The 268,772-nt window shown below is 38.6% G+C and overlaps 12 protein-coding genes across 16 annotated transcripts; 4 read left to right on the top strand and 8 right to left on the bottom strand.

The window, feature by feature from the left end:
* Positions 1-741: 741 nt before the first annotated feature.
* wdhd1 (WD repeat and HMG-box DNA binding protein 1) lies at positions 742-17,701 on the bottom strand. Its single transcript, XM_088925212.1, has 26 exons — positions 17,637-17,701; positions 16,851-16,952; positions 16,386-16,497; positions 15,441-15,592; positions 14,695-14,806; positions 14,375-14,425; positions 13,791-13,886; positions 13,233-13,325; positions 12,871-12,977; positions 12,173-12,308; positions 11,733-11,934; positions 11,330-11,508; positions 11,022-11,206; positions 10,446-10,687; positions 9,764-9,901; positions 9,443-9,599; positions 8,400-8,514; positions 7,581-7,712; positions 7,101-7,321; positions 6,468-6,589; positions 5,561-5,617; positions 5,298-5,338; positions 4,907-5,077; positions 4,358-4,500; positions 3,536-3,671; positions 742-1,638 (listed from the first exon to the last, which is right to left on the bottom strand). Exons 1-26 carry the CDS (start codon positions 17,696-17,698, stop codon positions 1,447-1,449), a joined length of 3,456 nt encoding a protein of 1,151 aa, XP_088781338.1. The 5' UTR covers positions 17,699-17,701; the 3' UTR covers positions 742-1,446.
* Positions 17,702-19,656: 1,955 nt separating this feature from the next.
* socs4 (suppressor of cytokine signaling 4) lies at positions 19,657-23,379 on the bottom strand. Its single transcript, XM_088925471.1, has 2 exons — positions 23,248-23,379; positions 19,657-22,157 (listed from the first exon to the last, which is right to left on the bottom strand). The coding sequence occupies exon 2, from the start codon at positions 22,145-22,147 to the stop codon at positions 20,999-21,001; it is 1,149 nt and encodes a 382-aa protein (XP_088781597.1). The 5' UTR covers positions 22,148-22,157; positions 23,248-23,379; the 3' UTR covers positions 19,657-20,998.
* A 12,072-nt stretch (positions 23,380-35,451) lies between these two features.
* Positions 35,452-42,977, top strand: gnpnat1 (glucosamine-phosphate N-acetyltransferase 1). 2 transcript variants are annotated; one of them, XM_088925892.1, is made up of 6 exons: positions 35,452-35,577; positions 38,627-38,790; positions 39,393-39,455; positions 39,781-39,908; positions 40,313-40,374; positions 40,498-42,977. In XM_088925892.1, exons 1-6 carry the CDS (start codon positions 35,570-35,572, stop codon positions 40,643-40,645), a joined length of 573 nt encoding a protein of 190 aa, XP_088782018.1. In that variant the 5' UTR covers positions 35,452-35,569; the 3' UTR covers positions 40,646-42,977. The 2 variants fall into 2 exon arrangements, with proteins under 2 accessions (XP_088782018.1, XP_088782019.1); XM_088925893.1 differs by lacking the exon at positions 35,452-35,577 and adding an exon at positions 38,253-38,332.
* Positions 42,978-45,606: 2,629 nt separating this feature from the next.
* Positions 45,607-52,433, bottom strand: styx (serine/threonine/tyrosine interacting protein). Of its 2 annotated transcripts, none has more exons than XM_088925761.1 (11): positions 52,219-52,433; positions 51,448-51,480; positions 51,158-51,211; positions 49,259-49,356; positions 48,738-48,798; positions 48,593-48,629; positions 48,357-48,396; positions 48,060-48,110; positions 47,859-47,931; positions 47,438-47,531; positions 45,607-46,264 (listed from the first exon to the last, which is right to left on the bottom strand). In XM_088925761.1, exons 1-11 carry the CDS (start codon positions 52,276-52,278, stop codon positions 46,191-46,193), a joined length of 675 nt encoding a protein of 224 aa, XP_088781887.1. In that variant the 5' UTR covers positions 52,279-52,433; the 3' UTR covers positions 45,607-46,190. The 2 variants fall into 2 exon arrangements, with proteins under 2 accessions (XP_088781887.1, XP_088781888.1); XM_088925762.1 differs by having other exon boundaries at positions 45,607-46,260; positions 52,219-52,424.
* A 2,611-nt stretch (positions 52,434-55,044) lies between these two features.
* psmc6 (proteasome 26S subunit, ATPase 6) lies at positions 55,045-62,155 on the bottom strand. 2 transcript variants are annotated; one of them, XM_088924722.1, is made up of 14 exons: positions 62,017-62,155; positions 61,117-61,196; positions 60,508-60,547; positions 60,028-60,080; positions 59,461-59,528; positions 59,199-59,313; positions 58,787-58,874; positions 58,400-58,461; positions 57,873-57,996; positions 57,152-57,261; positions 56,696-56,816; positions 56,228-56,308; positions 55,881-55,952; positions 55,045-55,751 (listed from the first exon to the last, which is right to left on the bottom strand). In XM_088924722.1, the coding sequence occupies exons 1-14, from the start codon at positions 62,099-62,101 to the stop codon at positions 55,633-55,635; spliced, it is 1,218 nt and encodes a 405-aa protein (XP_088780848.1). In that variant the 5' UTR covers positions 62,102-62,155; the 3' UTR covers positions 55,045-55,632. The 2 variants fall into 2 exon arrangements, with proteins under 2 accessions (XP_088780848.1, XP_088780849.1); XM_088924723.1 differs by having other exon boundaries at positions 57,200-57,261.
* Positions 62,156-63,005: 850 nt separating this feature from the next.
* Positions 63,006-71,937, top strand: ero1a (endoplasmic reticulum oxidoreductase 1 alpha). 2 transcript variants are annotated; one of them, XM_088926063.1, is made up of 16 exons: positions 63,006-63,380; positions 64,038-64,157; positions 64,334-64,417; positions 65,044-65,082; positions 65,756-65,832; positions 66,054-66,127; positions 67,048-67,168; positions 67,490-67,536; positions 67,788-67,799; positions 68,036-68,062; positions 68,400-68,492; positions 68,965-69,211; positions 69,611-69,680; positions 69,793-69,879; positions 70,444-70,580; positions 71,029-71,937. In XM_088926063.1, exons 1-16 carry the CDS (start codon positions 63,270-63,272, stop codon positions 71,087-71,089), a joined length of 1,407 nt encoding a protein of 468 aa, XP_088782189.1. In that variant the 5' UTR covers positions 63,006-63,269; the 3' UTR covers positions 71,090-71,937. The 2 variants fall into 2 exon arrangements, with proteins under 2 accessions (XP_088782189.1, XP_088782190.1); XM_088926064.1 differs by lacking the exon at positions 67,788-67,799 and having other exon boundaries at positions 67,490-67,519; positions 68,004-68,062.
* A 3,016-nt stretch (positions 71,938-74,953) lies between these two features.
* Positions 74,954-99,840, bottom strand: gpr137c (G protein-coupled receptor 137c). The gene is made up of 7 exons (XM_088926070.1): positions 99,204-99,840; positions 87,617-87,666; positions 86,684-86,912; positions 85,909-86,058; positions 84,113-84,238; positions 83,443-83,567; positions 74,954-82,519 (listed from the first exon to the last, which is right to left on the bottom strand). Exons 1-7 carry the CDS (start codon positions 99,588-99,590, stop codon positions 82,336-82,338), a joined length of 1,251 nt encoding a protein of 416 aa, XP_088782196.1. The 5' UTR covers positions 99,591-99,840; the 3' UTR covers positions 74,954-82,335.
* A 461-nt stretch (positions 99,841-100,301) lies between these two features.
* Positions 100,302-168,355, top strand: txndc16 (thioredoxin domain containing 16). The gene is made up of 21 exons (XM_088925417.1): positions 100,302-100,363; positions 100,599-100,719; positions 100,875-101,062; positions 101,712-101,794; positions 103,462-103,535; positions 103,988-104,062; positions 105,027-105,148; positions 105,853-105,943; positions 106,181-106,337; positions 106,872-107,038; positions 107,780-107,840; positions 107,953-108,079; positions 108,899-109,045; positions 109,786-109,845; positions 116,832-117,000; positions 122,261-122,397; positions 124,407-124,491; positions 126,827-126,965; positions 141,503-141,669; positions 144,550-144,740; positions 166,121-168,355. The coding sequence occupies exons 3-21, from the start codon at positions 100,903-100,905 to the stop codon at positions 166,330-166,332; spliced, it is 2,424 nt and encodes an 807-aa protein (XP_088781543.1). The 5' UTR covers positions 100,302-100,363; positions 100,599-100,719; positions 100,875-100,902; the 3' UTR covers positions 166,333-168,355.
* Positions 168,356-194,215: 25,860 nt separating this feature from the next.
* Positions 194,216-201,885, bottom strand: LOC148828245 (prostaglandin E2 receptor EP2 subtype-like). The gene is made up of 2 exons (XM_088926094.1): positions 200,510-201,885; positions 194,216-196,266 (listed from the first exon to the last, which is right to left on the bottom strand). Exons 1-2 carry the CDS (start codon positions 201,332-201,334, stop codon positions 195,970-195,972), a joined length of 1,122 nt encoding a protein of 373 aa, XP_088782220.1. The 5' UTR covers positions 201,335-201,885; the 3' UTR covers positions 194,216-195,969.
* A 7,552-nt stretch (positions 201,886-209,437) lies between these two features.
* LOC148828244 (prostaglandin D2 receptor-like) lies at positions 209,438-220,667 on the bottom strand. Its single transcript, XM_088925368.1, has 2 exons — positions 219,553-220,667; positions 209,438-213,053 (listed from the first exon to the last, which is right to left on the bottom strand). The coding sequence occupies exons 1-2, from the start codon at positions 220,378-220,380 to the stop codon at positions 212,805-212,807; spliced, it is 1,077 nt and encodes a 358-aa protein (XP_088781494.1). The 5' UTR covers positions 220,381-220,667; the 3' UTR covers positions 209,438-212,804.
* A 2,959-nt stretch (positions 220,668-223,626) lies between these two features.
* Positions 223,627-257,922, top strand: nid2a (nidogen 2a (osteonidogen)). Its single transcript, XM_088925196.1, has 21 exons — positions 223,627-223,758; positions 226,913-227,215; positions 229,875-230,116; positions 230,909-231,558; positions 234,437-234,586; positions 236,292-236,537; positions 237,219-237,419; positions 238,873-239,100; positions 243,956-244,093; positions 245,507-245,635; positions 246,747-246,872; positions 247,736-247,969; positions 249,750-249,986; positions 251,851-252,069; positions 252,494-252,663; positions 253,262-253,391; positions 253,567-253,738; positions 254,909-255,066; positions 255,595-255,718; positions 256,533-256,645; positions 257,519-257,922. Exons 1-21 carry the CDS (start codon positions 223,627-223,629, stop codon positions 257,527-257,529), a joined length of 4,113 nt encoding a protein of 1,370 aa, XP_088781322.1. The 3' UTR covers positions 257,530-257,922.
* Positions 257,923-258,365: 443 nt separating this feature from the next.
* On the bottom strand, positions 258,366-265,945 carry rtraf (RNA transcription, translation and transport factor). The gene is made up of 8 exons (XM_088925647.1): positions 265,783-265,945; positions 264,534-264,658; positions 263,858-263,957; positions 261,644-261,724; positions 260,940-261,028; positions 259,850-259,918; positions 259,574-259,622; positions 258,366-258,703 (listed from the first exon to the last, which is right to left on the bottom strand). Exons 1-8 carry the CDS (start codon positions 265,841-265,843, stop codon positions 258,549-258,551), a joined length of 729 nt encoding a protein of 242 aa, XP_088781773.1. The 5' UTR covers positions 265,844-265,945; the 3' UTR covers positions 258,366-258,548.
* Positions 265,946-268,772: the final 2,827 nt, after the last annotated feature.

Genomic DNA, 268,772 nt, shown 5'->3' with positions numbered 1-268,772 from the left:
AATAGGCTTTGCGTAAGTTTTATGTACGGAACCCAAATGAATGAATGACCGTTTATAGCTACCGAGGAACCCTTCCGGTTTCTCTCTTTTATTATGTAGTGTGATAAAACAGAGTTTTGTATTGAAGGAACCGTTTTTCTAAATACGTCAAGCAACACCTAAAAAGGCAAAATCAATTTCTGAGACTAAGTGGTTGCGTGACCACAGTATTTCACAAAATGTACAGCAACAAAATTGCCTCGAGTCAAAATAACCACCGAGTCAAAAACGCCACACTAATTTGCTTTGGAGAGTGGCGCTTGATGCTCCTCCCTGCTGTATATCAAGGTCCTCTCCGATGGGTTTCAGCGAGGTAAAATAAGTGCGCTGATCTCACGGTTAATGGACTTCGGTCAGGTAAAAAAAAAAACTAACTCTGACTTTTTGGTAGTTACCTCAAAAACATTTTGCCTTCATGACCTGCCCAGAAGAATAATTTAGCTGATTCATAAATCAGTATTTTCCTAACACATCCAGTTTCATGTTTATGAACACATGATTCAAAATAAACGATTACATTCCATCTTCAAAAACAAGAGTGAAAAGGATGTCTTTGCCAAGTGTACCAACATGCAATTCTGCACTTTAGTCAGTGACGTAGTTATGTCTGGTTATTTTTCCTAATAGGTTTTCAGAGTTGTATTCTAGGCTTAAGGTTAATTCAGCTTGACAAAATGAAAAAATCTAGAAACATATACTGGATATTTTTTCAGTTTATTTTAATATACATTAGATCTTAAAAAACATTTTAATATACAAAGCTATGTAAAATAATAAAAAATATCCAAAGTTAAACACAATAACACATTCCATTATCTATGGTGGAGAAGCTATTTTTTTTTTTACTTTTTAACAGCAAATGAGCCAGCTCTCTATACATCTATCTACAATGCAAACGAGAGGCATAATACACACTAATTTGTTTCAAGCTTCAACGTTTTACCAAAGATACTTGACTGTCTTCTGCCCAAAGACAGGATCGATTATAGTACCACCTTTGAAATGGTCTGAGAAATTTTTTTAAGGATACCAATGGTTTGAATCAACAGCCTTGTTCTCAAATGTTCGAAAATGATTTTTATAATTATGCATCTGCAATGAAGGCAAAAGGCCCCTACAGTTCGCTGGGATTATGGGTATAACTTTGATCATTCCCAACTCCATTCGTGAGCGTGAGGAACTGAGAGCCATTAATAGATATTGTGCTACAGTATCTCTGAAAAATAAGGTGTTCCTTCTTCTCTAGAAGGTCCAGTAAGAGATCCCTGAAAATATTAAAGCCAGAAATAGAATAAAACTATTTAACCAGTTGTGACCAAAGTGTGGCGGGACTTTAATACACTCAGGTGCAGTGCTGCAGTGGCTGCTTTAGCCTGCCATGAAGGTTACAGGCATTAATTGGGAACTTCAGCTCCTGTTAAAAGCAAAGGCGGACAGCTTGGCAGAGGCATCCAGAGGCTTCTTCTTCTTGGCGCCGTTTTCATTCGTCTCCGTCTCTCCCCTGACCTGCTCCTCTCCGCTCTCCCCTTCCACCCGCTTTCGTTTTTTCAACTCTGCCAGGTCTCCCGAATTCCCTCCCTTAGCTCTCTCTGTCCAGGACTTAAAAAAAACAAAAAAAACGGAAAGGGAACATCTATCAAAGCGTTCAATAAGACGAGGCAGGGCCATGACATGCAGTTGAATCACAGTATTGTACATCATCTAGGGGTCTCATTTTCCGGGCGTATTCCACATTTTTCTCACTGCTTTTCGAAGTCAAGGCCACTGGAATTTGTAAGCCCACGGTATTTATATGAAAAAAGTGCAGATAGAAAATGGGGGCAAGAGAGCCTGCTTCAAGGAAACGCAACAAATGAAAATGTGAAATGTCACAGACGCTTATAACCGACATCTTTTGCAGCACACCGACAGAGGATAAAGATGGAAAACAGCGGCAGTTTTGCGCTAATCAATTTCCAGGGAGAGAGCAAAATGAATCATAAAAAACCTTAACTTCATTCTGTACATCTGCTGCATACACACAAAGCTCCCAATCTACATTTAAATGCCACTGTTTCTATTTAATAGCTATTGACAGTACAGTTTAGGATGCATCTTCCTTTAATAGTCTCTTTATCAGCAGACTAACACTTGACAGGACAGAACCCGGATGAGTCATCGACAGCTGAGCAGGAGAGCAATTGAAACCAGTTTTCCCCGATGCCTCCCACTCCTATTCTTCCACCCAAATGGAGCCTGAATTGATGTCGTGTCCCAGCATCCATCTCCTCACTTATTCCTCCCAAATCATTAGCATAAGATCAATAAACAATGTCCCCAAGAACCGTGGCCTGAGTTCCCCAGCAACGGGTCCTTCAAAGACCCCCACGCAGGCCGACCCCTCCTGCGTTTCCGTCACAGCCCACTCTGCTGAGTGGCCTCTGCATTGCAGGGTCATGAACAGGTGCTTCAAGAGGCTGGACGGTAAGTGTTTGTGTTTCTGTTGCTCGGGCAGGGATGCAAAACTATTTAGTGGGAATGAGGTCTTCCTGTTATCTGATCTGGTGCATCTGTGTGGTGGTGGGTGAACATTTTGGAATTTATGAGGAGGTTTGCATCTTGAAGCCATCCCCACCTGTGCACAAAGCCGCCACTGTCCTATCCCCGTTCTGAGCTCAAATCAGCAGCACGACTCAAAGCGATAATGTCGCCCATCAAAGCGTGTCACGAAGGATTTGGATCATGTTCAAATGAACGTCTGATTGAAAAGATATGAATCGGATGGTGATCATCTTTGCTTTCCCCTGAACACGGCATGGACCATTAAAAATCACTCCGAATCAGAAGCTTCCACAGCGCAGGTAAAACAAAGCATGGGGTGATAACTTAAAAGAAACTAACTGTACGGTACGTTAATCAGAAGCAACAAAGAAAGATCCACATGCAGCACGCCCTTTCCTAGCTGCCATTTTATCAGGAAACCACAGGCAACCGGACAGACTGGCCTAAATCAGTTTATGCTTGTTTAAAAGTGTCTTTGTTTTCACACATTGTATCACCCCCAGGTAAAGAAATTAAATTTTGGCAGTGAGGGTACTGTATGCTAGATCATAATCTGCCTTTGTAAAGTTCCTTTCAAAAAGTCTGCACCCTGTTTCACAAGATGTTGGAATCAATACTAAGTTTAACTCCAGAGAGAGATCAAATCGGGACCAGGGTTGGGATTGACCATTCAATTAAGGATGAAATTGACACCTTAGCATAATAAGGGAACTTAAGCTATTTTAGGGCACTGTTAACCTGCAGGTGCTGTAAGAATATCTAAAATATATACAAAAAGGTACGAATATCTAAAATATATACAAAAATGTTGAGCTAGGGCTCAAACATTTAAATGATAATCTTTTTTTTAAAAATCACTGTGTTCTGTACAATATAAAAAAGCTTCCTTTTAGTTCTCATTTAGCTGTGTACTGCAGTTCAAGCTGTACTGTGTAAAAAATGAAGCCTGTCATACCAGTCGGTCATCAGCAGACAAAGCTTTGAAGCGGCCCATCGCCTCTTTGATAACATCTGTCTCTTCTAGGTCTGGGTTCTCTGCCACAATTGTTTTGCGGTTCTCCTCCAACCAGAGTTGAAAACCTGTCTTGGGCCTGGAGAAGAAAGCACCACAGTAAAACTGCTGTACATCTTACACAATTTTGGGAACTTCAGAATTCATCAACGTTTTTACTTCTTTGAAAAAAAGAAGTAAAGAAAAAAAAGTGAACATTTTAAAGACAAAGGAAAAGGCTAAAGGTTTATTCCACGCTGAAAAGAAAAGGGACAACTTTTCGGCTGTGGAGCCTTCTTCAGGTGTGCAACACGCCTGATTTATGGCGTGTATGATTTATGCTTTTCATTTTCTTTCAGGATGAAACTTTACCTTTACCTGTTCCTTTGCAGCTAACATATGCTGACACAGCTACCTACTCGAACATTTTAAAGGCAAGCTTGCAGGAGGCGACAGAACTTGTAATCCCATGAAATGCTGAACTGATTTAAACTTAACTAGCTTGGAAGCACAGCAAACTTGGGTGACCTAAAAGTGTCATATCAGTCAAGTAAAGACGACCACTACTTCACCCCCTCAATCACAGCACATGCAGGACATGAGTGTCATGCAAATTATACACCCTCCTGCAATTCATCATTAAGAAAGGGGCTGTTCAATTCTTCCAATGGTGCTTTTTTAGAAAATGAAGAAAAAAAAATGATTCATGCTCAGAGTATAAACACTATAAGGCAAATGCACCAAAGCACAATCTCAGTCTAAACATTAAAAGGGTCTACAGCTTACTTTCTGTTTTCGGTGTTTTCTGCAGCAGAGACCAGAGGCTCTCTGCCAGCACTGCTCTCCTTCTCAGCTGCACTGTCCTTTCCCTTCTCCAGATTCTTAGGAGCTGGTTTAGTGGCACTCAGTTGCAACAGTGTAGCCTGGGTCTGGAGAACACAGGTCAATTTCACTTTTAGTCACAGAAAGATCTGGCTGCTTGTGTTTTGTGCCGCTTACCTAATTAAAAGTCATAACAAAGAACACACCTGAATCTGTACATGATAATGCATCTGGCCATATACTCTGCAGTCAATGATATTCAGGTGCATTTACTCAAATTGTATTAAGATATGCAACGTATTTTGCAGTTTGTCCACAAGTCCCTTTAATGCAATGTCTTTAATTCATTTACCATAGCAACTACAATAATTAACTATATACATGGCTGGCAGTACCCAAAGTAACCTATGGAGACTAGATAATAACCTGCGTATCAAAATCTGCTGCCACAGATGTGAAAAAAGGACACTGCTTTTAAGCCTAATACAAAGGACTCTTTAGCCTTAGAAATACCTTGGACTTTGGTTTGGGCACTAGTGGCTTCAGAACAAGAGACTTGTCCTGTCTGGCTGTAGAACTGCCTGGCATGGAGGATTTCCTATTGGATCTGGTCATGTTGTCCAGGACGCTGGTCACACGTGGCTGTGCTGCAGAGAAGCTTGAAGATTTACCACCACCAGACACCTAGACATGGAACAGAATTGATCAATGGCAATACCAAAATGTATTTTAAAACTCAAGGAGTTCCCTGTAAAACAACAACATTACTATGCTTCCACAGATATCTGTGCCTCACTCCAAATCACCCGATTAGCATTTCATTCCATCTCCAGTCTGACACTCTGGGCAACATCTGTGTAGGGTTAGCGCTGCAGTCCAACACAGTCTGGTAGAAGGCTCTCACCTTAAAAGGGTTTACACGTCCTTCTTTGCTGGCCCCAAGAACTGTGAGGAACAAAAAATAAATGAACCATTACAAAGTATAAGTCTTGCATTTACACTGTTTGTGGATACACAAATATATACAGTACATTCAATGACTGAAAATATGTAAATCATAATGTACAAACACAGAAGAATGTATTCAAGTTTTAATATTTTAAAAAGTTCTGTAAAGGCACTTACAGAACAGACAAACTGCTCTACGAAGTAATAAAAGGTACTCACAAGGCAGCGGAGAAGCTGTCTCAGATGAACTGGACCCTATGCTGAAGGGATTCAGCCCTGTGGTATAACACAAAAGCCACAGCGTTCATGGGCAGCCTTTTCGTCTGTTGTAAAGTTTTCTTTGGTTCGTTTGTTTTAATGAAAGGAGTCCGGAATAGGTTGTTCCTGTGAAAATGCTCTTATCATTGAGTGAGGCCATTTGTGTCTGCCTTTGCTGAAGGTTTTGTGTTTCCATCATCTCAGTTCAACCTCTTTTCAGAATGCAACTCTGTTTTCCATTGTCACAGATTTAGATGGAAAAATATTTGTTCTCCATTTCCAAATTTAAAATGAATAAACATCTCAATTTTGTGAAACAACAACTCAAACTAAATACATAGACCTACATAATTTATAGAACATGAAGCTCTGTGAGCAAGATTTCAGCTTTGGATGATTAGAGCTTTAGTTCAGCTTCACTCCTCTCAAGGGAGTTATGAGGCCTTAACCTATAATGGCCTCTACAGGCAATTCCCCATAATGGGTGATAACAGGAAATTTGGGGAAAAAAATGCCACTACAACACCTTCTGAAAATACTTTAAAACTAAGTTAGTCATTATCTCATACGAGTGCAAAACCACTAATGTGAGATACAGTATTACTTGTAGTGAGCACCACACATACAGCATGCATCAGCTTCACCACAGCAGTAATTGTTGGAAAACATGAAACCAGGGATGCAATATTAATCCGTAATTAAGTAAATACATAAAAGGTTAAATATTTAGGGATTTCATGAAAACACTGGTTCAGTGTCTTTACTGTGACATATATACGGTGTCAAGGCAGTACTACAGTGGAACATGGAGAGGAAGAGTCACTCCCACCAACACAGCTACGTTTCCGAGTAGGAGTGAGAGACTCACGAGTGTTTCTGGTGTCTGGTGTCTCCTCAGTCTCCATCTGGTCTGGGCCTTCCTCTTCCTCCACTTCATCCTGCTCCTCTTCCTCCTTAGCATACTGTCTGTGGCTTCTTGCTCTAGGAACACTGATTGATTGAAAATGACTTATAACTGGAACTGCTTTTACATGCGATACAAGATACAACACCTTGCAAATTCCTGGAAATGGCAAATGTAACTATGTATAAAAAAGCAAAAACACTTCCTTATATGGGTAAATATAAATTCTACTACATCAGACTGCATCATTATGATGGACATACTAATAGATAATAGTTTAGAAATCTAAACACATTTTATAAATGTGTACAGTGTGTGAACAGAAGCAACAGGCGCATTTACTAATTCCCAGAAGTTCCACAGATTAAATAAGATTTGCTATTCCATACTCAGAATTATGTTCCAAAATAGAACTGAAAGGTCCTGTAGTGGCTGCGTAGTTCTTGGCAAACATCACTGCAGTCTCGTGACTTTCTGAAACTCTAATGTACACGGAAGCCTCTTATTTTGAACTCTGAGCGACAACCATTTCAAGATCTATTAACATCCAAAAGCACCTGCTTCCCAGAAAAGGTTTGTAGAAAAAAACCAATTTACCCAGCATTCACTTTAGTGTCGAAATCTTCTTCCTGCTCCTCCACTTCCTGTGTAGCCATGGCAACCTCCGTGGCCTTCTCCAGAGCCAGGTCGTTGAGACGCTGTGCCAGAGCCATGCGTCTGGAGCGAGAGGCGTAGCGGATCGCCAACGTCACCACGTTCTGGGTCATCATCTCTGCCAGCTCCATACAGCGAAATTCCCTCTCCAGCTTACAGGAAAGCTGGACACCCAGACAAACACATACACAGTTCAATAAACCTAAAGATATCAGTTTTCAATAACTTGCCTTTAAATGTCCCTGTCAAGCATTCTTAAAAACACATACAATGAATACAGATCCTCCGACTCTTTTGCTTCCATGTAATTTCTATTAGCTAAGTTTTCTTATCATACAGTTCAATTTTCACACAACTTAACTGTCTGTTTCAAATAAAAAAGATACAAGAGCAAAATGTATGGTCTTATTTCTTTATACTCACAGCAAACATCTTCATAAGCAGCTCCTGTTGTTCTTTTTCTGCTTGGTTCTTCGTAACTTCATCAAACTCATATCCGCTCCTAGCCAGGAAGTCAAAGTGATTGTGAAACAGCACAGACCGCCAGTAGTGCTCCTGAAAACGCACACAGAAAAGAGCATACCAGTTTTACAACACGAGCACTGTAATCATCTCCTTTCAGGACAGGACACTCTGTGCCCAGGAATAAATGGAACTCCTGGAAGCACACTTTAGATGGAGACACAAAAGCACAGCTGATTAAATACTTATTTCCTTTACATCATTTTCATCTGTCATTTCATCATCCTCCCATTTTCTAACTGCTTCTTCCAATTTAGGGTCATGGAAGAATCAAACTCTATCCCATCAAGCAACAGGCACAAGGCAGGATATGCTGTGGAAGGGACACCAGCCCATCACAGAGCAAACACAAACACAGACATGCCCACATTCACACCAGGGCCAATCTTCCCCAAAACCAATTAACCTGTCAGTAAGTTTTTGGATAGTGGGAGGAAAGTGGAGCGCCCAGTAGAAACCCACACAAACATGGGGAAAACATACAAACTCCAGGCAGATAGTACACCAGGTCTGGAATTGAACCCAGGGCCCCAGCCCTGCAAGGCAGCAATGGTAACCATTGTGCCACCAAGTTGCCCAACATTTCATCATTTTCTAAAAAATATATATATTTTATCAGTAAAATTCCCCCAACAACTTTCAAAAACAGAAGACTTTGTAATATCACTGCTGTCATACTGATCACTCACTGCTCAGCTAAGATATCAACAACTCTCCTACCTCCATCTGGCCCTTCTCTGTGGCTGTCTGACAGTAGGGCAGCTTGAAGGGCAGGATAGCCACAGCAGGGCGAGGCAGTGTTGGGGGGAACCGAGCCCCCTTACAGGGAATACATCTGAGGAAGGGGAACAGCAGTAGAAGGGCTTTCAACTTGCTGCACTGACACGCCCTCGCTATGTCTGTATTACAGTACTGCACACGGCACCTTGTTAAAGCTTAGGAATGTCAGGTACAGACATCATGAAATGAATTGTAAAAAAAAAAGCTTCAAACTGCATTTGATCATCAAATGCAATATCAATGTGTTGTATTTTTTTGCACTTTCTCTGTTCCATGCTTAATGTTAAATTTTCTTGGCCAAAACTCTTGTACAAAATGGACAATTTGTCCTCTAGGGATCAGAGTTCCACAATATTAGTTTTCTGGCTCCTTTCTTTACTCGTCACCCTGGGTGACTCACTGTATAACATTATGAAAAATTTAATTTCCTGTACGTTTAACTCTCAAGTGCAGAAGATGTCTATTGAGACATCCACCTCAACTAATTTCAGGCTTTATATATTTTTAATACCCATCTAACCCCTACTTAATCCTACAAAAATGAAACGGTCAACATGCATCACAGACATATTATGCTACTTTCAAGATGGGTGTGTTTTACTTTGCGTTTCACCGTCCGGCCTGGTGTAGATAAGATAAGATCACTTTATTAGCCATATACAATATCTTGCATTAGGAATTTGTCTTTTTCCATACCCCAGCCTGCTCTCCATGAGACACACAGGCACACAGATGGGGAGAGAGAAGCTTGGGGTCAGAGCGCAAGGTCAGCCATTTATATGGCACCCCTGGAGCAGCTGGGGTTAAGGGCCTTGCTCAGGGGCCCAACGGAGTAGGATTTCTCTGCCAGCCACGGGATTTGAACCAGCAACCCTCCAGCCACAGGCACAGATCCTTAGCCACAGAGCCACCACACCGCCCCAATCATATAAGGGTTCTTTTCAATGCTTTGTATCTGGAGGTCGGCAGCAGCAGGGCCTCACCTCAGCTGCTGGGGGTTCTCATGGATGCCAACCACCCAGTAGTGGTCGGATTTCCCCTTGCAGTTCTCCCGCGTGTTACAGACTGGGGTCCACGTGTTTCCCAAGGAGCGGTTCAGCATGCGCACAACACCTTCGGAATCAACAAAGCAAGGTGTACCTGGAGGGAGGAGTAAATCACACACACTATAAAAGTCAAATCCAATTTGGCTTCTACTGTATGGGCAGAAGAAAAACAAAACACATTTAAAAACTGAATAGCAGTGGATAGAAAGAGAGAAGGAGCAGTAACACAGCCAGGTCAATCTCCCCAGAGAGACTCACCCTCAGCAGAGAAGCCCAGCCAGGACAGGTGGGCTTTGTGAGACAGGGGGAGAGGCTCCCCATGAAGAATCTGTCTCATCTTCTTCCCAAAATGCAACAGCTGGACACCCAGGGCCTGCTCCCCATCAAAGCCTGTCCCTGAGGTAATGAAAACAGGCTTATAAGCTCTTCTATGGACACAGACAAAACAAAAAATTCTGAGCTTATGAAAAATCCTACTATTCCTTTTTTCACACAGGGATCTGAAGATACATACTTTTCACTGCTTCCCCCAGTATTGACCAATTTACTGTCACTGCCATTACAATAAACTAAGTCTGGGAATCAGGGATCAAGAAAGTTGGGAGTCTTTTAACATCTCTTCTGCCAACAGCAATGTCTTTTAACATCTCCTCTGCTTCGGACAGCAACATAAATGTGCCTGTAAGGACATTTTATTTGTGTAGACACCTAAACTATAATGTAAGTAATTGCAGATGAACAGCAGAGAATACTGTGAACACAATCCAAAATGTCCTGAAGTACTGATAGCTGAAAAGAGAATTTGTTATGGTTTAAGAGCAGTGAAGAATCATAATTTTCCACCTTAAATGTACAGTATAGCCAAGTGAGTTGTGAATAGGTCACCAGTAATGTGTTTACTGGCTACCACTGAAACCAGAAGGCCCCTGCTGGGAAATACCTCTGTGATAGACGAGCAGAAGCTGCTCTCCGTGTCCGGCCATGCAGACCACCGGGCCTGGCAAGCTGAAGATCTCCCGCTGCACGCCTCCGATGGAGAAGACCCGCACCAGCAGGGAACTGGTGGCAGTGGCTGCCCAGCCCTGGCCGAGACACAGCGCCTTTGCATCCTCCCCCTTGGGCAGGTCCACCATCCACTCCTTGTTTGTGTCCCAGGAGCTGAAGTGCAGGCACTGCACCTTGCTGCTCGCAATTGAAACACAAGTCCAGCGGCTCTTAGCGATGGTCTGTGAACAGCACTGCTATGCAAAAGGCGATCCATTTAATTATAGATCAAAGCCAGATAATTTCACTGTCACTGTTTACTCATGCTATTCACATTGTTGTCAATACTGAATTACCTGCCACTGCTTATAAAGATAGGATAAACATTTTAATGCCGATTTTTGCAGTCCTGTCCATTGCAAGCCCTCCTGACGTCTTGGTTAAGCGCAAACCCCACTTGTAATCGCAACAGAATCCTTGAAAGCCGTGGGAAGAGCGACTGGCCCTCAGGCGGAGAGACTGCGCGTCCTACCTAGCCAGCTCTTCCGTTCCCTCACAGGCCAGCAGCACGGCCTCCTGCGACAAGTCGGCCAGGGTGTGCCCCAGGGCGTTGGTGAGGTGCATGGCATGGTGAACGGAGGTGTCGTGAAACTCCACGTCTATGGCGTTGTCCTCTTCGTCGTTATAGCCGCGCACGATCCCCACCGAGTTCCAGACCTGCCACAAACACACGGGCTCGTCAACAAGGGAGGTTTAGACCCGGATCGGCTGTGTTGGGAACCTTTTCTGTGTTTTTTTTTTCTTTCCTGTGGATCAGGGCAACACTGGGGCTTTCCTCACCAGGAAGCGGTGCATGAGGTGTGCTGGCGTGGAGCCGGGCTGAAAGGGTTTCTGTGGTGGGGTGGGCAGGGGTCCCTCGTAAACCGGCCTAGGTACAGCAGGAACTGTGGGATGGACAACAGCACTGGCCCCATCGTCATCTCCATCTCCGTCTCTGTCCAGCTTCACAGACCCCACATCTACACATACACACAACATGTCCATCGCTGAAACAATCACAACTCAGCAGATACTAAAGCTTTTAGTACATAAAGTCAGAATTTGCTCATTTGCTTAATTCCTTTTCCTTTCTTCAAGCACATCGCTAAAACATTTTACTTTGCATTACCCTCTTATATACACAGTTCATTTCATCATAATCTCTGCTGGCCGGAAACGCCGGTTAATGTTGTGAGTATCTCACCTAGAGAGTTCTCATCGTCATCCAGGAAGGCTCCGCGGTTTCGGGTTCGACTCATGGAGGGCATGAGGTCGTCGTCCTCCTCCTCCTCAGGGACAGGCTTCTTCGGGGAAGAGCGGCCTTCACCCAGGTCTTCCTCCAGCAATCCGTCATCATCCTCATCAAACAGATCATCATAGTCCCTTGCCTCCTTGCTGGCTGTGACCTGTGGGAAAGTGGTACTGTTAGCGATGCCGATTTTAGAAAACAACCATGTAAAAAAAAATCAGTAACTTTGCAACATAAGCACACCCAGAAAAGATAGCTCGTTCTTCATTAAATTTAGCGAAGAAAAGGAAAGGCCACAGAATAAACCTCACTGACAATATATCAAGAATAAAACCACAGAGAAAAAAAAGCATGGTCAGATTTTGGGCAGATGATACTTTTAGGTGGTGTCTAACCTTGGAATTCTTTGCGGTTGTCGCAGATACTCCGTCCAAAAGCCCCAGACAGCCCTCTGTGTCAGTGTAGGCGATCTGCCCTCCAGCAGGGTGCCAGGCCATGCCACACACAGTGTAGCCTTTCTCATGCTTTTCCCTGAGAACCAACAAACAGCCAGGGCCCGGAAAACAATCACAGTTCAGCCACCTGTACATATGAAGCTCAGCTCAGGTGTCAAGGAAAATAAGGTTATATCTTGGAGAAAACATCAATTAAACAAATGAACAATAAGAACAAATGAACCTTGTAAACAAAAAAAAACAATAGAGGTAATAATCTAATATATAACATAAAAGGTGATAATTATAATATGAAAGTGTTAAGAATATTTAACAGCAGGTTCAAAAAGATGGTAAAAAAAGATAAAAAATATGTATATCCTGAAGTGGTTTTTTTACCCAAATAAAAACACAATGATATTCAAAACCTGTTTATTTTGGATTGTTTATTTATGGATTATGGGTATATTTATATGTTTATTAAATATATTTGTAACTTAGACATTTTATTGATATTACTCAATATTAACTATATTATTGGATTTATATAAATATATAACATATTATATATTCTATATGTTTATGTATGGATTGTATTGGATTAGGCTTATTCATCAGCAATTGGGCAACACAAACATGAACATGAGCTGAAGTGGTACCTCTCCAGGCATTCCTTGGTTTCGATGTTCCAGACCGTCATAAAGCCACCTATGCTGCCTGCTGCCAGGAACTGCCCACAAGGTGACCAGGCCACCACATTCACAGGCTGGGGGAAAACGCAGAACAGTATACCTGCTCAATCAGGCCCCACAACTGAGGACAACTGCATGTCTGAAACAAAGCTGTTCGCTTTGCCCTTCAGTTAGATCAGATCCGTTAGTCCCCCCCAGAACAAAGGCTCATCGTTAAAGAAGAGCACTAGACAGCCTCCATAGTAAAGAGGTCTTAGATAAGACCTGCCCTTATTTTAACACCAAGTTGCTAGGAAGCGCGCACACGTTACAAGCTGTCCTACACTCACCTTCGTGATGAAGTCGTCAGTCAGAGTGTGGACGCTCTTCCAGGAATCTCTCTCATACAAGTGGACTGATGTGCCCACTGGAACAGCCAGCAGCTAAGGGCAGACAGCAGAAAACATTTCAGTTTAGCAGTTCGACTGCTTTATGAATCAGGTGGGCTCACAGGAGAGTAGTTTTGCAAGAAAAGAAAAAAGGATGCAATGATACACAACAATAAAATCAAGGGCACACTGCCAGTTAGGACAAGGGGGCTGACAATCCATCATGAGAACCTGCCAATTTGATCAGTTTATAGGACTTTTTGCTTACAATGGAAAACGAGGATGAAGAAGGGAGGTGCTGGAGACAGTACTCACAATAACATCGCTGTAAGATCAAATCGAGGTCCTAAACTTTATTCATGCATTTTAGAAACAAATCCCAAGCCATGCATTTTTCCAATGTATGAATACACAGCTGCTGGGAAATGTTCCGACACCCAGACCCAGGAAGCAGACATGAAGGTATCAAGGTGGGGAATGGGAACGCAGTGTGCCTCTCTCAACAGTCTGAGGCTGTACCTTCCCAGAACTGGGCTGCCAGGCCAGCCTGCAGAGTGATGTGGTGTTGACTACATCACTGGACTTCTGCAACACCTGCCAACAGGCCACCTGCATCTGAAATACAGTTTGAACAGTTTTCACATCAAAACAAGCATTATTAAACGGCAGCTTAAACACCACCTGCTAAGATGAAAACTCTAAAGCAGGTGTGGAGATCTTGGTTCTGGAGGGCCAGTGCAGGTTTTCTACGTCTCTTAAAAACCCCAGCACTTAAAGAGGTGGAAGAAGCTGTTGAATTGGCCCTAGTCAATGTGTACCTGATTGACATCAAAAGCCAAGCTGGAATGAAAACCTGGAGATTCCTAGGCCCTTCCGGATCAGGACTGCCCTCCCCTGCTTTAAGATCTATAATTGTGTTTGCATTAAATCCGAAGACGTCGGATTACAACAGTAACGATTTACGTTGGCATTTTTTATTGCACAAAGCAGTATGAAATCATACAGGCATCTGACTCTGCCTCTCGGTAAAGAAATAAGCCTGCAAAAGGATTTCCTTCTGAAAGAAGCAACACATCAAGAAGAGCGCTTTCACACTGTCATACCTGGTCTGCTATTTTCCAGACAGCTACAGACCCATCACAACTCGAAGATGCCTGAATTGAAAAGATACTCCCAGTTAACAACAGACAAGAATAAATTACATGAAGCAAACAAACCAGGCATGAAGGACTATACAAAAAGCATTCCTGGGATTAAAAAAAATATAGTAAGCCAAAAAATGGCAAGAAGCTACAAAATTCTTAACAATGTTACAGTTACAAAATACAATTTTGTAATTCTTTCTCTCTTATTTGTTGCTGTTACTATTCACTATTCTGGATGTTTTCTGCCACAACTTGATGGCTTACTGTAGAGGACTTACCACAAACTCATCCTTTGGGTCAAAGGCCACACTGAGTATGGGAGCTTTGTGTCCTCGCAGTGTTTTCTGCTGGCTGCTGTCTGAAACCTCAACAACCTTCACTAAGAAGTCACTGGGAAAATAAGCATCCGGACAACGAGGTCAATGAAGTAGCTCTCAAAGAACTTTGAAGCAAAGATGATGATCCACACAATCTCCAATTAATGTGGACGGAAAAATAACAAGAGCAGCGAAAAGAAAAAGAAAAGTTCTTCAGACTGAAAACAAAATGGTGCTACTCAGAAAAAAAGCCCTCATTTTTCCTATTCAAACTGACATTCCTGTATCGCTGAAATAACAGCCTGGTACAAGCGATCAATAACTCACTCAGCTCAGAGCCTGCTCTGGTTTCCATGGCGTGAAGAGTTATGGGTGTGGGGGTGCAAATAGAGACAGCTGTTCCCACAGCTGGGTGGGCAGGAGCAGTGGGACTAAAACACCTTGCCCAGGGGCACAACAGCAGGGAAACATCCCAGGGATATGCGCCCAAGACCCTGCAGTCAGGAGTCGAGACAGGCACCCGACACTACACTCCCTGCCACCTCCTAAGAGCATGATACAAACTAATAGCTGGATAATCCACACAAGGAAATACACTGCCTCATGGTCAAGGTCTGCGCCAAGCCACTGCCTCCCAGAAGTGAGGTTTCTTTTACTACTGAGCCCTCTTAGGACGGGACTCCTCACTCCTGCCGCAGTTCTGGTACCTGGACCCGACGGCCACTCTTTGTCCACTCCTGTTGAAAACGACATGGTTGGCGTTGGTGGTAAACCGGGTCAAGATGCCATCTGGGTCCCCCTCAGGGAAAGTGTGGACCTGCACTGTGTTATTGGAAACGGCTGTGACAAGCTTCCCTTCCTGCGAGATGGAAACATAAACATAACCTCATATAAGCAGAGACCTTTCAATCAACACAGTAAAATAAAACGTCAGAAATACTGTACAGCAAGTCTGCTGGTGTTCCGGTCTCTCCTGACCAATTTCCAGAGCTGAATGACAGAGGACTCAGGGCTGAAAAGAACCGTTTAATAACACAAACAATTATTTTAAAACAGTGCCACACAGCTTTGGTCGTGACTATCACCCTACACTGCTGTGCAAAAATATAAAACTTCCTGGGAACACTCTTACAGTGTTGCCGTTCCCAAGTGACAGCTGATGTTAAGAACATGCGAAAGGCTACAAATGACAGGAGGTCATTTGGCCCATCTAGCGTGTTTGGTAATCAGTACTTAACCAAGGGTCTCATCCATTTGGGTCTTGAGAGAAACCAGGGTACCAGCTTAAACAGCATGGCTGGGTACCTTATGCCAAACTCTCACAACCCTTCAAGGAAAGAAGTGCCTCCTGTTTTCAGTTATAAATGCACTTCCATATAGTTTCCACTTGTGCCCCCTGGTTCACTGGTCATTCTGACAATATCCTCTGGGTTGACTTTGTGAATGTCTTTGAGGATTTGGAAAGTCCACATCAGGTCCCCTCGCCGTCCTCTCTGTTCAAGACTGAAGAGGCTCAGTTCCTCCAGCCTGTCAGCGCAGGACATGCCTTTAAGCCGCAGCAGGTATCTGGCTGCCGTTCTCTGGGGAGCAATATGTTTTCTACAGCATGGTGAAAGACCCTTGCTTTTAGGAATCCACTGCCATGCTCTCACCTTCAAGGCCAAAGAATAGGCCTTTTCCCCCACGTTGATGGATTTCGGATCATCGTCATCCAGGCTCTCCCAGATGCGTACATCGCCATCGCTGCCACAGGTCACGATGTACCTGAGGGGTGGGCGGTGGACAAGGCAAAGAGGAAGGCAGGACAGAGGAGCATGTGGGTGACAAATGCAACCAGGAAGGGCTGAAAAGTATTGGTACCACAAATAACGCTGTTGTAAATTAATATTTCTGTAATGCTTAAAAATCCGAAGCAGGGTGACACGCTTTTTTGGAGGTGTCATTTGGAGGTGAAAAGACAAGAAACCAATCTAATATGAAAATGAACTACCATACACACTCTAGGGTGGCGGGTAGAATTTTCATAAAAAACACTGACTTCTACACTGAGTCGAAAACTGGCACCTAGGATAATCTGCCAGTTATTAAAATCGGACAATGAACTGCGGACTACGTACTTCCCAGCGTCATCGAAACAGACATCCGTGTGCCCTTCCGTGTGTCCATAGCGCATCGGCTTCCTCTCAGCAGGCATGCTCCGGCTTCCAAAACGTACAGTACTAGGAAAAAAAAACATAAATCTCACTTGCACAGTTCCTGGTTTTCAGCGTGCATTTCCTTACTTTCTTATTCCCTTTTTTCCCCACAGACAATAAAAATTACGACTGGACAGTTTGATGTTTAAAGCTCGCATATACAGTACTTTAATTTTTTTTTTTAATCACTTGCAATGTTTACTGCGTTGTTGGGATTTTCTACAGGCAAAACTGATCGTGAAAAGAATACTTGCATACTGCCGATTTGAAGTGACTGTACTAGGCTACCTTGTATTAAACGAAATGAGCTTATGTTAGACGCTCTCATTTGTTACAGCAATAACGATAAGTGTTTCCGTCTTCTTTACATAGGCCAACAAACAGGAAAACAGTGTTTATATAGATCTCTGAATGTTACAGTAAGGAACGTATTTATATCGCTTTCATCATTAGCTTCGGAACTCCCAAAATCGCATCAGTTACAAAACCATCACAGCATTACCAAATTTTACAATCTCAATATATATTTTATTCAGACCACGCACTGTGTAGAGTTATATTTAAAAAACCTTGACAGATCTCTGAGCGCAGGAACATCCAATACAGAGCACTCATTAAAAGCACAGATTTATTTTGCTTCGTTTACAACAAGTGTTGCTCACACATACATTATATGAAAGTTCAAAATTAAAATAAGCAGGCACTTACCAGATTTTCAAATTAAAAACGTCTACAACAATACAGCTGCTTTTCCAGCTCCCGCGCAGCATGAAAAGGAAACAGCTTCAGGTTTCCCGCCAACTACGTCACTCCACGTCGACACCGCCCCCTTTAAAAAAGGGCTTATTGTTGCGACAGTGTAACTCTTCGTTCTTGTCTTTGGGATACGTTGTTTTATAAATTAATAACAATTAGCGTTTGTTAAAATAAATATATATGTAATATATATCTCATTTTTTTAGACTGGATTTTGTTTTCCCCGTTTAACTTGGTCTCACCTTTAATTTTCCATTTTTCACTGCAGAGAAGACTAGCGGACTAAGTGTTAAGGATATGCATATTCATCTGGGTTCTGATTTTAAAGCTAAACGATATAAACGTAATTATAACAAGAAATAATGATAATATAATTTATTGATCGACAAATCAACTTACAAATGCATTGAAATTAATAATTCTAAACTCTACTCTTATTGCCTACTGACTGATATAATAAAAATACTCTGCTCATCGTTGGTGGAATCTTTCCAGTTTTATAGGGATTTAAAGCATCACTCAGCTCCCAGTCCTGGGTTTTCCGACCCAAGTGAAATTTTCTGTAGGGGTACTGTACTTTCTTCATGTAACGGTAGGCGTCGCTGTTTATCCGTCATTATATGCATAAACTAACGAAAGGCGCGTTGCTCGGTAAAATTCCCTGTCATTCAAATAAGCACCAAATTAATTTCCACCAAATAGTAGAATCCTCCAGCTTTACTACAGTACTTTATCTCCTGTAATATTATAAATATTGTAATATCACAAATATTCAAAAGCACAACACCAAATGACTAGATTGGGGTGTGTTATCTGGAACATTATCACAGTTCTATAACCTGAGTTTGAAGATATGTATATTCCAGTATTCTGAAAACATCCATCTCATATGATGCAGAGTTGACTTTTTTGAACTAAGATGTATTTTTTATTATTGTCCCATATTGACGGTTACACCCTGATCAGACATGCATTACAGGGACCTTATCTGTTGTAAATAATGCATAATTTAACACTATTTGTTATCCATTTATTATTTAGAAGTTACCGTTCAATCGCTTTGTGGCTATGAAACGTGTTGTAAAAATTGACTTACTATTGACAGGTCATAGGTAAGTTTTAATTTTGTAAAAACTGATTGCACTTACTGTAGCTGTTTTTCACATACAGCTCACACATGCAGAAAGCTTCAGCGGATATACAGCAGACACCCAGGTTGAAACAAATATTCTCAGGACCCTACCTAACAACAAAAAAAAACATGAAAGTGCCTAATGCTGTTGGGGTCTCCAATTTATTTTTCAATGATCTTTTAAGTGTCCTGTGGACAGTGGCACTGCAAGTCTTAGAATACTGCTTTCAAGCCATAGATTATGAAGAGCAAGGTGTTAAATTGCTTTAGACAAGATGGAGCAATCAAGTGCATCACAGCCTACAAAGTAATTTTCAAAATTAAATACAAAACTAAAAGGATAAAGGGGAATTTCTAGTAGCAGATCTGTTTCCAAAAACACTGAAAAGCAATTATTTCTGCTGGTGTTACTGTTGTTATAAGGCAAGTCTTCTGTCTGATATCTAGTTGTCTTCTGCTGCTCTTTCAGGACCCCATTTAGCCAGCAGGTTTGGACTTTAGATTCCCAGAAAATCATGAGCTTCACTGAATGTGCAGCCACACTGTCTTGATTCATTCTACACAATATCGCACTATACTATAACACGAGGCAGGGCGCTGGATGAAAACGACAATGGAGTTATAACTTGGTCAATACATAGGCATAAATATTTCATTTCTGTGGTTGGTGCAGATCAATTAATATGTCTCTCTGCTCTCCAGCCAGACTCCACTTCTACAGTTGGGCACTAATAAATATCAGTAAACAGCTTCAAAAGGTCAGAATTTAGCATACACCACAGTGGAAGACAGCCAGTGTTTTGATTTTTAACAATGAAACGCAGAGGAATCGCAAACTTCAGAAACCCTTTTTTTATTACTTAAAAAGATATTTACAAACATTTATTTGGAAAACCAAACAATTGAGCAAGTATAAAATCAGTTCACAAGGGTATATGCAGAATTGCTTACTTTACCTTAGGTCATTAAACATTTATGAACTGAGGCCAAAAAATCAATTATTTTTGCTATGCATTTACTATCTGTCAGGTTCATTTTACAGAAATAGAAAGCTGCCCTCTATAATAAGCCTTTTCCCTTTCAAGGCTGAAAACTTTTCTATACCATTAACTTGCCTTTGGGTTTATGAAAACCAGAATAGGAGGAAAGCTGTCTATAAGGAATAAAATATATCTGAACATAAGCTCCTTATTAGGAGACAATGATAATGTATTAAGCCCTAGCTATTGACAGTTACTTCTATTTATTAATTTAATTTTCGTTTTTAATTAGTATTATCTGGGAATTCTGAATTTGCACTGCAGCAGTAATCAAGTGTCTAAAACCTGAAGTGTCTTATTAATGTTATGATATAAATATGCATTTTTATTAAGAGTATTTTAGTGTTTTTATGCATTGAGTCAATAATGCCGCAGAGCTAACAGACGGTTTGGAACAAATGTGTTAGCAGAGGTTTTAATATCTGTTAAAAAAGAGGATAACAGATTTTTTATATATATTTAATCAAGCCAGGGCTTTGTGTGACCAAGACTGAAACTGGCAAAAATAAAATAATGTAATAAATACGTTAAATAAAAAGAACAATTAATATATTATGGCTTTTATCCAACCCATCAACACTGTACAAGTCTTTTTTTAACATTTCAATTCGATAAAGTGACATCTGCTGGCTCTAATCGCAATAACACCTTAAAAGGCAACGTAACAGCTAACCTAACATAAACTTGTGAATGAGCAATTCATTTTCACGGTTTATCGTGTCAGTCAATTCAGTTCGGAGTCTGTCCTGCTGTCAGTCTATACCTGTAGGAGGAATCTTGAGGATAGTGCAGTTGTCCAATTTCCAATTTGGGCAGATGGTCCAAGTTCCCAGAGCAGCCAGTAACCAGTGGGTGAGTGTAAAACTGTACAGGAAAAGCAAAAGCCTGTGTTGAGCTGTAATACCCTATCAGAGCAGGAAATAACTGCTACCATGTGTCCAAAAACAAAAATGTCCAACAGTGTGGCTTGACATGTACCCCTGTAACTGGCACCCTGAGCTGTAGTGTAAGGGTCTGCTTTCTGCTACTGTCTCCAATCCCATCTCTGCCGATGCTGTTTCTCGTTAAAGGATCCCTGTCCAGTGAAAACGGCCAGCGTTGACACGCGAACTGCTGGGATAACGCCAGCGGCTCTGGGTCTGTCATACTGCAGAGGCCCCGTTGCATTTATAGTGGTACTGTCGCAGGTAGTCCTGCAGGGAGGTGGGCAAGGGCAGGCCGTCGATGCCCTGGTAGGTGGTGCAGCTGCAGATGACGGCCCTGCACAGGTGCTGCAGAGGGAAGGGGAAGTTGCGGGGCAGGGGCCGGGAGAGCAGGGGCTCAAAGAAGAGGCAGGTGGCCGGGTCGCTGTAGTGCCGGAGCAGCCCCGTGACGCTGGGGTCCCGATACACGCAGGGGTCCCGGCCGTCGAAGCTGAAGCGCTTGCCGCTCTGCTCGATGCGGGCGTGGAGGGAGCGGCTGTAGCGGCGGAAGCTGACGGAGAAGAGAAACTCCTCCTGGGCCGAGTCCCTCAGCAGGAAGGTCCCTTCCGGCTGCCCCTCCAGGAGCTCCTCCGCCTCGTAGCGGTCCAGAACTCCCCAGTAGCACGGGCTGTTGTTAATCTGGAGGAGGTCGGGCACCAGGCAGTGCATGGAGCCCGGCGGGGGGGAGTCCTGGCCTGCCTCAGGCCTCAGGCTCAGATCCCATTCTTCAAGACTTCCCTCCCCTCCTCCCTGCGACCTCGGCAGACGGATCTCCTCCCAGGAAATGAGAGCCGGAGGGGACGCCGAGCCCGGCCCGTCTTTCTGCTCAGCCTCCACACCCTTCAGGCTGCCTTGCTTCTTGATCAGGTGCCAGCAGTGGGCCAGCTCCGACTTGGGGGAAAAGGGGCACTTGTCCTGCATGAGCTCTGACACGTGGATCTTGCGCTTGGACCAGAGCTGCACGGAGAGCACTCGGGAGGTGCCAGCCGGGTGGTGGTGGTGGTGATGAGAGCGGAGGGGGAAACACTGGCCCACCGCATCCTGGAACTTCTGCCGGAGGGAACGCCTGGACAGGGCTTTGCGACAGGAGGGCAGCTCGCAGTCGCCATCGCCAGCCGGGGAGCAGCTACACCTCGTCTCCCTGTGCCTGCGGGGGCAGGAAGCCGAGCGGCCCGCGTGCCCGAGCTCGTCCCCGTCCGCGGCGCCCGGGGCGGGCTCGTTGCGGGCTCCTCGCGAACGTTTCTTGCTGCTCCAGGCGTAGCTGTCCGCGCTCCTGCTGCGGTTACACTTGGGCCGTGCGTCGGCACTCCAGGCCTTCTTTTCGGACATCTCCGCCCTGCTGGGGGTCACAAAGCTGCCATTTACACAAAGCACTGCTGTGTGACACCAAACTATAACTGAGCCAAAAGGTAAAAAAGATCAGTATGTCATCTGCAAACCCTTCACGGGCAACAGATTTCAATTGTTCTACAGGCACAATGACACAACTACAGCCACAGGTCATGTCATGTCATGTCATTTACCAAACCGCTTTATACCATACGGTGTCGCGGGAAGCTGGAGCCTACCCGGCAAGCAACAAACACAAGGCAGGGTACACCCTGGACAGGACGCCAGTCCATCGCAGGGCAAGTGCAAGCCAATCGTACATGGGGACAATTTGGAGGCCACAGTAAAAGCCAAGGAGGTAAATTTGGTCCAGACACCGGGATAACTCCCTACTCTTATCGAGAAATGCTTTAATGACCACTGAGAGTCAGGACCTCGGTTTAACGTCTCATCCGAAAGACGGCACCCACTAAAGTAGAGTGTCCCCAACACTATACTGGGGCATTAGGACCCACAGAGACCACAGGGTGGGCGCCCCCCACTGATCCCAGTAACACCACTTCCAGCAGCAACCATAGCTTCCCAGAAGGTCTCTCATCCAGGTACTGACCAGGGTCAACTCTGCTTAGCTTCAGTGGGCTGCCAGTTGAGGGCTGCAGGGTAATATGGCTGCTGGCTACAGCCACAGGTTTACTGGGTAAATTGCTCTGGCTCTGATCAGCAATAGATTTACCTTTGGAGGGCAGTTTAGGTTTGTGTTTACAATACAGAGATTATCTTTGTGTTCTCTGGTGTGGTTTTATATTGTCAGATCTGCCTTTCCCATTTTCACAGACTGAAATTTAGGACAACAAGGTACTCAAGTTCCTTTTCACCCTGCACCCTATCTTTTTTTTTAAAAAAAAGTTAAGTTACGCTTCACAAAATTTCAAACGGCCTGCTTTTAGCTGTTGCTTAATATAAGGGGTTACCAAGCTCGTTTTTTTGTGCTGTAACCCCTTGAGTTTTGCAATGGTTTGAATAATACAATTCATGAAAATTCAGCTAGCAAAGAAAATACCTCGAAACAAGAAACATTTTCTTTCTGTGATTACACTTACCCGTAACTAGTTGTGACAGTTAAATGAAGCTCGTGTTAGTAGGTCAGCAGTTCGAGTTAGATTTCCCTATCTGAAACAGTGCAGTAATTTTCCACATTCATATAATCCCAATAGGATTTGCTTCTTCAGTCTGTGGGAAAATGCGAAAGGAAATCAGTTCCTGAGCTCCTTCAGTTAGACCCAGTGGGAACAGGAAGGGATATGACACACCGAGCGTCTGCGAAATTTAACAATGGAGGTTACTGGAAAGTGCTTCACTTCGCAGTTTTAAGTATTATATCGAAATTTTTACTTGACGCGTTGCTTCAGTACTTCAGTACTCACTCATAAACGTTTTAAACGCTTTGTTAAAAAGGTTAATCTGAAGTCAAAAGCGTGCGATGTGTAATTGGCATACTGCTTGCTGTAGTACCGCTACCATGCCCGGACATGTACAAGTTGAAATAAACTAGACACCCTCCGCACGATAAAATACGCTTTAAATAACTTTTCCGATAAGTGTCTTAAGATAACACAAATGTTGTCAATCATATTTTTAATGTTTTAATGTGTTAAGTAAATATCAAAGTACGATATTTGTAAAATATAGTAATATTGTCGAGTGTCTGTTCGACATTTAAACAGTTTATTTTGGTATTAAGAGTTATTTATATATTTCAATGCCTTTACAAAATTAAAAGAGGCCATTTAAAAGCATTATGCAATAAAAATGGACTGTATAGAAGTCATCTTATGATATAAAACAAAACATACTCAGACATAAAGAACTGCTAAAAAACCTCATAATTTTAGCATTAATGGGATTACGTTTTTACGCAAATTTAAGATTTGTATTAGAATGACAAGGTGTGCAGAAAAAAACACAACATAATGTATGACTTAAACTGCGCGTCGTGCATTGATTTCGAGAGAAAAAAGACATCTTACCTTCTATATACTATAGTTTAAAAAAAAAGGAAAGTTCTCAGCCCGTTTATATTCGACAGCAGACCAATAGCGCCTAGCGCCCCAGATTGAGCAAACATGCAGGACTGACTGACTAGCAGGCGCAGGCAGGCTTGTTCTCTCGCTTTAAAAGGACAGGCAAAGCCTTCAGGAATTCCGCTGGGAGCTGCATTGTTTTCTCACAAGCCTGAGAAGGAATAGGAATCCCTCCCCTTAGCATAACGCATCGCCTGTGTAAAGTTCGCCATTGCTTAAGAGTAAACTGCCCATATAAAATAACCCTCCTCCCTTGGGTGACCGAGGTGCGTTTGGACACGAGACCAATGGCACGCTTGACATAAACACTATCTTATCATCCTTTATCATCCTTTTATCATCTTTACACTATCATATTAAAAAAAGAAATCTAAAAATGCCTGGTCACTGTAGCAAGTTTCCATAGAAGTTGTTTTCCTTGGATTTTAACAGAATCCACTCTTGCACCTTTCGAGTTTAAACATAAATATAGGAAGACTAGCCACACACACAACTTCCCATTCAAACGACTTTAGCTAAGATTACTTAAAAAAAACTACTTTTATTAGCTCTTGTATCATCTTCTTTTAAGTCACACGCTCTGGGAGTCTCTAGACACATTCGAGTTATTTCCAAAACATTTTTACATTCGCAGCAATCGAGAAAATGGAAAATAACGGTTCGTAGTATTTACAGATCATTAAATATACATCTTTTTATTAAACAACCTTTGTGTAATTAAAAACAGACTCCAGTTTCTGTCTCCTACTTGTAAAGCCTTGTTAGGAAGGAAACGAGGAAGCTTTTAGACAGCATCGAAGCCTAATTTATCGATTAGATAATCGATAAGGCCCCTTTTCTAAAGCTGTTCTACATCCGGCACTAGCATTGTAGTTTGACATAGGACAGTAGCCTTCTGACACAGGAACCTTTCGCTATCTTATCAGCTCTTGTATTTTTCCGCTTTTGACCTGCTGAAAGAGTATCGGATATCAAAACGGAACAGCCGACTGCTGGACATCCAGGCCAGTTAAAAGGGCAACTGAATCAATTCAATAATCCATCTTCAGTGATCATTAACAGGGTGATGTCATGTTCTTATTTATAACTGATTTTCTGGTTTTACCCCGTCTTCTCTTTCCAGACACCATAAACGCGTATTATATTTATTTATTATTCATCAAAGCAGAAGCATTACAGCCAGCGAAATCAAAATACCGGTTCTATCTTAAAGGTTTGAACCTAATGAGGGAGAAAGAGAGGAAGAAATCATTAGTCAGTTTTTAAAGATCGGGATAATGCGATGACATCTTCCTTCCTATGAAACGCCGTGTGTTAAATATTTGATGAGTCTTACGTTATGTAGACCAACAAGAACAATATTTATTGTCAGAGTACAGGATAGGCTATTAATTTCCTATCAGGACTAAAGCCAAATTTAGAGAAAGCATGGATGAGTCGAAAAGGAAAGGCATTATGAAATGAAAACAATAAAATCATCAAGTAACTACTGTGTTAGTGGAAACAAGTTTGTCAGGATCTTTTTCTTGTTTGCACAATGGAGAGACCTAAGAAAACAGAATCAGAAAACAATTCTCTGCACATCCCCATGTCATTATATGATTTCCGTTGGTAATACTATTTCCTTAATTGCTTTCAATTTGTGTAGTACTTTTCATGCCTTGGGTTCCCACATCGCTTTATACACAACTTCATCCGTAAGAGTTGTAAGGCGCCCACCTACAAGCTGAGGGACTGCCGTACTGTGCCAACTGCTACATTAATGCGCAGTAGATCACGTGTGGAAGTGATCAATTACTTCACTAATTCAAAAGGCCTTCAATACAAAAGAAAAAAACAGTGAAAGACTTTGTGTCAATTACATTATTAATAGGAACATAGGACAAAACATAATACGTTTATTGCTTAAAAAAGCTAAGTGTGTACTGTAGGGCCCATTATATAGCAGATTTTAATGCAGAGGAATAAATACCAATTTATATTAATCTTATCTAAGTATGTTGGTATGGGGCTCCAGCTATACAGAGACACAATTCCGAATTCTAACTGATTATCTTAAACTATATTGCTGTGCATTAAACTTGCTTTACTGAAGATTTATGTCTGACTGTTTTTGCCTTTCAAGCACAGAAAAGGATGACAGTTCAACAGGAAACACATCCCCATTTCTCAGGCTATTGACCAGGCCATCACGCATGAACTATGAAAATGTACTTTTTTTTGAGGCAATCAAATTATGGGATTCCAGGTTTTTGACCAGCATTTCTGAGATTGCCTTGCCAAATTCCAAAAACACAAAGGTATGGAAACACTGTGAATAATTGTAGAATTATTGTGAAGTTTACAAATAATATTTTGTTGTTTCTATACAGTATTTCATGAGGCTGAACATATTATCGGGACTGTGTATACAGACTGTTCAGCAAATTCTTTATGCACATTAGTGGTGAACAGTTTATCACTGCTGAAGCGAGATTTTATCAGGGCCTTTATTAAAGCCTGATATTACAGCTTCATTGATCGGAATAACAGTAGGCTTGTGGCTATACATACTGAATAATTGATGTGTCACTACTGTCGAATATTAGAGTAAAAGCTCTATAAACAGATTCCATTCTTTTATGAGTTTGCTTCATTTCATTGCCTTTCATCTTTTCAAGTATTATTCCTCCCTGCTGCCCTGTTAAAAACTGGGGAAATTGGACCTGGGAATTCACAAACACTATTATTTGCCACTCAATCTTTAGTTTTGGTAAGGCTTTTCAAGGCGGGTGTAACTTCCTAAAACAAATGCAATTGAAAGACAAATACTGTTTAAGGAAATGTTCAGCAGAATTTCACCTATCTATGTTGAAAGATGGATAGACTATTAAATATAGGATACGTCTCATAAGTCAGATCGAAAGTTGGAGGAAATCTTGTTCTACTGGGTAAACTCTTTTTATTTTGTCATTTAAAGTGCAACTAGAAGTACAAATGCAGTCAACTTTTAATGGTTCTTGTAACCCTAACCCTACTGAAGCCTGAAATGCCCGATCACTTAAGTACCATTTTTAAGGCATTTTTCACCTAATGGTTAACTTGCCTAAAGACGATACATTATTGAAAAATATCAAGATCTGAGAGATTTGTTCCGTGGTTTTGGTTATTTTAGACTCTTCTTCCTGGGTCTTTAGAAGCATTTTAAAATGTTATGATTCTAGGGGTTCAGAGACAGACTGCAGAATTGCTCAGTGGAATCCCCAGCTAGGGTTAGGGTTAGAGTTCCTACACATTATAGACCATTTTTATGCTCAGTGCTGGATTGTGGGGCCCATGTGAAGTTTAGCATGAGTGAAAATTTGGTTCTATCTTCAATTTGTTTTTCGGAGAGTTTTGGCTGCTTACATTGTATGCACCGCTCAGTAATTGTCATCCAAAACTGAGTCAGATCAAAAGCTGGAAGTAACCCTGTTCTAATGGGAAAACACTCTTAATTGTGTCATTTAAAGTGCAACTGCAGTCACCATTTAATGGCTCTTGTAACCCTGACCCTACTCAGGCCTGAAAGGCTTGATCATTTAAGTATCATTTTTACAGCGTTTTTCATCTGATGGAAAATTTGCCTAAAGAAGATATAGTATAAATGAGAGGAGGTAACTCAGACATCAAGCTCACTTTTGATTTGATATGTGATAGTCATACAGTACAATTTTGGATTAAATCTCTAAAAACTACTCATGTACCATTTCAAGTTATTAAGTTCCTGGTGAGAAGCTGATGTCTTACCTTTCGTACCACATGATTTTGTACCTTTTCTACTTCCGGTCCTCCACAGGAGCAAATGAATTATGCCCTCCTGTAATATGTTTTAAATGATGTAAAAAATATTTCTCATCCATAATATACTGTATCTTACATGGGCATCAAGGTGGGTAACCTTGCGGCCTCACTGCTCCGTGGTTAAGTCAGATTGTGGCTAAGGATACCTTCTGTGCGGAGCTTGTATGTTCCCCATTCGGACACATATTTTTTCTTTCCAAAGTTTAAAGACATGCTATCCAGGTGAACTGGTGTCCCTAAACCTTGCCCTCTGTGTGTGGGTGTCCTTTCCAGGGCCCATTTTCTGTAGATACGCTCTCTGGCTCACTGCGACACTGAATTATACGAAGATGTTGAAAACATTGAAAACATTCAAAGTGGATGAATGGAATATTCTCAAATGTTCTGTAAAATGACATTTATATACAGCCTAATTTACGGTCACCAATGTATCAACTGAATCCTTTAATTTGGAAGTAACATATAAAAATCATTTTGGGGAACTGCTTCATGAAAAGTTCTTAGACAACACCACTTTTTTGTATCTTCAATGACTGGCAGATCCTTGAACAATACTTGTAATTCATCCGTTTGCTTTCCAAATTCCTCAAATTACTGACGATTTCAAGAGATAATACCTGCCAGACTTCACCCCTCCAAAGACAGAATCTGAGCAGCTGCTCTAGCATATGAAAACCACAACATTATTCAAACAGACTAACCGTTCCTCTTATTTAATGATTGGATGTTACTTTAGTAGGATGTTAATGTGTTTAAATGCATAGTTGGCAACAGGTAACTGCCGGTTCCATATTATGGAAGTCATTACTCCTATTAAGTTTCTCATTGGAGAAATGTAAAGACGAGAGGTAGTCTTATGACTCTCTCATTCTTATTCTTTCCTCCATTTATCTTCATTATGGTATGGAAAGTGCCAACGAGTACAGTAGCAACCCAAGGTTTTTTTAATATCAATTATTGAAAGTTTTCATATAAAAAACTGTGTCACAGACTCACCACAGAAATGATTAATTGCTGGAAAACATTAATTAATAAATAAGGGAGGTACTTAGCTCACTAAACTTTCCTTACCCACCAGTAATACAGATAGCTGTAAAAGAGCCTTATTAATGGAGATTTTTTAAATGAAAAGAACCATATTTGGGTTCTCACTAAAAAGCTGCCTACTGATGCAGTCACTTCCAGTGTAATGTAATGATAGAAAGGAAAGGTTTTTTGTTACTTTTAGAGCCTTTTCCGCCCAAATCTTCCCCTCAGGACAAGCAAAGGTCTGCTCTAGCATCACCGTTCTGCTCTGTGTAACAAAATAGACCCACTTAAATGCAGACAGTCTCACAATGCTTTTACGTGGTGCTAATATAAAACCAGTAAATCACTTCTTTGGAAAAACATTAACAAGATAAGTATCAGGCGTGAGGGATATCATATCAGCGGATTTGCACATCAAAGGTGCTCTCCTGTGAGCAGAATGAGACCCAGCACATAACCTCTGAATCCTAAAAAATGGTCACTTTCCCTGTTCTAACATTGATTTCCTGGAATTGAACATTAAGCTCATTTCAGTTTGATTGAACTTAAGATCTGGTGCCCTTGGCTCAATTCAATAGCTCAGGAGGGGCCTGACCTCCTGCATTAGGAGGCCAGCAGTTGAAATCTCAGCTTGATTTCTTCACTACCCCAGAGTAGCCATTAGGACCAGCTAGAATATGTCTCTTATACCATTCAATTAGATGATCCATAATTCTGTTATGTGAACCTGTGTATCAGTTTTCTGTCTTGATTAGTTATGCATGTGTAAAAGTAGCTCTGCATCTCCTGCTCAGTTTCATGGATATAGTCAATAAATAGTTTGAATTTTGTCCATCTTTTATGCTGGTTAACTGATTAAAGTGTTGTTTTTTTCAATTTCAGTATTAAGCGCCATCCTCCATGATATCCATCACATTTTCTCCAGCCTTTCATCATGTATATTAGCTTTCTGCCTGCTGGGGTTGGTTTTTTAAACAGCTGAAAATTCCCAGTCAGGATCAGGCTATATTATTGTAGCACTCTAGGAATAATCCCATTTGGCCCAGTGAGAAGATTGCCCCTTTTCTGTTCAGTCTTTCTTAGACAGAAGTGCTGGAGTCTGAGGCTGAAGACACACTGGTCGAATCACATTAGTCAAAGCCTTCCTGCCTGCTCTGAGACGGCACGCTTGTCTATCATTCTCCATCATAATTCACTTAAGCACACAAGTGGTTTTAGTAATGGATATATCCCAAACAAGTAACTTCCACTGGACTGCTGCTTCACTTAAAAATGTCTGCATGCTTGCCTAGAGCAGGGACTGTCTTGGTTAGGGTGCATGTGGTGCACAGTCACCAGTATTACCAGTAGTCACCATACAGTATCTGTTGTGTTGTATCAGTATACAGTATCAGTATCTGTTGTGTTGTGGAATTCTTTAGTGATCAGCAATGCAGCGACTCGTGCTCTTTAACCTTTTTCATGAATCTGACAGTGCTCAAGGGTGTTAGCCTGTGTAATATGTGCATTAAGGATGTTTACAATATTGATCTCAATCCTATCCTCCAACTCCAGAGAGATCCAAAATTCCGTTATAAAGGAAATCTGTACAGACACAATGTAAATAATAAAAATAATGTATACAGTAAACCATACATCTATTAACATTTTAAAGCCATGAGGTCATAGCCCTGCCAACGGATTGCAAAATAGACTAGATGGGCTGCTGATTGGACTCCTTTTCTTCAGAACCTTTGTAGCGGTTATTTTTTATTAACCACTTAGTCCAATATACAGTGATGAGCCTGAGCCTAACATGGCCATGAATGAGTGCAAAGCAGGATATACTGTACCCTGCATGGGCCGCCAGTCCCATCTCCATGGGGAACAATTTAGAGACACAACTAACAGTTTTCTTCTTTCTTACTGGACTGTGAGAGGAAGCCAGGGCACCCAAACAGAAAACCCAAAGAACTGTAGGGTGAAAATAGAAATATTAAGCACACCACAGGCCAGAATTGAACCCAGGACCCTAGAACTGTGAGGCCACAATGCAAATTGACAAACCACCGTCCTGCAGTCCTGTAAGATATTCTTCACACATAGCTTTTTGTTGTCCTGTGTCCTCTGGTAAGGAATAGGAGCTGTAATCTTTTTAAAAATGGCTTTATGTTAGCTGGATACAGCAATACTTGAAAATCAATAAAAGCTCTCAGCTGAAGAGTGAAATTCCAGTAACTCCATGCTGCTTATAAACCATGCTGGAGGGAGCAGTCAAAGACATTGATGACACCGGCAGGCCAGTGGATTTTAAACCAATTTATTACAAACATAGATACCTCAGATTAGGCAATCTAATTAAATATGATTTAATTTGGACTTTTTTAAATTAAGGAAAGAGTACAATGAAACAGCTGGTGCTGAGATCATAATCCCCCTTGTCAGCCAAATGTTGGGCGTATTATTCCCTGTGCAGCTTTTTGTGTCCTGTTCAGTACGTTTGATGATATAAGAAGTGCAGATAATAATTAATGTTCAAGTAATAGGTTTATTCCATGCTGAAAAAAAGAAGAAAGAGAACACAACGTTTCGGCCGTGGAGCCTTCTTGACACCTGAAGAAGGCTCCACGGCCGAAACGTTGTGTTCTCTTTCTTCTTTTTTTCAGCATGGAATAAACCTATTACTTGTTCCTTTGCAGCCTATGCATGCTGACGCAGCTACCCACCTGAATAATTAATGTTCTGTCTGAGTTACCCAGAAGCCTTTTAAAGGGCCTCACTGAACTAAAGCCATGTGTTGAGGAACATCTCAATGGCATTCCTCTGAGTGAAATCATTATGAGAATGTAATTGGAGTCAACACCTTGAGAGACTTCATAGCTTTCAATCACGGAGGTAGTGAATGAATTCCAGTTTAAAACTCCAACATACAGTAAGATCCAACAAGAAACGGATTCTTCTAGCATACGTCTCATCGCACATGATGTTCTGGGATTGCTCATGCTTTCAGAGGACAGTGGAGACGGGCATGGATAATAGCACTCATGCTTAGTCACATGCCAGCTTTTACCTTGTTATTATGTCCCGTCCTTCGGATGACATGTAAAACCAGGGTCCTGACTCTCTGTGGTCATTAAAAAATCCCAGGGCATTTCTTGAGAAGAGTAGGGGTGTCACCCCAGCACCCTGGCCAATTTTCCCCCTGGCCTTTACCAGTCTTGGCCTCCTTATAATCCCCATCTATGAACTGGCTTCATCACTCTATTCTTCCCACTGGTAGCTGGTGTGTGGTGAGCGTAGTGGCGCACTATGACTGCTGTCACATCATCCAGGTGAGGCTTTGGGGGTGGAGGGGAGTCCCCATTACCTGTAAAGTGGTTTGAGTGGAGAGTCCAGAAAATTGCTATAGAAGTGTAAAGAATTATTATTAAAATGATTTAAGCCAATAATCAATGCAGTTATAAGATTAAAAATATAAAAAATGATTATTAGAAGTGGAGTTGTGTCCTTCCTTGTGGTCTTGTAGGCTGAAGAAACAGCAGAAAAACTGTCAGCAAGATGCATTTAGAGTCTAATGGATTGAAAGGCTTTAACAGATCAGCAAAATGATAGACAGAGGGTGAGTTCCCACTTGATCCACACACCTCCTAACCACCATGTTTTTATTAACATAGCACAAAGCTCCAGGTGCGCTGGCACTAAAATAAGTAACTTGATAACTAAAGTACAAACAGCAATTCCCGTTAAGCAACAACAGTTCATTGAAATTTATTCTCATAAAAAAACATTTCCGTTTTCCCCAACTGTTTATATTGCTCCTTTCATTGTGCTCGTTCTCGGCATTGGGAAACATGACGCCCTCCTCCATCTAGTGGGCATTTAGTGCAATTGCGCTCTGGGGAGTTTTGCTTCCCAAGAACTATACTGTATGTACTACATCAGGGATAGTCAACACTTTCATTCCATAACAAATCCTTGCACCAGCTAATCCTTAATAAACAGAGTGATGTTCCACACCTGGTTTAATTAAAAATAAGGACCAATTCAGTGATAAGTTTATTGGAAGATTCAAAATGGTGGCATGGCATGGAATTGACTATCCCAATACTACACTATTCTATTTTATGGGAGTGGGACTGTTCTGTCCTTGATGAGAAATGCTGCTGACATTTTTGTGTGCAAATATTTACAACTCAAAGACGACACCACAGTTGGTCAGGGAGAGAATGAAGAGAGCTGGGAAGATGCCCAGTTCTACTGGCTTGAGTGAGAGCACACAGCACTCAAAACACAGCAGCCATTACACTATGTCAGTACTAATGATTGACTTTAGTGTTTAAGACTGAGGTGTAATGTATTGTATTTAGTGCAATCCACTCCAGAAAAGAGAGGAAACAATTGATGTTAGATTCTCTTATTCTGTTGCTTTTTCGAAACAGTACAAGAAAAAGGCAGGTAAGCAAAATGTTATAACTGTTGTAACTAAAGCAAACAGGTACCCTAGCAAATTCTTTAAGCAAAGAAATAGAACCCTAATATTACCTCAACTGTCTTTTAATAGTTTTAATCATCTTCTGAATTTGGTCTTACATTTATCATGAAAACACCTTTTAGGTGAAGTATGAATAAAACAATGCAAGATTAATGTCACTTAATGTTTTCTTACTTCTAATCTTGTTTCTAATGAAAACATTAGAAGTACTGATGATTTGAATGTTAGGGTGGTAAATGGCTACATCCCCAAAAAACTGATTATGCAGGATGAATGGCTCCATATTGAGATCGATATTCCATTTGATAGAAAGGTAGGGGACACTTTCTTCCTATATTAGAAATCCTGACCTTGATCTTTTAATCAGCCTCATAAATCTGTGCAGAGAAATGTGTCTTAGAACAGAAAAGGACTTTGACTTGGATGAAGCACGAGTAACTGTTATTGCTTATTATAGTTTGGCAAAGCAACGGAGCTTATGTTAATAGACTGGCAATATCAGAAATGTTTTAAACTATGTGATTTACTGTACCTATGTGAAAATAAAGTATGAACTATTCTATTTTTCCTGTTGGTATGAATGATAGGAAGCATCAAGGAATCACCTGGTAGTTATTGATTTCTTCAAACCATTCAAACCAAACCGCTTCATCTACAGTAATTCAGGGTCATGGGGGAGCTGGAGCCTATCCTGGTAAGCAACAGACACAAGGCAGGATACACCCTGGACAGGATGCCAGTCCATTGCAGGACACACACTCAAACACGGGCCAGGGACAATTTCTCCAGGAGAAATACAGACTCCAGACAGCAGCCCAGGAACTGAATCCACGGCCTCACCATTATAACACAGCCATGCTAACCACTGCTCCACCACCCCACCCTTGTTGACTTTTTCTGGGGGAAAGAACATTAAGATTATTTTTCATCTATTCATCTATATAAAGAACATTCAGATCATTTTTCAACTGAAATCAGTATGAATGCCAAATTTGGAATTTGGTTTTGAATTCTTGGTTGTGATTAATTTGACATTTATGGACAATCTAATAATAATAATAATAATAAAAATAATAATAAATAATTGCTTACAGTTATATAGCGCTTTTCTGGACACTCCACTCAAAGAGTTTTACAGGTGATGGGGACTCCCCTCCACCACCACCAATGTGCAGCATCAACTAGATGATGTGACGGCAGCCATAGGGCGCCAGAACGCTCACCACACACCAGCTATCAGTGGGGAGGAGAGCAGAGTGATGAAGCCAGTTCATAGATGGGGATTATTAGGAGGCCATGATTGGTAAGGGCCAATGGGAAATTTCGACAGGACGCTGGGGTGACAATGTTCAATTGTTCTTTGACTTGAAGCTATAGCAATTCAGTGCAAAGGAGTCGCCGTTTTTTTTCTTAATAAAATACTTTAAAACAATTGTGGTGTGTAAAGTATTAGAGCTATTACGAATAACTCAATGACGCTGTCTTACATCACTTACAGGTAAAAACGATACTATCTCACACAGGGCGTTAATGACATTTTTGAGGTCTGTTAGCGCTGCTTTATTCTCGATACCTCGTATTTAGACGTAAGCGTGCGCATAATTTAAAGACAAATCACTTGTACTTTAAGAACAGGAGTGTGACTCAGGACTTGAGCCTGAGAAACTTGATTTTCTTCATTTCAAAACTCGCCTCCACTATGTCGTTGAACTTATCTCACATTACCACAGTCTAGGTATAGCAACTACCAATATGCAAGCAATTTATTTTCATTTCCAGTGGACTCCTAGATGTTATTCGTATTCAGCTGAACAGCAGAAACATTGTATCGTTTCCAACACTTTTGACTCACTCAAGTGTCCTCGCTTGTGTTGACGTCACTGTACCGCGCCCCCTGTAAGCGTCTCTGCCACGTCATACGGGGAGGGAGGTAAAAGCAGTAAGGGTTTAATTCAAGGAAAAGGATCGAAACAGACTCTGAATTGAACTCGGACTACAAGATAAGATACTCTTTCATTCATGTCACCGTGAGTATACTTTCTTTATAGTACATACGCTAGTTTAAGAGACGGATTTGTTACTCCTTGTGTCCTACGTGTTGTAACACGACACTCCGAGAATTGAATATCCCCTGTGTCCTGGGTCTTGTTCTGTGAATTCATTTATCTACTCGGATTGTATTTAAGGTGTACAGACCAATAAGTGTTGTCTGTTCAGTTTAATACTGATGACCGAATGCCCTGTAGTTTATAGACAAAAGCTGTGCTGTGTTGTATTGATGTGTTATATAATGGTTTACATGTTACAGGTATATAATGATGTTAGCAGCATATATTAATTTACAGCTCGTTTAGTGTAAATACAGATACAAAACAGGACTCGACAGTCAGATGTGGAGCAGAACAGTTCATTGAAGTGAAACTAAAACTGAATTAAATCACACAGGGATTTGTGATTAGTTTATAAGCGAGGACGCCTTCACCAGGACATGATAACTATGACTTTTAAAGTTGTTTTAATGTACGAAATAATGACGAATTATTTTAACACTGTTCAAAGCAAAGTTTGACCCCCGACGACCGGAATCGTTGTATAGGTTACATATATTTGTGCTAAGCCATGGATACAACTTAGTTAAATAAAAAGTCTAAGTAACTTACATCTGCCGTTTCACTGAGGAAAAAAACATTTTATATTTTCTGTTCTGTGTGTGCTCTCAGTTTTGCTCACCAGTACACCAAAAATGATTTTCTCAAGAATTGATAGCCTTCTTTTCCGTGATATCTATCTCTGGTAGGTAATACAGTTGTCACTCTTTGTGTTTCAACAAACAAAGGATTAGAAATGTTGGGTACTGTATAGGAAATGGGAATCCTTATGGGTCAGTGTTAACCCAATTTTCACATCTGGAAGTCGTCATGAAAAAGCCTGCTTACAAGTCACACACAACGAAATCTAGGGCCTGGAACAGGAAAGAGGAGGAAATAAGTGGTTTGGATAACGTAACAATAATTCTAGGTGTGGAGTGTAATAAACACATGCTGAGTAATTGCTAACTACTAGCAACAGAAAGTCTATGAACGCTCTTTAGATGGTGGACTTGACAGCATAATGACTTGGAAAGTTTGAGTTCCCAGAAAAGTTCTTTGACTAATATTGTAACAGGGTTACGCTATTGCTCCTGTTAGAGATCCTGTATGGGAGGGGACTGGCATTGGCATAGCCTGCAGGAATGAGCTTATTTCATCTGTGGTGGACTCGCCTGTGCCATTCACCGAAAGGGATGGGATAGATCCAAGTCATTCAGATCTTGGTAAATATAGAACCCTGTCAGCAACCAGTGGCTTGTTACATCTTCCTGTCAAACCCCATTTCACAAATATGAATTCATTCCTTGACTTTAGTCTGGGACCACATGTTTGAAGGGTCTGGGTGATTTATGACTTAATATTCTCTAAAAGAAGAAACACAAGTGTGGCTACTGGCTGCAAATTGAGTGGTCAGATGCATCACGGCTCTACTTCAATGCATTGTCAAAATTTACAGAAGTAGATTTCATCCCATACTAGGTCCCCAAAGAATATTTGTAGTACATTACTGTTCTTTAAAATGTACAATATCTGGTATTGTATTAAAACCATCTTTTTCACATACCATAAGACTTTGCTTTTGATATTTTATACTTATTTGTGTATGCTGCTATGGGCAAGGAGATGATTTAGTGCAGAATGATTGTGCCATATATCAAGCAGTTCATTCAAGGATGTTATTACAGGGACTATATATAATGTTTTTCTAAGCAGAAAAGCCATACCCATTGTTTCCATCTGGAGCAAAGCATGTTGTGATTATTGATTATATAAGGATTAAAAGTTGGTAAGAGAACCAGAACCAGTAAACATAGGTGTCTTCTAGGTCTGGGGTTGGTAAATATTGCTTTAGGTAGCAGCAAACTACTAAAGGGGCGGAGCGGTAGCTCTGTGGCTAAGGATCTGTGCCTGTGCCTGGAAGGTTGCCAGTTCAAAATCCCGCAGCCGGCAGAGGAATCCTACTCCGTTGGGCCCCTGAGCAAGGCCCTTAACCCCAACTGCTCCAGGGGCGCCGTACAATGGCTGACCCTGCGCTCTGACCCCAAGCTCTCTCCTTGTCTGTGTGTCTGTGTCTCATGGAGAAAAGCTGGGGTATGCGAAAAGATGAATTCCTAATGCAAGAAATTGTATAGGGTTAATAAAGAAACATTATCATTAACATTATCATTATCAAACTATCTAATTAGATTTCTTTAAAAAGTCATGCTGCCCAGATATTTACATATAACCAGCAGCCTTTTCCTTTGTTAATTTTTAACAGGATGTTTGTCTACAGAAGATAAGCAGAAGTAACATACAGTATGTTAAAAACTGCGTTCTTCAGACAGGGAAGAGAAAGAAAAAAAGTTTTCAAAGCAAGCTTATCTGAAAACTTTAGAAGTTTAGTTACTGAAAAAATCTAGCTTAGGAGGAACAAATAAAGTAAATGAACTTTTTTTCACAGGAGTTATTATTCATTTCCAATATTAATGTTACACTAGTATTGCTCAGAAATATGTATAGCTGCTTTCACTGCAATTTGGAATAAATTGGCTATAGACTATTGCGGTAGTATTAATAAATTAAGTTGTATTAAATAATTAAACTTGTGAACAAAGTTCAGGTGGATGCTGCACATTGGTGGTGATGGAGGGGAGTCCCCATTACCTGTAAAGCGCTTTGAGTGGAGTGTCCAGAAAAGTGCTATATAAGTGTAAGCAATTATTATTATTATTATTATTATTATTAGAAGCCCATCACTTTGGCAGTACTGACTGAATAAGATCTGTAAGATCATAAAGCAACAGCAGTAGTGTTTGAACATTACTGTATATTATTCTTTTCTTGTGGACTGGAATGTTTGTTGATTTAATTTGTTTTGCCTAGTCTGTCAGTTTATCAACACAATGTAGCCACTTTACATAAATCTAGATGACCTTGTACTCTAAGACATTGCAACCAAGAGTGCTGTAGCACATTGAACAGACTGTTTGCCTCTCTTCTGCAGTGCTTGTGGGATGATTCTGGACGATACACCACTCTTTGATCCCCTGCTACTTCAGGAGCTGGACTGGAGTGCCAACACAGTACCATTCTCTCCCCCTATTTCCCCTTCCCAGCCTGGGGAGGGCCTTGTACTCAGGCCGCTCTGCACAGCGGACCTCAACAGAGGTACAGACTCCAGAACTGAAAGGATGAAAGCTGGGTGTAAACTGTGTGTCAGAGTCTGAAGTTTAACGGCACTTTTACAAATGTAATATATGTTATTTTGTAATGTGCTACAACAGTAATAATTTGTCATTGTACTTTCATGAAGAAAATTGTTATTGTTATTGTTTTTTCATGTAAAAAAAACATAAAATCCTCAAGCTAAAGTGTAAACTATAAAGCTAAACTGTTATGGTAACCCATTACTTTCTGAAGTTGTCCAGTAATGCTTCTGCACACCAAAAGTAAATCTTTTTAGTGTTGAAAGTATGATTGCAGTGCAGGCAAAAGTGATGAATGCAGCATTGATAAAAATGCATCGAGTACTGTGGCTGCTCTCGGTTAACAGTAGGGCCAGTCTTTAGGAGGAAGAAACACAGTCATGTTTAATAGGCCTTATGCATTTGCAATGTGAACTGAAATATGTTTTATTAAGGTATAGATTGCACAGATGATGACTTTTTAAAATAGTTATTATGACCTATTAGATCTCTCAGAAAAGGTTGATTGTAAAGTTGTCAGGTTTATCCAAGAGTTGGTTAAATGATTCCTGTTCTTCCTTTCAGGTTTCTTCAAAGTCTTGTCTCAGCTCACTTTGGCTAGTGATGTCACACCAGATCAGTTCATCAGTGAGTAGCAATGGCAGTTTTTCAAACAATACCCTTCATTTTTTAGGTGTTATAAAGCTGTCAATAAAAGACACATTTCTGGTCAAATTCAAGTAATATCTTATGAAAGGCATTAGTTAAATGTAATCATTAGTTTGCATTTACCAAAGGTCTTTCAGTGTTTTCATAATGATTGAATAGTGTGCAGGATTTGGTTTTCTGAATATGCAAACCTGGATTTCGTCTGGGCTGAAATCAGTAAACTGAAATTGTGGGATACAACTGAAACTGTTCTACACTGTTATTTTGTTGACAAACTGTTGTATTTTGATTATTTTTGTTTCAGAGAAGTTTGAGCACATGAAACTGACAGGGGATTATTATGTCATTGTGGTAGAAGACACGAGCCTTGGGCAGATTGTCGCCACAGCCACGCTCATAGTTGAGCACAAATTCATTCATTCCTGTGCCAAAGTAAGAACACACAGATATTCAAATTTAATTTAGACTTCTGCTCCACTTCCATATACGGTAATAATCAGCAGAATGGTGATTATTATGTTTGCCATTTATGTACTTTTAACTTTGTATTATTATAGAAAAATATAAAGGGATAATAAGGTTGTTTTTTATGGTACCTCATTTAGCTTTAGTAATTGTCTGTCTCTGGTAGTTACATTCTCTGGTAACTTTGGTTTTCTTTACTGACTGATAAAATAGAGGAGTTTTAGCTGGCATGTCATCTAAACCTGTGTTATCAAAAATGAATCTCGCAAAAGTAGAAATGTACCTTTGGTTCAGTTGATCATTTAATAAGTAATAGGTTCCACCACACAGCATTTCTGTCCATTTCTGATGTGTTTTCTTGCTTTGCACAGAGAGGGAGGATAGAAGAGGTTGTAGTGAGTGACATTTGCCGAGGGAAGCAGCTGGGAAAATTGTAAGTATGACAAATGTCTAATAAATTCACCATTGCTAGGCACATGCTATATTAACCAAAAATATGTACAAGATTTAATATGATTGCATTATATACATTGAATTAATACTTTTTTCCTCATAGGTTGGTGTCATGTCTCACTCTTCTTAGCCGGAAACTTGACTGTTACAAAATAACACTAGAATGTGCACCGAAGAATGTGGCTTTCTATGAGAAGTTTGGCTATTCTGCATCAGATGAAACCTACATGCAGCGCCGGTTCTTTGACTGAGCTCAGTCTGGCACTCAGACACTCAGAATGGAACCCCCCCCCCCCAGCTGGAAAAAAAAGTATAAGAACAGTCACCCTCTGAAAACTGGAAGGCTGCCTCAGGCGATGTAGATCTGAGCTTGTATCCATTAGGCTTGGCTTTTCCAGTACTTAGAACACACAAGGCAGCTTGGAATTGGAAGAGGAACAGGCCAAATACCGTACCTTCGGAAATGAAACAGAAACGTACCAGCTAATACCAGGCCAAGGATCTCCTATAGTTTTGCCAGCTCGATTTTCCAGTACTAGGTTTCTAAACGCCTTTCCTTTTCAGCTGAAAACTGCTAGGTTATCTATCATGCTTTCCTGTTCTATAAATTGTTTCTATCTGGACATCCAACTTGATCTAGGACCTTCAAATTCTACAAGCTTCATATTTTAAAAACCAACTTTTGTTATATTTTTAGAATTCTGCAGTCTTACAATTAAAATGCTACAAGCTGTGTAGTATGAAACACCTTGCAAGGACTTGTGAGGACGTTAATGATGGCAAATGCATAGAAAATCCTATGTGTTTATACAAATGGAAATGGCTTACTGATAGCTGTTTAGGTTAAGTAATATAAGTGTAAGTAGGTTTAATAAAAAAAACTAGAAATATATTATGTATTTAGAGAATTATATCCTAAATTATATTCCCATTGTAAATGAGATACTGTATGTCCGCACAAAAGGTACCACCAATACTTTTATGACTTAATATTTATAGCACTGGGGATTTTTAAACTGTATAAAACAGTTATATAGTCTAAACAAATCTCGTGAGCGTACTCATAAAGTAATGTTTAACTGTGAAAGAATAATTTTCATGACAGGATGCAAGTTTGGTTTTCAAGAAAATTTTAAATTATTTTTCTCATTTTTTTTAACTGTAAAATAAACCAAAGATGGTATAAAAATGTATTATTAGTCTGTAGGATGAGAAACAGTTGAGCCAACGGAGGAGAATAAGGAAGAACACTTTTATTTTCTGATAGTAAAATGTATAACATAGTTAGAACATTAAATTGTTAAATCAAAGAATCACATTGCTGATTAAAACTATCTTTGTCTAACCCCTGCCTCCTTCAATTTTAAAGTAAGAAAAGCAATGGTTACGCCTTCCTTTTTTGTTTTTCTAGATTTTGTTACCCCAGTGCTAAGCTAAACATTTTTTGAGCAGTTTATCATTATGCATTTGGACCTAACATTTAGTTCTTTACCTAATGGCTCCCAGCAGTGACTCCTTGTAAGGCCCTCAAGCCCACAAGTGCTGTTTATCTTCTGACATGCTGCAGGCTCTACAGTTTTTTACAGGAGAGGCAGCACCAACTGCAGGAGCCACGTGTCTCTGGTGAAAGTTGCTGCAAGCCTGCAGCCGAAAAGGATGTCACTGCAGTTGCCCTTTTCCAACCTTTCTGCTGGCAGCACATCCAATTATGGGCTGCTCCTTTTCCCGGAGGAATCCCGCATAAACTTGCATAAAATATTTCACGCCCCCACCCACCCAAAAACAATGTAACATTCAATTTAAACGTTCATTTTTTTTCTGTTTGGATTAGTGTCCTTAGCATTGTGGTAAACTGAGTCTGTAAAATTATGGATGCAAACATGAAGGAGTTTCCAGCTCAGAAATGAATGATACAAATACTTGTACAGGTATTGTGCTATTCAATGTTTTAACGTTTGTGCAAAAAGCAAGGAGAAGTGAACATCTGCTATAGGTACTTTATTGAGGTTAAAGCAGGAGAAAGCACTGTGGGTTTGAACAGCTGAAAGGTCTTGTTGGAAGTACTTGTGTTCTCCAATCAGACATAACCAATTCATGTAATACATTTATGGTGTGCTATACTCTTGAGGTGTATTGTGAAAATGTCAGGACAGGAAAACAATAAACCTGAATTTGAAATATATAATGAATTTGAATAAGGTCTAATTGCCACAGGTTGTGCTTCAGCTGAAAGAACCCATAGGTCTTCTCTTAATATTACAAATACAGAATTGTATTTATACGTGGTGTAAGGGTATTTAAGTGTGTTGTAGGAGTTTTATTTATTTTTATAGTATGAAATTACATTTTGGGTGCAAAGAAAATTGGGAATATTACAGAAATGTATATTTATTTTGAAAAGAGAATGCTGATTTTGGGTCAAAATAAAGTTGTCTTGGGACTTATCTTTCCTTGATTTACATTATAATAAAAATGCAAGTGTTGTTGAGGAATTACTGAATGTTTGCTGTAAAGCAAAATGATTTAATCACCATAAATGTATAAATGATTTACTCATTCATAAATACAGTTTATATTTTAATTTACAGACTTGTATCATTATTACTTTTACTGAAAATGAAGTATTAACTACTGAAAGGTGTTTTGAAGAAATTTATTCTCTAGGAACCCAGTAACTGGTGTAGTTAGCAATGAGCTTGTTCTTCAACTTACATGTAAAAATAAATATTATTGTGTCAGTGTACTCGTTCTGGACTTCAGGGTTCAGGTGTATAGCCCAGATGTTACAAGCTCAGTCCTGGGTCAAGGCACTAACCAGCTGTGATTAATGTTTTCTAAGACTGGTAAATCATCAAGTTTGCAATTATTTGATCAGTGTATTCTTAGTGAAACCATGATTCCTACAACTCTTCCTTTGAAGCTGATTTGCCACAGCTACACTGATTCTCTCCCATTTTGACATTTATGACAGATGGTGCTTGACGAAAGCTCTAAGCATCATCAAAGACCCCACACACCCCAGCTACAGACTGTTTGTCACTCTACCATCTGGAAAACGGTACCGGAGCATTCAGGCCCGGACTACCAGACTCAGAGACAGTTTTTACCCCCGGACTATCAAACTATTAAACTCCCAGCCTCTGAACCCTCACAGTGCCTTCTCTTTATCAAAACTCACACATTGAAATCTACCTCTACCTCACATGTCAAGAAGCTCACTCCCCATAATTTTCTATCCTTTATTTCATTCTGTTGATGTATGATTTTGCACATCTGATGTTGTTTTGCCCATTGCCTGTTGTCTCTGTCTTTCTTTTCTTTTTGTACTGCTTACCATCTGAGAGCTATCTAAATGGCATTTCGTTATACCATATACCTGTATATGAGTATAATGACAATGAACATTAAATGAACAACCAGAAGGCATGAAATACTTAGGGGTTAGACTCAGAACAGGAAGATAATACAGCCTATCTTACAATATAACACTTTTTAAAGAAAAGTAATGGTCTATTGGTACTTTGGGATACAGTACACACTCTAAAAAGTAATATTGCATAAATCCCGCTACCTTTCCACAGAGGTGGTTTCTCTGACAGAAATGTATCGGATAACTTAATATTCATGATGACTAATTTTTATGGATCAAGGTAAAGGAGGCCTCAGACTTTGAGAAGTATACAAATATTTCATTATTTTAATGTAATTTGATTCTGAAATTAGGATATAGAATAATAATTCCTTATACTATATAGTGCTTCTATGGACACTCCACTAAAAGCACTTTACAGGTAATAGGAACTCGCATCCACCACCAATGTGCAGCATCACCTAGATGATGCGACAGCAGCCATAGTGTGCCAGTACACTCACCACACACCAGCTATCAGTGGTGAAGCACAGATGTCAAGCATAGAATTCAAAGATGGGGATTATTAGGAAGCCATGACTGGTAATGGCCAATGGGAAATTTGGCCAGGATCCCGGGGTAACATCCCTACTCTTTCCTAGAAATGCCCAAGGATTCTTGATGACCCCAGAGAATCAGGACCTTGGTTTTACATCTCATCCGAAGGCACCTTTTTACAGTATACTGTCCCTGTTGCTATACTGGGGCATTAGGGACCCACACAGACTGCAGGGTGAGCGCCCCTTACTGGATGCACTAACACCACTTCCAGCAGCAACCTTTATTTTTCCTAGGAGGTACTCCCATCCAGGTACTGGCCAGTGCATGAGAATAAGTCATAAAGATGTTTTAGTAGGAGGTTATTAAACAGGAAGCCCTAGGTATTAGGTTATTCTGCTTTGGAAGCATAATGGATGAAGCTGAAATGCAGATAATGCCTTAATTCTGTGCAACTTTACAAGCAAAATGGACTTCAATATTTAAATTTAATCATTTTTTCCCTAACATGCATATGTAGTACAATGAAAGTTTTATAAGTAATGGTTGATGCTTTAAAAATTACTTCTAGGAGTTAAGGAGCATTTGCCACCTTTTTGACAAGGACACACCAAACGTCTATCAGACAATCAAATACTAATTAAAGTCTAGGAAGCATGGAATAGTTTTATTTTTAAATCCCTTTCCTAAAATGATAATGAACTGGAATTTATAGATATATTAAGAATGTTTAATACTAATCTTATTAAATACCTTAAGGTAATTTCAGAGCTCGTGGGAGCAACACCTGCATTATAAATAATTTTGGTAAATAAACAGACATACTGTATGTACTGTACATAAAAGTGTAAGATGTGTTTGCAATAAATTCAGTCATTAAATGTTTTGGGTACCAAATTTTCTTGACATTTAGAAAGCTTAAAATGATGTGTTTTGTGGTGTCAGCAGTGTGTTGGCATTCTAATAATATAATTCTTAAAATCTGGTGATGGACAGGTATGGACAAGGAGAATGGTCGTGGAGTCAATCTGAGTGTTTTGCAATCTAATCCTCCTTTGCATCCTCTGGCATCTATGCTTAATCAGATGGAAATACCTCAATCTGGTTATTTTTCATTTTTAATCACAATAGGATATATGGTAGCCAAATGTTTATTTACAATCAATTGGGAAAATTAACATCGTAATAAATGACTTTAATAAATGGCTTCATGAATAATTAGAAGAGATGGCTGTGAAGAAAGCTGCCTCCAATTAAAAAGTAAGATTCTCAAACAGCCTGAGGGACAAGAATGAGACAACCAGATGAACCTCGATAATTTTATTACTGATCTGCATGCGCTGCCAAACCTTGTTACAATGGATTTCTTAGCCTCCACTGTCCTAAATAGTAGGTAAAGTATTTCACATCACCAAGTGCCCACAAATCCGTTCTACCACAGCCAATGCTGGCTGGCCATCTGTAATTACCTCTAATGCCCTTGGTCAACAAGTTTCCATTCCCTTCTATCAACCCATAATCCCAGCAAAAACAAGGAGAAAATTCAAGTATCAAAAGTGCATTATTGCAATACTGTCCCGCTGCAAATGCAAAATGCTTTAAATACTATAAAATTGCAAAATAGGAGGGGGGAAATGCATCACCATGTTCAACTCAAAAAAACCAAACAAACATCTTCCTCTGCTCCCTCTGAGGTTAAAGCAAAAATTCACAAATTCAGACGTCTCAGACATCTGGAGGTGATGCCATGACTTCTCAGTAAAAAAAGCAAAAAAAAAAGCACTTGCCCCCCCACCCACTAATTAGAAAAGTTTAAATATTTATTTTTTTTAAATCTCAATAAAAATGTAAAAAGTCCTTTTTGCGCAGCCTTCTTGCTCACTCTGCCTCTATCTGTTCTGTGCGGCTGTCACCTGTGTGCCTCCGAAGTCTTCCTCGTCCTCCAAGGTTCGTTTCAAACTGCCTGTGAAAGACAAACACCGAAGGCCGTCTCAAACGGGTTTTACTCCTCACAATGCTTTCAGCCGGTTACCTAAGTGTGTGTGACCGTTTCTCTGTATGAACAAAACATAAAATAAAGCACCTCCATCAGCCACATGTATACATATTGGGCTTGGTCAGCATATTGACAGAAAAACACCTTTAGAACTCTTAACTCTAACCGTTACGGCTGAATAGTCAATTTTTTACAATCTTGTGATATGTTTTATATAAGGTCACTCAATCACCATGGATATACACTGAAAAAGTAAGAAAGACATATAGCCCACCCTTTAAGAAAGACTCCTTTGTATAAAGGTTCCCCCCTGTATATATATGACCCTTGTTACTTGAGTCTATGCTCTGATAATAAATCATGGTGAAATTGCTCCACCAGTTCAGGGGGATTTTAATGCAGTCCGAAATGTATGTGCCCAGTGCTGAATACCAGGATTAACACCACAACCAGTGCCCTGGAATCGCTAATGACACAGGATCTTGTTTTAATGCCTCATCCAGAGGAGGAACATTCTTATAGCACAATGCCCCTTCTAACCACAAAGGTACACTAGTTTAGAAGCTCTGGTCCAGAGAAAGGAGTGACACTCTACCGGTCCATCAACACCTTTGTAAAGATGCAACCAAATTTTCTTAGACCTATCCCATCCCATCCCTGTTCCCATGAACAGGCTTCTCTTAGCTTCCAAGGCCTGGTGAGAACTTGAAAATTTGTACTAAAAAGGGAAACCATTTGCCTGCTAACCTCCATAAAACAGGATCAGCTGTACTTTTCCATCCAGAGTCCATAAAGTTATAGCTTTTATGATGTCCTTTCTAAAACGTTAAGTCTTAAGTCACTTATGTCTTATGACATAAGTACACTGACTGGATATTCCCTCAAACCTGTTGCTTGGGCCAGGAATGCATTTTCCAACAGATCAAGGAAAGCAAGGAATAGAAGCTGTCAGCAGATGCTTAGTGTAGCAACATCATAAAAGCAATGTACAGACCATTACAAATCAGTACACCAGTGACAAGTTAAACAGGTAGTGCATGTTTTAAATGTACACATTCTATAAAATAACCAGTTCTTATACGCTCCACAATCATGTTTTGATTGCTTTGTTGAAATAAAATAGAATAAAATGCAACTGACCTGGCATCCCAGCCTGCACTGAAAAAGATCGGCCAAGCTGGATTGGGGACATCATTTTAATGGTGAGTTTGGCTAGATATATTGCCTCATATTCCTGCAATAGAGAAAATTACTACTTACAAAATGATCAATGTGAATTTAATAAAATAGGATGAAGAATATCTATTTTAACTGTACAAAATATGAATATGCCCTAATTCTTTCTGCATACATCCTCAAAGAGCTGCTGTCATGCTGTTATTTTCTGGTATCCTACTTGACCTTACTGATGTAAGGGTCTGATGAAAAAGTGCGTATGTGCTCAGTTGTGATATACATTAAAATATATAATAATATTATACAACACAGTTAAACAACAAAACTTGCGGAGAAATTAACAAAAGCCACTGTTTTCTAGAGATGCTAAATTAAAGACTCTTGCCTGTAACTGATGAACAAATCCCACGTTGGGGTTGATGCAAAATCTTCTTTCTTGAACATGGCTGAAAGCATCCCTGTGTGGTTATATAATTATTAACTCAGTATAGATTGTATAGATCAAAATGATTATTATTGAAAGTGTGATTAATCATAAATATAAACTGCATTAATAAAGACAGGAAGGTTAATTAGGTTCCCGTACCTGTAGTTTATACCAAATGTTTCCATCAGGTAAGCAATTACTAAGGCAGCACTGAAATAAAATTACAAATTTAGTAAGTGAAGCACATCAGTACATAAATTAGTTAGGGTTCAGAGAGTCTGTGTATATCAACAAGGATAAGAACCTAAGAAAGTGTGTGTAATTTATTTGTACTTGTCAAAATCAACTTTACAGTAAAGGAATGTGAGAAACAAAATTTTTTAAGAAAGAAGAATATCATATTTTGTCACTGTAATACACTGATAATTAAAAATCTACTACAGAAGGCTGACTAACCTTCTAGAAATCCCTGCATTCCCATGAACAAGCACCTTTCCTGCCAAGAAAGGAAATGTAGTTAGTTTTTTCAACCCTGTAGTCAACAGCACTGTAGTCAACAGTGCCCGTGACATTGCCTCACTGAATGCAAAAGGAAACTACGTACACTGAAACTACATTCACGTCACTGAAACATGTCTATGCCATGTCTAACATGTCTAACACACCATCACCAAACAAGCAATGTTCAGTACCTCCAGTCTGTAAACAGCCATCAATGAACTCTTTAGTCTAGAAAAAAAAGAACACAAATTAAACAACTGGAAAATGGCTTAAAACAATTTGAATTATGTGGAAACCAACATTTTTCCAACTATTTTTTTGAAGAAGATAACTCACCATTGGGAAATACCTAATTATATTCTCCACAGGGTTATCTGCAATATCTAAGACCAGATATCTGAAAATGTAAAAATATGAAGAATATTAAGAGAAGCAACATTTTATAACCACATCAAAATGTGTAGCGCCAGGAAAAACATGCAAAAATAAAAGACAGGTTTCAGAAGACAACAATTATTTCACAGAAGCACAGTGCCAACAATAGTGTATTGAGACTGTGAGAAGTGTTTCACATGACCCAAACCAGGACCTCTGAAATTGAGATGCAATTTCACGGCCAAATGTAACTGCAGTGGTAGGCATTTTACTATTATTACTTATGAAAATCTATCTTGTGCCCTTAAGCAGTAGGTAAGATCCAGAGGTTTTGTCAGATTAGCAATTTCATTTGCCCTTATCGCCATTGTTCCTTCACAATTTACTAACAACATGTGATGAAAAGACATGCCCCTTCAGTCATATTAGGATTCAGTTTTTTCCTCTTTATGCAATACAGTCCCAGAAAAAAAAGGTCTCACCTAAATTTTTCAGGAAAGTTGGGTTTGATGAAATTAGCTTCGATGTCTTGTCTGACACAAACGACATGAGTTATTCCCTGCTTCTCAAGGACAGGAAGCTGAAAGAAGAAAGCATGTTATTCACAGTACCTGAATTTCAATCTACAGTACATTGAAGAACTTGGGGTTGATATCTGATCCAGGCTTGACTTGTGACAAATGTGCCAATTATTGTGAAAACATCATTCGTCCACCCCAGAAATCTGGTCAGACTGCGTCCTATGATCTTGTTAAGTGTAGCTGAAAAGGTAGTCAACACTTTTGTCTTCTCTCGAATTGATTACAATAATGTACTACTCGCTGAGGTATCTAAATACATACAGAACAGACATCAGTATGTCCAGAATTCTGCAGCCAAAATCCTGACCAGGTCTTGTGCAAGTGATCACATTACTCCTATCCTGAAGTCCTTGCACTGGCTTCCTATTAGTTTTCATGTTCCCTTAAAAAAACCTCGTGCTCACCTATAAGGCTATACATGGATTGGCACCTCAGTACCTTTCTGACTTCTTATCATAATAATAATAATAATAATAATAATAATAATTGCTTACACTTATATAGCGCTTTTCTGGACACTCCACTTAAAGTGCTTTACAAGTAATGGGGACTCCCCTCCACCACCACCAATGTGCAGTATCCACCCGGATGATGCGACGGCAGCCATAGTGCGCCAGTACACTCACCACACACCAGCTACCAGTGGGGAGGAGAGCAGAGTAATGAAGCCAATTCATAGATGGGGATTATTAGGAGGCCATGATAGTAAAGGCCAATGGGAAATTTGGCCAGGACGCCGGGGTTACACCCCTACCCTTTTCGAGAAACGCCCTGGGATTTGTAATAACCACAGAGAGTCAGGACCTCGGTTTTACGTCTCATCCGAAGGACGGCGCCTGTTTACAGTATAGTGTCCCTGTCACTATACTGGGGCATTAGGACCCACATGGACCGCAGGGTGAGCGCCCCCTGCTGGCCCCACTGCAAGCTTTTGTTTTTCCCAGGAGGTCTCACATCTAGGTACTGACCAGGCTTACACTTGCTTAGCTTCAGTGGGTTGCCAGTTGTGAGTTGTAGAGTGATATGCTGGCCTATCATCCTACTCCGCACCTCACAGTCTTCTCTCTGTGCTATCTACATGCTATGGGTGACAGGGCCTTCGCCTGCTGCGCCTCAGAGCTCTGGAATTCTATCCCTAAGAATATCAGAGAGTCACCTTCCCTTAGTTCTTTCAAATCAAGTCTCAAAACCTTCTTCTTTAGAAGAGCTTTTATTTAATTGTTTCTATGTCTGCCCCTTTGCTTTCCTACTTCCAGACCCTTATTGTATTTGTGGAACTCTGCAGTGTCCTCTCATTGTGTGCTTTCTTTACAGTAAAGCTCTTTGGGAGTCCACTTTTAAAGGCACTGAATAAAATAAAGTTGATCATTTATTACTATTTATCAGTCAACAAACCTTTATATTAATTTCCTAACATAATCTTGATAGTTATTTGTTGGAAGTTAGAAAATTGAAGGAAACAAAATGACAGATTTATATCAGTCCAACTCACGGACACATAAAATAGTCATCATATATCCAGATCCTGTGGCTCTCTGAAACAACACATTTATATATGTCAATGCCCTACAGAAAAGTATGGATTTACTATAAATCTATCTATATCTAAATGTATGTCAAAGGATAGTATCAATGAGTTTGGTTTCTGTTCGAATAATACCAGTAATATTATTTTTTTCCTCAATATCAACCGAAAACAAGTGTTTCAACAGTCCATGATCCCATGATCCATTCAGGCCAAAAAATATAAAAGCCAGTTAAACACTCGCTCCCTTTCTCCATTTCTGAGGATAACCTTACCTTGCTTTTCATGGCTGCTGAATAAGGGCCTAAAAACAGTCCAGGTAATATTTCCTAAAATAAAGAAGAAATATTTCTGAATTCTAGGCAGCATTTAATATACTTTTACATAGTAAAATCACAAAACAGCTGGTCAAAAGGCTAAATGACATTTCTGGGTGCATGAAAAATATAACTACTGCATCTTGGTTAATTTTTTTCATGATTTTATTAAAAATTATCGAATTAATTTTGGGGCCAATCTCTTGGCACCGCTATGTGGAATTGTGAATGTAGCATTTTATACTTACCTGCATTTCTCTTCTCATAGGGTATGCCCAGTCCTAAAAATATTAATAATTATTATAAATATAATTTGTAGTTGTAAACAAAATTATTGGGACACTTCCCCCAGTATCACAACACTTGAAAACAAAAGTGATTAAAAGTCAAGGTCTGGATATAGAGCGACTATTAAAAACACAAGTACAATATATTCCAATACTCATTTGCTGCATTTTGAATGTCTCTTAAAAATATAAAAATCCATAAAAAACATTTTACAGTTAAATAGATTCAGAAGTATTTGATATACAATAGCAAAATGTTTTTACCTCACAAAACCATCATCATTACACACATTAACCTCGCAACCCTCTCGAATCACGCATTTTTGAAACTGACTGCATATTATGCATTCCGAAAGCAATTTTTAAAACACCGCACTTTATTAAAAGATTAATAAGCAGCAGATGACATGCAAGTTAAAATGTCTCTATTTAAAGCTTAATCCGAGTTTCAGGCTTAACGCGAGACGAAAAACAGATTTAAAATGATTTGTTTACGTGAAACGCAAGCTTGGTCGTCAGCTACAATAAACACGAAGTGAAATATTACATTAATATAAACCTGAGGATTACCTCAAGAGAATTTGCTAATTTTATAAACAAATGCATATTGTCACTCATAATTATAGATTCATAGAAGAAATACAGCTCACGTATATACAATTAGACAAATACCTCAGTAGTAGGGACGGACACATAAGTAGTGGGCAGTTTGTGACATTTCGCCTCTCTTACCAGTGTGTCTTCCTTGGAGGTAGGCAGGGTCGGGAACTGAAGTTTGAGCTCCTCATCCATACTGCGAATATTTCGGGCGGCAGCGGCCCGGACAGCAGCAGCGTAACCGGTGACTGTGTTATTTGGACACGGGATAGCTGTAGTAATGCCGGAGTCGGAGTTTGTTTAACAGCTCCACATGCATAGCCGCCATGCTTCTCCAGAGCAGGAGAGTCACGTGACCAACATCCCGGCTTCCACAGTTAGGGTCTGTCTCGCAGTTACCCGAGACAAAGAAAGCAGCGTTCAGAGGATTCGAGCGTGCTAGGGAGCATCTTACAATTCTCTACGTTATTTAAATAAATAACATTTTAATTGTCAGATACCTTGTACTGTAGCTATAAGTACACAGGTCAATCAGAAGAAACACATTTGAATTAGTTCATTTGTAGCGCAAATATCGTTTTTTTTCAGTTATCCCAGTGGCTGAGCATTACTGTCTTCCATGAAACTAATGATGACTGAAAAGACCAATACAGGTCCTGTACTCTCTGAAAGACGGAGCAGGTGCTGTCTCTGGAGATATCCAGTTGTATCCTGGGGAATCCGTTCATGGTTTGACACTCTCCCCTTTCTTCCTTGTTCTGACATCTTTAGATCTCACTGTACTGCACTTCTTCCTACAAATTCTTCCACCATTTTGTGCTGTTGAGGACCATCAACTCCTGTGAGTGGAAACTGATGGTTTACGTCTTAATGTTTGTTTTTACTATATTTTTAAAACACTTCTTTTTTGCCTTGGCGAAGCTTGGATGATTGCCTTGGCGAAGCTTGGAGAAGAGGACCTTCTTTGAGAGCCTGAAGTCTGACATCCACATGGCCTCGCCAACCCCATGGAGCTAATGGTGGTGGATGTTCATAGTTTGAATGCTTGTGGTGCTACCTGGGAGAGAATACTGGTGTTGGTGTGTCTGTCCTCTCATTTGATAAGTAAAATCTTCTGGAAACAGCCGGTGGCAACTTCTTTTTCAGCACCTCCTGTATGTTGTCCATGTTTCATGGCTGCCCAGCAGAATAGAAAGGATGGTTTTACAGTAGGCCATCACTTTAGTTTCACTTCTGATGTTGTAAATCTCAAATACCCACTTCCTCAGGTAGCCCAAGATTGCATGATGGATTTCTTTGTTAATATTATATTTCTGTGAAAAGTTACTCACCAGCTGTGGCTTAAGATTAGTTATTTCCAGGACTAGTCCTGCAGACCTACAAAGCTGTTGGTTTCATTCCACCCCACCTTAATTATATAATTGAAGACTTTTGAACATTATTAAGTCAATTAAGGTTTGGTTGTGTAAATAAGGGCTCGGCTAGAACAAAAACGAATAGGTAAGTGGATCAACAGGACCAAGATTGGGAAACACTGCTTTAGACTCTCGTCATGAAGCAGAATTAGTGGCACTGGGGTATGTGTATTTGGACGCTTCTGAATGTTATGTGCAAGTCCCAACGCCTCGTAAACCTTAATAAACATTTGACTATAGTCTGGTGATGCGGTTCTGGCAAGATCTTGTCAAGGCACAAAATTCAGCATCAGCAGCATAGTGGAGCTCGAAGACTGAAGTCTGGTTTGGACCACAGTCATTAATTTACTATTTAGCAAATCGTCTGCACCTGTACTACAGCTAAGTTTTCAAATAGAGCACGACATTCAGAAATACTGAAAAGAACTGAAGTGTACTTCTGTCTCATTTGAAGTCCAGATCACCCTCAGGTAACATGCTGACTTTATGCTTAGGAGCCTCCAGACATCACCATCCTGCCATTGTCAACATTAGCTGGCTCCTGAAGGAGTTGGAGGACGTGCTGGGGATGGAAGACGCTTGCACATGACATCTTTTATTGTGGAGGAACTATTGCACACCTGTTTCTGCACATCTTGACTTTGACCCAGTGGCACAGAAACCAACAACTGGAAGTCTCATTCTGCTGCAGTCTTTTATTGGTCAGATCCACCACTGAGATATTACAAATGGTTCCTTTTCCTTCTGTTTTGCTGTTCAAGAGTTGGTTGCTGGAGCCCTGTTTGCCAAGTATGGAGGATGCAGGAATCTTCATAGGCCTTCATGTTACCAAAACAACATGAAGAATTAATGAATCCTTCTGTACTTAACATCGTCGATCCTGATGTTAAATTACTCATAACCCAGAAATCACAATGAGGATGAGGTGTGGACTTTGGAACCTAACATACAACTATAACCTAATGTTAAGCCTAAACTCATAAGGTCCATTGGTCTGTCTCTAAAAGTAGTTTTTAGAATTATATTGTCCAAGAATAGTTTTAGCTCATAGTTTTAGTTAAACTTTTAAAAGAACTACTAGAAATGGAAAGGCAGTTCTAAGAAGAGATCCCTTCCAGCAGCATTTTGTCTCTCACACTTTATTAATAGGACCTAAACATTGTAGCCTTACATAAGAAAAATCTGATGGCACTATCAAAAAACAATCATATTTAAGTTAAATCAAGGTACATGACTCCTCTAATTTGCAAGAAATATTCACTATAGGACTGTGACACCTGTGATGTGTTAAAAGACAAGAGAGGCTTGAAGGAGTCTGCCTGTAATTCTCTCCTATGAGTGTGGGGGTTGTCGCCATGAGTTGAGATGTAAAAAATGGAAGACGGGTGATTCTGCAATTGAGTGTATATAACAAAACACAAGTTGGTATTATACTTGTATGAACTTCTAAGCACATCACTTAAACCCTTCTTTGTCAGAAAAGATGTAACTGGACGTGACCATCACAATGTTAAAGCTAGAGAAATTATGATAATACTACAGGAAATACAGAAGTTTATCAATTTTATTCTTTGCTTCTGAAACTTTCAATGACTGTATTTTACATGGCGTACAAAGTCAACCCGGCATACAGATTTCATAGAAAGTATACATAGGAGATAGATACAAATGTTCAATTCAAACAGAACAATCCATGCCTCTTAAAAGATAAAACAATACCTTTACTCTCAGCAGAAATTTAATTTCAATGTTTTGAGACAAAGAAACATGACAGATCCAATGAACACCTTTGTATATTCAATCATCTTTGAGGTTACCTGATGGAATTGTAATTACATAGAAATGGCATAAAATGTAAAATAGGAAGGACATTAAGTGGACAGGTTTTCAGGATAACCATATTTTCCATGGACCTGGGGAAAATAACAAAACCTGTTGTTTTATGCTACAAAAAAACACCATAGTATTAACTTTAATTGCCAAAGTTAGTGGTTTGCTAAACTCTACAACTGTATATTTCCAATAAAATACAGTACAGAAATCTCAAACTTCCCATTTTCTTTATGTTTTGATAATTGGTTTTAAAGGTATGCCCCATGCAAGCAGAATCACTCCTGAAGGAAGGGGTACAGCGTTATACAGGTTTGTAATCCAGCTTGGATTCCAATTTCTTTGAATCAGCCACCTTGCGCACAGCTTTCATGAAGTCTTCCTGAGTTACATAATCATTATCAGCACGGATTGCAAACATGCCTAAAGAAAACAAAAAACAATACATCAATATTTGTGAATGATTTGATGGATGCCTTTCTGTACTAATTGACAAGTATGCTTGTGGCCATGCCACATTCTGTGACTGCCCACCAACTGATGCTTCCTCACCTGCTTCAGTACACACGTTTCTCAGATCGGCTCCATTGAACCCATCTGAAAGCTTGACAATCGCTTCATAATCTGCAAAGAAATGGATAAAAAGGTCTGAAGAATTTCACAACATATGTTGTGCTTCACTAGAAAAGATCTAGAAAAAAAAGTCTACAACTAAAAATGCACATGAGAAATATGAACATACACACTAAAATTTAAAATAAAGTATAAAAGGAGTAAATTAATCCTAAACCAGTATAAAGTACTGCATCTCAGGACTAAAATATGGGGTATAGATTTTGGGAAGCTCCAACTCATTTTGCTCTCATTATTCCTGTCCTACAATTAAAATACCAACAGACCTATATCTCCATGCTTGGTAATAGGGCCTGAGTGAATCTTCAGGATGTCCAGACGTGCCTGTTCATTGGGCAGTTCAATATCTGAAGAAAAAGATGATTAAACATGAATTTATGTTCTGCAGCTAAATTTGTCCCATTTCCTTACATGTTTCTAAAAAACACCATTGTAACAAACACTTAAATGTGTACCTTTTAAATTAAAAAAAATTAAATATATACACTTATAAATGAAATAAGATGTAAATTCAGATTGGCAGAATTGTTTTTGCAAAGGTCTCCAAAGGTTTTAGACTAAGATATGTTGCCAAAGTCTTTCTTCCCACAGAACAACGACTGCAGTTGAAAAACATGAAAAACTGCAAACATGGTGAAACGTTCCAAGGCGCAGAGTGACCTCACTAGTATTACACTCTTCCACCAGGTGTATAACCAGAGGATGAGTGTGTTAGACAGTAGCAGGTGACATACGGATCTTGCGGTCGAGCCTTCCAGGGCGAAGGAGAGCAGGGTCCAGAGTGTCAGGGCGATTTGTTGCCATGATCATCTTGACTCTGTGCAATGTGTCAAAACCATCCATCTGATTCAGGAGCTACAGAACAACACACAGAACACAAGTCACATAAAAACCTGCAACCTCGATTACACCATCAGCTTTCATCTCTCTCTGGAACACCTCTGCTTAACAGAAAAGACACTTAAAGACTAAAGTAGCAACCTGTTTTTTTATATGCTATTGCTTCCTGATATCTATTAATGATAATTAAAAATACAATGTTTCAATGACAATTCCACTGATCAAAAGAAAATATTGCTATACACAGCATGGCTTAATGCCGTTAAATGGCCAGTAGAGGACACTATAATGTAAGTCACAAATCCACATAACTACAGTATTGTGTAAATCTACAGTATTATTTGCAGTACATCAACAGTGAAAGCTGATGAAGTTAGAAAGGCCGACAGGAAAAGCACCTCCATCAGCGTCCTCTGTATCTCGCGGTCTGCAGACGTTCCCTCGGAAAATCGACGCCCCCCTGGAAACAGCATCACATTAACATGGTACAGCATACTGCAGCAGTAGGTATACATCTTCTTACCAATTTGCAAGATAACATGACTTAATTTTTCTTCGGGTATATTACATTTAAACTTGGCAAGAAAGCCCTGGTGTTTACAAAAAATATTAAATAAATCCTACAAAAGGCATTTCATTTAAGAGTTCCAAGTAGGCAGCTGTGTCAGCATGCGTAGGCTGCAAAGGAACAAGTAAAGGTTTATTCCACGTTGAAAAAGAGAAGAAAAGAAACGTTTCGGTTCCCACCTCTTCTCCACTCCCTGCCCTTTTCTCCCATGCTTTATCAGCTGCCAATTTTCCCCTCTCTCACACCCCAAGAAGGCTCCACAGCCAAAACTGTTTCTTTTCTTCTCTTTGCAGTGTGGAATAAACCTTTACATGTTTCATTTAAAAGGTCTGTAGAGGTATTAAGGTATCTATGAACAAAATGACTTTATAACCAAATAATTTGTATTTACAAAACTGCTCAAACCCACAGAAATTTGATTTGAACTTGCATTATTCCAGAATACTGCTCTATTCTGCGTTTTTAATATTAGTTAAAAGTGTAAAATTAGCCTTTGCTCATACCAATGGCATCAATCTCATCCATGAAGATAATGCATGGTTGATGATCCCTGGCATAGTTAAACATTTCTCTGATAAGCCTTGCACTCTCTCCGATATACTTGTCCACAATGGAACTGGACACCACCTGTGCAAAGAATCATATAATAAATGTTTTCAGTAGTATAGTCACATGATCACATTGTAATGCCACTGTTTCCATGCCCTTAGGATTTTAATTCAATAAACATTAATTGACGAATAGTTGAGAAAATGGGAATTCTTTCCAAATAACTACCAAATGGACTAGATGAGCTTATTGGCTTCCTCTTACTTGCAGCCTTTCTTATGTCCTTAAAAGTAATCAATGATAAGAAGCATGTCAACTGATGTGACTGATATTTTGGATGTTGAAATAAAAATCATGTTGCTAATCTGAGTGTAGAAAACACTTGAGCAGCAATGCGTTCTTCTCTTTTATGAAAACAAAAAGATAAAATCATAGCAAGTGAGCAACATTAGAAAATTCAAAGGGGGAACAAGTGCTGTACCTTAAGGAAATTGCAATCAAGTTGACTGGCAACAGCTCTAGCCAAAAGTGTCTTTCCTGTTCCTGGAAAAAAGGCAACAAAGGGCAATGGTGTCTGGGATGCTTTGATTGTTGACAAAAATAAAAGATATTAAATATTAAACTTAAGAAAAAAAATACAGAAAGATGTATCCATTTGAATTGAAAAGTAAGCTATAAAACATATCAGATGAATTCAAAATGCATGAAACATGTTGAAGCAGAATAAACAAAGAGGAATGCTCTCTTAATGTTGTTTGATGTGTTTAGTCCATAATTTTCAAAACACATACGAGCCATTGGCATGCATACCTAAGCCAAAGCCAAATCTTTAATATTAGATAATGTGCAGCTATTAAAAAAAACTAACCTGGTGGTCCGTAAAGGAGACAACCTTTAGGAGGGATGATTCCAACACGCTGGAAGAGCTCTGGGTTTGTCAGTGGCAATTCTATCACCTGCAGTATAACAAAACTCTAATCACATGACATATTCCAATCTGTATTCTTTCAAAATATGTATTTTCGACTGATTGCTATTAATACAACCCAAGACATTTAGCCTCACAAGGCACCTTTCTCTAACATTTTTATTGTCGATATCAACTCTGAATTACATTTCATAGGTTTTTGCAGCAATTGACAATGCCGAGTTAACACATTGTAGGATGAATCGTGAACTGGATATTACAATAAATTAATACTCTAAAGGTCTCATTCAATATTATACTGTGGGCTTAAATCTTTTTTGTAACATAAAAAGACAGCCATCTGACATCATACCTCTCGGAGTTCTCGGATCTGTTCCGACAATCCCCCAATCTCAGAATATGAGACACTTCCAGGATCTTCATGGGACATGTTGTACACCAGGGGGTCTACCTCTCTGGGCAGATACCTACAGAAGCAAGGAAGGCAACGTTTTAAGAGTTGGAATAGCCGTATACTATTGGCAAGCAGTCATTCAAAGAAGGTGTGCACCCATATTATGTCTTTGATTAGGACATGTGACTCAGTCACCTGAGTATAAAGAAAAAATCCCAACCTCATGATAGTCAAAGTCGTCATGTCCAGAGCCACTCTTGTCCCAGGTTTGAGCTTAGATTTGTCCAGCTGCATACAAAAAGAAGCAAACACTACTTTACAAGGTTCTTCTGTATTAAAATCAAGACTTACTATGATGTATCGGAATCCCTATGCCCTTGAAAGGCACATTAAACAACTCAATATAACAGTCAATCTCCATTATAAGAGACCCTTCCAAGTACAATAAAAACAGTTTTTTTTTAAATGTTCTCATTTATAACATCTAATAAAAAATGCTCAACACTGCTGAGGTTAAAGCAGAGATCACTTCATTTCACTATTGTGGCAAATAGTGGGAAGATAGAATTACAGAATGTATACAACCAATTCCTTCGCATTCCTGAATATGATTCTTGCTGCTCAAACAGTAAAACACAGGAAATTACCCAGCTAGAACAAAATGTATTTAAAGCTGGTCATAATAGGATAATGTGGAGTTTGTTTATGAGATGTCACAAGTGAAAACTCATTTTATAATCAGTGATTCGCCTGAATCAATGGGAAAGAAGAAAAATGCTATGCTTACCTGTCGACGGCAGCCAACAACATATCGTGGGCCATTTGTTGCCTTGACAATAACTGAAAGGTAACCAACATCCAGATATTGTGAAATTGCATATTAACAGAAGATAAGTGGCATTTCATGTCAGAAAACTTAGATTAAAACTAATCATTTCCAGAAAACAGAACATGCTTGTGTACTGAAAGTTGCATTTAGACTTTCTATACTGCATTTGGTTTGAGAGCGTTTTTCATGTTATGAATTACTGGAGGTGGTGTCATTTTTCCATATTTATTCTTATAACAAGTTTCTAACCTAATTAATAATCAAGACTTACATTACATATTAAGATTACAGAGACAATGCCTGACTGTATGTATCCAATAAGTTGATATTTGATTTGTATACATTTGTACAGGAAAAGGGTTAACCTGTCAAAGGTATTAATATAAGGAAACAATAAGACGACAAAAGCATTCTGCAGATGGCTGATATTGAACTTACATTTTTCTTCTGTCAACTGCTTGAGGACCTCCCCGACAATCTGAAAATAAAGAACACATTAATTCATATGGCTGAATGTTAAGATGTTCATAAAAACTTCATAGTACTGCCAGCACAGAATTGTCCCACTTTTTATTTAAAAGGATATTTCCTAAACTGGTCAAAGTAAAAGCTCCACAAAACCATGGAACCAGAAACACATTAGTAAATGAATGGTCAGATGGGTATTTAGCATTCCAAAAAACACATTCAGACCATATTATGACCTTGCCATGAGACATTTCTTACAGATCTCCCTACACTGTGTGTAAGTAATCCCAATTGAGATTTTAAAAGGATATATGGTAATCTGTAGACCTGTACCTGCTGACTGTTTTCTATTACATAGTCTACAGCACAAAAGATTAAAAAGAATTACAAGTCACATATAATATTATATGTAATAATATCTAAGTAGAGACAAAGCAACACAGATGAAGAACATTTATAAAGCCTAAATTATCATCTAGCTCTTTAATCTAAATTTAACTTGAAATGTTAACCTTGAGTCTACTATCCTGTGAGAGCAGTTATATTTAAAATACATAAAGCAAGTTAATATTATCTTACCTGGCCAACGCTTTGCAAAGCTTTTAGGTCATTTTCGGACTTCTCATATTGTTTTGTAAGTTCTTTCAGCTGTTCTCTCACTGAAAATAATAAATCGTTAGCACGGAATGTAAACGCGAAGTGCAATGTAAAAAATAAGGTTTACCTAGTTCACTGTAGGTTTGAGAGACCACTTGGATCAATGATGAACTGTGTAAAATATCTAAGCAACGGACTAGCAACGATACGTTTTATATAAAGTAAATACGTACCCGAAAATGTTTGATAACTACCTTAAAGACGAAAGCACACATTAAATGTATTGTAATTTGTGTGAAAACCATTTAGTTGATTATTAAACTAAAAAACACAAAGTACATTTGAAATACAGGAAAGGCAAGCCATTTTGTAAAAACAAACAAAAAAACTTTCAGATTCAAGCTCACATTAAGGCCATCTGGCTTGAACGGTAATTTGGTAATACATTGATTAAAAACTACACTCTTAAGTCTATTATGAAGATTAATTATTGCGCATACGAAGCAAAAGTATTCAATTCACAACCAGCAGCAATGCCTACTACAATTCCGTAATGTCATTTTCGAATCGGAATGAAATGTTTTGAATACTAATATATTTCAAGATATGTGAACACAAACCCATGCAATTTCTAAAACATATCTTACACCCTTTTTGAATAAAGTACCTTTATTCCTTTTCCAAATACGTTTATATTACGACAAACAACATGACAGTTATTTACACACACAGGTCCCAATCAATGGATGGCTGGATGACAAAGCGAGTTGGCAAATTTTGACTCAGTCTCGCTCAATGTTTATCTAAAATAAACAAGCGTTAAACCTACGCCCGAAAAAAATAAGATTTTAGAAACACTGAGTTTGAAATTGAAACACATACATTCTTTGAGACGCCCGTCAATCTCTTTGTGCTCCAGTAATTTCTTCCTGTAGTCTTGCAAAGCCTTCTCCCTAGGATCCGCCATGTTGCATTGACCGGCAGCACCCCCAGAGAATTCTGGGATCGACGTCGCTATAAGTGAATGCTGGGATAGATATGAAAAGGTTTGGAGGTCTGTGATGCTAGGTAGAGGCAGTTCTCAGTATTGTCGTGTTTACATTCAGATAATTAAATTTAAGACTTAAAAGTTTTATGTTAATAATGGATCACAACATAAAAATGGTTAAAAAGGAAACTTAAGACATTACTGCCTTGTTGATTAGGGGGCAGGAAGACCCCAAATTTCAAATTAAATTAATAATGGCTGGTTATACAGAGACGTACAGGTAGCACTTATCTTTAAAAATTAAAAGTTTTAGAAGTTATGGGTGATTTTTATTCTTGCTTCAAATATTAAAAAGTAAGTTGTTAGATCGTTGTTCAGAGAAGTAACGTAAAATGACAAATCAAATTTTTTGTAGCCTATCGGAAAAGAATTTCCAGTACCACGAAAAATATTTGCTTGAACACTTTATACCGAATAGACCTACACCCACGTGATAAATATTCAAGTTGATGTCCCACGTGATGGGACACCATTGTGTGCGTGCAGTTAGAGAAAACCGGCTTCGTGTGTTTCCTTGAATCTGCCACAGAAGTCCACCCACTCATTTACTCCTCTTCAGTTAGCAATGGACTAACACCTACAATTACAAAGGACGTAAAGCTAAAATAGACCGTAGAAATTAAATTTGCATTACAAAAATTGCTTAATTGTTTGAAATAATCAAAATCGCTTATCGCTGATGAGCTGAAATTGTGCATTGTAGAAGTCATGAAAACATGAGCGTGAACATGAAAGTGCATTTCCAATAAAAGAACAATTCAGTCCCTGAATAGTTGCGATAAAGGCGGAAAGCACGTAATTCACGTCCCAGTATGAGGCAATAGGAAGTAACTGGGCTTGTTTCTGATGTCGTGGCTTCATCAGTAGTAGAACAAGCGCAAATTGACTTTTTATTGGGAATTGTAGGGGGCAGTAACGCCCATATGCTACACGTTCACTGCAAAGTTAACTTGTCGAGCTGGGGAAGGTTGGATTACTCTGATTTAAACTGGTTCATCACTAGAGTTTGAGGTAATAAGACACGAAGTCGGTAGTGAAGCACTATTGGACTATATTTTCTGCGAGGACCAGGACAACAGAGTTTAAGATGACGATGAGATTTAAATTAAAGCTGTTTGTATTATTGGGGTCCCTGCTCTTTCTCCCTACGTCACAGGACTCTTACCCGGGTTCCGCCGAGCACAGGTGTTTCTGTCAGGTAAGGCAATTATTAGTTATGCATTTCTGTATATATTAATATATTTAAACATGCCGCAAAGAAAAAAAAATACAGTACGGCGTATGGGTGTATTTTACTCAATGATCTGCAGTCCTCCAAACTATTTGCTTCCAGGCTATTTGCTTTTTCATAGGTGTTATGTTTCTGTAATTAAACATCAACCTAGTATCCAGTTTCCAGAAGAAAGTGTTTATTTCTTTATACTTAAGTAATCATCTTAGTACAGAGATGCTTTATACGACTGCGTTTGTTGCTTCGTTGAATGTTATCGTTGATATTGTGGATTAACACGTTAAATGTTTTTCAGGTGCTGTTTCACGGATGCCCTAAACATCTAAAAGCACTTTAAACAAGAAATTCAATCCATCCTACAAGTGTTTGTAGAAAAAGTACTTTTTTAACAAATATGGAAATATTTGCTGAGGGTGGGAGGAAGATGTCAACTAATTGTACTCGCATATCATTCTTAATTTACTTGCTGCCCTTTACAGATTGCATTAATAATGCTGCAGTGTTTAAACTCTTGTTTTTTATTTTTTTAAGGCGTTCCTACCAAATCCTAATGGAAAGAGTGAGAGGGAATTAATACGGTTTAGCCTGTAAAGCTGAATGTACACTGTGTTCCTAACTTTGAAGGTAACAGGACACCTGGATGACTGTACGTGTGATGTGGAAACCATTGATACCTTCAACAACAACCATTTGTTCCCAAAGCTGCAGGAACTCCTGAAGATGGATTATTTCAGGTTTTATAAGGTAAAATTAAATTGTAGCCTGTTAATCTATGATAATTGTTTCAGAGAGCAGTACAATGCATATTTCATTTTAAAAAATCAACACTTAAAAATTCAAAAGTTGTGGTTTTACATCTTTCCTCACTGAGCTAATGATCTGAAGTGTGCTTGATTCTTGCCATGCTGTTACTTTCTAAGGTCAATCTGAACAAGCCTTGTCCTTTCTGGACTGATAGCAGCCACTGTGGACTGAGGGACTGTGCTGTCAAGCCTTGTAAACCAGTGAGTACACTTAAAAGGGTCTGCTTGTTAGATCTTGCTATATTAAAAAGAAATGCAAATGATTAGTGCTATGGACCCCAGTTGTAAAAAGTCACTTAAATTTTTACTTTGAAATTAACCACATGCTGACCATCCTGCGTGGAATTACCTACTGTGAGTGTGTCATTTGTCCTTTCAATTAATTTTTGAATTTAAAAAGACAGTATTTACAGATATTTTGTGACTTTATACACAAGGCAGAGAAGTATTCATTTTAATTTATTTTTCATTTTTATTTCATTTTAATTCATTAACATTAAATAATTTAATAATTGAAATGGCAATGCCTTTCATGTTGATCATATAATGATGAAATGATGAAGAAAGCTTTTTGTTTTCAAAAAAGGTGTGGAGTGATTTGACTTCAGACTTTGTTGAAATTTAAAATTAATCTACATGACAAAAGTGATTGTAAAAGAAGAAAGTGAGATTGAAGCAGAGTGCTCATTTTCCTATTTTGTACTTTTGTAGCGCATTTTAAAGAGGTTGTTTGAACTAAACTGATTCAAGGATCATTTTTATATCTTACATGATTTTCTTTAGAAAAATGAATCAAGATCAGTTTTATTAATAGTGTTTTTTTGCAGAATGAAGTACCAGATGGATTGAAGTCAGCCAGTTATAAGGTATATATCTTTTAAAGTAGTGTTTGTGTTGTTTTTGGCATTCTCTGTGGTTGCTGTAAGGCTTTAACCAGAAGTGCAATCGGAAAAGCGATAACGTTTTGAGTCCTGGGCAGCAGTGTGAGGAAATGCAGTGCTTGCATACACGCTTCTTACATCCTGCTTCAGTAATAGTTACCCAGTGTGGCTCTCATGTTGGCCTAATAGAGATTCTTTCAAGCACAGGTCTGACGGTGGCATTGTACTTTACATGCATTAATATACTGGGATTTTATAAAATGACTTGGGCTATTCTTGCAACTGCATTGTAAAAGGTACATCCTGTGGAGCAATGCAATCTGTTACATATGAAAATTTAACCAGAGGGAATATGCTTGCAAGGAGGTCTGTACACACCAGAGGGCGCTAGGTGAACAGACTCTGATATTGCTGTACTTAAGAATGCACTACAAGGCTTCAGATGGATGCCTGTGATATTCTTCAATATTCCTTTGTAAGTGCAACACATATCATTGCTCTGTGGTGCAGCTTATAAAAAACGGTTGTCTGAATAGGTCAAATGACTTTATAAGCATCCTGTACATGGAGGATGTGTTGCCCGTTCTTTATTTATGCTCCTTCTAATTGTGTGCCTTCCAAAGCATTGAAGGTGTATTCTCTGTACATTATCCTGCAGTACACTGAAGATGCCAGCAGGGAGTTGGAGGAGTGCGAGAAGCTTGAGCAGCTGGGGGCTGTGGACAGCTCTCTCAGGTAGGGGTTTTCAGCCATTTGTACAAACTCCATGAGCTGAAGGGTACATTTTTAAGTATTTGAAGTTACGGGTGTGTTGCCCGAGCACCTTGTTTGTGCTGCATGCAGTAGAACTATTCGGCATGAATAAAATCAATAACAAAGCAGTTGTGAAATGGTTCGAGACACATCTCTTTGGAAGAGCCGTCCGCCTTTTCATTGCCCTGTCGTGCATCTTCTAGTGAGGAGACCCGTCAGGTTCTTCTGGAGTGGAGCAGACATGATGATGAGGCTGACCGCTTTTGTGAAGCTGATGGTAAGACTGTGGAAGTGGCCCTTCGTTTTCTGCTTCAGGAAAATTTCACATCTCCCTGCTTGAGTGATTTGTCTACAAATGGAAATGCTTTTGTGGAGAGGTACAGCTGCCTCCAGCCGCACCCCTCAAAAGCACTGGTCTTTGGGGTGGGCTCCAATGGGAAGCTCATACACTATTCAGGCTTTACCCACAAAGGGAAAATTTTGCCCTAAGTAAAACAATGTGAGCATTAGATATGATTATCTACAGTTTACTATATTGTGATATTTAATTTGGGACTACTGTTTTCAGGGGTCCTTCTGACAAATTTAGTTACCTCCAATCCTGAGCAGAAAACAAGATTTCTGCAGTGTAAATTTCACCCTCATAAGAAAATATAATGGGGTGTTTTAGAGATATAATCATTATTCTAAGCTGTTTGATTTTCTTGTAAAATGGATTGCATAAGTAAGATTGTATCTAGATACATTAGGAGATGGAGACAAGCTGTTGTATCTAGTTATATTTGCATGCCTATGAGACAGGTTTTACTGTTTGTAGTGACTTTAAAAGCTTTGAAAGTGAAATCGATGCATTGAGTCTTAGTTCCTAAAGGCAGAAAATACAAAATTCATTGTTTTATGAATATAGAATCCCACAGCCTATTTGGAGTGGAATTGTATTGCCACATTCAATTTTATTCCATACATATGACAAAAATCATTTACTGACAGTCATGTGTCAGCATTTGCATTGACTAACCTTAGAAGAAGGTGGTTTTTGTCAACACAAGCAAGAAGAGAGCTGAAGAAGATGCTTAAGAAAAGACTGTGAAATAAAGAACTAGAATGCCAGCATCCCACCCCTCCCAAAGTACAGTGCCATGGTGCCGTCCCAGGTTTCTACCCCTCTCTCCTATCCCCTTTGCCCTTCTTTCCCAGATGAAGAGTCTCCAGACTCCCAATATGTGGACCTGCTGCTTAATCCTGAGCGCTTCACCGGCTACAAAGGGCCCGAGGCCTGGCAGATCTGGAACAGCATCTACGAGGAGAACTGCTTCAAGTAATGTCCTCAGATTGGTTTATGGGTTTTTAGGTTAGAATGTAGCAGGCTTGTAAACACGTCCTTGAAACATTCTCTTGAGTCGTGATGATTTGAGTCCTGAGTGGCCTGTTAAATTACAATCTGTGCCTGCTGGCCTTTCTGTGGCAAGAAAGAGGCGTGGCAGATTAATTTGATGCAGTACTGCATGTTAAAGACTATTTCCAGCATTCAGAAAATAACTGTGAATGTCTGTTTTCTAATTTAGATAAATAGATGTGATCTGCCTGGTGGTTAGAGCAAAGTTCATGTAAAGTAAACATCTTCATGTGAACGTTTCAGACCCTGTACAGTGAAGAGACCACTAAATCCTTTGACATCCTATAGAGGTAAGATACTAGTATATATTTAATTGCAGCAGAATGTGTACACTTTCTCTTTTGTAGAGCATTATATAAGTTTACAGACTAATTTAGAGTAGAACAGAAATCCTTTATTTCCTCTTTTTATAATGTGTATTTTATGTGTACATATTGACCTCTATTCTGTGCAATGGCTAATCAAGAACTAAAGTGTTAACTAGCAGGTTTTAATTCCTTTTTACACATTTTTATGAATTTTATCTTTTCCTCTCCTACAGGAGAAGATGAAGGTAAGACATCTCATTTTGTTCTGCAGTACTTTGTAATGCTTCTTAATATAGCAACCTTTGGAAGTCTTCTACGAAAGATTAGATGAAGATTAAAAAGGGATTTTCAATGCAGGAGGAAGTAAATTGGGACCTTTTGTAAGCAGATGTAACATTAATGCATGCCTGCAATGTGATAAAATACACAAATTGCAGTTTTTAGATTTTTTTTTCTCTGATCTCCAACTTCTCTTTTGCAGGAAAAACATTTTACAGATGGCTGGAAGGTAGGAATAAAGAAAAACCCTAGGACTAGGGTTAAAAGTCACTGTCGTCACTCACTCAACATACTTATTGTTAGCAAATTGGGAAAGGACAAAAATTGTGCCAAATTACATGCCAATTTTAGAAAAATTTACCAACACATTTACATGTAAAGCGAACATCACTTTTACTAATTTCCACATATTTTACACAATAGACCCCTTAAGGAAATATTGCATGAAATCCCCACCTAGAATGCCCTTGAAAATGTGGTGTTTTCTTCTAAATTTGCTTTTCAGACTCTGGAACATGATTATATTTAGTTAGTAGAGGCTGAACCCTTCAAATTTGTTTTTGCAGGTCTGTGTGTAGAGAAGAGAGCCTTCTTCAGGCTGATCTCTGGGCTTCATGCCAGTATCAACATCCACCTCAGTGCTAGGTACCTCCTGGACGGTGAGTAACATGGGAAGCTGATCCTTCTGTCTTTCTGCAAAGGTAACACTCGAAACCTAAACAAGATCTGACACATTTGGTCTCAATATTCAGTATAGGGATTTGTAACCATACTGGTCAATATCCATATCTTCACTGTTAGGGGACGAAAGCAAATTTATTAACCTATCAATTGTTTTTTAGAAAGCTTTTATCATTCATTCAAATTTGTACTATTTTGAAGATACAAAATTAATTGTTGTCTGGTTGTTTTAAATACCTCCGAAGTCCGTATTTTCTCCATTGAATGTCACCAAAGCCGTTTCCATAGTGATGACAAGGACACCATTTGCCAGTTTAGCCACATGGTTTCTGCTAGTGTGTCCTTTTTGGGGTTGCAAAGTTTAAATTAAGATAGTCAGAAACCGTATTATTTAATCATCTGTGTGCGAACCATTGTTCACATATTCTCTGTCTCTTCTGTTGTGCTCAGATAATTGGTATGACAAGAAATGGGGTCATAACATCACGGAGTTTCAGCAGCGCTTTGACGCAGAGCTGACCAAAAGTGAAGGACCCAAGCGCCTGCGCAACCTCTACTTCCTCTACCTGATCGAGCTGCGGGCGCTCTCCAAGGTCCTGCCGTTTTTCGAGCGCCGCTCCTTCCAGCTGTACACTGGCCAGTCTGCCCAGGACCAGCGCGCCAAGGACCTGCTGTTAGAGCTTCTTCAGCTGGCCGAGTGAGTTCACTGGAAGAACAAGGCTCAAATTCATCCCCAGGTGCAGAAGTGGCAGTTTCCTGAAAAAAAACTAAAGTGCATTCTCTTGGCTACTGCATACGAAGAGGTTTGAGCATGTGCTGCCTGCAAAGGAACGGGTTGACAGCCCAAACCATTTTTGTTCTACTGTTCAGAATGGAATTGCTCTATGCTGGTTATATTATATACAGTATATAACCCCTGTTTGATTGATGTCTGTTCCAGGTCCCAGTTGATTTCCTGCAGATTGAAGATATGAGCTTTTTCTTTTTTTCCTAGATGGTTTTCATGGTTGGCTTGCATGTTAAATTGAAGAGCTGCACTTTACATTGTATACCTGAGGCATACAGTATCTGACCGATTTTCATCTGCTCTGTGCAGTTCTTTTCCTTTGCACTTCGATGAGAACTCACTGTTTGCTGGAGATAGAGAGGAAGCCACAAAGCTGAAGGTAAGAATGCAATACAAGAACCTGTGTGTAGTCTGATCCCACATTCCACTGATGTTCAGGAGTGACTGTAGCCGTGGTTTTTCCTAAAACTTTCTCGCCTTACTGTTGGCAGGAGGATTTCAAACTGCATTTTCGCAACATTTCCCGAATCATGGACTGTGTTGGCTGCTTCAAGTGCAGGCTTTGGGGAAAACTACAGGTAAATATTGAGTGAGATCTAACTTTGCTCTTTTGCCTAAGCTTCTCTGTCATTATTTAAAGTGCTTAATTACCTCTTCTGAAACCCACTGTTCAGGTGTACAGTACCAACCATTTTGCTTAGATAATGAACAGATAGTGGATGATGAGGAGAGAGAGAACTGTAATCCATGAGTTTTATCATCTCACTTTGAATGTATTCAGTTTCCCTAGAAAGGCTAGGTTATCTTGTAGAACCTGTTGCTAAAGCAAATATTTTGTTCTTGCTTAGTCTGAATATTATTGTTCTTCTAATCCAGTCTTTTTGTAAATTATCACGCGCAGTATGTTCAACAGCATGAGCAATCATGTTAAATTTTCAACACCTCTATTAGTTAGAATTCATTTAAAAGTTTGCTAGCCTCTGTTCCCAAAATACTTTATTAGAATGACATTATACGTCTGTAGTGCTGCATTTTTGTAGTTTGTCATATTATGTGGTGCTTTACAATTTTAATGTGTTTTTGTACAATGCATGCTGTCATGGTGGTGCAGTAGTGCTATTCAGGGTGTTGTCTTGTTGTAGACCCAGGGCCTGGGCACAGCATTGAAGATCCTTTTCTCCGAGAAGCAAATTCAGGCTCTGCCTGAGTCTGGTCACTTAAGACTTGGCTTCCAGCTGACACGTCAGGAGATTGTTGCTCTGTTTAATGCCTTTGGCAGGTACTGTATGACTGTCCATTTGCCTGGCTACTATGACTAATGAAGCTATAGTACAGTAGAGCTTGAAAACAAGGAATTTCTAAATATTAAATTTAAATGAAGTAGAGTGAGTGCACTCTAAAGGATTTTAACAGCATAAACTACATTGATACCAAAAGCTTGAAGTTAAATTAAACGTCTGAATTCACCCTTGGAACATCTCTCGGAGCGATTATAAATGTGCAATTTGATGGCAGCCATTTTTTAGGGGTTACGTATACAGTATACAGTACATCACTTATACATTTTATTTGCCATTTAAATATCCATTATTTTCTAGCACATCACATCTGTCTTTTCTTGGATTCTGTGTACCAGGAGGTGGCAGTCTCACTTTTAAAAACAACGTGGTCATTTTTAGTGTTTGGATTTTTACAATTTTTCCATTGGTTCACTTTTTCTTCTCTAGAATTTCCACAAGCATCAAGGAACTAGAGACCTTCCGAAAGCTATTGTCGAAGATCAAGTAAAAACAATCATTGGCACGTCTGTGATGAGACACTCCTAGAAATGAAACCTGTCCAAGTGCAACTAAATTTTGGGAGCAATTTAAGAGAATCTCGGCACTTCACTTATTGAAGCCTTCTGTGTGACTGAAGAGACTTAATTCCCATGAGTAAGGAGCATGAGCTGCATGTTGTAATTTTTATTTCCTCTGATGTCTTTTTTTTTTGAGGAGGGAAACCCTGACAGTTTTTTTGGTATTTGTTTTCTCACTGCTGCAAAAGATTTTTCCCTGCTCTGTGTGCTCTACCCTTCGTTATGTTAGTGACAGGTATGGGTTTAAAAAAAAAAATTCAACACAAAAAAAATAAGTGGGGCAATGAGATGTATTTGTAAATGGATGAGTTGTTGATTTCGTTTGCACTATTTTTTTTCAGGGAAGATGTTAAGGGGGCACTGTGACTTGTATCTTAACATGCTAGGCATTTATATTTGTATTGTGAAATAGCCTATTTCCCCTTTCAAATAGGAGTAGGGGTACAGTTAAGTGATTTACTGAATGCAGACCTATCTCTGTAAATGTGATTCATGCCATTTGTTCATCAAACCTGTCAGATGGTTTAAGGATTTTGGAACGCTGTATTTTCTTCATGCTTGCATGTATTGACTATTTCAGACTGGAAACTATAAGCCTATAGGTATGGTGACCATTATGTGGATTTATATTATGTGAGTTGCCAGTTGTGCTGTACAAAGAAGAGAAATTACTGCATTTATCCTGTAATTGTTTTATTTATTAGAGATTCTCAGAAAAGGACCAAAGATGCCCATATATGATCAGTTTGAAGTTTTGTATCAAGAAATAAACTAAAGTTTGAAATCTATGCATTACCTTTCTTTGAGGGGTGAAAATAGTTGTGGCCAAATATGTTTGTTTTTTTATAGTGGGATAGTTTCTTTACAATGGTTTATATATTTTCTGAAGCAGATTAACAGCTATGATAGTTTAGTATTTTACCATCTTCAGTTCAATTAAATATAAAAATGCAGTAATAGAACATTGACCTAGAATGTAAATCTATAAATTCAGATCAAACTGTTTTATGTTGAAGCTGCACCAAGGCAGCTGCCTAAGGCTAGGGTATTCCAAGATGTGTAATTGTAGATGTTCTTGGAGACCAATGCACAAACTATTTTGACATCCTCTTTATCCTCCTTTCTTTTGTAGATGCCCTTCATGTTTTTCTACCATGAAATTTTATTTGGCTAATTTTGAATAGATATTCATATGAAATCTGAAGCAGGAATTTCTATTTCAAAGAGTAAGATGTTCATTCTGTAACTTCATAGTGTGCCTCAATTTACAGTGGTGTGAAAAAGTGTTTGCCCCCTTCCTGATTTCTTATTTTTTTCATGTTTGTCACACTGAAATGTTTCAGATCAAACAAATTGAAATATTAGACAAAGATAGCACAAGTAAACACAAAATGCAGTTTTTAAATGAAGGTTTTCATTATTAAGGGAAAAAAAATCCAAACCTACATGGCCCTGTGTGAAAAAGTGATTGCCCCCTAAACCTAATAACTGGTTGGGCCACCCTTAGCAGCAACAACTGCAATCAAGCGTTTGCGATAACTGGCAATGAGTCTTTTACAGCGCTGTGGAGGAATTTTGGCCCACTCATCTTTGCAGAATTGTTGTAATTCAGCCACATTGGAGGGTTTTCGAGCCTTAACCGCTTTTTTAAGGTCATGCCACAACATCTCAATCGGATTCAGGTCAGGACTTTGACTAGGCCACTCCAAAGTCTTCATTTTGTTTTTCTTAAGCCATTCAGAGGTGGACTTGCTGGTGTGTTTTGGATCATTGTCCTGCTGCAGAACCCAAGTGCGCTTCAGCTTGAGGTCACGAACAGATGGCCGGACATTCTCCTTCAGGATTTTTTGGTAAACAGCAGAATTCATGGTTCCATTTACCACAGCAAGTCTTCCAGGTCCTGAAGCAGCAAAACAGCCCTAGACCATCACACTATCACCACCATATTTTACTGTTGGTATAATGTTCCTTTTCTGAAATGCTGTGTTACTTTTACGCCAGATGTAATGGGACACACACCTTCCAAAAAGTTCAACTTTTGTCTCGTCAGTCCACAGAGTATTTTCCCAAAAGTCTTGGGGATCATCAAGATGTTTTCTGGCAAAACTGAGACGAGCCTTTATGTTCTTTTTCCTCAGCAGTGGTTTTCGTCTTGGAACTCTGCCATGCAGGCCATTTTTGCCCAGTCTCTTTTTTTATGGTGGAGTCATGAACACTGACCTTAACTGAGGCAAGTGAAGCCTGCAGTTCTTTGGATGTTGTTGTGGGTTTTTTTTCTGACCTCTTGGATGAGTCGTCGCTGCGCTCTTGGGGTAATTTTGGTTGGCCGGCCACTACTGGGAAGGTTCACCACTGTTCCATGTTTTCGCCATTTGTGGATAATGGCTCTCACTGTGGTTCGCTCAAGTCCCAAAGCTTTAGAAATGGCTTTATAACCTTTTCCAGACTGATAAATCTCAATTACTGTTTCTCATTTGTTCCTGAATTTCTTTGGATCGCAGCATGTCGTCTAGCTTTTGAGGATCTTTTGGTCTACTTCACTTTGTTGGGCAGGTCCTATTTAAGTGATTTCTTGATTGAGAACAGGTGTGGCAGTAATCAGGCCTGGGTGTGGCTAGAGAAATTGAACTCAGCTTTCCAAAGATGTGATAAACCACAGTTGATTTATGTTTTAACAGGGGGGGCAATCACTTTTTCACACAGGGCCATGTAGGTTTGGATTTTTTTTTCCCTTAATAATAAAAACCTTCATTTAAAAACTGCATTTTGTGTTTACTTGTTTGATGATCTGAAACATTTCAGTGTGACAAACATGCAAAAAAATAAGAAATCAGGAAGGGGGCAAACACTTTTTCACACCACTGTAAGTAGCAGCTTCACATTTTCATAAACTACAGTTGCTATGCCAATCTGAAATAGGTCTTGGTAATTGCTATAAAGAGTCCTCAATGCTCATTGTGAACTGTGTGTGGGGGGGTCTAAATTCAATACGATGCAAGTTCTAGAAGCTCAATTGGAGCTAAAGGTCAGCCAAGAAACAGAATTGCAATTTAATCTGACAAACAAGACTTTTTTTGTAGTGGAGGAGATTCGGTATTTGAGAGTTTTAACTCAAACAGTGCTGATTAAAAAGAGACATGGCTTCTGCTTTCAGTATTTTAAGTCAGAAAGGCTACATTGCACTCCCCCTGGGGAACAGCCAATTCGTCTTGCAATTGATCTTGTCTTGCAGCTATAAACCCTATGAGGTGAAGGGTAGACCCATGAGTGACTGAGTGGAGGAGAGGTGCATCCCTCAAAGACGGCACTTCATGCTGGCAAGGTTTTAGGAGGCCACAGAGGTCAGACAGCCCTGGCTGCCTAATTCAACCTGATGCCAGGCAGAGCTCAGTCAATAATTTACTATCCCTTGGAGAATCGCAGTCAGTCTACAGCTGACAGGAATCCACCTTCAACAGCATGAACTACTGTCAGTCTTAAAGCATTCAGCCACTTGGCAGGCCTCTCCATCACAGTCCTAATATAGTCAAGAGCTTGCTGAACCTTTGGGATACCAAATCAGTTTCAGAAGTCGGTGCTTGCTTTTTGACTTGAAATTGAAAGGACACATTCTGCCCCATTGTATTTCCATAGTTGTTTAGGTAATGAAACTGCAAGTACTCCTTTTACTACCTGATTTACATATTAAGCATGTCTGAAGGAAAGCAGCAGCTCATTTTATCTATAACTCCCAGGCCTTGAAGCAATTTCCTCAACTCATCAGGAATTGTCCAAAGAGACACACACCCTTTTAAAACAGTGCAATAAAACTTTATTTAAACATGGTAGTGCTTTGCGGACAGCTTTAGTGAACTAAGAAATATGGATAAACCCTGTTACATTCATTGGCCACAAATGGTAAAAAAAAAAAAGGCTAATAACTGGCTATCAGAAGAAAAAGCTGAAACACAACACCTTCACAGAAACAAATTAACAGCAAAAATACAATACTTGTAACGTTCACATATTTTGAAATAGATATTTTCAGTTTTAACTGTACATGTTTGGAAATGTACTTGTACTGACAGCAATGCTTGTATGTTTTCAGATAAGCATGCGGGGAAACCAAGGAATGGTACTCAAACCAAGCAGCAGAAATCAGTTATTCCTGTGTAGTGTTAGCTGCCACTTAACTAATGCTTCTAAGCAGAACTTGCCCCAGCACTGATGCCACCTAAGAGAATCCAGAAGGGAAATATCTATCCAAGACCAACCTGCTGAGCACACCATGTCATTCTTCTCAGCCTTGATAAACTTTAATTATGCCAATTAAATTGAAGCTTGTTCAGGGCATTTCAGTCAAGTTTGTACATGTAATGAAGAAGGTGAATGCTTCAATAATTGTGCAATTCCCAAAATATCTACAGCTGAGTAACCCCCTTCAGGTTCCTACAATGTTCTCTTACATCAACACCTGGAGAAAGTGGAGCAGGGGGCAGGGTTTGTGTAGTCCAGTCAATACAAATGGGATATGATCCCACATTATCTACATCTGGAATAATGGGAATCAGGAAGTGTTTAAATATAAACAAGCCTATTCCAATTAATCTGCAGTAGAGATAAATGATATGGAATAAAATTCTAAATGAAACACTCTCACCTAACAACTGGCAGGCCACTGTAGCTACAACCACTCTGGATGATTAAGATAAAGGCAACCTAGCTCAGCCAGGCCTGAAGATGCTTCTGTCACTTAGTAAAAAAAAAAGATTGTTTAATCCAGCATGGTGTAACAAAGAATGATTAGAGTACACCTTTAATCTTGATTCTTTTTTCCATTCAAAAAACCTGGATCTATAACATGTAACCCTGATTTTGCCTTTACGGATACTGGATATTGTGATTGGAAGCATGCCCTTGAAATCAGTAAAGGCTTAAATGTGCATTAAGGAATGGACACACACTGCATGGCTGTTTGGAATGAAAGAAAAGTACGAAGGGCTGAATGTGAACGTGAGAAGCTACTGTGGTGATCACAATGCTCTCTTTAAAACTCTCAGCTTGTTTTAATAAACAAAATACTGTATTGCTGCACTACAGACTTCTGAGCCCAGTAGCCCAAATTTACTCCATCTTGCCCAACATCAGCTTTTAAATTAACAAGGAGGTGTACAAATCTGAACTTTGAGCTGAGCATTTGTGTCTTCAGAAGCAGATGAAAGGACACGAAAATGAGATGCAGACTACCCAGTCCGTCCTGAAAATGAAGACAGTTCTGTGATCAGCTTTAACTTTTGGGCTATGTACGAAAAAACAGAGAACGACAATGCCTCACAACCACAATGTGCGCCTCACACAGCCGGCCTCCGACTGCATTTGACTAGGACATTCTGTGGCAAGTGGAAAAACAATAGTAATAAAACATGTAAATCAAAAGCAAAGACTGACTCTTTACTGAGGACATTTTCTTCATGGAATGCTTATTAATTGAATATATTTTGCATTTAAGTCTTGCCATCAATGTGTTATTTATCCAGTACTGAAATTTCTTGGATACTATTGGATATTGAACTAATGATGTAAATTTCCCATTATATTCGTATATATGGGCATTCAATGGGCATGCATTTATCTGATATATGTAATGTAGACAAGCCCCCTCACATACCACAAAGTGCTCCCCACCTCGGTGAAATTCTTGGTGCCAGGCCCAATTAGTCCAGCCTTAAAAGCAATCTGACTAGTTTCCATTGACTATAAACAAGCTGCCTTTAATGATAATGGACACTTTGTCCTAAATACAGGGAAAAAAAAGTGCTCGATGGTTGAGCCATCTTTTTTTTTTTCTTATTTGGCCTTCTGAACTTTCCTTAGTTGGCTACAAAACTTCAACATTCTAAGAACTAAACAAAAAACAAAGTAAAACGAAAAATGTAAACATTGCAATGTTAGAAGAAGCCCTGGTGAATGTAATTCTACTGAGATCACAAGAGCATGTCAGGATGTATAGGAATAAGAACCAATTTAAGTTTGAACAGAATGCAAAGTGTCCTGATCTTAATTTTCTACCCACCTATTGTTGACCTATCCCCTTCATTCACAAAATCACAGTACAAGTGAACCAAATGTGGGTTAGTGGGTGCGGTTTAAGTGAACAATCTGCAAAGGGGAATACAAGCAGAGGGGATAGTAAGCTTTCCTTTGGAAAAAAAACTAGCTTCCCAAAAGTAAAACTCACTGTCTCTCCTTGTGCAGCACAGCTGTGAACAAAGCCAGCAAATGTACTCCAGTTGTAATCTACCATGTTTGCGTTCAGTAAAAGAGATACAAGAGCATAAACGGAGTGCAAATAATAAATTTATAGACCAGTCATAACTGACATTGGATTGTAAGATAAAGAAGGCATGTAGCTATTTACTGAAGTTGGAGAAGGTTTCATACTGCCCAGAGTTTCTGACATTCACACAACTATTAAAAAAAAATGTTTTTTTTAAACTCGCCAAGTATTTGTGTTATGCCAACCCCATTTAGAACAGCCAAAGTATGTTTTTCATCTTAGCTATGAGGTATGATATCCATGGTCTCGCACAGGGCTGAATGAGGAAATGTAGGCCAACTCCTCCGACCAGCCAGCTTTTACACTCCTCTTTGAATAGGCCACAGGCAACATGGTCCCGTGCCTGAGGTTCAGAGCCCATTGTCTTTCACCGACAGCACGGCATGCCCATAAGGGACTGGGAGGGCACAGGCGTTACAGAGAGCTGAGACAATCCTGGGCTCAACTGTGTGCCTCCGTTTGACTGCCAGGTCACAGCGAAGTCATGGTCAGCTAGAGACACGACCCAGGCTCAAAGCCCTGATCACACAAGTTAACCTGTGCTTGGCAAGCGCCTTAACCAGTTGAGGCACTCAGGAGCACCCCCACGTTCTGAAATGTAGAGTGACAGGAAAACGAAACCAACAGAACAGGAGCCAAGAGTAAACACTAACACACTGCACACTAACAATTTAATGATTACAAAACCACCCTCACTGTAGAACCTACCAATTTTAAATTGGCTTTAGACTAAATGGTAAATGCAAAAGTAGTGCCAGTTTTAAAGCAAGGGTAAAATGCACAAGTGTAGTCTTACATTTTAATAAAATATTTTCTTTTGAGTGGGCTCAGTTTGTTGTTCACTACTGAGCTACGCAAATAGTATCTAATGCCAAAAACCCTACACTGGATACTGTAGGAAGACGATATCCAGGTTGTATACCTAAGGAATGTAATAATGTGGGTTCTCATTACATCTAGAGCACAATTACATGGCAACATGTCACAGCTGCACACCACAACTCTTACTTCCATTCATGTCAACAGATGTGGTTCATTACATTTCAAGCAATAATGGAATCCAGCCGATATCGAAGTCCCTTTAAAAAGAAAGAGAAAAGCTCTTTGTCTGCTTCCTCTCAGCACAAATCAGGCTATGGAGTTTTGCTTTCCAGCAAGCATGTAAAGATCCTGTTACATTTCAAATCCTAATGTCTAATTTAGAAAGAGTGAAAACATGCTTGTGATTCCCACTGACTACCCAGAGACAAAACTGTATGTTTGCTTGAATATACCGGCCCTCAAATCCAAAGATTTCAACCAAGGCTGAAATGCAATCTTTCAAGAAATGTCTCAATGGTATGGTCTACATAAAGAGGAGAGTTAAACCGATCCTGTATTGTTAACAAAACGCTTCACAAAAAGTCATCATAAGGGCACATCTGTTTATGAGTGGGGGTAGCATCATAACTGCGGGAAAAAGAAAGCATCAGACATGAAAGAAACTGCATGGAATAACAGGGTGCTCTCACTCTTCAAACTAAAAGCCTTCTGAAAGTGTTCACACAAATGCAGGTATCACATACAGGGTGCAAATAACTTATGCCTCCATTCTGAAGGCAGAAAGCTGCTATGACAGTCGAGAAAACGCCAATGTCCCATTCTGCACAGCAAAGTGGATCATTATCTCAAAAGGTTTGATTTAAAGTTCATATTAAGTGCATCACGCAGTGAGATGCACCCATCTGATCAACAGAGGAAACATCCGCTGAAAAAAGTTTTATTTAAATAACGAATAAGGTTTCAATTAAAAAAAGGATATTCCAGAGTGAAAGAGTTACTTCATCTAATGTGATTTGCCCAGGATGTAACAAAGAATGAAATTTGAAAAGAAAATTTAAACTAAATTTCCTAGATCTGTTTGGATTAATTTGACCTTGTCCACACAGATGGATAGTGTGCTTTTAGCAGACGATCAATCAGGGACATCAGTCATTCATACAGATCTAGACAAAACTCACTTGAGCTTTCTCTGGGAAAATGCATATTCAGATTTGACAAGAAGAGCACCTCTCCCTGCCAGTGAAACAAAGAAATGAAAAAAGAGCAAGCTGCCCCTATACCTTTTCTTGCCATCCTTGAGAAACATGACTATGAGGTCTGCTGCTTTTAATGAGCTAACCTTGCCTAGCCACAATTTGACAGCAATTAATTTTCCTTACCTTGCACACAGTGAAGCTGAAACAGCCTAAAAAATATTCTTCCTATATAGGGAATGTACAGTATTATTGCTCAAGAAGAGTACTGATTGTATGCCCCTGGATGTGGAAATGAGCACATGTGGTCAGGGAGCAGGTTACAGAATAGCTGATGTGTCTCCGCACTGCCCTGAGAGAGAGGTGATGGCAAAGTAGCCCCTATGCCCTTCACTCATTGGCTTCTCATGTGAAGTCCACTTACACAACTGTCCACTTGTGATTAAGTATGTCGCTACTCCGAATGCTAGATTACTTTGGTTTCCACAGTGGAGCTGTGCCAACTTCAACTTTAGCTAACCCCAAACTTCCAACATCCTTCAAAAAGGTAATACCGTCTTCTACTTGTCCTTATAGGTCCTTAGTTTGAGGGGGAAAAAAAAGGTTTTTCACAAAAAAACAAGTAGAAGCAGGTCTAGTTTTCATAATCACAGAAGATCAAACAGATACATTTTAGTTTCTGAACACAAGAAACAGGTGACTAGCCCATTTAATAACACTGCATGCAAGGTTTTAATCATCCTATTTGACCATTTCACTTCAAAGGGCTTGTGGAAGGTTCTAGGAATTTTAGGTCTGTGGCCTCACATTTCAACTCAGTTATTTAAAAGAATGGCAAAAGAAAGGTACCTCAGAACAATTGTTAAAAGTCTGCAACAGCCAATAAGTCAGTAAATTGAATTAACAGTGATATATGAATGACAATGCACAAAATGGCAAGGAAATAAAAAAGATAAAATACTAAAGATTGCATTTGACCAGAGAAAGCATTTATCTTTTCCCTACAAGAACTGATGTATTGTGCCTCAGCCCTCCTCCATAAGATAGAAAAACCTATGCAGTGTCAGTACAACATTTTACAAAAATACAAAACCTTTTGCCTATATCACAATTCTTGTATATCACTGCATGTTGTAAACACTGTCCAGTAGCATGCAGCTGAAATCAACGATCAACATGAAACATACAATTCCTAAACCCTGACAAAAAACACTTCCCACAGGCCGTTGCTTCCAATTGAGTAAAAAAAGATGCCCCACTCAATGGTGGGCCTGCTTCATTAAGCTATTGTACCGTTTTGCTCATTCTGAACTATTGCAGTGCAAATCCGTACCTAGCAGTGTGAATCAGTTCTAATGAACAAAAGGAAGAAAGTCATACAGAACCAAGGATACAATACAGCTTACTATGGTTTGCAATATATACATAATTTAGTGCATCAGTTTATAAAGACATGTATGTGAAGCAATGGCACAATTTCAGGTGTTGAGATTGTGATGAGCTCAATGCTGTAAACTACTGTATAAACAGGCTAGATATTTTTGACACATACAAGAGATATATACTAGAAGATGGTGTCCCATAGTCACTGTATTAATTGAAAGTCCTTTATATTAAAGTACATCTAAGTTGAGATAAACCCAAAGGAGTGGGGGTCTTTTAGGAATGATAACATGTAATTGCTAGAAAGGATTGTTATGTCTCACAGTACCAAAGGTGTAACAGAGCACCCTCTACTACGCATCAGATCACTTGTTTAAAGGCGATCCGTTAGGATACATTCATTCAGTTGAAATACTCTCCTCAAACTGCCAGTACACTTTCTCATGAGTGAAAATTCTCCGAACTGAATAGGGAAATGTCCAATACACCTTATGGTCAGTGTAAATTGGGCTCTCAAGAGAACACTGTGACCAGATTCTGTGCAGTTTCTTCTGTGAGGGAGCTTATTGAGATGACCTCCAAGCTTCAGCCCATTTCCAGTTGCAACCTTGGGCTCTTTGGCAGAAGTGGCTTTCCTCTGGTTTTTTTCTTTGCGCTCACCAGTCCCAGTAAAACAGGAAGCTCAGGCTGCTTTGCCAGTCCATCTGCTGTCAGCACTGTGGCATTCCTTGTTCTTGCCATCACTAGCCCAGAAACCCCCTCACCAGAGCTCTGCTATCCGTAATCAGCAGAAAAGGTGCCTTACATTCAGGAAGGAAGCTGTTTGATCAGAATGGTAATGTGCAGGATTGAAGTGCAAAAATCGCATCCCAGCTTATAAAAGTGTGTCTATGTGTCTGTATGCATAGGAAGCTCTGGGGCCAGATGCTGCCTATGCAACTCCAAAATTACCAAAATATTAAACCACAAAGACAGACCCATGGACAAAATGTTTGTGGGGAAAGAAGGATAAGAAACAGCAAGACCTCCATCCCTCAGTTCATTATCCAGTAAAGTCCCTGACAGGGGAAAACAAGGTGCTGTTTTCAAATACTTGCTTTTTGTACGAAACCCATAACCTGCAGAGTTAACATTTTCATACGCTTGAGCAAACAAGAAATTCCTTCTATTCTCTCCACACCCCCGTAACCACTCTGGACTATTATAAATTACTAGATCGTAAGGAAAGCAAAAGAAATAACCCAGTTAAGCCCTCAAGGAGCCAAGCCATCTGCAGTCGATCCCGACGGCCCCACTTGGCTAAGCCCCCAGAGCTTCAAGACGCTTTCGAGAGCTGCCAGGTCAGACGAAAGGTGTCAGAAATCTGCAGAGTGGGGAGTTACCTTCGCTGGGCATGTGCTGGTGGGAAATATAGAGTGCAGCGGCGATCCAGCAGGGCGGCGTGTTCTTCCCAGGCAGAAAGCTAGTTCTGTGGGGTGGAGTAGTAGTTGTGGTGCTGGCTGGTCTGGATATTGCCATAAACCAAGAGCAGGGGTGCGGTGGCGGTGGGGGGCCCGTTGAGCAGGTGCGGCACCACGGTCAAGCTGCCGTTCCTCCGGATCGTCCCGTACCAGCTGGGTCCGGCCTGCGGCGTGGAGGACAGGATGCTGCGGCAAAGCGAAGAAACCAGCAGGGGGTGAGCACAGCCCCGAAACAGCGCGGTCACCTCAGCACGGCACGGGTCAAGCTACTACAGGTGAACGGCAGGAGGACTTGCAAAAGAATCATAAAAGAAAATTGCACCTCCAATTTCTTCAGATGTGTAGTGTGTACCGCTCCAAAATAACACTTTCAATAAATTCGGCCTTTGAATTGAAGAACAGCTCTTGCTAAAGAGGTTGATTTACGGTATGTAGCATAATCTCCCTGCCACTCACAACTGGCAACTCACTGAAGCTCAGCAAGTGTGAGCCTGGCCAGTACCTGGATGGGAAACTTCCTGGGTAAAACTAAGGTTGCTGCTAGAAGAGGTGTCAGTGGGGCCAGTTGCTCACCCTGGAGTCTGCGGCCTATACTGGGGTTCAAATGCCCCAGCACAGTGACTGGGACACTATACTGTAAAAAGGCAGATGAGAAAGGCAGATAAGAGGTAAAACCGAGATCCTGACTCTCTGTGGTCATTAAAAATCTCAGGGTATTTCTCGAAAAGAGTAGGGGCGTTACCCCGGCGTCAAATCCCCCCTAGCCTTTACCAATCATGGCCTCCTAATAATCTCCATCTCTGAACTGGCTCCATGACTGTGCTCTCCTCCCCACTGGTAGCTGGTGTGTGGTGAGTGTATTGGCGCACTATGGCTGCCGTCGCATCATCCAGGTGGGGCTGCACACTGGTGGTGGTGGAGGGGAGTCCCCATTACTTGTAAAGCACTTTGAGTGAAGTGTCCAGAAAAGAGCTATATAAGTGTAAGAAATTTTTATGATTGTAATTAACATGCTTGTTCACTTGTACCTTTGGATACCTACAGATAGCATTGCTTTGGCTTTGAGGGAGCTGTACCCATGTAAAAGAAGAGTGATACTTCCTGCCTACCTGCTCCTCTCCCCTCGAGAGCCGAGGCTGCGGGACAGATCATCATCACTGTCGTAGCGCCGGGGGTTATCAAAGAAATAGGCCCTGGAGCTGAAGCTGTGGCTGTTTATCATGCCCCCTGGAGCCTGACAAACACGCACATATTCAGAACAACAAAACAGGAAATGCACAGTAGCAGGTAAGTAGTAGATCAATCAGGGTTATCACATTTTAACAGCAAAACAACCTTCGCACTCGTATTCTATTTTTCCCAGGACTGTACAGTTTTTGAAATCTTAATTCAGATATATCTGTATTCCCAGCTGACTGCATACTTTTCGATTTTTTAACTAATGAACAAAAATCAGCTGTGGTATTTTTACATTCCCAACCCATAAAGGAATTTATGAACTGGACCTGTTGGAACGTTAGGAAAGTTTAGGCTGAGCCTCAAATCCTGAAATGGCTGGGATTGCCTGCTGCAGCCCTGAAGCAGTCTGGATGAAGATTTGTTCCTGAGCCCCTTCTTCAATTGTCAGATATGAAGAAAGCAATCTTTCCTTTTACAGACAAGATGGGCGTCCATGAGACTGATGAAATTCATCTATTTCAATGATATGGGCTATCAAACTCACAGCTATAAACTGTGGTGCCGGCAAGGAGGCTGAGGGAGGGGAAGCCTCTCTCTTACCAGGTTCTGGTTGGGCCGCTGTACTCTGAAGAACACCACCACCAGAGTGGTGGGCAGGAGCTCCCAGAAGAACAGGATAATCCCAAACACTATGTAGGCCTCCCCGTTGATCTTCTCCACGTCAGCCTGGAAATGCGAGCACAGAGCCGGCTCAGTGGCACATGTGAGCTCAGGGAAGCCCCCGCTCATGGCTGCTACACTCGGAGGCCAAACCCAATCTAGGTCAGAGCGACTACAGCCTACAGCGCTGTTACAAAGGAGGCACTGTTTATAGAAACAGACTTTTTTTTTTTACTTCCAGAGATTTAGAGTATGGAAAATATCCTAAACACTTTGAAATGGACTGTTTTGGAAAAAGCATCATAGTGGCACAGCTACCAGTGTATTAGATTGAATTTGTTGTTGATTGAATTCGATTTGTTGGTGAAGTACATGGTGGTGAAAACAAAGAAACGTAAAGATCCTAATACATTTAAAATTTACTTTAATGAAAATGGATTTTCTTTATGGTTTATTTGGAAAGACTTTTTAAGAAATTATTAAGACACTGATGCTTCCATATATATTATATATAATATATATTAGAGCAAGTATGTTGCTCTAATATATATTATATATAATATATATTAGAGCAAGTATGTTGCTCTAAGTGACTTTATGCTCTCAATGTAGACATTTTTGACAAATACCCAGCATAACTGCAATCCAATAAGGAACTAAGCTTGTAAAGCTTTGCATAACATCCCTGTACTCCCAGTGCTGAGAAAACCTAAATCAAACTCTCAAGATCACTACAGGAGATAGAGGGATCACTGCTGTTTGCGCTGTGATTTTAAATGCACACAGGATGTGTGATCACAAACGCCATATAAAAGGTCCATTATTAATTAATGAAGAAAGATTCCCTTAAAACTTCACCAACACACAAACTGATTTAGTTATTTATCTAGGGCACCATGGTTTACTGATGGTTTTATGTCATTATGGAACTCTCATTAGAACTTACATGGATACAATCCCTAGTAGTAATGTTAGCACAACAGGTGTGTTGTCAGCTGTGCTTAACTCCACAGCTGTTAACCTGGCCAGGAACAATTATCATTAAGTAATCAGCACCTATAAAATAGACTGGTGAAACCGTGTCCTTTTCTGTCCATTTTTCAATAAGTATTACATTTCTTCACATTTATAATCTGCTGCAGACTTTGAAAGACTATCCGGTTGTGAGTGAGAAAACTATCAGACTGGGGTGAGAAAGTCATATTATTGAAATCATTTATGTGGTCTTTATCTGCCCCATATCTCCAAAATATAACATCTTTTATATGACTTTACTCTGCAAATACTTGTTTTTCTGTACTATCTCATACTCAGACAAACGTTTTCAGGTCTGACTGCAGCTTATATAGTAGGATTAGTCACCATTTAAACTTTTGTGAAGACCCATTTCCACATTCTTTGGGCAAAAAGGCATGTGGCTCTGAGACTGATAAGAATCTTCACGGGATTGTGAGCAAAAAAAAATCAAGACTTAAGGCTGTAGCTCAGCCTGATGAACCATCTGGGTCTAGCTATACATTTATCATATCACACATGAGGCTTACAGTTTTTTTTTCCATCACTTGTCTTACTCCCTTATAATGAGATTTTTCATGATCTGGTATCCGCTATATTTCCGGTAAGTTTACTCAAGGGCCACGATCCTTTGCACACATCACAGAATAGTGGCTCTAAAACATCTGCCACCCTCATTGAATGAATGTCAGCACCAGTGGCAACACCAGCCCATTCCTCACCTGATCGGACACATTGTACCAGCCATAATTGAAAGAGCTCGGTCGGTCCTCTGGAGAAAGGGCCACCACCACCAGGTTGTAACAGGCCCTGGAGGTGTACAGCAAAATCACTACAGCCCCAATAGCAGTCGCCTGGCATACAGACGTGCCCTGCAGAGAGAGAAAAATGCCCATGATTACTTTAACAGTGCAGTAAACATTGTACTGTCTTCAGACTCGAAATAACTACTAGCTACGACTAGTATATATACTAGTATATATCCAGTTTCTTTCAAACAATTCCCATTGAATAAGACATCATTTGTAGGAGGTTTAGAGGATAGATTCCACTTCTGCAAACCACTTAGAACCACAACCATATCTTTATATCCACTGAGCATTTATTGTTGATCAAAGCATTTACAGTTCCATAACTTTCAGAATGTTGTCATTTTTACACCAGGGGGCAAATAACTTGCTTATTTATCAATAACTTACAAGACTTGAGAATCACTGGATCTGGGTTCTCATGGACCAGAGCTGGAGACTTCTCTTAGATTAAACTTAGAACACTTACCACACTGAAGCCAATTTTCTCTAACATAAGACACTGATGCCACATGCAGGGGCTAAAATGAACCCTATAGATTAGGCAGGAGGCTAAAATGGCAACTATATGCGACAATGATCTTTGTAACCTCTGACCCTTTTTTTTGCATTTTAGTTGCAACTGTTAAAACAGATTAATTAAATATTAATAACAAAGTAATTAAATATCCTACTACTGCTTACTTACCTTGGACTCGAGGTAGACGTTGGCAGAGGACATCTTGGCAATTCTGAAGATGCAGACAGCCAGCGAGATAGCACAGAGCACAAAGAGGCTGTCATTGATGAGCACCCGCACCAGCACGGTGTGTTTCAGCTGACCCTCTGACACACTGCCCTGTACCAGCATAGCACACGTCACGTTGACCACCAGGAAGAACAGGCTGACAAACAGGAAGGCCAGCCGCAGTGGCACCCTGGGAGAGTCACATACCGCAGGTCAGCACTGCTCACTCTCACAGATGAGTGTCATAGGAGAGATTCTCACAGGTCACGAAAAATCAAATCATTTCGCTTTTTATAACTGCCATATCAATGACCAGACCACAAGTAAAATTAATTCTTTTAAATGAAATTCTTCTACACAAAATAGATTAAACATTTACAGAATATGATGCAGTCTACAATGAGGTTAAGGTTGAGACTTTTTCAGATGTGAGGGAGGGAGAGGAAGGTAGCACTGACATACAGTAAACCACAGGAGAACAGAGGTCAGAGCAGGTGAGAATGGCATGATGGGAAGTTGAGAAAGAGCCAATTAGAAAGCCTGTGTGCTGGCACAGCTCCCCACTCAAACCTCTTCTGTAGTCCTTTAATGTTTGAAGGGGACAATGACTAAATGTACAATGTGGCGCCATTAATGAATGAAATGGATTTTAAACAGATTCATAAGAATGCCAGAGAACAATTCTACATACAAAACAGATGTAATATTACCAGGATGAACTGTGTAAAATAACCACTAAGATACAGTAACTAAGGTCAATAAAGAGAAGGAGGGAGTTCCATGTGGTGTCATTATGAAGAAGCCCCTGAAGAGCCTTGAGTTCGTTAGACAGCAGAGACTTTGCAAATCACAGAGTCGACAATGGTAAGAAAAACAACATAGTAAAGTGCTTACTTGTATTTGTTGAGTTCTGGGGAATACTTAGCTTTGGCTTTAAACATTACCTGAGGATGAGAGAAGTGAAGAAAGAACAATTAGCAATGTTATTACTGCTGACTGGCTGAGAACAGGACTGTACAAAGACTTTTCTTAGATTATTCCTGTGACAAATCCTAAGCTGAACAGGGTCTCCATGTGGGATTCTGAATAGCATGTTGTAGGAATGATCACTTTCTACCACCAGGAGGAGCCTTAACTTACTCCCCATAGACCCCAAGGTCCACCTCTCTACTGTCACCACTGTGTTGGCACTCTACCATGGACAGCATTACACACTGCAAAAATAAGTGCAATCGGTGAACACCTAGAAGCAATCTACCCTGAAAGAGAACACTCTCAGCTAAATCTTCGAACTTGGAGATGGGCCAGCAAAAACCTTTTTTTTTCTATCGGAATATTTTTACAGAACTGTCTCTCAATTTGTGAGGTTCCCTCTGAAGGGTCAGAGATGCCAGGGAGTTGGAGTGATGCTCCTCAGGAAGTAAAAAAAAGAAACATCATTTTTCATCTGTTCTCCTTCATCTTTCAAAACAGAAAATTACAAACTCCAAAATGCTAAAACTAATTGACTAGAGATTTGACATTCTATACTGTATTGACAACAGTAATGATACTCTAGGATGTACCTCAAATCCTTTGGCTTCACCAGGGCTTATAATAAGCTACAAAGGCTATGGAAATTTGGGGGCTCAGTAACAGAAACCTGAAAATGCCACCTCCACTCATTCATGTCAAAGGGCAGCAGCAGTCTTTTTCCTCTATGGCAATGTCACATCAAAGACGATCACCTTTAAGCTAAAGCAAGGTGAAACCCGGCTTCATAAAGGAACATTTCCAAATTCCTTCTGTGGAAGTTTAAACGTTTTTTTCTATTCAAATCAGCCACTGCACTGATCCTTTGTAGGCTTTGCTTACCCTTATTCACCTCTTGATTTCCTTACCACCTTGGTAACAAGTTTTGCACAATACACGCTCAAAAGCAGAGGCAACCGATTTTCTTCAGTTTGGCTGTTAATGATCTGCTACAGCAGCAAAGTGAGCTGATTTCCTTAACCTCAGACTACTGAGTGTTGGCCAGTGGAGTACACTGTCACATGAACTGCTACATTAATGTGCCTAATATGAGCTTTCAGAATATTCCAAGTTTTCCCTCAAAGTGGGGTGTAATTAAAACAATCTTTATGAAACAAATCACAGAGGAAGCAGCAGTTTATGCTGGAACTTTCTCTGCTGGTTGTGGAGAGAATACTATACATTTCTTCTCAAAAGCAAGAAAGCAGAATTGCACAAGATTTAATAGCATTTATAAATAAACAAAAAACAAACAGTATAGTGAACATGACACATTCTTCTAGATGTTTCATGAAAATCCCAATGCAGGCAGACATTACAAGACAGTTTCATTTCACATTTAGGAAAAACGTGAATATGCCAGTCTTGTGGACATCATGGTCAGCTCAAGTGTGCCTTATGGTTCATGATTACATCAACAGCATATCACAACTTTTTGCACTTAACATCACGACCAGTAGGAGGCCATGCTACTGCTTCAGTACACAGATAGGCTATTACAACCCAGTACGTGAATGTACTGTATCATGACTGCATGCAGAAACTAAGACTGTGATCCTGGTCTTGACTTCTGAATTGCTGTAGGCACTTCCAGCAGTACTGGCAGACCATGAAGAGATGGAAATACTGCAGGTTACAAATTCTGCCTTGTGTGCTTTCGAACTGCTAAACCCAGTAGTTTTGTCAGAGCCAGCAGCCAGGTTTCAGGGGGCTAGTCTACGTGAAATCGGAGACACCTCTCAAAATTGAAAACAGATGAATTGTAGTAGTGCTCAAGGTCAGGGAAGTGGGTAACTATGGAAGTATGGTTATTTATCTTTCAGTTTACAGCCATGAGGGGGCCCAATCTTTATAATAATTCATGATTCTGTGCAGAGCACTGTTATATTTGAACTTGCTGATGATCTCACTTCAGAAAGGAGCACATCACTCAGGACTGGGCATGCTGTGGTTTATGTACAAAACAGCTGTCCTTAGGCTCATACTTTAACAAAAGTTCTTTTGTACTATAACCAAAGGTTGGTTAAACAGCTATTAGACACACATATTAAGAAATGAAAGTATTTTTCGTTAATATCAAGCTGATTTGCATTTCTTGTTTAAGCCATCATGATCATCGTCATGAGACTGTACGAAAACATGCCAAAAAAGTTGAACAGAATAAGGTTTAAATGTTGAAATAAGAAAGATTCGATTTTTTTATGAAGTGCTTTGTGCAACAGGCTTGCACTTGAAGAACACGATAAAATCAAGAGAAATTTAAAATGTATATTTCTCATTTCCTATTTGGCCCATTTATTCAACAAATAGGTATGAACTAGAGCAATATGAGTTTAGAATTGGGCTCAAGGGTACAGAAGCCACCCAGGATTTAAACCCATAGCCCTCCAGCCCTTTTTACATGACGGGCCACAGGTGGACGCAGCAGCAACTGTATTCGGTTTCATCTGCCTTCATTAAATGTACAACTTTTTATTACACTTAAAGTGGAACCCTTACCAAGATAATATTAATGCATAAAACCTTTCAACAAAATAAGAACACACACTGAGGGCAAGAGCTCGGATATGGACACTAAGGATCATTGGACAACACACATGATCAGATAAAAAAAATAGTTTACAAAAACTTTGCTGCTTAAAGATATATAGAATTAAGAATAAAATAAAACATCTTCATTCAGTATTTGACATCAGAGTAGCTTGGGCTAAGACATTTAGTTCTAATGGCCAGACCAGCAATCCTAACTACACAGTATGCTCAGTCAGAAAGGCCAACAATTATGGAAAAAACACCTTTTCTATAAAATGTTTTAACATCAAATCAGGTAATATTTAGCCATGAATATGAATGAAAATTGAACTGAAATGACAACTACCAGCAGGGCACAGGGTACTCTATGCACAGAAGTACCACTTCCTTGCTGTGCGTCATTTTTAAATGTCAAAGGCTTTGATAAAACCATTTAAATTGTCACTGCACATTTTTGTACCAATAATAATCAGGACTAATGAAATAAATAACAGAACAAAAATGAATGTGTTAACTCCAACTTTCATTACAAGTCTACAACACAACCCTACACAAAGGTGGTCATGTGTGAAGCCTCACAGTAAAAAGTCACAATTTAGGTATTACACAGACAACAGGACTGTTTGTTTGGAATAAATGTAAACACATGACTCACATTATCAGCCCCCTCACACTGAATACTGGTGTCATAATAAGGATCGGATTAACAAGCAGACAAGTTTCAGCACATGGGTTCATCTGATCCTTTATCATACCAATACGCCTGTTTACTTTAAGTACAGTTTACTTGAAGTACAGCATATAAAACCTTCTAAGTCTTCCTCGTCATACCACTTTAAAGGAAATGGCTTTTCATAACTAGGGAGCAACCAAGGCAAACCCAGCCTTCACTCTTCCTCAATTTGATCAAAATAACCTAAACCGCATTTTTTTTATTTTTAACCATGAAATATATGACTATCTACATGTGAAGACATGTGATATTAACATCAGCTTGTTCGTCCATCAAGGTTACCTTGAACCCTGAGCCTCAATGAAGGAAGACTCGCAGAAAGTTTCAGGTTCTGCTTTTCTTAACCATGGTACTGCTGTAAACTGCTGGCCATTCAGTTTCATTTCTCCTAAGAGTTTTTCTGTGCTCTTGCTTGAGCAGAACATGCCTGTGCCGGGGTTTCTTTACATAATTCGCAGTAGAATCGTCACTGTATTCTAGGAAGTGAGAACTATAAATTCTGACCAATAGAAACTACAAAGAAGGACTGGTGTCCCTCCGAAAGCCTTTAAACATATGCTTGAAACTACGTATATAGTGTAGTTCTTCATCATAAACAGTAATACTGTAGACAGTTCCTTTAAAAACTGGTTCTGAGAAGTTGAAAATAAGAGGCATTATGTTAAAAGATTATAAAAATTCCAAAGTCACATTTCATTACCAAGAAAAAGAGGATGAACTTTTGTACTTCAGCATTCCTCTAGAAGCTACCTACTGTATATTGCTAGTTCTAATCACCTAGAAGAAACTAGTTTATACTATGACAGAGGTCAGTATTTTTCCATCATTATCTTGAAGCTAAACAATATTTGCATAAAGCATCTCCATTTTCTTTTTCTGAACTTACCAGAAAAGAATAAAAAAAGCTTCAAAGCTCACACCAGGCTCAAAACAATTACTCTGCTCTGTGTGTAATCCAGTCTGAGAAAATGATTTCTTTTACATCAATTACAGCTTTCCCTGCCAGAGACCAAATGAATAACTTTTTCATGTGAGATTTAAATTGCATTAGGTTGCTGGCAGAAACACAGGGTGTTGCAAGAAACTCAGGCTCTTCAGGGTCCTCTCTTGAAAGAGGATCCAGGAATTCAACTGTGGTAATCGGGCAAACAGTACACAACATTCCTCCAACAAGGGAAAGGCATCAAACCCCATACTAACGGTTGTTTCAGGAAGACACAGACCCAACGGAAAAGAAAGAAAACGTATGACTAAGGCATGATCGTGACATTCACAGTATCGTGCTGATGACTCGTCCGCACACTATGAGTGACACTGTTATGCAAAACCTTGTTTAACGTAGTATGGAGAAATCAACCTAAGACTGTATCAAAGCCCAACGGCCTTGTCTTCAATGTGTACAAGTCAGAGGCCTTGGGAAATAGGATGAGAGTTTCACAATCAATTTAGAGCTTGAAGTACTATATAAAAGCACACTTTTTGACAAAAAAGAGTACAAGTTTATTTAAAAGACCTACACTATTTACCAAATTCTTACTTGAATACTCAAGTGCTCTGGCCTGATTACCTAGTTATTTTCTAGAACAAACAGTGAAGTCTGTGTTACTCCAAGTGCAGCTATAACAGTATTTCTCAGAACATATTGTATTACATATTTTCACAAATATTAAATTCAAGAAAATACATAGAAGGGAAGAGCTTAAAGTACAGGATGGATACAAGTGAATTAAGGTAATTAATAAGAGTAATAAACACTATTGTGCTTGTGTTTTAAAGTTAAATATAATATTTTTCTTATTGCTGCAAAAGCCCAGTGACGTAATCTGAATATTATGCATCTATAATTTACACTATAAGATCAATTTGGTTTACAACAGGGGTGCTCATTCCTGGTCTGTGAGCTTACATTAAAATTAATCTTTTAAGAACCTAAGTCAGTAACTACTTGATTTAACTAAAATATTTAGCAGCTTCGTCCTACCCATCAGGTGCTTTAAAGAGACCTTGAAACCTACAGACACATTGGTCTTCCAAGACCAGGACTGTACACGCTCCCCAAGCCCTGCTGTGTTAGGTATTATCAGTCACTTATAAACAAAGACACATTAAAGATTAAACTGCTAATGTCTTCTTCTGTAACATTAAACTGATGTATTGCAATATCTGTTAATACTTTTTAAATTAAAAAGCAGTTTTAGTATGAATCCTGTTTTGGATGCAGCACATATCAATGTATAGTTTTTTTTAAAGAAATTCAGAGACATTTTTCTTAGCACCATAGGAAATGTTTAAGCAGGTATCAATTCACAACCTTTCATCTGGCCAGCAGTTTCCTTGGGTTGAAAAATTTGTATACAGAGCTGAAACATCTAGGGTGGGATTTTAAACATGGGGTGTTGTAAGAAAATCAGGCCCTTCTTGAGGTCCTCTCTTGAAAGAGGATCCGATTCAACTGTGGTAATCAGGCAAATGGTACGCAACATTCCTCCAACAAGGGAAAGCCATCAAGCCCCATATCAATAGTTATGAGTTCATCTCAATTTTTGTAAGAAAACATGAAAAAAATGCGTGGAAAAGAGCTCTGTTATCTTTTCCCATGGAATGTTGATCAATCCATACAAACTCGTTGTTCTTCAGTTTGAATCCTTAATCCCCTTGGAGCAAGTCAAACACAGTCCCAGAAAACACTGCCTAAATAATCAAATACTAGCTCTGTGCAGTGCTAACTTTCAACTGCTTTGTTTGGAGCAAATTGTAATTAGAGACAGTACTTTTTTGCACAGTCTGTTACTTAGTATGCAAGGTGAATATCCCTGAAGAAAAACAGCTTCTGAAAGGACTTCAGGGGGTGAGCACAAATACCAGGGGCAAGGATATCAAGGATACACTCGCCTTCAGCTATGCAAAGCCAGTTTTCTGTCCTTCCAATTCCCAAGTAGATGGGAGAAGTTATTACAATACTCATTTCTCCACATAATGTAATGGTAGACTAAAAAGTCAACTATACTGTACTTCTTAACGTGAGACAGCAAAACAGAGTCACAGAGAATACATTGTAACAGGATATGAAAATATTAGAATATAATCACAAAAACTTACCACTTAAAAAAATAGAAAAGAAGGTAAAGATGCAATACGTTCTGCTGCTAAAGAGTCACACTATCATCCAGTAAAGTCTGCAATTTGGCAGGATTTCAGAAAAATCCTACTATGCAGTCATAAAAGAGTGAGTGCTGATTGTGATCGGTGATATTCAAAGCTTTTTTTTATTAACTGACCAAGTGTTGAACACTATGCTATCTCAATGTCACAGCTCTGTGATCTACACTTTTTTCAAACCTCAGCTTTGACTATAAAAACTCTTGGACTGGTTATTAAATCTCGGCAACAAAATAAATTCAGCGTATCGCAAAATTCTACAAATTCCGAATTAAGCACAAAATTGGGAACTTTGTGAAAGTAATGTATAGGCGCCATGTCAAAAAACGCTGGTCTCGCCACAGTGAGAGTGAGAGTCTGCACAAACTGCAATACGGCCCTTCCTGCTCACTAGTCACTGTCATTACTAATGTAATGTACGAGCAAACAAGTATGTTGTTCAGCGAACATTTCCCCACAGAAATGTTCTAATGTGATCTGCATGCAGAATTAACAAGTAAATAGTATTTGTTGGCAAAACTTGAAGTCAAGAACAATCTCTCTACTGGATTAATAGAAATGTGTGCACAAGCCTACTTGTTTACAATGTAATAGGGCCGCTTCACCTCACCAGATTTTTTGTTCTGCCTCATTCTGAATCGCAGACAATGATGGCAAAATGTCACTGCACATACCTGGAAGTTTTGTCTATTTTGAGATGTAAATTGGAGGTTTTACGTGTTACTATGCATGTTACTTTCATTGTGGTTTAAAATGCACTCATCGATGCCGATTCTTACTAACCTCGAAATAAACAAATTGCAATTCCTCTTGAAAATATTTCTCAGAAATCTCCTTTTGTTGCTTGTTCCTATTTTTAACTCCATGTCTAAACCCATTTTAAAAGCTTTTCCATTTTACAATTAAATCACTCTAAAACACCTCTGAACTTCCAAGGAGATTTGGTTACACTTTAGGGTTTACAAAATTACACTTTAAAAAAGGATAATAAAACAGCTACTTATATTTCCAATTGAATTAGAATCTTCTCACCTGATCTTGTTAGGTCTCATAATCTTATTAGTTGGTCAGTACTGGGATGGAAAACACCTAAAGAAAACCAAACTGCTGCTGTAAATTGGGCTGAAAATGGTACCTTTCTCTGGACCAGAATTTCCAAAACCAAATATACTGACTGAGGACACTGTGTTGTATGAGGTGCCATCTTTCAGATGACGCATCAAACCAGATCTTAACTACCTGGTCATTTAAGATCCCAAAGCACTGTTACAGTAGGGCTGTTAACCCTACTGTCAAGGCTAAATCCCAGCCTGGGATTTTACAACCTGACCTACCTAAAGTTCTCCATTATTTCACCTGGTGAGGCAGTCTCTCACTTCTCTACCTGATGTGCTGAAGCAGTAGGACCACCAGCAGACAAAAGTAGTTGCTACACTTCAGAAGGGATGAAGTGGGTCCCTTCTTACTGTGCTTTGGGTTGAAGAATGCTACAGTATAAACATTATGGCATTATTCAAGTATTGTGGATAGAACAAGCTAATTTTTGCAAGAATTTACACTTTATCTTAGCCATGAATAAGGGGGTGCATTGCTTGAATTGGTACTGAGAGAGAGAGAGGGAACAGCAGCTCATCAGCTCTTTCAACCTTGCAGGGCAAAACCATTTTGACATTCAGACACAAAAGGACATTTAAGCTTCCCTATTAATAAAATATAATTTCGTATTTCTGATAAATCTTTACCATTTCTTTACCACACTGGCAAATAAAGTTAGAAAGACATTATTTTATTAACAGAGATCCGGCAATATCACCCCAAAATGACAATGTAATGTTTAATACTAAACGCAAAGAAAACGTTGCAGATAAAATTTACCGCATTGCCCGAATGCAAACAATTTCTTTTTGAATGCTATACACCCGCTTTTGTGCTCCTAGAATAGTACAGGACTGAATGTGATGATGTAATGCTCCTGCAGGCGCTTCTGATTGGCTAAGGCTTTTAAATGCCAGCTCCAGCAGGCCTTAGCATTCACACACTGCACTACATTATCAGAACCGAATAACATACAGAAAAGTCCCTATAGTTAATTTATACGTGATCCTTATAAATGTTCCTGATATTCTTGGTAAGTAATAGAGGGCGGTCGGTACATAGCAATTTCAGTTAACCATGCTACAAAAAGCAGCATATAATGCCTGAGGTAATGTTGCCAGAGACCACACATTGACTTTTTTTGCACCTTGATGCCGTAACTAATCATTTGTTAAAGAAAGAAATAACTGCTGTAAACATTATAGAAAACCACCAGGTGGTTTTACTGTGCTGTGAAATAAACAGTGCTAAAAGCCTAAGCTTGAGAGTTTCTTCAAAGTCACACCAATTACAAATTTGCCTCTGTGTACTTTTTATTATAACTTCACTCCACGATGTATAGGGACTTGCATCGGATGGAACATAGTAACCAGCAGGTAGGCTACAAATGTCAATGACAATGTCACAACCTAAAAATGGGATAAAAAAAACAATGTAGGAATGTGTACCGGCTTTTTTATTATTGAAATGCAGGAATGAAGCATATGATGCATTTACCATTACTGACAAGAAAATAAAAATGCTTAGTCTTTTATTTCCTCTCGGGGAGTCATCATTTCCTTGTTTGCATCCCAATGGAATTCATGCAATCAAACAATCTGAAGAGTGGTGCAACAGTAACCTTAGCTCAGCAAACTGAATTCTAAACAGACCTATTATTTGTGTTTGGCACAGAATTAGTATGAGTGCCTGGATATACCATACATTTAAATAGCAATATAGTTTTAATACAGTGATGTCCTAATCGTTTGAAAAAGCATTAGGTTACTGGTACCCTTATAATCCAAAGTAACCGAGATTTGTTTTTAGCCAAAACAAAGGACGTCTACATTCAGAATATGATGCATAAATGAAAATAAACATTTGTAAGATGATTAGTATTAAACTATTAAATCCTGTCAAAAGATATACTTATCTAAACAAGCGTATACAAGGTTCCGAACTAAGCAAGCACCAATAATCAGAACGGTGTTGAGCCTCCTTTTTCTTTGATTAATATATCCAAGATGGTTCCTCTAGGCTTTTAAATGTTTTTAATGCAGACGGGGGGGGGGGGTGGGGATCTTTGACCATTCCTCTTTGCTGAACGTCTCTATTTCCTTCAGATAACATGGCTTGCAAACTGCTTTCTTTTGTTCACACCACAAACCTTCTGCTGGGTTGAGGCCTGCACCAGTCGCCTCCCTTGATTATTTGGCACTAGGTTTGGGGGGGCGTGTTTCACTATTAGATTGCCTTAAAGTCCATTTGGGAGCAAAGTTGAGTACCTTAACCCTAACACTAACGGCTTCTGGATCAATTACCCTGACGTCATTTGGAATATATTTGTTCCTCAGTTCTAACAAAAACACCAGGTTCTGTATTTCACAGGAGGGATAAAAATGAACATTCAGCTGTAACACCGAAAGATTAACTTCTTTTTACGCGGGGTAGGACTGTCCAGAAACCAGCATGTTTAACTTATTGTCACTCATTTTCTGAAGATTCCCATTAGTGACTGGATAACTTCAGTGCTCAGCCTGCTTTTCTACTCTGTGACATTCAAGGTGACATCTAGAAGCTTCCAGAAACCAGATAACCACAAAGCAGAACCCGCTTCACATTTACAACATTTATTTTCAGACTGTTTGATGGGTGTGAGTAATTTTGAACATCACAGATTATCAGATTTGTTTTTGTGACATCCAATAGCAACACTGGATATCATGTATACTGCTGCCTTCTTTAACCTTAAGTCGTGTTTATTGCTACCTGTAGGGCTAAAACCAAATTTCAGTTGAATACCAATAATATGAAATTTGGAGCCACGTAAATGTGATTAGACTGAACATTAGTAGATAGGTGATTCCAAAACCCAATAAGTAATTTTAGCAGAATTAAAAAAGATTGAAAATCAATGAATTTGTGCAGTAATTAATGTCCACAAAACAAGAGATAAACAAGTCACATACATTATTAATGAGAGTGCCTTGTGTAATCTTTGATGAACTGTACTCTGTTGATAACTGGGTTTCAGTACACAACTTGTAAAGCAGTACGATTGCCAAAATTTCAGACCAAAGCACATGCTGAACCCTAACGGATAAAATTAAGTTCCACAGAGCATTTACTAGAACCTATTCCTTCTCCCTTTCTTGAGTAGAGACAACTGTGCTACAGCCTGATAAATGAAAGTTAATGGTTGTGGTGTGGATTTATTTTATGCTGTTATTTTTTTTTTGAAGTTTTGTATGGTGATGCCAAAGAAATTTCCACCCTTTAGGTCCAATGGACATCCCGTGACACCACCCCTCACCCAACAAACATCTGAAAATCCTCCTTTCGGCACACCGGCCTATAGCTAAGATGCTCTGAAAACTAAAACTGTGAAGCTGCCCCAGAAACAGCCTCTGATCTGAGAGACCGAAAAGCCCAGCTCAGTTGCACTGTATGTTTTTTTTCCCCCCTGAGCGCAGCAAGGCTGCCGAAACAATAATACAATTTACTATCTGCGAACGTTTAACATCTTGATTTAAGTGACCTTCCAGGATCAGTGAGTGATGGATACTTATTTTAGCAGTTTGTCTTTTAGCAATTGACTTACCGCTCAAATGACTTGAGAGGAAAAAAAGGGAATCTGGCTGTAGGGAGAACTTCAGTTTTTAACCGCTGCATTCACCAGAATCACAAAACGCACGATAATAAAAGATGGACAGAACATAATTAAAAATACGCCAGTAATAACAAACCGTTATCATTTGTCCAAAAATTGCTACACACACAATGACAACGCTATTGCAAAAAACACCCGATAAACTCGCGATTTCAACTCGGCGAAACCGTGGGGACTACACAATTCTGATAGTTTCTGATGTTCACGGATGACAAACCCATAAAAGATCAATTCGTATCTGTAGCGGCACTCCGCGCCGAGAACAAAGTGTAACAAAATGGAAAATAACCGATACTCACCTGTGCAAAGTAAAGATTTAGCAGACACAACGTGAAGAACTGTAGACATACGGGGAAACAGTACAAAAGCCAGTAAGGCAGAGGCTGCAGTTGGTTAGCCTGAACCACGTTCTTGAAGTAAAAAGAAAATAATGTAGTCCTAAGCGCTGACCACAGCAAACACAAGAAGAGAAAGACACTCTGGTAGCTGAACCGTTTGTGACCATAGTGCAAAATAAGCCAGAGTTGCAGGTACACAAATACAAACAGCAGCGAATATAGGATAGTATAAACGACGGTCAGTCCCAGCTCTACAGAAGGAAGAACTGCGGCTTGTATCGGCTCATCCGTTGTGTCCGTTACCGATGTAAAAACGCTCAGACTGACCTGGTTATCCGTTAATAACATAGCTGTTCACGTAAAATTCTTATTAATTACTCAGAACGATTAATTTTAAAAACATAAAAGGCTTGAACTTTCTTTTATTGTCTTCGCTTTTTAAAAAAATCAAGTTTTAGGTATATTAAAAAGAACAACAATCTAACTTGTGCACCATAACGAAAAGCGGGACAAATAAAAAAAAAAGGAAACGAGTGATTTAAGGAAAATAAAGCCCCGCTACACACACACACACCCCCAAATCTCTGCAAAGCAGCTCCTTCTGTGCAAAAAACAACTCAGGGAAAAAAAAAGACTCGGTGAGGGGGGGGGGCGATCAGCTGAGCGAGACTGAGGTTACATGCACGCCCACGACCTATAGGAAACACACAACACACTGTTACACTGCATACGCCATTTTGGCTCTAAATCCACCGGCAGATGTATACGCCAAAACAGCTGTATTTGAGCCACAATGGCAACAGTTTCGGTGCCTCCTTCAACACGAAGAAATTCTATTCCCGCCTTCATCCGAGAAGTGCATCTGTATTGGTTAAATCGACCTACGAGGAGTACCTTTGATTGGATGTTGATGATGTCAGCTCCTTGTCTTCGAACGGGAAAGAGTAAAACTATTGGATGTTGAGGTACAGAGCAGTTTAGCTCTGTCTCTACCTGCATTCTATTGGCTGTTTTCACCATGTGAGGTTTCCGCAAAAGGTCGCTTGTGATTGGTTTGATGGAAAGATGGTTATTATGGCATTGCTGGGAGAGAGGTTGATGGTAGAAGGTTTTTAACAAAGGTATTAAGTCATTCTTTAAAAAGAGAAAAATGTTAAATTGTTATTTATATATATTTTAGGGTGCCAATTAAATATGTATTTTAGCGCACAAGCGAACCCGCTCCATTAACTGTTTTTGGCAAACTTTAATGATCGATGCAACTGTGTGTGTTGTTGGGGAGTATTAGTTTATTAAGCTGTTAACACTGTACAATAATTATTTATTAATTAAAATGTTCAGATTTGTGTTTTGCAGGTGTAATGTACAAACCACGGTGGCAACAGCTTTAGGATTTATAAAAAATGCAACATTCCACCAGTGGAGAATTTGCAGATTGAAAGAAAAATGCATTGGTGTACCTACAAAACTACTCGGGGTAAAGCCCAACAAAAATACTTTGCTTGAAAAAAAATTATTATGCAGTAATAATGTGCTTTTGTCTGCCTTTTTTGCACGCTCTTAACCAGTTTTAGCTGTGGGATAATAACTGCAAATATTAAGATACCTGTGTGTATTGTGTCGATTTTACAGCCTGACGTCTCTGCTCTTACCTCTTAACATGGTGTGGCAGACGGTGGGTTTTGTGATCTGGGTGTTGTGGGCGCCTAGTACTTTTTACTCCACGACGCATGGGGCCAAGCTGGTAGAATGCACACAAGAACGATTTTATGGCATCCAAAACTCGGGGAAAACATCGTTCGTTTATTTTGGAAATAAAGGTAAAGAAGGTGAAATGTTAAGTTCATTTTATGTTGGTGCTTCTCGAAGTGCTGTCCGTGGAATCGCCACCGTTATTCGTTAACATTTTGATTAGATATATCTAGACGTCCCAATGAACGTGATAAGAATGCAAAAACAATGTTCTTGGAGGGGAACAAACATAACACTTCCTGTACTGTATTTTGTGCTTCATTATAGCCGCTGTCTTTAATGCTTTATGTAAACATTCCTATCAGCATGGTCTCTAATGTATAGTGATCCTGTGCTTACTGATCATCACTAGGGCCATTGGTATTTAATCTTCCTGCTAGGTCTTTTAGCAATTTTAGCTTTGCATGGTTACTTTGTTATGCCTCGTCTTAATAGAAATGAATCAAAGTGCTGTACCCCTTAGATTTTTAAGGAAATTGAATAATGCGATTGGTTAGGTACTTTTGAATGTTACTGAGTTGTACTTAATTCACAAATCAATGAAGGTTATCTTTAAAATCTACCTTTTCATTTTATTCTGGCTTTCTAGACAGCTGTTTTTCTCTTGTATATTGCAGTATTTGTGTTGATACAGCATATTGTTGTGTGGCTGTGTTTTTGTCTGTTATATTTAATTGTGTAAAGTGATTTATCCTGAATTTTGTTTTGGTGTTTTAGTCAATCCAACCATTAGACTTTTCCTTGAGAAGTTTGAGAAGTCTGCAGAGGCACTTGAAGATTATGGCATTTTAGTTGCTAAGGTAACTAAGGTTTTCTTTATTCTTTTACTTAGGTGTGTGAGACATATACTGTAGCATTCCCGAGACATTAAAAATGATTGTTTGAAAGTCTGAACAATTAAAAGTAATTACAGTACCTATTCAGGGAGATGCATGTATTGTTTGCATGATTTAACAGTGGTACTTTGTTTTCAGGATCAGTTATAATGCTGCCAGCTTTGTCAGTACCTCTACATGATGTGTATGATCACCACACGTTAGGAAAATTGTATGAATTGTGCATTTTTATGATTTGAATTCTGATTTAGCTCAAGCTATAATTGAATTTGAATGCTTAGATTATAAACCTAACATGCTGGGCTGAATTATTTTTTTTTACATATCTGTTTTTAACATTTGGAATATTCCATTATTGGCAGTGGTGTCTAATCTCCCAAATTATGACTCACACTTGTCGCACATTTTTTTCCCCTGTTTTATTGTCATTTTCCGGAGCTGCTGCCTGCCAGTATTTTCACCCACATGACCCATTTGTTTGTGATTATGGAAGTGTGAGATGAAACAGATACATTTATGGTGGTAGTTAATATTTCTTATTTGGTCTGTAGTTATCATACCAAATGTCCTTTTCTTTGAAGTGTAGATATAAATAAAAGCATGTCAGAGTTTGAATGAATCAGATTACAGGATTCTGTTGTCAGAGATGTCGATCACAGAGGAAGAAAAGGAACCTAACCAAATTGTTCTGAAAGCAATGAAGCAGTGAAGAAAATACCAATTAAATTTTCTTTCACAGATTCTTAGTATTAGAATATTATGCTATAGTTAAAGCTGTTTAGAAAAGTCAAATGCAATAGAAAATAAACTGGCCTGTCCAGCTCAAAGGTAATATATAGAAAAAAACATACCCACTTTTTGCATTCAACTTGTTTGTAACCCTGGGATCAAACTACCATATTGCTGAGCATAATACAGTGGTTTCCAGTTCTGCTCCTGGAGGAACACTGTAGCTGCAGGTTTTCAGTTGATTGCTTAATTGAATCACTCACTTGTTTAAAAAAATATTTAACTGGTTTCTTTGGTCAGCCCTGGGTGTCAAAAATTCCCTACTGAAAGGGTACTTTTTAAAACAAATTCAGCAAAGAGAACTTTGCTTCTTCTCATATTGATTGCCATTATTACTGACTAAAAAACTCTTACTGATTGATCAAATGTGATGCACAGACAGGTGAGAACGACACTACAGTATATCAGACATTCCCATGGTGAGTGTTTTTTCCTTCTGTAGAGATCTAGTTGGTTAGATTTCATGCAACACGCCTGATTGCAGGCAGTTCTAAAACTGGTACAGGGTTAATACCAAGTTGACATATTCCATTGTACAATTTCTGAAAGCTGAGAGCAAATTTAAATGGAAAATTGAAATAAATTAGCTGGTTATTAAAAACTTGACTGCAGCAAAAACTAGAAGAGACAGTCTTCCTACAGGACCAGGGCTGGGAATCACAGGTGTCAGGAATCACATTTTCTCCTAGAATGTATTTAGCTCATTTTCAGGCATACTGTAATTGTATATAATTTATTCGCAGAACTGGTTTTCATGGGCAAGGGTGTGTTTTACAAGATTAAAAAAAAACTGAGGTCCTTTTTTGGTAGACTCCATTTTTCATTTATTTTATGTTTTGTAGGTAAATTGCTCCAGGGAGGAGGTGCCAAAATATTGCACTGGTGGAGACATCTCAAAGAAGGTGTATTTATTCCGGTAATTTTAGCCCCCGTTCGTGTTGCTTTACCCAAATATTTCTTTCCATCTTAGTGATTTAGTAGATAATGAAATGAATCTTTCTGTGCAGCCTACAGGTCAGTTTTACAAGTTGTGAATGAATCACTCTGGCTCATCCAGATTTAATGATGTTAAGGTTCATTTAATTCCTTTTAGGAAGGCGGCAGTAAGTTTTAATAATGGTGTCTTCAAAGTATTACAGAGTATTTCATTTTGATTTAAACTCTCGTTTTTTAAATGTAGCTGGTGTTCAGCTATGAGTATGTGGCGTTCACCTGTGTAGTGATTTAATGGAAGGGCACAGTGGTTCTAAATTTTTTGGAGTATTGTTTCTAGTTATAAACCTCTGACTGCCTAATCTGAGGACAGAAGAAATTGCCGAATTTGCTTTGACTGCTAGCTGTTTTTTTTCTTTCGTTTCCTCCTTTCAGAGGCGGTGAAATCCTGAAGAGCTTTGCTATCGACACTGTTTTTGATGTTGATGCTATTGTGGCTCATGTACTCTTGTGAGTGTCCCGCACTGGTAAACTTCATGCTGGCTCACTTTCTTCATTTCAGATGCTCGAACGTTGAAATCGAAAAACTAAATGCATTTTTTAACCCAAATGTTAATACCATCTTCATAATGGACATATTATTTCTCTTTATCACTACAAAACCTGGTCTGTTTTTCCTTTGGCTCAGCAAAAACTTGAACCTTCGGTCAGAATATCTGACTCATCGGTGTGTTAGGGTGCTCTACAACACAGTATTTCTCAACTAGGTGGCTGTGGCACGATAGTGTACCTGCAGACATTATTGGGTGTGTCGTGGAATTTTGGAAAAATCGTGTGAGAATAATAATTAAATTAAATTGTACTGTATATGTAGTGCCTTGCCATAGGCTTCAGAGCCTTGCACAGTTTTTGCATTTTGTTGTTTTAAAGCTTACATCCTCAAAGCAGAATGCAAAAAAGTCAATAATTAATATGACAGGAAAATGGAAAGTATTCAAACCCTTTGCTGCGGCAAACCTTCATTAATTTCGGTGCACGAGATGACCTTAATGAGGCACAAAATGAGTTGAGTGACCTCTGTCTTTCATACTGTAATAATGGTTCACATGATTTCAGGGTACTTATATCTATATTAGCTCCATAGTCTACAAATTTGTGCCAGATATGCCATTTCAAGGCAAACACAGATTAAACATTAAAATGAATTTTGTTTAGAATATACATGTACATGATAACGTGCTTGGGTCAGTGATGTGTGTGTGGGTGCGGCCACATTTTTAGACTTAAGCAAGTGTTCTGTGGGATGAAAAGGTTGAGAAACACTTGTATAGAAGTATATATTTTAAAAAAAATATATATATAAAAGTATATTTTTTCCCCATAAATCAGCTCTCAAAGCTTGAATGCTGTTAGAATGCAGAATTCCAGATGTGGCTGGGAGATTGTGTCTGAGCTATCACTCCTCTCACTGTAGCACTGTCATCTTCGATGAGGTGAAGTATGTTCAAACGCCTGCAGAACTGCTCCACATCGAGAAAGCAGCGAAGGGGAGGGCAGACGTCGTGCTCGCTCACGTCGTGGCCCTGGGAGTACCTGGTACGTTTGCTCTTGTGATAATAAAACATGAGTCATGTTTACAGTCAAATAGTCCGAGTAGAAAAAACAGTGTAAGTCTCCCTGGGTTACAAAGAAATGTATGTTGTTATTATTATTGTACTGCTCTTTTGAATTTTTTTATTGCTCTTTCTGTGTGTAGTTTTGAGCTGATTGTTGTACTGACTCACTTCAATCCTACATTAATAGAAATTTTATTATGTTATTATTTTTGCTCCTGTATGACTAATTTATCCTATTGCCAACTTTTTTTTAATAACTTGAGCAGAAAGAAATTCAGACACCTGAACACGGTCAAGTGTTACCCCAATAAATACCTTTTAGAATCCTGGGTATCCCTCATTTCTCAACTTTCATTTCTCAGTCCCCTTAGTTGTTTTTGTTGTGCTTGCAATGTCCCTGTTACCATGGGAAATACCCCAGGATTTCTGCCTGGTTTCAATGAAATTCATGTGCAGAAATGCTACAGCTCCACAAAGCTGTGAAGTCTTTCTGTTCAACCTTTGTTGCCTCAGATTTTGAAACAAGTGGTGGAATGTTTGGAGTGCTAGTATATTGTTTAGGTTTTGAGGCCTTTTGCGTTAGAGACTACCTCCTCTGACAAAGATCAGAATTTGGTGTAAATATGCACGTTTATTTTGTTATTCATCTTATTGGAAGGAGCTGTTTTTTTGTCATGATTTCAGAGCACAGGGCTGTGATGGAGACTGCTTTTGTCTATGGGGCCAAGTATCAGTTTGTGCTGACAACAGGAGGCACAGTGCTGGAGCACTTGGGGTGAGTCGGCAGCAAGGACAGTGTGACTTGGCAAAAGTATTCAGCTAATCCTTTTTTGTTGGGAGGACATGTAGGAATGAAAAAATTGTCATCTCTTAGGGTTTGCATTGAATGAACATACTGATATCCTTTTGTTGCTTTCAGTTAGGCAGCTTTTTGTGTCATGTCTCTTACCTTCATCTTTTGGGAGGCCCTTGCCCCTCTGGAGCCTTTGTGATCATGTTCTGGTTCGCGCAGAGTGAAGGATCCTGCTTCACTCCCAGCTGGCCTGTGGTTCCTGCACTGTAAGGCCGTGGCTCACAGGTCTGAGGCCTGTGACCGCACTGCCTTGAGGAGGCCCCTGACCACCATCAACATTTACACCTTTCTTCAGCTCATGGAGGCTCCGCTTGTGGTAAGCACCCTGGCTTCAACATTTTCTTTCATTCACAGGTTCTTTGTCAAAACAGTCAATTTTTCCCTGGTTTTAAAAATGAGTGGAGCAGGGCCAACATATTCTAGGCTTCACCTCCCTCTTGTGTCCAAGACCAGAATTGCATTTATTTTTTCTGTTTCTGTTCCTGAACTGGGCCAAAATGCAAAAGTGATCTTAAACGTAATTTGAATAAGAAACAAGCAGATTGCAGTGCTGTAAGTCATTTAAATTTCCTTGTATGGAATTAATAAACAGTTGTTTTGGCCTTATCATTTTACTGGCGTTAAGGTTATTAATTATTGTAATGACTTTGTCTTTTGAAAGGATTTCTTTTCTGAATCTCGTTAAAAAGACACTACCATGTCTAAATTGAATGAAAATGCAAAACAGCCCAACAGTTGTGGCGCTAAATACAGATGAAAGGACGGAAAAGGGCCCTTCCTACCTTTGAAAGAAACGGTGAAAGCCATTTGTTTAAGCGTCCGTGGTTAAAGTAGTTCACTGCACTGCCAGACAGAGGCATCCGTGGAGCCATCCCAGGTCAGGACAGTGCACAGCCGCCTCCACACCCCACTGCTGTTCGTCTTCACTCAGCGAGAGACCCTTGACCTGGACAGGAACACTGCCCTCTCCCTTGCCCGGCGGCTGAGGGGACAGGCTGGCCTCGTCCTCCTGCACAGGTTCGTGTGTCTGCTGGGGCAGGGCATTACCCGGTGCATGAGATTGGAATTGTAATTAAGTCTTTAGTTTAGTTTCTATAGTTCTGTAACCTTTTGCGCCACATTTAAGTATTCAGTAATTCAGGCCGAGGTCATGAGAAGGAGTTAAAAACAGTCTACTGGGGTGGGATTTGTCCATAGATCTTCTGCTGTATAAGTTAGCAAATTGTTCTAATTATCAGAGTCAGTGGAGATTTAATATTTTCATTTTGTGCTTTTGGCTCAGGACAACAAATTAATCTTGAAAACATGGTGAAGTGACAGATTCCTTTCCTGCCTTGCACAATGAATCGTTTTCTTTGTTGGCTCAGGTACCTCAAGCTGCTTGTTCAGTTATAAACATTAATCACTTCTGTCAGAGCCAATGTAGACTTCTCCTTTAAAACCACTGTCCGAATAATACATTACTTGTAGAATCCCGTAATGTCTTGAGGGTTATTGTGTATGAATGGTGTTGACTGATACAGTAAAATATTTTGCTTCCCTGTCTCTTATGAGATGGGGGGGGGGGGGTGTAAGATCTGTATTCAAAACCTTGTGGCTGTGATCATTTTTACAGTCACCTGATGTTAATTTTCTTAGACCTCCCACTTGCAGTGTAAATGAAAGGGAAACGTGCATTACAGCACAAATCAGTGCTGAAGTGGTGTGATGTAACTGCTGTTTAAAGTCACAGTTTATCTTCTTCAATCTTTGGGACAGGGATAACCCAGCAGTGAACATCCCTGTGGAGTATAATGTGGCATACCGGGTGCCCGGAGAGGTGAGTCACCTGACAGCTCGCACTGACATGAAACATATTGGAGACACAAGAGGAGCGATTGACAGTAGGTCGCAGTTACTGAAACTACACGTGGATTTTTGTCCCCAATCAGGGTTCCCCTGTCGAGTATCTGACTTTGAAGAGCTTAGAGGAAGCTGTGAGAATTTTCCAAGAAAAAAACCCGCTGGAGGAGGAAGAGGAGGGGGAAGATGAGGAAGAACAACATTGGTCTGTTTTAGGTAAAATATCTGTATATAAAATATTAAGCAGCTTTTTGCAATTATGTGTATTCACCCCCCCTTGGACTTCTTCAGATTTTACTGTGTTATAATATAGAGTATTATAGTATATAGTATACTGTATATAGTATACAGTATTTAAATGGGACTTTTCGCCATTGATCGACTCAAAATGTTCTGTAATATCAAAGTGAAAATACAATTTTACAGATCCTCCATCGTAAGTTAATTATTGATATAAAACAGAAAACAAGTGATTGCATAAGTATTGACCTTCTTTACTATGTCACACTTAAATGGGCTGTGGTGCAACCAAATGTCTTTAAAGGTTGCATTATTTGTTGAATGGAGTCTACGTGTCCAATTAGGGTATTTCACATGATTTCAGGATAAATATACCTATCTCTGGGAGGTCCCACGGTTGATTAGTACAGCTCCCAACAGAAGCTACATCATGAAGACAAATGAACTTTCAAAGTAAATCTGGGATAGGGTTATTGAAAAACCTAACAAAGTTAAAAAAATTCACAAAGTTATCAGGAAATTGACCATCTTTTATAGCGGGTGCATTGCTATTTTATTTAACAGACACAGGTAAATGCGTATGGTGACTGACATTTGTCATTAACAGGGCTGCTACTGCTGTGAAAATTGATGCTGGAAGAAATTTTACATCTGCGACTTCTGTAAAAAAAATGGTTTAATATTAATACCAAAGAATGGCATTATTCAAATTATGTTTTCTTTTCTGTGCCACATTTGACTTTTTGTTTTGTAGAGTACTGAGGATTAATTTGTGTACATTTTCATTCTCCTCAGACATTTTGGATGATGAGGTAGCAGAATCCGTTTACAGAGACAGAGACTTGGAGCTGAACTTTGATCTGGTCCCAGAACTAACTGCAGAAACAATCAGCACTGCAGTAGCTGGAAATGGCCACACGGTGGTGATCTTCTATACTAGTTGTAAGTAATCTAGCGTAAGGACTGGCAAGTATTTTGCTTTACAGGGAAGGCTCTTAAAGGATGTAAGATTATGTTGATTAAAGGATCTGTTTATAATCTATCAGATACACTATTGTGCTGCGAAGTCATGCGTATAAACTTCTGTATGCCATTGGCAAATAAGGTTAAAGTTTGTTAAGACAGAAACTGATGTTGTGAGGCACTGAAGTTGTGGAAAAATTAACATGTATCAGATTTTAAGGGATCCTGTGTAAAAATATTTATGTGGATAGACTAAATTTATACTGCTCAAAAACATTTATTGAAAGCAAAAATAGAATAACAAATATGAAAAGCACCTATATAGTAAACACAAAAACCTAAAACATAATTTTTGTGAGTGGAAAAAAGAACACTAGTCATGCTTTTCTGTGTTCATTTTTATTTTGATGTCAGCCAACATCAGCTTCTTAGCGCTGACTTGTTCACAAGATTTTCAGCAGATTCCTCAGGTCCTGACTGAAGCTCATGGAGCATTGGTGGTCTGATACATTAGCATGTTTTAGAGGTGTGGTACTGTAGACTTTCACAAAGAAAACACTTGCATTATACAGTATATCATATTTCTGCATTAAAAAGACTCAAGGTACCCTGTGACCCTGCATTGCATAAAGCGGTTACAAAATGGATGGATGGCTGATAATGTGTTCAAATATGACCAAAATGTTAACTGGAAAATAATCTTTTCTTTTGTCCTGCAGGGGATGCTGTGTCCATGGCTTTTATGCGGTCTTATCTTGAGGTAGCTAACATGCTGAAAGGTATGGGTTTTGTCAGCGTTGCTGTGGAAAATACTGTAGCTGTTGTGTAATCTAAGATTTTTTAGTTTCAGTTTTTTACTGAACAGGTGGATTTATTTGACACTTCAGGGTTGCTTGCACCACTGTTAAGCTCATTTGGTTTTTACTATCTATTATTGAAAAGATTTTCCACACAATTCAAACAAAGTTTTAATCAGATCCAGGGACATTTTATTTACAGTGAACATTCATTTCTAAGTTCTGATTCTTACAGCCTTGACACTTCTTTGGAGAGCACCTTCTAGCTAAGCTCTTTAAGTTGAATTTAAATTTTATATATACAGTAGCACTTTTCTGGACACTCCACTCAAAGCGCTTTCCAGGTAATGGCGATCCCCTCCACCACCACAAAATGTGCAGCCCTACCTGGATGATATGGTGGCAGCCATAGTGCGCCACACACCAGCTGTCAGTGGAGAGCTTCAGTGCCCTGACGGTTGTGAGTTGCAGGGTGAAAAAGTCCACATTTCATAGTCTTGTCTTTCTCTCCTCTCACTCACTTCTGGCTTCAATTTGGCAGTGTCGGGTTGAGGAAAACACCCCCCCTCAGGGTCCTTGTGTTTAGCGTCTCAAGGTCAATTTTCGTCTCTTTACAAAGAACCTCAGACATGTCTCATTTTCTTTGTCTTTGTTGGCAGCCTTTGGTTTCCTTCAGTTTTCCTTGGAGACAAACTGGCTACAATCCTTTTTACGCTATTAAATATTGCATATACTGTATTACATATTTTATTTGTCCTGTCTCCTTCCATTCGTCTTACTAGCTGAACCTGCTGAAGATTTTAAGGACTTGGAGTCCTGGAACATTCAGATTTTGCGACCTTAAAGCGACATAGTACAGTATCTGTCTGCCACCCTCATGGTGCTACATTTATATCTATTGACTTTACAATGTTTATCCATCCATTTTCTAGCTGGAGCCTTTCCTGGCATGCAATAGGTTCAAGGCAGGATACACCCTGGACGGGACATCAGAGCATTGCAGGGCAGACACACAGACACACACACGCACACACTCACACCCGGTAGCCGATTAACTGTCCTGTGTGTTTTTGGACCGTGGGAGGAAACCAGGGCTGAGTTTTGTGTATTGGATTGGTATTTATAGAGGTAGGGAATCTACAGGAGTTATTTAAACAGGTAGTCCTGTTTTATCATTAAAAATGAAGGACCTCTTGACATGATTGCGCAACAGGGTTATCACATTTTTGTCATTGAACAGGAACCAGTTATCGAACGCTTCATTTTAAATGCCTTTTAGTAGTGGATGGACCAAGTTAGTACAGAATGTGGGATGATTCTATTTAATAAGTTATGCTTTTGAGTGTCTGAGCTGTTAAGACATAGTATGTCCTTAGTATTCTTCTATCCTTCAGTTTATCTTTTTTACACCTACTTGAAGAGTGGCTTTAAACTTCTTCAAAGATATTAAAAGGCGATGACTTACTTTAAATGCTTTCTCAAAGTCATTGTATGCTGGTGTGAGATATTGTCAAAGTAAAGTGTTTGATCCTGCAATTTCAGCAATTACAAAGCAAATATTTCCTTTATAAGTAGATAGACAAATATTTTTGGTGTTATGCAAACCCTCCATTTCCATGGGTCTTGCACAGCCCATTTCTGATAAACATTATGCACAGACTTGCTGTAAAGGCTATATTGAGCCTGTCAATATTTTAGTTAAAAGACAAAAACAACATAATGGTACTTGAATTGCACCCTGCATAAGTAAATTCCTTGGTTTCTTGTTTTGACCTTTGTTTTGAGTTGTTAGGCAAGTTGTGGAGTTTTGGTTAAGTACACTGCATAATAGGAAATATTTCTTGATAGAGGATATTGAATTTGTCTGTCTACATATTGGGGGGAAAAATGCTGTTTGCATAGTTGGCTCACAACTATCACAACACAATGGTCATATTTTGAAGGCATTTCTACTTTATTAGTAACACTAAGGTAAATAATAGTTATTTTACACTTGGAAGGACATGTATAGATTTACCATTAAATTGTACCTAGTAAAAATGTCAGTTGTACCTTGTGACAGTAATTAAATTAATAAATTAAATTATAATTTAACGAATAATAATGATTATTTCTATTTGAATTAACACCATTAAAGGCCCTGATCAGTGTAATACACTGGATATATATGCTGGTTTTGTTTAATACTCCTAATATGCATAACACCACACGACTACTGAATTTATTTTAAAACAAGCTTTATTTTATTCTAATGTGCAACAGTTGTATTGACTGTTCCATGTATTGAACTGGCAATTGCTTTCAGCTTTGCTTGGCTACAGTTCTTGTAGCAGCATGGGAGGGATTGGGTCAGTTCTTTCCATTTGCCATGTCAGGCCATCTGCTGTTTCTCCCACTGTGAGCCCCACAGTTCCCACAGCAGACTGCTGGGTTAATGAACTGGGAAGAGATGTAGCTCTCCCTGATTGTCCTGCACACTAACCCAGAAGGTTCCAGAGGTTGCTGTTGCTGGATAAGCTGACAATTTGCTGATTGATGGCAGGTGTGACCTGCGGTTTGAGAATTCCAGTAATCTCTGGAATATGGAGTTCAGCCTGCTCTGTGAATTGCCTTTACCATTAAAGCCAGTCAGGACCTCTTTTTCAGGCTGTTTTAATTTAACTTGGAGACATTTTTGAGACTGAGAACCAAAGGAACGTCTTTCTCTAGAGAGTTGTGGGAGTATGGCTCAAGCCACCCAGCCATGATGATACCCTGGCTTCTTTCAGGAAATGGCTGGATAAAGCCTCAGTTCAATAAGCTTCTAATTACTGAATGGGTCACATAGCTTCCTCTCATTTGTAACTGTTCATATCCTGGTTTAGTGTGTAGTGTTTTAATAATTTGGAGCAGTCTGTTTTTATAGACATCTATATAACACTAATAAATGTGAAATCACCTCAGTTGTATTTGTGCAAAGGTGATACAGCGTAACCAGTAACTGGGAATATGCTATTGATCACAGTTTTTAAGGCTACTACAATATTTTGGTTGGGATGTAATGTGTGGTTGTTGGCAACACTACAGGTCTCTGGTGTTTGTTTTTTAAATTGGTGGAAAATGTCAACCTACTGTAGTAAACTCCTTGTTGGATGAACTTGATGAGAGCCTGTGGCCTGATGGCTTGTGGTTCAAAGCAGGGACATGCCTGTTCCAAGTCTTGAACTAGTGTTTTTGCTTTGCTTGGCTAGAGTTATTACAACAGCATGGAAGGGATTCTCTGATGGTCTGATGGTGGTCTGATTATAACAGGCCAAGTGCTTATGGCCTTGAGTGCAGAGTTAAAACTGTCCTGGGGTTCATAAGCTTCCTGAACAGCCCTGTTTTCAGCTAAGCTCCTGTAGAACAGAGAATCCTCTGCAGGGTCTGTAATGATTTTCAGTCATAAGCCCAGTCATTCTGTTCTGTTTTTCCAAGCTGAATCTGTGGATGATCCTGTGATATTATTTTCAAACCTCAGACCTTAAGACTGACATAACACTTTGATAAGACCCCGATTGTAAGTGTTTACACCAGAATAAAAGTCCTTTAAAAATGACATTATTAAATGGGGGCTTTTCATTATTATTTTACAGAGCCAGTGCACCTCTGTCTGTGATAATACTTCTTACAATGATGACTTTAATTTTGTGCTGAATGAATTTTAGCTCACATTTGACATTGATAGCCCAATAAACAATATAGGTCTTGTTAAGGATTGACTCAAGGTCTTTGAACAATTCATAAGAACATCTGAAGTCTAATATTAAAATGCTCATAATAGCACATAAAGAAATGGGAGCACTGGTGGAATGTTATTTTCTAAAAGTCAGTACTATATTACTTTTTTGAAGTATGTGCTTTGTGGTGAATAACTGTACCATTTGGAAAACAGCACTCTCCAGGCTTTTATTGAACGTATGCTGAAAAAGAGACTAAGTGATATGTGGTTATGATTACTATGATGGAAATCCCACAGTTGTCTCCATCTGATATTATTGCTGGAATCTAATTTCCGTTCATTACTATCTATTACTATTACATAATTTTCTCGTAATAGTTTCTCATTATTTTTTGTAATCCATCAGAGTTCTGAACTTTTTTAACGCGATAACATCCAAATTCATTTAGGAGGGTGGAATTGTGCATTTATTAGTTTTCTCTATTAAAAATGATTTATAATGTTTTCACATGGGCAGATGCAAGTACTGTATATCTGTGCAAAAAGTTTGAAAACTTGTATTAGACCATATTTAACAAGGGAAAAGGAGATCATGTATGATATGGAATGTGTACACTGATTATTATATTTTATGTTGACGCCTCTTGACAATGCAGGGAAATACCCTAGGCTCACACATCACAAGGACATTTTGCTGCACTTTATATCTGTAGGACATTGAAAAGATGGAGTTTTTAACCCATGTTACAGGCAGAAAGACAAATCAAAGAATAACCATTTTAATAAACATGCCTGAATTTGGAAAAAACCCTTTGATAAGACTTTTCCAGTCTCAGTCCAAATAAGATAAGAAGAGAAAGAATCTAATGTTTGACCTTACCTTTGTATGCCCATGTGTGAAGCATTTCATGTTATTTTTTTAGAATATTAAAAATTGCATAATATAGGCTGTGCTCTTCCCATCTTGCTTGTTTGATAGTTTATTTGGCAATGTTAATCCATATCGTTGTCCATCCTTTTCACAAAGTACCCCAGAGTTTGGCTCTTAACCAGTTTTCATGTATCCAGTACTATTCGTAGAAAGATGATTCTTATTCCCTTTTCATTTCCACTTGTTATACCAGGTCCTTTTTCCCACTACGGAGTGTGAAATACTGTAGTTCCCAGGGTTAACTCTTTCTGTTCCCTGTAGAATTGTATGTACATTGATCAATCTCTTTGGTTCGAGACTGGATTTAGTTCTCTTCTTTACTGTGGTTCTACTTTTTTGTCTAGAAATGTTCTCTGAATAGTGCAAATACATCTATTAGGAATTTATTTCCCATAAGAATTAATGTAATTAAGGGGGAATAGTTTCCAAGGAGCTCTTTAATTTTCTTTTGCTATCAATATCAGGGATTTTTTATGTGGGCATAGTATAATGGTTTGTTAGGGTCTACATTGTTATTAAACTGTATATGTACAGTACCATTTGACATGCCTAGCAACGAACGTATTCGTATGTAGAGTAAACATCTCTTCTCTTCAAAAAGATTTGTACATATTTCCAACAGCAGATAATGAGGACCCACTGTAGTTCCGAAGAAAGCAATAACATTCCCTATTGACGAATGAATGTAACGATGACGAGTAGCAAAATCATTCTAAAATAGATCGATGCCACAATGTTAAAAATGGCAAACACCAAGGAAAAGAATAGCTAAATTAGCTTGTATAAATTAGTTGATAATGTACTAATATCTTGAAGACAGAAATCTGATAACTCACTGATCGAGAATTCCCCCTTTAATCAAAACACAAACACACCTGATGGAACCAGATGGAAAAGAAAGAACCTGCCTAAGATTAAATCATGAATTTAAATGTATGCTTAAATGAATATGAAACCCTATTCCTATAGTATGTGGATTCAACAATTGGGAAATCATGCTCTTCTTTTTTCTCTCATCTGAGACCTCTGTTTTGTCTCTGTTTACAGTGTGTCCTGTTTATCCTGACTTTGAGGTCTACCTTGTCCTGTGTCCCATCCCCATAAGATAGGGAGGTCATTGTTAAATATTGACGTTCTACTGATGTTCTAACTTAATGATGTAATAGAGAATTAGTGTAGCCTGAGGGAACTGTTGTTGATCTGTTTCTTTGGCAGTGTTTACTGCCTCAGGGACCCCAGACAGCTGGATGAACACATAAGCATTGCCCATTATATCATCTATTTCGAATGGGGTGTGTGACAGGCCCCAACCTAAATGAGGTGGATCAAGGGGACTAAGAATATTCAAACTTATATTGGCTTCAGAAAACATGGTGAAAGGAGTCTTTATTGTGAAAAAAATCTCCGCTGGTACGCATAGGCTTGGTGTTCATAAGCTTAGCTACCAACTAATACCATGTAGCCCTTCATGTAGCAAACATTCCTAATCGCACCCACGTAAGAAAGTGTGTTTTAGCTCTTTACCAGTTGTCTATTAATATTCTCCCAGTGCACTTATTTACTGAGATTAAAGACTTTTAGCTGTCTCCTGTGCCATGTTGGCTATTAATGTCTTACTGACCCAGACTACCTCAGGTTGCTTTTCTTGAGAACTTCAGACAGTTAGCTAATTCCCAAACCACAGCAGTACTTTTTTTTTGCCTCCATCTCTTTCTGCAATTCTAATATCTTTTTCAGCTGTCCCTGCAGTTCTATGACATCTTGGGGTCTTTCATGCTGTATGTGTAGTGCTCATTTCCATTAAAACATTTTATCTTGGAGTTACTTTTGTCTAAGGGGTACATTTGTGTTGACCCTTAACATTCTTCAATGTATAACCACAGCTGAAACTGTTTCTTTTACTTTCCTTTCAGCTTGGAATAAAACCTTACCACATCCATCCTTTCCTGTTTATATGCAAGCTCTGCCTCATTCCTTCATACTCAACTTTTCTAAAAGTGTAATCCCTAATTTTTTACTTGGGCTTTTGAGATGTCAAAGTATACAGTATATTGAAAGGCACCATATTATGTTGAAGCGTCAAAAAGGTTTCTATCACATCTGTGCCCTTAATTGTATCCTGGTATCCTTGAAAAGTGTAGGTCAATAAAGACATCTCCCTACTGTAAGTGAGTACTTTTATATACTGGGCTCACTTAGGTTAGGAAGCAATAAAACATTAGATAAAGAACGTGGAATTGAAAAGATGGAATGAAATTCAGTATAGTAAAATAAAAAGGTGGGTATCATTAATCCGTGCTGTTAATGACTGACTTTACTTGTATTTTGTGTTTCCAGATGTGACAGGTGTGCAGCTGGCCCGTGTGGACTGTGGAGAGTGGACAGATGTGTGCAGCAATCAGAATGTCTCACATTTTCCGACACTGAAGTTGTTCCACCCCAATGAACTGCCACAGCTTTACAGAGGCATGCTGGGAACTGAAAGTCTTTACAGGTTCATAATGCTGTGAGTCAAGATTATCATTCTCTTCTGTTAGCCACAGAGGAATCAAATACAGATCACTTTACTGTTATTTTGCACTCTTATTTGTATGTATTTTATGGTACTCCTTATGTATTTTTTTGATAATGTTGTTTTATAAAGGTCACTTAAACACTCCAAATCCTTTTCACATATTTACAGGTTACTATGGCGTGGATTAAATCACATCTTTCAGCTACCTGGCAAGCAGAAGTTAAATGCCGCCCTAATACATGAAAGCAGTTTTCCTATGCATGGAAAAGCTGCCTTGAAGTACTTGATTTGGATCCGGTCATTAAAGATTTTTTTTTTAATCCAGATTTTGGTTAAAAAGGAGAATCGGCAATTTCATGACAATTGAAATTGTATAATTGGGTTGACCAATAGTACATAAACTTTGGAAATAAAGAGGTCTAGGTAGACAAAAGCAGCAACCAATGCTGCTTCTACCAATAAGGCTGATAGTGTTTTGGGTCTAAGGTATTTGAGTGGTTGTTCATTCACTTGTGCTTTAGTTAAGTCCTGTTTTCGGAAAGTACTACACATACTGTGCACTTGCCTATTCTTTTACATGTGAAAAGTTACAGAACTCGTTTGTGGTTTTATTTCTTTCAATAGACTTGTGGTCTTAAATTTGTTGCAACTGTCCATTGTCAAACAGTCCACACAAATTGTAGTCTTCACACTGACCACAATTCTGCTAGTACTATCTGCAATACATTAACATTCTCCAGAGCAATGTCGTCATAATGATGGTGTTTTCTTGGATGGAAGCTCACTTTGTGGTATCAGAGTCTCATACAAATACAATAATTTCAGTCCCATTTCCTGACTATTGTGTTGTGAAAATGAGGAAAATTACCATTGCGGAGCGGTGGCTCTGTGGCTCAGGATATGCGCCTGTGGCTGGAAAGTTGCCGGTTCAAATCCCGCGGCCAGCAAAGGAATCCTACTCCGTTGGGCCCCTGAGCAAGGCCCTTAATCCCAGCTGCTCCAGGGGTGCCGTATAAATGGCTGACCCTGCACTCTGACCTCAAGCTTCTCTCTCCTCCTCTGTGTGTCTCATGGAGAGCAAGCTGGGGTATGTGAAAAGACAAATTCCTAATACAAGAAATTATATATGGCCAATAAAGTGATCTTATCTTATGTTATTGCTGAAACTGAGCAACCACTGGTCCAGTAGTGAAATTGAGCTCTTTGTTTTTCTGTTGTACAGCATTTATTTAATGAAATTATGCCTAACCGCTGGAGTGTGAAAATAATTAAAATAAAATTACATCTAGCCACTGGTGTGTGAATATAATTAAAGCTGTATTGTCACTGTCCAACAGCACAAGTTAAGTGTTGTACATTCTGACTAACAAATAAGCCCTAAGGGATCTAAAACGTAATTCCTCCGAGTCTTTATTATAAAGTTTAGTTTCTTAAAACTGAAAAGTAGTATTTTCAGTATGTTTACATTTATTAGATGAGACATGGCATTTATTCTGCTTCTAATTCCCTGGAGATTTTCAAACAAGATCAGGCCCAATTATTTGTAATTATACAATCTGAGGGTATGTAAAAATCCCATTGCTCTCCCACTTAATTTAAATTGCAGTTAAGATAATCATAGTTAAATTCTGTTTCTCCACAGAGTACTGTCCTTGTGGTGACATGCAGTATTTCTCAAAATGCAACACCCATAGGGGGTACAAAGACGTGCTTTGTTCTGCATATCCATTTTTATCCATTGGGTAGACACCTTTGTCCATAATGGGGAAAAAAAAATACATAGTAACCCATCCATTCAGCCTGCCTGGCTTGGGCTACATAATAACCCACCAGGAACAAATAGTAACATTAATCCCTCTGATCACCAAGTGTTTTCTAATGCAGTCATGCAAGACGGAGCTGCAACAACTGTCATCTGTCATGTGAAGATTTATAAATATTTACCAAGCTGTTTCATTTGATCTCTGTTCCCTCTTAAAGGCAATGCTGTAAATACAGAGGGGATGCATGTGTCAGTCATAGTCATGCAAAATGAAAAAGATATACAGTAAATCTAAATTATTTCAGAAAACCTTACAGAACTGTCTTATTAATAGTTGTGTTCTTTGAATGTGCATTTAATTTGTAAGCTGTCTCTCATTCCTAAAACATAAACAATTCCTAATGGCAATTACTTTGTTGTTTTCAATTTTTGGCTAGGAAGTCACAAGATAAACGGACAGCCTAGAAAAGTGATAAAGTGAAATGTTAAATATTGCGATTGAATTTTAAGTCGTTCTGTCTTTTGCTCTAGACGGTGAATGGAAAAAAGGTCTTTGCTCTCTTTAAAAGCAAATAAGATTAAAGATATGGTAACATAAGTACTTTTGTTTTAAATCTCACATTAAAAAACTTATCTGATGGCCTTGTGTTGGCTTAGAGTTAAAATTAAGGTGTAAAGAAGATGTTCAATGTTCCTTTTATTTTTAAAAAATAAGTAAATTATACTAATAAAAAAAATCAGTTTATCTGTTTTCTTTGCTGTATCACATTACTAGTGATTATTGTTTTGTACTTTATGCAATAGTAAGTATGGTATACAGGTATTATTAAACAGGTTCCAGTGTTGTGGGAATGCCAGGTTCAAATTTGTAAAAGAAGGACAGTTTATTATCGAAGATCTAGTTATACTGGAGTAATGGTTATTAGGGCCATAAAAAAAAATGGCTTTGCTTTAGAAATCCAGCCATTTGCCTTTTTACTTACTGGATTCTCTACTTTTTAGCTTAAATTTAAAATATTTTAACCACCCTAAAGTCACATTACAAAGAAGAAGAGAACAAAATCAGACATTAAGGATCTGTGTATTTGTTCAGCAAAATTTGGAAAGATATTGTAATTTATGATTTGTATAAGCTGGCTTTTGAATTGAAGTCATATGGTTAGTTTTAATCAGATTGTCTTGCCAGATTTATTGGCTAATACACTTGGCAGAAAGTCTACAAGGCTCTCCATTATCTCCAGGGTCAGTATTCCTCCCACTGATGTACTGGAACCCATATCTCAAATTTCCCTGTGTGGATGACATGCACCTTTTTCTGTCTGAGCCTTCCAGTCCTCGGTGTTCTGAATTTATTGAATTATCTGAAAACATTTATAGTCTCCCTGGACATGAAATAAATTGGTTGAAATCAGTTCTTATGCTTTTGAATTCCACAACCAAAGCAACATCTCTTCCACCCTTCTTCGCAGTCCACTGGTTTGCCTTACAAGATGAGCTTTAAGATGTTCTGTAACTTTCATTCATTAACAGAATAAGATTATGGTCCTAATGGTCTTCTTTACAGGATGAGGGTTGCCATTAATAAGTAAATAAAATTAAAATAATTCACTTTTATTTCCTTTTTTAGATGTTGTTTTTCACTCCCACCACTATGTGTTTTACAGTAGGTGGTTTTCTTTTTCCACTTTTCTTTTTTGTGAGTTCCCTTTTCTTGTATAGTGTGTGTAGCTTTTGTATGACTATTTACAATATTTAAGGGATATAGAAGTTATCAAATGTTTGTATATAGTAAATACAGAAATTTGTTCTAAAGTCAATTAGTGTTCACAAATGAAATAACCTAAAGTTTTCTACTGATCCTTGAAACATCAATTAATAGCTTGTTGTAAGCACATTTTGCAAATTGTTATAGATGTCAGCGGGGGAAAACTGATATACACCCACAGGAATTAACGCATAAAAAATAGAATAGAAACTATTGTTGTATGAAAAAATGTTGGGTGAATTTTTCACTATATCTAGGTAAATGTTCTCAGCGTCCCTGAGGGTTTTTTTTAATTCTTTTTATTCTGTGGCCTGATACAGTTCATGGTTAAAGTTATTCACATGCAAATATGATTTATACCTGTCCAATCTACATACAGAATTAAGTGTAGTCACAATACAAAATCTTCTCACTGGATGCAAAATCATCTCTCTGGGTGGTATGCTCTTAAGTCATGGGTTATATTGCTCTAGTGAATTGCATGTATTTAATTGGGGGAATAGTGTTCTTTTTGAGACTCAGGAAATTTTATATACAGTATGTTGCTACTGGTTAAGAACAGAAGAATGTGAGCCTTAGATGCAAATGTGGTGTTTTGATAATTTATTGGAGCATCTGCAGTATAGACGTTAAATATTTTTCTTATTTGCTGAACGTTTACCTCTTTGTCATGTTTCTAACATTACTTCGGTGCCCTTGCTCATCTTAAAATATAAAATGTGCAGGTATCAGACTAAGTTTTGCAAAAATGTGGCATAAAAACCCACTGATATTTATCACAATTACTTGTTGTTATCTGTTTTTTTTTCTGTGACTGAACTAAGAAAGACACAAACCGTTAAGACACGGCTCTTGAACAGATAAACATCTGCTTAACAGATGACACAATTTGATGCTTTTTGAACTGGCATTGTTTGATAACGTTGATTTAATCTCACGTGTACTGTGCTTTAGATTAATTTAAGTTCCAGGCCTGGGCTTTTCATCAAATTGGTTTTCATTCTTGACCTTTTTACATTAATTTGTTTTTATTACATCCTTTGGTGCATATGTTTTGTTGACTTAGCTGAGTTGATTAGAGTGACAAATTGCACCACAAGGCGATACTTGATATGATGGCAATCTCTTTTAATGGAACCCAACTAGAGCATTTACCCATTAAAATGATTAATTCCTTCACCTCTCCATTAGAAAGCATTTTCCTGTCATGTGTTGTGTGGGAAAGTTCCTGACCTGATTATTTTACAGCCACAATTTTGTTTTTCCACACAATAAGATTCATGTCCTTCTCTTGCTGTATTTTTTTATTCATAAAAAAAACATGGGAAGCTTACTGAACTTTGTCGAAACCCAAAGAATGTTTGGGTGCAAGTGAAGGAAAAAGAGATTGCAGAATCTAATCTTTTACATTCTTATTTTTCAGACCATAATGTGTTCATCCCATTCTTCTACAGTAACTCACATTCTTCTTTGCATTTGAAATTCAGTGTCGTAATTCTAATTCATTAGTGGACAAAGGATGGAGCTCTTCAATAGCAGTAAAAATTGTTTGTTGCCTACTCCAGTCCTATGGTCCTTCTCTCCAGCATGTTTTATGTTTTGTTTTTAACAAAACTTTAAAGAAAGAGCTGTTAAACTGCTCCTGACTGCCACAAACAGGAATGTAGTTCTGCACCACTATCTTCCAGTATCGGTGTCATCGGATGTCTCCTCTTTGGTTCAAGGGGTCGGGAAGCTGTCCCTCTCCTGCTGTCCAATGAAGATGAAGTGCAGTCCTATCTTGGTGGGGAGCTTTACCAGAGATATGCAGCCTTCTCTCCAGTCACTGTTCTGGGCCTCTTCAGCTCCAGCCAGGATCAAGGTAGTGGGGACCCCTCTGTCCTGTGTGTGGGACATTTCCCATTATTTGTAATTTGCCTCTGCTGATCTAAGACTAGTCTATTTGCGTTGTTTATTTTTCCTTTTTGTTATATGAATTCTAAAACAAGCATTCATTATTAACGCTTGAAATCTGAAATTCTTCTGAAATTTTGGGTCATCCCAGTTGACAGTATCATGACATACTGTAACATAACATAAAGAAGCTTCTTAGCTACCATTGTACAACTGTTATGTTGAATTTGGATTTTTCTACTTTATGCCTTACCATTTGATACTCCAGTTTGATAACTCGTACTACAGCTGTAACCTCTGGACCTGCAGGTTTTAAAAAGACCTATAAAACATCAGCAGCTTAAGACCTGGAAGAGCTGTTAAACTACACCTACTGTATAATGCCAATATGTAGTTCACCTGGGTTGTTATGAGCTGAGCTGAGCTGCAGACACAGGACCCTGGTTGAGCACCTATAGGTTGTACATCATTGGAGGAAGAAGCACTTTACAAGGCTCCAGTGACACACCCACTTGTAAGTGCTGTTTGCCTTCATGGTGCCAGCTCCACACTGTCACTAAGCTTACCTGAGAACTAGCATTGCTTCAAGAAGGATGACTCTCTCACTGAGAGCACTGTTAGCTCGCAGCTGTCTGGCCAGTTCTAACTGTTACGTCCCAGTGTGTGGTCCATGTGTGTTTTGTTACTGTGTTCCACACTTCTGTCTTTGATTGTTCTCCCTTCCCCATTGGTCCATCATTACATCATTGTTTCCCTGTAACGTCATCATTAATCAGTTTCTCAGCCAATCAGAGTGCAGCTTATTTAGTATATAATTGGAGGTTTTCTGAATGAAGGGGCCTTTCGTTTGACCTTGGTCCTGCTCAGCTCAGCTTCGCTTCGTTTCGCCTTTGGTTTTTCTTTGGCTTTGTTTCGCTTCGTGTGTGTGTGTGTTTTCATATAGCTTCGGCTTTGTTGTTTTCTTGGTTTGTGTTAATCTCCTCGTACTGTACTTTCGTTTGTGTGTGTGTTTATTCTTGCTTTGCCATTACCTTGCCCTAACGTGTTATATGTTCATTCTCTGTGTTCTTTTGTACCCTGTTACTTGTCTACTCTTGCGTTCCCTTATTTGTATTCATAATTCACTTGTATATTTGTGTGAACGTCTGTGTATAGGGTTAGTTTAGGTTGTTGGGTACATTCCACACATGTACAGGTAGTTGATTTTTGTATTAGTCACACTAGTTTAGTATGGGTGAGTGCCGTTTGTCTTGTAGTCAGTGAAGGTTAGCTAGGGTGTTTAAAGACGCCTAAGACCGTGTGTTTTGGGTTTTCTTTTGTAGTTAGGTCAGCTTGCCCTCACTTTCTTAGCCAGCTCCTTTTTGTTTGTTCTTTTCTTTTCTTTGGGACTACTCTAGTTCCTTTAGAGTGGAACTAGAGTGGTGTGTTATTGTGTCCTATTATGTGGAGAGAATGTTATCTCAACACTTATGGCCACTTATGCATTCAGATTTCCTGTTGCTGACTTGAAACAACTTACTTATTTGCCTCAGGCTTAATGTCTTGTTGGCCTGTGCAGCAAGTTCTTGTTTTGCTGTCCTCAGGGGTTTTCATTCATTTTGGACACCTTTTGCTACCTTTTTACAAATAAAATTGTAAATATTCAGTCAAAACGTCTATATACTATAACAAACCTCTCTTTTGCGTGTGTGTGTTGAAGGGACAGCTCGTTAACATTACATTCTGTCTCTTTATATCCCTTTCTTTAATCTCCCAAAGATCGCAATAGAGTGATTCAGAAAAAGCGAATCTCTGAATTTTATTTGCCTTCTGGGTATGCCTTGCTTTGAGATTTTTAAATAGCATGAATTCGCTGATATGTCTTTTTTTTCCCCTCTAAGAGCCCCTGTAGATTCTAAAGCTCAGGATATAGACCTCTTTATCATTGCACATGTAATGCATAAGGCAGCTGATACGTGGTCCTGCTGTGTTCCACAGGCAGTGCTGTGTTCGGTGAAGCTGCAAAGATGCTCAGGGGTGAGGTGTTTATGGGCGTCTTCACAGAGGAGGAAGCAGCCAAGTGGTAGGTGCTTCAGTTCATTCTGTGTTGTAGAGGAATAGGTGCTGTGAAAAACACCCCCCAAAAAACTGGCATTGGATAGACCTTTCTAAATTAGTTTTTTTTTTAATTGGTTTCGTCACAGTGACTGAGTTTCTAATTGTTTTTAGTACAGCTTGCTAAGAAATAGCACTTCCATTCACTTAAATCAGTATTGTGAATGAAATGGATATTTCTTGTTTGCTTACTTCTGTTGCAATAAAAAGCATAGCTTGCATCTGCGTTGTGCCTTTCTTCCTAAAGGATCCCAAAGTGTATACAGTATGTGCACTCTGCCTATAGGAAGACAACAAAACCTGTTCTAATTCCTGTGCCTTTTAAAGTTTAATCATCCACTACTGAAAGTCCACCAGTATTGCTTTCAGCAGCCACCTGGTTTTGCTTAAGAATCTGCTATTTAGTACTGACAGCCTGAGCTTTCTTCGCTTCCAAGATTTGACAAGATCTGGCTAGAAGGTGGCTCTAGCTCTCCAGCTGCTATATTTGTATATGGCTTGCTCAGTCTTGCACAATTCAGCAATCATTTTTGGCAAGAACTGAAGTGGGACTCTTGTGGCATTATCATTAGCCACACACGCACTTAAGCTACAATTTTTCATCGTCTTGTTCTTGACAATTGATTCTTCTGTTTTACAGCTGTTTTTGCAATATTCTTGTTCAACTATTAACCTTCACATAAACTCACCTGTAAAAGATTTAAAGAGTTTTTCGAAACTGTGCTCCCTAACAAAACCACTATTTTTAATGTGGAGGAAGGAGTTGGTTATCCCTGGGCAGTAACTGTAATGCATTGCATTGGTTTGTGTTCTGCCATGGTATCTCTTATTAATCTAAAAAACAAATGACCTGTTAAACAACGCTATAAAAATAAAGAAACATCTGGATGTTCAGCTCAAAGAGCTTCTGCTTGAGAGAAACTGTTCAAGGGGAGATGTGGGATAAATGCAGGTAGCCAGCACCAAGACAGTCATAAAGGCACGATTACAGATTTATTCCACTCTGGAAATTCCACTCTCAATTGATGAAATGATACAATATCCCGTAAAGGTTAGAAACAAAAACCAACAGAAAAAAATCCCAAGAAACACATGTTTGCCTGGGTTAACTCCAAATGTTTACTTGACATTTTCCCACGGTTTTTACTTTGACTTCTAACAGATTGTTCCATTTAACTGTGAAAACTGCACATGAAACTCAGGGGAGTAAAGTTAATAAATTCTTGGAAATCAACTGTTTTGATCATTTTATCTTTTTACTGTTCCCCAGTGCGGTTTATGTAGTGTTGAGAAGTGCTGATTCGAGATTTTGTTACAGTTTAAGAAATGTTTTCTTCAGAATCACTATTTTAGAAACACGCTTTTGTAGACAAGATAAGATCACTTTATTAGCCATATACAATCTCTTGCATTACGAATTTATTTTTCCATTCCCCAGCTTGCTGTCCATGAGACACACCGATACACAGACAGGGAGAGGGAAGCTTGGGGTCAGCCATTTATATGGCACCCCTGGAGCAGTTGGGGTTAAGGGCCTTGCTCAGGGGCCCAAAGGAGTAGGATTCCTCTGCCGGCCGCGGGATTTGAACCAGTTACCTTCCAGCCACAGGCGCAGATCCTTAGCCACAGAGCCACCGCTCCACCCCCATATGGTGGGATAGGGGCTGACCTGCATTATATCTTTTATAGTATTCAGGTTGTATCATTCAAATCCAGTTTGTTATTACCAGAGAGACAGGGAATGTTTGCATTTGTTTGGGACTTAACATTGGGATTTCAGCGTTGTGAATAATACTAAGCAGGTTGCCATTGTAAGTGAAACTCAAACATTTATACACAATGCTCTTATTTGTTATATGAAAATCTTCAATAACCAAGTTTTGATATCCAGTCATAACTCGGTTCACAATGATATCCGATCATAAAAGTTTCCCTCTTCCCAAAAAACTGGTGCTGTAAAAGTTTGGAACAGTCTGAGAAGTCCAGCCTTTATAGTTTAATGCTTTTATAAGCACAATCCCAGGCCCTTATAAATACTAGAAAAGGCATGCAGATGTGAATACTGTCTTCCTAAGATTCCACTGTGGCTTGCTGTAAGCCTTCAAAGGCTTACAGGGGTCCAACAGAGTACTTGGAGAACTAATGAGAATTGTGAATTTGACGTTTCTCCCAACCATTTCTAGCTGTAATCCAAAATTCTTTGTGTTGTAAATCTGTTAAATCAGCATATTTCCTGTTAATAAATAAATTATAAAAATAAATTATGCTTTGCATACTGCTGTGAATGTTCTGTCTCTCTCCAGGGCTCAGAATTATGCAGTGAAACTACCAGCAATGCTTGTTTGCAGAGGTCCAGATTCCCGCATAGAAGCCTTCTCCCTTCAGATTTCAGGAACTGAGGAGATGGTCTCCACTATCCAGAGAGCTGTGCTTGACAAATTTGTAAGTATGTAAAATTCTCTGGAAACGTCTTCTTTAGCAAAGCAAGGAAAAGCAACTGCAGAAGTGGGATTTCTAACAGTGCGTACAAATCTGATTAGGCTTCTGTTTTAGACATTCATTTCTTCCCATCTTACATGCACTCAATAAATATCAATATTTCTTTTGTAAGTTGAACATGGCCTCATCTTTACTGCTGTTTCTTGGATTTATTTAGCATTGCTGTCTCACTGTGCTTGGGTCCTGAGTTTAATTCCGGACCTGAGGCACTGTCTGAGTGGAGTTTATATGTTCCTATGTTTGTGTTGGTTTTCTCTGAGTGCTGCGTTTTCCTCCCACAGTCCAAAGACATGCTGGAAGGACAATTGGCTTCTTAAAAAGGATCCTGGTGTGAGTGTGTTTGTGCCTAATTGTGCCCTGCAGTGGACTGGCATCCCATCCAAAGTGTAGCCCACCTTGTGCCCACTAAATACTGGGATTAAGTCACCAAGACCACAGGATTCCAGTTCAATCCTGAAAAATCCAAATTCCCTGGTACTGTTTGAAGAGATGAGAAATTTGACAAGACATAAGATAACACCACTTTCACTTTACCACATTTTCACATACCAGAATTTTCTCACATTTTTCAGACATTTTTGGTTTCTTAGCATAGACGGCATTTTTTAGAAACATACAGATATAAAAAGTCCATATGCTGGGAATCAAGTAAAGCATGGGTACAGTAATTCTTAGATGGGCCTGATCTGTGGTTAATTGTTGCTTGAGAAAGATGATATGCTTTTTTTAGATATATACTTTATTGATCTCGTGAGGGAGATTGCAGAATGTTTTGTTAGTTGGATCACTAGTAGAAGATCAGAGAATCAGAAAGAGGTCGATGACATTATGAAAGCTATAACAGAAAGAGCACTCATTATTGCTTATCATATAGTTTTGTTAAATAATATTTAATAAGGAAGCGATATGGCTCATAACAAATAATTATCTTAGTGTACAATTCCCAATTTTAATGTAATTCTGATCTCTCTTTCATGGGTGTAGGATTTCAGAAATAAAGAATCGGGAGAGTTGTGTGGGACATTGGATTTGTTGTCAGTATCTAGCAGAGTTGTGCTCTCAAGTGCATTATTGTTTTTATAATAGCTTCTCAAAGTGCTTTACAGGAAAAGTAAAAAACAGTTAAAACAAAAGAAAACAGTTTACAAAAATAGAAGACAACAAGATTAGCACAAATAAACACAAGGGATTAGAAATGCAATAGAAGATGCCAGGAGCAGACACAGACACCATTTAAATAAAGCCTTTCTGAAGAAGAAGGCTTTGAGTCAGGATTTGACACCCTGATATCCAAGGGAATAGAGGTACAGAGTATTGGGATGTAGCAAGAGAAGGCTAACAGAAGATAACAAGTCAGATAGGTACTGAAGTGCCTTATAGGTGTACATGAGGCTTTTTAAGTCAACATGAACCCTGATAGGAATCCAGTGCAGGGACTCCAGGACAGGAGTAATATGATAACTTACATGCATTCTGGTCAGGATTCTGGCTTCCAAATTCTGGACATAGTGAAGTCTGTTCAGTGTGGATTAAATACCCGAAGGCGTAGGGCATTGCAGTAATCCATTCTAGAAAAGATGAATGTTTGGACAAGGTTTTCTGCTACAGTCAAAGACAACATAGGATGTGGTCTGGTGATATTTCTGAGATCAAAGAATGACGTTCTTACAATATTTTGCATATGTGGGTCAAATATTAAACCTGGATCAAATATCGCCCCCAAATTCTTCCATTTACAGTAGATTGAAATTCAAGTATGGTGCTATCCACAGATAGGGTTACTGCATTGGCTTTACATAGTTGATGAGAGGTGCGGAGAAGCATGACTTCTTGTTACAGCTTAAATGAAGGAAAACATCTATCTATCGGAACATCTAAATGCTGAATAGTAGGGGGCCCAGTGTTAAGCCCTGTAGAACTCCAGACATAACAAATCAAGCTTCAGAACTGAAAGCCCTAAGAGAGATAAAGTTTTGACAGTCATTAACGTAAGAGTTGAACCAGCAATGCCAGAACTCCAAAGCAGTACTGAGGAGAATAAGGAAGGACACAGATCTGGAATCTGAAGTGTACACTCAAGCCAGAAAGACTCTGCCTACATTCCAGTTTGCGGAAGAATTTTATAACAAGATCATTAGTAACTTTAACAAGGGCAGTTTCTGTGCTGTGTAGTTGTATGAAACCAGATTTGAGGGTTTTGAAGAGGTCAGGTGCATTGAGATGGTTATTTAACTGAAATGTAACAGCACGTTTTAAAATGTTTGCAAGAACAGGTAGGTTGGTTGGTGGTGGTGGAGGGGAATTCCCATTACCTGTAAAGTGCTTTGAGTGGAGTGTCCAGAAAAGCGCTATATAAGTGTAAGCAATTATTATTATTATTATTAATTATTATTAATTATTAGGGTGAAAATTGTTTAGGATGTCCTGAGCTATATTTGTTTTTTAGGCTCAGGGCTAACTGCAGCTGTTTTAAAGGCCATTGATACCACTCCAGTGCTGAAGGACTCATTTATAATGTTGAGGATGACGGGGCAGAGGGGTAGAAAAACTGGATTGAAGTAAAACAGTAGGAATGGGATCTAATAAATAAGTGGTCACGCTATACCAATTTACCCTGGCATGCAATGTCAAGTTAAGAGAAGTTAGAAAGAACAGAATGAGCAAACACAGGTAGACAGGGAGGAGGCGTAGTAGTAACAGGCATGGTGGAGCGAATCCTTCTGGGAGAAGGGGGAGGGAAATTAGTAGAGCTGGCAGCACAGTAAGTGATGTGTTTGTATCCTAAATGTCAGAAGCATGTACTGTATACACTTTGGCAACACTGTAATTTGTAATTGGTCAAGCCATTAACGCTTGTTTAATTTAATTCTAGATCAAAGAGAACAGCCGAGTGATCAGAAATGCCTGTTTCAAGATGGGTGGGAAATAAAAGTAATTTGCGATGTCCAAGGTTCGACCTTTGTTGTGAGTTGGATTTGAGTGCAAGCTGTTTGAGACCAAAGCATTCCAAAAAAACGAGAAAATCCCTTGCTAAACTGGAAAGCTGTGAATCAAGATGGATGGTAAAATCACCAAGAATAAGAATCATATTAAATTTGAAGCATAACAGAGAAAGTAAATGGGCAAACCCACCTAAAAAGGCTTCATTATACTTGGGGGTCAGTAAATTATAGAAATGAGTCTAGAATGGAGAACAGAGACATTTAAAACCAGGCACTCAAAAGAAGAAAGCAGAGGTACAATAACCAGACATACACACATTAACAGTAAATTAAAAATAACAATCAGGCCCCCACCATAACCAGATGGATGAGATTGCTCAAATAAACCGCAACCTGGAGTGACAATCTTTTTAAACAAGATTGTTAATGTCTGTGCCAGGTTTCATTCAAGCATGGAAAGCTGGGTTTTCTGTCTGTGATGAAGTAGTTTAATAAGACTGTTTTTGTTTACGGATTGGGTTTTAAATAAGACTGATTTGCCCGGTCTCATTGAGCCAGGGGTTCAGTGAGAAGGGAGAAGTGGAGTGTGTTCCAGATGCTGAAGGCAGTGTAAATTATTCAAATCAGCACCACAGCGGGACATTATAGCAGCCTGGTGCTGAAAAACAGGCATTGTAACGCCACTAGAAAAGCTGGGCAGAAAACAGCTTGTAGAGCTGTGGTGGATATTTATGCCCTGATATGTAAAAACATTGAATCGAAAGAGGGTGGACTTTCTTTTTCCCATGACTGTAGATTTTTCTAGTAAATTATTGTGCAGCCTTCCGCTCCACAAACCTGCAGAGGGGTCATAAAAGCTGACTTTGACATTGTTTAACATTGACATAGGTACAAATAATCTAATCTATGATTTAAAGATTTTAAAAAATACACTTACTATTGATGGTAGAATTGACCTTTTCAATTAAAGACAGCCCCACTCGGGACTGTTTGCTGTTTCGTAATAGGTTTCCAGATACTTCTGACGGCCTTATTTTTACTAGCATGATATTTATAAAACAAGACGCATTTGATGTTAAGTATGAAAAACAAGAAGAGATTTTTTACTAAAATGGGAAAAGGATTTGGAAACCTAATTTGATGTAAGAAGGCATTAAATCTGAAATAATGTGCTTTTTATACTCATTTCTCTGAATAGATTCCTTGTATTGCTGAATCAAACCAAAGCATATACAGTAGGTGCTTGTATAGAAAGATGTTCCTTTAATGACAATACAACATCCTAAATCCTAGTGCTAAGATAACATGACTGTGATACCCTGAAACTGCTTAAGATAGGTGAGGCTCACTCATGACCCTGAATTGGACGAAGCCCTTAGAAAATGGATGGATGGATTAATAAACAGTATTTATTTTCAGGTTGCATGTACTGTACCACACCTTTGGAAATTGTTATCTGAGTGGTTTGCAATCAAGCCTTTAGTGGCTTTTATGCCTTGCTAAAGAGCAACTCACTTCTGTGATGGGGTATCTTGCTATGCACAGCTCTTTTAAAGGTGCCATTACATAATTAGATCTTTAGTGGCTACTGTGTGCAGGACAGTGGTTCTGTGCTTTCTATCTGCTTGCGTAAGAAAATGTCCTGCTTTATTTTCTTTCACCGTTATCAATATAAATCCTAGTGTGGTCTTTGTACTGTAGCTAAACAATGTAATCTCTTTTCCATGCCATAGCACTTTATTTTTAGGATAATAAAATAGCTTATTCTATCATTAATGACATTGTGTTTTGATAACATAAATTACTGTTGGTAAAAGTAAAAACCCATTGAATAAAAAGTTCATAACAAAATACATTCTTGAAAAGGATTTCAAGTTTAGCTGACAAATTTACGTCTAGTGCAAGAATTCAATGGTGGAAACGCTAGTTGTGCTATACTGGAAATGTCTCTTTTCCCACAAGAATAGCTGAGGTTTTTTGTGCAACATGGGTCACGGTCCAAAACTGTGGTATTAGGTATGTAATTTATCATTTGTGTTCTTATTGTTTCATACGGTATCTTGCGAGTTCTTCCAGTAAGCTGTGTTGACTTCACATACTATGAAGATGTTGAAATGTTTTTTTTTCCCTCTGAATTATCTGGATAACAGAGTGCAACTGTTAATGGTACTGCACTGCTTTAAACAGTTTTGTTCTTTTTTTTTTACTTAATAAAAGCAAGCTGGAGGTTTTGTGTACTTAGGTATCATAAAATGAACATATTTATTCACTAGACCAGATATGTCCAATTCTTTTCCTTCGGGCACAATATGAAGTCTTAATGGCCTACATCGTCTTGATTTAAAAGGATTAATTTCTTAACTTCTCTGAACCTGATCAGGTCCTGTTTCTATATGAAGACCTAGAAAACCTGCAGACACAATGGCCCTCCCAACACAATGATTGGAGAGCCTTAGAAACCTATTTATCAAGAGTTATGCCAATGACTACCCTCCTGAACAACCTGTACTTTGCTGCAGAGATTCAGGGTGTCGGAAGATAAAAGGTCTAAAGAAGGACAAAAGTGGGGCAGAAGAGCCTGCTTGAACTTCCTCTCTTTGTGCAGGTACAGGGTTGGCACTATGATTAAAAGATTCAAATATACAATTTGCATATCCATATTGGATAGTTAAATAATAATAGGCAATTCTAAATTTGAAATTTTTTAAATTAATTTAATAAGATTTACTACAGTTAATTTTAATACAGTGATATTTATTTTGATTGCATGCTTCGTACCTCAGAAGGGTTAGAGTAGTAGCTTGTGCTGAAGAGCATCCTTCATTAAAAACCGTGAACAGTGTGTGTGGTTCACTCGAGTATATATAGGCTATAGCTGTGACATTTAAAAAAGTAGCAGCTCTGTTATGCATGTGGTTTGTTTGGTTTTGTTGTGTTTTAGTGATGGCATGCAGATAAGGTGTGGAGAAGCAGTATTCTCTGCTTGTTTCTCGGAAGGGACCAATTTTTGTATCTTCATTTGACAAAAGTGCTAACACAGCATTTTTTTACCAGCCTTAAAGATAGACATTCTCAATAGGTTCAAAACAAATGAAAGGGCATTAGTTCTGTTTTCTGATTGTGTGTGTACTGTACATATAGAATTTGTGGTGTCTATCTCTCCATGTTTATTATTCCTTTTTTTTTATATAATAATAATAAAGGGCACTCCACTCAAAGCACTTTACAGGTAATGGGGACTCCCCTCCACCACCACCAATGTGCAGTCCCACCTGGATGATGTGACTGCAGCCATAGTGCGCACATAGTTAGCCAGCTATCAGTGGGGAGGAGAACAGAGTAATGAAGCCAATTCATAGATGGGGATTATTAGGAGGCCATGATTGGTAAGGGCCAATGAAAAATTTGGTCAGGACATCGGGGTAACACCCCTACTCTTTTCGAGAAATGCCCTGGGATTTTTAATAGCCACAGAGAGTCGGGACCTTGGTTTGTCATCCAAAGGAGGGTGCCTTTTTACAGTATAGTGTCCCTGTCATTATACTGGGGCATTAGACTGCAGGGTGAGTGCCCCCACTAACACCACTTCCAGCAGAAACCTTATTTTTTCCCAGCAGGTCTCTCATCCAGGTACTGACCAAGCTCACACTTGCTTAGCTTATTAGACTAGAGTAAAACCTCTACAAATCAGACAACAAAGGTTTTGATAAGCAGTGAAATGTTTCATATTTATATTGTAATAAATAGGGTTTGATTCTTCAGTTTGAAATGAACACAAATTGGTCATTTTTAAAATGTCAAATCTCTGAAACAATTCAGTTTTTTTAATAATTAGTTTAGAAGGTATTTTCATCCTCTTTTTCTTGACATTTGAGAATGTTGATTAGGTTGAAAGTTCAGCTCAAAATAGCAATACCCACCACTTGGAAAATCAAGTGCAGGTCTTGTCAGTGATTCCTTTGAATGTGGTGCATACTCTCCAAAAGATCTGCTAGATTTTGCATGTTCTGCTTGGTTAACTTTGGGGAAGCAGATGTTATTCAACATGGCAACACTGTATTCCTCACCAAATAGGTCTGCAGACACGAGCAATTCTCAAAACAACTAGGAACAAGCAGAGGTTGATACCAGAATTAAAAGAAATCACACTTGAAGAAAATGTTTTTCTTTTTTCTCTTTTATGTTAACTTTTACTTGTTCCTTTGCGTCACTTTCACATCAGTATTTGATTTGCTTTACCGATGCCAGGTACTTGATATCTATTTTTTATATGAAAATCTATGCAATCTGTTGTAGATGTTTGTGTTGCTCTCCCACCTCATTGTGATCTTCTTCACAGCTAATGTGCATTTTCCATATGCTATGATTTGACATTGAAGGGACCATTGTGATGTCTGCGTTTAATAGTTTATGCTTCTGTGTACTGGAAATTTATGGATCTTAAGTTGAATTTTGTTTGTAGAAATTAATGAGCAAATCTTGACTACTAAAAACTTACTTGTGTTTAAATATCATTGTTTACTTGTAACCTTCCCCAGGCCCTTTTTTGTCCATTACTGTAGCTGTAAGTGTGGAATGTGTTCTAGAAAGCAAATGCAAATCAGTGTTTATCTAAAGAACTTAAAAAAGCTTACTTACAAACCCCAGATAACAAGGCTGCTTCTTCCTCCTAAAACTGGAACTAGTTTAGTTCCAGCTCATCAGTCATTGACTTCAATGAACTTGTATATGTAGTGTTTTTAATAACTAAATGGACCTCTTCATTGTTCTCATACTCCAAATTTGTTGAGGATTTGAACTAAAATTCAGTTACTGTAATTACATTACTTGAATTTGTCTTTTTGAAGCTGAAATTAATTTAATAAAGTTCTGTTTAAGCAATTACTTCAGTTTACAACTTCAGTTTGTAGCTTAATAAATTTGTTTAGTCTGAACTGGAGGTTCTGCAGAGGTGAAACCAGAAAACCATTGGAATCTGAAATGCGTCACAGCTGTTCTCTGTCCCTCCAGTTGAGAAGAAAAACATGACATTTGTAGAAATTTTATTTTTGATTACTTTACCTACTAGTGCACCACACATAATCACAGACCTCCAATTAAAACTTACTGTTATGTCCTCTTGTGATAAATATTGATATTCGGAAACAAAATTTCTACCATCTTGTTGTCCCTTTTTTCAAGACTTATTAAAATTATTGACTTTGGTATGTTTTTACCAAGATGCTTAACTGATTACTGAACTGTTTAATGCTCAACATGCTTAATGCTGTGAATTGTTGCTGTCCCATAGCTAAGGTTCTGACAAAAGAAAATTGCACTACATAAAATATTCCAAAAATAAGTGTTTGATTCTTAGTTCTGCATGACTCTGTTGCTAAAATTGCAGGACCTGCTGTATAACCTAATTTCAAAACATAATCTGTGAAATCCAGTGCTATGTACAGATGTGCAGAGGAAGAAGTTCACTTTTAAGATGGATAACATTTTATCAGCTGAAAACTATTAAATGTCTAATCAAGTAATGGTTCAGTTAGTCCCTCAGCAATTTTAAGTAATTACTTATTCTGTTGTAATACAAAGTAGAAGACATGGGATTTCCTAATAACAAGGATTGAGAAATCCTGACTTAACTGCTGTGATTCTTTTGGCAAGAATATATTGTCTTACAGTGGTGGAATAGACTTCAGTCTTTTTTATTTTTCTGAACATCTGCATATTTGTACCATTGCTTTATAGAAAACGTTTTCTGTATCAGGGAGAGCAGTGCATCTGCATAGATGTTCATGTTCATTTGTGATATGCACATACAGTTTGTGCTTCACTAATGTTTCTGTAAAAGTGGTAGACTTAAAGAGAGATATTTATCAGTTTAGGCCATTGATAAGGCACTGCATGTAGAAAGCTTCTCTATTCTCACCCATTTTTTTTATTGTGACGTTTAATACACTCGCCTCAGCAGATATGTACAGTATCAAGAGAAAAACATAGATATTGTCCAGGCAATGCAAATGATGTATGCGAGTGATCTTATTGAAAACAGCATATAAGAGTTTATGTAATCGGTATAGTAGGATGGTACCTCTGAGTTAGAGCTCCTGCTGCCTCCCTCCATTCTTGTCAATGTGTTTCTGTGCTATCCAATGTGTGCGATCAACAGTAATGTACAGTACAGTATATCCCATCCAAGGAATGTGGTTCCCATCTTCCTTTGGGGTTTTCTTTAAGGGGGCTCTTTATGTTTTTAGGGGTGGGGTGGTGTTGTTACCTAGTTAAAGTGTAAAGTGCTTTTTTTCTATCACTGATATGTTTTCTCTTTTCTTGCTTAGCAATCTGTTATGTACAGTATATTTTGTTCAATCAAGACATTATTCCTCTTTGACAGTGTGTTCAGCCTCTAATGCTCATAACTAACTAACTGAGGAGACTAGCATACAGTATATGAAAACTATTATCTTAATAAGTATTTGATAGATTTTGTTAGCATTTTTGCAGGTATGAATGCTGTCATGAGTTATATACTTTACAGGTCAAAGTCAAAAGAGCAGAATGCCCCATTTTTTTCTGTGATAAACTACCTACAGTAGGTCTGCCCAAGTATTTATACAGTAACCATACCAATTTTTGCAGATTTCTTCTAACTGAAACATCTTCCCATGGTCAAAAACTTTATTAAAGATAATTCTACCATATGTACTTGACTTGCAACTGCATAAATATTGACTAGGGGGAATTACTGAATTGGAAAGCACATTGGCTCCGATAGTGCATGTTCAATAGCTCACCTTTTACGAAGCTTCTGTATTTGACGTCCACTTTGTTAGAAGAAAATCATCATACCCAGTTTCTCGTATGCAGAATTGTAACTTAAATGACAATTGACAAAGATATTTGCTAGCTTTGAGACTCCACAGCAATTAATATTTTCATTTTGCTTTTAAACTGACACTTGAGGTATTCCTTTCAGGTCCTGTGAAAACTTAATAACAAATGTATGTTTATTATATCCATGTTATATATTTTTTCTTGTATAGTATACAGTGGTGTGAAAAAGTGTTTACCCCCTTCCTGATTTCTTATTTTTTTGCATGTTTGTCACACTGAAATGTTTCAGATCATCAAACAAATTGAAATATTAGACAAAGATAACACAAGTAAACACAAAATGCAGTTTTTAAATGAAGGTTTTTATTATTAAGGGGAAAAAAAATCCAAACCTACATGGCCCTGTGTGAAAAAGCGATTGCCCCCCCTGTTAAAACATAAATCAACTGTGGTTTATCACATCTTTGGAAAGCTGAGTTCAATTTCTCTAGCCACACCCAGGCCTGATTACTGCCACACCTGTTCTCAATCAAGAAATCACTTAAATAGGACCTGCCTGACAAAGTGAAGTAGACAAAAAGAAATTCAGGAACAAATGAGAAACAGAGTAATTGAGATTTATCAGTCTGGAAAAGGTTATAAAGCCATTTCTAAAGCTTTGGGACTCCAGCGAACCACAGTGAGAGCCATTATCCACAAATGGCGAAAACATGGAACAGTGGTGAACCTTCCCAGGAGTGGCCGGCCAACCAAAATTACCCCAAGAGCGCAGCGACGACTCATCCAAGAGGTCAGAAAAAACCCCACAACAACATCCAAAGAACTGCAGGCTTCATTTGCCTCAGTTAAGGTCAGTGTTCATGACTCCACCATAAGAAAGAGACTGGGCAAAAATGGCCTGCATGGCAGAGTTCCAAGACGAAAACCACTGCTGAGGAAAAAGAACATAAAGGCTCGTCTCAGTTTTGCCAGAAAACATCTTGATGATTGGGAAAATACTCTGTGGACTGATGAGACAAAAGTTGAACTTTTTGGAAGGTGTGTGTCTCCCATTACATCTGGCGTAAAAGTAACACAGCATTTCAGAAAAGGAACATCATACCAACAGTAAAATATGGTGGTGGTAGTGTGATGGTCTGGGGCTGTTTTGCTGCTTCAGGACCTGGAAGACTTGCTGTGGTAAATGGAACCATGAATTCTGCTGTCTACCAAAAAATCCTGAAGGAGAATGTCCGCCCATCTATTCGTGACCTCAAGCTGAAGCGCACTTGGGTTCTGCAGCAGGACAATGATCCAAAACGCACCAGCAAGTCCACCTCTGAATGGCTTAAGAAAAACAAAATGAAGACTTTGGAGTGGCCTAGTCAAAGTCCTGACCTGAATCCGATTGAGATGTTGTGGCATGACCTTAAAAAAGCGGTTAAGGCTCGAAAACCCTCCAATGTGGCTGAATTACAACAATTCTGCAAAGATGAGTGGGCCAAAATTCCTCCACAGCGCTGTAAAAGACTCATTGCCAGTTATCGCAAACACTTGATTGCAGTTGGTGCTGCTAAGGGTGGCCCAACCAGTTGCTGCTAAGGGTGGCTTAGGGGGCATTCACTTTTTTACACAGGGCCATGTAGGTTTGGATTTTTTTTCCCCTTAATAATAAAAACTGCATTTTGTGTTTACTTGTGTTATCTTGGTCTAATATTTCAATCTGTTTGAGGATATGAAACATTTCAGTGTGACAAACATGCAAAAAAATAAGAAATCGGGAAGGGGGCAAACACTTTTTCACACCACTAAATATTATGCATGAATAATATAACAAATAATATGAGTAACAGTTATATACTGTATATACTGTAGGACTTGCAAAATGATCAGGAAAATTGTCTTGACACATCTACAATGCCTTCTTTACCTGGTCTTTCTCTTGTAGATGCAGCTATATTAGAATTTTTTATATCCCTATCGGGTAGACAGTTTAGGATATGGAAAATGGTAAATCAACCACCTTTCACAGCTTTCTTCACTAATTTTATCAGACCTTTTGGCCCCATTTAGGACATGTTCTGCTTGAAATGTCATGCAGTACTGCCATTGAGGAAGGGAAGTTAATATTGCCATTACATCCCTGTTACTGAAAAAAGATCCTTTGCTTTGTGCAAGATATCGTCCCATCTCGCCAACTTACTCTGACATCAAGATGTATGATAAGGTGCTATTATGCTAGATGTATGTCCAAATTAGTACATCTTGATTAAAGAGGCTTTATTAAAGGGCATCTCATATCACCATCTCCTGTTGACTCAACCTGTTCCATTCTGCCACTGGCTTTGAGAATATCTGTGGTCAGTTCTACATGTGTTTACGTTATGTTTTCCTTAAATGCAGTTAATGTTTCTCTCTCCAGCAGTCTACAAACAGGCCAAAATGTTTGCTATTTATAATGGCCTTTAGGCACATGCATATTCAGCTTTGTTATAACTTGTTTATAGCCGCTTACTCAATCTTTCCATCTTTCTATGATTTTGATGTCTGCCTCCTTAACTGCTGAGCATTGTTGATGATTTCAGTGCACTAAGAACAAAATCTCTAGGTCCAAATCAGCATTTTTCAGAATCGACCTTGAGTATTCTGTTCCTGCCTTTGCAATAAACTGTGTAAATTCAGCCTTCAGGACTTTGATGGAAGCCTTGGGATTTCATTTAAGAATAAAGTGGTTCACAAAGTAAACAACACTTAAGTCAAATTACAGAAAATACTTGTCCCGAATATAAATTGAAATCAAATCACCACATGTACAGTTGAGACCAGATTAAATTTCAGATCTTTCCTTAAATAGAATGACCTTAACTTTTAAATTAAGCAATATAAAAGATCCAGGCTGAATATTGGTGTTTAATAAAAAAATGCTCATTAAACTCATCATTCTGATGCTTGGGTTAAAGGTATTTTGTATAATTTGGCAAATAGTGAATTATTTAACCATGTTGTTGTCAAATAGATTGTCAGTATAGTTTTATTTATTAATATGCACTTTTTGAAGATAGTAACATAAAGATTGCATCAAAGCAGTTAACATTAACCATATGTACAAAAAACTTTGTCCTTTTTAAAAAAACTAAATTTTTTCTGTTATTTTTCTTTGGCATAATTAAACAACAGATCCCAATTTAACACATACAGTATGTAGTGATTAATTTTAATTTCAACCCGTTTCAGTGCAGCAACTACAGTAGTTCATAAGTGTATTATGGGAGGGTTTTCAGGTGTGAGTCCAAAATAAACACTGGAACCCAGATCAAGATCCAGACATATACTGACAAGAATACAAAATTGACACAGAGAATTCCAGGCTGACTAGAGTTTTTTTTTATTTCAGCTGCATTGTGCTTAGTTCAAGCACGTTCACTTATAGGAACTTTATTTGTTATACTTTTTATTATTAAGCAAAAGGCCATTTCATTGTAGTAAGTTACAGTAACTTACAGATATTTCTTCTTCTGCAGCTGTGTTTTGATGAACTCAGCTAAGCAAAACATATGTGGGGCTGTTTGTTCTCTTCATGTGCTGTTCCTGTAACTACTGTTCCTGTAACAGGATTCATTTACTTTTACCTTTGTATTATGCAGGCATGGGTTCTTGATAAAGATACTGGGTGGGTGCTGTTTTTCTTATTCATAACTATGTTATGCATTGAATGGTTGTTCATCCAGGAAAACAAACACTGTATGTGCCCAAAGTTAGCCTATGAAATGACATGTACAATGGCCATATTAAAGATGTGATTAGTGTGAATCCATACTGTATAATGAAACTTCTACACTTTACTGCATGTTACTGACTTGTGTAATTTACGTGTAGTAAGCAGTCTAGTAAATTTATTTTAGTACCAGTATCTTTAAAATACCAGACTGATTGTTTGCAATTTCAAGAATACTTGCTGTTCTGCAAGACGGGAAGTACCTGTTCTGCAAGAATGGTGTACCTGTCATCATTATTGTATGGCACGACCACAACTACTTTTCATAATTCACAGCAAAGTGGCAATATATAAATTCAGATCCAGACTTTTTGCTCAGAATTGAGTGTAGACAATGGAAATTAACAATTGCAGAGTTGAACTGCCCTTGTTACAACTCAGCCAGATGGCTTAAATAAATATATTTTTCCCCAAACACAACCATGGCACTTTGTGCTTGCCTGAGAACAGCAGAACAGTACCTTTGAAATATCTGAACAGTAGTCCAATCCTTCTCCAGGGATTCTTGGGAAACACCATTACAGTGCTGAACAATGCACTGTCTTTATATTACCATTTGATGGCAGTGTCTACTAACAGAGCAGTGCATTGTTGTTCTGGTGTCCATTCAACAGAGTGTTACTGGCAGTCAGTTGCTTCTTTAGAAAAAAAAATCATTTGAGATAGAAAGGTAAAAATCTGTGTAGACTTTGAAGAAATAAGACTTTTGACCTCTTAAACCTAGAACATTTTGGAGACCTAAGTTAGTACATTTAATTGTACTAAGTTTGCACAACAAAGAAATGCTTGAGTCACCTATAAAATCATGTCTTCCACTTACTGCTTTCTTGGTAAGTCTAGGTTGACTTGAACGTGTTTCACACAGAGGTGTTGAAAATAAAAACAATATGCCATCGTGCAATTCATGTCTACGTTTTTCAAAGACATGAGTCTTAAAGCAGGTCTCTCTCTGTCTGTGACAGCCGGAGCTGACAGTAGAGAACTTGCCGGCTTACCTGGAGCTGGGAAAGCCTCTGCTGATGCTGTTTGTGGAGGAAGAAGATGGAAAGAGTGAAGGCATTCGACGGGAGTTGCAGAGCCTGATGGGTAAAGGGCAGCTGGACTCCTACCTCCCCTGCTGGATCCATTTGTAAGTGTCTGTCCAGCCACACAGGTTTGTGTTTCTGTACGTGTGTGAGGGCCCTCCCACTGCCTCTCTTTTTATTTGTATTTTTAATTCTGCACTGTGCCAAAATAAAGTCCATCATTGGGTGACCTGTAGCAGACCTGAAACAAGTAGTACTGTCACTTTCAGCTTCTAAAGAAGATGGCATTTGATTAATAAGAAAAGTAATTTCACTTTGTGAGGACTGTCTCACTGGTCCTGTTTTTCTGAAATGTTTTTTTTTCAGAAACCATTTTTTCTGGAGCTACAATTTTTGTGACAACGTCTTCTCATCTCCTGTCCTTAGAAATATTGTAATACCTGCACATACACACACTTAATCAACTTTAAAGACTCTTTTTAAGTATTTTATTTTTTGTTATAATTGATAACATTTCCACCTCAGAATGTTATCAGTGCTCTGGTAGACTGTTCATCCTCCCCTTCCTCTGTTTCTTCCCTTCAATTCCATATATCTAATGATCAAACTCCAGAAACCTTTAAATGGAGCTTGGCATGTGCTTAGTAAAAGTTAGATTGTGTAGCTGTCTCATTACTCTGAAGAGGAAGTGGCTCTTCTAAATTTACCTTTTGCCGATGCTGTGGTTGGACTATTAAAGAAGTCTGATCTCTGGAATGAGTCATTGCGTGTTCTTGATAATTTTCAGAGATAATCAGTAATGCACTTTTACTTTTGTTTGTGGAACACCAATACATCATTTTCAGTGACATTTTCTTTCTAAATGTAACTTTTAAATTCCATATAGCTAGATCTCTCTGCCTCGTAGAGAATGCCTTATGAACACTATTGTGCCAGAAGCATTTCAAGTTCTGTTCATTTTTTAGTATTTAAATTTAGGTAACTTTATAAATTTTTCACGTCTACTTTGCCTCCTGCGACATGGATTAGCGACCTTTCAACATTGCTTTGTAGTGATTTGGTGGTCAGAGACAATTAGTAATTGGGACAGTAAATTCATAGAAGACCTTATGGTTACTATGAATTAATAAGTACAGTGAGTACACACAGGAAATCAAAAAATGCAAAACACAATGTTATTAATACAATGATAAATTGTGCAAGATAAACCAATTTAAGAGTATGGATCAATGGATGATCAGTCATTATAATTAGGGATTGATCATCCATTTGATATGGATAGTATAAAAAAATATAGAGCTATAAAAAAAGAATTAAAATACATTGACAATAATACTTGGGTTAGCATAGTTTAGCATTATCTATAACGTTATGTATTACAATAATACTCGGGTTAGCATTATCATAAATAATTAGGCTCATACAAACACCAATATTTCTAAAACTCAAAAGATAAATATCCACTACTCATCTGAATTGAGGATGTTTGCCCAGACTGATCAGGTTGTAAAAGTCCCACAAGTTGAGACTTTATTGTGGAAATACTTACAAAGTTCGCTTTGAGTATTTTGAATCTGCTGCACCGAATATTCATTGATATTCAGTTTTTTTTTTCATATTGATATTATTTAGTTGTTTCTGCCTGGCAGTTACAGTACCTTCAGCCGGTTTGTTGTAGCTGTGGTTCAGACAGCGGAGATAGAAGTCAAGCGATAAGTTTGCTGTCAAGTTGCCAGGATCCCAGAGACCATCGCAAACAGCTGTGTGACTTTTGAGTTGCATCCCGATGAGTAATTGGTCATGACATCTTTGAATTTCGTGGGCGTCCCTACATGGCATGTTCCTCTTTGGTGGGTCACTCAGGCCCTGTCAGTAATTCATGACATTCTCTGGGTTCTAATTCCAGATGTGTCTCCCTTTTGGAGCTGAAGAGTTGAATTTAGGCTCTTCACTGGAGGTGTTAGGATGGGTCCAATTTATAGTGGCCTGGTTTGGTGTTAAAGAACTCTTTTCTAGGAAATCCTGCTAATTAAGGTCCCATATCAGAAACATTTCCAAGGGGTTGACTCAAAGGAGTTGAAGAGTTCCAGGAATTTGTTTTCAGTTCCTGGCCATTATCAATCATTGTTAATCATTTTAAACACTTAGTTCTTAGTATAGAAGAGCTACTGCACTCTATAATTTCTGAAATGTGTTTATTCCAGGGTTACTGACTAACCTTCTAAAAGAAAACATAATCCCCATGAGAAAGTTTTAAAATTAGTCTGGGTTTCTGAAAAACAGTTCCATGGAAATAGCACTTGTATATTCTTTTCTTTTGCCAGTTAAAAAACATTTTAGACTTTTTATTCTGAGTAAATCAAATAATTTTATTTCAAGTGGCCAATTTCAGAATAGTAATTTATTTATTCAATAATTAAATTTTAGTATTGCTAATTGAAATTAATGTGGAGAAAAAAAAAACGCCCAGGTATTTGAAAATGTCTGATTTTGCGTATAAGTTTTACATTATTTTTATTTGGTGAATTAAATTACTTTCCATTGACATGTTAAGCTTACTAGAGCTTCCCCCTACAGTGCATAGGCTGAAAATAACCTTTGTCTTAATATTGTCATATTCTTTCATTTTGATTTTCAGAATAATTGTATACAACTCTTTAGGAGTCATTTTATGTACCTGTAAAGACAGAAATTCTGGAAACTCACCAAAACCTCACACTATGGCATGACCACAATTGTTGACAAGTTAGTCCTATTGGCTTTTTTATAAAGTGGGTGATGAAAGACTGGATGAAACCTGATCTCTGCTGCGGCACGTCTGTAGACTGATCAATCAGTACTGTTGCTGTTTCACCTAGGCATAATGTGCCTGTGTTGGTTCTGTGTAGTGGCACCAGGTTGTTGGGGTTTGCCTGTGCTATTGCAATGCCCTGGTTCTGAGCAAGTTGATGCCCGTCTCTGACGATCTCTCTCCTGTGTTTTAGTGGCCGAACGCCAGCTGGGAAGGCAATCCTAGAGTCATATCTGGGCTATGTCCCGCTGCTCCCTGTCTTGCTGCTGTCAGAGCTGGGCTCCGGTGGAGAGGTGTTTGAGTTTCCCACTGGAAAGCCCATGTTGGCCGACTCTATTCTGCATTGGCTCAGCAGAGTGAAGAGAAAAGAAGAGCAGCCTGCAGGTAAGAAAACACGATTTTCAAGTTAAACTCTAGGGCAGGAAGGACAACTATGGTCCAGGGACGCTTTGGTTTCATTGTGGATGTGATCTTAAATCTTTAATCAAACTGTTTCTCTTAATTCACCTGAGGTCGGTCCAGAGATCAGTTTGACTTGCATTTTGAATAGTACATGTAAAGCCTGCAGTTCTCCGGATGCCGGAGACAAAAGTTACCCATTCCTGATCAAGGATTTCTTGGACTGGGTAGCAATAACAAGAGCTAGATTCCAGCACAATTAGTTCTGTTTCATCAGAATATGAAACAGTGCCCTGGGGCACAGGTGTTGTTACTGAGTAATTGCTTCTGGTGGTGAATGATCCCTTGAGAATGTTTTATTCTTTCTAAGTTGCTAACTTGGTGAGTCTTTGGGACAATTAAATGTTAATCCCATGTTGAAAAGTATGGAAGAGTAACAGTGTTTCAGCTGTTGAATCTGTATTCGCAACATGTATGGTCACTTGTATTGTTAAGTGCCTTGGGGCAACCTTGTTGTGAAAGGCGCTATATAAAAATAAATTGAGGAAGAGAGACTAAGGTAGGAGAAATATAAAACACAAGAACATAGGACAGAGTAGGTGAGAATGGGCACACAGGTAAGAGTGTTCAAATGAAGAAAAAGATTTAAAATGAAATAGGCTGTCAGCAGGAAAAGTAGGAAACTGTGGTTCAAGTTAAAGTAAAATGTTGGCTTCTGAGTGTTTTCTAGAGTTTGAGGCTTGAAATCTCTGTAAAAGGACCAATCATCTGCTTAGAGGGATCTTTTATTCTCACTGCTCTGACATGTTCTCTGAAATGATCAACCAGGCATGTAAGTGACAGGGCACTTTCTGCAAGAGATGCAGTAAATGAGGTTACTCCATATACATGGTATTATCTAGATATCTTTAAAATAGCCATAGGGGCCCTGTATAATGCGTGGCACTGGATACATACTGTGTTTGCAGGTGATGTTACAGGAAAAGGTGCCTGGTGTGCATGGTACTGTAGCTGTGGGTGGTTATGGGAACTGTGAGCAACAAGGCTGCACAGATTGGGTGGTCATCAGTATGATTTGATGGGAGGGAGGTGTCTGGAAAAAACATTCCAGTTGAGAGGTCATCCTGTAAAATAAAGACGTTACCTCTGATGATCCTGGTGATTCTTTGTCAGTTAAAGTACATGAAGAAGCATTGTTCTATGAAGTAGATCTTGCATTTCATACTGATGTTGTGCACAAAATGAATCATAAACTTTAATAAAGTACTTTTGGTTAATAAAGCTACTCTACAGTGCAGTTTAAATGGAACCAGACCTTCATCAAATGTTTAGAAATTCAGGCTCCTTCAAGGAGAACCTTATTATGACAAATTGGCAAAGTAGCTCCACATAAGGTCCATTTCAAGGGGAAAAATGGTTTTGGCTAGTTTGAATGCATTCCTTTAAGGGGAAAAAATAGGTTTGTGTGGGAAACTGAACAGACTTCCAAAAATTGATGAAAAACTGAAATGTTCTGATAAACCTTTATCAGAAACACGTTTTCCTAAAAGGATTTGAGGTAGTCTGTTTTGGATTCCCACTACCCTTTGTGTAAAGAAGATTGCATTTTTAATACATTTCCACTGTGGATTTTGTCGATGCCTTGGTGGATTTCGAATACTTGAAGGAGCCCTAATAACTGAAAAGATTTGGTTCTTGTATCCCAATAGGGACTAGTAGGACATTCCTTTTCAGTCAGGAATATATACTGTATGTGGCTGCTCTTCTCTGGACTGATTCCAGAACAGTAATATCTGTTTTTGTTCATGATGTATCATGGCATTGACTGTTTCATCCAGTTGATTGAATCCATATGTTGTACACATTGTTTGTATGTTTTTTTTTACCTATACAGAGATGTTTCATAAAGGCAGCTCCTCCATGTTACAAAATATGGTACTGTATGCCAGGAACAGGAAGTTCAAAACATATGCAACAGAAAAAGCTCTGCCCCCCCCATTGCATTTTGCTCAGGGGTGTAATATAATAGTTTAAACATATATCGCTGGGTCTTCTGAAATGTTTTCTTGAACTTGAACTTTATTACCATATGTAACCGGTACATGTACTGGTACAATGGAATTCTTACTTACAGAAAGTCTCTCGATTGTAAAACAAGTGTAAAAACACAAAGTGCAAACAGTGCATCAAGACAATATACAAACAAACAGTAGACAATGTACAAGTAAACATGTAGACAGTTTGAATGTAAACAATACAGACGTGTAAACAATGACTGGAGATGTGCAATAAATAAGAAATCATAACGAGGTAGATGGTGATGGTGTAGGTGTGGTCCGAGGGGGATGGCTAAATGTGTTCGCCAATCTCACTGCTTGTGGATAGAAGCTATTGAAGAATCTAGTGGTAAGTGTCCGTATGCTCTTATATCTCTTGCCTGAGGGCAGTGGGGTGAAGAGCTCATGCCCGGGGTGGTGACTGTCCTCTGTGATGGCCAGAATTCTACCACGGCAGCGGTCCTCATAGAGCTGTTTAATCTCGGTGAGACCGCAGCCGATGATCTTCTGGGCCATATTGACCATTCTCTGCAGTGCCTTTCTTTCTCGAGAAGAGGTGTTGCCGTACCACACGGTTATCCCGTTGGTGAGGATGCTCTCGTTGGTGCAGCGATAGAAGTTCACCAACACAGGCCCCATCGCTTGAGGCACCTCTTATATTTTGATCTTATTGATCACCTGTAACTGCACGAACATTGACAATATTGATATTCACTGTTTCTTTGATATAATCAGCATAACCACAGGGTGTTAATCATTGTTTATTTTGTTAAGCTCTTCAACCCTACTTTCTTTGGTTTTTATTTTGAAGTAAAATTGAAGAAATTATATGTTGCTGCATGTTACTCATTAATAAAAGTATTGAAGACTAGGAACTGCTTACATGTAGAATATTAAACATGGTGATGAGTCCTTTTTTCCTGTCACCTTCCTTTTTTCTCTACAAATTTGAAATTCAAGCAATTGAATTTGCATGGTCTGAATACAAGATGAATACAATCTTACAAAGCTGTAAGTGAAATCTGCAGTTCCTCTGACAAAACAAACATGTAATGTGTTTACAAATTTACACATGTTCTACATGGATAATGTCACGTTGTGGAAATTATTATGTTATTTGAAAAACTTAGAAGATCATATCAGTCTTGGTTTTAAGAAAGCAGAAGAGAAGCCAAGTGTGTGCATTTGTGTAATTTGGGCATATTGTTCTGTTGGCAAGGATTGCAGAAGTTGTTTACTCTTCTCATTCAACAGTTTGTCTGCTTCATGCCAAGATTGGCTTGATAAATTCTAATTTCTGTAGCTCTTTAAGACAATTTAGGATCATGAAGAAGAAAACTCTTTCTGCTTCAGAACCTCGTTCTTAAATCTCGTGCATGTTTACTCTTTTTCCAGGTTTTTACTCTTTTTACACTGAAGCAAAACATTTCTAACACATTTAAGTGGTATAAGACATATAAGACATTTAAGAATTACAGATGTAGTCATTCAAAATGCGTGGTAAAACCCCATACCGCGGATTTTGAGCTACAGGTGGCCACAGTACGTGATAAACTGGCCAAAGATGATTCACAGGTGGCACTTGTGGTGTATTATTTGTTAGTGAAACAATTGCTTTGTTTAATGTCTCTACTGTGCATGTTTAAATCACATCAATATGGAATATTAATATGAAATTTTGTAATTAAAGGGAAATTTTAGTACCTGAGCATAAAAATAACAGGAGCATAAAGTCTCTGAACATCATATCATTATACACAGTATTAATTTAGGAATATAAATATATTATACATACTGTATATGGCTGGAACTGATAGCTTAAATAAAAAGTACACAACAGTATTCCACTTTCTCCATAAACATTTTATGCATCAAAGTCAGTCACTTACTGTGGTTATTTTGGAACATTTTTGATGAGCTCGTTCTGACTATATTGAGTTTATATAGTTTGTAAAAAGCTATAATGTTTTAACCTTTTCTATGAATACTTGCTTTTGTTATTTCAGTAAAAAAACGTATACATTTTAGAATCCACTTAATAGGGAATATAATATGGAATCACGGAACTAAAGAAATTAATAACGATATTAATTTAAGGGACTAAATATAATATATTTATATAGCTGGTAGTATTACCATAGTCTACTTTCTTTGTGTACATGTTTTATTTTTTCTTTCAAAACATTTTAAGTTTTTCGTTTCCAAGCCGCCCCTTGGTGCAGTGGGTTTGGTGGATAGGTCTCCATCTAGGAGATCTGAGTTCCATTCCAGCTTAGGGCACAAGTTTTTCTTCTAACAAAGACTCGTTTTAAAAAATAAAATAGTAAATATTATGTACACTATATTAACAATAATTTTTAAGTTTTTTATATATCACAAAATAATAATAATAGTAAATAATAATTTAAAGTTCTTGTATCTTTTTCAGAGTGATTTGTTTTCTACGATTTTCATAACCTTCACTTTCTTAATTAAACACCTATTTTTGAGACATGATATTCCAGATGTCAATAACTTTGCAAAAAATTACATAACTTTTTACAATAACAGCAAGAGGTGTTCTTAATATGTACTGTATTCTTAGAAAAGGATCAAACTTTATAGCTTTTTGTGAAGTACATTACATAAACTTTATAATGTTAGAACAAGCACGTTAAAACCATAACCCACTGTAAGTTACCAAGTTAGACTTTGGTGCATAAAATATATGGATATTTTATGCACCAAATATGGATATATATATGGATGTAAACCTGAAAGAGGCACATGACATTCACAAGCTACAGTATAATAATAAACTTTTTTATAAATCCAACTGAGCAATCTTGCTTTAATGAAATCTACCTACTTTTTAATTAGTTCAATATTTAACATGCTGTAATACACAGTTTAAAATTAATAAAAGTCTAAACAGTATATAACTTTAATTCTATATTTGGAAAAAGATTGTCCCTCAGAAATTACCTGAGATTCGAAACGGGCGTTTTCTGGGGACAGCCCAAATGCTCCACATGCCACGTTACACTTCCACTGCTCCTCCTGGCAGTTTTACAAAGTAGTGCAGCCCCACAACCGAGTATTTTAAAAAAGCTGCAGTGTCCCGCAGCCACTGAACTACAAACTACGGCGAAATCCACTGTGCTTTCTGAATGGCTGGATCTGTATATCAACTGTAGGTGAGCTGTGATTCCATAAATCCTAGTCCTAGGATGATGTCCTGGTTGCAAGGTTAGAGTTTGAAACTTGTGGTGAATATGATGGCTCTTCAAAAGAAAATAACACATGAAAACATCTAGAAATAGTTTAAATCAAAGTTTTAAGCTATAAAAGCCTACATCAATCTATAGCCAGCAACCTGGCTTGGCTCACAGTGTAATTTGCAAAAAAAATAGAAGTAAACTATACAAAAATAATTAAAAACCACTGTCCTCTTCGTGATAAATGAAGATCCAGTAAATCTTGTAAATGACTTTGCTGCAAGTACAAGTGTTAGCATATTTTACTGTTTGTGAAGACACAAATTACCACTTAGAAGGGGCTCAGTGGACATGTACAGTAGCTGCTTGGAGCCTTTGATGAAATTTGCCAGCAACACAAAAATGACTGAAAAAGGGAACAGGTATGATACCATACTAGAAACCACTGATCTTAACAAACAAGTTCTAATTTGAGCCTTTGGCATTTATCAATGGCTGATTGTTCAAAGGTAAACTTGCAAGTTGTATAACAGTCAGGGTATTACAGCTACAGCAAAGCAAGCAGCAAATCTCAGGCAGGGAAGAGTGTTGGGGTCCAGAATTTAAAGTAGCCAAACTTCTGACAAATATCTTCTAACCATTCTCTCAGGATTGCATCTGATAGGACAAGGAATGACATGCCAGCAGTCCCAGGATGCTGATGGAAAGAATGTCAAGAGGCTGTTGGAAAATCTAGAGGGATTTCATGGCCTTCAAGAAATTTGAAGCACATCTTCAAAGCCACCCATGCTGTGAAAGTTAAATATGAAATTTAAAACAACTTGGGTGAATTTTGGAAAGTATTGCAGGATACTTTCAAGAACATCCCAGAGTACTTCTGGAAAGCTTTATGGAAGCCTGAAAGTGTTGTGTCATACAAATGACAAAGTTCAGGTGTCTGTGAAGCAGAAGTCTCTTTATTTCATATGAATATGGAAGTCCGGCTTGCAACCACCAGACTTAAAAATAAGTAGCTGAAGATGGTCCTTTATACCTTAAAACACTAGTTACTATGACACGTTCTAAACAAATGATAAGAAAGCAACACATGCCAATTAATTATATTTAAGTTGCAGACTAGACAACAGTTAGTTCTTTTCATGTTCTGGGCGTACAGCCAGCTTACCAAATACTGACCAAGGACAGGCAGCATCTTTATATATTTGCGCACAAAGCTAACTTCAAGCCGCTAGACTGCATAGTTTGCAAAAATACAAAAACAAGAAATTATATTATCATCTCACTTCCCAGGTGTCTTTCTTATCTCTTCAAAAGCAAGGTTAAGTAAATATTTGTCAATACGCCAAATATTAATGATCTAATCAGTACATTTTGAATATATCAAGAGTACTTAAAGCGTGAAAGATACAAGTACTAGCCAGATATAAAAAGATATCTGGATAGGTAATTGCTTGCCATGCAGGCAACCTGTAGATTTATTCACGATTTAGCTTTTTCAAAGAGTATAAAACTAAAGTTGCATGTTTTCATTTTAAAGCTGTAGGGTCTTTTGTGTAAAAGCAAGATGATTTTGACTACCATTAGGGGTTAAATTGCAGGCTAAAATGTCACAGAGCTGATAAGAAGATGGTTTTAGAGGGACAGTGTGATTTCATTTTAGCAGCTGTAGAGATAAAGCAGTGCTGTTTCATTGACTGGCCCAGAAGGTATAATAAACTGAATAAGAAAGATATAAAAAAGAAAACGAAAATGTTTTATAAAAGGACTAAAAAGGAACAGCACTCATTTATTGAAAAGGAGTTTAATGAACATTAAACCTTAGTAAAAAAGGGTATCAGAAAGGCCAAGTTAAAGATAGAAATACTGCAATCTAGAAATTGTATGCACTAAAATAATAATACATAAAATAATAACATTTTATTACAACAACAAAATAACCATAAAGGATTAAGTAAAATCTCCTAGTCTAACTTTTAGACAATGGAAAATAACTGGTTGATGTAATACATGTGTACTCCACTGAGGTGTTCACTACAAATGAAATCAATAATGTGCCACAGGTTGAATAAACACAAAGTTTTATATTAAATATCATTACCATCTAAGAGGCAAAAGTGTTACAGGTGCTAGAAGCACTTAAACCTGGGCCTGATGATATTCTATTAATTGTACTTAAGGAAATTAGATATTATTCAAAGACCATTAAGTTTTCCAGCAGTCACTCAAGACAGGGGTAGTATATTTAGATTTTAGAGGGCATTTGATCAAATTAAATTCTCAAGTAAAATATTAATTCTCAAGTTACAGACAATAAGCATGAAGCGCCTGTATGTCTTTGGTTTCAGAACTGATTAATTTGTGTATATGCTGTCTATAGAAATGATCTATTTGGATAGCAAAGAAAGAGTACAGATGTAGAAGAAAGAAGAGGCCCTATCTTAATTGTAATATTTCTTGTTTTCTGTTTGAGTTTGATAATAATATTAGTGTTTCCCTTGGCTACACAGGATATAGCTACTGCTGTTCTTGCATCGTGATTGTTGCTGGGGGTTAGCTAGTCATGTTGTTTTAAACTGCATCCAAGGGTTAAGGTATCAATGAAATGTTAATTGTCTAGATGTGTATTAATAAGGCATGGAATAAGAAGACTGGGGCTAAATATTGATTAATACATTTTTCTTTTGGACATTATCGATAACCAAGCCCATGCACAAATTTATTTTTCCCTTCACAATTTGCAGTTTAACTGGGCACAGAGCTTCCTCCACTATCCTCACCCTACTAACTCTGCATTTGACTCAAGAAGCATCTTGACCCACAATCATCTTCAAATAACAATACAAAATGCTTAAAATGGGGTTAATGTGCAAATTTTCAGACTCATATCAACAGACATAAGGCCAAAGATACACCAGTCAAGCATGGTTTTTATTGGTTTTTTTTTTACTTAATTGCTTCTTGGCTTATTAGTCTTTTATTGCATGTTCCACCTCTGTGACATTCAATAATGGCACACATTCTGTACTGTAGGTTGCCAACCCCTGTATATGGATATGTATAAACAGTATGTATATAGTCATAAGTAACCCTTCTTTTTATGATAACTTAAAGCCAGTGCATTAGTACTTTAATTTAAATAACATTGATCAACTAAAAGAAACAACTATAATAGTCATCACAAACGTATAGTTAAAATAAAGAACATGAATACCTGGGTAGTGGGTACTTGGGCAGGCAGAGGCAGAGCCTCACTCACAAACTAGATGTGTTTCTCTGTGTTAGTCTGTTGCATACTGTAGCTACCTGTAATTTGAAAGTTGACAGTTAACAACCTTCAGCCCGGTTTCATGCTCTTCTTTCATCCAAAGACCCTGTCGATCTGACCAAATTGCAAATAAGCGAATTGGTGAATGTTAAATTTGTAGATGTAGAGATCCTACTGTATTTTATTTTCTTCAAAAGCTTGCAGCTATTTAATTATTAAGTGCACATTAAATTACACTAAATTGACCCTGTTTGTGTTATGGAATTGTAATTTTATTTTACAATCCTCTGTTTTATTAAAAATATATCAAATGTAGCTAGGAGTTAAAGAAATTGGTTGTATGTAAAATGGAACGATAACAAAACATGAGGTTTATTTGCGGAGAAGTAGAAAGCTTTAATTTACAGACTTACCTCTGGCCACAGAAACAAGTTTACTTATCTCTGGAAGTTGGTACAATAACTTGTACCTGGATCCCAAAGTGCTTACGTGGGCGATTTCAGTCATGATCAGGATTAGATTGAGTGGATGATGAGACAAAAGAACTTGAAGTGAATTAAATAAACCTTTTATAAATTTGTAAAAAAAAAAATGTAGAGATTGTCTAGCTTTGGTAACCCAAAAATAATGGAGAAAGTGAACTTTAAACAGTTCACATGATCTTATTGGCCATGTGAGATACATCTCTTTGCCATTTGGCAGTGTTGGAGTCCGTTGATTCAAGAGCTATGGCGATCACAGATACCCTGATCACAGAATTGTATTATTCTTGTATTAATCTACATGAGAACAAGAACAGCTGTAGACTAGAGGGGGGCATTCAGTCCATCTAACTCATTTGGTGTTTCCGTAACTAATTAATCCAAGGATTTAGAAGAAGCCAGTTTAACAGCTTGGTGTGCTGCAGGGCCTGGATGAGACAGGCCTGGTCAGCTCGTGACAGTGTGCAGTCCTCCCCTGCTTTGTTTATCTGCTGTGGCAGTGAACAGAAAGCAATTTCCTGAGAAACAACCCCCCCCCCCATTAGGGGATGACCCAAGAAGCAGCTGCACGAGTGAAGATGAAACGGAGGAGGAGATGTGAAAACGAAGTGTGATTTTTATATGTAGGTAGGTGGAGGTGAGAACACAATTGGTATTGGATGAGCACATCTAAAGATTTCTACACTGATTACACTGTTTCTTGTGAAAAACAAGCAACTACTTTGGCTTTAAAAATGTTTCAGTTTAAGCACTTGCCCCAGAAGCAGTAGTTTACACTGAATCTCTCTCTTAGCCCAACATGCAAGATGCCTTTTAATCATTTGCAGACAAGTCAACAGCACTGGTCCAGTATGTTGAGCCTTCCAATTAAATCACTCACCATGTTAATGAAAGGTGGACAATTTGGACCCATTCTGTCTCATCATACTGTCCACAGACCCCCAACCCCAGTCCTTCTCATTCCCTTCTGGGCTCCTTTTCTCCTCTCTTCCCTCCGAGGGAACAATATTCGAATCCCAGCAAACAAGTCCAGGGAGAATAATCAAGCCTACTAACAAGCAGCAATCCATGTCTACTCTGCAATTTCCACCAAAACACAGAGGAGAGCAATGTTCAGAATGCTGCTGTCATTATAAACATCTGTGTGCTTTCCCTTCATCAAAGTATCCCACAGTACATGTAAGCTTATAATCTTTTTTAAATTTCCCCTTGGATTTGCCAGGCTTGTACAAGTGCCTGTACTTTGCTTTGTCATAGTTTCCCAAGGTTTCCAAATTGTACCTTATTAGACCTCTGGATGTCTTACTAAGCCTTCACTGTGCATCACTATACTTACCTCTTTTTAACTTTTGTATAAGTCTGTACACTGAATTAAGGCTTGGGTTTAGCATGTTTTTAGGTATATATCTTTATTACCAGCACTTTGAAAATGGAGAAGAGGTATGAAAGTGCTCAAATTAAGCTATTAGTATAACTGGGCAGTTAAGAGCTGAGTTGGAATTAAAGGCTCCTGATACAGTGGCCATCAAGGATCAGGACTAGGAATCTGTAATCTACTGAATTAATTACCCATTTAAAGTAATAATGAAAGGGATGTTCATTCCAGAGTTACAAATTCACACCAATTCTTACACCATAATGAGTTTCCATTAATCGTACTGTACATAAAGAATCTCTGCCAGAATAAAAATAAGGTAGTCTATATTCATCTTTGTAATTCTTTTTAACAGTTAATCATTATCAGCATTATATTAAATGACAGTTAACTAATCATAAGCAAAGGTGTAGTAAACACCAACATCAGGATTCCTGATAAAAGTTAGACATGCACATGAACAAATGAAAGCATTCTGAATAAGGCCTTGAAATGTAATGGAATAGAATTATTATGAGCATGATAATAAACAAAAAGTTATGAGCATTACAAAAGTATTCCACAGGTTCATCACAACTAAGGAAAATGTGCTTGTTTTTTTTATTACATTATAGTTGACCTTGAGAAAAATTACATTTAGGCGATTTACGTGTTTTTTTCTGACCAGAAAGAAAGTAAACATGTAAACTATATATATATATTTGTTCCTTGTAAACCACAGACATAACAAGTGGTATGTAATGATGTATTTTGTATTGCTGAGAAATGTGTTTTACGGTTGGATCAATGCTGTTTGAGATAAAATATGTGATGTTCCTGTAACTGAAATTTACCAGTCCAAACAGAGCTCCAGCATTTGCACAGGAATCAGAAAATATCTGTATTTTAATTGCTGAGTATTGTTAGAATAGACACTGGCTACCCTTCCTGTTTATAATCCTGTCTATAAAAGAAATGAGACAACTTTAATCATTTCCATATCAGACACTCCTAAACAGGGACTTTGTGCAGTTTGCTCTAATCCTTTACTGTAAACTGTACTAACAATTACAGGAATTTTATACAAAAGTGGCTTCATCTCTGTCCCTAGTGTGCTGTGCTTATTTCTGAAAATGAGATGTTAAAGATTCCCCTCAGACTTAATGCATTTTGGAAGTATAACAGCTCTGTTGTAAAAAGCTTTCTAAAATGTAAGACATGCATTAGGTTTTTTCTAATTAGGTTGCATTTGTTTTTTTTTTACTAAATTACTGTACTGTTTTAATTACTCTAAGTGATAAATATTGATACAGATTTCTCAAATGCAATGAGAGCATGCTTTAACCCTTGACCCTTACATGGAATAAACATTACAGGTCACTCAACACCATTAATAACCATTTCCATGCATTATTCAGTCTAACAGGGAGTAGGACCTCTTCAATCAATATTCTAAAGCAGTGTAGCTAATTTATTTAGCTCCTGTAACTACGGAACGGCATTCACAGTAATCTTTTCAAAGGTGATGACATTTTTTTATTATCTTTTATTTTGACATTAGTAACATTTTGTAAAATCTTTAAAGAATTCAGAATAATCTGTTTTTGTAGCCCCATCTATTTTTTTCTATTGACTTTTCTACAAAAGGCAATCATGAGGACAAAAGAGCCCATTAAAGAACCCACACAGTTGATCACGTTGAGCTGGATAGTGTGAACATATGGACACCAGTTCTCTGCAGACTCCTAATGTGTTCCTTTTCCCAAATATATGGTAGCTGTTATAGTCAGTTCAGCGACAGCAAAACGTCTGAAACTTCTAAGATGTGATGTATATTCTCCACCTTAAATTTATTATATTAAATATCTCATTTACAGAATTTGAAAGCCAGGTTTTTACTAAACAAGGAAAGCATATATCATTTTTAAAAAGCAAATGTGATGTGGCACATCTAATTACTTAGAAGTCATCAGATCTCTTCATTTTCCCTAGCTTGGTTTCAGAATAATTATCCCACAATAGGAAGTCGTCTCCTGTTCTTAAGTGCCACTATTTTCCTAATTGTTTTTGAGGGATAGATAAAACCAGGTTTTAGTTGTTAATGTGGACTTTAATGCAATGGAATTGATTTAGCTGAATAAGCCATTCTTTTTCTTCAGGCGGTTTGTGTCTCTCTTTTTCAGTCTTGTAAAATTGTATTTTTTCATATCAGCTTTCCAGGAAAAACATCAACATCAGTATTAATTCTTCCATGTTTCAGAGCCAGTATTTAGAAAAAAGTGGATTATGACATTTTAGTTCGTAGTTTAGAATTTTCCTGGGAAACCTTTTCAGTACGTTTATGACAGTCTTTTTTCAGGCTTGAGATGTGTAAAGCAAGGAGAGGTGAAGACGATCACACCCAGAACTTGAACCTGCAGAAGTTAGCTCCTGTGCTTTTTTTGAGCAGAAAAGACCAGATGATCTGAAACTGAGTCACTTTGCACAGACTCAGTGACTCCGGAGGCTGCGGGTGGGATCAGAAGTGATAATGTGAAATAAAGTTCACCCCTGTTATTTTAGCGGTTAATGACATTTGTACTTAAAAGACCATTTCTGCAAGATACACCCCCATGTTCATCCTTCAGACCTTGAGTGAGCAGAACTTAAAAGGACTGTTGAGTCAGCAGGCTAATGCCAACCACCCTACTGTTGACTTTGTGGAGGTGTATGTGTATTCTGCTTGGCCGACAAGGAAACCGAACGAACATCTAAGCAGCTACTGCACTGCTCGTTCCCGGAAACTGTGAGATTTGTACAGTAGTGTCAGGCCTCACAGCTGTAGATTCTCATGACAAGATTAGGGGATGGAAAGGACTCGTCAGATGCCAGTCAAAGATAGCTTCCTTTCTCTGGGGTATGTGGGTTTTGCTCTGAAGATGAGCCTTGCTGTGTTTTTTTTACAAGAGTTAAAGCACACGTCAGTTGCACCAATTTTATGGTGCATGGGTTCGCCAGTCACACTCACTGTAATGGAGAAACCTCTTAAACAGTTTCTGCAGCTATAAATGGACTTTTTTTATCTTTATCTTTATCTTAAATCAAGCTCAGATTGTGATTGTGATGTGTAGTGCAGAGCCAAACCAAACAAGAGTTCCTCTTTCAAACTTTCATGTTAACTTTGATGTATTGAGAGGGAACTTCAAGATATAGTCGAATTAAAGTTGTCTTACAATTGTTTATTTTAATTTATTTGAGGGGACATTGTCATGATTCATTTCCTCAACTAGTCCTGTTCTATTTGAATTTATTTCAAATAGAATTTATTTGAATATATTACAGTATTTATTGTGCAAACACCGATTATGTCTTATAAACAAGTAAGGTGCATGTAGTGTTAATCATCTGCATGTTTTTGCTGTAGTGCAAAACTAAATTTTAATGTTCAATTTGTCCATAATACTGCATGTTTATCATTATATGTCAGCCAAACATCTGTGTTGGCATCCAAGTACAGTACAAAATTTCTGTATGTAGTATCACCCTTGTGCCACAAGAGGGAACACAAGCACTTATGTTTTACAGTTTTAAACCTGGGTGTATAGTTCGAATATATAGTTAGAATATAAAGAACAATCAGAGATTATAAATAATGATATCAGATTATAAATAAATGCATATTACTCATAATAGCATTTTGTGTCAATTTCAGTTGAGCATAGAATTGGTTAGTTAAGAGACACATTTTAAGTTCAGTAATGATAACTAAAACAGTTACAGTTACACAGATTCGTACTCTGTACCGTTGTCAGTGAATATTGTAAAAATAAGTGTTCTGGAAAGTTTGCTAATTTAGCCATCTTATTTTACACAAGAATGGAGTTTTTGAAATTTCAATCACAGAAGAAAAAGTAGGTGAGCTATTGGTTTATGTAAGACAAAGTTTAATGTACTTTGTCAACATTTGATGTCTTCCAAGACTATGATAACATGTTTTTCAGAGGATACCCTTTGGAATTTAAGAAAAACATTGAGGTAGCCATCTTGGTTGATTCAAAAAATTAATTTTAAAAATCTGAATCCGTTTGTTCCAAAGGATGATGTCTGCAGAGTTTGGATCTTATCATCTGCATAATTTCAATCAAAGGTGGTAAGGAAGTAGAAGTTGTAGGTCAAACAAGCATCTTGGTTTGTGCAGGGAAGTCATTTTTACTTGTTTGAATTATATTGTGAGGGTGAAGACATGCTTTCAGGCAAAAACATGTTAAGGTTTCACTGTTTTGATACGTATTTTGCTTTATTTGATAAACAAGTGCACCTGTTTTCACAAGTGAATTGTGGTGTCCCTAGGATGAGAGCTGCCTCCACTGGAGTTTAATGACTTTAATGAGTTTAATGATTGACTGCATACATTCTGAAAGTGTTACACCTGGGCCAGTCAGAGCTCACAGCCCTCAGTCTCCACGGAAACTGGACATATTCGCAAGAGGGGTCAAACGCCTTCCAGGGCTGTGCAGCCTCCAAATAATGGGCGCTTATTCCATCAGCCCAGAAAAATTAAACCGTACTCTACCATTGATCTGGTGCTCTGTCATTGAGTTACCTTTTAACCTTGGTAGTGCTCACAGCACAATAAGCCCAGTTCTCTGAAGGCAGCCAGAGTATTTCTCTGTCATTAACCTACTCTGTCTGTCAGCACCCTGTCAGTCCAGCCAAGCACTGGACCAGTAGCAATGAACCTCACCACCTTACAACCCTGCGCAGCGGTCCAGCCTCTCTGTCCTGATCAGCCCTGATAGCTGCCCTCGCCTACAGTCTCAGATCAGTCCATCCAATCTCCGCCTGCCTTCACAATTCGATCTGCTTTGGCTGTCTCCAGCTGTCTCCGTCTCACTGTCTTTTTCTGAGCCTTCAGTCAAATAAAACTTTTGGATTCTGTTGCCTGTCAGCAAGATGCGGCTTTCTCCACCTGCTTGCTATGTCGTAACAGATGGAAAAAACTCTTAACAGTCTCTATATGCTTTCTGGCTGGAAGCCTTAAAAAAAGACAGTGTTGTAGAACATTCTAGCATTTTTTTCTAATTGTTTCTTTAAGTTTCTTAATTGAAATCTCTTACGTCCATCACTGTGGAGTGGACACAGGTTACCATCGTAACTGGCCACACCTCCACTCTCCTTTCAGTGTCGATAGCCACCGACGCCAGAAAGCCAGGTCACCTGTGCATCTGTTTCCTTCACTTCACTGTCAGGTGGGCAGGCCACTTAAGGTCAGGTCATACTGCGCTCAGAGCTCTGGCACAGAGTCGCATGTAGCGAGTCTCCTTGAGAGTCTGTCCTCTTTGCTCTCTAGTTCCCATATTCCATGACCTGGGCTTTGATTGGACACTGTCCTGTCTAGACCTCATCCCAGATCCTGCCAGTCTCGGAGACTTCCTCGATGTTTCCTTGGTTTGGACCCTGCCTGTTTCTGTCTCAATGTCTGCGCTGTGCTGTGGAGATCTGTTAGGGCTCTGGCCCTAACTTACGCCTGGCGTACCCCGTATAATCTCTTGAATTCCCCTTGGTGCTTTGGACAGTGTTTTGCTTGACTTTTCCGGCTTTGACCCCCTCCTGCATGACCACAGACTGGAAGAGCGCTGCTCGACAGCATCCCAGCAGCCTCTCCAGTCAGCGCGCGTACCTCTTTCCCCACTTACTGTGATGTTCGCCCAGCTCCTGGGGTTCCCTGAAAAAAGTCCACTGCTCCTGTTCTCAGGAGTGGCAGGCTTAACGAACTCTTAATTAAACTAATGATTTGGTGGTTGGAACCTGGTGAAATTGTTTTTGGTTTATCAGCTGCACAGTGTTCAACCAAGTGCATTTAGAAATTTGTGAAGAAAAACATATATGCAATCATGATATACTTAATTATTTTTTTTACCATTATTAATGCCTGGTTCATAAAAGAGCTCTTCTTACCTGGTTGGTTTTGTACCAAATAGTGTCAAATGCTGTTTCTCATTTCCTTGATGTAATTAAATTCAAGGTTTTGTTTTCCTTTAATGAACCCCAGCTGTTTTGCTGTAGGCAAACTGCCCATCTAATCTACCTACAGTGGAAAAGGGGGTCTGCCTGTAGAGTTCTTTTTAAATGTTTTTGTCATTAAAACATGACAGGAAATAATTAAAAAGATCTTTTTGTGTTTTAAAATCAATTTTCCCATGGCTGTGTTTCCTGGCGTTATGTTAGATTCTTTACAACTTTACATTCTTCCTTCAACCTTAATTTTCTCGTTCTTCACTGAATTTGAGGTCTGCACCAGTATGAACGGACTGATCTTCTGTTCAGTCCATTTGCCTGCTTCTAGTTTTAATGCAGTTTCACATTTTGTATTTTGTTTTACATCACAGTATTGTAGCGGCAATGCTTATTAATAAGAAAGAATTAAGTGTTTCTGAGCTTTCCCAAATAAGGCCCCATTTCTCTGTTCATCTCTGTGGTGCAGCCACAGAGAAGCTATTCATGCAGGCTGATTTAAAGATGTTTTCTTTTGATAAGGGACAGCTCCCAAAGGGGGATGCACTTAGCTAAGCCTGGCTATCATGATCAATGGTCATCCATTGGCGCCTATCTGTCTAGGGAGTGCCGAATGGACATCTGGACTGCATTCCTAAGTGTCAAGAGTAAGTGACTCATATCTCACCTTGATCAACCAATCAGGGACTGGTAGGGCCGAGTAACCCACGTGGGACTCTGATGCCCATGGAACTTTCAGCCAATGAATGAGCTGAAGTTCCTCCAGGTAAAAACAGGCAACACAGAGAGCCTGTAAGATTCAGTAAGAGATTCAGTAAGATTCAGTGGAGGATTCTGTGGACTGTTCTAAAGGGAATTCAAAGGAGAATTCCAGGGCAGGACGGCCCAGGAGCAGAAGGCTCCCAAGGGCAGGACATTCTCGCAGCGCGCCTCCTGACCATCCTGAGACTCAGCCCGGACAACCACGGAACGGCCAGTGTGTCCGAGTGCCAGAACTTTCCTTTGTTCTAAGAGTCTAGAGTGGAGGTTGCCAGAGAGTAACCAGCAGCAGGCCTCGTGAACAGGTCAGAACTGTGGACAGCTGAATCACTATTCAGAACTAGCTCTTCATCAGGAACGAACCGGTCCTCTTCCTGACTTGCTGGGACCCACAGTCATCTTTTCTCCTGTGCGCAAACTTTGCTAGTTAAAGCCAACACTAACTAGCCGGTCAGTGAGCATCTGCAGCGCACCGTCGCAAGCCGCACAGCACAGCCTGGCACACAGCCAGAGAGCGCGGATTGGACAGCAACAGCCTGCAACTGTTTCTTTGTGCCCGCAGGAGATCTGAATCCCCAGAGATTGGATGAGTATTCAACTTCAATGCATTACAGCTCGAGAATTAAATTGCTATCCCAACCAGTTGATATCAATTTAATTCCTAAGAGTTATGTACTTGTTTTGAGTATCTAATGTAGAAGTTATAACCAAGTTCATTTATGAAACGGTCTAAATGAATGATATACTGAACGTATGTCCTCTTGATATATGTAACTCTTCGTAACTTATTGAATATATATCTTTTGTATTCTGATAACCCTCTCGATAAGATCTGTTAGGTTTATATGCATATTCTATGTATTAATAAATGTATCCTCGTGTATTAGTACCTGTGTGTGTGCGTTGTTTGAGTTATGTCGCATGGTTGGATTCTAAAGCCATCAAAAGAATCAACTTTGTGATTTACTGCTACAATTAATAATTGTCTCAGTAAATGCCCAAACCCTACAGAACTGGTGCCTTCAGAGAACCACTATGATTACATATTTGGCGTCCCTGAACGGCTATGAAACATTACAGTATACACATTTAATAAGTTTAATGCCAAGTCTCTTCCTTGGTTTTGTCTTAAAGTACTTGATTGTATCAGTTTCTCAAAGACCCACATATTTTTTCTGAGTATTTATGCAAAAATGTTTCCCAGCCCTAGCTGATTTGAACCTTCCCTTTAAAGGGAGGATGTGTCTGCCATGTGCTTCCTATACAAATGGCAGCCCTCATTGTGTTCTAAACAAGAAAAGAACTCAATGCCAGTTCTCCCTGCCATTCTTTGGGGCCCCAGGGGTTTTCCAGTTTTGTTTTTCTGACGCAACGTTTATCTGGAAATGGATGATGGAGTCACTTTTTTATTTCTTCCAGCATATTCTCTAGTCATTAGCCTGTTTCATCTTCTTAATCTACTTCAGTATCCATTTTGTTCTGCTGATAGTACACATTCAATCTCAGCCCTTTTTCAATTGTCTTTTTCATATTGGCTTAGCTGCTTTTTACTCTGGTCGTGATTCTCAATTCCTCTTAAAAAGAAGGTTAAATACATTTTTTTCTCCCTCTTTGGAATGAATGAAAGTAAAGCCGTCTCTGAGTAATACTGTTGTGTTGCTTGTGAGAACATGATTCATTATTCACTCAAAAAACTTTTCTTTTCAGGACAAAACAAGTACTTTTATCCAGTTAAGACACTATTTTCTACAGAATCACATTTGTTCTAGGTCTCCCATCTTTGTTATTTTGAAATGGAGCTGCATTGGCTGATTTTTTAAATTACCAGTACTAAATCTGTCTGTGACTCCAGTTTTGTTTTTGGCAAACTGTGGGTCCAGATGTGAGGAACTTTTGTAAGCAAGTTCCCATGATTACCTCTGGAACCAGTACAGAACACGGAAGCAACCTATTGCCTCCTTGTATGTGCCAATGCCTTTACCCTGTTAACTATTATTAGTGCTTTGATAGCAGCTTCCACTACTTGGATTCTGAAGCACAGGAAATTCTCAGCCTCTGAAAAAGTATAGCCACTTTTAACACTGTTGACAAAATACTATGTTTATTACAAAGTGTATGACTATATATGTATATTTTATATAGAACTTTGTTGTTAATAACTTCTCAGCTTAACCCCATCGTTATTTAATAGCATACCTCAATCTCTGTTTTTTGCAAAAGGAGAAATTGACAATATGGTGACTGCAGATTTTGTTCGTTTCATTCCAGCTTCAAATATTTTCTCGTATACTACTAAAAAACATCACTGTACATTTCTGAAATCTGCAGGTTTTCTCTCCACTCTGGATAAGGTCATAACGATGATTGTTGTGTATGGGATCTAATGGAGAAAAAGTTTTAAATCACCTGTCATCTGTTCTCTGTGGTCCATGAATTTTTTGTCTCAATTTAAATCTTGTAATTAAACCCTAGAAAAACAGTGTGTAATTATGAGTTATGGAATTAGGCAAACACATGGCAGATGGCAGTTAATATAGACAAGAGCAGAGTGTAACAAGATGTTATCAGAAATACAAAGAAAAGGACATTTGTTTGAAGTAGCTACTTCTGAACCTTTGTAATCTTTAAGACAAGGGACTTAATAAAGTATTAAGAATCCTCAAAGACTACCCTATAGGCTTGATCAAATGAAAAATGAAACATAAACCAGAGAAATGTATGAGGAAGTGCATTTAAAATGCAGAACAGGTCCTTTCACACAAAGGGCAGTAGATGTCTGGAACAGTCTGTCTGGATGTGATACCCTGGCTCTTCTCATTTGTAATTTTCTTATCGCATTTACAGCATGCTCTGGATTCACTGGGCTTGTTTCAGTTTCCTTGAGCTGAAATGTCAGAGATGTGCTGCCTGCTATTGATTTGGGGATTTTTTGGAAGACTGTTTCCTTTTTAACTTCAGTAAATGGAAGTCTTTCAGCACGCCATATATTATCAAAGTTGCTTCTTTTATCTTACTTAAGGATTCTCATTCACCTTGGAGAAGTCTGGTTGTCTCTATGAATGTTAGTTCAGGAATGAATGTGTTTTTCTTTTTTGTGATACTTTGTACATGTTTTGAATATCTGATGATATGGACGACCCACAGGTACTTAGATTCTGTATGTGACTGTGGTATGTGCAGATGTGCAGATTTCAAGGCTGCACAAGCAAGAACTGCTTGAGAAATTCGTGGTTTGACGATTCTCATTTGACATTTAGGAGTGTGGCTAATACTACCCAAAAGTGTAGTCCACAGAGGTCAGATGTAAAAAGCAGAAGTATATTTGTGTACTGAACCTTATTTGGATATGTTCTTCTATCTACCGTTTCATTAATAATAATAATAATAATAATAATAAACTTTATTTTATATAGTGCTTTTAAAGGTGGCTTCTCAAAGCACTCATTGGCCTTAAACACCTTAGAATTTCAGCCATTTTCTGTTTTCTTTCAATTGTGAAATGTTACAATGTTGCTGTTAGGCTCTGCTTTAACCCAGATGTTGAAGATTTTGTGTATAAATTGTCTCTCAGACAATCCCCAGCACGCTGCATGCTGGACAGCCTCCAGCATACCCCAGTGCTCATGGCTAAGTTGCTAAGGCAACCCACTAAGTCTAAGCAGGTGTGAGTCTGGTCAGTACCTGAATGAGAGACCTCCTGGGAAAAACTAAGGTTACTGCTGGAAGAGGTATTAGAGGGGCCAGCAGGGGGCGCTCACCCTGCAGTCTGTGTGGGTCTTAATGCCCCAGTATAGTGACGGGGACACTATACTGTAAAAAGGCGCCCTCCTTTGGATAACACATAAAACCAAGGTCCTGATTCTCTGTGGTCTTTAAAAACCCCAGGGTGTCTCTCAAAAAGAGTAAAAGTGTTACCCCGATGTCCTGGCCAAATTTCCCATTGGTCTTTACCAATCCTAATAATACCCATCTATGAATTGACTTCATCACTCTGTTCTCCTCCCGACTGATAGCTGATGTGTGGTGAGCTATCTATGTGCGCACTGTGGCTGTCGTCGCATCATCCAGGTGAGGCTACATATTGGTTGTGGTGGAGGGGAGTCCCCATTACCTGTAAAGTGCTTTGAGTGGAGTGTCCAGAAAAGTGCTATATAAATTAAAGGAATTGTTGTTATTATTATAGTGTTGATATGCAAAACCTTTGTGGTGCTAACCATGGGTAAGGAAAAAGTATTTGAAATGTCTTCTGTTCTACAGGGGTCATAGCAGATGAGAAGTGGGCCCCCCCTGTGCCCTTCTATGACTTTCTGGCGATCATGGACAAGGAGGTGCCAGGTTTTGCAGCTCAGAGGACCCCCAAATCAAAGGACATGTTTCAAGAGGTGGAGGAGAAAGATTTGGAGGGCAAAGTGGGACCTTCACCACCCCAGTCAGGTAGCACAGCTCCACATCCACATACTGAGCTCTGAACAGCACTACTGCTGTTGGGACAGGAAACTGGGCCATTACACAGACTGGTTAGATTTTGTGGTTGACAGCCCTCTTGGTGCTAGTCTGCTGGCCTGGGGTTTTTTCGTGACGTTTGTCCAACAAGCTCAGGCACATTGTTTGTCAGAGAATGATGTGTTTGGTTCTTTTCCAACTATGCTGTGTGAAAAAAATATTTTCAAAGTCATAGAACATAAAAATGCCCTTGGAAATCTGCATTGCGTTAAAAAGTTTAAAGCGTTTATTCTTCAGGCTTTGTCAAGAATTATGGACCTGTAACATAAATGCTGACATCTCTCAGTACCCTAACAAACCAAACATTTCCATTTTTAAATCCAAAACTTGTGAAAGAGTTTGAAACTGGAATGTTGCTTTCTTTGAATGAGTGTATACGCAACACCTGAGCACAAAACCAATTTTGTATTTCTCACTGCCACTGTAAATTCTGTGTATCTTACATTTGTGTTTCAAAAAAACTATTGTTGGTCCGATTACAACTGCTGTTTTTTTACAGAAGAAGAAAGATAAATGATTGTGGCAGAAAAACAAAATGTTTTTTTAAAAAGCTATTTCCATCATCATTTTCCAAGTGCCAGTACAGTAACAGTTTTAAGTTCTACCAAGAAACATATGCTGCTGTATTTGCTCATGTGAGTATATTTTTGCACAGCTAAAATGGATATGGTGAAGTATGCCAATATCTGGGAAGAGTGGGTTCTGCTTGCGTTATTTATGACAATTTTATATACATAATAATATTTAAAAGTACCGGTTGATGAAAGTATTTTGCATGTTCTTATAAGATGTTGTCATTTTTGCCCATGTATTTCAATTGGGCTATTGTCAATTGCAAAAGTGTAAACTCTTATTTGTTATGCCGAGGTAAACCAGAGATTAAACATCTCTTGTGGCTGTTCAGACTTGCTTGGGCCGTCTATCCCAACCACATTCCTCCATTATATACTGTACAGTATATGCAGTATATATATGGAGGATATATAATCAGTGCTCTGCCACTGATCCGGAGCTCTGTCATTGAGCTTTCTTTCGACCTGGGTACTGCTCTTAGTATTACTAACCTGTGTCTCAGAAAGACACTCAGGCAAAGCAGGTTCGGGAGAGACGGGGAATCTTTCAGGCAGGATTCAGACTATCTGCACCCTGTTGTTTTTGCCGAGCACCGGATCAGTGGCAAGTTTTTAAACTTCCAGTCTGTAATCCTACAAGGCGGCGCAGCCATGCTTGCTGGATCTGCCCTGAGAGCTGACTTTGCCTTCTTTCAAGGATCAGTTCCATCTGCAGCCGGTACCTGGCCAGTTTCTCTGGTGTTCAGGTAGTAATGTCAGCAAGCATGCATCTTCAGGTTAGAATGGACAGCCTGTTTCATTCTGATCTCGAAGGCACAAGCAGACATTGAGCTTTCAGAGACAAAACTAAAACCTTTAATTTAGCTGTCATTAGCGGAACAATGTCTCTGGTATCACTTACATTTTGAAATGTAACTATTAGATATTAACGGTAATAGACTTCCTCCGCATGTTAACTTGGCCCTGGCCTTCACAGTCGAAGGCTAAAATATTTGTCTTGAAAAGCACACAGCTGGATATATTTACTGTTAATACCACAATTACTGTATGTAAACACAACCAGGTAAAATTCCCTGAGCAGTACATACTCATAAGCACATCCAGTCTTTAAAATCATACTTGTTTAAAGCAATAACTGAATGTGACAGAAGGCTTGTGGTAAATGACATGTTCTTGACATTTCATGCTCTAATGTATATATCACAAAAAAGAAACGCATAGACCCCTCTGCTTATTATTTTGTTTTTTTCTGCTGCATTAAGTAAAAGCAGCCAAACTGTCATGAATATTTTCTTGTTACAGTATTTTGTGCTGTTCTTTTTTACTTTTCAGCATTAAATTAAACTCTGCTTATTCTATCTTGGCCAACTATGGCTTATTCTGGCATTTTGAAATAAAAATATAACTCCTCATTGAATTTGCTTTCCTTACCTGGGAATTAAATTTCCATTTTTATACCTGATTAATTAATAAATACCCTTTTTTATAATCCGGGCATGACTTTTTTTTTTATTGTATTAACAGGAATGTTAACTGTCATATATGTGGTTTTCCAGGGGATTCTATGGAATTAATTACATCAAGTGATTTATGTCATATGAGCAGACAGGGTATTTGCAGGCTGTGTATTAATACAATTGTGTTTACAGTAACAGATCTGAAAATCATTCACTAACCCATACAACATTTAGAGATTTGTCCTTTTGCCTAATTTGGCCTGATTCTATTTACAGAAACTGACCTGTGCTACTTTGAAAAGCAGGAAATGCACAAGTGACTGGAAATCTGATTAATGTGACTACAGTTTGATAGACAATACCCAGAAGTAGTCTGTTCATTTTTAAATATATTAATTCTTGGACTCTCGACACAGGAGTGGTGCTAAGACATTTTTAAATCACCTAGGAGAATTAAAGTCAAGGTTTATATATGAATCATTGCTTTACACCAGCTACTTTTAATAATAGTTTAGTGATTAGGCTGTTTCCACCACAGTAGTTTTATTTTATTATGTGAGACATCATGACAGAAACAAGGCAGGATAGACAGATCTTGAATAGTTTCTGTTTCCTGACAGACTGTCTATAGAGGCCTACATGTACAGTAAGTGCTTTGTAGGTGCCATCTTTAAGTGCATCTACCGTACAGTACTGTTAGCAAGTTTAAAAACACAGAGTACAGGGAGGATGGAGAGAACAATATCATTAATGGTTTTCTATGATCCCTGGATTTATTAATTTCCTAATATTTAAAAAAAGTGCCACATAATTTCAACTTCAGTAATAAAATGAAAGGAAAAGGAAACACTTTGGAAAAATATGAAAATGCAATTTGAAGCAGTGGATTGCACAGAATTAAAAGCTATTGTATAAAACGTTTTAAGACAGGATTTAAAAGTGTTGACTAACTTCCAAGAACACATATGGGGTGAGAGATCATTTCACAGCACTGGAGAAACAGAATTTCCCTAAGGCCCAGTTTTAGAATCTGGAAGATGGCCGAAGCTCAAAAAGTACGAACAATATGTGGGCAGAAAGTCTGCTGATGTAGTCAGAAGCCAAACTATAAAAGCCCTTAAATATGAGCAGCAGGGCAGCATAGTGGCGCAGTGGTTAGCATTGCTGCCTTGCAATGCAGAGGCCTTGGGTTCAATTCTAGGGGTGATATCTGCATGGAGTTTGTATGTTCTCCCCAAGTTTAAATTGAACAATAAAAATATGAACTGTTAGTGACTCATGAAATTATGGGCAGTTATAAATCATATGCAGTGTAATATGAAGCAGTGGCCTAAATAACTGACAAACCTAAAATGATCACATTTATATTGAAGCAAAAATACAGTGCAAGATATAGAGATATCACTATATAGCTGTAGAGGACATAGCAAAAAATATTAATTAATTCATACAATGCAAAGGGCAGTGTGAGACCACATTGTAAATGTATTTTGGACTTGTACAATTTCAGTGTTGTACTCACTGTGTTTGTGTGGGTTTCCTCCCACATTCCAAAGACATACTGGTAGGTTAAGTGGCTTCTGGCGGGGTTGGTGTGAGTGTGTGCATGTTCGTGTCTGTGTGCCCCCTGCGATGGGCTGGCTGCCTGTCCAGAATGTATCCTGCCTTGCGCCCATTGCTTGCTGGAACCCTGTGTTGGAGAAAGCAGTTAGAAAAGGGATGGATGTAGGAGCAGCTGTATTTTGCATTTTATTACTTACGAAGGCAGGGAAAGAAGCAACAGATTGAGACATGAATGGTTATGCGCAATTAAAAAACATGATCAAATAGTCACCTTCACAACACTGTGAACAAAAGGTTCAGTATTCCATAACTAAACAAGCATGCTACTTAAGTTACCCAAGCTATTATAAATTGCTTTAATTAAAAAGATTTAGGTGTTTATTTGAACCTATCATTTACTTCTACTAGGCGATGTGAGGAAGCAATTAAAAAGACAAAATTTTAGGAAATTTAGTTTAAAGAATAGAATTTAGAATGAAGGATGTTATGTTAAAACTGTTCAATGTGTGGTAAGGCCTCATTTAGAAAACAATTTTGTGTTCCAACTGGTTAACAGTTTTGCTCACCACATTATAGATACCATATTGTGTCTCTGGAAAGTGCCCTTAGAAGATCCAACCAGAAACATTGTAGCTAAATTGAGATCCCTACACTGACAAACTGAAGGACCAAGATCTTTTTAGTCTTGAAAACAGAAGATTATGAGGACAAGTATTGAAACAAGTGTTCAAAAAGAGGTTATTGACAAAGTCAGCCCAGCGAAAACTTCTTCAGAATCGACCAAGAAACACAAACGGGGACACAGATAGAAACTATATGGGAATGCGTTTAAATTTGAGAACAGGAGGCACTTCTTTACCCAGGAGGTCATGGAGTAGGAAGCAGTCTACCCAGCCATGTTGTTGGAGCTGATACCCTGGACTCTTTCAAGAAATGGCAGGATGAGATCCTTGCGTCAATTAACTACAAAGTCTTTTGTAACAATATCCACGTACCTGAAGTTGATATTTTTGGCAACGTGCTTTGCCCTCTACAGCTGTCCAGTTCTCCTAGTGTAAAAGGAAAACATATTTACACATTATGTTATTGCTTTACAAAATATATTGTGGAAAACGATGATAGTTCAAGGATGCAGAAATGCTGTTTTATTCTGTGACCCGTTTTACCGATGTTTTAAGGTTTCTTGTGTACACATATACTATATATGATTAAGTTACTATCTCTTCCGAGTAGAAAAAAGAGTAGCAAAAAATAAATGTCATTGAAACTTGATTCATTTTAGTCCCAAACATCACTTGTACATTACTACTGTTGTGTCATATTTATAAAGCTACCAGAAAGAAATATAGTTCTGAAGCAGGATTTTTGGTTGGCAAGGGAAGGGTGTGGAGTCCATGATTAAAGATGCAGGCAGATTCTCAGGCTGCTTTCCAGATTATGAGCCAATTCAGTATTTCCCAGTGAGAGGAGAGGTTGAGAGCTGAGAGGGAAGGTAGGGTCAGAAGTGAGACAGTATGGAATGAGTCAGCTTTGCATTCTCGTTGATTCATGTTCATGGTCATGTGCAGGTTCTATTCTGGAAATTATCACTCTGTATGTAATTAGTAATACCTACAGTTCTTCAAGGAAGTCCAATCTCAATTGAAGCCTTGAGTTTTTATCAGCTGTGAATATGAAGGTGCCCTCAACAGTAATGTATGGCAGTGAGGCATGACTGTCTCTTTTTATCTGTTGATATTGTGATGGAAATACCCACATTCAGATGTTACAGAGACTGCAAGTGATCTATGCACAGGATGTTACTATAGTATGCTGTTGCTAACAGAGCACTTGGTTTTCTGCCTGTTTTCTCAGGGCACTCATCAGATCTTATTTCAGTTGGTATATATTCAAAACTTGCGGGAATTTTTGGAATAGTCCAAACTCTCTTGTGCCTTGTGCACCGACAACAGGAAAGCTGTTTTGAATCATCCTGTAACACAAATATCTCTTTGCCTGTGCCATCTGGATGCTAAACTTTCAAGGTCCCAGTCTGCAACATGTGCTGTTTTCCTGAAGCCAGACCTACCCCTTCCACCCCCTGCCCCTACCATGGGAAAATGGAGGAATCTCAAAACGCTGGGAGGGGAGGAGAGTGGTTACAGCTGAAACACATGCACACCTGTTTGAATTTGGCGATTGCTTTTTTGAGGTGGGACAGAGTGTGACACAGTCATTCTTTCAGAGACTAGTGTTGGAAACTGTTCATGTGTGTCCTGTCCAGTAATGTTCAATCAGAACATTGTCAGCCAAGGAGGTTGTGCAGTTTGCGGTTATTGGACACCTTGATTTTTTTTTTACAGAGCTTTACGACCAAAGTTTGGGATGACCAACTGTTGCGTTCAATTCTCTTCAGCTTTCCTAAATCATGATCATTTCTTATGTCATTTCCCCAGTGTGAAAAAAAAACCTATAAATACTATTCGGAAGCCTTTTTTCCTTCGCTTTTGTGTCCCTCTTCCACCCCCACCTCCTTCTCAGCAGCTACCCCTTCAATCGGCCAGTCAACCAGTTTTATTCTTGGGAACAAGTAAAGATTTATTCCATGCGGAAAAGAGAAGAAAAAAGAAACACAATGTTTCGGCTGTGGGGCCTTCTTCGGGTGTCAATGTTATTTTTATTTAGCACCTTTCAATCTAGAGCATTCTCAAGGCACTTTCTATTAATTTAGGGGCAGAGTGGTGGCTCTGTGGCTAAGGATCTGTGCCTGTGGCTGGAAGGTTGCTGGTACAAATCCTGTGGCTGGCAGAGGAATCCTACTCCGTTGGGCCCCTGACCAAGGCCCTTAACCCCAGTTGCTCCAGGGGCGCCGTATAAATGGCTGACCCTGCGCTCTGACCCCAAGCTTCTCTCTCCCCGTCTGTGTATCTGTGTGTCTCATGGAGAGCAAGCTGGGGTATGTGAAAAGACAAATTCCTAACACAAGAAATTGTATAGGGCTAATAAAGTGATCTTACAGTATCTTTAATTACACATAAGTTTCATGATAAGTACTGTAAACCAAAAAATACAATAAAACCATGTCAAACCATGTCATAAATGTCAAACTAAAAGAAAGATATTATGAATTGAAGGCCATCAAAAATAAGTAAGTTTTGAAGTGAGATTTAAAAATTAAAACCACCCATAGTTCACTCCTCCCTCTGCAGGGGGTCCCAGACTCCTATGACCAGGAGGTCGACCCTCAATCAGGTGGGTTAAGCAAACTTTACTTTGACTAAACACTCAACAAATGTTTTTATTTAATATTTTATTTAATTATTGATTATTGTTTATCCCCATGAAAAAATGTTTAACAGGAAAGCTGAAAAAAGCATTTCAACATTTCTATGTTCTTAGTGTATTGGAGGTTAACATCTTACTTTGATATTCAGTGCTTTGAAATTTTGGGAAAGTGCTCTGAAGTCACATTACTCCTACAGCTAATACTACTGTAACATTGGAGTTACTTTTTGTTGAGAAAGTATTTCTAGCAGGGAGGAGACTGGGTAGAATGCCTGTGCTAACTAGAACTGGCTCAGTGAAAGGTATGTACAGTATGATTTCATCATTTTTTCTCATCATTTACATACAGTAGATGTTAAATCTGATAAAAAATGTAAACCAGTTGTCTGGTGTCTTGAGTACTGAAATGTTTCCATGCAGCTTTTTAGAAACATAAATAAACCATAAACTTTACAAATGATAAATATGACTGTTTGCTATTCTGAAAAGTGGCAATTAATATAAGCTCTGACATTTAGAAGACAGCTCTGAAGATAGTTTTCCAAGATCATTTGTACTTGGGGTTTTTAGATGTTTTAAAAACTGGAAGACAAACCTAATTATTCTTGTTTTTTTTGTCATATACTTACCCAATGTGAAGTCAATATTTTTGTGTTTATAAGTCTTACATCTACAAACCCTGCAACCACACACAGGAAGAGTAAGGTAAGGTTTCAACGACAATCTAAAATGCTTGGGTTTTTAGAGAAACCAATGTATTTATCATGCAAGTATCCTATGTTTATATTTCAGATCTCCAGTTGTACAACTGCCATCACAAAAATGTTCTCTAGTGTTTTCTGAAAGAGAAGACAGTTATCTGTTCAGGGATAAGGAAAGTGTCTTTAATGTGATAATGTTGTGATGGAAATGAGTTTTGCATATCTGCCATCCAACATGTGAGTGATTTTCACTTTGTTTTAATCTGTGAGTATTCATAATTTAAAGTAGAGTGAGTGATTTCTCAATCTGCAAGAGACGTAACTATGTTTCTGTCTTTGTGCTCAAGTTAGTCATTACATCTTTTTTTCATTTGATATGCATCTGAGACTTCTGGTAATTTTTAAGAACAGTTGAAACTGCCTTATATGTTATGAATAGACAGGAAAGCTGAAACCTGCAATGTTCTGCTGAATCCAGCTTTGTTTCAGCAATAGTCTGATAATCATGGATTAATCGCGTTTTCTTTGTAGGAAGGAAGGGATCCCATCACACAGACATATTAACATAGTACTTCAGGGGTTATTATGACATATAATGCCCGTCTTAAAAAATGCAGCAGAGTGAAATTACAGTATGTGTGCTGCAGTAAAGGATACTTTAATCACAAATTCTGGCAATTTATCTGTCTGGAAATTCATACCTAATAAAATTTCCTCTCACCATTAAAGGGGAACTGCGATGCTGTTTTTATACTGTATTTCGGTTTTAGAAGGAATCGGCATTGATGTGTGCATTCCAACCACAATAAAAGTAAAATGCACACAGTGATGTGCAAAACCTCCAATTTCCATCACAAAATAGATATTTCCAGGTATGTGAAGCACCGTATTGCTGCCATTCAACAAGACAACAAGGCTTCTGGTGATGTGAAAAGGATGAATTACGTTGTAAACAAGCAGGCTTGTGAATACATCTCTTTTAATCCAATAGAAATATTGCTCTCGATTTTAAGATGCTTTTATAGACAAGAACTACTTACTTTTTAACTCTGCATGCAGATCACGTTGGAACAGTTCTGTGGTGAAATCACTACTGTACAACCCGTACTTATTCACTTGTATTTACATTTGTCAATGCTGTGACTATGTCGACCATATGGTACTTTCACAAAGTTCACAATTTTGTGCTTAATTCTGAATTTGTAAAATTTTGCGATGCCGTCAATCAATTTATTTTGTTACCGAGATTTGATTACAGTCCTGAGAAATTGGGACTGCAATTCCCCTTTAAGGCATTACATTTCCTGTGTAGGATTTGAACTTCTTTGCTATCAGCTGATGGTCAGCCACATCTCACCTAGGCTATAGCACTTGAAGTCAAGGTCTAGTTCTTTATCAGCTCATTCCCTCTTTTAAAGTTCCAGAAGAAAGATTGAGCCTCACCTAAATGCGGGTACTGATAAATAGCTTTAGGAGGGAGATAACAAAAATATAAGAAAGTATTTCCAAAATCAACCGTCTGGCTGGAATGGCTTTTTTTTTGGAAGGGGCTTCGAAGCACTTGACTGCCCCCTTGAGTCACTCTCATGTGCCCTCAGTCGCCTGCAACCCACAAGAATTTCTCACTCCATTTCACTGCTCCATCTCAAATCAAATTGATAAAAATTAATTGCTCTTGAATACCAATAGCTGCTTGATTGTATAGATAAAGTCCTACCAAATTGACCTATGTACTTTTGCTGATGCAAATGAAAATAAAAGTAGTTACTAAGAGATTAGCCTTACTGTGTGGCTGTGGATATTTGGTGTGTATCTGAACATGATTCTTGCCTCTGCTGAAAGATCTTATCAACCTGACACATACCGGGGGTGTTGCTGGCATAACACCTAAAGGAGTGCTATAAAAGATATGATGAGAATTTTCTGTGTGAAAGTTGAGACATTTTTTGCTTTCTTGTCAATCATCCAGGAACTTGAATTTCAACACCTTTACAGTTCTCTACATTGAGAAGTAGTACACAGCAGAAATGAATCATCTGTATTGGAACACAAAACAGTGTGTAATTTGCTTGTCTTGGGTCTTCTTTTTGCTTGTAATTGTTCCTAAAGGTTTCTCAGAAGACTCCGAGCTAAGAGCAAACTGATATATTTAATGGGACCACAACATGGGTGGGGAAAATAAAGAATTTTATTTTCTGAATTCAAAGTCTTTTTGATTTTCTATCAGTGTTTACAGAACGGAAGATTTAAAGACAATTAGATAGCATTAGATTTTGCAGTAGTAATGTGCAGGAACGCACAGAGTGGATGTGAGTAAACAGTTAAAATGTTTTCTTTTTTCCCGTAAGCAACATTTACTTCATAAATAGGTCATTCCTGTCCTTTAGTGAAATAAAACTTCTGCGGCATCTTAATGTGTCACAAAACTAATGTACTATTACTCATTGCACTCAGTTAAAGGGCACAGGCATATCAGAGCAAACCCTACTTTAGAACAGTCAACCTGGAGGATTCTACTAACTAAGGAGCGATAGATATCAGTTGTGCTTTCATTTAACTTTTAATTTAACAAAATGAGAAATTTAGAAAGAAATTTAAACTTTATAGTTCTGTGTATGGAGGTGTATTATTACAATTTAGAAAGCTTAGTTTATTGATGCTCAAAATCATACAGTACTGTAAATTGCTATATTGTTCAGTGGAGTTAATGGTCATTTTAGCTTTATCTGGTAATCAAGATCAAACTATAATGCAGTAATTTTTGTAAGGGTTGTAATATCTACTGTAATAACTGAAGTCAGTGCTTTTTGTGTTTTTTTTTATTTCCTTCCTGGAATATGTCATGCTCTGTTTCAGATTTCATAAGACATTGTAGGATTGCACAGGTCAGATGCAGTTCAATGAAAATGTCCTGAGAAGAAGTTCACTGCTAAAATGAGAAAAGGTTTTGTATCAGGAAATACTGTAGATGTACTTCTGGGTGGTTTATCAGTCAAGTGATCATCCAGACCACATGTAGAGTAGCAAATCGCTCCTAACAGGTAAATTTGCCTGAAATGGCCAAAACCACAAAACAGCAGGTTTTAGCAACCTAAAGGGAGGTTCAAACACAAAATGTGCACTGATTGCCAATGAGACAGGTTTTCAGAATTTTCAAACCCCATGAAGCACCAGCATGACTCTTGGATTAAACATGATGTAACACGTAACATTTCAGGTCATATCTCTTTATCTCTGGGAGAGGAAAAAGAAAAAAATGTTTGAAAAACCTTGATAATAACTGGGTTGAGAAGAAAAAGAACTGCATTAATGATCGGGATTTCCACAAGCTTGTATTTTGAGATCACGTGCTAAACCTGTTAAATAGAGTTTATAACGACAGTCAGGGTGTGGCAGCAACAGCCAAGTCCAATCAGACTCAGCTGTCAGTAATTCGCAATCACTCCTGAGCTCTGTTAAGTTGGCCCCCCTACAAACAGTACAAATGATTAAACCCCCCTCATTCGTTAGTGCTGCGTTTGTGCCGGTTTTTGCCATTGAAAGTAGCGTTTGTGCAGCTTTCGTTTCCACTAAAATATAGCGCCTTGTTTTTTCGGGGTCGTGACATCACAACGTTGTAGGGGAACCGAACGGGTCCCATTAGTTAGTGCTGCGTTTGCAATAGTTTGCTAGTGTTTAAGCCTACACCCACAACTCTTCTGATTAGGGTATGATATTCGTGACCAATTTAATTTTCCTGCTCACACAAAAGCACAGAAGACACTGGTATTAAATGCAAAATCCACCGCCGCCCACTCACCCAATCAAACAGAGAAACAAAACTGCAGAATTGTTATCCTCGCACCCATAACAGAGCGCTTGAACTCGGCAGACGGGGTCACTGGAGGTCAAGGTCGCCGTGCATGGTCACATGATCACCCAGAAAAAGCGCTATATCTCAGAAACAAGACTAACAGATGTGATCAGTCAGGTTCTCCAACGACATTGTAGGGGGGCTAAGTGACGTTACGACCCTGATAAAACAAGGCGCTACAGTATATCTCAGAAACGAAAGCTGCACAAATGCTACTATCAACAGCACAAACGCAGCACTAACGAATGAGGGGGGTTTCATCGTTTGTGCTGTTTGTAGAGGGGCCAACTTCACGGAGCTTCACCTCTGATGTCATTTCCCCACCTAAAACATTATAAACACCATTTGTGATCCCCTTCTCTCTCTCACATACATCTTTTGCATCCCATCTCCACCTTTGCAGCACTCATCACTGTATGTGGGTCCCAGCCTCCTCGTCCTATGGCCAGGACTTTAGCCCTCAGCCAAGTGGGTTAAGCCAGATTTGGACTACAGCACTAAATAATCGTTTCAATACACTTACACTACTTCTTGAGTGCCGCTGTTCCTAGTGAATGCTATATAAGTATTCAATACCATATAACGTCTTGTTTGTTGTGAATATAATGTTTGAAATAGATATCATTGGTCAGTTTTTTTACAAACAGCAAAATTACAGAGAACCCCCCGGTGAATCAACTCCTACAGTGGCACACAATATGGGGCCTGAGACTGATGGTCGGGAACCATCCTCAGATTTCCTATTGGAAAAACTGGCGGCATGTGCTATCCCACACTTCTTTACCCTCATCACAAACTCAGCTAAAGGCAGTCTAGCTCGGAGAATGGAAAGGAATTAGCCTGCACAGAGTTCAAAGTCTTATGGAACTCATGCACAGTCGTGTTCGAGGTGTTCTTGCCGATAATTGGACTTTTGGCAGCGTAGAATCAGCAGTTTTGTGCTTCACGCCCTCTATGTTGGGCTGCGGCCACCTGTAGTGCACTGTTGTGGAAGGTGTGACAGCCTGCAATCCAAACGTAGGGTTTAGGCTTCTCTGTGGGATTCTGCGGAAAGCTGAAAGAGAAGGTGTGCATGTGAACAGACTATTTGGTGCAGGGCTGCCCAGGACAGCACCACGGGAGGATCAATGCATTTCTTCCTGACTGCATTACAATCTCATAGGTTTCTGCCAAGCACACAGGTGAAGCCCACCCAGCCTGTAATAATAATAATAATTCATAATTGCTTACACTTATATACTATACACTTATATATTTCTGGACACTCCACTCAAAGTGCTTTACAGGTAATGGGGACTCCCCTCCACCACCACCAATGTGCAGCAGCCACCTGGATGATGCAACGGCAGCCATAGTATGCCAGAACGCTCACCACACATCAGCTATCAGTGTGGAGGAGAACAGGGTAATGAAGCCAATTCATAGATGGGGTTTATTAGGAGGCTAATGGGAAATGGTAAGGGCCAATGGGAAATTTGGCCAAGACGGCAGGGTTACACCCCTACTCTTTTTGAGAAATGCCTTGGGATTTTTAATGACCACAGAGAGTCAGGACCTTGGTTTTATGTGTCATCCAATGTAGGGTGCCTTTTTACAGTATAGTGTCCCCATTACTATACTGAGGCATTAGGACCCACATAGACAGCAGGGTGAGCACCCCCTCCTGGCCCCGCTAACACCTCTTCCAGCAGCAACCTTAGTTTTTCATCAAGTTACTGACCAGGCTCAACCCTGCTTACAGTAGCTTCAGTGGGCTGCCAGTTGTGAGTTGCAGGGTATGGCTTCTGGCTCAAATAGAAGCCTGGTCACAGCTGGCTCATCATGTACAGTAACTCAGGCTTGGACCGCTGCTGTCTGAACCATGCGACTGCATTGCGAGCGTGCACACTTACTCTGTACTATTTCAGCCTCTAACATCGCCAGCGCAAATGAACTGTTTTATTTTTCTTTACTGGACGCACATTGTCAAACCTGAGCAAATAGTGCACCACAGCTTGGGGAATCCTGATCACAGATCACTAGTGACTTGACCCTGGTTCAAGCTATAAATGCACTGCAAAAATGATCAGTGGATGATATGCATAGCAAACTGGAAGGGGCAAGCATTAAATAAAAGAATAGTGAGGCAAGAGCAGGAATCACTTAGAAGGGTTAGTACAGTTGTGCTTTTAAAAAATTCACAATGTCTTTGGTTGGCTCGTCATCAAGGTGCACACAGAGTTTACTTTATATATACTTATATATACATTTTTTTTTAGTACTGTAGCTGACAATCAGGCGGTATTCAGGGGTTTTACTATATTTACTTTTTAAGTATTTGCTGTAAAATACCTCTTGTGTTTATTGGAGCCCGAAGTTATTACAGAAAGAATGGTCTGTGTAAAAGAAAATTCCAGTGCAGTTTTATATTTCCCTGTCATTTTATTGACAGACTGACTCACCAGTGGTAGTGATATCCCGGATGTGGGTAACTTACTGTGTTGGCAGCGGTCTTTCAATTTTCCACAGTTGCTTCTGCAGCACACTTTGTTTTACTCATTCTGTGCTAGTCTACCGAAGAAGGATTCCTCCCTGATGATTAACAGTTCATTTGGTGCCATGGTACTTACCCAGATCCAGAAAAGTAAAAATCGCTTGCACAAGTCGGTCAAAGCAAAATCAATATTACAACAGACCAAAAACCCCACAGCACCACAAAGAGAAAATACTGAAGTTAGCGACGTTACTTCCCCTTTGGCTGCCTTTATTACAGCATGTGGATGTTTCATACACTGTTGCAACAAGCCCATGACCATATCGGTTCCTGTATATGAGGACTCTGAAGATGTGCAAGTTGAGGTTATGTGTATCATTCCTCATGAAGGAGAAGAAATATTTTACATTAATAAAGTTTTATACTAGTTTGTTTCATAGTGGGCCTCCAGCAATCTGTTTTTAGTGCAACTTAATATTAAGTAAAATAACTTGCTCTTATTGAGATATGTGGTAATGCTTTTTAATGTATCTTTTTGTTTTTCCTATTTCTGTTTATTTCCTTTGTAAGTCTTCTTATATAATAGACCACCCTTTTTTGTAATGTTTAATTTGGGCTTATCAAAAGTTATGTAGAAGAACCATAATGGATGGTTGAGACATTATATATAATAAATTATAACTGATAAATCTTTTTAAGATTAAGATATATTTTAAGATAAGTCTTCTGTTTCATTTGAGACTGAGACAAAAGTCTGTGTGTTTCTATTGACTTGAATCTCTTTCTATCCGAAGAAAGCATGTGCAGAATGAAATGTCCCATTTGCCTTTCTCTCTATTTTTAATCAATTAAAAGGATATTTTAAATCTACAATTATAACACAAATTGGATTTGAGGTTCTGATCATTGTTTTTTGTTCCAGTGAAAGTTACAGTAGGTTTTATTAAGAAAATGGCAGATGGCTCCTACTCCAAAAATGTTTATCCTTGTAGCCAGTGATTCCTAATGTTGATATTCCACTGGAAGCTGATGCTGATTAGGGAGGGACAAAACTAGGATTCCGTGAATGGGCTGTGATTTAAAATGGATGGCCTCCACCTGTGAAAACCTGTGGCATAGATACAGAGTAATAAATATAGATGGCTAAGTTCTCACATTAAACACTGATAATCATGCTATTCTGTTGTGAAGATGTTTGACAGCTGACACATGATTTATGTCATGATGACATCCGTGTCGAATTGCACTGTGCTAATGTCTCTGGCTTATATAGACAAACTCTGACCTCAGAGTTGAGGAAGTAACGGTTAGCCTCCAATCTGATTCAGCATGCTGTCTCAATATAATTGTAAGTGACCACAGGGAAGACATGGTCCTCTCTGTGAAATGGTTGTCTACCGGCATTAATGGGAGGGGGCGGTATCCAAAACTAATTGCTTTTCTAGAAATCCGAATACCAAAGTGCTCTTGAGAACAAAATGGAAAGTAAATGAAATTCTTTACAGCTCTGGATTAGAACATTGGCAGCTGGTTTCAGATTGAATCTCGCACCTGTTGTGAAAAAAAATAAAAATATTGGCTGGAAATGTTTAAAAGTAGCTCATTTGCTTGGTCTTGTTGGTGTTACAATATACCACTGTTTGGTTGTCAGACTTAAAAGACATAAAGAACATTTCTGTCACTTTTTCATTGATGAAGCCCAGTTATAATATTAGTCAGCTTTGGTATTCAGTGCATTTCAGCATGGAGGTATTGTGTTATTAAGTATAGCATTCCAGTGAAATAGATTTTAAGAAATACTGTAATATGAAAAAACTTTTTTTTTCTTTTTTGGCAAAGATATTTTGTTTTTGAAAAACTCTGAAGGTCCTTAAGCTGGAACCATTCCCACAGGATGTTTAGTATGTGGGTCAATAACTAAAGCAGGTGTATTAGAATACAATAGCAGTGCAACTGGCTATTTGACAGAAGTTTCTTCTAGGCGTTTTTGCTGTTGCTGTGGATTGAACCTTTAACAACAGAATTCAGGTAAAAGGTTCTTTGGCCTCAGCTCATTATACAATCAGTGAATAGTAAAGAGTAATTTTCTGTCACTCAGCATGCAAAAATACTACTCCTAGAACTAGTGCTAGCTTTTCCTAATTTTGGCTATTTTGTTGAGATATAGTAATATGAAATGGTATAGAAATGAGCAACAATTTATTGGATGTTTTTGTATTTTTCTGTTTTCTATGGGACACATATGGTTTTACCCTCAGTGAAACACAGAACAGTGCACTGTTAAAAGATATTAAAAACCAATGCCTCAATATGTCTCATTCCACTGAGTCTGGGTGGAAGTTAAATGTTAACTACAACGTACAAAGGCTGTCTCCATAAATCAAGTCACATTAAACTGCTGTGTACGTACAATAAAGTTCTAATAGAAAAAAAACAGAAGTACAGCAGTACATTTAGATGAAGTGCTTTAAGTGTCCAGTGCATTGTGGATCTAAGATAAAATATAAATGAGTCAAGATTAACTCAAGTTACCATAGACCCTCTGTGCAGAAGGAATATGTCCCTCTTTTTTGAGAATCACAGAAATATCACTCTGAATAAAATCCACATCCACTCCCTCTGAATCCCTTATTACCCTGACATGTTCGAGAACCTGCAGAACTGTTTTTCAGTTCCCAGCATTTTTAGAAAACGTTTAAAAGTCAGTTCCTTCCACAACTGACTGGATAGATTTACCAGACGTTTAGCTGCTTGACCCTCTTGTCTCCTTATTAAAAAGCCCAGCTTGCTGTTTTTTGTAGACTACTAAACATTTTTATGTTCCTTTTCTGCCAGATACTGTATGTCAAGTCTTGGCAATTTGCAAAAGGATCTTCAATGTCTATTCTGGCTTAATAGAATAATTGTCTGTGAGACTAAATGCCAATAAATGGTTGACTGTGCTACTAGAGAGTGCAATTCTGTTTCTATAAAATTCATTTTAATGACAACTATGATTTTAAAAGTGTTTGTTCATATGGCAGTGATTAGAAAATTGCTGTAATCACATGTTGTTCAAGGTTTGTAAAAATAAATTTGAGAGTGTGTAATATTTTCTTGAGACATATGAGGTAATTGGTCAATTCCTACTCTCCTCACAAAATTTTTTTTTAATAAGTAAATTGCTACACAGTATTTCCAGACTTTCATACTCTGCTACGGTCCTATAATAGCTTACAGATGTCTCTTTACATAGTGAAGTTAACAAGCATCCAATTGAGATGTTATTCATTTTAAAGCTCCTGTCCTTTATTTCCCTGACTCTGGCTCTGCAGCTGTGGAGCTAGTTTTACCATACCAGCATGAAAAAAGGTTTGCACCCTCTTAGCAAATAACCGAAAAGTAAATAGTAAGCATATCAAATGCTAGTTGGATTCCCATGCAAAATGATTGAAGAGACTTTTATGCAACACATATTAAGAACAACATAGAATAAGAAAAAACTGACTTTTGTGTTCTACAATTCTGAGTGATTTGTTTTCCACCCATGCATTCAGTTTACCTCCAGTTTTGTGCAGATCATAAAAAAGAATCAATGCACCTCTTGCTGCAATTCTCTAAATACAGTATCTCAAATATCCAACATTATTTGTGACATCTCCATCCTGTGGTTGGTTACTTCCTTCTATGTTCTCTGTATGAGAGAAATGAACAGTGAGAAAGTTGGTTTGACCAGCAGGAGTCCCAGAGACTTTCCTTCATTATTTTACTGTTTCATGAACAGAGCCACTGTGGTCAGCCATCTCACAGTTCCTGTTTGAGCAAGAGAAATAAGAAACAGCTTTCAAAATCATTCAACAAATGCAAAACCTTTTTCTGTGATATTGAGTCCTTGGTCCTTTCCACAGTAGTTAGCAGCCTAGATCGATGATGGCATCTCTACAGGTGTGTGAGAAGTTCTGTATACCTGTACTCTTTGTGAATGGAGAGATCTACAGTGCCAAAATGTATATTTTACCAAACTCCTATGTCAAATTCAACATTTATCAAAATAAATATTTGAATATTGTAGTGGAAGTCTTTTAAACCTTTGAGTTTTCACAGTAATTTTTTCTGAATAATTTTAAATAGCAAAAAGACTGAAAATCAAATCATGAAGAACAAGATTTTCCAGTAACTACTCCTGAGGAGTAAACACAACTGAAGTGCTTATTTTTGGTAGGAATATGTGTAAGCCAGCCCAGATATCAAACAAGTTTTAACAAACAAGTGTAACAAGGCTGCTCCTACTATTACACTACATCTGATTATATTGTCAGTTGTAATGTCTGAACTATTAAAGTAAAATGACAATAGTCAATCACTTTTACAATTTGTGGTAGGCTAATGCAAAGCATGGTGCATTATTTTGTAACACTTGAGAAATCCAAGCATATTACATAACACAGCACACGGTCATTATCTAAATACTAAACAGTAATTATGTGCAGACAAATGCATGCATTTTACAGAGAAATTCTGAGAGTAATGACAAATCAAAGCAATATTTTTTCTAGTGTTTTGTGATGTAGTCATCACATATTTCAGTTCTCAGCATTGCTAATTTGATGATGTGGTTGTCCGTGAAAATGATCAAAATTCACAGAATGTGGTTGTGAGTAAAGGTCTAAGACTAGGAAGTTATGATAAAGATCATAGGGCTGAAGTGTCAGGAAGTGGGTTGATTCTAATTTCTGAGGTCTCTCTGCTGTCCCCAGAACTGGGTTCTCATTGCATAATTGCACTGAATCAAGGATGCTTACACTATCCATCTACTGTGTGGTGAATTTAAGGGATTAATCACGAGAAAATATAAAAAAAAACAAAACCTCTAATGTGTTAATACTTTATGTGCCACTGAGAACTTACTTTAGGTAAAGGATCTGGTCATGCATTCTAATCTGAACACCGCTATGCATGCCACACAGTCACCACAAGAGGAAGGCTCTGAGATTTTCCCTGTCAGGGCCATCTTGTTGGCTTCGTAAACAAAGAAGGGTGCTACAGTTCTTGAGAAGCTTGTTCTCTGGGGACCTGAAATGGGAAGTCTCTGAAGTTAACTTATTGCCTTAGCTTGGGGAGTTCTCACAGACAAAACTTCCAGGATATTGTTGAAATACTGTGAAAATCAAAACCACACAACTCATTATTTCAAGTTGGGAACTCTCCCGGCATGTATTTTAATTCTTCCTGAGGGATGTATGTGGTTAAGGGGCATTACCTGCTAAAAAAAGACTTTAGCTAGGTTTATAATAGGATGTCAGTCTACGTTCATTTCTTTCAGATTGAAAACTACGTTTTGCAAGGAGACCAAATTATAATTATAATGTTTTACTGAATGGGCTGCATGTTTTGAAGTTGTATTAATTATTAGGATTCACTTTCAAACTTTTAAAATTATTTTTGCAGTCTTAAGAATAGAGTTTATCTTTTTGTGTTGTCATCTGCTTACCAACACAGAACAACAGGAGTGAAACACTGGATGAACCAATAGCAAAAAAGCAAAAGGCCTGAAAGAAACTAGAAAAACATTAGACTTTAAAAAAAATGCAGTCTTCATCTTACTAACCTAAATATGAAAGCTGCACAATATCTTAAATACTTTTAGCTTGGGGATCAAATTAATGTTGATCACATATATCCTGTATGGCATAAACATTTCTTGGGAAGATTAATATAATATGAATAATGAAATGAACACATCTGCTACACTACACACAATGCAACAGATATTGTGAGGTGTATGTACTGTGCCCATGGCAGGAAGCAAATAGTGAAACAGTGCAAACTGAAATATATACAGTGCAATGGTACAGAAAGTAAAGCAAGAGGACTACCTTGTAAACGACAAATATTATTCGAGTAAATCAAAAAATAATTATTCCTTACTGTCACCTGACAAGCAACCAGGTTTGCCCCTCCTATCCAAGGCCCATCCTCTTAAAGGGACTCCCTCACATTTTTTAAACATACATTTTAACAGAGTCATGCAACAGTTATATATCCACTTAAACAAAACAAATAACCCTACATCTGTTATTTATAGATGGCTCACCAGTAACCTTTCCCTTTAAGATCAATTGTGGGAGCATTGTGGGATGCTCCAACACAATACAATACTCCACTGGGTGAAACACTGCAGTGATTTTAGGGGAACAAAAAAGGTAAGTATAATTCACATTTCATTCGTATCACATACACACTCACAAATGTACCAGTAGGGTAGAGGGTAATGTTGGAGTATTTCATGTTCATCAAAAGAAAGAAAAAACAAGCACTCTGTCACACTTACATTTACAATACTTTTCTCCCAACTAGATTTTTTTTTTCAGGTAGATTTAACTGCTTACATTTTCTTGCACTGTTTCAGAACTGAGTTAGTTGTGTTATAAAAATGTGTTTTATTGGGTAAACATTCTCATTTTTGTCATTTGAAGTGGGAGCAGAAGTATGAGTACAGTTACAATTGGATGGTTCTCGTAACCCTACCCATAGGCTGGCCTGAAATACATGGTCATTTCAATACCATGTAAACTAATGTTTTTCAGCCGACTGAACATTTGCATAAAGAAGATAGATTATTGAAGCAGATGCATTTGCTTCAAGAATCTATCTTCTGAACGGAATTGTTTGTTTTGGGCTCATATTCTGTGTGGTTGGGAACATTTTCAAATCTGATGATTGGAGGTCTTCATAGACCGATTGCAGAATTGCCCATTTTAAACCCCAGCTAGGGTTAGGGTTAGCATTCACACAGTACTTCAAGATTTTTTAACCTCATGGTTGTATTTTGGGCCCCATGTGAAATTTGGGACTAGTGATACCTTTCGCCTAATTAGATTTTTTTTTTCATGATAGATGTGACTGCTTATATTTGAAGGCACATTTCGGGAATTGTAATTCCAAAACTGAGTCAAAATAAAAGTGTTAGGAAAGCCAGTTCCATTAGGTAAATGCTCTCATTTTTGTCATTTAAAGTGGAAGCAGAAGCATAAGTAGGGTCAGAATTGGATGGTTCTTACAACCCTAACCCTAGGCTGGCCTGAAATACAAACCCCAGCTAGGGTTAGAGTTACTATTTCCACAGTACTTAGACATTTTTTAACCACATGGCTGTATTTTGGGGCCCAAGTGAAATTTAGGTGATACTGAGAGTGATACTGTATATACCACATTATCATCATAAAGAATGCCAAAGTTCTTAATTTTTTATAACGTTTTATTTAACAATGCAAAGATTTACAAATAAGACATATACACAGTAAATTAATGTACTGCTTCTATCTTTCATTTCACAATTAAATTATGTTTTCATATAATTACATTATGCCAGCATAGATGGGAGGTTACTTATAGAAACAGTCAGCAAAAACACATCAGATAAGCAACAATCCAGACAACAAGTTACTTCATCCTCTTTTACAGCACAGATTCAGGTCTCTATGGGGCCACAAACCCAATCCAGGCTTGGTATTTGCTAAACCTCTTCGACTGTAACCTAAGAGAAAGGACGATCTTTTCCATTATATAAAACTCCTTCATTACATTGTTCCACTGTTCTGGAGTTGGGGGCTCTTTAGTAAACCATTTTTTTCAGGATAGTTTTCTTAATGGCAGCTAAAATAATTCCTGGTACTGTATATATCTGTCCTTTACTTCCAAGTAGTCCAAAGTAAGATTATCCAAATACATAACAGAATTCAAGTGGTATGTCTAGGTTTACTCTGCTAATAAGATCTAAAAGTATGAATTTTACTATATTGTAACGCATAGGTGACTATTCATTGTTATTAAAATGACTTAAATTCGATCATGTTGTGATATTTAGAAATATAAATTTGTTTGGTGCGAGTGAAGTTTTATTTAATCTCTGACCCAGGGAAACGTTTAATTTTTTCAAAGAAATGTTTGTTAAAAGAAAAGTCATGGTGCCAGCTGGATTTGAACACACAACCTGTATGTTTAGTAATCAGACACGTAGACCAGTGGGCTACTAGGGAAGTCACGTGAAGAGGGAGGTGAAACAGCCCTACACAGCCCTGTCGCAGTACACGAATATAATCATATCGTTATTAATTTCTTTAGATACGCGATTCCATATTATATTAGCAGAAAAGCTTAAAACTACCACTTTTTTACACGCTATTTCACATGTTAGTTAAAGACTTCGATGCTTAAACTGCTTAGGGAGAAATGGAATACCAGTGTGTATTTTTTCTTTAAAGTACCGATTCCTGGAATCTGACTGGCTGACACCCTTCTGAAGTGGTTCCATAATATCTGGTATACGGAAAAGAAAGCATTGATAAAAAAGCCTGGATTCTCATGTATCTGATACAAGTATCTTTTAATACAGTCTTTGATGTGCTCTTGAGGATCCTTGTGATATTTTGAGCTCTGGTTGAATGATAAGTGTCGCAGTTTAAATAATTTTCATAGTTAGAAATTATGAAACGCTCTGTTAAAAGCAAGGGAGTTTTTATGTCAGTTGCAGTAAAAGAAAATGCCTGACAAAGTAGGGCTTGGACAGATTCCAAGTGCTTGTACAAATGTACTAAAGAAATTAGCAAAAAAAGTCATTCCTTTATCGTATTGGCTAATGTCCTGTCCTCGTTAGTTAGATCTACGAAATGCTGTGCTGTCTGTCAAAGAAAAAACTAAAAGTATTTTCGTTTAAAATGACAGTTAGAAAGAATGTGGACCAGCGTAATACTTTGAGTTTACAGCTTGTCCAAAGTCATTCATTATTAATACTATTAGTAATATCTTCGGTAAAGGCTTTGATGCATAAATATTTCTGATAAAGGTAGGTTGTGTACTTTTGTCCAACTGAGCAATCTTGCTTTCATAAAATATACGAGCTTTTTAATGACTGATGATTAACATGCTGTAATACACAGTTTAAATTTAAAAGCTCAAATGCTGTACATGAGAGGTTAAGCTTTATTGGCTCCTCCTGGCGGTTTTACAAGGTGATTCCGGATACTTTCCGGCATGACGTCAAATGACGAGATATACCGCGTGATACTGCGTTTTGATGCAACACGCCCACCGGGGTATACCGCGAAATACCCCACCCATTTTGAATGGCTGCATCTGTAGGTTTCTAAAAGAATGATTTACTATGTAATGTACTGTATACGTACAGTATATACTGTATAAGTGCTGTAATTTTCAGTGATGTTTTGTTGCTTCCACTCAAAATAGAATGTACAAAGAACTTGCTTATGAAAGCCAAGGAATACATTAGTAGGCTGCAATTTGGGATATCACCATACTCTCGAATGAAATGACCCAATCATTAAGGCAGGCTTGGCCATGTGTAACTATGTAACTGAGTCACCGTTGTATGATTTATACTGGCTATTATTCTGACCCAGAAAGCAGAATAAATTTGAATCCTTTACATAGTGAAGATTTTTTAATCTATTGCAAAAAATGTTTATATGCCTCTCCCATAATTCTTTAAAACCACCGGAAACAGTGACTGGTTCAACTACTTTCTTGTGTTTTGAGGCTGTTTCCGACAGTCTCCGCTATCATGCTGAGGACCGCACAGCTGCTTCCCTTCCTTTTCAGGGTTAACGGTTTTGACACCACCAAAGGTTTACAAGGATGGGTCAGGTCAATGCAATAAATAAGAAGTCAATGCAGTGAAGTCCCATTGAAGTGTTTCCTCTCCCAATGTCGATTGCTCTGGAAAAAAATACTCCTAATGAAAACAATACGTTCTTCCTGCAAATGTGAATGGAATAGGGAGGGATGCTTGCAGATATTAACGTGTGAACATCATATGGAAAAGGAATGATGGAGACCACCCAGTCACTGACAATACCTAGAAAGCATGATTCAATATTCAGGCAGTTTGGAGAGCTTTGTTTTACACCTCTCGATGAAACAAGATGAATTGTTTAAAAATAAAAGCATTGAACTGTACTCAAAAGAAAAAAAACAGGAACCGAGAGCCCAAATAAAAAAACGTCAGCCGTCTGTGATTCTTTCTTTGTGCCTTTTAGAAAATTGTCACATCATATTCTTTCTTTCGCTGAGATGTTTAAAAAAATGCACCCCTGCAATCTGAATCATATAAAACACAAGTATCCACTCACAAACACAAAAGTCAATGAAAAAGATACTTTTATGAAGTTAAGAACAGGTCAACAGGCCATTTGACTGATCTAGCCCATTTGGTAGTTAGTAACTGATCCCAGCTCATCTGCTATATCTTGAATGAAGCCAGGGTATTGGATTCAAAAAGATGGCTGTGTAGCTTGTGCCGTATGCACACAACCTTTTGGGTAAAGAAATGCCCAAATGCACTTCCACATAGATTCCATTTGTGTCCTGTGGCTCATGTTTCACTGATCATTCAGAAACCCGGTCTGGTGGGTTGACATCGTCAGTGCCTTTGTGGATTTTGAGTACTTGTATCAGCTCCCCTGGCAATTTTCTCTGTTCAAGGCTAGAAAGATTCAGTTCCTTCAGTCTATCAGTGTAGATCATTCTCTTAAACCTCAGAAAGTACTGTATATGGCTGCTCTTCTCTAGACTGATCCCAGAGCAGCAATGTCTTTTCTGTGTTGTAATGACCACATTTGGGCATAATTAAAATAAAGCCTTAATTAAACACATTTAACATAATGTCTGTTGAAATACAGTAAATTCTATGCTTTTAACTATATATCCTTGAACTTTATTTGCCTTTTTGATTGCTTCTCCAGATTGTCTAAAAAAAGTAAATGACATGCCAAAGACACAAAGTCTTTTCAGTTAGTCTCTTCTACTGCTCTGCTCAGTGTTTCCCATTTTGTATTTATCTAGTGTATTAAAAGATGAAGGAAAGGGCTATGAGAAGCCTGAAGGCATACAGAGTAAGATTATCACATCGCTCTGTGCCCTTCAGCACGGTGCATGTTTGCGCTACGAAACAAAGAGACCAGTTATATAATTTTAATAACATTTAAAAGCTTAATACTCTCATCAGCAGCTAGACTGAATTCTTATTACTGCCAGTTTCAGAATGTTTCAGTTGATGAGCAGGAACATGCCGAAAGGCATCTTTGTTGCGTTGTATAACAGAAATTGTTAGCAGAGCAAGACAAGTATCTTGAAAAGGATGTTGCTTCTACTTGCATTCATGTGTGGGTGGGAGTATACAAAGATACAAAACTTTCAGGAATTTTAAGTCTCGGTCCCTCGTGGTGTTCCTGCATTAGCCTTTAGCATGTTGTATTTGGCTTTCCTGGTGTTACTTTAAAAAAGACTACTTGGTTTTCTATCTTTGAGGAAACAACAGGTACACATGTCAAATTCCAGCGATCAAGACACTTGAACATTCATTTAATAAAGACACTCTTGAACTGTAATTAGGAAATAGATGCATTTGACCACTCATTATTGAACACTGATTACAGAATAGACATTCTTGAACTTTAATTATGTTATAGATGCATATGAACATTCATTATAGAACATTAATTATTAAATAGACATTCTAGACCATTAATTATGGAACAGATATATATATGAATATTCATTTTAGAACATTAATTACAGAATAGACACTCTTGACCATTAATTACAGGGTAGCAACATTTATTCAGCTGTATGACTTATGGGAAAGGAGGTAGTTACTTTCCTCTCCTGTGACCCCAAAGGGACTTTAATCATGTGAAACATAACTTCCTCCCTGCAGTGTTACAATAACAGAAGCAGTAAAGCTTCTACACAAAGAAATTTCATTTCATCTGAAGGCAAAATTCCCACAGACAGCAGTATTTAAGTGCATTCAGATTTATGTTTATTTAAGGGAATTAAGCTGTTACTTATTTAGATTATATATATATTTCAGAGATGAATTATTTCTAAAAACAAAACCATTTGTCTCTCTGCACTTGCTTTGAGGTCAGGTCATTTGAAAAGACTGAATTTAAAACATAAAAACAGTTTCTTTGTTCCAAGGATGACTCAAGTCAAAGGCCAGAGTTGGTAATGACTGCTGTCCTAAAAACAATACATTTCCTGTCTGTTATTTTAATTATTAAATGTCACGTCACTATGTTTACATAGAATGAGATTGAAAAGTAGTGATTTTTTTTGTTTGCGTGGCATTAATCATACTCTAAGGCTTTATTAATAATGTGACATAACAAATTGTTATCTGTCTCATAAGCATACTAACGGTAGGAGATTTCAGGACTTTGTTCATAATACTTGCTTGGGCATGTACAAACACAGCAATACAGGAATGCTGCTTCTATCTGATTATAAAAGCAGTTTTCAAAATCTGTTTGAAATATGAGTACACCTTGCAGGTCAATCTACTGATTTTGCACCAGGTTATTTCTTTTACGTCAGCTTTAGCAGACATTAATCTTGAGCATCTTGAATTACCACAGTATCCATCTAGAAACAGATTCATATCCATCAGCTTCTTGGAAGTGATGTTAAACAATGAAAAGTGCCTTAGAGATTTTATTAAGTAATCTGTACATAGAGACTAAAATAATTTAATTAATCACTTTGAAAAGTGGAACTCTAACTTAACTTTTTTTAAGAAAAAAATATTTGTTATGAATTGAAACATCAATATATAACAACAAAAACTGAATTTGGTACATTATTTCTTATTTTCAATTTATACAATTTCTTACACATAAGTTCAACAAAGGACTCCAAGAATAAACAATATACAAACACATGGATGAATCACATTGTTCTAAGGTTCAGTGCAAATAATGATAAGCATATATCAGTAATATGTAACTTACAAGTCACATTAAACATCACAGATGGGCCAAATTTGAATTAATTTATGATTTTGGTATTGCCTTATCTGCATTCACCTATGCTCAATCAGGGTTTGTTTTTCAAGGTAACGTCTATTTGTTTTATACATTTATAGTCAATCCTGATTTATGATAAATACTCTTGCTGCACTAATCTCTGAGGTTAATCCTGATTTTATTTTGACTTTATAGTGTTTTGCATATCCATACCTGAAATAATACAAAAGTATTTTTCTATGGCTGATTGTTGTGCAACACTTTAAAGTGCGTGACTGCAGATCCCTGCTGGAAATGTCTGTATTATGCAACTTTCATTAGACACACTCAGGCTCATCCAATAAAAGCCTCCTCCAGTTTCATATCCAGACTGTGCCAGGTTGCACAAAAGGCAGGGAATCTCCAGTCTTGGTGAAAAATTGGCCCAGTGTTGCTGGCTATTCAGTAGCTTACAATGCAACAGAGTGCACTGTACTGGCAGCTTGCCTGTGATCAAATACTGTTGGTGGGATTTTTCATCCTCTGACTGTACATAACCTAATCATAGCTCAGAAATATTCAGCCTGCTGATACTTCCTCGAGGAGGCATGTACTGTATGCATCTAGAAGTGACTCTTGTTTCAAAAGACAATACTCTAAAAGGGAATACAAAAGGGGAAAATGTTGCTAGTCCTAAATGTACTACAAAGTAATAAAATAATTTGCCTGAAGTTTAAGTAAAGCTTAAGGCTCTGATCTAAACTTAATAATCCTGAATCTTCAGAATCCTCCAGCCATACGCTCAAATACAACTCTGAGGCACAGACCTTCATTTTACTCCAGTTAGATCCTGTTTTGTCACTGTGTTGGTTTTGGACTCGACACCTTGTTTTGCAGTATAAGGGCTGGATTTGTCCCATTTTTTAAATTTTGCAGAACATTTCTTGGACATGCACTCTTCTTTCACAAGTGTCTTTGAAATTTTGTTAAGGGAAGTCTTAAACCAAGAGGCCACAAGGCTCCTTGTGCCTGAATGTTGCAAAATAATCTTATTCCTCTGCCATCCATCCATCTTCTTACATCCATGTACAGCCTGGACAGGATTCCAGTCCACTGCAGGGCAGACAGACAGATTTCTTACAACTTTTGTTGACATGTTTGATATGAAGTCAGAAGTATTACTGTATTATCTGTTTTTTTTTAATTGAACAGACATTAAGTCCTTTTGAACAGACATTTCTAACTCGGCACGTGTTTTCGAGGTAATACATTTTCAGCTCTTCTGTAGGAGTTTATCTATTCATCCTTGGATTCCAGGATGTTGAAAAGGCCAACAATGCCATAGTTAATATTGTAATATTAGAACTAACTCCAGTTATAAGAGGCCACCTTTGCTCTTACTTTAAATGTACTGTATAAAATGGCATTCACAAACCATTTGAGAGTCCATAAGCAATTAACCTGCTCAAGGTAACATACTGAAACCATACATAAATGAAAACCTGGACTTTCACTGTCTAGTGAAATGGATATTTCCACCTGAGTACAAACTGCTACCTTCCTTTGTTATTAACAGCGCACAGCACATAATCTGAAATCACTCTCCAAATTTGGAATTTGTTAACAAACTCTGCTATTTTGCTACAGTACATCCTCTGAAACGGCACTGAAGGGAGACTCATTTGTGCACTTCTCTTGTTGTCTGATATACCCACTGTTTTACTGTATGTTCAGCAATGCCTTACAGGTGAGCTGGCACTGCCTGAACTGATGGCACTGCAAGCTCACAGGCACCCAGCAACTGTCAGGGGTTATTGGTGTGTGAAACTGGATCTCATCCAGCCATAGGAATGCTAGTCTGTAGTGTACTACCAGATGGAGAGATCCAGTCACTGTCAGCTAACCAGCCAGGGCACAAGCCATTGATGTCTGGGCTACAGAGCTCAACCTCCACTGTTAAGTAACTGTTTTTACTGGTTAAGCATCTTAGGGGGCCCTGACACAACGCCATTTCCAAAAAACAGTTCTGAATGCTGTTCTGAACCTCTTGCAGTAAACGAGTGGTAGCAAAACAGACTTGTGGGTGAAAATGACAAGAGAGTGGCTACAGTAGATGCAAAATTCAGAGGTTATTCTATCTCAGTTACTAATGGGATTGTGTCAAGTGCAGCTCTTCCTGACCCTGCCAGGATTTGATCCCTCACAGGCTCTGAGTGATCACAGCACCACTCCCACTCCCTAGACAGTGGATTATGCCATCACGCCAAGAGACCAGGTCCTCCACCACAGGAGAATTCAGCACAACACCAGTGGGGAGAGCGCCTCTACTCCACCCCTGCCAGGATCCAATCACAATCACTAGTGAGCCTAGAACAACACACTGTCACTTGACAGCCAGCAGAGAATTTAGCTGGACCACAAGACTGGCTGTGGCAGAGTCTCACACAGTTCAGATTTCAGAGGGAGGTGACATCCGCTTCTGTAGTTTGCTCAATGCACGGAGCCCCCTTACAGAGCAAGACATAGGATAGATGTTTCACCACAGTAGACATACACATTTTAAACATTATTAAACATTTTCAAGTTGTACAGGTTGCAAAAAATAATTGGTTAAAGTATTAGCACTAAGATGTGCACTGTTTGATAAATGTCAGTTACTGTCCTTACAGTTGTGTGATATATAGTGTTGAATCATGCAACAGGATGTCTGACAATTGAATCCATACTTTTATGTCCCTAATCTTATCTTTCAAGATGAATATATCTTTTAACAATCTCAGCAGTGCTTTAATAAACAAAAAAAGCATTATCTAGTTTTGGATTTTATGGATGTAATTTGTTTCTCTCTTAGATTTTGTTGTAATAGGTTTACAGTGCTTCAAGAGAGACAATATTTGTATGTCCCTTTGTTTGATTATGGCTGGAAAAACCCTCATCATTAATTCAAAGCTAGGTTATGGATCTCGGACTTGAGAAGCACGTTGGTAGTTCTTGTGCTGTGCAGTGAAAGCTGGATATGTTTTTCCATCTCTAGTCCAGGCTTCAAGGTGTTGTTCCTCTTCTGACAAGCTTTGCCTCTACACAGTGCTGTCCTCAGGAACCGCAGCACTGAGGGACTCAGGATGATGAAAAGCCAAGGGTCAATGATGGAGTTAATGGACAAAAACCGCAGGGCAATCAAGTCAGTCCTGTGGCTTCCAGTTATCGACTGAGAAGAGTTAATGTAGACTCGGATCTATAAGAACATAAAAACATAAAAAATGTTAACAATGAGAGAGGCCATTCTGCCTATCAGGCCTGTTTGGTAGTTATTAGCTAAATGATCCGAAGATCTTATCTCAGCAGAAAGGAGCCAGAGTATTGACTTCAACAACATGGCTGGGTAGCTTGTTCTATACTCCTACAGCCCTTTAGGCAAAGAAGTTTTTTCTGTTGCTGGTTTTAAATGCACAAAAAGAGATAAAAAATGCAGTCTGTCAAATACTTTCTGGACTTACTGGACCCTTAAAATAGCCCTTTCCTTTTTGAAACAAAAATACATATCCAGTGGTTTCTCCGAAAGATGACCATCAAAATGTCTGTTTTTTCCATGGGATTATGAAATTATCTGTGTTCCTAAAATTTATGTGTTTGAGAAGGAAAAATAGAGACAAAGATATGCAGTATATAAAGATGCTGTTTCCTTATGGTGACCTCGCAAACATTTCCTCCTCTACAGAAATTATGTTTTTATTTTACTCACAACTCCCTTCTTTGTGCTACTTTTTATCTAATCTAAAAACTTTTTTCTACATAATGCAAATGCCTTGTTACTTATTGACAGAAGGTACATGTCAGTCCTGTCAAAACAACAGACAAATCAAGTTTCAGCAAGAGACTCTCAGTGATGCGGATCCATTTGATGCATGTGAACAACCCCTCCTTCCTTGTCCTGCAGATGACCATTAAATGGGTAGGCACAAGAGCCATGACACAATATATCTCTTTTGTCTTTTCTCTACAAAGTGTTGTCTTTTATACATGCTTAGACACTCATGAAAACAGTCATCAGAAATGCAAGCTTTTCTTTAAGTGAGCTTTCTATAAGAGACAGTTATCTTTGCAAATACTACATTCTTTATTATTTTTGATACTAAAAAGCTTCCATAATGTTTTGTTGAAGTTACACAACTGTCTAATTTTGACAAGGGTGTATCTTAGAATAAATCTCATAAAACAATGTAATACCGTACAGGAAAAAAATATCTTGGAATTCCTTATAGCATTTTTATGTTACATCTTGCATGCATTCTGTAGTCTCTTCGGAAATGAGTTTTTCCAGTTACATACAGTATTTCGAGGGCTTCCTTCAAATGTCAATCAGAGCTTTCTCTTTCTGATTTTGTTTGATACACTCTCACAGAACTGAAGACACGAGATCCTTTGAACTTACAAAACTGAGGGCTCTGCACTTAATATTGTAGCACCCACATGGGGTGCTATAGCCATGCGCACACAAGGCAGGCTGGGAACGGCGGATGAGGGGCCCGTATATAGTGGGACGAGGGCTGGAGACGCTCTCTTCCCTCTTGTGTCTGTGTAGGTGTGGTGCAGTGCTATATCTCCCCTGGTTCTCTGTGTGTAACCCCCCTCAGCGTCTTTAATAAATGTCCTGCCAAACTGTGCCAGAGCCTCCAGCCTGTTTCTTTCCGTCGGCAAACCCTGGGAGTGTTAAACTGGTGTCAGGAGTGGGACAGAGAGGAGCGGCACGGTAAGAGGATCGGCATGCGGTGAGAGATCTGGGGCACCAGGTGAGAGGCTGGAACACGGAGAGAGGCTCACAGGAGCCTGCAGAGAGGTCCCCGGCAGCAAAGAGCCCCCGTAACGGAGTGGCCCAGTGCGCAGAGAGAGGCCCAGCGGAGCCCTGGGAGAGCGGCCCGGTGTGCAGAGAGGGGCCCAGTGGGGCTCTGGGAGAGAGGCCCGGTGCGCGGATGGAGGCCCAGTGGGGCTCTGGGAGAGAGGCCCGGTGCGCGGATGGAGGCCCAGTGGGGCTCTGGGAGAGAGGCCCGGTGCGCGGATGGAGGCCCAGTGGGGCTCTGGGAGAGAGGCCTGGTGCACGGAGGGAGGCCCAGTGGGGCTCTGGGAGAGAGGCCTGGTGCATGGAGAGAGGCCCAGCGGGGCCCTGGGAGAGAGGCCTGGTGCACAGAGAGAGGCCCAGCGGAGCCCTGGAAGAGTGGCCCGGTGCACAGAGAGAGGCCCAGAGAGCCCTGGGAGAGCGGCCCGGTGCACAGAGAGAGGCCCAGTGGGGCTCTGGGAGAGAGGCCTGGTGCGCGGAGAGAGGCCCAGTGGGGCTCTGGGAGAGAGGCCTGGTGCGCGGAGAGAGGCCCAGTGGGGCTCTGGGAGAGAGGCCTGGTGTGCGGAGAGAGGCCCAGTGGGGCCCTGGGAGAGAGGCCCGGTGCACAGAGAGAGGCCCAGAGAGCCCTGGGAGAGCGGCCCGGTGCACAGAGAGAGGCCCAGTGGGGCTCTGGGAGAGAGGCCTGGTGCGTGGAGGGAGGCCCAGTGGGGCCCTGCTGGTGTAGTGGCAGCCCTGACGACAGGCTCAGTGGAGGCCGCGGAGTTGCCTGCCTTGCTCCTGCCTGCTCAATTTTTTAAAATTTTTTGGTCTTCGAGTATCCTGTATATTCTCACGGGAGAGGTGGGCATGGCACATCTTGCCATTATGCAGCTTTATTATGAGTCACTACTCATTGACAGAAGAATTTCCTAAGGTTGTGTCTAGGTCTTTCCCAACTCGAATCTGGTGCAATTTTGTGCAGTATTTATTCCACTAGACAAAGCTTAAAGCCACACATCAGTGGAAACCATTTTGTCCTAAATGTACTAATGTAACCACAACATGGGTATCCTCGCACTGCATGTCTGATTTTCTCAACCAAATTACAGTTGCACCACATTTGGGGATGAGTCGTTAATTCACCCTTCACAGCCATCAATTGTTAGCCTTTACTGTTTAAAACCTGAACAAAAGTCCCTTTATTCTTTAGTTATCGCTTCGGATTAAAAATCTCATGTTGATTGGAAGCCAAAGTAAGTGTCCGTAAGTGTAGGTTCGTTTATCCACTTGAGGTAAAATACGTTCAACAATCCTAAAAAATCTGATAAATTCATTTCAAAGTAAATAAAACATAAGATTATAATGTCACAAATTGCACATCGAGTAACTAGTGACCAAATACACTCCCAAAGCCATTTTATAAAATTTAGTAGAGAATCTGCACTTACAGTGATATTCAACAGTTTGTTCCATAAACCCACAACCTTCATCATCAGATTGTCTCTAATTCTAATCATACTTAATTATCTTATATGTAGAGTATTTTTTTATTTAATATCCTACTGTAGTATACCAGTTCTAGCAGAAGCCTAATGGAGGTGTACAGAATGGCATACTCTTGGACTTTAAGGAGATAGGTGATCATATTAATAAAACACCAGTTGTCAGGGCAGTACTGCAGGTATTCAGGATTTTAAATATCTCCCTCAATCCCTTTCCAAGTTCAGATTGTTCCAATCCAAAAACACTGGAACTGACATTTTGTGCAAAATCCTGTAATTTATGGTATTTGTAAGTTAATTGTTAAAACAATGAATACACGCACCACCTAACAGCCCCTTGCATTGTAAATTGGATGTTGATGTGTTGGTACAGTATTTTGAAGCCTAACAAATTAGTAAGAGCTTATTTGAAACCCTCACAGGATAACCAAAAGATTACAGTATTCTTTTCGCATGGTCATGTTGGTTGAAACTCTTTATTTCTCTCCATTTAAAAACGTAGTGTTCATACAGTACACAGTAGTATAAAACAAAGTAGATATCTGGGGCTGCAGTTTGTTGTTTATTAGTTACAAACTGATAACTAGTAGTATAATGCTTGTTTATGTTACAAACTTTGCCATTTATTTTATTTGTATTTATTAATATGATTTATTTGTATCTTTATAGATACTGGTTAAAATGTATCTGATTTTGGTGCACAGTTTAATTGTTCGATTAATTTGAATAGCTTAATATCAGCTGTCAGCAGAATTGCTTATTTGAATTGTATAACTTAAAATCTAGAAGCTAAATCTGGGAAGGAAAAACATTATAAACCAAATTATATTTTGTGTGTTTTCGATTATTTTTTAAAGGAACTACATAAAGAAATCAATAAAACTCAGGGTCACGTGTATTCATATAATGTCTGTAACAAAGAACTAAAATCTTAAGGATGCAAATAATGTATGAGCAGAACTGCATTGGATATATTTATCTTCACACCTACTCATCTGGCTGCTCAAAAAGATTCTCACAATTCATTATTCAGCACCAGGGTCAATTTAACAATATTTAAAGAAAAAGAATTGAGAAATTCTGCATATAAATTTAATGTGGATGTACTCACTGACAAAACTCTGGTGTTGCCTTTGTTGAGGAAAGCAGTGTTAGTGTCTTACCGTCAGAGGCAGGGAGCAAATAACGAAAGCCACAGTTATGAAGACGAGAAGAATGAGATGCTCTATTTCTTCAGTCATGGATGGAGACCTCCTGTCCTTTCTGCTCCTCTTCACTACGGATCTTTGGTTAACTTTGTGTCTCCGGTGCATTAGTACCAAGTGGTAAATGACAGACACGTTGCAGGTCACGATGGAAATAACTAGCAGGAGCATAAGGGTGGCGTACAGGATGGCGTACACTTTATCTTGGAGGCTTTCGGGGTTCATATTAATAAAACACCAGGTGCCCGGACAGTACTGAATATAATTCCCAAACTTCATGAAAGGCAGTAAACAAAACACGATACAGATGAGGTATATGAAGGGGATGAAGATGTACCCACATCGTTTCGTGATGTGCCGTCCGTAGAAGTAAGGGTAGCCTATGGATAAACAGCGCTCCAAAGCCATGGCGAAGAGAATAGACAAAGTGGCTAAACTAAAGAATGTCATGCTGAAGCTAAAATAATTGCAGAGAGTGCTGGTACCATTCTCCAAGTCCGTCTCACTCCTCCACATACTGACCAGAGTCCTGTTGGTAGCGTAAGAAGTGAGCACGAGTGGGCTGATGAAGCATGTTCCCATGAGGTCTGTTACAATCAAACCGGTGACCAGCACATGGAACAAGGATTGCCGCTGTCTGCTCTTGTGCTTCCTCCTGCGGATTTCCAAAAGGATCAAGGCGAGTACATTCCCGAGTACTCCGGCTGAGAACATGACAGCGCTGATGACCGGGCTCCCCGGCTCCACCGTTTTACTGTCATGGCAATCATCAGGTGTCCCCATTTCCAAAGTAAATGTTTGGCTAAAACTCCTGGGATAAATATTCCTCTTTCACTTTTGTTTGAGATCCATAGCGGCAACATACCTGTGGTTGTTTGGTGTTTTCATTATTTTATAACTGTAAAAACTCGGAAGTATTGTATGGTGAAAAAGTCAAACGTGCGTCCACCGTTCGGTCTGTGTTGTAATCGCTGAAGTTGTACCGAAAACGCGCTACTAACAGGAAGCCGCGAGAGAAGAGGGATGGTCTTTCTCAAGCGAAGCAGAACCAAGGCAGGGTATTTCTCCTTTATCACTTTCTGTTTACAAAAGATGAACACACAAGCGTGTCTACCTTGTGTTATTTGACGGTCAACTTGAATGCCAGAAAACAAGCGGTCTGAAGTTTTCGTTTTCCTTGAATTAAAGTAAAAAAAAACAACAACTCAAAACAGTTATTTTCCGTTTCTCACTTTTACGTAGCATGAAACTAAAAAAAAAAGTTGTTTATAATATACGGAGCGTTAAGAGTCATGAGCCATGTGTTCCTCTCACGAATGAGCAGCCTTTGCAGCAAGATGTGGTGACGTTTTCCAGCTGTTGACACACCCTCTTAGAAAAGTTAAATGGAAAAATCTGGATATTCAGGATGCCTTCAATGTTCTCACCAACGTATCAAAGTTCTCAAACTTAAATATGGAGAGTACAATTTTCCACAAATTGACAATTATAAAAAAATCATGAGAAAATCAAAGTATATTGTTTTGGACGCCAGTTGTAATAAAATAATACACTGTATATAATACAATGACCTTCTAGTTTAATGAAGAAACAGAATTTTGGAATTCTGTTGTCACAGATTTGACTCATGCCAGATTTATAGTTCAGTGGCTAAACAGAGTTTGAATGTGGAAAATAAAATAAAAATCTTATATTCACAATTTAGAAACCAGGACATTCTTTATGTTAGTTATACTATAGGATTCATTCGTTTCAATTGGAAACGTTTCAAATGTACAATTTTTGTATGTTGGGCTTTTGAGGATACTTGCCAAGTTCCAAATCACCAGCTACACTGCTTTCTAAGTATAATATTTTATTGAGAAAGCAAGACAGTCACTATCCATCTTGATTTATGGATTATTTTTTTCATTTCTTATCAGTGATGTTGGGGAAGCTTTGATTTCATTGATGAATAGGAAATGGAAGTTTGAAAAGCAATTTGATCAATCTGGATTGTATGACAATGCTATTTTCTAATTTTGGAAAAGTTCAATGGAAAAAATCTGGAGATTCATGATGGCTTCACTGTGTTTAGTGAAGTGTCAAACTTCTCAAACCTAACAGTGGACAGTACATATTTCCACAAATGATTTATGTTAATTATTAATATGTTCAGTTAATAGAAAACTTTGATGAGTATTATCCGAGTAAATTATGTTCTTGATAGCCTTCACATATTCCAAAACATTATCATTTAACAATTATTAACTTTTCAGATTGTCTTGGATTAAAGTACTTCTCATAATTCAATTCTTGGTAATACAATAATAACAATAATAATTCAATGAAAACAATAACTATGAAAATATTAACTGATATTTCTGTGGACGATATTTGTAATTAAATAATATATGGAATAGAATGCCTATCTAGTTTAATGTGCTAATAGAACTTTGGAATTTTGTTGTCACAAGCTTGATCTCAGCCACGTTTATAGTTCAGAGATTCAACAGACCTTAAATCTGGAAAATAATCCTAAAAAATTCTTATGTTCACAATTTAGAAATCAGACTATTTCTTATATCAGCAGTTAGGAGTCTTCACATTCGTACTTAATTTGCTAAGATCAACCAGTAGCCATTTTGATGTATCTAGTTTTTGCTTTTCAAACTTAAGTGTGTTCTGGGCAGTTGAGGGTGTTTGCCAAGTTCCACATCAGTACCTGTACTGGCCCTTAAGTAGAATATTTTATTGAGAAATCAGGAAAGTCATCCATCTTGTTTTATGTAACATTTGTTCAAGCTTAAATGCTATTGTTGATGTTGGAGAAGTAGAGATTTCATTGGCTAAAGGGTTTTGCAATTGAAAATTGAATTTTCAAAGGCAGTTTGACCAATGTTGATTTATGGTAATGCTATTTTGCTTTTAAAATATATTGTACTGACTTTGATAAATAGTCATCCAGCCTGGATGGTTGTGGATATGTCATCACTCCTCTCACTCCCAGGAACAAGATTTTAAGTTCTTTGCTGAGAAAGTAAGTAAACAACCATTTTTACACAGAAGTACTGTTTTCTTGTGATGCATTTGAATGATGCTTGTCAGATTTAGACACAAGAAGCTTAAATTTGGTTTACACATTTGGTCAGTTAGGGCTGTTTGGTAGTGAAGATTTTTATTTTAAAATTTATGATAGTAACATACAGTACAGTATGCTTAGCAAACTTGAAGTGGGTTAATGTTGCCATCATTGATGTTTCCAAGTTTCTTATTAATCACTTCAATGGATCCCAAGAGAAAGAATTGGAAAACATAGGTTATTGATATAATTAGTCTGAGTCTGAGTCAGACTTTAATTCTATTGTCCCTGGGATGACCAATTTTGAATTGATTGCTAAAACAGTTTCAAACTCCAGTAGTAACTTCTGACAAACAGATGGTATGAAACAACCTTGCAATGGAAATACAGCATAAATTAAACAGCATTTTCTTTCTGTGCATTCTTTTCTGTGCTGACTGCTGTTGGTCTCAGCCCCTTTATAAATAGATAAAACTTCCACCCCACACATGACAGCCTATATTCAGGGCAGGATCTAAAGTTAATTTCAAGGTGCTTCTGAGGAATAGCTAGTAAATGGAGAATCTGTCTACCAAATAATAGCACCACCTGAAGCGAAACAATAAATTACCAAGATCATTTGCAAAATAAAAGCTTTGCTTTACAACATTTCTTATTGCAGTTATGATTTATGATCCACACTCTAGCCATTTTTGTGTATACAATATTGTCTTTCAGTACTGGGAAACAAAACATTTGTCAACAGAGATTTCATGCTAATTGCTTTAACTAATCTTAGTAACCGTTCCCACTTGGCGTCTTCTTTGTTGAAATTTAAACAAATTGTTCACAAGTATTTATCTCCTTCAACAGCTGTTTTGTGTTATCGGGATGGCAATGGTGTGGTTTCATTGTAAAATGGATTGAAACAAAAGCGTTCTTCTTGATTAAGCATCTTGATTTTCTGTTCCAGCATTGGAGTGGGGATTTCTAAGACTCTTTCTGTCTAGAAGAAAACTTGGCAATATGACACACTGGTGTGTAATGTTCATGATTACAGTAAAACTGCATTCTCAATATTTAATGAGTCTTGTGTTGTAATGCTTTATCATTTGTTCCTAAAAGGATTATGATGTTTCTTTGATGATGCTGAGCGTGCCAATCAATAATACCGTACAATAGCACAGTATCAATGGCTGTGCTTTTCCTTTGTTATTACATACAATTCATTAATTTGCAAATTTGTTATCCTGTGACTAGGAAACTAAAGAAAACATGACAGCTGTCACAGGGTGATGCACACCATTATTGTTTACAGTGAAATGATGGATCGGATCTGTTCCAGTACACTGCAAACAAAAAAGTGGCTACATTAATTTTATATTGCTGTGCATTATTAATTGCATAAAAACAATAAATAATTAGGATCTTTATATCTGCATATTCAAATCTTACAGAAGGCATTTAAAGAAACATGGAAATCCAGTTACATTAGTTTTTTTCCCCTAAAAGTTCAGTACTTTCGTTTTGTTTCCTTATTATGTCATAACTGAAGAGTAACGTTTGCCTAATATGGAGAAATAGAAGCGATTTACACGTTTGTGCTTCAGCTTCTCAGTTACTCCCATTAAAAAAAAAACAACTATTTTGTTGTGGCTTGTCTCCTAACTGTTCTGGTGGTTCTCAGGCTCACATGTACAATGTGAAATATTTTTATTGTCAAGTAATGTAAACACAACTCATTTGGAGTTGCTTTCTTTATGCGCACTTTATGGATGTTTGGATTTTTCTCTTTGCTTTCTGAAACACTCCTGTACTGACTTTCATAAGCACCCCAGACCATGTATATATGTGTGTCCTGCCTTTCGTAGAATAATTTTCCTCTAAAATAAAGCCCAAAGAGTAAGCATGTGGTTTTACAGATTTATATAAAAATCTGTATCTTTAAAATTCTAAGGTTTTTTACCCTGTCACTGTTAAATGGATAGTGTTGTTAAACTTCAACACTGAATAATACAATATAGCCTGAATATACATATTACATCCTACGATGTTAAAAACGAACTCAGTTGGAGCTAATTTTATTCACATCTGTATCAGTTATATTAATTTAAATCATTTCCTACGAATATTGGTATAACAATATACGAGAATTATAATAGGCCTATTAGCAAAGACTATTCTGAATACCTGAATCCTGAAAAGTGATCCACCTAGTCCTGTAAGAGAACCTAAAACATACCGCTGTCTCCCTCTAGGGGCATTAATGAAAACTGCAGTGGCAAATCCAGGGAAAAGGAGTTCTGTGCATGATTTGTTCAATTCTGCTTCCTTTGTTGTTTGCATATTGTAGTACAACATTTTTAATTTAAATTATTTAACTGCAGGTTAATGTGCATAACAGCATCTCCCTGAAGTGTGCTGTGTTTGGTTTGCAAAATTTGTTTTTCAAATGAATGGGCATGGTTGTTTACTTTACTAAATACTGCATATACAAGATAAGACAAGATCCTAGCAATGGAGTGTATCCAGGAAAAATTCAGGATTAGGAAACCAGGATTAGAAACTCAGATCAGATCATTACAGTGTTACATTGACACCATGTGATACTGGAGGTCTAAGAGGCTCTTTGTTTCCAGCTTCATATGTTTGTTAAAATACAAATACAGCTACCTCAGCTCATGTACACACATATCAAAGCACTTATATACCATCTATACTTGAACTATTTAGCTGTGGTGAAATATATCCCCCATGAGTAGGATGGGTGTCCTGAAATTAGTTTAATATTTGTAGTCTTGCAGTTCTTGGACTACGTTTTGTCCTGTTCAAGCACGTAACATCATCATACCAATGAGTCCCAAAGGAACATTTTTCAACACCACGTTTAGTAAAATTTTACATCTTTAATTTTCAATCTGCTGCAGATACCTAGCTGCTGGCTTGAAGACATGTTGCTGAATACATTTGTTTTAAGACATAACCAAATTCAGAGTTCTTAGTCCCTTATAAATGTTTCAGCTGCAGACCTGCAGACTGCAAATACTTCTGTGTCTGGGTAGGTTTGTCTAATTACATGTATAAGTGGAATCATGAATCTGCTCCTATAGACCATGCAGGGAAAATATAAAAAGGTTAACAAGATTTTAGTATTCTATTAATGAAAGTATAACATTTTAACAGTTTATCTATTTGGTTGCTATGATGCAAAATATCTGACCAGGCTAAAGGAATGACATATACAGACAGGCTAAAGGGGTTGAATTTTTTCAACCTTGAACAGCATATGCTATTAAGTGACCTTGAACTACGTTTTTTCAAATACTAAGGTTTATTGACAAACTCAACCCAGGAGACCAAGAAGTGAAAATTAGGCCTAGAAAAAGGAGGCACATCTTCATATAAAAGTGTCTGGGACAGGTTTTCCAGCTGCTGTTTGAATACAGATTTCCTAGGATCCTTCGGCAGTTGACTGGAGGAGATCCTAAGATCAATGAGCTACCAGCAAACAAAACGTTTTGACAGTATTTTCTCACATTGCCCACACTAAACTCATACAGATAGCCCTGGGCGCAGGGAAACCAGAGAAGTTCATTTTTGATGAAACCCCTCTATGATATGAAAAGGAGAAAAAAGCCTCACAGACAAGAGCAGTGCTAATCCAGCAAAGAGGTTCAACCACAGATTTATCAAGAAAACGTCTGGCAGCAGCAATAATACTTGTAAAATGAATATCAAATTGCTACCCAAAGTGGCACTGTCTGTTAAACCACATATCTGTTCATCATTCTGGTTTGCAATCATATATGCAAGTTTTCATTATTTTTTTAAACATATACATTATATATATATATGAGTTCAGGTGGGTAGCTGTGTCAGCATGTGCAGGCTGCAAAGGAACAAGTAATAGATTTATTCCATGCTGAAAAGAGAAGAAAGAAAACACAGTGTTTCGGCTGTGGAGCCTTCTTCGGGTGTGTGGAAGATAAGTGGTGTGTGAAGATAATAAGTGTCAGCTAATAAGATAATGTCTGGATCAGCGTTTCTGTAAAATTCTCATCTTAAACTAGTAAATCAGAGAAACAACAAGATATAGAATTTACATTTCTGTATTTTTGACTGCTTCCAGAGTCTTGCCGGATTACAAATTGAGAATAGATTAGAGATTTAGATTAGATTTGCACAGTACTTGCACAAACCCCTTTTTCAACGAGATCTTTAAATTACATACTTACTGTAAAAGTTTCAATCATTTTTTTAACTCTGTTATGTAACCACTAGGTACAGCTGTAAATATGCCACTCAGTTCCAAAGGATTAATTGTGTAAAATTTATTTTAATTTTTTTTTTAATTACAAGATTAATTTTTTCCTACATATTTCATTATTCCATAGACAACTGCAATTATCCCCTGGGCTAGTCAGTCTTGTAATAGGTGCGTACCAACACCTCACCTCAGAGCTGCCAGCGATCATTCCTGATCTGTTCTGCTTCTTCACTTGCTAAACAACAGAGAAGCTTTGTGGGGACAGATACTGTTGTGCCGCTGGAGTTACAGAGGGAAACAAAGGTATCTCTTTTGTATTATGTTTACTCAATAGTGTGAAATCTTGAGATCGGGAAGCTTGTTTCAAAATGCTGACGTTGTTTTTACATCAAAATAAATCTTCCATTTCCTTTTGGAACTGTTTGGACTTGACTATCCTGTGATCAAACTGCACATCTGCCATTATGCCCATGGTAAATAACAACATATTTTCATGTCCTATGAAGTAAAAACTTGTGATTTTGTCATTTTCACGAAATTGCTCATATAACCAAAATGCCAGCAGATCACTGACATTCAACCACAGACAAGCAAGTGATTGGATGAAATGTGGAGTGTGTAAAACCTATTATTTTCTGTCTAATTAAAACAGCCTGAGAGACTCCATCCATCATGGAACACTTGAACATGCTACACTAATGGCATCTTACAGTACATCTAAACCTTTGTCTTCTAAATTGCTGCTTGATGGGGACAGCAAACAAACAAGGTTTTGCAGGAAGTTTAAAATAAAAAGATTAAAAAGTAAGTAAAACGCCTTTTCCTCCAAAATAATCAAACTCTTGATACTAACTCAGGGGACAGATACTAAATAATAAAAAAATGCCAGAAATATCTTCTCCATCATCTCTTCTTTGTAAGGCTCATAAGAGTACAGCAGCTTCTATGTTGAGTGTGGGTGTGGGATATACAGAAGTAAAACAATTTGCTTTGAAAACAGAACATCTTTCAAATCAAAAGAAACATCGTCATATATGAGCTGATTCTATCACGAATTATGAATGTTTAACATTACTTGAAAAATATTATTGGGGATCTAATCTAACTTTCCTTCCCACACAATGTGAGTCTAGGCCTATTTTTAAATGTAGTGGGAAATGGAATAGCCTTAAATTTCATGGTTTTAAAAAAAAATGCCCTGGAACTCTAGTGGTTCAAAAGCATCACTATTGAGCTATAAAATGGAAGCCCCTGTGGAGCTGTTAGTGGAAGCTGTCCTTTGACTAAAATTGTATTTGTGTTTTGCGTGTGATGTGAAAAGAAACTAATCTTTTATCAGTGCACTCTTAGGAGCTTGGCAACAGTATGTAGCTGCTTAATTTGTGACAGGTGACATTACAAAAGTTCCTATATTCCAAACAGGAATTTAAAGCTCCCTAATGTTATGGAACACTAAACCTTTAGTGAAGCAAATTACTAGTTCAACTAAAGTTGTAATTTAAGTAATTAAGAACTCATTTTCTAAACCTGCAAAATTCACATTGTATAAACCACAGTGCTATATTCTCCAGCAAGCATGTTAAAAATCAAATATATTTTTAATATATCACACATCAACAAGTAAATATTCAGTGCAATCATTACAGAAATCACATAAATTAACTCACTACAGCAGCAAGTCGCAATAACAACAATTAAATAATTTGTAACAGAGAAATCTCCACCTCTGCCTTCTGTTCCTCTCACAAACTAAATACCGGATACAGTTTTTTTACTAGGTCTTACTTCTTACAGAGGCTTTAATCTCAGTGTGATTGCCTAACCGAATCAGGATTAATAAATACTTAGACTGTTACAACAGAAAAGATAACATCTTTAGCACTACAGAATAATCTATGCAAAAACACACGTATTAAACTATACTGTGTATAACTGAAATGTCAGCATTGAAATGAATATTCATTAAATTCACATTGTACAACATACTAACACAAACACAGAAATATTAATTTTATCAGCCAATTCCTCATTTCTGTATTAACTAAAATACACAAAATACAACTAAACAGATTTCTTGAGCTCCACATGGTTTGTTTCTGCTCATAAAAGACAGGTTCAACAATGTTTTGTTTAGTAATTAGACAGTATGAAAGACACTTCAAAAAGTAAGCCTTATTGATCAACATTCTTGCATGATTTATGCTATTTACCAAGTATTGCTTGATTGCTACTGTACATCTTGCTGCTCCAAAGCAGAACTGTGTGTGTTCGGCTCCATTTTTTTAATGTTCCAAAAGGGGAAAAAAACAATAATTTGGACAAACTGGATTTTTGTTGATCCATTTATGAGTTGGGGACAACTGTACTGTAGCTTTGTGGCACCTCAATCAGACAGACCCTTGATGCCATTATTTCATGTGATATATAATTATTGAGACGTTATCCAGTGAGTTAATATGGAGGGTTAATGCCACATGCAGAGATATTAACAATCTGAGAATGTCTGAATGGACTTGTAAAGGATGTCAATGTTGTACACATATCAAGACGTTTAAATTAGAAAATGTCCTGCACTTCACTGCAGGTATCAAAACCACATGTCTGTTTTTGTTGGCTGGGGCATGGGGCTGGTATAGCCTCAGATTAACAGTTTACTGAGAGCAGGGGCAAATGACCATTTTAATGACAAAGGAAATGTGAGATAAACAAAATCATAACATTAGTCAAATGGTGATCAGCCTTAGCTCTGGGGAATAGAGACCCTATGACAAAATAAGGAGATAAGAAGACATACCCGAGTTAGAAGTCTTTGCTTCTGGCATCAAGTTAGTAGATCGCATCTGCGGTGACCTATCTAACTTTTTTATCTACAGAATGGTAAGGGATTCTGTATTCTTGGGTAGGAATTGTCATCACATCTTTGTGTCTAAAGATTTCAAACTGAGTCTGCACCTAAGTTCAAAGTGCCATGAACAGGTCACACATCCCAGCTTAGAAGTAATTCTATTACTTGCACAATGTATTTTATAATTCTATGATCCACTTACATCATTAGGAAAAAAACACAAACTTTGACAACAGCCAGGAGCTATGAAACTGGAACATCAGTTAAAACTGTTTTCACCAGCCTTAAATAAAACATACTGTCCAGAACAGAGAAAGATTATATGGAGATAAAGAGCCCCATATTGTTTTTAGTTATACTGTGTTCTTTTCTAACTCTCCACAACAGGCATGATCTTTGAAAGACTAGTTTATAACACGTTTGTAATATATAGAATAATTGTTCGTGCATCAAAAGCATCTCAAAGCCATAATGTTGACAAGAACATGAAACATAATCTTAAACGTGAAATCAATTAGGTGTTACTGCTGTATGCATTCTACACACACATTGTACAGCGTGTTAGTAAAGTCCTGTTCAAATCCACTAACAAGCAGTAAGCGTTGTTTAAAGGTCTAATTATCAGGATTGCGATGCCTATGAGGATTGCTAACTAATCTGTCCATTGAAAACATATTTAAGTTGACTATGAAGATGTAAAAGGGTGGGTAAAGTGAGATTCAGCAATTCAAGTAATGTTTGGACATGAGACCACACAGAACAATGTTAGTGATGTTTTGGAAAGGAGTAAGTTCATTTCCCATTTTTACTTCAACTATATATTGAAATGGAGTAAAACAAAAATTAAACATATTAGTGTTCCAAGCAGCAGGCCTGTTGTCTATCAATATAGCAAAAATGTCCACATTCACAAAGTATACATAGCTAAGAACTGAATCAAAATCTGAAAAATTAAATAGTACCACATTTTTTCAGCAATCAATTTTCTGTTGCTCAGTTTAATGAAAGTTTAGTGAACGTTTCCCAGAAACTTTCCAACTGTCTGTAAAGCAGCTTATCCTCACTATAATCTGTCATGAATCTTGGAACATTCAGCTAATGTCAGAATGAGAAACATGTGCCCTGCCACTGTTCATTTACTTTAGCATTTCCATTTATGTTGTGCATTTCTCTCAAAGGCAAAGGTTATTTTTTATGATTTATTTTCCGTCAAGATAAACTGGGGAAGGCGACTGCTTCTGCATGCATGTCTTATGGTCTTCATCTTGTCTGACTGAAAATAAAATAATGTACAGCTAAGGATTGGCGTCACATCCAGAATGTACTCCTGCCTTGTGTCTTGTGCCTGCCAGGTTAGGTTCTGGCTGACCACAACCCTCTAGGAAGAAATGGTTACTGAAGATGGATGAATGGAAAAAGCATGCATGTCATACATCCATCTGGGTGGATGTGGGTGAGTACCAGTGGTTTTGCCACAGGGAGGAACAGAGGATGTGTCCTCTGTTCCTCTGTCTAGTGATGCAACTTGTGTGATTATTTTCATACATTCATTTCAAATTTTGTTCATGATGGATGGTGTGGGACATGACCATTCGGACAAACTCACTGGTTAGATTACTATGATGACTTGATAGCATTACCTGTAATCCATTGTCCTGTAACAAGTGGCGTCATTCACAGACAACAATGGCTTAACACCACAGTTGTGCTCTTATGAACAGCTCACTGTTCCTGTGTTAGGTCAGAGGAGCATCACAAACAAAAGTAAAAAATGTGGTTTGCACCACCAACAAAATGAGAAAAACTAAAAACTCAGTTTTTTCTGTGCCTACTCTGGCCAGTATAAAATTTAAATGATTTTTACCCATTCTCTACAAAACACAAAGAGGTGGTTGGGCAATTAAGGGATTGACTGGACTTGGCTCTAGTGACCAAAAGCTTCCCTCTCCCAAAGAAATTCACTAATACACATCTATTCACAGTAAAATGTGCTTGATGTCCTGTTACTGTTCTTCATATATGCTTATATTTATACTTCCACATACACACATATACATATTATTTCCAGACACAGCACCTCAGTTCCTCGGGTGTGTAGGGGCTATGTTTCTGTCGCCTTTTGCTGTGACACCGGTTCCTGTTGGTGCAGAGATGAGCGCCTCCTCTGGCTGTGGCACAGCTTCTCAACAAGCTTGTGCACCAGGGTCCGGCAGAGGGAGGTGCGGAAGATGATGAAGACCCAGGGGTCCACGATGGAGTTCACGGAGAGGAACCGCAGAGCGTTCAGGTCCTTTTCTTCCTCCTCGGCTCTGGGTTTTCCTGGGCTGAAGGCTCCAATGTAGGCCCGTACCTGGAAGAAAGCCACATTGCTGAGGCGTGGATCAGAGTCGCTCTTCGCGGACGAGGTGCAGACAGTCTGGCCTCTCATTGTTACACAGCAGATTCAGGGATCATGAAGAGGCCTGTCAGCTTTTGCATTTATTCATTCAGTTACCTGTCTTCAGTGACACAGTGTGATATTTCCTGTCAAGTCTGATACATATTAATTCCTTGCATTTATTGATATCATATGAAATAATATAATAGCTGATGTCCAATGCTTAGTCTTTAAAATAAGACTAACTGTCTTTTGTTAAACAATCTGTCTCATGAAAATAGCATCAAAATCACTGGTTGTATTTATGTTGCTTTTACAAAATTATGAGGAAGTGTGTTATCCATGTTTTAGGCTCCTCTCCATTTTGTTGTTTACACAGCCATGGTTAATCGAAAAAAATATGGACTGACACTGAAGAGCGCTCTTTATTAATATCACCATTTCTCTCTGTTTTAGTTTTGCTTGTGATAGTTTAACGATTACTGTACAAAGAACTGCAGATCTGCTATATATTCTTCAAGCACTTCTGAAAGCAAAGGTGAAAAATTAAGCCATTTGTAATAGTACCAGGAATTGATTCCAGTCATCCCAACATAATTACCTTTTAATTTAAAAAAATGACAGATACTCAATAATAAGTTGAGGACAGGAGGTTAATATGTTTATCTACAAATTCCTGTTAGCAGAATGTTAACTGAAAGTTTATTAATACATCATCATGTTTATACCTCATTTTTACAGTCACTTCTTTATTCAATCAGGAAAGCCAGCTGTGCAAACAAACTACACATACTGTACTACACCCAAAAAAAATTCAGACTGTCACCTAATTAAATATTTTTACCTTACCTTTGTATATACTGCAAATATACCATATGATAAAAAGCTAGCTGTCAATGTGGAAGGAGATAAGACCTTAAGTAAAGTAAATATTTTATTGAAAGGCAGAAATATTCTGTAATAATACATTTTAAATGTATTATTAATAGTAAAGCTAAAATACGTGTATAGATTCAGACAGATATGAGAGGTAGAAGCAGACACCTCTGACAAATTTAACCCTTTCTCAGACTTTTTCACAATCCACACACAAGAGGATACAAGCAGAAACTATGGGCAAGCGTGTATAAAAAGCTTTTTTTAACACAAAGGTTTGAGAGTCTGAAACAAACAAATTACCAGCCCTTGTTGTTGAAGCCCATACCATTGCTTTTTTAAAGAAATTACTGGAGATCATCATACCACTTAGCTACTAACAACCAAACAAACTAGATAAGCAGTATAATCTTGTCTTTCATTTTGTATGTTCTTACATGTCCCTCACAGTTTCTGGTCTTGAGGTGGATACACACTCTGGCACATTAGTGAACCAGTTAATCCTTTTCATTTAAATAAAACGTTATCTTTCCATAAGAAGGATTATAGGGGATAGTAGCAGACATGACTCTCTCAACTTGAATTGGATAACAATTAAATCAAATCAGAAAGAATAAAGCAACTTTGTTTCATGGTTTTAAACACTGATGATTTATAGACCTCCACAACTTCTAAACTCTTCAACCACTTGTTGACTTTAGCAACATAATAACAGTGAACCAAAAGCAGACTGCCAACCCTATGTTTTTTTTTCCTTTGCATGTCTTTAAATATTGATGGTCCCTTTGGATTTCCTTGTATTTTTATGTTAAAATGTTGAGATGGACTGTACAGATGTGTCACGTCAGGAGCTTTAATGTTCAACATTATGAACTCCCTAATGTTCCCATTTTTATTTTCAAAACAATATTAGTTGTTTTGCAGGTATAAAAGTATATATACAGTAACCTTGTGAAACGAAAAACCAAAAGTGATTCTGTTGTGGGCTGTTGGTTGATTTGTTTTAAAACAATGTCATACCGAGCATGTGTTGCAACCTTGTCTAATTTTTTTAGCATATAAATAAATTCAGATCTTTTAGTTTGTTACAGATAATTACACAAAGTAAAGCAAAAACATAATTATTCTAAATCCTTTTTATTTACTGCACCTTTTCAGGACTTATTGTTTACTCAGTATTATTGGGCTACTCCTACATTTTTACACATTGTATAAAATATGTGGTCTAAACAGTAAGTCGGATGCTCTTGGCCCTATATTTACACTTATATGTTCTGGAAACAGTTCTCTTACTGTTTGTCAATGATTCTAAATAAGGATATCTATTCACATTTACTGTTGCTGGGTGCTGGAAGCAGCTCCTGACACAGTCAAAGACTCATTGGTTTAAGTCATGCTGTAGGTGACTAGGATCACAATTCCACAGAAATACAGCACCTTCTGTACAGCAATTTCTGAGACCTAGACATCATTGCTTGAATAACTAATTGTTTAAATAACTGTACAAATGAAGTTAAAAAGCACTTGACTAGCACAAAAAGCTGTAGTAACTCTGGAGAGTTTGGTGTGCCTTAAAAAACACAACGAGACCAGGCCTAATTTTATCAAGTAAAAAGCATCACACCACCATGCATCTCTTAATTAAGACACACATACTACTCACGTTTATGAAGGGCTGCTATCTAAATACTTGTGAAATGTTATTGGCATTTAAGCAACTGAAATCAGTGTTGTCCAAGATTTCAAGATAACGTGACACCTGATACTTGCACACAATTTATGTGAATGCATAACCTTTCACAAATAGCACCTTGCAATGCTGAAACAGGCATTTTTTATAATGTGGAATGAATTTTTCGCCCATAACACACATGCGCATGATTTATTGCTTCCAAACGTTTCATGCAAAAGACACATTTGTGAGTGAAGAAAATAACAACTGCTCATCTTTTTCATAATGTTATAAAGTTATTTTAAATTGAATCGACTTTTTCTTCCCATGTTCCCATTTAATTAATTGACAGATCTAACAATTTCTACTGTGTAAGAAAAATGATTTAATTGTAAGTCTTTTGCATTTAAACTATATTCAGAGTAAGAAACAAGTTTCCTTTTGAATTATATGCGTGAACTATGCTTAAAATAATTACCAATAATAATTGGTGCAGCCTGTGTTTATACTGAGGTTTTTTATCTTTAGTCCCCAACAAGTCCATCCATTCATTTTCAAACCTCTTTATCTGATACAGTGTCCTGGGGGAATTCCAAACCAGACAAGCAAGGGGAACAAGGGAGGATACACCCTGGATGGGATGCCAGTCCATCGCAGGAAATATAATCCCCAACCCATTTATTCAAATTACTATTATCATTATCATTAAGTAAATATTTATATAAGCATTCCTGATATTTGTTTTAGATCAACTGGCAGCTCACTATTATTTCTTTTTAAATTTTTCTCATACATGTAACTTAATATATAAATGTCATGATCTATATCACACACACAAACACACACACACATATGCCGTCCATGTTGTGACAGCAGTGTTACCACCTTATATACTGATATTGTCCGATCTCAGATGCAAAACAAGGATCTGCTGGGTTGACTTTCTCGATGCCTTTGAGGATTTTGAATACTTGTATCAGGTCATCTTGTGCCCGTCTCTGTTTAAGACTAAAAAAGTTTAATTCCTTCAGCCTGTCAGTGTAGGACATTCTCTTAAGCCCTGGAATGAATCTGGTTGCCCTTCTCTGGATGGATTCCAGAGCAGCAATATCTTTTCTATACATATCTTATCTATTTTGTACGTAATATTCTAAATGAGGCCTCACTAGCACATTATACAATAACAATACAATTACACCCGAAGAAGGCTCCACAGCTGAAACGTTGTGTTTTCTTTCTTCTCTTTTCAGCATGGAATAAACCTATTACTTGTTCCATTATACAATAACACCCCTTAATTTATTTTTGCACTTTTTACTATGTATCCTAGCATTTGGTTTGAAATTTTAATTGTTTCCCCACATTGTCTAAAAAATCTAACTGATGTGGGTGGCACAGTGGTGCAGTTGTTAGTGCTGCTGTCTTGCAGTGCTGAAGCCATGTGTTCAGTTCTGGACCTGGGGTGCTGTCTGTGTGAAGTTTGTATTTTCTTCCCAGGTTTGTGTGGGTTTTCCCCTGGTGCTCTGGTTCCCTTCCAGAGTCAAAGAAGCTACTGGTAGATTAATTGACTTCTGGGAGAGTTGGCTCTAGGTGTGTCTGTGATTTTTGTCTGTCTGCTGATGGACAAGCAGGGTGTATAATGCCTCTTGTTTATAAGGCTAGGCTCCAGCCGGTTTCTATTCTGTGGCTGGTAGAGGAATCCTCCTCCTCTGGGCCCCTGAGCAAGGCCCTTAACCCCAACTGCTCAAGGGGTGCTGTATAAATGCCTCACCCCAAGCTTCTCTCCCTGTCTGTGTGTCTCATGGAGAGCAAGTTGGAGTATGTAAAAAGACAAATTCCTAATACATGAAATTGTAAATGGCCAAAAAAATGATTTTATAATATTTTTTTTCCATTTAATTTGCTGTTTCTACAGTGTTTGATAATCCTCTTAATTTGGTATCATTTGCAAACTTGACTAGTTTACTATTCCAGACTCTACAGTAGATCACTGATAAGTAGGTATTCTAGTACATATCTCTGCCATACTCCACTGATAACCCCAGATTGAGTGCCCTGTATGCCGACTTTAATATTTGATGGGAAACTTTATCAAAAGTCATGTGAAAACCTAAATACATCATATCTGTTGTTGTTTGTTCAGAAAATGAACAATTTCATAAGATACCACTGGACCCTGGTGATTTATTAATCTTTAGTGCTTCTAGCATCAGAAACTCTTCTCTTTCTTCTATGCTGATACGGTCCAATACAGCTTTGTCTGTTTACTGCCTGAGATATTTGTTCATAAATATTCATTGAGTACATCAACCATTTCCTTTCATTTTCATTGTCTAAAAGATATGCATATGCTTTATGCACACACTGTATACTGTATGTACAGTATATACCATGTATATACCAGGTTTTATTTTGAATATGTACCTTGTCTCTTGCTAGGTCTAGGCTATGTCTATGTATTTGTTGTTAAACATAAACATTTGAACACCCCTTTTAGACTGCAGAAGCAGACGACTCTGCCAAAACACTGAGAACACTTCCTTGAAAGAGACTGACAAAGATAAGGTGTTACAAGCCAATGGATCTATTACTAACCAGCACCAACAGGGATGCGAAGATATTCAAATTTCATTAGGTCAAGTACGGTCATATCAGAATAACTAAGGAGTTCTAACACCCTGAATGTAAACATCCTGCCTTACTCCCAGGCTCTTCTGTGAAATCTAGTGATGTAACAAAATCCGATATTCTGTAATATTTTGCTGAAACTTGAGGGTTCACGGCCTCTAAAGAATTGAGTTGCTTTTTTTATTAAAAATGCTCTTCATTTAAGATGTACTTTTTTTAGATATTGTGAACTTGAATGGTCACAGTGCAAACCCCCATGTGAGCCTTTCTGTCTGTAATATTGCCTGACTTTGGCAAAAGAAGGAAGTCTATTTAAGTACAATGGAATTCACTTTCTGCGGGCTGACCTACGAGAAGAAACCTAGAGAATAAACAAGAAACAGAAGCCTGAAAATAATCTATTTTTGAAATACAATGTACCATAAATCATGTAGTTTTGGAGACTCGCTCTGTTCTGAACCATAACATAATTATGTTTGATATCATTAACGATTTCTGTTCCACCTCTCTTCAGCCAAGAATTGTTACAGTATACCAATGAAAATAAGCTGAAAAATGCAAGTTTGTTTTTTGAGCAAATTGCACTAAATTAAAGGAAAAAAACACGATCGTCATCAGCATTGATGGCCGTCTTATTAATACTGTAGGTTCGATTTCACTTGTTAAAGTGCATTTACGGCATGATGAATTTGACTCAAACGATGCGCTGCCTGTTTGAACACAAGGTTTTCAATTAATTGTGGGGCTTAATCTCTTTAAAACTGGGACTTCACACTGAATTCCATACTTCTCCTTCATAATAAAAGGACACTACTTCAGAGATTAACAGATGGCGTTGATAAGAATAGTGAGTCACAGTTGGTTTCTTGTAGCGAATGTAAATTAATCCACTAGAAAATTCAAGTTGCCACACAGGTTTCCAGTAACCCCAGTAGCTGAAAATGAATAGGTATAACATGTCCTATTCTTTTCACACAAAAGTCAAGACAGTCAATTCCAATAAATGATCTCGCTTCCTTATTGTATTGAAACGTCTGGCTACCCCCCGATACAAAGGCGACCTTATGTAGGAATCAAGAAAATTACATAAACTTTATGAACAAGCAAACGACATGATCACGTTGACTGAAAACCAACAAAAACTAAAATGCTATAAACAGAATTCAGAATAAGCCAGGCGTCAAACAATATTTGATATATTTAAAAACTGTTTTACTTTGATTCTTCAAAAAATAAACAATTGTAATTTAGTTGCAAAATTAAATAAAAAATGTACTTATCCGTTTTCTTACTTACGGTGATAGGGACTGAACAGATGAGAAAGATCAAAGTCATGAGCCCCAGAAGAATGAGGTGGTCTAACTCTTCGGGATGACGGCTCTTGGGCGGCTGACAAGTCCTTTCTCCTGCTGTTACATCGAAAGAAGCGCTCCAGCTGTTCTGCCTGCGGGACAGTTTGTACATCTTCAACAGGTTTATCTTCACCGTGATGTTGCACACCACGATAGCCAGGATCATCACCAATATTAGTGTGGCATACAGAACTGAGAACGCTTTATCCTCCGGTTTCGTCTCGCTCATGCTGATAAAACACCAAGTCCCGGGATGATACTGCCTGTATTTGCCGATATTGAATGCAGGCATCAAACAGAAGACCAAACAGATCGCATAAATCCCGAGCAGGAAGAGGAGCGCTCTCTTTTTGGTGATGTGCTGCTGATAGAAGTAAGGATGTCCGATGGACAGCAAACACTCCAGAGCCATAGTCAGCAGAATGAGCATTGAGCACAAGCCGAAGAAAGCCATCAACGAGGCAAAGGTCTGGCATAGGTGGTCACTGAGGTCCGTCAGACATTTGGAGAGCGCGTAAGAAGCCATTACCATCGGGCTTAACAGTATTTTACCCAGTAAATCCGTCCAAACCAGACCAGTGACCAGTACATAGAAAACGGAGACATGGTTGTTTCTGGTGTTGCTTTTGTGTCGGTAAAGGATCCAGAGAGCGATTGTGTTGCCTACAAACCCTGTTGTAAAGAGCATCACGCAGTACACAACCGACTGCCGATTTGCTGTGGGATCTGTGGTATTTGAGATGCTGCAGGTGTTGCTGGTGTTGTTCTGCATTTTGTTTAAATGTTTTTTAGTTTTTGTTTTTTAGCCACGGACTGTGTTCTAATCCATTCAAGTTTTTATGTGTTCGACAAAACACAACCCACGAAATGTAGTGTGGGGTCAGAAGTAGTGGTAGCTTTAAAATCTTGTCTCAGCAACTTGTGTCTTTCACTTCACCAGTCTTCTTCAACGCGTTATCTTCCCTCCTCAGCGAAAGACTCCTCTGGCTGCGTTTTCAAATTCGCACTTAGCCGCCCGACCTTCTTGCACTTGACAGTTTTAGCGGAATTGCAAAATACGTCTACATGCAACAGTTAACAGCTGCTTTTAAGCACTGCCCCATTTGCGGGCTATGTGACATCATCGCGACATAGTGTTGTAGCCTATATATGATTCTTTTGCCGGAAGGAAAAAAAAAAAAAGATAGTGTTACTTGCCAACTGATAACTTTCAGAAATGTTAACTGCAAGAGAAAACTAATGGTGTCAGACACCGAATAAAATAATAATTTGGACGCTATGATTTAATTCAATAAAAATGATAACAAATATTTTTGAAAGGTTGACAAATCCTAAATAACCCCAACAACTGTTGTAGCAGTAGTAGCAGCAGCAATAAAAATTAACATTTTTGTTTATGTTACATTGTTTGAACTGCTCTCCTGCTAAAGTTTCGACACCGTTTCGATCCGTGGTAGGTGTTACATACTTCATCAGTTTTGTAGGACATGAAAAGTTGTTAAAAATAGTCACAATAAGACTTTTAGGTGAAACCAGTGTACTGTTTTATTGTTCATATAGACCTTGACCACAGAACTCCCTAAATACTGATGGTCAACACCAGGCGTGGCTATTAAACGTCATTACATTTTACTGTCACAAGATAGTTATTATGCGTCTTTTTAAAACAGAGAAATAATTCAGTTTTGTTCAGTTTACCAAATGCTAGAAGCCTTTTTGTCTCGTGAATAGAGCGCCACCTCGCGGGGTATTATTTCTTACAACTGAGTACTGTATCTTCAATACTCGAGATAACATGATAGTGTTCATCCACAAAGCTGAGCTTTTCTTTTCTGATGTTGTATTTTGTTCTTGTTAACACAATCTATCTGGTATTGTTTTAATACACCCAGCAGTCTATTACAAAAATCAGTTGCCAAAAAATGTATCTAATCAAAATCAAGGTTTTTCTAAATAACGAAAACCGTTCTCGATTACCTTGGCGCGGTCTTCTGAAACGTTTATTAGCGAGTGTATTAAATCTAATACCTTATAGTGCGCTCTGTACGAATGCCCCCATCCCGTGAAACAAATAAATTGGGGGAAGCTATTGGCCAGACACGAAGTGACATTAGAGCTCAGGAGTAACAGAATTACGGTAGCGGGCGAAGTCACGTACAGTGCAGCCTTCTCCGGTTCATTTTGACACGGAATGGCTCTACGCGGAGGCTGCACGATTGCGCAGTGGTAAGATTTCCTTCCTGGGCAGCGCAGGGCCCCTGGGTTCAATTTTTGGGATGCTATCTGCGTGGAGTTTCCTCTGGGTGTTCCGGTTTCCTCCGGCTGTCCAAAACACACTGGTAAATTCATTTGCTCCTCGGAAAACTGGCCCTGGAGTGAGTGTCCGTGAGTGACCTACAATAGACCGCCGCACCGTCCAAGGTGTATCCAGCCTTTCTCCTGTTTCTTTCTGGGATTCCCCGCATCCTTATATTGATAAAACAGAGAGAAAATTAATGGATGTAAGGAAGGATACACTGTCATTTTTTTAAAGTTGTAAGTTATTTAACTTATTGTTATTGCTGCTGTTGTTCTATGTGTATGTTTTTGGTGATTGCTTTGATGTCTTTCTATTGGAGCACACATGCAATAAGCATTTCATTGCACCTGTGCATATGACAAATAAACTGAGCTGAAAGGGACACATGCGTTCTCATCCATGTTGTTTTGTTTAACCTGAATGCAATTATTATGTTAAGCCAACAGAGGGCACTCAAGTACAGTATTTTGAAAGACAAGTTCCCCTCACGTACCGTTAGTCCTGATAAACCGTTATTTCAAATAGTTTTCGGAAAAGCAGGCGAACCGATCACGATTTGGGCTCATTTGGAAGGTCTCCTTGCGTCCGTGCTCGTTACTTTCTGTATTATGTTTCGAATGTTCTTCAGTAAGTTATTGTACCAATACACTGCACCCATGTAAGTTCTCAAAGATGAATTATTAACGTGAAAGTGAAAAAATGGTTTTGGATTGGATCTACTTGGGGAAGATTTCCGGCTTTCTTTAAAATTCTGTTTTTCAACACGGGCAACAAAGAATATTATCAGCATTAATGTCTGATTTGAATTATCGCCTTATCTACAGAGAAGTGCTTTTAAAACCAAGAACGAGAGGCACTTACACAAATAGTTGCAGGGGGCTGTGGAACATGGCCATGGTCTGGGTCACAGCAACTCCGTGTCATGATGTTGAAACTAATACCCTGGATTTTTTCACGAAGCAGCCGGGTGTGTTCCTTGGCTTATCTAGCAACCAAACCAAGCAAGACGGTCCGAATGCCCTCTGCACCTATCTAGCTCCTTTGCGAAATGAAAGGCGCCTGTGAAACCTTTGTCACTCTTAGTACTGGGTATGAACGACCAGCCCATATAGCGAGCAGTATGCTTTTACGAAATATGCAGTGGGAATCCCAAAGGGCACCCTTTTTTCATAGTCCTGTTTCCTTGGTTGGCGTTGATAAAGTGTTCTTAAGATTCATGTTTGTCCTACATGGAACAGTATTTCACACATACCGGCCCGGCGGCACGTATTTTGAGCCGATGCAGATGTTGTCACGTACGTAACTACAGAGGTTTAAGAGATAAATGCGGGAGTCTGTGTGCAAGGGATTAAGTTAAAAATGTTAAAGATACAGAGTTGGTTACTTATTAAAAGTTGTACGTTAGTACAAGACAGAGGCTATCCTTAAATTGTTTTCACTCCCATTGGAAATCAATGTCTTATCCCATCGCAAACAAAATTGATAGGGCAACGTCTGAAGAAGAGTTCAGCTCATTTTTGACTGATTTTCAAACTTTAGCCCACTAAAATGCATCTTATCTGTCTATTCGCATCGCATTAATCAGCTGGAGAGAAGCATTTGAAATGTTTTTCTTTCTGAATTTTCAAGTTTCAACAGAACAAAATGGGACCAAAACAGAATGATATAAAACACCGCTTCCCTTAGGGTTCGACAGAGGCTATATAAAATAAATACTTGATGGGGTCCGCCTCGCCCCTCCGAGCCTCGCAGGTCATAGTTATTAAGATTGGACAGCACCCAATAAATGCGAGGGGAGCCCGGTATTGCTGCGCCAATATCTTTTTAGAGGCCGTGAGACCAGTCAACCAAGTCAGATCCATCTCTGCAGCTGCGAGAGGCCAAGATCCGAGATATCATTTTGCAGAAGCACTCGGGGAGTACAAATAATATCATTGTTTAGAAGAAACGCGCTTCCAAAATATAGCCATTCGAGACATTCCTATGTTTGTTTAAAGTAAGTCCACGAAAACCCTTGGACAAATCGCGCACAAGAGACTAGCAACAGCTGTAGCAGAAGGTGTTAAAAGACTACGCTTTTAAGGTTTTCTCCTGATATTAAAGCCTCCTGAAGAACAGACCTTCAGCCCTCAATTTTTGCATATAGCTACAGTCATGTATAGAAATATTTCAAAGCCATTTTACCAGTTAGCCGTGGTTCCCGCTAACTGCATGTACAAAAAATTGATATTACAAAACATGCCTATGAACTAAACTCTAATATTTTGATAATATTCATATTATTTACTTTTCTCTGGTTTAGGCATAATGTCCATCTGGGACTGGAAATTAGCGGCGTCTGGCTTAATAATTTTCTTCGAATGGAAGTAACCTGATTCTAATCGATTATAACGCTGTGTTGATGTTAGAACTGAAAGCGTCCGTGACTCATGAGTAAATACAAATACATGAGCGGTACGCGGCACTGAAGAAAGAGCGACGCCAGTCATTATAGGCCACGTGTTGGGGGGCTGACAGTGCAGATAGAGCCGGAGACCAACCGGCAGGACATCTCCCTCATGCTCGGACACATCCGTAGGGGGCTGTTTTTTTGTCACTTCGCAATTCCCCAACCCCCACCCCCTAAAAGGTAGGATGCAATCGTTTTCGGAATGAGAGAAACAGAAAACAAAAAATGGTCAATACTAAAACACAGACGAGTCATATAACGCCTTTTATGGCTAAGAAAGCCTTGCATGCCCGACTCCAATGGTAGAACATTTTCAAATTTGTCCAGATGCAAGGAAACCAAATTTTTAGATGTTATTAGCGTGTTTAAAGGGGGTAACGCCGAAACCTTCACTTCTTTTGCAATTTTTCTTTGTGGAATATCAGGTTTTGAGAAACGGGCTACTCAGTCGCATGTTTCACTTATTTTCTTGAGAAAATGTGGTATTTGACAGTGTTTTGTGCCTGTAGCAGTAAATATTAAGAGTCCACGCTTTCTTTTCCCCTGATCTACCTAATCATAAGCTCTTGACCCTTTTGTAGCCTATAAATATAAAACCTCTTTAAGGGTCATATCAGGTTAACACAGAAGTATAATTGGACGGAATACCAGAATCTGCGTGTACGTGTTAATCCACACGAAACGTAGTTTGGGTGAATTTAACTATACTTTAGAAAAATCCACAAACCTCACAGCCATCTGTAAACTGCTGGGCGGGGTAAATTTAAGAATTATTTAAAAAGTATAAGCAGTCATACAGGCTGTACACTAATGGAATCATTCCTGTTAAAAGGCAGGGCGAGAAGGCTATGAGAAACTCTTTTGTGGGTTTGACTTCTAAAAAAAAAGTTTTTAATGGAAAACAGATGGTGCCCAGTGTCTTGTCAGTTAAAAAGAGCACAGCCAATGAGATCTCTCTTTGCTCTTTTTAAACCCTCCCATTTACTTTCTAGTTAAGTTTGGGTCAGAGGTAGAAGTTGATCTGGTCTGAAATTCCTGCATTTGGCTATAGAAATTAAGGAAAACATCACTGCAACTGTTTGTCTTCACTCCCCGGTGGCATTTTTAACGCCCCCATCTCTTTCATTCAGTAAATTTTATCCAGATCAATGCAACGTTTTTTGTTTTAATCTCGAAATTAAAATGTGGGACAAAGTTTTGACAGTTTTCTTCTTAAAGCTATCGTGGACTGTGTATATTGCATCTGCGATTCAAAGGACAGACCTTTTTCCCTATGGGACACAAAGTGGCGATTTGATTCTTCAAGAGGGGGACGATGAAACATCCGAAGTACTCACACTGAAGAAGCCCATGTTTTTTTACGAGGCACAGTTCAGCGAACTCTATGTAAGTCGGTACAGTTATTCATTCATTTTCCACTATTCCAGTATCGGGAGTAAAGTTTGTATTAAGGACTTTATGATAAGGGTCGGTATCTGCAAATCACTGGAAAAATGTCAATTGCAACGAATAACATTAATAAAATACACACTTTCTTTAGTAAGCAAGCTTTATCAGAATCTAAAGTATCTATAAAACACAGTGCTGGTTTTCTTTTTTTTTAACTGGTGCAGTAATGTTTAATGTTTGTTGTTTAGGTATGCATAGACTTTCTATGCTGTAAATTGCAAAGCTGGTTTTGAAGCAAATAATGTGAACTGAAAATAATGATTTCATTTCATTCCTTAAGAGGCTGTTCAACCAAGACGGCAACGATATTCGTAATCTCATTTACAATAAAGCAAAATGTACCCGTGTGAAACTATTCTGCTACTACTACATAATGCTACAAAACTTAAATTTACTGTATATTAAATTTTGTATCAGAAATTAATCATTTTCAATATCTAAATGTTTAGTTCTGTTCAGAAGAGAAGCAAAGAGGCTCGTTTACATTAAGTGCTACTATGAACAGACTTTGCCAACCATTTCTCTTTCCTTGCACAATATATTGCATGCTAAAATAATTATTCATGTGCATTAGACACAATTCTCATGATTTAAGGGATTGGAGCTATGCCAAATGTCCAACTGAATAGTTACAATTAGACACCCTAAATGGCAGTGAAGTACTTAATTCTGTCATCTTCCAGTTGTTTTTCTTACGTTTGTAACCTCATCCTAAACTGGAAAAAAATCTCACAGTTTGTTTAAACTATCAAGCTGTGAGAACTAATTAGTTAACAACAGTGAGCAAGTCACTGAGCAGCTGAAGTTTCAGATTCCTTAACTGGAATAATGAGGAATAACGGGGAATATACAGAGACTAACAGGTCAAACCTTCCAGGAATACCAATACTATCTGAATAATACAGTATGGATCAGGAAACAAATGAACAAACACTAGATTAGTTACATTAGTTAATAATAGGTTAACTAGGTCAACAGAACTCCCCTATGCAATTTTCCTCAGAAACACAAAAAGCTTAACAAAACACAGAACAAATGTGTTAAAATAGGTACTTTGTTTGTCAAAATTAACATCTTGTTTGGCTGGCATTTGATCTCTTTTTTTAGGTGGCCACCAATGGAATCATCTCAGCTCAGGATCTACCCCGGGAGACACAGTATGTGGACGACGGCTTCCCCACAGACTTCCCAGTCATTGCACCCTTCCTGGCTGATATCGACACCAGCAAGGGGAAAGGAACAGTCTTTTACCGACTGGACGAGTCCCCCAGCGTCTTACTGCGGGCTGGAGAGGAGGTCAAGAGAGGGTTTCCAGACAGCAACTTCACACCCACCCACGCCGTTATCGCTACCTGGGAGAACGTAGGCCTTTACGAGGAGCTGACCCGTAACTCTGAGCCTTCCAACAGGGTATGGTCACCATGTTCATCAAGTTGCTCTTTTAGGCTTAGAATAAATATTTGCTCCACAAATACAGCGGCCAGATACCATACTGCTTGTTAAAACAACAAGGGTCAGGTGTATTGCCGAGAGAGAGAGGAGGCAGCAATATTTCGCTTAAAGGACGCATTAGGATACATCAGTCAGCCACATTAAAAAAGCTTCTCTCTTGCTCACAAACAGATTTAAAACAATCTGAATAGCCATCATGTAAGTAGAACTTCGCTAGTGAATCATCACTTCACTCCTTCTAATTGGCGTATTGTGTACATTCTGTATTGTGCATTGTGCATACAAAAATATCTGCATTTCAGTTTTACTAGACATCCTATAGAATTGTTTTTAGCATGGAAATGCCAAAATTCAGGTTTATGCTATATACATTTTTGAGCAGTACTGCTGTAGTATAATATTGCATTATTTAAGCATCAAGTCTTTGGGGAAAATAGTACTGAAAGAAAGTTCTGTGTTCTAGATAGAAACGTAGTGCACAGCTCCAGCCTGGTGCCCACTGCAAAAATGGAGTTCTGTTCTTAATCTGATTCTTTGAGACCTTCAAACATTAAAGACATTTCAACAAATTAGGGCACACAAGTCATATCTTATGAGTAAAAGTATGTCCAATAACTGAAAATCTCAGATTTATTGGAAAAAGTGCTAAAATACAGAAGGATAAACACAGTGTTCACACAGTAAGTAAGCACTTCTCTCGTTTTAAATGTCTGAGATTTATCCATGTGGGACATCTGTAACCCCACATTAAATACTTATTGAAGGTGTTGAGTTGACACAGGTGTTCCCAGGTCTGGTTGGGAAGATCTGAAATCACGCAGGTTTTCTATGTCATTAAATTGTCAAGAGCCCAGTGCCATGGTAAAAGGATAAATTGGTCAAATTAAACTTTAATTGGATCAATTTAGCACTTCTTTCAGGAAAATAACTTATAACTTAAACTTCCTGAATTGTGGGGCGTCACAAGAAAATGATTAGAGCAGAGTTAGTATGTGAGGAATGGGGAATGAATACACAAATGCATAAAAGAGAAAAAAAGTTTTTTGTGTAAAAGTGTTTTATGAGTAAGACTTTTAATCAACACAAGTTGTTACAGCTTTTCTATACAGTCTTAAAAATGGATTTTAGGGATGGTCATCATATGCTGGTTGAATGAACAAGAAAAAGGCTCACACTTGACTCCACAGCCAAAGTTTATTTGGTGTACCACCACATTTTATTAGCAGATTTGTCTCTACTATCTCTGTTGCATAGTTTCATAACTTCTTCATCACTTCCTGCTGCTGATAACATAACTTCCCCAACCACCCACCTTCCCACAGCTTCAAGGTAGAGATATTAGAGGGAGTTGGCAATTATACAAACTCTTTAAGATTAAACCAGCGGGTTTGTTTTTGCGTTTTTTCCAAAGCTAGCCTTCAACCTGCTGTGCTCCCGGTTTCAGAGGTACGCCATGCCATCAGACAACTTGCAAAAACTGTCAACCTCAGCCAGAGCCATCTGTTCCCAGCCACGTGTGGGTGCCTAATTGTTTAGAATAACATCTTTAAGCAATCTTGTTTATAGACGTGCTTGAACATTGCTCGGAGGCAGTGTGGTTTTCTGATGAGAGCTCGGGTTCAGATCTGTGGAATTTGACGTGCGGTTTTCTATCCAGTCCTGGCCAGATGCTGCTCTCCCGCTGGGGGGCAACAATATGGAGGGGTTTCCACTGGAGGAGAGGCAACACAAATTGAGTCTCTCTTTGAGGAAAAGAGAGCCATTTGCACAAGCATCCGATGTCAAATCAACTATTGCAAAAGTCATTCTCCCTAAACTTGTTCAAAATTACAATGAAGGCCGCCTGTTTGAGTGGCTATGGTGACCCTTCTGTTAACCTCTAGATAAAAGAAGATAAAAATCCATTAACAACAAAGTTTCAGCTGTTAGACCTACACACCAGACCAGTAAAAAAACTGAAAAACAAAACATATCACTTCAGAAAATATTCACTATCTAGGTTCAGTTCTGAATATACCCAAGATCTTTTCTGTTTAAATGAGGTTTGATAACCTGTAGGTGGGGAACACAATCTGCAATGAGGGAACTTAGTGTACATGCTGAAATGCTGTAATCTAGAATGCAGTTAACAGGAGACTCTATGTCACCATTACTCTTACTTCTAAGTAACTGCATAAACTTCATCTGCAGTGCTCCTTTACATTTTGTAGAATATTTGAAATCAAATTATTTTAGTTGCATAAACTTACATCTGTTACCATTCAGCAAATTCCTAAGAAATGCTGTTAAGACGATTTCTTATTACCTGTGAAGATAATCTGCATTTTGATTAATTTCTGGTTTTTCTGTGATAAATAGTCATAATCTGAGGCGCATGCTCCCATTTACTTACAAATCGATGTGTGGTTACGATTGTGATCTTTAGGGCTTGAATTTTCATTATTCTGGTATTATTTTAAGAGTCAACTGCTTGACTATGAAATGTACAACATCTACTTCCAATACTTCAGGGCCATTCAGCTTCAAAATAGTTCTCTCTATTATCATGACTTCTATAGTTAACATGGCTTCAAATGTAACTTACTGTATATGTTGACGTGTGGTTTCCCATGTTTAGGTGAACACTTTCCAGGCAGTGCTTGCATATGATGAGACCAACACGTATGCACTGTTCCTCTACCCTGAGGATGGGCTCCAGTTCTTTGGCACCCGTCCCAAAGAGTCTTACAATGTCCATCTGGAGCTGCCTGCCCGTGTGGGCTTCAGCAGGGGAGAGATTCCCTACCTGATATTCTCACGCACCGAGGGGCCTTACTACAGTGTCACCAGCACAGAGCAGACTGTCAAGGACCTTTATCAGTAAGTAAACGGGTTTGGAACCAGCAGAAGCATATTGGCAAAGATAGACACAAATCTTCAAAGGCCACATTTTCATCAAAAGCAGAATTGTTTTGAGGCTCCTTTTTAACTTTTTAGTTTGTGGAAAGAATTAAAATGATAAATTAAGTACAGTAAAATCCTTGCTATCTGGCCTTTAGTTGCTGGAATGCTCTGCTGACTGGCATTTTCTCCATAAGCCAATATTAAATAGTTTTTACTATCTGGGAAATACAAAATATTTGGAAAATGTCCAGTTCTACCCTTAATTTCAAATTGCATCTTCTGTTGCTCTCAATATTTTTCAGCGCGCTTGAATTACACTTTAATTTTTAGTGTACTGTTCAGTATGCTGTAATAATAACATTGTAATAGTGTATTTTTGTATTTTTTACAGTACTGAAATAATAATGACAATAAAAGCTATTAGTGTGAATGTACTATAATAAGAATTTTTTACTTGCATACATTTTGGCTTATGTATGGTTGTGTGAAAGGTTAGTAATATTGATTATGTGATAATGCATTTAAATCTTGACTGACCTGCAGATTTGACTGTCTTGCACCCTAACTTCCCCATAGAATCTGAATAGTAAAGCTTTTACTGTTGATTGAATTTTCTTTTGTGCTGTTTGGACAGTTGTGGGCTTTCACTCTGTGGTTTAATTTCTAGTGTCATATTACTTTTATTGTTCACAGCAGACGTGTTCTTGGTGGAACTGCTTGCCCGCATACTGTACATGATCTCAATGCTGTTTCTTTCCGATTCTGCAGGGTGGGAAACTCAGGTGTTCCAGGGCTTTGGCTCTTCCACATGGGGAGCAGTTTCACCCTGCGTAATGTTGTGCCTGCAGTGGCTGGGGGAGTTCATGCCGAGCGTGGCCCTGTGGCCCCAGCTCTGGAGAGTGCCTCCAATGGTCCCCTGCAGCCTGAGCCAGACTATCCTGAAGAGGATTACCCTGAGGAGGACTATGAAGGTGAAACAAACCTTGAGTATCCAACCACAGACCTTCCTGACCTGGCTTCGAAAGAGCCGACAGCCCTTCTTCCCTCCTATCCCGGGACCCAAGAGCCGCCCCCTTACTCCGTGGCCGAAAACGGGCCTGACTCGGAGCTCGACCGTCTATATCCAGAGGCCTCAAACACCGACCTTCAAACAGAGCCCCCTCGGATGGAAGTCCCTGCCACCCAAGCGTCCCTGTCTAGAGCTTCCGGTCCCAGGGCAAACCCCCAGCTCAGAAATCTTCCCTCTGAAGACAGCAAGGCGCCTGAGCCGTCCACCTCCCAGCCTGCCCCCGCTGAGCTGGACTTGCTGTCAGTCTATCCCGTTGGTGAAGTGGTCCCTATCCTGGAGAGCACACCCCCTCACAACCCAGGCGGACACGTCGTCAGTGTGGATGAAGTTGTGAACTTTGACAGTGGGGGTAAGGCCTTTCCTTTGACATTTTTACAGTGCTGTTGGGTCCTCTTCTGTGGCTCCCCAGGACCTCTGGTAACTTCTGAGTGTGACTGGGATTCCTTGAACCGATTCTGCACTCTCTTGCCTGAGTGGGTTTCAGTTGAACGGGGGGTAATCTGTATCTCGTTGAGTGCTTGTGAGCTTGTTGAGTTGTTCAGCAATAGTTGCATTCCTCCTCTTGTTGACGGTATTTCTTCTCTGGGCACAGCAGGACTTTTGAATGGTACTGTACATGGCCCTGACAGTACACCATTCAGAATAAAGCATGCACAAAGGCCATAGTAATAAAGCTGGATTGATTTACAACTAGCAATTCCAATTTGGGAGGTTATTAAAAGATCAATAATTGGGTACTCTAAATTTATAAATAAAAATCCTGGGAATCACAGATTTTAATACAATGACTTGTGTCTCCTTTTACAGATCCTAAATAACACTGTTCTGGCAAAGTCTGTCTTGCATAAATATTAATTTAGATTCTTTATTTTATCCAAATTTAAAATGGTTGTTTGTGAATCACAAACTAAAATGCATATTTTTAGAATTTTTGAGCAGAAACCCAATGACAAGGAGGTGTATTCTAAATTTAGACAAGGATGAGATACTTAATCCCCTGTTTAATTACTCAAGCAGCCCTGTGCTCGGAAGTGGCTAATAAAATGTCTAACTTCGCAGACCAAGGTCTGTCTCTCTGTGAAGTGGGAAACATTGCACGGTTCCCAATGCCTACACAGTGTTACTCTAATGAATATGTCTGGAGTTTTTTATGTTGATTGTTTGAAAGAAGGAGTCTGTGTTTTATGTTGGTCTTTGGTCTGCTTTACTGTAGAGGGGAGAAAACATGGGCAGCCAGGAAGTTTAAAATGATTGTAAACAGAGTGGAGGCACACACAGGGAAATGCTTATAGTCATCAGGAAATGTAATATCCAGACATGGAGTCACAGTGCCAAGACAAAACAGATATCTAGAGGAATGCCATTTTTTCATATTTGGCCTCATAGTTAAATTCAAGAATTTTCAAATAATTGACATGCCTTTTGTAATGAAATTTGAAAATCTGTATTCCAATGGCTACAGAGCAATATACTGTATTTGAATCCCGATGATGACTGCATTGTCCACTGTCTATGGGGATATATTGTAGCGGGGCAGTATTACCAATATGGAAATATGATTATCTGTCTCGCTAATAGAAATCATTTTGCTTTCTGGGCAAGTCTTCTATTTGCGCAAGTTTCAATGTATTGTCAAGTGGGCGCTTTCGGGAGCAATCAGGAATGGAATGAGAAACAGACAGAAGAAGCAAAGTGCATGCAGTTAGAAAAAAATATTAATGTTAGTAAATAATAAAACAAGACTGACTTAGTAGCTCAAAAATCTTAATAAAATAACCTCTTAATAGTCCCTTTTGGATCTAATATCTGAGTGGTAGGATCCCAGTATTCACAGCTAGTGTGTGATAAGAGTCCAGACACTGTGTGAAGTCATAAATGCCCTGAGTGCAGGTGGTCCCTGATGTATCGTATATCAGGGCAAAGGGACTAGAAAGTAGAAACTTAAATATGCGACTTAATGTAGGGGCCCTTTTCCAATAGGAATCATCGAAATAGAGTGGGGTTAGGGACCATGAGACAGACTAGGTGTGTGTTTCACACGTACAGTAGCTACCCAAATACAGTAGAGTGCATTACTGTATGTGTACATTTCTTAACCATTTTTACTCTTATCACTCACTTTTATCTTGACTTCCCAATCTCTTTAATGTACCAACATTTCAAGCCAATATTTTAAACAAACTTATCTTAACCAAACACTTGTTTATATAATATTATCTTGAGATATGGCTTAATATTGTAGGATTATTAATAGTACTACTGTATGCTGCTTACATTCAACCCTTGCACTATTATTTGCACTGTGCCTGTAGCTCATTGTTCCACAGATTAAATATGATTATAAGTCATCCTTGCTCATGTTCACCACCAGCTGTGCAAAATGCAAGATGCAAGACTTAAAAAAAAAAATGAAAGTCACCAAATCAAAAATGATATACTCAAGTGAGGGAAATTTTATGTACGTCCCCAACAACCTTTGAGGGGGGGAAAAGCATAGCAGGACGACTCATAACAAGGACCCCTCATGCTACTGAACACACATGCTTCTCTGCTATATAGTCTATAACCTGTGTCAGCTTCCAGAAGAGCCTAGGTCCTCACTTCAGTTTAGTCTCATGCGGGTGTTTATGTGGTTACATGTAAAGTGCTTTCTAGCTTTTTTTTTATTGATGTTTATGTAATTTAGATAATAAATATTAAGAGGCTTCCAGAAAGATCCAATATTAAGAATTAAGGTCTGTCAATTTTTCATTTAACTTACACACAACACTCTAGCACGGAGTGACTTAAAAACAAACCAAAACATTCCATTACTGAAAAACAATAACGTCAGTTCTTATCAAAGTTTGTATCGTGGCTTTTTTCAAGAAACGGTTAAATGAGATTCTTTGATCGATCAGTTTCTTCAACCAAAGAAACTAGATTGACTGAATCGACTCTTCTCGTTTATAAAATTTTCTATGTACTTATTATGTAGAGCTGTGCACAAAAATGCAAATATTTTGCAAAAAAACATGACGACAGTTGTGCTGTGACTTATTTGTCCTAGGATGTACAGTTTCAGAAATTGTAAAAGTTATCTAGTTAAGTTTGTTTATTTTCTGTTATCATGTCATGGCCTGTATTCTAAAAAGGCTATAAATAGCCCTGTCAAATGCATTGTCATTAGTTTGACACACGGTGTGCCTTTTCTGAAATACCATGCTCTTTCTACCCTCTCTCTGCAGTAATTGAGTACAGCACTGAAAACAAGGAAACCTGTTCTAAATTTCAGCAGCATTGCTCCCAGTATGGATATTGCACTGATTACTCATCGGGATTCTGCTGCCACTGTCAGTCTGGTTACTATGGAAATGGAAGACACTGTTTGCCCAATGGTAAGTACTGGCAATACCATAAGAAAGTTTTGTGGCCAAAGCATCTGTACCTAAGATGAATATGAATCTGCATAATGAGTCATGAGTCTGGATTTTAATGACTCAATGTTCCTTTTGGATTAAAAATGTGTGTTTTCCTGTTGAATGAAAATTCTTAGACATTGACTTAGAAATTGAAATCAATGTTGCTCCCTAAGACCTTGAAACTACAACTGCATTTTAGTCCTCACGTTTTCTACTAGTTTCATTATTTCATGCACAATATTGTAAATGAACCTATAATGAACATTCTAAGGATTGTTTTTTTTTGCCTGTTTGCTTGGAAAAATGGTGCTTTATAAAAACAAGTTGCATAGTGCTATGTATTTATCTGCTGTATTCTGTTTCTTAGACATGTTTTGCTCTTTTCTATAGAGTAAGCCTTCAGTAAAACACATTTATTTTAGGAGAAGACTTTCAAAGATCATAGCCGACACATCTGTGTGGAATAGTTCATAAGCTAGATAGTAGATGGTGTTGGAATGACACAAAAGAGAATATTCTTCAATAAGAACATTTCAATTTTAATTACATTTATAAATATATAAAGTAATATTATTTTAAAATAAAAAGGAAAAAAATCCTATTGAACCCCATATCTTCTGTCCCCTATCTCTGTATGTCCTACTTTCTTTATTCATGTTAACCCACTATATTTTTAAAAAATACTGTTTGCAGCAGGATTTTATTGCAGTCTGGACAGCTTTACATTTTTTAATATCTTTCAGTCTTAAGTCAGCGCTCAGACAGATGAGCTGCTGCAAATTGAGCACACTCAGGCTTCATTCCAGCCTGGCAGGCAATGAAGAACGTCATCGTGTTGGTGGTCTACAGTTATTTCCTGCCAAATCAACACTTTTGACGTTGTGATGCTTTTTTAAAACAAGCCTTTCATACTGACACTGCACTGGATTCTTGAGGACTCAAACAGAACTGCTTCATGTGGCACACATTTCCTTGTTCACAGACTGAACTAATATCCTAACATCTTCCTGCTGTCTTTTTACTGTTCCTCACATAAACAACACCGGGAACATGTCTTGGCATTAATGTCTTATGTGGTAGAGCTATATACTTAAGAAAAATGTAAGGTTTGTGGTAAATTTGCCCTTGTTGCTGTTGAACAACTGTTTTTTTTTATGTTAACGCACAAGGTTCTTCTCAGATCTAAGCCATGTCATTCTTATAATTTCAGTCATTCCAAAGGAAAAACATTTGTCAAAATTTTGAATAACAGCAACCCGGGAGCTTAACTTATCATTTCAGGGAGAATGCAGGACATGAATAAGTAAAAAAAACAAACAGCTCTTTTGAAGACAATACATTTGCAATTGGAAAGGACTGCAGATTTGAAAAAGATGAATTATGAATTTGCATTTCTTACATTTTTGTTAGCTTTGTTTGTAGTGGCAAGGAAAATCCTATGCTTGTTAATGACTACAGCATTACTTTGTACTTTCTGAGTCTGTACTTCTGTATACCCCACTTCTGCCTTCCAGCCTGTTAACATTTGCTGAAATGGCTGACATGGTGATGATAATGATCAAAAACTGATCAGCCAATGGTGAAACGGTTGTTGAACTTTGAAAGTCAAGAACTCTCAGGCCCTGCGTTTCTTTTGTCTGCCCGATTGTTTTAACTAGGGGTGTTGTTCTGTGTCCTGCAGGAGCCCCTCAGCGTGTGAATGGCAGGGTGAGTGGCCAGGTGTCAGTTGGTGGCACTCCAGTGGATCTGAGCAGTGTGGATTTGCATGCCTATGTGGTTGTGAGTGACGGGCGTGCCTACACTGCCATCAGCCAGATCCCAGAGCCTGCTGGCTGGGCACTGATGCCTCTCTCGACCATCGGGGGGCTTTTTGGCTGGCTCTTTGCCCTGGAGCTACAGGGCAGTGAAAATGGCTTCAGTGTCACAGGTATAAGTATAGGACCTGAGGAAAGGCTGACTGTGATATCTCTTTTCTGTAATGATGCTATTATCTTAATTTCACTGGGTTTGTCGGTTTTCTCCCCCATTCCAAAGAAACCCTGGCTAAATTAATCTGAATTGTGCCCTGTGATGGAGTGTGATCCCAGCTGGTATCACATCTAGCTTCTGGGATAGACTACAGACTAGTGCCTCACCAGGAAGCTTTCTGGGAATGTATGAAGAGTATCATCTACTGTAATTATCTACATTTTACATAGTCATCAACTTTTCATATTTTTTTTTCTTCTTAGACAAAACTATCATTAAAACAGGCATCATGTGAGCTCATTTTAACAAGTTATTTGAAAAGCTTTGGTGTGTCTTCGTTTCCCAGAGGACTCTCTGCAATATAGCACTCCTGTGACAGTGAGCAGAGAGGAGCTGAGCAGGCAGTCTCGCCTGCTGCTGGCCTCATCAGTGGCAGCCTCTTGAGATTCCTGAGCCCCCAGCCTGACCTTGCATCCTGTTGAAAAGACAGCCAGTCAAAGTTGTCATATCTGTAAATTAGCAGCAAGAGGTCTGCCTTTAAACAGTATCTCTATGGACAAAATCCCCTTTAGAGAAATTGTGCAGGTGAATCTGCCAAAATTGATCACATGATAGAACTGCTGTGTGCCCTTTCCCACAGGAGCTGAGTTTACACGCTATGCTGAAGTGACTTTCTACCCTGGCAATCAGCGTCTCAGTATTGTCCAGACGGCCCAGGGGCTGGACTCCCATAACTACCTCACCGTGGACACTCGTATCAATGGGGAAATACCCTTTGTTCCTCCTGGTGCTACTGTACAGATTGAACCTTTCAAGGAGACTTACCACTACCACCCATCAGGTACAGTATTGTGTGTATGATGTTCACATGTACCACTGTCACGGGCATTTAAATACCAGGAACGTAATTCATGAGAACACTTCATAATGAAGTGATGTTTTATAACTTTCATTTGCTAGAAAAGTTTCAGAGCCAATTGTCCTTTTCAGTAACAACCTGGTCAAGAGCTAAGGATTGTGTCCTGCATTTAGAAATATCTGTCACAGTGGAATATTACTGACAACATCTTCACAAAATGAAAAGAAACCAAAAACCTAATTTAAATGGGTCATGGGATTATAAACAGTAGTACTGGGATGTAGCAAGTTACTGCAATATGAGGTGATAATCGAAGTAGAGAACTGCATATTAAGAAGTATCATTGTTGAGACATGGGTCCTTTATGTAAAGAAGACCAGGTAATCATGGAGAAATGTCTTCTGAAGTGTGTACTGAAAGGTGCTCCAGATACAAGCCTTATTGCTGAATTGTACTTATTGTGCTTATTGTGACTTGTCAGGGCTCTCAGGAATGCACTTTGAGGCCATTTCATAAATAACCCCATAGTCAAAGGTATGGAGGACCAAGCCAAAAGTATACCCTGTAGAATACTATGGTATGTGTCAAGAATTGTACATTTAGAAATGCAGATTACTAGAACTACCTGCACTTCATTTAAGGGATTGTCTTAAATTTAATCAGTGTAGCCTTGCACAGAATGTTTCCTGTTTACACAGAAGTATATCTCATCTGGCGCTGTTATCTCTAAAAAACCTAAAAGTTTCTTTTATCATTTAGAGATGAGAATCAGTGATTTAGCTACAGGGATAAACTCAAAATAAATCTTTAGTGTCTGTTACTGTGTCTGCTTGGGTATTGTTTTTCATTTTAGAGGAAAAGATCGGATGTTGATGTGCTTTAAAGCAGGTTTAATTGCATGTCCGGGCGGATAGCACCAGGAAATATGATCACATTTAACTCTTGAAGTGCACTATGGTGTCCACAGTTGGGCAACAGGAGAGCAGATAAAATAAGATAAAATCTTCAGATCATCAATAATCTTCAAGGCCTTTGGTATTTATTTTGTACCAGCTTTCTAATGATTAAGAACTGTAATTTTTAATATTACTTTAAAAAACTCATGTATAATAGTTCTTGGTAACCAGGAAGTTCTAAACCTCATTATTAAAGAACCACCTACCTCCACGTGTTTCAGCTTTATATTCTTAGGTACAATTTCACATTCTTAATGTTTGCACTGAGTTGTTTATGTAGGAAAATATTCTTGCTTGCATGAGGATGTCTTGCAGCTGAACCCGATTATATGACTTACAGTAACTTCTGGTTGCCTGAAGGAATCGTGAGGCTAGCGACTGGAATCAGACACTCCAGAACCATTCCCTGCCCTTCGCGTGTGGCAAATGAGGCCGTGAGCGCTTGGTAATTGTTTTCTCTGTCTCTGTTCTCTGCCCAGTGGTGACATCCTCCTCTGTGCGCCAGTACAAGGTGATGTCCTTGGAGCAGGGGTCCGAGACGTTCTCCTACCAGCTGCGTCAGAACGTGACTTACCGGGACTGTCGGCACGGCCCTCAGGGTGGCCCGGCAATGAGGCAGCTCTCGGTGGAGCGCGTCTTCATCATGTACACCAAGGAGGAGCACACCCTCAGATTTGCCGTCACAAGCCAGATCGGGCCCTTCGGAGGTAGGCTGTCCCCGTGAGGGTCCCCACCCAGTGTGTCAGCGCTGATCAGCAGTGTGTAGCCTAGAGCTGTGTTCGTAAATAGTTGAGCCAGTGATTACTGAGATATGGTAGCAATTATAGATGATGTGGCATCAGCTACAGAGCAGAGTTTGTGGCCTTGGTTTAACATCCCAGTTGAAAGAAGTTTGCATCAGCGAGTGTTGGCTGCAAGCGAACAAGTAAGTTCCACACAGAAAAGTAGAAAAAACACCACATTTTAGCTGTTGAGCCTACACCTGAGGAAGTCAGGTCAAAATTTTGTTTTTCTTTTCTACTTTTCAGTCTGGGAATAACGTTTCTTTGTTCCAACCCAGTTCATATATCATTTTTAGCTCCTTGTGTGAGTCTGCAACAGTTTGTTACAGCAGTTTGCTACACCTAACCTCTTGTTCTGTAACAGTGGGATCACGAAGCAGTCTGTGTCGAAACATTTATTTTTGTTGTGTCTCTTAATGCATAATTATTCTTTATTGATGAGTCTGCAACCTGGTTGTGAAAAGTAGCACTGTATTGCAAGGGGCATAGAGCTGTGCATGTCTGTGACAGCTTTGGCATAGAATCTTTCTAGGATTTAATCTCTTCAGGATGACAGACAATGGGTGTAACAAGCCTTTCTTTTAACTTATATTCATACAACATACAACCTTACCCACACATTACCTGCTCTTCCAGGTATATTCTGAAGGTTAGGTTTTTGATTTTGGTAAATGTATGCTTTTAAATATCCCAATTTAACATCATTGTGAAAGCGCAGTAACAATTTTTGCTATTACTCCTTGAAGGTCTCTTTAAGAGCTTGTCAGTAAGTTGAATTACTGTAATATAAATCTTGTATTTGTAATATTGGCAACTTGATTTGTATGAAGGCACTAGGCAGTAAGGCCAAAGGGGGATGTGTTCCATGTCCCTAATGAATAACACAAGAAAGAAGGCCCTTACCAACATGAATTGGCAACTTGTCTCAGCCAGCTCCCCCCTTGCTTCATGTCTGGAATTGTTGCCTTATTAATGTGTTGAAAGCCTGAAATACCAAGGAATACAATCTCATTCACGTGGATGGAAATTTGTCAAGGGCAGCGCTTTGTTTTTTGCCTTGTTTAATATTCCTGACTGGGATTTTTATATTGAAGCCTCTTGACTCCTGTAAAAGTTACAGGAATAAACTGCATTAGGAGTCCTCTGTAAACGCTTTAAAACTCCCTGTGAAACATTCATGAGAGTTTCTAAATGATTAAGAACATTAAATGAGACGAGGCTTGTAAGGGCTCTGGACTGAATTCAAAAACACATAAAGGCAGTTGTAAGTGGATAAATATCACAATATATGAACTTACCACACACACAAAATTAAATTCATTTACTTCACTTCTACATTCTGTGTTAGCACTCAGCAGTTAAATGACTAAAACTGAGTAGAGGGAATTGATGTACCTTTAAGAGTAAACGTTTAGCACAGCTTCCTCCTGATCTGAATGGGGGACATCTCACTGACAATGGAGCCTGTTGGAGACCTATTGGAAGTACCCATTAGCGTTACCACTCACAGAACTGAGAGAGCTAACAGCATGTGAGATATGTCTATTTTAAGTTGCAGGCACAAGCAGGAAGGTGTCTGTTGTGTTAAAAAGTGTAGAATGTGCGTACAAATAAAATTAGGCAACATTGCCACTTAATCCCAGGGAACCGTTGACCTGAATACTTTTGCAGCAGTAAGGTCACTGCAGTAGGAAGGGGTTATTGTGCTCACCACTCTGAAACAATATCACATAGATGACAGATTTACTAGGAAGGCGGTAGAATAGCTGCCCAGTGATGTCATGGGAATGTAACAAAGCTGCTGGCAGCCCAGCCTATACCCCGACATGGGCTTCACTCTGTAAATGTGTTGCAGATGCCAGCTGCACACAGCCAGGGCTGCTCCTCACCAGCTGGGCTGCGGAGGTTGGGGATAGACAGGGTGTACGCTATTTTGCCTGCTGCACTATACAGCCCCTACACACACAAACACTTCTGTCTTTATAGAGGTAAACTTCACTTCCATGGCATATTTGGCATCGTGTTGCGATCAGCTCAGTTCCAGCTGAAGTCACGTCTTTTTTTCCCCCTTAATGTGATCAATGGGTTTTATCCAAATCAGTTTGAGGGGTGCATGTATAAAGTCTCCCCTTTTAATTAGAGGGCTTCATTTTATGTCTAGAAGGCTATTTAATACAATTTGACACTGGTTTAATCTTTCTGCAGAGTACTATTATGTTCCATTGGCCTTTTTGATGACAAGGTAATTTTTGTTTCTCTAAGTGCCACAAGTTTAACTTGTCTATTTTAGTGACTTTTTAGAATTGGGGTCTATTTTCTTTGAGAGAAAAATATAGACATTCTTTTACTTGCTTTTTATGAAACTGGCAGAGCTCTTGCTTATCCATCTTAATCAATATGAGACCCTTTTAAGGTAAATGTTCACACTTCAAACATTCAGCCCCAGTCAAAGCATAAATTTCTCCTGTATGGTCTTTCATACAGTATGGAGGTGACAGGGTCTTTTGCCAGAAAAAATGAGAGGTATTCATTTTGTAGTAGTGTAGTTAAAAAAGCTAGTAAATAAGAAGACTCGTTTTTGACATACTGTACCAGACAGCTCATATTTATAACTAATCTGATGATGTGAGATGTAGAAAGCAAGTTATTTCAGTTAGGATATTATTGATCAGTGATGGGCTTTACTGGGAAAAGATTTTGGTTAAGTGACTAAAATAACAGGTACCCTGTTTTGCAATGTTTTAAATGTCAGGTATTCCTGAAACTACATTTAATGTAAGGATACAGTTGTATTTTTCAGATGGGACAATGTGATCATTAATTTCACTAATGTATTTATATACTGAGTACTTTGAACAATGTGATTAGCCACATTAAAGTTCTAAGTATATAAATACATTAGTGAAATTACATACACAGTGAAGTGAGTTGAATTATTATAACATTTTTGACTCATTCCTGTAGTTTAGTAAAGGCTTAAAACTAATTCTTGTGGTAAATGTTGTCTAGATTATGTAGATATATTTTTTTTCTTGACTACGTAGAAGTGTTAATTGTGATTGTTGGATCTTCTCTGTCCTTAAATGTGTCCAAATGTTTAGGGGACAATTATGTTTTTTGAGAAAAAGAATGTTTTTTAAAGGAAGGTCAAAAGAAGGCCTTGTACTCAAGAATGTCTTGTGCTGTTCAAGACAATATTGTCCTGGTGTGTTCCTGTGCAATTGTGAAAAGGAAATTAAGCCCCTTTTTAATGAGCCATGTTTTTTTCAAGGTGTGAAGGTCTAGCACTCAATATTTTATCAGCCAATGGGTGTTTAAAGCTTGTTGGGTCCTCCTACACTGTGTGGCACATTGTTCTGTGGAGCTGTGAACAAAGCCCTGTGTTTCCACCTCCTAACCTCTCCGGAGCTGTTTGCTGACTCGTTGGCCCCCCTGCTTGTCTAATTGTCCTGAATGTAAAGTAAAGGGAGCGCTCCCTCCCTGCTTTACAACACACTGTTTTGCCTTCCTTTTTCATCTTCTTAGTACATCTTCCCACAGCCCCCTCCCCCCTGCCTCTCTCAAAACCACTCACACAAGCACAAAGTCACTTTAAAGGGACTTGTCTCTTGCACTTCAAACAAAAGTTCTCCTGCATTTGATAATTGGGTAAATTGGTTCATGGCCTTAGGCTAGGAAGTCAAACTGTTTAATGTGTGCGATAGAGGCGTCTGAGTTGGGAGGGGGGGTGATGGGGGGTGTGGACCCTTGTGTTCATTAAAGGAGAAGAAGCCTTTTGATAAATCTCTGAAGCCCCAGGGAGCATTTGTTGAAAGTACAACTAGGCCATTCTTCCATTCTTGTCCCCTTCCCAATAAGAGCTAAAGCTAGAGAGACTCCTGTCAGGAGTAATTGTTTTTTATCTGTTAGTATCTTCCCCCTGGGGTGATGCAACCCCAGGCAGTATCAAGGCACTTCTTTACTGTGGTGTGAGGTCTTGAATTTTAAAGCCACTTCAACTCTGTTTACATGGAGGTTAAGTGCTTTGACCCCAGGATGCAAAATGACAGACCACTTGAGACATCATTCCTTTGCAGAAACTCCCTTTGGTTCACTAAAATTTGAACCTGTGCGTGAACAATTTAACCCAGTGCCTGAACATTTTATTTTCTGCTGTCCGAGATCATTAATAGCTAAAGGCCGTAGTTTCTAATCCAGATTGCACCCTCTTTCTTTTTTTCCCCAATGCTTTTTGGAGTAAAACTCTTTAGATATGTCACTTTTAGGAAAAAAAAACCTGTTTACACAGATACCTTAGCCCACTCTCAACCAGTCATATCTTAGACAAAAGCCCCAATGAGTCAGAGGAGTCTTTCGACAACGGAGGTCTTCAGCCAGAGACACGTGAAACCCAGGTCCTGTCATCACTGAGAAAATTAAAGATGCCTTGTCCTTCTTTGTTTAAGGAGCGCTAACCTCAGTGTGTCTGAATTAGTCCCAGAACAAGTGGTTCCCATCCTGGTATCCTTTAGAGATGTGTCTTTTGTCACATTGTTGTGTGAGGATAGTGTCAGAAGATAAGGAACCTCTGTGGTGTGTTGCTGTGGTATAAATCAGGACATTTTAAAATATGTATATGCCGAGAGGCGTTAAAATGCAGCAAATGCTATCGGTTCCAATACATATTGGCTGTGTTTTTAATGCCTTTTAGTATATATTAAGTTAGAAAACTTTAGAGACTAGTTTGCTTTCTCTTCCTTTTGTCTTATTACCTAATAAGGTATGTAATTTGTCTTGACAGTGGAACCTACACCTGTCAATCCCTGCTATAAGGGAACTCATGAATGCGATACAAGTGCCCAGTGCCTACCGGGTGAGGGGACTCAGTACCAGTGCCAGTGTGCCACCGGATACAGAGGAGATGGACGCAACTGCTTCGGTATATAGATTTGTTTTTTGACTGCAAGTGTGAAACTTCATGTTGTTATCTGGATTCAGCATGATGTGATAAACCGATAACGTGAGCTGCTTACGTTGAAGGTTTGCGTGCATGAGCTGAACAGACCTTTGCAGACAAAAAGTGAAATATTGATCTTGTCTAAAATGCAGTCCTTGAGTCTGTTAGACATCAAAAACAAAATCTGCTGGATTGCTTTCAACATCTGGCTTCCTCTTCATTCTCATGAAAACATGAGAGTACAACGTACACATGTAAGGAATCAAGTGATATAGAGCATCAGGTTATTCTGAATTACATTATAGCTGAAGAGAATCGTGTCTTTTCTTGGGTTTGGTTGTCTGGGTATTGGCTCAGTTTTTTCTGCTGATAAATTCTCCGAGCTGCTTAGTCATTTTATGTTTCATAAGCACACTGAACTTCATCTGTGTCAAAATACATTGTTCTTTCTTTTGCATCTTGGACTAATAGTCAATAAAAGCAATGGAGTATTTTAACACCTCTTTGAGTAAGATAAAATATTTGGTTACCAATGTAAACCAAAGGGGTCAGAGGTAAAATACTTCTCTTCAAAATTAGTTACTTCAAAAATACTTGCATTTAAAACCTGATAGCCTCCTGTAAGGAGACATTGTTTTGTATCCTGAGAGAAAGTGATCTTATTTTAAAACTCATCTGTGTGGAAAATGATGGAGGATGGGGGGTGTTTTTGAATTTTTAGGAAAGCCAGTGTGGTCTAGTATTGGGGCTAAGGCTAAGGACAAAACCACTTATAAGTAACATGCTAGCAGCTGTGAAAGCTCTACTCTCAGGTGAGAGGACACCTGTGGTTGCTGTTTCTGAAGAAAGATGATCTTAGAGGTTTAGCACCTCATTACTAGAGTCTCTCTTTCCAATCAGTTCTTACCTTCTATAAAGCTGATCCTCACCCACTGTTTTCACCTTCAACCAGGCTTGTAATTGGACCAGCTGCTCATTCACAACCCAGCCTGCTGAGAAATCTGGAACTGATTTGCTGATTTCCAAAACTATTACCAGGGCTTGACACTGTGTAATTTCATCACCTGCTCAGGGCCTGGGGCAGGTTCCCAGGGGTATCAGACTCTGTTACTACAGCAAACAGAGCCAGTGTCCCTGTGCAGAATGTGCAAAATCATTTTCTATTAGCATTGTCACCCAAAGATATGCAGTCCATGCTTTAGTTTTTTATTATTGGATAGAAATACAGACATTTGACCAAACAGAAAATGATTAATGTCCCTCACGTTTTGAATTCCCTCACTGTTTTTGGAATTTCTTTTGCTGTATTGAGTGTGTGAATTCTTCAGCCCCTCTTCTGAGGCCTAACTTGCTGTGCCCTAACCAGGCTGTCCTTCTCTCTCTCTCCTTTGGCAGATATTAACGAGTGCACAGAAGGCCTCAGTAGCTGTGGCGCTCACTCTGTGTGCATCAATCTGCAGGGAAGCCACCGCTGTGAGTGCCAGAATGGTTATGAGTTTGGATTCGACAAACGCACCTGCATTGGTAAGGACACAAAGCGGCCTAAATGCATGTCAAATCACCTCCGCCACAAACTAGACCATGAAAAACCCCAATCGCAGAGGTTCTTAGCATTCAGAGAGTTGCTGCTGTGACACAAACACTAGTATGGTAGCCTGTATAGCTTGGTAGTTCACTTCATGATAATGAGCATTTTATGAGAGTCTGTCAAATGCCTACTATTGTGAAGTTTTTTGAGGAATGTTGAAAATGTGTGCCACATGATTTCCAATATCAATATACTGACCTCTTCCTACTTTGCACATATTTAAATAATACTGTTAATGCCTAAGAACAGAAAAGGCCTGCACAGTGCAGATATATTCCTGTACTACACTTATGTGTGTTCCGAACAGCCTCCCATACGTACACCAGAGTATACTGGATTGGAGCTGGGCGTGCTTTTGTTAGGGTGTGACTGATATGACCCGCATTTGACCTGAAGGATCAACAGAAAGGACTGTTAATGAAACACAGGAATTGTTTTGTCAGAAATTGAGATCATTCAGTAAGATCTTGAGAAGCAGTTTTCTTAATGTTTGTAATGTGGTCACTGATTCATTTCAGCATGACTGAAGCTGACTGTTACACCAAGCACTATAGAGCCTTGATATACCTTGAATTATTAACAAACGTAATAGTCAGTTTCCAAAAGCTGGAAAAAAAATTTCAGATAAATTATTAATTGTGGTTCCACACAGTTTACGTCTGGGATGAAAGTTTCTCATTGTTTCCCAACAGTCTAGTTTTGTTAAATTGAATTTACCAGAGATGTTAGGTCTTCCTCTTCACAGCCTGGGAAACAATGGCTCGAATGTCTGCAGAAGGAAAATGTGTGTGGGAGAGAGAGTGGGCACTGGGTGAAATGGAGAGGTCAGACCAGCACCGTATGACACTGGGCAAGAAAAGAGCCTGAAGTTTAACTCTTTTCTTCTTTTTGCAGAAGAGCCCTGTGTGATTAGTTTAAGTGTAATTAACCTAGCTGCCTCTCCTAAGTGGTTAGTGATAGTGGGACATTTTTTACACGTAAACATTCTACTTGTCCAGCTTCAGAGTTTCCTACAGGTTAACCCAGATCATTTTTCTTCTGTCACAGACATTGATGAGTGCAGGACTCAGCGGTGTCACCCCCATGCCATATGCTATAACACGCTGGGCTCCTATGAGTGCCAGTGTCTCTCGGGGTATGAGGGAGACGGGTTCCAGTGCATACTGCATCCTGGTAAGGTTTTTGGACGACACTGCTTATTTCACTGCCTCAGAGTGGGCGATGTATTTCTTTTTGAGTAAGCCCATGATTTATTAGTTTAGTCCTTGAAATGAACAAGACCAACAGGACAGCCTGGCAAAATGGCATATATATATAGTCACTGTCTTCAGCTGGAGAGTCTGTCTTGGAAACATGGTGTAACAGGTCCACATCCCAGCTGAGGGAATGTGAGATGTGAGCTCAATTAACCATTCTTTAGCTGACATTTAAACTGCACATTTTGAGCTCAAAGCTGAATTTCCTAGTACACATTAATGAAAAGCTTCCTTCATTAATACCAGGGTTTCCCAATCCTGGTTCAGGGGAAATGCACACCTGGTGGGTTTAGTTCTATGTGAGCATTCAATTAAATAATTGAATTAAATAAGATGAGTTAATTAAATAATTGAACCCTTTCATAGACCTGATAATAGGCTTGATTTGATTTAAGATCTCCAATCTTTGAGGAGAAAATAAGCTTGCACAGATTCCAACCAGACAATGTGTTGGTTTAGTTAAGGATTCATTAAGTAAACCTGTCACCTGCGGTGAAAACCAGTAGGTGTGTTGAACCTAGGATTGGGAATCCCTGACTTAATGCTCTAAGAATTCAAGAAAGAGATTTTTTTTCTCAGATCTTTTGTTTGTAAAAAAAATCAGTTGATAGATTTTCTGACATTTTCCCTTTTTACCTCAGAGAAGACACAAAACATTTTCAAACACCTGAAATACAAGTGCTTTGGCAGCTAGTTCCTCCACAGTATAATGATTTTCATCTGGGTGGCAGTGGAGTCGTGTTGTGTTTCGCTGATGCCCCCCACCCTGTCTCCCCACAGTGCGCCCCAAGACGCAGTGCGAGCAGCACAGGGACGGGCTGCAGGGAGGACTCGAGCCCCGGGGACACCGGCCCTCTGTGGGGACTTTTGTGCCCCAGTGCGACGAGGAGGGTAACTACCGGCCCCTGCAGTGCCACGGCTCCACGGGACACTGCTGGTGTGTGGACAGCAGCGGCCAGGAGAGGGTGGGGACGCGGACTCCGCCGGGGACACCTCCCGTCGACTGTATGACTGGTAAGAACACCTGCTCGTCTGAGCCAGTGTGTAATGTGAGGAATCCCCATGCCTGGGTAATGTGCTCCGATCACTCAACACTTGTTGTCTGAAGAAGCTTTGAATGCACAAGCAGCTTGTCAGCTTGTCCCGTGTTATAGCCTCCCCCTCCTCTGGTCTGAAAGAAGAGTGTTTATCCCTGTCAGTGCCTTTGAGGGCTTTGAAATCACTGAACAGGATGTTGATGCTCTGCCGTATGGTTTTGTAAGGAACTCAGATCTCTATATAAAAGAGCCTCACGTGCTTTCCATGCTAACTTAATGATATGATGAACTGTGATGGTTTTTGCACACATTAAACCACAGCAGATCTGTTATGACGAGACGCAAGTGGCAGTGAAATTAAGCCCTTAAGCTCTTCCTCTCTTGCTTAGGCGTAAATGTCTTAATAGTGATCAGCCATTAAGTTGTGAAGGACAATCGTTTCATCTTGACTGACAAAGCCCTCTGTTGGACATAAAGAGTACTGACAGCCCTGGAAAATCTGAGAAGTGGATTACTTCAGTGTCCTGCAGCTTTAAGTTCTTCTTATTGTTTGACTTTTGGTTTCAAGCTTAATAATCTATAACTTCATTTGTTCTCTCTGACTTTGTCTGGAAAAGGTTATTTGTCTGGAACAGACTGCAACTCCCTGATTAAATGAAATGTTCCATTTCCATAGCTGCCATGTGATATTTTAATTGGATTGAATTTCGTTTTTAAAATCAATTCCAAAAAACAATCTTATTTGACATTGAAAACAGAACTGAGACTGAAGAAAATAAAGAAACAGCATCCATTTATATAAACATTCCAATCCAAAGCAAAATATAGAATCGATTCTCTTGAACTTCTACAGTATGTACTTTATAGGGTTTCTTAGCTTTGATCTGTGGCATATTTACAAGAAACAAAATAGGTAGATCACCCACTGAAAGTCAGGCTCCGAAGTCTGAACTATTATTATATCTATTTAAAAAATAAAGACTGTTATAAGAATCCTGTTGGTTGAAGCAAGGATTTATAAATTGAACCAAACACTGTGCTTCATAGAAAATAAGTATAGACCTCTCATGTGTTGGTGATGTTAAGTGGTGTCTATGGACCAGTAGGTGCCTTCGGCCTTCTGATGAGAACTACTTGATCATAAAAGATCCCATGGTATCGCTTGTCAGTGAGGATTTCTCTCTTCTCTTGTCTGCTCTGTGGTGTAGTGGGACTGCTGTCCCTCACTCATGTGGGTGCTGCACTTCAGCAGTGGATAAAGTGGATCCCCTTCTATATGTAAAGTGTTTTGGGATTCTTTGGGTTGAAAAGTACGATATAAATGCGAGGGATTGATGTTATTAATGTGTATTTTGTGCCCTTGTTTTGTTTATTGATTTATGTGGTTTTGCTCCTCAATGAGTAATTGAGTAGACTTTTGTCCCAAAAGGGGAACAATTTTTTTATTTTTCTTTGTTCAACCAGAAATTGGAAGCTCAGTTATGCCAGGGTTATGCCGTAAAGCATAACTACTTAATGTGCTCCTGTGGTCATACTGTAGGGTACTGATCAGAGCAGTGGGAAAAAATAATCCTGTAATATTAGTACCATCAGTTCGTGTTTTGTCTCCGTCATGTCTTCCTCAGTGGGAAGTGGTTAAAGGGGTGAGGTGGGGAGATTGTGTCGGTCAGCTCAATTTGGACTGGCAAGTCAGCTGAAAGAGTGGCTGGTCAGTGCTGCTGTGGTGTGACCCGACTGTTACCCTGTGTGTCCCACAGCGACCTCTGAGCGCCCTAAGACACAGTGTGAGCAGCACAGGGACGGTTTGCTCAGCTCCCTCGCTGCCACGCCCATCAGGGGCGCCTTTGTGCCCCAGTGCGACGAGCGGGGCAGTTACCGGCCCCGGCAGTGCCACAGCTCTACGGGATACTGCTGGTGTGTGGACAGCAATGGGCAGGAGAGAGCCGGGACGAGGACTCCCCCAGGCACAGCACACCCTGACTGTGACCTGCCAGGTACAAATGAGCTTGCAATGAAATGAGGACAGAGGGGCTGGGAAAGAAGTTTAGGTGTCAACATTTTATATAGAGCAGCTCTGAGGGAGCATCTCATGTGCATTTATGTGCATTCAGTTACTTAACACAGACTTCCTGGAAATATGTTAATATGAGATTTTTCTCTTGGAAGATTTCCGAACATAAATCAATTATATTCCAGTGTAAAATAAGAACATATTATGATTGTACAGGAGCAGATAAAGGTTTCTTTCATGCTAAAAAGAAAAAGACACGACTGTGGAGCCTTCTTCAGGTGTGACCCAGCTACCTACTTGAACCTATGGTTGTACAGACTATTATATAAAGGCAAAATAGGAAGTAAAATCCAAATATGGGTTTAAAATAACTAATACTAATACCAAATGTTATACAAATAGTAAATGCTTATCAGCATTGGTGATTATCATTTAACAAAACAAGGTGTAGGAAATAAAAAGGGTGACAACGTTCATTAGCAGCTTCCTGATTAAACATTTTATTTACAGCCCAACATTTACACGAGATAGTTCACATTTTTCATCACTCTTAAATTATGTTGTTTCTTTTGAGTTGTTCCACTTGGTATGTTTTTAGATAAGGTTGGACGAACATCAGTTGTAGTTGAAGTAATAATACAGTAGGAGGGCTTGACTCTAATAAGCAGTTACTGACGGATTCTTCACAATTCTTCCTTTGCTTGAAGAGCCTAGTGCATACAACAAAGACCAAGGTGTGCTCTGCCAGACAGTTTGTCAACAAGCCTTAAAAATTTCAAACGTTAACCTTGATTTTTTTTTTGACTGAATCCTTTGTAAGGCAGTTGAAAATGTTGACCTTGCCTCTCACATCCCATTTTGTCCTTGGTCTTCACTCATTATTTGGTATTATTGCCATTTCTGGAGTTTTGTTATGACAATACAGTTTTCCAGTTTGATATGGAGCACATTGGTTTGAATAGTGAGATGTTACTTCTTTATACATTCTTTTACTTGTTTCAAGTAAATGTTTCCCTACAAAACTGTGAGTATGTCTGTACATGATGGTTCTGATTGGCTAGAATACAGTAGGTTGCCTATTCCATCTTTAGAGAAGGGCATCTCTTTATCAGCATCAGAATTGTATGGGATTTGTGATGGATCATAATTTCATTAATCAATACAAAAGGTAGTTTGTTAATGGAAAGAATGGTCATGTATTTCAGACTTTTTTGAAAAAGCAGAGCACTGTATTATCAAGGCTAGATTATTTGCAAGAAAAATTAAGGGAAAGGAGATTTTGACAACGTCTTTACACACAGATGGGCTTAATGTAGAAGGATACTAACACAAAACTTTTTAAAAAAGACAAGGGATTACTGTGAATTTAAACTGTGGGCCTCATGATTTCACTGGCTTTCAAGTGCTTAAAGGTTATTTCAGTCCAAAAACAGCTGGGCAGCAGTTTAACCTTGTGATCCATCATAAAACAGTATCCGTTTAAGGATTCTAGTAGAGAAGCAGTGATATTCTTGTTTGCTCATTAAACAAACAATGGACATTCAAAGGCTGTAATCAAGAACTAAACAAAAGATATTGTCTGAGAGGAGGCCTTGAGGAATTGAAAAACCACCTGTTTTTCTAATTCTTATAAAAACACATTCTCTGCCTATGTTAATGACGTTCTAATATTTGGTGTTTTTAATATGAAATAGAATGTGATCCCATCAGATATATCCTGTTTTCAGGAATCTTGAATTTGGATGGCAGCATGACGTAATGGGGGTCCCTTAGATTATTGGATATAATATTTTCTGTTGGGGTTTTCAGCAGCTCCATGTAACATCATATGTTATTCTCGTCCGCAGGCCCCTTACAACGCCCAGAAACAGTGTGCGAGCGCTGGAAAGCCAGCTTGATTGAGCAGTACGGAGGTCAGCCAGCTGCCCACCAATTCCTGCCTCAGTGTGACGAACTGGGCCAGTTTAAACCCCTCCAGTGCTACGGAGAAAATTACTGTTGGTGTGTGGACAAGGATGGCAGAGAAGTGCCAGGAACACACTCTCAGGACACTGTCAAACCTGCCTGTAAGAATTTTTTTTTTGTAGAATTCACAGCAAGCTGATATACTGTATTCAAGCATATCTTTTTATTTTATAATGGTTACAGAAATGGTGTTGTCCTTTACCAGAATATACACAGGGTACGGGCAATGAATTAGAAGCTTCACTACAGGTATAAATAATAATATGGGGGTCAGTACAAAAGCAGTGCCTTTTGTTTTATGACTCCAATAAGTAGCACTTTTCTTTCATCCCAGTCTTTGTAGTAAAAATAATGCATCAGGAAATGTGTAAATCTGAACTTTTCAAAGGAAATTGCCACTTTGAAGAAAAAAACATTTAAAACTGAGGAAGACTGAAGAACTTGAGTCATGCAGGATAGTATACATTCAGCCTCGCCGGCTCTTATGATTGTCCAACTTAAATATTGCTGTCTTTTCATTGGCAGGTGTCCCAACAGTGGCCCCTCCCATTGTGAGGCCAACACCCCGCCCTGATGTGACTCCGCCTCCCAAGGGCACCGCACTGCTGTATGCCCAGGGCCAGCAGATTGGCACACTGCCACTCAATGGCACAGATATGGACAAGCACAGGGCCTCTGTGCTGCTGGCACTGCATGTAATGTGTCTCTCTCTGTCCTTCTTTTACATGTCCATACTTCTTTTATCTGCTTCATCACATGCCAGGTTGGCTATTTCTCTGTAGAAGAGAAGTTAAGGCATTAAATTACAAATTTGTGACATCTCATTTAGTTCAAAGGTGTCTTTTTCCATTTTGGAAAATATTAATTGAAAGAGCAGAAATACTTTTAAGGGCTGCTGGAGTTTCAGTGTTGATTATACCCATATAAGACCTACACTTGAGAAAAATATTCCGTGAATTTGTTTCTGGGATAGATACACAAACCTGAGCCAAATGAGAACTTTGATCCAGCAGCAGCTGCAAATGATGAAGGCATTGAGCAATGAAGAGGCTCTCGCTGCAGACTAAACGTTGTCGCTTATTTAATTTATAGTTTGGGATTGATGGGTGGGTTAGGGTTTAGATGTGCTGTGAGCTGTAATCGCTCTAGGCTAATAGTGGATAGGTAAAGTGACCAGCCTCAAAACTGTTATTTTGCGTAACTTATATATTTGTCTGCTCCTTATCAGTTGGTAACAGCACAGTCAGGACCTGGCGATGTTTGTTCACATGTAGATTTTGCTGTAATTCCCAGGGCTCCATTGTAGTTGGGATTGACTACGACTGCAGAGAGAAGAAGGTTTACTGGACAGATTTAGCAGGACGGACGATCAACCGAGCAAGCCTGGAATTAGGAGCCGAGCCAGAGACGGTCATTAACACAGGTAACCCCCCCAAGATCCAAAACTGCTTCTACTCAGGATACAAACCAGTGCAGTGTGCTGCTCCAGTGTGCAGTGCTGATGTGCTGACAATAACCACTTTGACGTAATACCAGATGTTTAAGAGCGTCACTGTTGCACTTCTGGAATAATTTCTCTATCTCTCCCATCTTGGCAGGGCTCCTCAGTCCCGAGGGCTTGGCCATAGATTCTCAGAGGAGGACAATGTTCTGGGTGGACAGTGGACTTGACAAGATTGAAAAAGCCAGGCTGGATGGTGGGGAGCGGAAAGTTCTGTTCGACACAGATCTGGTCAACCCCAGAGCTATTGTAGTGGACTCACTCCACGGGTAGGGACAGCACAGGGGAAAAAAAAGACTTCAGTCATCACCGCTTTTCCAATCAGCACTGTGTTGTCTTAATTGTTTCATAGGAAAATGTTATTCAGTACTCTTTGGAGTACTAACAAACAGCAGAAGGAGCCCAGCAAGTATTCTCGACAGCTTCAGGAAGTTGCTGTCGCTGAGATTAGGACACCCTAGGTGATTACTGACTCAAAAGCCAAAATAATACCTCTTTTTAGGAACACGGATCATTAAAGATGTCACAAAGTGCTGTGTCCGTGAGATTAGTCCCAACAGAAAAACAAGGTCCTGGATGTGTTTAAAATGTCATGATCGTCTTTAGCTACACCTCCCAACTCTTTCCTACTCCTCCAGCCATGCAAGGCTGCAATCAAATGCAATAGAAAGAGGCAGATTCAACTCTATCCAGTCTATCAGTATTAAACACTATTCCCTCCGCCTGGCTAGTTTCCTTTCATGTTACTCTTCAAAGAGGCCCTGCTAGTACAGACGTGCTAAATCAGATGGAAGTTTACATTGAAATTGTTTACACAAAGCTCCGAGAGGCAGATGGTATCATCCAAGTTGTCTCTCCTGGACTTCTCTATGTGTAGTTAAAGCGTGGTTTAGAATGAATGAGCAGGAGATGTTTGTAAGGTATATCATCTGCATTCTGACAGGGAGTGCAATACTGGTTTCATTATTACAAAAGACCTACACCCCTTGAGCCTATCAGGAACCCTGAGTGAAGAGACACATGTATGTGTGAGGAGAGGAATACTGAAGCTTGAACAGTGAGATGAGGGTGGGGAAGGATTCTTCAGTATTTACCAAGTAATACAAATGCAAAGGATTTTGTTCCTTTTTTAAATGTGTTCCACAATTTTTTGACAGGAACATCCCACATAATATATTTTTTCCTTGTATTCTAAATAAATGAAAAATATAATTAGATTGATTATATTCAATATGAAGCAATTTAATTTATCAATGGATAAATCTGGAGTTTGGAAATCAGACATTTTGAGAAAGAAGTTTTCATATCATCCCAATCTCTGAACATTTTAAAATGCTAATTATATTAATCTGGATATCCTATTACAATTACTCAGAACTGAGCGCTGTTAATTTTTTAGATGTCTTCAGATGTGATTATAGCGTGGTGTGTTCTTTCAGAAACCTTTACTGGACTGACTGGAACCGTGAAGGCCCCAAGATTGAGAGCTGCCATGTTGAGGGACACAACAGGAGGGTGCTTGTGCGCGATGGCATCGGCCTGCCAAATGCCTTGACCTTTGACCCCTTAACCAAACAGCTTTGCTGGGCTGACGCAGGTATGTCCGCATCTGCTAGCACTTGGGTGTTTTTTTTATACTGGATATGGTCTAACAGAACTGGACCACATCATTCCATTTTAGATGGTTTTGGCATCTTGCACCAAATTATACCTGTGAACTGATGTCAGTATGGCTCTTTATTTTATAATTTTGTCTTGCGCCTTAGCAGGATAATATGGACACTAAGATGTGCGGTAATTAAATAAGTTAGCAGCTGACAAGCATTCTCAAACCACTTTACTGCGACAAAAACTGTGTCCAGAACTTCAAAAACCATGAACAATGAAATTCTAAATCGCCAATCCTTTTTGAAAAAAATAGTACAAACCTTAAGTATTTCTTGCAAATGCAGATCATGTTTTGGTACTGGGGCAGATGAAGCCTAATATAACCATATATACTCTACACTTGTGCATGGAAATCAAAAAGGTTTCTAATCAGTACTGGTTGAGAAGTTCTCTACCTCTGCAGAAGGCTCTCATTCTGAAATGGGTGTCTAATGGGTGACTTCCCTTTGATGAAAAGGCACAAAGCGACTGGAGTGCATAGCCCCCGATGGAACAGAAAGACGTATTATCCACAGCAATCTGAACTACCCGTTCAGCCTGGTGGCTTACTCGAACCACTTCTACTACACAGACTGGAGAAGGTAGGTGGTCTGGCCCTTCTTCTGCAGCACAGATATTAAAACACAAGCATCACCTACATTCATTGCCCAGCTGCTCACAGATGAACTGCAGTACAATCATGTATAGTAATTGCATTTATATAGCCCTTTTATCCAAAACCTTTTCACGTACTATTTTAAAGCACAAGAAAGACCTATTGAGTCGATTCATATCTGTAAAAACCTGTTGACTGGTAATCAAATGAACTGTTAAATCTCAACAGTGCAGCAAGTTCTTCTCTTTGACAGGGGGCCCGCACACAAGTCTGACAAACACACTAGCAACATTTCATCAGTATATTTTTTGTGATGATCTTAGGCTTTTCCATCTGCAGTCAAGATCATAACAACAGCCTGGAAGGAAAACAGATCCATTGGTCTGTGAGGCAATGAGTTCCAGAACTTTTTCCATGTTTTTGTTCCCACACGTTCCATTGCATGAAATCAAACATGAAATAAGGGTCTGGCTTGCTTGTTCCTTTCCATACGTGGAAAATCTCACATCTTCCACATGTTCCTGCAGTCATTGTTAAGACTCAATACAGCCTCAGGCAAAGGCAACAACATCCCTTAAGGTACAGAATCCAACTACTTGTGAACATTAGATGTTTAGATGCATCCCAATAAACAGATTATTTTACTTCAAGAAGTCAATGTCACTGCAAAATCCAATCCTTCCAGCGGTGGAAAACTGATGAATATGATGTTGTGTGAAAGTGGGACGCCAATGAGTAATCCTTTGTGGAGGTGCTGAGGGTCAGGTTCTCTTCTAATTTGGTTCTGTTTTTCTCCCCAGGGATGGTGTCATTGGCCTGAGCAGAGGCACAAGCCAATTCACAGATGAATTCCTACCTGATCAGAGGTCTCACCTGTATGGGATTACAGTTGCCTACTCCAGTTGTGTACCAGGTATTGTATCTCCACTGCACTGGTGTTTAACAGAGCGCATCCTAATGCAATTTACATGCAACACCTTTCTCAGACATCCACTAAACTAACTAAACTAATCCATCTGTCTAGTTATAACAGATTGAAACTGTAATTGCCCAAAATGATTTAAATGTAATCACTATTCGGTCATTTAATAGATTTTCTATAATGAATTTTTAACCAACTTCGACCACTACTATAACTGTTGTACCAGTGGTTCTAAAGTTTTGTTAACACAATTCAAAAGAAGTAAAGTGATTCATTCCATGCTACATGGAATACAATTAAGACAACCATTCCTAACAATATTTTGGGGAAAAAGATTTAATATAGTCCTGATTATTATATGAATAGTCCACATAGTAGAAAAGGAAAATGTAATTTAGGATGCAGAAGAAACAATCTGAAGGAAAGCCAGGCAAGACAGGCACAGACTTGTTATGTAATATGTCAAATAAGGAGCAATGAAAGGCAAAACAAAGGACAGCTGCAGCCAAAATAACTATTTTAAACAAGAAAAGATCAATGAAATGCAAGAAAAGTGTGCAAAACATGAAAGGAACTCAAAGGCATGCAGTATGAGGAACAATCATCCTGAAAATACTGTGTGTGGAACCCATCCTTTGTTTAAAGGTGTAATTTAGCGAGAGGTCGCACAAGTACGAACACTATAAATACAATTTACAACAAAAAAACTCCATACATTTCACAAACATGATCTACCTTCAAAACTGAAAATTACCATGTAATGCTCATTCCAGCCTGTGGCTCATTTTGAGCACTTATTTAACACCGACAAGACTCGGTAATTAACAGATATAGTGTCGTGACCTTTTTCTTTTTTTTTCCCAGGGAGAAAATGATGGACGCAATAGGTGCTATTTGGGCAGAATGGCGTACCCATACGCCAAATACATTCACAAACCTCTTGTAATTTTTTTAAAGTATTGTAAATTTGTTTTATACCTCAGTTTTACTACTGTATTTTGGTGTTTTTTAAAAAGAAAGAAATGACAGGGTGCTAAAGACCTTCCTCGGTACTTAAGGGTCTTGCTCTGTTCTTTGTCATTTCTACACAAGTCCTTTTTTAATAAGTGTACAAACATGCAGTGTATTTTTAACCACACTAAATTGTCCTTTAGAGTTAACTGTGAGGCATAAATGTGTCAGAACCTTTTACTACAGTGTTAATTTTTCCTTTATCTTTTTGTAAGATGTAATATTTATACAATTAAAGATAAAATTCAGGGCTTGTATATATCCCTCCTTTTATTTAAAGTCGTGTATCAAGAAACTGAAGAATATAGAAATTATCAGGTACATCTTTACTATGCAGTCATGTTTAGACTGAATATCTACCTTTTGCAAAACAAACAAAAAAATAGGATCCAGAATCAATATAGGAAATTTGAGGAAAAATAACTGCAACTAATTTGTCACCCAACAGAATTTTTAGCTTTGTACAGTATAGCAGATTGATCTGAAACAAACTCAGATATAACTCAATTGTTTTCATAATGCTGTTCCTCATGTTTGTTGCTCAATTACTCCAGTGAACAGGCTTTTACAACTGAAATTCATTGTGACAGTAGTCGCATATTAGTTTTCTGAAGAAAATGCATTTATATAATCATTTCCTTCCTAAACAACACAATGAAAATATCTTTCTATATACTTTATTACCATTAAACACATTAAATTGTGGATCAGTCATTTTAAAGTTTATTTTCAAAATTACCATAGAACTGGCTGATGTTTTGCATACCGTCTTTTAACACCCCACCACCCCAAAAACAAATCTGAGCAGGCCTCAGGGAGATGTCAAGATTACAGACTGTCTGAGAGCAGGTGTGTAGAGCAGAGACTGGGTGTGGCAGGCAGGTCATCTGCCCACTTTGCCCAGTCTATGGTCAGTCTTCGGGTCAGCAATTATGGCCTGCACCGCCACAATAGCTTCATTGATCCTGGTCTGCAGGTCTCGCAGTTCTTCAATGTGCAGCAGCCGCAGGATCTGAGCTGCCTCGTTTAATGTGGCGTCTGAGCGCAAGACGAAAAAGAAACAAGTTACCCGCTATCCCAGATCCACACATCAAAGGGTCAAGACATGTCTACCTTCCTGCACTTGCAGAAGGTGCAAAACAATGTCAAATCAAGTCCAGTTGACATTTCTCAAACAAAACTGTCTGATCAAGTCCAAACATCCCGGTGCTGAATAGAAGTTATGGATATGGAGGAAATCCTTGTTTAAGCAATGAAAGCTGGGGCCATGTCTCAGGAGAATTAAGACATACTGACTGCACAAAGCTGGGAGAGGTTATGGGAGTCACAGTCCAGTACACAGTAAAGGACGTTATGACTATTTAAAACAAACAAAATGTAAAAATATTTATGTGCAATAAGAATAGAAAGTGACTGTGGTATTTATTTTCCCAAGAGATGCACATTTCTAAGATTCCTGAACATTAGCAAAAACTCGGCAAGAGTACAGGCAAGCAACAGTTATTTGAACAAAAGCTTTAATTAAATACATATAAATGTGATTTTGTCCAAAAATCTGTTTATAGTTTCAAGAATCCATGAAAGTAATAATACATTATAACGTGATAAACTGCACAATTATGAGAATGAAATGGCTTAGTATGCTCTTATTTTATGGAAGTATTGAAATTGTTTTTATAGAGAAATATACTGAGAAAATGAAAGATTCTCTCTCCTTTCAGCTGCCTGTTCACCAATTCCCAATTCTTCTTTTCATAAACTTCAAATATATAACAATTTCAAGCTACAGAATGAAACTATTACTCATCTGAGTGGTAAAGAGGAAAGAGTGATGATGAAGAAGGCCTTACATGTTACTTAAGTGTAGCGTGAAAACTCATTAGAAGAAAGTGACAAACTACAGCTCACCTCCTGTATCAAAACCAAGGATGTGCTTGTCCAAAGCAACTGGCAAACCCTTACAAGAGAAACACTGATTAAAAACACACTCTTCAACAAAACACAAATATTCAAAACAGACGTACTGTATGCACTATAACTTATCAAAGAAAACTTGCCAAAGAAATACTCAGATTCTTCTTTTTAAAAAAAAAAACTGACTTAACCACGTTTGTGGACGTTTTAAGAATGTTTGTGAAATAGTTGTTGAAATGTTCCTTTCAGACATCTCTACTTTCTTCTTACCTCTTTTGATTGATTTGCTTTTGCTATGGCTTCCTGGGTTAATCGTTCTTGAACCAGAATCCGAATTGCCTGAAAGCCAAATATCAAAGAGGAAAAACAAAAACATAAAATTGCCATCAAATTCCACAACACTATCAATTCCTAAAAGGTCAAAATGGCTAAAAAAGTGCTAAGCCAAACAAAATCAAACTTGTATGCATCATAAGTATAGAACTTCACATGTAGTAGGATATTAAATATATATATATACAGTGGTGTGAAAAAGTGCCCCCTTCCTGATTTCTTATTTTTTTGCATGTTTGTCACACTGAAATGTTTCAGATCATCAAACAAATTGAAATATTAGACAAAGATAACACAAGTAAACACAAAATGCAGTTTTTAAATGAAGGTTTTTATTATTAAGGAAAAAAAAATCCAAACCTACATGGCCCTGTGTGAAAAAGTGGGGCAAACACTTTTTCACACCACTGTACATAGTAAGTGCTTCCCATAACACAGCAAACAACCTCCAGCCTTTCATTACTGGCCAGACATCACACAAGTCCCTGTGAGCCTAAATATTTGCACTTTGTAAAGAGCAGCAAAGTTCTGATCAATACAATAATACACAGCTATAAAAAAAAGTTAAAGGGAATCATTTAACCTTTAATTAAATAATAAAGTTAAAGGCAAAAGGAGATAATTTTCTACAAATACCTACTTAATGGTGTATTGCATTTTATCCTAATCATAGTAAAACAGCCATTCTTTTCACATTTAGATATTTTATCGCCATTTATGAAATAAAGTTACAATGCCTTCCTTTCAAGTCAGATGCAGCTTGTCATTAGCGTTCTTAATAGTTCAAACCCCCAAACCAACAAGCTGTCAGACAGGAAATCAAAACAACATTTTTTTAAAAACTGTTTCACACATTTATAACAACTAAAATAAATCTTAGTGAATGTTAATCCGCCTAGCTAAATTTTGCAACTGAAATGACAGGACAAAAAAGTGAAAATCCCGATGGAAACTTGCTTTATAGAAGCACCATCTTATAGCACAAAGTATAGTTTAGTCATTTATAGTAATTTAGTAATATACCCACCTTCAGCATAACCAGGTAGTCATCATGGCGCTGGATTTGGAGAAGATTCGCAAGAGCCATCACGCCCGCTTTGAAATCTGGATTATTAACTTGAGGTAAAAAGCAACAATGGAAAATGAAGGCAATGTATTCCTCATTTAATAAAACGGTCAAGTTGTCAAATTATTTTACTCCTACTGCCCTGGCCTCTTTTTTTTTTAAGCACAGATAAAATAAAAAGGTCCTAGAATGAAAAGCAAGCTTTATTTAAGCAGGAGGATTGCCTGCGGCAGATTCTCATTGAAAGCAGTTGCATGTGCTGTGGTGCGATCATGACAGACAGTGCCACCATTACCAATTCAGCACTTTCAGAGGACTTTTTATGCCTTTTTTGTTTTTGCTTAACATTGTCATTTTTCAGCACACCCTGAGGAATGCTTCTAAAAATACACACACACAAAAAAAACAGGCCCCTGTTGAATTTAAATATAGTAAACTGTCCTTCAGATATCAGCTAGAATGAGAGCTTTTTTCCAAATGTTAAACAAAAGTACAATGTCCAGTTACCAAAATATTTCCATTAGATAACTCACTTACCATCCTACTACTACCAAATTGAGTAGCGTCTGACCATACATGCATTTCATGTTTAGTATCTTGGGGAACACCCACAATAAATCCTATTACAACAATCTCCCTCATAGAAATAAAAGAAAAGAACTTACTGTCCAGATTTATGAGTGGATCAGATTGCTTCCCTGCATTATTGGCAGCTATTTCTGGTTTACAGTTCCTGTATTTTTCAGCTGTTTGTGAAGAAAAAGCAAATGTCAGGCACATGTTAGAAGTGTAAGAAGACCAACTCAGCAAAACATCCTTAAAAAAAACACAAAAAATGCACCTCCTTTCTGTTTTCAGTCTAAAACACATTGGTATTAGCAATTCTCTAATCTCAATTGATTTTTAACAATCTGGAATTGGCCATTTCTTTATAACTCTGCTCTCCAATCAAATAACCTATTCTTAAAAGCAATTTAGATCACTGCTGTACTAGCAGAAAACAAACAAGGACTCAGAAAGTTCAGTGTGAAAAAAGAACTTTCCATTGTCCTTCCAGGAGCATTATCTGTACTGAGGAGTGGTGAAGCTCTCTCACAGCACTGCAAACACACTGGCAACTGGCAACTGATGAATCACAAGAGGGTGCTGGGAAAGTAGCAGACTCAAGCCCAGCCAACCACAGTACCCTCTGTGGGGGGAATAAGAGCACTCTGTGCCCAGTGGAATTCTGGGTCACAGATGGATAATGACACTGCTCAAATTCTGACCACTGAAACTGGGACCACAGGGCTCAGCCTACTTTCCAAACGAGCAGCTTAATTAATTGAGCTAGACAGAAGTCAACTACAAATGTAAGTGCTCATATTTTAGAAATGCGTCACAAAAAACCTCTGTGTGATTACTAAGGAATTAAAGAATACAAAGAAGAATGTTCATTCCCATGAGATGAATCACCTACAAACGAACACAGGCATCCTCACGATGTAAAAAACACTTATGGGGAAAGTCCAGGACATGAGAAACAATGAGTGGGCAGCAGGCCACAGACGACAAACATGCCAGTCTGAAGCCAACCAGCCAGCCACTTATACTATTCTCAACATAGTCACCTTTCAGAAAACCATTCATCCAGCTTGGCCTGGTAGAAAAGAAAGGGGGACTATTCCACATTCTATGTCACAGTAAACAAGTACAATTCTTTAACACACTTGTAGTTATAGTCTTTTGAGTGTGCAAGCTCCCTGGTAGTGACCTCCACACATCAGACCTCTGGAGTCTCAGGTGTGTTTGGAAGCAAACAGGTTATTCACCCGAGCGGAAAAGCTAATGCCAAAAAGAAATTCTGTCGTTTGTACCCTTACTCTATATTTTCCCCAAATAATTACAGTTTGCTGGCTATTCAGGCTGAAAATAATTCAACACTTCACTCTGTTAAGAGTTTCAGAATGTTTTAAGTCGCATTTTGTATGCACTGTCAATATCTCTTGCAAGAAAGAAAAATCTGATCTGAATCATTTTTGAAAGACTAGAAGCTGGGGAGAGGGCTGGATTACTGGCGATGGATAAGCAGAGCTGTTGGATTTAAAATTGGGTTTCAAGTGCATACTTAAAGCAAGACCGCCATCTAGGGGCTTTTACTGGTACTACACCAGTCAAAAGTAGCTTGCTAAATCTACCATTATTTCATCTCAATTATTACTCTTAAAAATCCAAATGTAACCTAAATCAAATACAGAAATATGCTTCTGTGGCATTACTGGCAGTCACTGGTAGAAAGAGCACTAGATGATTTTAAAGCGCTCTCTCCAGGCTTCAGATATGCCTCTCCTTAAAATTGAACTGCAAAACCAATAAAGCAAACAGCAGACAACAAAAACCGGAAAGGGGGTGGAAAGTGTTCAAGTCTTAAGAAAAAGCACTCAGCAACTCTTTAAGAAATAAATCACTCCAAAACAAAATACATCATTACCAGAAAGCCACTTATTCCTATGTTTTGCAACCTGGCTCCTATTCTGGATGCAGGGGTACAAGGCAGGACTACACCCTAGGTGAGACCCCAGTCTGCCTTCCGCCACACATAGGGGCAACAGCTAACTAAGTAGCATGTATCTGGAGCATGGGAGGAGACTGGAGCACCCAGAGAAACCCCATATGGACAGGGTAAACGCTTGGCAACGCCACACAGCAGGAGCCCAGGGGCACAGGAGAACCCAGGACCCAAGTGCTGCGAGACAGAAGTGCCAGTCAGCACCACATCGTGCCACCCTCCCAGGTATCTAAAACAAGTACAATCTTTATTAAAAGTAGAGGTGATTTTCACCTGTACCCACTGCACTACATCAGCAAGCTTCCTATAGCATGTCCACTTGACACCGTACCGTTATCTCCATACTCGAACCGCACAGCCAAACCCAGCAACCAGTCCACGGCCTCTTGTCTCTCTTGAGCCTTAAATGGGCAGCTGACATCTTGAAGGTACTGAAAAACAAAACAGTACTTAAGAATAAGACTCACAAGAAAGTGATTGCTGCAGACAGCAGCAGTAATATACTTCCACTTACCTGTGACACCAACATTATTTAACACTGGTAAAGCAAAGTTGAACAGAAATGACTTACCAGTCTAGGTTATGTACAGATTATGTAGAAGTGGACAGCTGACTGAGTAATGAGCATGTGATCTAAGGGGCTGTGTAAAGTGACATGACAGGTAGATAAACTGATACAGGGCTATCAGAGGGTAGAAACATATCGTGGTCATATCTCATGATATCATAATTGCCTGTTCCTTCATTAGGGATAATCTCAGTCTGTGCTGTTGAGGCTATCAATCTAACATATAACATATAATACAAAACCTCATGGAGAAATGCGTCTTTCCGTACAGGAGGATTTTGTTGAAAAGTAAATGTACTGTAACGTCGAAATACAAAACCACAACAATGAAGTCCTCTGTCTTTGCTTACTGAAAGAACTTCATATTTGTCATACTGGAAGTGGCACTTATCCAGGGCAACGGTGCCCTCAGATTTAGTCTCTCCAGTTGGATTCTCACCTTTTCAAAGTGCTTAGGCCAGTCTGAGCTGTGTATGTTTCTCAGATTGCCCCGGTCTTCAATTTTGTAGTGCCTGATTTTCTGATCTTCCAGCCATACAATAAAATTTCGGAATTCCGTCTCATCTACAAAAAAAAACAACAAACAAAAGGGAAAAAATACACTTAAATCAATGCCCTTCTGATGAGTGAGCTGATGACAGAAGGTAGACCACTACCACAAAACTGGGAACTAGACACGTCCTTTATAGTGCAGTGACATAATTATACAAAGAAGAAAAGCACATTACATGTGCAATGCATTACCAGTCTCATTTCATGTTTAGTGCATTTTGTTGTATAGACTCAACACCTGTTCTGTTTCCATTAGTTTCCAAGATACCGCTTCAGGAAAGACGGCCTGTGACATATGATAGATTTCTGCAGTTCATGAGCCAGGAAAGCATTTTAAAAACACAACAGTAAAGTACACTCATTGAATGCGTGTTCTTACATAGCACAGATTTAACAGGTAGGAAACGTAAATAGCACTCTAAAACTGACAGCAAATTGACTTCAATCCGTCTTTCCTGGGGGAAAAAAAAGTATAATTCACATACGTTTTTCACAGCGTAAGTTCTAAGCTCTACAGATGTCCACAGAGATCACTAGTGACTGAACAACAAGTTTTGTTCCCCAGCAGGTATTAAATCAAGATAACACGATGTACAAATCCATATCTCTGCTTATTTTCCCCAACTACTTACCTGTAGGGATTACAATGAACACAAATAATTTAACTCGAGGTGAACCTAATTTAAAGTCATACCAAAATGAACACCACTACCAACAACCCTGCATGGACACTGGAACATCGCCACAAAACGTATTAATGCAACTTTATTTAACGGCAAAGAAACAAGTAAAGGTTTATTCTATGCTGAAAAGAGAAGAAAGGAAACACGTTTCGGCTGTCATTTAACAGCTACTATGAACTATGAACAGCCTAGTACATAATACTGTATAGAAAGCAGAAAATACATGTGATAACAAAACCACATTACTAGAGAGGAAACTAAAAGTTCAAGATCTTTAAATATAAAATCAGAAGAATGACTGCCCCATCTATAATTGTTTATTTAGGTAAGATGAATTACAATACCATACGCTACATTTTTTTTATTTTAGGGGCCTGCATCAAGCTTTCCTTTGGCATGATAGAACACGTCACTCATTTAACCTTATTTCCTTCTCTTTTTAAGTTGTTTTACCTTTGCAGTCAAACCCAGCGGGGTTATGATAATCCAGAGCTGTGAGCTTTCTTCGAAACATGGTGAGAATTTAAATGCTATTTAACAAACGCATAAATCTGAACATAAACCCATTAAAGCACACAGCACACCGTCTTCCAGCGTCTGCACGCTAAGGGTGACTGACACTTCAAACGACCAATAGAAATAGAGAACAGTCCCTCAGTAGCCAATGGCAGACGACGCTTTTCATTCCCAAAACAGGAAACGAGGTTAATTGTAGGAGGAATTTGTCGGAGCAATTTTCTTTGCATATGACGTATTTCCTACGTACTCAAAAAAATGAATCAAGGTTTTTGCATTGATCTATGTTTTAAATGTATAAGAAATATTCAAAATTAAAGCATTATGCTAAACGTCATCTTAACATTTGCCTTTTGCTTTTTAATGAAAATACATTTTAAAGGTATTTAAAATATTTGAAAAGTCTTGTGACTAAAACAATAAAAGAGTAATGTAAATGCTTTGGAATGAGTGCTGTTATTTGAAAAAATAATAATTGAGATGCATTATAGATCTGTCTTTTTTCGTGACTGAAAAAGAAAAGTATTTTGTACAAAAGCTTTTAAGAATTAATCGTTTCAATGGCATTTCGGATAAAAATACTTCGGATGGTTAGAAACGTGTTACTGATGTACTGTATATTGTATGTATATATATTGCACACGGTACAGATGTACATCTTACTGGTTTTTCAAATTAGGAATGACTTTGGAGCTTGGATTTCTCTCAAGTATCACTTGCCATGTGTTTTATAACCACGACCGCTTAAGAGTTAATGTATATGTACCAGTATACATTATAAGAGGACAGTATATATACATGTATATATCACCGACTGTACACATTGTAGGTGACAAGTTGGAAAGAAACATACAGTATATCAATACTTATAAATGCACATCCCTTAATTTTTAAATGGTCCAAGTGATTTAGGAATACTACATGGAGTTTTACATTCCTGTAGAGTAAAATATGATGGTGTTTTTCAAATGACAGTCATAAATGTCCCATTGTACTATTGATTTAACACAGACATTTTATTAGCATAAGTAATGAAATGCTTTAAAAATATTTGTAGATGTTGTAGGCTAACAACAACAATATTCTATGGCTTCTTGGTACATTATCTCTGTGCACTGTACAATTAAAAGAAGGAGAGAAGTATACACCAATTAAAACAGTGAAACCAACACTAAAGTCTATATTGTAGCTTGAATATAGAGGTGAGTTACAAGATTTGATATGCACTGGGAGAGTCTTGGAATAACAAAACAGAAGGTACAAACAAAACAGAAGGTACAAACTACCAGTGTTTGGTTACAAACCACTTGCTCTGGAACATTTACCAAAAGCATTGCAAAAGTTGGATATTGCTTGGGGTTGGAATGTAAATTTGGATTTTTAACAGGGCTGTAATAACTCAGTTAAAGGGCTGAGGGTACAATTCAAGACCTTGATGATTTATTGATCATGTATGCCAATGAGAATTTAAAAAATCAACAAAGCAATACAAAAAACAAAGTGGTAATAGCATCCAAGGAACTTGTGGTTTTATTAGTGATCTTTTCAGAAAGATACAGAGGAGGGTCTGCATAGATCTCTGCAGGCAGAGGTATACTCTGAAAGTACTTGGAATTGGAATCATAGGATACATTCTGATTTTATCTATAGAGTGAAAAGAATCAGAAAAGATAATTGCATAGTAAAACTAGAAAATCAAGTTCATGGGACTTGTACTGTTTCTGTATCACGTAAAATGATGTCAGTCTAGACTGTAAGTGAAAAACCCCTGTTTTACTGGAAAGCTTTGCTATAAAACATTCTAAACAGATGAAGAAATTGCCTCATTACAAGAGGTTTCATCTTCCAACTTTTCATTTCTGACAGTTCACACAATACAACTTTTTATTGCAATACAATTATTTTTGTCCAGTCTTTTAAAACCTTTTGTGCATGAAATGCTCCAGAACAGCAACATATAAAACTGGCTTTTCAGAGATGAAAAAGTAAATGTAAACATATCCAAAAGTTTATTTAGAGCTAATACATTGCTCACGTTACAGGAATGTACACAGCAGGGCATCCTGACCCAACCCAAAACATTATCCTTCAGTGTACTACAGTATATAGGTGTTGAAAGACTGTTTTTCTGCTGTGCTTTGCAGGTGGATTGGTGATAGTGTGATACTGTAGGTGACATATTGGAAAGAAACCTTTTAATATCTTTGCAATTACAGTATGCCAGTTTTATGTGTAGCAAGGTTGCGAAGCTCTTATCCCTTTATTACCTAATTTGAAGAGCTACTGTAAATATTTTTTTAAGCATCGCAATGACAAAATTGGAATTGACACAGCTCACTCTCAAACACGGTACTCAGCCTGCAATACTTCCAAGTGCTCAAAGTTTCAATAAGCACAACCAGAAAGGTAAAAAGGGTATCACTGATCACTGTGGTATCCTTGAGGCCAACACCTTTTTTCAATAGATCTAGATCTGCAATCAATAGTAACTATCTGTATGTCTAATGTGGGCATCATAACATACCAGTGAAGAAGTGAAAGTGCATTTAATTTCCATTTATATTCTCTGTTGTTTCTTCAAGCACATTGGGATTTTCTTTCTTTGCATGGTTTTTAAGATTTTCTTCCTCAGAATTGTTGCCTTTCCATCCAGTGTGTTGGATGCGAATTCAAGTTCTCATAGTCTATAATCCAGCAAGTCTACAAATGTACCTTGCTGTTTCAAACTCTGTCCTCCTTGTTCAGTCTATTGAAATATTTTTGAATATGTGTGAACTGGAACTGTGGAATTAATAGAATTTGTCTTATGATTTACACTAAATGTAATATGTCTTTGTCAATAACATGATATAACAGTCCTTTATAATAATTGCAAATATGTTTCTTACGTTTTTAACTTGTGTTTGGGACTATTAGCCATGAATGTA

This window comes from Atractosteus spatula, chromosome 9 (assembly GCF_055471065.1).
Source record: "Atractosteus spatula isolate fAtrSpa1 chromosome 9, fAtrSpa1.hap1, whole genome shotgun sequence".
Taxonomy (NCBI): domain Eukaryota; kingdom Metazoa; phylum Chordata; class Actinopteri; order Semionotiformes; family Lepisosteidae; genus Atractosteus; species Atractosteus spatula.
The sequence above is the reverse complement of the archived record's forward strand: the minus strand, read 5'-3'. Positions and strand labels throughout refer to the sequence as shown.

Excerpts from the sequence above, each read along its gene's own strand:
- wdhd1 (XM_088925212.1), bottom strand. The coding sequence starts at position 17,698 with ATGCTGCGCGGGAGCTGGAAAAGCAGCTGTATTGTTGTAGACGTTTTT. Across the intron at positions 13,887-14,374 it reads TCTGGAAAATAGCAGACCAG|ATGCAGGTGGCCTGTTGGCA; the intron begins GTATGACAGTGT and ends ACTGTATTTCAG. Across the intron at positions 12,309-12,870 it reads ACCAAGGAATGCCTGGAGAG|GGAAAAGCATGAGAAAGGCT; the intron begins GTACCACTTCAG and ends GTTGGTTCTCAG.
- socs4 (XM_088925471.1), bottom strand. The coding sequence starts at position 22,147 with ATGTCCGAAAAGAAGGCCTGGAGTGCCGACGCACGGCCCAAGTGTAAC.
- gnpnat1 (XM_088925892.1), top strand. Across the intron at positions 39,909-40,312 it reads TCATTCATTCCTGTGCCAAA|AGAGGGAGGATAGAAGAGGT; the intron begins GTAAGAACACAC and ends TGCTTTGCACAG. Across the intron at positions 40,375-40,497 it reads GGGAAGCAGCTGGGAAAATT|GTTGGTGTCATGTCTCACTC; the intron begins GTAAGTATGACA and ends TTTTCCTCATAG.
- styx (XM_088925761.1), bottom strand. The coding sequence starts at position 52,278 with ATGGATGAGGAGCTCAAACTTCAGTTCCCGACCCTGCCTACCTCCAAG. Across the intron at positions 48,799-49,258 it reads AACTTTCCTGAAAAATTTAG|ATATCTGGTCTTAGATATTG; the intron begins GTGAGACCTTTT and ends TTACATTTTCAG. Across the intron at positions 46,265-47,437 it reads AGTGCAGGCTGGGATGCCAG|GCAGTTTGAAACGAACCTTG; the intron begins GTCAGTTGCATT and ends TGTCTTTCACAG.
- psmc6 (XM_088924722.1), bottom strand. The coding sequence starts at position 62,101 with ATGGCGGATCCTAGGGAGAAGGCTTTGCAAGACTACAGGAAGAAATTA. Across the intron at positions 58,462-58,786 it reads TCTCCTTTACGGACCACCAG|GAACAGGAAAGACACTTTTG; the intron begins GTTAGTTTTTTT and ends CCTTTTTTCCAG. Across the intron at positions 55,953-56,227 it reads TACCAAGCATGGAGATATAG|ATTATGAAGCGATTGTCAAG; the intron begins GTCTGTTGGTAT and ends ATTTCTTTGCAG.
- ero1a (XM_088926064.1), top strand. The coding sequence starts at position 63,270 with ATGACGATGAGATTTAAATTAAAGCTGTTTGTATTATTGGGGTCCCTG. Across the intron at positions 67,520-68,003 it reads GTGAAGAGACCACTAAATCC|TTTTTCTCTGATCTCCAACT; the intron begins TTTGACATCCTA and ends TTTTTAGATTTT. Across the intron at positions 68,493-68,964 it reads TGCTAGGTACCTCCTGGACG|ATAATTGGTATGACAAGAAA; the intron begins GTGAGTAACATG and ends TGTTGTGCTCAG.
- gpr137c (XM_088926070.1), bottom strand. The coding sequence starts at position 99,590 with ATGTTATTAACGGATAACCAGGTCAGTCTGAGCGTTTTTACATCGGTA. Across the intron at positions 86,059-86,683 it reads ACGTCTACCTCGAGTCCAAG|GGCACGTCTGTATGCCAGGC; the intron begins GTAAGTAAGCAG and ends CTCTCTCTGCAG. Across the intron at positions 84,239-85,908 it reads GGTACAATGTGTCCGATCAG|GCTGACGTGGAGAAGATCAA; the intron begins GTGAGGAATGGG and ends TCGCATTTCCAG.
- txndc16 (XM_088925417.1), top strand. The coding sequence starts at position 100,903 with ATGGTGTGGCAGACGGTGGGTTTTGTGATCTGGGTGTTGTGGGCGCCT. Across the intron at positions 105,944-106,180 it reads ACAGTGCTGGAGCACTTGGG|AGTGAAGGATCCTGCTTCAC; the intron begins GTGAGTCGGCAG and ends TGGTTCGCGCAG. Across the intron at positions 117,001-122,260 it reads CTTTACAGGTTCATAATGCT|GGGTCGGGAAGCTGTCCCTC; the intron begins GTGAGTCAAGAT and ends CTTTGGTTCAAG.
- LOC148828245 (XM_088926094.1), bottom strand. The coding sequence starts at position 201,334 with ATGGGGACACCTGATGATTGCCATGACAGTAAAACGGTGGAGCCGGGG. Across the intron at positions 196,267-200,509 it reads TTTGCTCCCTGCCTCTGACG|ATCCGAGTCTACATTAACTC; the intron begins GTAAGACACTAA and ends ATGTTCTTATAG.
- LOC148828244 (XM_088925368.1), bottom strand. The coding sequence starts at position 220,380 with ATGCAGAACAACACCAGCAACACCTGCAGCATCTCAAATACCACAGAT. Across the intron at positions 213,054-219,552 it reads TCTGTTCAGTCCCTATCACC|GTACGGGCCTACATTGGAGC; the intron begins GTAAGTAAGAAA and ends GCTTTCTTCCAG.
- nid2a (XM_088925196.1), top strand. The coding sequence starts at position 223,627 with ATGGGGTCCGCCTCGCCCCTCCGAGCCTCGCAGGTCATAGTTATTAAG. Across the intron at positions 231,559-234,436 it reads TGTGAACTTTGACAGTGGGG|TAATTGAGTACAGCACTGAA; the intron begins GTAAGGCCTTTC and ends CTCTCTCTGCAG. Across the intron at positions 245,636-246,746 it reads CGACAAACGCACCTGCATTG|ACATTGATGAGTGCAGGACT; the intron begins GTAAGGACACAA and ends CTTCTGTCACAG.
- rtraf (XM_088925647.1), bottom strand. The coding sequence starts at position 265,843 with ATGTTTCGAAGAAAGCTCACAGCTCTGGATTATCATAACCCCGCTGGG. Across the intron at positions 263,958-264,533 it reads GGCCTAAGCACTTTGAAAAG|TACCTTCAAGATGTCAGCTG; the intron begins GTGAGAATCCAA and ends TTTGTTTTTCAG. Across the intron at positions 261,725-263,857 it reads GTTCGAGTATGGAGATAACG|CTGAAAAATACAGGAACTGT; the intron begins GTACGGTGTCAA and ends CTTCACAAACAG.